General features: G+C 43.5%; 2 protein-coding genes across 3 annotated transcripts; both read right to left on the reverse strand.

The window, feature by feature from the left end:
* Positions 1-20,415: 20,415 nt before the first annotated feature.
* On the reverse strand, positions 20,416-169,603 carry Nthl1 (Nth-like DNA glycosylase 1). The gene is made up of 6 exons (XM_080276723.1): positions 169,539-169,603; positions 135,134-135,295; positions 134,487-134,657; positions 109,864-110,023; positions 55,307-55,484; positions 20,416-20,524 (listed from the first exon to the last, which is right to left on the reverse strand). Exons 2-6 carry the CDS (start codon positions 135,206-135,208, stop codon positions 20,416-20,418), a joined length of 693 nt encoding a protein of 230 aa, XP_080132849.1. The 5' UTR covers positions 135,209-135,295; positions 169,539-169,603.
* Positions 169,604-214,363: 44,760 nt separating this feature from the next.
* On the reverse strand, positions 214,364-252,749 carry LOC145405289 (phosphatidylinositol 3-kinase regulatory subunit alpha-like). 2 transcript variants are annotated; one of them, XM_080276708.1, is made up of 10 exons: positions 251,732-252,749; positions 227,862-227,996; positions 224,826-225,081; positions 223,838-224,122; positions 223,436-223,646; positions 223,046-223,171; positions 221,123-221,908; positions 220,544-220,808; positions 217,216-217,355; positions 214,364-216,633 (listed from the first exon to the last, which is right to left on the reverse strand). In XM_080276708.1, exons 1-10 carry the CDS (start codon positions 252,356-252,358, stop codon positions 216,450-216,452), a joined length of 3,015 nt encoding a protein of 1,004 aa, XP_080132834.1. In that variant the 5' UTR covers positions 252,359-252,749; the 3' UTR covers positions 214,364-216,449. The 2 variants fall into 2 exon arrangements, with proteins under 2 accessions (XP_080132834.1, XP_080132835.1); XM_080276709.1 differs by lacking the exon at positions 251,732-252,749 and adding an exon at positions 230,064-230,163 and having other exon boundaries at positions 214,366-216,633.
* Positions 252,750-288,358: the final 35,609 nt, after the last annotated feature.

Here is a 288,358-nt window from a genome sequence, read left to right on the forward strand (position 1 = left end):
GAATTACTTTATTAATATTGTAGAATATCAATCGTTTTGAAACCCTTATAAAGAGTTAATATTTCCTATACCTAGGAAACTGTGATGCAGATAAAATAATCACATGTTTACAACTGGGGACTCCACTGTAGCTAGACGTACTGCTACCAGTTGCCACCTGAAAACATCACAACTCCTGGATAATGTGATGTGATGCATATTTCTCATCGGCATGTGTACCTGTTTGTAAACAAAGTTGCTTCTTCTTATTCTCTACCGAGTCAGCAACAGCGATCATGTTCCACTGTTGCGAGACAGGGCTCTAGCAACAGTGTGAGAAGCATGTCCTTTGCCGAGGATATGAGGAACGTATGTGATAGCGTCCAAGTTCTGTTCCACTTTAATCTTCCACAGTTGTTCCTGATACTAGGTAACGTGTGACCCTTAACTTAACTGGATTATTGTACTGTACTTACTTGGATTACTGTACAGTACTTTACTACAGTACAACACCACACCTACCTGCTATCTTTTGTTCTAAATATAAAATTTGTTTAATGATTTTGTATGTCTGCACATGTTTATATGCTTAAAAATGTGTTTAAATGTGTTAGCGTGAGTTCCAGGGGTATCGATAGGTGTAAGCCTCAATCTAACAGAATTTTGTTTTTTTTGGCATGCTTAAATCGAGGTTTTACTGTATTCAATGCAAACCACCTTAGTTTACTATGAAACTAACAGCGCAACAGTTTGTGTGTCTACCACACTGCACTAAAGATGCAACATAAATAGTACATTTGGAACACTATTAGATTCCCAAGTATGAAAAATCATTGCTTCCTCTTCTCACTGGGGGATGTAAATTTAGGAATAAATGCAAATATTACTTGAAAGTAAAGACAAGAAACTGACTTGTGAAAATCAAGTAGTGAGTTCTACTTTATGCTGGCTTAGTTTGCCAATTCTTTAAAGACTAGAGAATTTTATAAACTTTCTCAACAGTACACAGAAGGGACTATCTACTCACTCTGAGAAAGTATTCTTACCCCCTGGCAATCAATAACTAATACTAATAATGGACAGGTCCTTGCTGATGCTTAACTCTTAGCTGGCACAACGGATTTAAGTCTTAATATGGAAGAACTGGATTAAATACCAGTCGTGAATAATGTAAGGAGTTTGTGCAAACTAGGAGCGGCAATCTAAAGTAAGCTTAATGTGGAGAAATAAAACATGATTCTACATTACATTAAACTCAAAGAAAAGAACTGTAAATTTATTAATTACAATTAAATAAATTTACGTTACATGAATCTAAAAAATGAATTCAAGCGGGGAATTCACTGTCGCCGGGGGACTAGTAAATTCAAATATCAAAGGAAATACACTCACTCACTCATTCAAATGCTAATCAGACTTAAGGCTAGGAAAACGAATGGAAATACTGGTTAGTGGAGGGAACAGAGCTGAAGCTACACAAGACTGAGCATCTCTGCTAGGGGTAAGCACTGCTCGTCGCTCAGCTCACTGCAACTGATCACCAAACTAGGCGGGGAGATATGGGAATTCACTGAACTGGTAGAGACTGTAGGTGCCAGGAAATCTCCTCTCTCAGCTCTGGCACAGCGACCCTATTCCCGTAGCTGCTAAGCACTGACTGACTCATTTAAGCAATGGGGGGCTCAACAGATGAGGAGCAATGTGAAAATGGCAACTCAACTACACAAAATTTTCATTCAGTCAAATGCACTGTCTATACAGAAAGACAGGCACTTATGAAACAATGACAAGGGTTATGAAACTCATTACGATCTGAGTACAAACGCGAGGCAGATAACGGTCTGAGCAAAAGTTTACGCATTTCAATGAAATTCAGACATTCCCTTATATGATACTAATACAATGTCGCGAATTAATTTGTGACACCTCTGTTTCTTAACAATGTCAATTTTCCATTTCTCAAGCTCAGAGATTTCCTTCTCCACAGAATGTTTTCTCTCCAGTACCATGTCAGTTTGTGCCTAAGCATTCTGCAATTCAATCCTGGACATTACAAGTTGACAAAGTGCATTTTGAAGTTTCTGATTACCCTCAGAAATTGCTGCATCAGTCACAGTGAATGCAAATCTTTTCAACTTGGTCTCTGTTTCTATTTCTTCTATTTTCTTAACCACCACACGTCGGGCAATATTTAACGTAGTCATCACTTCACTACGGGCAATTTCTCAGAAACCACTGAAAATTGCTTGTTTTCAAACCTTATCATCTCGGAATGTATAGCATCCAGGGAAACGAAATTAATGACCATTTTACTCACCAACTCTTCCTCTAGCAAATGAAAATTTCCCAGGTCTGTAGGTCCTTGTACTAATGAGTGATGACATGAGGAAGTGAACTAATTTCCATCGCAAGAGTGGCATGAGAGCAGAACGTGTTCGTGCATCTGTCCGCGGTGCTGACTATGGTTTTGTTCTAAACGTGATAAATTACTCCACTACAGTACTAGATAAACTAGACACTGTTGCATCCAAGGCATGCCTTATGGCACTATCACTGAGCCCTTTTCTAGTATTCTTGGAAAGAGGCATGACGGGCAGATGATGCAAGGGTCCACATAAGGTGGGAACATAATCGGACGAGAGACGTAAGAAAACATTGTCCTACACCTGGCAATCACAGGGACAACTGAGGTATGCTTGCCTTGGGTGCTGGGAGGCTATCCCCACCATTTAGTGATGAGATCAAGTGGTGACCACTACAAATTGTGGCGTGAAAACATTTGCGGTTATAGCTGTCCCCCAGTGCCCCCGGTCCACCAACTTCACGTTGGATATATCCATCACCCGGCTCTCGGGAGTTAATCTCTGCTGACTTCCTTTTGCTCACTGTTGCCTCTTTCTCTTTTTGCTCATCATCCCATGCCTTTATCTTGACCTCAAGGTCAGCTTGGTATTTCTGGTTGGAATGTCTCACAGCTTTCAAAAGATCTGAAGTGACTGGGATACCTATTACACCTAGAGCATTCACAAGATCAACTTTCACAATTTGCAAGGCAATGAGCATTTCTTCTCCAAGGCTCTGACTATGGACTGAAAGAATGGACTTGTTAATGGAAAACCCACTTTTAGGGGCAGCATTTCCATGACTCAGGGTCAACACACACTTGGCAAGCACAAACAGTTGTGGGAATTTCTTTCTTCCCTGCTCATCTTTCATCTCACCAATGTCAGCCCAATACTGATCAATCCTCCTTATTTGGTGTTCATATGGGCTCTCTTCCTAGAGTCCAAGACCAAACTTTTCATGTACATGCTACCAGTGAGAGTCTTGCAACCCAGTAGAAGTTTGGGGAGTGACTGTTTTAATGTACATTTCCTGAGGAATGTGTTCTGTCTGATTAAACTTCCACTGCTTTCTCAGCAAATCATACAGGTCTTCTGGTGTTGTGGATGGATCTTTCTGGAACATGGTTGGCAAAACATTCTCTGGCCCAGGGGTACCGAGAACATTCGCAATGTTGAGTGTTAGTTTAACCCCTCTAAGGCCATGGGTCTAGAATTTTACATGCGGCCCTGGTTGACGCTGGGGCAATTTTCTGAAGTTTTGAAAAATGATTTTTTTTCCTTGCCATATTGAACAGGAAGTCCTGACACATCTGGCAAAGGCAAATTTCAGCTTCCTAGACCCATCCTGTGGTGTGCAATCGAACATGGAAGTTGCGTAAATTTAGGCAGTTGATACTAGTCACAGGTAGGTATTGGGGTGATGCAACATCACACTTTATTTTTTTTAACCAAAAAACATTGTCAATGGTGCTGAAAAGGTGTGATATAACTATATATGTGTATTCTGAAGTTTTTCAGTACATAATATGAGAGGTTTGAATGTAAAAAATTATATTATGAATTTATTTAGCATTTTTTAGTGTTTATTGTGTTCATGGTAGTATTGACATTTTTGCAGTCTGGGTGGTGGAGACTGTTGGAAAAGGGAGGTGAGAGTGTCAGTTTTCAGACCTAAATGAGATAAATGTCATCCCTTGAGTGTACAGGCTGGACAGCGAGGGTTGAACTGCGAGATGACCTGCCATTCGCACCTTGCACGAGCTGATTAGCAGGATGGGAAGGAAGGCCTGTCCACTCAAGAAAGTATGACGTGAACACAGAAAACTTTCCTGTTATGCTTGTAAAAGACAAAGAATATGTAAAATGATTCAAAACAATGCAACAAACCTAAGCAAACAAGTCAAGATACCAAACAAAAATTAATTTTTCTTTTATATTAATGCTTTTTTGCTTATGCCTGTGTTTATTTATAATCATAAACAGGGTGGTTGTGTGTGTATTCCAAGGGAGGAGAAAGATGATACAGTACCCTCACATCCAGAATGCGTTTGTCCAGTACAGTACTATTCTCGTCCAGTATGGTTGGCAAAAAAATAAAATAATCCATTACTGTAGTATGGACTTGTTGGACTAGTATGGATCAGCCGCACAAAGTAGGCCAAATCTGAGTTCTTCTCTAGTACTGACGTGCTGCGTCCAGTACTATTATTTGCCCAGGCACGGGAAGATGGAAAACACCAAGGAACGTTTCCCTAGCACTGCCGTGCCAGTCCAGTACGGCTTCCTCGTGACTCGAGATGTGTGCCAGTTACATTGCAGTACTGCACTTCCCCTTGATAACGAAGACAACGATGTGTCAGTGTGTGACTATGATGGATTTATGAGGGAGGTTGAGGCAGAGAGGCCTCCTCAGGATCCTGGAGGCCCTCCTCCAATTGGCAACACTGAGTCCAATTCCATTTGCACAATAATTTGAGAAATTTGTTTATCTCCATTAAAGTATAATTAATACGTATAAGTATACAGAGATAAGTATTATTTTTCTTTAAAAAAATTTAAAACAACAAAACTCAATAAAAACCGTTCTTTCATTCATTCAAGAAAATTATGGGCCATTAAAAGTAGGAATACACTTTACCTCCAAATCAATGTCTGCATGTACCAATTATTACAATCCCAGACAACAAAAACAGATTTTCAAAAATCAGTTACAAGGAACATTTACAGCATTTATCCTGAAAGTACCCTGTACTAGTCAGATTCGTCCCCCACACCTCTGATGTTACGGTATTTTCCCACATTTGATCTCGACTCAGTGTGATGCGAGACTACTGTAACTTGCTCCTGATGTCTCGTTACCTACAGACAACATACTGTACTCATTTCCTAAACTGAAAAAATATCCTTAACCCTCACACACCGGATGATGTTTTAAAAAGTTGTCACCTCGCTATGGGCAATTTTTTGGAAACTGCTGAAAAATGGCTTGTTTTCAAACCTTAATACCTTAGAAAGTATAGCACCCAGGGAAACGAATTAATGACCATTTTCCTCAGCAACTCTTCCTCTTGCAAATGAATGTATCCCCAGGTCTCTAGGCTGTTGCACTGATGAGTAATTACATGAGGAAGAGAACCCATTTTCGCCACAAGAGCAGCGTGAGAGTTGGACATGTTCATGTGTCTGCCTGCAGCACTGACTATGGTTTTGCTTTCAATGTGATAACTTACTTCGTATGTCATTACTAGATAAACTAGACACTGATTCATCCAAGGGATGCCTTATGGCACTATCACTGTGCCCTTTTCTAGTATTCTCAGAAAGAGGCTTGGCAGGGGTGGATGATGCAAGGGTCCATGTAAGGTGCGAACAGAATCGAATGAGACACTCAAGAAAACATCATCCTACACCTGGCATTGTCACGAAGATGACTGGGGTATGCTTGCCACAGGTGCTGGGAGGCTATCCCCACCCTTTGGTGACGAGATCAAGTGGCGGTCACTTCAAACTGTGGTGCGAAAACACTTGCGGCTATAGCCGTCCCTCGGTGCCCCCGATTAACTAATTTTGCGTCGGATATAACCGTCACCAGGCGCTTAGGGATTAAACAAGCCAAATGAATTATGACATGAGTCTTTTCTGCTCAGCAAACATGCTCCTGAACACTACTTCAATGCCATCGCTAATTATGCACTCTCACTAACCTCTAAATATCTCCACAATAATAATGATAAAAAATAAATAAATAAATAAATAACTGTAGCACTTGTATAGACACACTAAAAAAAAAAAGCAAATTAAAATGTTTTACAACTGAAGTTCAATATAGTGAGGTCATTTGGAACAAGGCATACATGTGCACTCTCAGCCTGAATATTGCTCACCCTTGTGGAATGGTTGTGGAGAGGTTGCATTAAGACAACTAGACAAAATTCAGAATAAAGCTGTTAGAATCATTAACAACTCTGCCATTACATATAAACTACCTCCCCTGGAAGTAAGAAGGAATGTTGCCTCCCTTGCATTATTTTACAGATATTTTTTTGGCAAATGCTCAGATGAAGTGCGTCCATGATGCCACCCCTCCATGCCTTCCCTTGTGCTACACGGGCATCTGGTAGCACTCATGACTGGAATGTCACTCAGCCATATTGCAGAACTTCTGCCTATCAGAATTCTTTCTTTCCCAGAACTGCATCTGTCTGGAACTTGCTTCCCCAGAGTTGTTTCCCTCCAAATTTCAACCCACAACTGTTCAAGTCTAACTGTTACAGATATTTTATGGAGCAGAGGACACCAGTAATCTGGTGTATGGATTATTTTTTTTTTTTACTCATTTGTTTTTCCTTCCTCCATTCTGGGGGTAAAAAAAAAAAAAAAAAAAAAAAAAAAAAAAAAAAAAAGTCTCTACCCTCTTCTCTCAATAACACTCCCTCACTGACAATGCCATTTGCCTCGAAACATAAAAAATTAACAAAGCATTCTTAACTGTCCACAACTTACTAAAAACAGTCATTCACCTCAAAACACATCAAATATAAAGAAAACCTTTAAACATCCATTGTTATGCCTTAGAAACACAGCTGTCTCCCAGCTGCTATACCATTGTATGGTAAGTGACAGCTCTAAGAATAGAGGAATAGTGTAAGAGAAATGCAGCCCCAATTTCAAATATCAAAACATAATTCTGCACTGGAAATGCCAATGTGAAGATCAGACTGAGAGCTATATAAATAAAATTATAGACAAACAGGTACTGAGACATTCATTCTACCACCTGACTTCCTTGCACACAATACTTCTCATTAAATGTTATATCAAAATCCTACATCACTACCTCCATTTTCTACCAGTTTCAACCGAAAGGTTAGGTAAGCGGGGGAGAGCCTTGTTTCTTATCCTGTTTTATTCTAACAGTTTAGTCAAGGAAGCAGCCAAATATGAGCTAACCAGCCTACTGTAATTATTTTCTTATTACTGTAAATGCAATAATTTTTATTGAGCACAAGCGATTAGTGAAACTTTTCAAACAAGGGGCATTTGATTCAGCCCACACTAACCCATTCAGTGCTGAATAAAACCATCTGGCGAGCAAGAATAAGGTACCCTTTAAAATACATTACTGGGTTGAAGGGCTGTGATCAGCAGTTTATCCCTGTGCCCCTACCTGGACTTCTCCCACTCCTCTCTCATTAAGTACAGTAATCCCTCATTTATCTGGACATAAAAGAGTCAAAGGCATGTCCAGGTGGTGGCAACATCCAGATAATGAACACTATTCCCCTACCACACCCAGACCCTACCTATACCCACCTCCAACCTATACCTAACTTAGTTGTACAGTACCTATGCATAATTTGGCACTGTTTTCTGGTCATTCAGGCATATTTAGACATCAAAACACACATAGGAATATACAAAGTCATGCTAAACACCAAGAAAACCATGCAGGGGGAAAAAAAAAAAAAAAAAAAAAAAAAAAACCACCCTACCTATACACCCTTGTATCTACAGTACCCCTCCTAAGTTTGGCACTGTTTTCAGGTGAATCTGCCACATTAAAAAAAAAAAAAAAAAAAAAAAAAAAAAAAAAACTACTACTACTACTACTCATACACCACTATGTACAGTACCCGTCCTAATTTTGGCACTTTTCAGGTCAACCTGCCACATTTAGACATCAAAACACATAGGAATATCCAAAGTAAAGCTAAATGCCAACAAAACCATGAAAAAAAAAACACTGAAAACCAAAAAGCACCCTACCTATACACAACTGTATGTACAATACCCATCCTAATTTTGGCACTGTTTTCAGGTCAATCTACCATATTTAGCCATCAAAACACACACAGGAATATCCAAAGTAATGCGAAACACCATGAGAACCATGAAAAAGAAAAACACTGAAAACCAAAAAACATCAGACCTCTGCACGACTGTGTGTACAGTACCCCTCCTAATTTTGGCACTGTTTTCAGGTCAGTCTGCCATATTTAGAGATCAAAATACACATGATTATCTATATCAATGCTAATCATCATGGGAAAAAAAAAAAAAAAAAAAAAAAAAAAAGAGAGAGAGAGAGAGAGAGAGAGAGAGAGAGAGAGAGAGAGAGAGACAGTTTGAAAATCTGTTGTTTGCGACAAGTGATTGCACCCAGGACTCAAAAAAAATTTCCACGGCCAAATATGCCACCGTAAATTGATTATACTGGTATAAATCATATACCATCATCTTCGTTGGTGTTTATACTAGCTAATACAAACATAAAACTGACAAGTAAGAGTACGAAATTCAAACAGGAATAGTGTGCAAGAGTAAACCTTACCTCCATATAACGTCCAATCATCTTTATTCAAAATTTTGCCCGCACCTTTCAAGAGTTTGCACATGTCTAGATGCAGAATTTTATGAGCTTTCTTGTGGTTACCACGGAATTTTCATACGACCCATAGCAGTCAAATAAACCGCAAGAAACTTTGAAAACTCACGAGTCAATGCTATCACCACAGAAGAGGGTAAGGATTGAGGGAGTGAGGGGGGAGCCAAGAGAGTATGAAGGAGGGAAGGGGGGGAGGGAACGAGGCTGTGGGCAGGATTCTCCCCCTTCTGTCAACAGGTGGACAGGCGCTTTTGCCATACATTTACCCATGGCTTGCGGTCTGTTAGATGCCGAGTGGCCATGCAGAAACACAACGCATCGTGACCGGGGAACTTTTGACCTTCGATAGAGAGGCGGATGGCCGCTGTCGCCAAACATGTACAGTAATCCCGCATATTTTGCAGTAGTTATGTTCTTGTAACCCCCGCGAAAAGTCAAATTCGCGAATACTCTATTAACAATTGAATCTTGCACTTGTGTCCACCATGCTGCCCATCACACAGTCCATGTCCATACTGATTGCGAGACAATTCGCCGTCAGACAATTCCCTGTCAAAACATGGACGATTCCCCTTCAGAACAATTCACACCCTGGAATGCAGAAGGGGAAAGGATACTCGAGTTTGGGGAGGCAATGGACATGATTGTGTGCAACACATATTTTAGGAAAAGAGACAGTAGGTTAATTACGTATGAGTCTGGGGGAAATAGCAGTCAGATAGATTATTTTCTGGTTAGGAGGGCCGATAGGAGGTTAGTGAGGGATGTTAAAGTTATAGGAAGTGAGGAGTGTGTGCAGCAGCACAAACTATTGATTTGTGATATGGTGCTTAAAGAACAAGTGATGAAAAAGAGGACTTATGTACCTAGGAGGAAAATATGGAAGCTGAAAAACCAAGTAGTAAGGGATGCCTTCTATAGCGAGTTGAGGAGAGTGGTGGCTGAACAGGGAGCTGTAGACAGAGGCGTTAATGAACAGTACAGAGCCCTCAAGAACAATTTCTTGAGAGTTACTGATGTAACATGCGGCTGGACAAGAGGACCACCAAGACATAAAGTAACTTGGTGGTGGGATGAGGGTGTAGAAGCTGCAATTAAGGAGAAAAGAAGGCTTTTCCGGGAATGGAAGAAGGGTGGTAGCAAAGAGGAATATTTGGCTGCCAAGCGTAGGGCTAGGAGAGAGGTATACAGGGCAAAGTCTGAGTCACAGAGACAATTACTTGATAACCTAAATCATGGGGAAAGGAAAAATATATTTAGGGTGGCAGGTCAGATGAAGAGGGATAATCGGGATATCATAGGTGAGCAGTGTGTGAAGAATGATGAAGGAAGGGTAGTGGTGAACAGTGAGGATATTAAAGATGCATGGAGAGAGCATTATAACTGGTTGTTGAATGAGGAGTTTGACTGGGACAGGGAAGGTTTGGGGCCAGCAGATCCAGTGTCTGGCCCTTGGCCTTTGATTGATACTGCTACTGTGAATGAGGCAATAGGCAGGATGAGGGTGGGGAAGGCAGCAGGTGTGTCTGGGTTGACTGCCGAAATGTTGAAGGCCTCAGGCGATATAGGGGTGAGTTTAGTCACTGACCTGATAAACAGGATTATTTATGAGTGTGTTGTCCCAGATGATTGGCTGAAGAGTGTAATTGTAAATGTGTATAAAGGGAAGGGTGATGCCCTGGAAAGAGGAAATTATAGAGGTATAAAGCTCTTAGATCAGATAATGAAGGTAATGGAGAGAGTTTTCGAAGGTATGATTAGAGAAAGAGTGAATATTGATGAGATGCAGTTTGGGTTTATGCCAGGTAGGGGGACCACTGATGCCATATTCATTGTTCGACAGCTTCAGGAAAAATATATTGGTAGGAGAAGGGATCTTTATTTTGTTTTTGTTGATTTGGAAAATGCCTTTGACAGAGTCCCTAGAGAGGTGGTGAAGTGGGCAATGAGAAAGCATGGCTTGGAGGAGAGGCTGGTTAGGGTGGTTATGGCCATGTATGTGGGTGCTAACACCCAGGTGAGAGTGAATGGAGATTTGAGTGATGAGTTTTCCGTGAATGTTGGTGTGCATCAGGGGTCAGTCTTGAGTCCCGTGTTGTTTATCATGGTACTTGAAGCCCTTTCACGTGACTTTAGAAACGGACTCCCGTGGGAGTTGTTGTATGCTGATGATTTGGTGTTGATTGCAGAGAATGAAAGGGAGGCGGAGGAAAGGTTTAGGAAGTGGAGAGATGGTATGGGGCAAAAGGGTTTAAGGGTAAATGCAGATAAAACAAAAGTGATGATATCTAGGGTTGGTGGCGGTACTGTCAAAGACAAGGGAGAGTGGCCATGTGCAGTTTGCCACAAGGGCGTGGGAAGTAATTCCATCTTGTGCAGTGTGTGTGATAAATGGGTACTTCTTTGATTTTCCCTGGAATGATTATTGCTTCCATGGCCGTGAGCCATCTGAGTGTGCCTTGCGCATTACGGAGGTTATTCTCTCAGGCATGGAAGCATACATTCCTTTCTCATATCCTTTGACTAATGCAAGAAAGCCTTGGTTTAATCACGCTTGTTCTAATGCTGTCCACAACAAGGAGAAGGCCTACAAAAGGTACCGGAGCCAACCCACCCCTGAATCACATCATCTTTACGTTTCTGCCCGGAATCGTGCTAAGTCTGTTCTTTGCTCTACTAAAAATAATTTCATCCATACTAAATGCTCTCAACTCTCCAACTCGAATTCTTCCCGCTCCTTCTGGCACCTTGCCAAAAATCTTTCTAACAACTTTACCTCATCATCCTTCCCTCCTCTTTTCTACTCTGATGGTTCTGTAGCTATTTCTTCTACTGATAAAACAGATCTCTTCGCACAGACTTTCTCCTCCAATTCCACCTTAGTCGATTCCGGTGTTGTTCCTCCATCACTTCCCCCCTCTGACTTCCTCATGGCTGACATTAAAATTTCTTCAGTTGATGTATTTTCTGCCATCTCTGGCCTCAGTACTAACAAGGCATATGGGCCTGATGGGGTCCCTCCTGTTGTTCTCAAGAACTGTGCTTCTGTGCTTACACCCTGCCTAGGCAAACTCTTTCGCCTTTGTCTGTCAACTTGTACCTTTCCTTCTTGCTGGAAGTTTGCTCTCATTCAACCAGTCCCAAAGAAGGGTGACCACTCCCAACCCTCCAACTATCGTCCAATTGCTTTAACGTCCTGTATTTCAAAAGTTTTCGAGTCAATTCTTAATAGAAAAATTTTAAGGCATCTTTCCTATCACAACCTTCTTTCCGATCGTCAGTATGGGTTCCGTCAGGGACGCTCCACTGGCGATCTTCTCACTTACCTTTCAGACTCCTGGTCATCCTCCTTTCGGAACTTTGGCGAAAGCTTTGCCATTGCACTTGACATCTCAAAGGCTTTCGATCGAGTCTGGCATAAATCTTTAATTTCCAAACTGCCCTCCTACGGTTTCTATCCTTCTATCTGTGCCTTCATCGCTAGCTTCCTTTCTGGTCGTTCTACAGTGCTCGTCAGAAGTATTCAGCGTTGTCCGCCGGGCGCGCAATATTTATGGCCCAAAAAGAATCACCCATTTTTGGGGGTAAGAATTGAGCCATAAGTTTGAGCTCCGAGCATGACGTCACGGTAGCCTGAGGCCTTCTGACGCGCTGGTTGGTTCCTGCCTCAGTCGCCCACGGGCTGCCTGAGAGAGAGGAACTCCGCCGAGTGTCCCTCTCAAATTGCGCCATTTTTTACCGAGTGTCCCGCAGTGTTTTGGCCTTCAAAACTTTGTTATGGCACCTACCCGTGAGCTATCGAGTGAAATCATATCCCAGATCATTGCTCTAAAGGAGGCAGGCCACCAGACAAAGGAAATTAGTGAATTGGTTGGTGTGGCACGATCGACAGTGCGTCGTTGGTGTGCGCGGTTTTGGGAGGAAAACAGTGGCGAAGTTCCCACAAAGAAACCGAGGTCTGGTAGGCCTAGGAAAACTTCCCCAAGGTCTGTTAATGTTTTAAAACGTGCAGTGGAGTTTAATCCTTGTGTGAGTGCAAGGAAAATTAAGGAGAGCAACCCAGAAGTGTTTGGTGAGGTGTCAGTGAGAACAGTGTCTCGTAGGGTGCATGAGCTTGGTTACACAAGTCACAGGCCTGTGAAAAAGCCTCTTCTCTCTAGCAGCCAGAGAATTCGTAGGCTTGCCTTTGCTAATAAATATCTAAATTGGGGTGAGGAGCAATGGTTGTCAGTGTTGTGGTCTGATGAGGCAACATTTAGTGTTACCTGTAACAGAGGAGCATGCAAAGGTAGTGACCCACTTGACCCACGGTATGTAGAAAGCACAGTTAAACATCCTGATTCACTCATGGTATGGGGTTGTTTCTCAGGGAAGGGTTTGGGGAAGCTTGTTGTACTTCCCAAGAACCTCAGAGTGAATCAGGATGTTTACCTGGAGCTTCTGTGTGATCATTTACCAGACTCCTTCGAGCTAACAGGTGCACGAGTGTTTCAGCAGGACAGTGCACCTGCTCACAAGGCCAAATCGGTCACCAATTGACTTCGTGACTGCGAGGTATCATTCATGACAGACTGGCCAGGAAATAGCCCAGACCTCAACCCGAATGAAAACCTCTGGTACCTCGTAAAGAAGAGTCTCCAAGGGAAGGATGTGAGCTCTCTGCCTAAGCTGGAAGCCGCCATTCGTGACTCCTGGGACAAAATACCCCTCCAGCACCTCAGGAGCCTTGTCCTTTCATTTCCAAGATGTCTCAGGTCCGTGAAGAAACGTAAAGGCTACCCTACGAAGCACTAAAGGTAAATAAAATGCATTATTTATATGTTTTTTCAATGTTGAAAGGTTTGTTTCTCAGGAGGGACGCAGGGCGCCCCATACTTCTGATGAGCACTGTATAGCCGCTGTTGTAGACGGCCACCGTTCTTCTCCTAGATCTATCAACAGTGGTGTTCCTCAGGGCTCTGTCCTATCACCAACTCTCTTCCTTTTATTCATCAATGATCTTCTAAGCTGTACATCTAACCCTATCCACTCATACGCTGATGACTCCACCCTTCACCTTTCCATTCGGTTCCCGCAACGCCCATCTCAACAGTTACTTCAAGAAACAAGGGATGAGGCTATGGCACACCTAATGTCTGACTTGGCTCGTATCTCTGACTGGGGTAAAAATAATATGGTTGTCTTTAATGCATCTAAGACTCAGTTCTTACACCTATCAACCCGACATAATCTTCCACAGGTATACCCATTAATGTTTAATAATATTCAGCTTAATCCTGCATCGTCCTTGAACATGCTTGGGGTTTCATTTACTCGGGACTTATCTTGGAAAGATCATATTACATCTCTTGTAAAATCTGCTTCCAAGAGATTGGGTGTGCTAAGCCGTCTCCGCTCTTTCTTTACCCCTGCACAATTGTTGACTCTATACAGGGGTTTTATCCGCCCCTGTGTGGAGTACAACTCTCATGTGTGGGGAGGCTCCCCACATACAGCTCTTCTCAACAGGGTGGAGTCAAAGGCTTTTCGTCTCATTAACTCTCCTCGTCTTACTGACTCCCTTCAACCTCTGTCTCTTCGCCGCACTGTTGCATCTTTATCTCTTTTCTATCGCTACTTTAATGGTCATTGCTCCTCTGAACTGTCTGCTTGCATTCCTCCACCTCTACGACGGGCGCGTAGCACCCGTCTGGCAGCAAACTCTCATCCCTTTTCTGTCCAACTCTCTAATGCAAGAGTTAACCGTTACTCCCAGTCTTTCATTTATGCAACAGGTCAGCTCTGGAACTGTCTCCCTCTATCTGTATTTCCTGCTGCCTATGATCTCCAGTCTTTCAAGCGCAGTGTGTCCAGGCATCTCCAAATGATCGGATCTTGAATTTGGCTCTCTGTTGTGTTTTGTTTTTCTCTTGGAGGGAACTGTTACTGCGGGCTCATGGCCTTTGGTTCCTTCTTCCTCGCATTAAAAAAAAAAAAAAAAAAAAAAAAAAAAAGAGATGTCGTGGTATCAGAGGTAGACTGCGAGATAATGCTGATTTTATGTGTACGGCGTGCCGGGGTGAGCAGGTGGAGATCGTCAGACGTGAAAGGATTGAACTTGCTGGTGAATCTCTTGAGTGTGTGGAAGAGTTTTGTTATTTGGGAGACATGTTGTGTGCTGGAGGTGGGGCTGGAGCTAGCTCTGTAGCTAGGGTGAGAAGTGGTTGGAAGAAGTTCAGGGAGCTCTTGCCTCTCCTGACATTGAGAGGGCTCTCCCTATGTGCTAAGGGGTCTTTGTATGCAGCATGTGTTAGGAGTGTAATGCTGTATGGTAGTGAGACCTGGGCAGTGAAGGAGGAAGACATTCGCCGGCTCAGACGTACTGAAATGACAATGATTAGGTGGATGTGCAGTGCGTCCCTGCGTCCAAGGCCTGGAGGGGTTGGGTTTACAATGGAAGAGTCGAGAGGTATAGATTGAGGTGGTTTGGACATGTGGAGAGGATGGGGGATGATAATTGGGTGAGGAAGGTGAGAAGTGTTAATATTGGGGGTGGGGTTGTGAGGGGTAGACCGAGAAAGACATGGGACGAGGTCATTAAGTGTGACCTTAGGGTTAAGGGACTGAACAGGGAGGCTGCAATGGATCGTGCAGCGTGGAGAGCCGCCATTAGGTGACCAAGGCCGACACATGCAAGCATGTTGGAGCCTTTAAAAACGAAAACGAAAACGATGATTCCCCGCCATTCTATAAATATACTAATCAATACTTTTATAAATATACTTCTTATTAATTAATCAATACTTTAATAACTACATTTCAGGGGGATCCAGCAACGTCTATGTTCAGTAGCGTAGGTTCTGGATATAATTTATTAGTTGCACCTTTAGGCAATAATTAACTTGTTTCTTCCTCGCTGTAGTCGCCTTTGAATTATATTCTATCGTCACCCATAGCTATCTTCAAAGGCGAATTGTCTTGTGTTTGTTGTGACTGCGAACTGTCCCGAAACCTCCATACTCATCCCGAAATACCTTCTTACAAGATTGAAAGCACATACTCCATTATAAAGGAAAAACATAAACACCGTACTGCAATACACAATTATCTACACATTTATTCACAAAACAGTACAAAATAAAAAGATGCAGTAACTGGTGATAGCAAACACTCGCACAGTCGCTTCTTAGCTTGTCCAGTAACACAATTTTCTCTGCTAAGGTCATAACTTTTCTTGATCGTTTTGTCACTTTTGGAGTTCTTACTAACTGTATTATTAGCCTTTGGTGAGGCTGGCTTATGTCCTGGGGCCACGTGGAAAGCAAGTGGGAGGCAAGAGGCTCGTATCATAGTGCGGTTACAAGTAAACCACGCATGCGAGGCAGGCAGGCGTGGACTGAGGAATGCGGGGCAGAGAGCAGTGTTGCCATATCCAAACAACGAAATTATGCTAGGGCAATGAAAAAATTATGCTAGATTAAGCAAATTTGTTCCTAGTAAAAAATGAATTATGCTAACTTGAAGTTAAATGATAAAATTCTATACATATTCATGCTACATATTAATTATGTATTGTTTACTATGAAAATATTAAAATGAACCTACATACAGTAAGAGGGTAAATATCGGCTTTCTGCCCATACTGCTTTTTCCCACGAAACTTACGTTTTTCTGATGGATTTTGATGTGATTCATTCGATTTTGAGCATCATTTCTGTTGGAAATAACCAGATTTTGAGATATGACCTCCCCCCATCCCCCTGCAATAATGGGGGATCGGGGGTTATAGGGAGGGGGGGAAACACAGAAAATGGTCATTTCCAACTGAAATGAAGCTGAAAATCGAATGAATCATACCAAAATCCATCGGAAAAACCTAGGTTTCATGGGTAAAATACAAAGCTCAAACTTATCCTAACCGAACCAAACCGAACCTAACCTAACCTAATCCAGCCCAAACTGAAAGTAACCAACTATTCAAACCTTACATCTTACCTTATTCATCTCTCTCTCTCTCTGATTTGTAGCCTTTATAAAATTATTCCAAAAATATTCCATTCCATTCTAAATTATGCTAAAACTTCTAATATGCTAAAAAATATTCCAGACTCGAAAATTTGATCAAAATTATGCTAAAAGAATAAAATTATGCTAGATATGGTAACACTGGCAGAGGGGCCGCAGGAAAGGGACAGAGGGTGGCGTGAGTTTACCACGCTACAATTGGAAGCGGCGCGAATTTCAAATTTTTTGTTTTCTGTATATTCAAGGATATTTTAGTTGAACTTATTAATGCTAAGAAAATCCACAAGAGGGCAAAACCGTAGAAGAAAAATCCGCAAAAAATGCGGGATTACTGTACTCATGGCTTGTGGTCTGTGTTCAATGGAGGTGGCAGTTAGGAAAGACTTATCCCCCATGGCTGCGCGATATTAGACATTCAGTGGGGAATGTGCATAGATGTTTTGACACTGCTTGTGGGTTACAGTCATATTGCTCAGGTGCTGGAGATTCATTGGAAGTGATGGAACGAACGCACAATTTTGACCATTCAGTACAGGGTCAGATGGACATTTTAGCTCTGGTTGTGGGTTACAGACTACTTTCCGCTCACGGCTCAAGCCCAGAGGCCATGATACCGAATGTTTGGTCATGTCAGCTGGCCGGCTGAAGTTCTCAGACACTCTTACGTCCGGATAATAGGTAAATTCAGATAATGGCTTAATAGAGCCAAGGCCCAGTGTCCTGATACTGAATACATTTGGATAATGAGCGTCCGGATAATTAAGGGAACACTGTACACTCAACCCCCTGCTATCGCGCCTAATTGGTCACAGGAAACGCACGTGATAGCTGAATGCGTGATAGCTGAACTGGACAATCAATGGGAAAATTTCTAATTGGTTTTTCGGTGGCCCATTTTTCTAACTTTTAACCACTTTATCCCAACGATTTCCTGCCAATCTCTCCTCTAACATGAAATAAAGCATTATTATATTAATAATAACAGTATAATGAATAAATAAACAACATAAAAGGCCATCAAACTTTTATAAGGATTACGGCTTTGGTGGTTTGATGGGTTCCAAGGCTTGGGAGTGGCTTAGTTGCCGCCAGATCTCTTTGGCTGTCTCCATTTCTTTAGTGTCCACAGCTAAAGGGGGTATCACATGGTACCTTATATCAGGAATGGGTGAGGAACATTTAAGTGGAACAAAACTAGGACGCTATCACACACGTTCCTCACACTGTCGTCAGAGCCCCGTCTCAGTTGTAAACACGTGATTACTTTATCGACATCACAGTTTTTTCGGCATAAGAAATATTAACTCTTTATAAGGGTTTCAAAACGATTGATATTTATTCTAAAACACAATATTAATAAGTATTCAGCGTTAGGCTAAATTTCAATGCTGTAGTACGATATATTCATTTGAGCCAAATGTGTTTTGGTCACTGTTTTACCCGTAATGTCCTCGGCAGGAATCCGTTCAGATGCATTCCAAATGCCCATGCTATAATCGGGAATTTTACCATGTTACCGTTCCGATTAACCATCATAGCCTCTGCAAACTTCGTATGAAGTGCCTTGTGAATAAGTTTTGCTTAGCCTGTCTTCAAACTCAACACGTGATAGCGGTCTTGGGGTGCGTGACAGCATGTATGGTTGTGCATTTGATGTGTGCGTGATAGCAGATAAGCGTGATAGCTGAACCCATGATAGCAGGGGGTTGAGTGTACACCCACTCTACTGTACATTCACACTCAAACCCACACCCACACCCACACATACACGCATTAGGTTGCATTCACTTTCGTTGATTATGATAGCTTTGCTAGGAAAGCAACGAGGCAGAGGGTAAACAGGATCGATCACCCTGATCAGCAGTGAGACAGACGGTGAACAGGATCGATTGCTCATATCGCTATGTCAACTGTGAATACAGCACAAACGGTGGACGCTGCTATGAATGCCCATCAGATATTGGTAATTTCAATTATTGCATTAATTATTTACTCTGTAAATTTTATCTCATTTTCATAACATAGTACTGTAAGTGCCTGATCCCTGATTGGCTTAAACACTGCTAAAGTACATCAGTCATGGTTGAAAAACACAGTGTAGCTCTAATTTCAGTCAGTGTTGATTAATGTTGCAATTGTGTTTCCTATTTTTCTCTACCAGTAATATATAACTGTTTCCTTTTACAATACTCTTGTCTTGAATGAAACAAAATACCAGTAGGAGAAGCCAGCCTAACAAGGGTGATAGAATTTCCACATGGGATATACATCTTTTATAACGACTCAGCAGTCTCACTAGCCAACCTCTCTCCAATATGAATGCCTTGCTACTTAATGAGTGGATGGCAAGTGAAGTGATCATGATTGCCTTTCAAAAGGTTAGCAGGGAGTTCACCAGCAATCACTTTAACTTCCAAAAGTAGGGTGAACATTGGGTGCTAAACTGCTAAACCACTAAAATGTCGTAATTTCAGGCACTATTGTTTAATGTTGCAACTGTTTTTCCGATTCTTCACTAACAGTAATATACGACAGCTTCCTTCTATGATATTATTGTCTCAAATGAAACAAAATATCAGTGTGAGAAGCCAGCCTAACAAGGGTTACTGAATTTTCAAATGGGACATGTCTGTTATAATGACTCAACAGTCATGCTTGCCAACATATCCAATATGATTCCCTTACTAGTTAGAGAGTGGATGGCAAGCAAAGTGCTCATGACTACATTTCAGAAGGTTAGCAGGGAGTTCACCAGTGATCATGTTAGCCTGCTACAGTAGGTGTTGGCTATACTTCTCTAATCTGCTATATCGTTAAACTCTTAGACCATCACATGGCCAGTTGTAAACAAACCCTGAGTGTTCTGTGTTCTTGAACTTGGGTGTTTCTAATTGTAAAATATGAGTATATACATAAGTGAATGTAATTTTTTACAATAAATCAAAGGTCTTTATACTCTACAAAATACCTGTGACTGCCAAGCAGTGACATGATCATATGTAAAAGAGATTCTTCTAAATGAAGTAAGGCAAATCTGTCTAGTCTGGCCTCCAGGACACATGGGGATATTTGAAGGTAATTTGGAGACAAAAAAGTGCATCTTAAACTCCGTGAAATGTGGTAACTGCTGATCAAAATGCGACATACCTGGACATAATGACACCCTCTGCTTTTTCCAGTACAGAAGGGGAGGGAGAGAGAGAGAGAGAGAGAGAGAAAGAGAGAGAAACACCACTAACTAAATTCCTTAGGTTTCATCATGCAACAGAAAGAAAATCCTAAGGTTGGATAAAAAGTTATGGTTGTTTAATATTGATGTTTAATGAGTTGCCAGTCTCTCTCTCTCTCTCTTTTTTTTTTTTTTTTTTTAAATGGTGGAATGTATCCTTTGATTCTGAGCATCCCATTTGTCAATCCTTGCTTTATATTATGTATCCCTTCCAGGCATAATATGAGGAAATGGCAGCTACAAGGGATAAGTATAGTAGTATCCAAGATTATTTTTCTTCCGTATCTAATTTTTTAAATGGAAATACGGAATGGGATGATGAAGACGGTGATTCTTTCAATTCCCTTCAGCAATGATACTTCTTTTCATAGTAAACTCCTGCTTGGTTTTATATTGTTCTATTTAGTCTTCCTCAACACCATCAAAAATAAATGGAAATGCATACAGACAGAAGGACATACCAATGGAATTTGCTAAGAACCATTCTTAGTTGGTATCTTAGATGGGGAGCCCTTTTTTGGAGATCTGTTGGCTGGATTCCTCCCATATGGACATAAAGCAGAATTCAGACACTCAGCACACCTGTGACATATCACAACATCATCACATATAATTCACAACTGCATGTGTAGATACAATGGTAAAAAACCATCATGCACATAACCAAAAGAAAATTGTAGTGTACAACATAAGCTAACATTAGGTGAGTGAAATTTAAGCTTAACATTAACTTTCCATTCACTTAACATTAGGCGAGTGAAATTTAAGCTTAACATTAACTTTCCATTCACTTAAGATGGTATATTGCAGTATACAGATGGAGTGCAATGGAAGGAATATGAAAGAAATTTCAGTACTGAGCAGATAATAAGTTCTAATGTGGATGAAACCAAATCTACAGGAAGAAGAACAGAAGTACTGATGAGCCGCAGTATCTACATCTACAGTTGATTACCCGTCCTTGCGCTGAAGGGCTCTTGTTTGTCTGTTAACAACTTTCCATGAAAACTACTGGTGCAATTTTGACTAAAATTACAAGGATGATCGGCTATGACTTTCTGATCACCTGATTATATTTTGGGGGGGGGAAAAAAAAAAAAAAAAAAAAAAAAAAAAAAAAACGCCATAACTCCTTTCAAATTTGTCATACCGACATGAAACTAATGCCTGAAGGTGCATCTTTCAAATCTGCATATCTTATAACATGCCTCATTGCATCAAGGGGGTCAATGTCGGGTGGGTCGGGCCTAATATTTCTATCTATCTATTGCCAGATGCCTCAATCCCGTTTGGGGTGGCCACAAACAAATCAACTCCAAGTCGCCCTGTTCCCCGCCATTTCACTGCCCTGCTTCCAACTCACACCTCCCTCTCTCATATACCTCTCCACCCCATCCCTCCATCTCATCCTCGGCCTCCCCCTCCCTCTTCCCCCCTCCACCTCACTCACATACACTCTCTTCGTCAGTCTTTCACCCTCCATCCTCTCCACATGGCCAAACCACCTCAGTGTGTTCCTCATAACGCTTCCTATCACATCCACATCCACACCACAACGCTCCTTTATATCCTCATTCGTCAGCCTGTCTCTCCACGTGACTCCACAGGCTCCTCTTAAATAACTCATTTCCACTGCTCTCACTCTTGACTTGTGTCCTTCCAACAATGTCCAAGCTTCACTTCCGTACGTTAGAGTTGGTATCACAATACTGTCATGTAGTAACTTTTTCACTTCCATGCTCACTTCCCTGTTTCTTATCACTGCTTTCAAAGAACCAGCAACCTTTCTTCCCTGATGTACCCTTTCAAGCACTTCACCCTCCAAACCTCCATCCTTACTCATCACACTACCCAAGTACTTAAACATACTCACATTTTCCAATTCCTCACCATCCAACCTCGCTGTACATTCACTAACTTCACCTCTCTCAAAGACCATCACTTTACTCTTCCCTACATTCACCTTTAGATTCTGTTTCTTACACACTCTCTCAAACTCATCCACCAAGCCTTGCAGCTCCCCTTCGTCTTCACTCAACAACACAGTATCATCTGCGAACAACAGTACAGGGAGTTTCCAAACACTATCCTCTCTCACCAAGGTCACTCCAACATCCACTACCCTACCTTGTACCTCTTTTATTACCCCATCCATGTACAGATTGAACAACCATGGAGACATGACACATCCCTGTTTCAAACCAACTTTCAAAGAGAAAAATTCACTTAGTTCACCATCCACACGCACTGCAGCCTTCGCACCATCGTACATACTCTTCACAGCATTCAACAACTTCCCATCTACTCCATATATTCTTAACACTTTCCACAATCCTTGTCTATCCACCCTGTCATATGCTTTCTCCAAATCCATGAAAGCCGCATACAACTTCTTTCCCTTCTCTAGAAACTTTTCCACTAAAGATCTAAGAATGAATATCTGATCTACACAACCTCTTCCCTTCCTAAAGCCTCCCTGTTCTTCTCCAACTAATTTCTCTGTTCTTTCTCTAACTCTGTCAATAAGTATCCTACCATACACTTTTCCTATTATACTAAGAAGACAAATGCCCCTATGATTACCACACACTTCTTTTTCCCCTTTTCCTTTGTACAAGGGAATAATTATACCTGACTTCCAATCCTCCGGGACTCACTTTCCTCCCAGGCCAATCTGCACATCTTCCACATCCATTCTACTACTATCTCTCTCCCATGCTTCAGCATTTCACCACACACTCCATCAATTCCTGGGGCTTTCCCCGATTCAACTTTCTTCATTGCTTTCACAACTTCTATCCTACTGATTTCTTCCTGTCTTCTCACCTCCCTCCTTCTCCCAGCCATTCCCTAGCCATTTATACTCGCATTACTTCCATCCTCTACATTCAACAATTCCTTAAAGTGTTCTCTCTATCTGTTCACTTTTTCTCCCTTCTCCACTAGTAATCTACCATTTTTATCTTTCACTCCCCTGCTAACTTCACTTCCACCCTGTCTTACTCTTTTCACCTCTCTCCAGAACATTTTCTTACAGTCCCTCCACTTTACACTCAAATTACTTCCAAATTCCTCATCCACTCTCTTCTTACTCTCTCTTACTAATCTTTTCACCTCTCTCTTTCTTTCCACATATCTCTCTCTTCCGCCTCTCAACTTCTTCCACGCCCCTATTTCTCATCCATTCATTGTATGCTTTCTTTTTTTGTGCCACAGCCTGTTTCACCTCTTCAGTCCACCACGCTGTTCCTTGCACCCCCCTCCATCTTCTCTTCCTCCCACACACCACATCACATGCTGCACATATTTCTTCTGTAAATATCTTACACACACCTTCCACGTCTCCCATCTGCTCCAATTCATATTTGCCCAATCGTTCCTCCACTTCTCTCTTATACTCTGCCTTTTTCTCATCCTCTTGTAACCTTTCCACTCTCCTTGCAACTACTCTTTCCTCTCGTCTTTCCCTTCTTCTATTCCTCCATCTTACTTGCATTCTAATTCTGGCCACCACCAAGTAGTGGTCAGAAAGTCCACTCCCCCAACCTCTATACACTCTTGCATCCTTTCATCCACACACACATAATCAATCATTGCCTTCCTTTCATTCAGTTCACCACCCACCCTTCTCATCACTCGCCATGTATACTTGTGGATCATTTTATGCCTGAAGAGGGTATTGGCTATCACCAACCCCCTCCCAGCACAAATGTCCACTGACGCACTCCCATTCTCATCTATCTCAGCAGGCACACCCCACTCACCAACTATTCCATCCACCTTCACATTCCCAACTTTACCATTCACATCACCAATCAAAAACACTCTCTCATTCCTTCCAAACTTTTCCATGCACATTTCTACATTTGTCCAGAACTCTTCTCTCACTCTTCTAGCACGATCTTGCGTTGGTGCATACACACACACAATCGCCCACACTTGTATTCCAACTTTCAACTTTACCCACACAATCCTTGACCCAACTGATCCATACTGTCTTATGCTCCACTTCCATCTTTTACTCACAACTATACCTACTCCTTCCTTTGCCCTCTCATTCTCACCTACTTCTGCACATATACCCCAACCATAATCCCATTCTCTCACACTTTCTCCTCTCCATTTTGTTTCAGTTATTCCGCATACATCCACTTTCGCACCCTCAAGCACCTGGAGAATCTCTCTCTCTCTTTCACCTCATCATTCGCTCCCCTTACATTCCAAGTTCCAATTCCCATATCCTTTGTCCGGTCCTTGGTCGTCATCGTTTGGTCAGTCCTTGTCCGAGGCTTATTGTTTGTTTTTTTAGTTAGTTGTTTTCCGGGGAGGGGCACTAACCCTCCGCATAAAATCATCAATTTTCACCTGACTTATTCCAAATTTTATCTGTGACATCTTTGACTAGATATCCTGCTGTCTTTATACATCACCACTAAAATGACTGCCATGGATAGGTTTGCTGTGCCTTGGCAATGCCACTCACGTTCTTGTCTGCAGCTTTTGATACAGTAGATCACAAACTATTGTTGGATGATCTGTATTTTTATGGCGTTCGTGATAATGCCCTTTTGCTCCTTAAGTTGTATTTGTCGGACAGATCTCAGAGAGTGGTTGTTCATTACGCTAGCTCTGATTCTGTTCCCCTTCTATTTGGAGTCCCTGAAGGATCAGTTTTGGGTCCAATTCTATTTACTATCAACACTAGCAGTTTATCATCTTTACTTGATGCTCACAATGTGTCCTATAATTTTTATGCTGATGACATCCAGCTCTATGTTAAGATGTCAGATATCAACGATACTAAGACAAAGCTTAATCTCTAATGTCTGATATTAAGATCTGGATGGCTAAGAGGAAACTTAAGCTGAATGATGGTCAAACTGAGATCATCATCAGAGGAAACAGAAGGGGTGATGACACTGATAATGTCCTGGCTTTGAACATTGGCATGTTACAGCTGCATCCAGTCAGTTCTGTCTGAAATCTGGGTGTTTATTTTAATTCAAAGTTAAATTACAAATAACATATTAATCAGGTTGTCAGAGGGTGTAACTTGCATATCAGAAATCTGTACTCTGTGAGAAAATTCTGAATAGATGGTGCCTCTTAACATTGGTCCATGTGGTGGTCTTGTCTCTTGTTGATTATTGTAATTCACTGTGGGTTGGTCTTCCAAATAATATACTAACAACAGTTTAGTCTGTGTTGAACAGGGCGGCACGGCTTATCTTTGGTCTCCCCCCCGAGAACCTCGACTACCTCGTTCCTGATTGAGTTGCATAGGTTACAAGTAATGGCTAGAATTGAATTTAAATTGTGTCATATTACATTCAAGGTTCTTAAATTTGGTGAACCGAAGTATCTTGCTGAATTGTTAAAACTCCCATTGGCACCCCCAGGTGTGATATTACGCAGCGAAGATGATTACTTGCGTCTTGATGAGCCAGGAGCTATTCACCAGTCATCTTTCTCTGAGCATTCTTTTGTGTATAGAGCCCCTAGATTATATAACAGAGTGCCATTGTCCATAAGACAACTCTCTTCTACTGAATCCTTTAAGAGACAGGTGAAAGCCTTCCTTTTTTCAAAATGCTATGACCTGGAGAGAGGTACAGTCATAAGAAAAAGTATCGTTACCCCCAGGACTGCTCAATGCTAAACGAACGTTTGCTGGTCTATGTGGGGAGGTCCTTGCTGTTCGTCCCTCCCCTATCTAGTGTTGCCATATCGCAATCCCATTACAAGAGTTGGAATAATGAGCAAGAATGAGCCACATGGCAGGGAAATATATAGGACGTGTTTGCATTACCCTGAGCGCCCCGCCGGGGATTAATAATGAAACTCGGCAGGTTTATTATTTTTCTACTGTTCAACACTTATCTACAGAATACAACAAATTAATTATTTTGAATGGTATTAAATCTATAGGCATCGACTGTGTGTTCTTACCTTACCTAATTGTTCTTACCTAATTGTATCTTTACAGGAATGAGTCAAGCTCGTACTGTCCCGTGTCTTAAACCATATTTATCGTACATATCCTTAAATTTGTGAATTGTTTTGGCACACACTATTTCATTCGGTAGTTAATTCCATTGATCAATTGCTCTGTTTGGGAAACTGAATTTCCTTACGTCTTTATCACCTCTCTTCTTATGCAGTTTTTTGCAGTGTCCTCTTGCTGAAGCTTCTCCATATGTTAAGTAATCATTTATGTCTATTTTCTCCTTCCCTGATATGCACTTAAATAGCATTATCATGTCACCTCTTTTCCTTCTCTCCTGTAGTGTTGGTAGATTCAGTTTATTTAGTCTTTCTTCGTAGCTTAGGTCCCTTAAGCTTGGTATCCATCTTGTAGCGGCCTTTTGAACTTTTTCAATCTTGTCTATGTGTTTTTTGAGATGGACTCCAGACTACTGATGCATATTCCAGGGTTGGTCTAATGAATGACGTTATTATCCTTCTTAGCATGTCTTCATTTATGTATGTGAATGCTATTCTCATATTTGCAAGCAGTGTATACATGTTCGGTACCTTCTTGCTGATGTGGTCAGCTGGAGATAGTCTGTTATTGATAATCACACCTAGGTCCTTCTCTCTTTCTGATGTGTATAGGGTATTATTTCCTAACTTATAATCCCAATCAGGTCTTTTTCCACTTTCACCAAACTTGGTAACATGACACTTGTCCACATTGAATTCCATTTGCCATGTATTACTCCATTCATGAAGTTTATTTAATTCTTCTTGTAGCTCTTTACAAGAGTCTGTGTTAGTAATTCTCCTTTGTATTTTTGCATCATCTGCAAACATAATCAGATAGCTCTCATTTCCAGTGTAACTGTTTATATCATTTATATACACTAAAAACATGATTGGTGCCAGCACTGAACCCTGTGGTACTCCACTAGTCACTTCTTTCCATGATGAGTAGTTTCCTCTTAGTACTGTTCTCATTTCTCCTTTTATGAGAAAATCTTGCATCCAACAAAACAGTTTGCCTCGAATTCCTCCTTGATGGTACAGTTTCCATAAAAGTCTTTGGTGTGGTACTGTGTCAAAAGCTTTCTTGAAATCTAAATAGATACTGTCCACTCATCCTTCTCTTTCTTGTACTGTGTTTGTTACTTTGTCATAGTAGCTCAACAGATTAGTAACACATGATTTTCCTTTTCTGAAACCAAACTGTCTTTCTGTTATCATACTGTGTTCTTCTAGATGATTTACCCAAGCTTTTCTTATAAGCTTTTCTAATACCTTGCTTACAACACTGGTCAGTGATACTGGTCGGTTGTTGAGTGGATTTTGTCTACAGTAGTGCACCAACTTTCGCTACAGCAGGATTCGCGGAATCCACTTTCGCGGCATGCACCAAATATTCCCTAACTTCCACTTTCGCTTGAAAAAAATTGATTTTCGCGCACAAATTTTGGGTTTGGGACAATATTTTGAACTTTGAATTTCCTGCACTGCCCGCCCGCAACCCACCCCCATCTTGAATGACGTCATGTCAACACTCTGTCCACCCATTCCCGCCATTGTGTACGAGCGTGCTAGCTCCATTGTGTTGGATTCTCATGGTTCAATGGCCTCTACTATACCTGGTAGTGTGGGGAAAGGGCCTGGTGGTGTGGGGGGAGAGCCTGGTGGTGTGGGGGGAGGGCCAGGAGGCAGTGGTGGTGATAAAAAGTGGCCGGGACATTCCAAGTCGGGAGGAAAGGCCAAGGCTAAAAGAGAGTATCGTGTTGGAGTGAAGAAACCTCAACCTGGTCTCTGTGGTATGTTTCTCCTCATATAATGTGTACTGTACAGTTTTTATTGTTTGTATCTCACAATGCAATGTACAATAGTGATTTGATGTACTGTATTGCAAGTGAAAATGAAAATCTGATGTTACTTTAGGATAACCAGGAACCAATTAGCCTTTTTGCCATAAAGACAATGCCCCAACTTTCGCTAATTCCACTTTCGCGCATTATTTTTGGACCCAATTAGGCGCGAAAATTGGTGCCCCACTGTATTTCCTTTCTTGAATAAGGGGACAATATTTGCTTTTTTCCGAATATCAGGTAGTTTACCTTGACTCAAGGATTTCTTGAAAATTAAAAATAATGGTTTACTTAACTCCTTTGCACATTCTCGTAGTACCCAACATGAAATTTCATCAGGACCACTTGCTTTTCCTCTGTCTAATTTACTTAACTCCTCCTGTATTACTTTTTCTGCTATTTGTATATCTGGTAGTATGTGTGGACATGCATGTTCCACATAGTCCCTCTCAAAATTTTTTTCTTCTGTAAAAACTAATTGGAAATTCTTATTTAGTGCTTCACAAATATCTTTCTCTTGTGTATAAGTGATTCCCTCGTCCGTAATGGATTGTATTATATCTTTTACTTTGGTTTTGCTTCTGATGTAGCAGTAAAACAGCTTTGGTTGATCACTACTTTTATTTATTATATCCTCCTCAAACTGTTTTTGGGCTTCCCTCCTTATTCTTGTATAATCGTTTCTTGCCTGTTTGTAATTATTATACGCCCTTTCACTATTGTGTCTTCAGTATCTATTCCACAACAAATCTCTTCTTTCTTTTGATTTTTTACATTCTGTATTGAACCATTTCTATATTTTCTTATCTGCTTCTTTGTGCTGTGGGATGTATTTCTGGACTCCTATTTCATAAAATTCACAGAATTTTTTATATACACCATTTAAATCTTGTCCTCTAAGCTCATTTTCCCAATCAACTTCTAAGAAATACTTCTTTAGGTCTTGATAATTTCCCTTTTTATAGTTTAGGCTCTTTTTGTAACTTTCATTGCTGTTAACTATGTCATATGCTATCCTGAAGTTGTAACTTAGTACTGCACGATCGCTTTTGCTGAGTGGAGGGTGATATATTAAACTGTCAATATCATTTTCTTGCCTAGTAAATATTAGATCTAGCACTGAAGGTACATCGAGTCCTCTTTTTCTGATGGTTTCCCTCACATGTTGCGTTAGGAAAAACTCTTGCACTAGATCCAGGAGCTTTTGGTCCCAACAGCTTTCTTGGCTAATTATATCTAGAGTATTTCAATTTATATTTGTATTAAAATCTCCAGTTAGTATAATTCTTTCCAATTTCTCTTCCATTTTATGTAGTAATGATCTTAAACTCTGAACTGTACTCTCTGCCAGGTCCTCATATTCGTCTCTTTCCCATGTGTTTGATCTGGGTGGCATGTACAAACTGGCTACAATTACTTTCCCTTCAGATGTGTTGATCTCTACTGCAATCAGTTCTACTTGTGATGGTATATCCAGTTTTATTTCATTGACTTTTAGATTTTTCTTAGTTAATATTATAATTCCTCCTTCATTTTTAAAATTTCTCTCTTCTCCATATATTGTATTCTTCTATGTTTAGTATGTCATTGGATATCCTTGGTGTTATTTTTGTTTCAGTTAGGCATATTATTTGTGGTTCATTTTCTCTGACACAATTATTCATCTCTAGTAATTTAGATACCATTCCATCCACATTTGAGTACATCAACTTTATCATCTTGTTTATATACTTGTCATGACATGGTTTTACTACCTTCCTCCTTTTTATTCCATCCTGTTTGTGTACCACTTTCGTACCTGCAATCCTATTACTTTGTAAAAAAAATTTCTTATTCTCCTCTTCTGATCTTCCCTCATTTTTTGATTTTGCTTCCTCCCTTTTCTCTTTCAGTAATTCCAGTTCCTCTTGTGTTAGGCATCTTTTTATCCATACATTTTTGAACTCCTCTTTTTCCATAAGATTCTTTGCATTTTTTAGTATCTCCTCCACAGTGTTTACACTCTGGAAAGTCACCTTTAGAGGTCTTGTCCTGCTTTTCTCGTATTTCCCTAACCTTTTGTGTTCCTCTATGTCTTTACTACAGATTTCCTCAGATACTTCTTTCAGTAAGCTCATTATATTTGTCATCTCTTTTTTGTCTCTTGTGATCTTGTTTTTTACTTCTTCCTCTTCTATACCAGTGATTACTATAGATCTGTTTATATCTACTGAATCTCTGACTAACTTTGGATTGTTTTGGATTATTCTTTTCACTTTCTGTTTAATGCTTTTTTCCTCCACCCTTGTTTCTAAGTCTTTCTTTACTTTCACCATTTCAGCATACGTGGTTTCCACATCATTTTTGTAGCTTTGCACAGCTTCATTCACCTGTGTTATCTTCTCCTCAATATCACTGCTTTGGTCTACCAGACTACTTACTTGCCTAATTGTCTCTGTCTCATTTTTGAACTCTTCCATAACACTCTCGTGATTGACTACTGTACTTGCCATTTCACTCACTTTCTTCCTAAGTGTACTCAATTCCACTGTTAGTTCACTGATGGTTGTGTCTTTCTTGTTGGCCTCCCTTCCTAGTTTTTCTATATCTTCCTTTTGCAAGTGCATCTGCTTCTTTATTTCGTCAATTTCATTTTTGAAAGCCATTTCTAGTTTGTGTACACGTTCAACCAGTTTATTGTGAGTCTCCACTTCAACCAGTTCTTGGTAGAAATCATCATTTTGCTTTCTACCTTTATCCCTTTTCTTTTCCAAATTTGCTTTACTAAAGTATGTATCCATTTTGCAATACTAAAAGTACAGAGTATGTACTTACAGTACATTCCCCATGCTGGTGTAGTCTAAACAAACCTCAGCTGACTGAGCGCATTCTTTCGTCTTGGTGTGTGTGTGTGTGTGTGTTTAATGATAGTCTAGCAGGGGTCCACGAGTTCATTTGTTTGCTTTAGATGGATGGTTAAATGCTTCAGATGGATGCTTCAGACGTCTAGAGGCTGTTTTGGAAGCAGGGGGTGGGTATACAAAATATTAAGCGATGAGACTGAACATGTATTATTATTTTCCTTCTACTCAACATTTATTATATGTAGAAAGCAATACATATCATTATTATACTGAAATTTACTAAGTTGGCTTGTATCGGCTGAAGTACTATCATACGTCTGGCATGGGTGAACATACTCATTGTCTCTATGCACAGAGGCCAAACGATCTAATTAGCATTTATTACTTCTAGCACAAATTCTAATATCTGTGTCTCACATATCCGACATGGACGGGTTTGAGGTACAAACTTTCCTGTCCCGTTATTCCACAACACTTCGTCGTTGTATCATAGTGCATAGCTCTGAAGGGTAATGATAGTTCTTCTTATAACTGTACTATGATGGATGATTATAGGGTTTAAATATTGCCACTTTCATATATTTATGATGTAGCTTCTATTATATATGAGAAAGGTCACAATTCTTGTAACTGTAAAAATAATGTATGTGTGTCAAGCACTAATGAATTCCCAAAGGAAAAACTGGTGCTTTTGAGACACAAAAGACCAGATTATTATTATTATTACTTATTCTTACCTTCATGCATGAATCATGAATACACAGAACTTATATCGTACTGTACATTCATTCATTCATCCTCTAATTCTGTGTTGCCCTATGAGAAGCATAGGAGCCCAGCGCTAGGCAAGTTGGTCCCAACAATTGCGATGAGAGTGACCAGCCCCACTCATCCCTAAGTGGCATTACGAGAGCAATAAATCCCAACCACCCCTTGGATGTAAACCTGCACTGGCTAAATCCAATTGGAGCACCTCGATTACCCACTAAACCACCAGGCGCCATAATTTGGTGACATGGTTACCATCCTGTGTAGTAAACAGTTTCCTGGTGTACAGGAAATCATTTTGGAAAAAAGGTAAATGGTTCTGCGGTCTGTGATTACTTACTAGCTACTCAAACGACTTTTGACACCTCCTACAAAACCACTGACTTTCTGTAAATTGAATTACAAAAGATAACAGGTTGTATTATGGGATCATCCCAATTATAGTCATGGTGGCTGATCCTCAGGTAGGAAAAATAGGGTAGCTGATCATCAGGTGGACAAAACTGAGTGGTTGATCTTATCCATCCATCATCCAATCCTACGTTGCCCCATAAGAAGCGTAGAAGCCCGGGGCTAGGCAAGTTGGTCCTGACATTCAAGATGAAAGTGACCAGCCTCACTCATCCCTGAGTGGCATTACGTGAGCAATAAACCCCAACCACCCCTTAGATATAAACCTTCATTGGCTCAATCTGATTGGAGCTCTGTAATTACCCACTAAACCACCAGGCGCCAAAATCTGGATATATGGTTACCACTAAGCGTAGTAAATGATTTCTTGGTGTACAGGAAACCATTTGGCTTGTCACACAGTGTAGCATCACCCACAGGCAGAAGGAAGAGCAAAGAAAGAAGGAAAGAAAGACAGAAGAGGGAGTGTAAAGTCACCCGTAGGCAGAAGGATGAGAAAGAATGAAGGAAAGAAAGACAGAAGAGGATGGAAGGAAAAGGATGGAGGAGAGGAAAGGGCAGACACCCGAGAGCAGCACTACATCAAGTGAGTGGATGGTGAGTGCCACCACCTGCCACATAGGTTGATCTTATGCTGAGTTAATTTTGTGGGTAAGAGTTCCAGAGTATACACAAAGACAACTGAAATACATCAACACATGCATAAGAAGTATATATATATTTCTTTTTATCCAAGAAAGAAGGAGCCAAAGGCCAGTGGGCCCACAAACCGTTCCTTCTAAGAAATAAACAAATACAAAGGAGAGCCAAATTCAAGATCCGTTCATTTTGAGATGCCTGGACACACTGTGTTTGAAAGACTGGAGATCATAGGAAGTAGGAAATATGGACAGAGGGAGACAGTTCTAGAGATGACCTGTTACATAAATGATTGACTGGGAGTAATGGTTAACTATTGGATTAGAGAGTTGGACAGACAAGGGATGAGAGTTTGTTGCCAGATGGGTGCTAAATGCCCATCATAGAGGTTGAGGGATGCAAGCAGACAGTTCAGAGGAGCAGCAACCATTGAAGTAGCAACAGAAAAGAGATAATGATGGAACAGTGTGGCAAAGAGACAGAGGTTGAAAGGAGCCAGTAAGAGAAGGAGAGTTGATGAGATGAAAAGCCTTTGACTCCATCCTACTGAGAAGAGCTGTATGTGGGGAGCCTCCCCACACATGAGAGGTGTACTCTACACAGGGGCGAATAGAACCCGTGTATAAAGTCAACAACTGTGCAGGGGTAAAGAAGGTATGGAGTTGGCTTAGCACACCTAATCTCTTGGAAGCAGATTTTACAAGAGATGTAATATGATCTTTCCAAGATAAGTCCCAAGTGAATGAAACCCCAAGCATGTTCAAGGATGATGCAGGATTGAGCTGGATATTTTTAAACATTAGTGGGTATTCCTGTGGAAGATTGTGTCAGGTTGATAGGTGTAAAAACTGAGTTTTTGATGCATTAAAAACAACATGATTATTCTTACCCCAGTCAGAGATACGAGCCAAGTCAGACATTAGGTTTGCCATAGCCTCATCCCTTGTTTGTTCAAGTGACTGCTGAGTTGGACGTTGCGGGAACCGAATGGCAAGGTGAAGGGTGGAATCATCAGCGTACGAGTGGATAGGGTTAGATGTACAGCCTAGAAAGTCACTGATGAATAAAAGGAAGAGAGTTGGTGATAGGACAGAGCCCTGAGGAATATCACTGTTAATAGATCTAGGAGAAGAACAATGGCCATCTACAACAGGGGCTACACGACCAGAAAGGAAGCTATAGATGAAGGCACAGGTAGAAGGATAGAAACTGTAAGAGGGCAGTTTGGAAATTAAAGATTTATGCCAGACTTCATCGAAAGCCTTTGAGATGTCAAGTGCGATGGCAAAGTTTTCGCCAAAGTCCCGAAAGGAGGATGACCAGGAGTCTGAAAGGTAGGTGAGATGATCACCAGTGGACCGTCCCTGACGGAACCCATATCGACGATCAGAAAGAAGGTTGTGATAGGAAAGATGCTTTAAAATTTTTCTGTTAAGAACTGACTCAAAAACTTTTGAGACACAAGATGTTAATACAATTGGACGATACTTAGAGGGTTAACAATGGTCACCCTTCTTTGGGACTGGCTGAATGAGAGCAAACTTGCAGCAAGAAGGAAAGGTACAAGTTGACAGACAAAGGCAAAAGAGTTTACCTAGGCAGGGTGTAAACACAGAAGCATAGTTCTTGAGGACAACAGGAGGGACTCTATCATGCCCATATGCCTTGTTAGTATTAAGGCCAGTGATGGCAGAAAACACATCAACTGAAGAAATTTTAATGTCAGCCATGAGGAAGTCTGAGTGGGGAAGTGATGGAGGAACAGCACCGGAATCATCTAAGGTGGAACTGGAGGAGTCTGAGTGAAGAGATCTGCTTCATCAGTTGAAGAAATAGCCACAGAGCCATCATAATAGAAAAAAGGAGGAAAGGATGATGAGGTAAATGTTGTTTGAAAGGTTTTTGGCAAGCTTGAGTTGGAGAGTTGAGAGCATTTAATATGGATGAAATTATTTTTAGCAGAGCACTTAGCACGATTCTGGGCAGAAACATAAGCAAGGTGTGATTCAGGGGTGAGTTGGTTCTGGTACCTTTTATAGGCCCTCTCCTTGTTGCAGACAGCATTAGAACAAGTGTGATTAAACCAAGGCTTTCTTGCATTAGTCAAAGAATATCAGAAAGGAATGCATGCTTCCATGCCCGAGAGAATGACCTCTGTAATGCGCAATGCACACTCAGATGACTCCCGGCCATGGAAACAATAATCATTCTGGGGAAAATCAAAGAAGTACGGCCTGAGGGCCTCCCAATCTGCAGCTCCAATGTGTCACAGTCGAAGTTTCTTAGGAGGGTCCACAGGCTGTACCGGAGCAATAGGACAGGTCAAGGTAATTAGATTGTGGTCGAAGGAACCCAACGGAGAGGAAAGATTAACAGGGTAAGCAGAAGGATTAGTTGTAAGAAAGAGGTCAAGTACGTTGGAGCTCTCTCCAAGGTGGTCGGGGATACAAGCTGCTCTAGGTCATTTAGGATAGAAAAGATGTAGGCTTGTTCACCAGGTGGATCAGTGAAAGGAAAGGAGACCCAAAGGTGGTGGTGAACATTGTAATCTCCTAGAATGGAGATTTCAGAGAAATGAGAAATGGAGAGAATGTGTTCCACAGTAGAAGTAAGATAGTCGAAGAATTTTTCATAGTCAGTAGAACAAGGAGATAAGTAAACAGCGCAGATATATTTAGTCAGAGAATGACAAAAAAGCCAAAGCCAGAGAGTAGAGAATTCAGAAGAATCAAGTTCAGGAACACGAGAGTGGTTGGAAGAAGTTCAGGGAGCTCTTGCCTCTCCTGACATTGAGAGGGCTCTCCCTACGTGCTAAGGGGTCTTTGTATGCAGCATGTGTTAGAAGTGTAATGCTGTAAGGCAGTGAGACCTGGGCAGTGAAGGAGGAAGATATTCGCCGGCTCAGACGTACAGAAATGACAATGATTAGGTGGATGTGCAGTGCGTCCCTGCGTCCAAGGCCCAGAGGGGCTGGGTTTACAATGGAAGAGTTGAGAGGTAGGATTGGACTGGAGTGTATTGGTGTTGTGATGAGGAGAGGTAGATTGAGGTGGTTTGGACATGTGGAGAGGATGGGGGATGATAATTGGGTGAGGAAGGTGAGAAGTGTTAATATTAGGGGTGGGGTTATGAGGGGTTGACCGAGAAAGACATGGGACGAGGTCATTAAGTGTGACCTTAGGGTTAAGGGACTGAACAGGGAGGCTGCAATGGATCGTGCGGCGTGGAGAGCCGCCATTAGGTGACCAAGGCCGACACATGCAAGCATGTTGGAGCCTTTAAAAACGAAAACGAAAACGAAACATATACACAACAGCCACCTTTGGCTTTGAAATGAGTGTAGAGAAAATAGGAGGAAACAGAAAAGGGCTTGGTGTCAGTTGCCTCAAACAGCTGAGTCTCACGACAGGACGAGAACGTGAGGTTGAGAGGAGGAGAGGTGATGTACAACAGAGAGAAAGTTAAAGGAAAGGCTGTGACTGTTGCAGAAATGAAGAAGTGAGTCAGAGTGTGGTTCCAGGCATCTCTCTGAGTTGTCACTGGGAGAGGGGCGGATGGTGGGGGAATTTATGGTCCCCCCCCCCCGGGGACTCCGAGGCCAGATTTACTTGCACCGTTTTTCTTTTTTAATTTTGAAAAGGAAGTGTTGTGTGTACTGTGCATATAGTCTGGTGTTGACAGAGAAACTTGTACTGGAGAGCATGCTGGCCTACTCTACGCATTACTGAGACACTTAAAAAGTTCAGCAAAGTGGGATGCTCAGGAACTAGTCCCGGGGGCTGATGAAACGTGAGCTCCAGCTCTCTTTGTCAACAGCTTCCCATCCACCTTGGGAGTACTGCCCTGCTCGACTGGTGCTACAGCCTACTCCTTGCATTGGTGCAAATATGTCTTTTTCAACTCCTATCATTAAGAAACCAAGTGGGATGATCACTTTTTGTATATTCCTTCTGAAAGTTCATGTAAGCCCCTCATGGGACTCGAGTACCTGGGAGTGGCTTCGGTTGACCGGGAAAGTAAAACATCTCCCAACACAACACACACAACAACACCATTTTTTCTACACCAAGAAATGACCCCCCAACTGTCATTTCTCAACGACTTCTTCTAGCCGGGGACATCAAGAGCAATCCAGGACCCACTAACAAATACATGTGTCCAACATGCTTAAAACCTATCACGTCGAGCCGACAGACAAAGGGTTCAGTTCAGTTCAATTCCTGCAAGAACTGGACCCATTACACCTGCACAACACTTGCATCCAGAACACATTACACAAACACCTGGACCAGCTCCTTGTGCTCCTTCCCCCCACCCACCAACCCCCCTACCAATCCTACTCCTACTTCCTTCACACCTCCACAGCCAAACCCACCGATCCTTCCCACACCATCCAGTCCCCCAACTCCTCCCATTCCAACCCATCCTAATCCACCTCAACCCTTACATCCATCACAACCTCCTCCTACCCCTTCCCCTCCACCCACACCACCTTCCCCCCATGCTGCAGCAGCCAACACACATTGCACACACAACATAAACATCCTTCAGTTAAACATAGATGGCATAAACACCAAAAAACAAGAACTCACACAATTCATCAAACAACAGAACATACACATTGCCATCTTACAAGAAACAAAACTACACAGGGCACGGAAAACACCTACATTTCACAACTTCACCACCATTCGACAAGACCGGGCCGAAGGCGGTGGCAGTGGACTCATTACCCTGGTACACAAATCCATCAACTTTGCAGATACCAGTGCACACACACAGTCACTTCTCCTCCCACATGACACCACAAGAGAAATACAATCAGTTAAAGTACGCACAGGTAACAAATCGTTTTCGTTTTCGTTTTTAAAGGCTCCAACATGCTTGCATGTGTCAGCCTTGGTCACCTAATGGCGGCTCTCCACGCTGCACGATCCATTGCAGCCTCCCTGTTCAGTCCCTTAACCCTAAGGTCACACTTAATGACCTCGTCTCATGTCTTTCTCGGTCTACCCCTCATAACCCCACCCCCAATATTAACACTTCTCACCTTCCTCACCCAATTATCATCCCCCATCCTCTCCACATGTCCAAACCACCTCAATCTACCTCTCCTCATCACAACACCAATACACTCCAGTCCCATCCTACCTCTCAACTCTTCCATTGTAAACCCAGCCCCTCCAGGCCTCGGACGCAGGGACGCACTGCACATCCACCTAATCATTGTCATTTCTGTACACATAACAATCGCTAACACATACATTCTCCCCCAGTCGTCCCCCACAGCACCACACAATTACTCTCCACAGATACACCACATCACTAACATACCCATCATCATCCTGGGTGGTGATTTCAATGCCAAGTCGTCGGCCTGGCACGTCAACAACCGTGACAGACAGAGGGCTGGTACTATAATCCCAGACAGATCATCTTTTCATAATGAACAATCTAGATCAACATACCCATATCCCACACCAAGCCCTCTTCCTCCCATCATCTACAGACATCACCTTCTGCTCCCCAAACCTCGCCCCCACTACATCATGGAGAGTGGTCAAAACCCTAGGTTCTGATCACCTCCCAATCATCATCACTACCAAAACCAGAATCACCCCAGCTGGCCACAAACACACATACACTAATTATACGACAGCCAACTGGAAGGCCTTTGTAACTGAAACAGAACAACATTTTGAAACACTAAACAGAACACCCATCACAAATATCAAAACCGCTGTGCACACTTTCAATACAATTATACAAAATGCAGACAAAAGACACATCCGTAGGGGCAACAGAAAGAGACACAACCCCAACTTCACACCAGAAATTCAAGGCCTCATCAGACAACGGGACACACTGCGACACTCCCCAACACCCCACACACAAGACAACATACAACAGATACAAGAACTCAACACTCAAATAAACAATAAAATATCAGAACAGCAAACACTAAACTGGAAAAATTACCTCCAAACACTTGACCACAAAACAAACATCAGCAAACTCTACAAAACACTAAACAGCATCACACTTTCCAACAGCAACACCACACAATCACATGCTGCCATCACAACAACAGACACCATACCCTCAAACAAACAACAAGCAAACACTCTCATCAATCACTTTTCACAAGTCAGCCATCTAAATCCCCATCCCGAAGACCGATGTATCATCCGACGTAAGAGATAGTTCCCCACAGACCCAGACTACGCACCTTTCACTTACAACCAGACGAAGCACATCATTAACAACCTCTCATCTGCCTGTGGACAAGACAACATAAGCAACATTCACCTTAAACACCTTGGACCACAAGGCATACAAGCACTCACCAACGTATCAAACTACAGCTACTCACACAACATAATATCCAACATCTGGAAGTATGGCATTATCATCACTATCCCTACACCCAACAAAGACCCCACGTTACCCTCCTCACATCGCCCCATCACACTCCTCTGCACCCCCTCTAAAGTCACTGAAGAACTGATACTACAACTAGTCACACCTCACATTCCCCTACCCCAGTCACAGCATGGCTTTAGGCCACTACACTCCACAAACACCCTTCTTACTGACCTGACACAGAGAGTTTTCGATGGCATGAATTCAGCTAGGCCACCACACAGAACACTCCTAATCACCCTAGACATTAGCAAAGCTTTTGATGCCATCCCCCACCACAACCTCACAAATATGCACAATATCTTTGTATTCTCTCAATCTTGTTTATATCTTTCTTTTTGTATGGGGACCACACTACCGCTCCATATTCTAACCTGGGACGGATCATGGCCACTATCAATTTTTTCATCATCTCCTCATCCATATAATGAAATGCTACTCTTATGTTAGTCAAGAGTTTATAAGTCTCTCCAACTATTTTGTTAATGTGCTTTTCTGGTGACAAACTATCTTGGACCAGCACTCCCAAATCTTTCTCTTCTCTCATTTTTGTGATTAATTCATTACCCAACAAATAATTCAGTGATGGCCTCCTGGTACTTTTACCCATTTCCAATATTTTACATTTCTTTACATTAAATTTCATTTCCCACGTCCGGTTCCAATTGTGTATCCTATCCAAATCCTCCTGCAGTATTTTACAATCCTCCTCAACCTCTACCTTCCTCAAGATCTTTACATCATCAGCAAACAGACTTGCATAACTGTTCACTCCATCTACCATATCATTTACGTAAATCAGGAACATTACTGGCGCCAACACTGAGCCTTGAGGGACTCCACTTGTTACTTCCCTCCATCCAGACATCCTATCCTTTATTACTGTCCTCATTTGTCTGTCTCTCAAAAAGTCTCTCATCCATTCCAGAAGTTTCCCCTTTAGTCCTCCTATATTTTCTAGTTTCCATATTAGTCTCTTATGAGGTACCTTGTCAAAGGCCTTCTCTAAGTACACACAATCCACCCAACCATCTCTCTCCTGTACCACGTCAATAGCTCTTGAGTAAAAGCTCAACAAGTTAGAAACACATGACCTTCCACTTCTGAATCCAAACTGATATTCAGCCAAAATATTCATCTCTTCCAGATATTTTATCCATCTGTCTTTCAGGATTCTCTCACACAATTTTGCGACCATGCTGGTTAGAGACACTGGTCTATAATTCAGGGGTTCTTCCCTGTTTCCTCCCTTGTAAATTGGTACCACATTTGCCCTCTTCCATTCTTGTGGCACTTTCCCCTCTTCCAGTGAGCATACGATTAAACTGTGAATTTTATCCGCCAGTTGTTCTCTGCATTCCTTCAGTACCCAATTAGAAATACCATCAGGTCCTGGGGCTTTCCTTACATCTTGAGTTTCCAGTAATTTATACACTTCCTGTACCTCCACTTTTATATCTTTCATCACCGGAACATTTCTAATCACTCCCTCCCCTTCCACAAGCTCCTTTTCTTTAGTGAAAACTGACTGGAAACGTTTGTTCATTATTTCTGCTTGCATTGCCGCATCCTTAAAGACCTCTCCTTCTACTTTCAGTTTGGTGATTCCTTCCTTTTGTTTCAGTTTGCCATTAACAAATCTATAAAACAGTTTGGGTTCATCCTTGCATTTGTCTATTATACCTTTTTCAAAATTCCTTTCTTCTTCTCTACGTATTCTTTTGTATTCATTTCTTGTTCTTTTATATTCTTCCTTTGTTCTGTTGTTACCTCTCTTTCTCCAATTGTTCCACGCCTTATCTCTCTCCTTTTTTGCTATCATGCACCTTCTATTAAACCACTCCTTTTTCCTGTTTTCTTTCCCTCTTACTCTTGGTACAAATTTTTCCACTCCCAAATTATAGAGGTCTATAAAGATATCCCACTTCCTCTGTATCTCTCTTGTTTCTCTGAATTTTCTCCAATACGCATTTACAAAAAAGTTTCTCAATCCTGTAAAATTTGCTTTCCCAAAGTTGTATCTTCCCTGTCTATGAAGCTCGTCTCTTGGCTCGACGTTCCCTATTAATATCTGGAACTCAATGACCACATGATCACTTTTTCCTAAAGGACAGAGATATTTCAATGATTCTATTACATCGGGTTCTTTGGTGAACAGTAAATCTAACCTTGTTGGTGAGTCCTCACCTCGAAACCGTGTCTCTTCTTTGACCCATTGCGTCATCACATTATTCATTATTATATTTAATAACATAGTGCCCCACGAATCCTCGCCGCCTCCCAAGTACCATTCCTCCCAGTTCACCTCTTTACAGTTAAAGTCACCCACCAAAATTATATTACTGCTTTTCTCAATTATTTTTTGCAAATAGCTAGCCATATCTGACAACATCTCATGGTATTCGTCATCCTTCCATGCTCTTGTCTTTGGGGGAACATACACTACTGCCCTATCTCTCTTAACATTCTCTCCAGTTTCTAATTTCATATATATCACTTCAGCCCTGCCTTCTCCCATTTCCACAGTATCTACATTTATGTTGTTCTTCACTGCTATCATCATTCCTCCTCCCTTTTTTTCTTTTCTGTCTTTCCTCCACAGTTTGTATTTACCATCTCCCAAATGAACATCAATACCTTCTCTTAATTTGGTCTCTACAAAGCACATGACATCAGGTTCATGTTCTCTCAAGAAATCGTTAATTTCGATCCCTGTCGATATGAAACCATCAACATTAGTATATATCACCTTCAAATTATTTTTGACATTTTTAATACCTTCTCCTCTCCTACTCTCTGTCCGTACCACTTCCTCAACTTCTGATCTTTCACAGCCATCCCCCTTAGTTTCCTTCACTTCTATTTCCTTAACCCTTTAACCGCGGGTGTCATTCCAGAATGACATCGACAAAACTGGACCAAACCGCGGGTGTCATTCTGGAATGTTTGTGAGTATTTTGAACACCACGCGTTTTTCCTGTGCCCAATTTGTCTCACGCAAGAGTATCTGTCGAGTTCTTTCACACCAGCCATCCCACACCTCCCTCCTCCCATCCCGAGGGGGCCCCCCCCCATCCCTGCCCTGACACGCATCACTCAGTATCTGTCCAGCTCTGTGCGTGATAATGGCGCTCCGTCCCGACTCATCGTCGCTCGCTTCCTCCTTGGAAATTATTAGTGCTAGTGTGCCTTCGACCTCTACACCGAGGAAGGAACTGCCGACGGCGAGGCAGAAGGGGTTGAGCACTCCAGAAATTAGGACAGAGCTGGATAAAACTGTAAGTACAACTCTGGATTGTGGCAGTGAGAGTGATACACTTACAGCAAGTAGTAGTGACGATTTTGCAGTGATTGGTGGTGAACCCTTTAGCACTGACAGTGACAGTGATGAAAGTGAACATGTAGTTTCCCCCCCACCGCCCCCAACTTACTCTGGGAAAGGGAAGGCGCCTATGGGGAAAATTGGTGTTGCACGTGGGAAGGGAGTGAAGCGTAAACTTGCGTCTCCTACACCAGGCCCTAGCAAGCATTTCCCACCACTTTCCCGTTCCCCTAGCCCTATTGCCCTCACATCTTCTTCATCTTCTGCCGTGCCCTCTCCTCAGTCTACATCATCTGAGGAATATGAATCCCAGAGCCTGCACAGCGAGGGAAGGCAGGCCGTGCAGGCAGGGTAAGCAGGGCAGGCCGGCCTAGAAAAAAGGGGATGCGTGGCAGTTGGAGGGCAAAGCTGGGTGATAAGCGAGGTGATAAGCAGGGAAGAAAGGGTCGGATTTCACCACACACCAGGTCAGTAACCCCCCCCCGCCTGCCCCCCGCCCAGCTCCCTCACCCTCGCCACCCCCCCACTCACCCCCCTCCTGCCTCACCCATTGCCTCCACCTCAGCTTCTCACGGGGAAACGAGTGCAATGTGACCTGCCACTTCCACTGAACCACGCACCGGGAAAGTGGATGCATTTGTTTGGTCTGACGGTGCTGATTTTCAGCCACACAATCCGCAGTTTGACATGACAAATGCGGGAATACAGCCTGCCTTTCCATGCAACGAAGGAGATGATTTTGTTGACTACTTCCTGGCCTTCATGGATGACGAAATCGTGCAGTTTGTCAGCGATGAGACCAATAGGTATGCAGCAGAAAGGCTGGGACCTATTGGCTCACCAAAGCAAGTGTCGTGGTTGCCTGTCGGGATCAGAGAGCTGTATGTGTTCTTTGCACTTATGTTCTTGATGCCCCATATCAAGAGACATGAGTTGGAGGAGTACTGGCTGGTTGATGACATTACTTCTATCCCAACATTCGGGAAGTACATGTCACGAGATCGGTTCCGACAGCTGCTAGGATACTTGCACTTCGCTGACAATGGAAACCCGTCCCAAACTGACCCTTTGTGGAAAGTGAGGGATTTTCTCAGCAGGATTAGGGATCGATTTATGCGATTTTTCCGTCCTATGCAAAAAGTCGTCATAGATGAATCCCTGGTATTGTTCAGAGGACGTCTCATATTCATGCAGTACATCCCCAGCAAACGCCACTGCTTTGGAATAAAGTTCTTTGTGCTGTGTGACTGTGATGGGGACAGGAAAGACCCCCTTGGCTTCTCTGGCTCCGTTGTAAAAGTGCTGATGGAGAGGTATTTTGGTGGGAATCATGTGCTGTACACAGACAATTATTACACAGCACTGAAACTCTCCAAATACCTGGCTGAACACGGCATTGGCACTGTTGGCACTGTACGGAGCCATAGGAAAGAGTGGCCAAGTTTCCCAGAAGCATCATCCTCATCCAAGGGAGATGTGCACCTGAAGAAGTCAGACAAGCTTCTGGCGATCAGGTGGCATGACAAGAAGGTCATGAATATGATCAGCACCATCCACAAGGGGGAACTGCAGAGAACTGGGAAGGTCAGCTACAGGACGGGAGAGCCAATCATGAAGCCCGATGCCGTCATTGACTACAATGTCAACATGAGACTTGTTGATAAGTCTGATATGATGATTGGCGAAATAGGCTGTCTCAGGAGAAACACCCGATGGTACAGGAAGGCTTGCCTGCACATGCTCGATATGTGCATGCTCAACGCCTTCCTCCTCTACAAGACACAAGTCGGGGGCATAAGGCAACCATCCCTGAGACAGTTCTCCAAGACTGTCGTGCAGCAGCTGCTTGCACGATTTGGTCAGGTGACGGCATTGATCCCGAGGCGACACTCTGACACACAACCTGACCGTCTTGAGTGCCGCAATTACATGAGCCGGCACCAGCTTGTGAAATTGCCTCTTACCGCAGGCGGCAGGTTGTCACAGGGCCGCTGCAGAGTATGTCATAACACCGCACGGAGGCCTCGGACGAGAAAAATGAGCACACACCAGTGCCAGGAATGCCAAGTCGCTCTCTGTGTGACTCCGTGCTTTGCCGAGTACCACTCTCTGAGTAAATACTGAAAGTGACAGTGATATACAGTGATGCGACAGTGACGTGCTTTACCAATAATTGTATAATGGATAATGTAGTAATAAGGGATATTTTGGCTAGAAAACAATGTAAATATTGGCCAGTATAATAAGTGATATTGTGATAAGAGAATCTGCGGCACTGCTGTGATTCTGCGATGCGACAGTGACGTGCTTTACCAATAATTGTATAATATAGTAATAAGAGATATTTTACCTAGAAAATTATGTAAATATGGCCAGTATATAAGTGATATGGTAATAAGAAAATCTGCAGCACTTGTGTAATTCTGTGATGCGACAGTGACGCAATATAGTAATAAGTGCAGTGTAAATATAATGTATATTGCCTAGATTATATGTAAAATAGTATTAGAAGTTAGAAATAATGAAAACATCGCCGCTAACCAAATGTCAGTGAGCGTGTGATGCCGCAGTGAAGTGCGGGCAATTACAGTGCCTTTTACCTACCTCCGTGAACACAGAGTGGGTGTTTATCGTATGTGCAGTGTTCATATATGTTTATAGTACTATTATCAGAGAGTGGCTGGCATTTGGTACTGGTGTGTGGGGCGTAAAATGGTGATTTTACACCCCTCACTTCTAACGGCACTGCCCGTCCTGTGAAAGTCAACAAAGTCATGAAACCTACATCAATGCAAACCTGAAGGTTAGTAGAGTCTAATGGTACCTTATTTTTTTCTCTAGCTTTATTCTGTGCAGAGTTATTAAGGTTTAAAGGTTTGTTTACAATTGGCTGAAACCCCTGCGGGAGAGGACAGTCGGGGCAAAACAATGCCCGCAGTTAAAGGGTTAAATACCATTTTCTTACTTTCATATCCAATACTCTCCAAAAAAAAATATTACATTCTTCCTCTGTCCTCTTATCATTTTTTTCCTTTACTTCTTCCTTTAATGATTTTAAAACTTCTCTTTCTTCTTCATTCAGATCTTTTAAGGTTTGTTTACATTTGGCTGAAACCCCCGCGGGAGAGGACAGTCGGGGCAAAACAATGCCCGCGGTTAAAGGGTTAAATACCATTTTCTTACTTTCATATCCAATACTCTCCAAAAAAAAATATTACATTCTTCCTCTGTCCTCTTATCATTTTTTTCCTTTACTTCTTCCTTTAATGATTTTAAAACTTCTCTTTCTTCTTCATTCAGATCTTTTCTTATTATAATATTTTCCATCCCCGCCTCTTTGCTTAATTTCCAGGTCACTTTAAGTGTCTCATTTATTACACTTTCTGATGTAAACTTGACTCTCATTGGTCTTGTTTCCCCTTTCTTATAAGGCCCTATCCTCCTTACTTCCTCAATTTCTTTTACCCACTTGTCTCCTTCGGGGTCAATCTTGCCTAATATTCCTCTCGCCAGGTTCGTGTCTCTCTCGAGTCTTACGAACCTAACCTTTTCTTCCTCTTCCCTGTTTCCAAATACTACCACACATCTGTTCCTTTCTACAGTTTCTCTCACTACTTTCTCTTTTTTCTTCGGTATTTTCACTACATTTTCTTCCATTTTTTTCTTGTTCATTTCCCTTTCTTCCTGGATGATCTCTCTTAAGCTGACCACAGTGAGCAAGTTCAACCATAAATGAACAGCAAAGAGGATGAAACTTGATGATTCAAAAAATTCTCGGGCATGTACACACGAACATACACACATGCACTGTTGCCACGTTAGCCATATCCTGCGACTAGATGGTCCAGGTGGAACTCTTGTTGACTGTACATGACCTAAATCTGGTCCACTGCCACACTGCAAGGTCATTCCTGAAGCCAGTGATTTTTTTGGTCTGCCTGAATTCCTCTACTCATTTTTCAGTGTGTCTACAGTCAACCAGGATCAGTTTGCTGTCGTTCAGAAAGAGCTCCACACTGAGCAGAGAGAGCCTGTAGAAATATAAAAAACCCAATGGTCATGTCAGTTGTCACCTGTTAATGCACTCCTGAAGAATTTTCCTGCTGTCATGAAATCTCTTCAGAAGATCAGAACACCAACAGCACTAGGTCTGCATTCAAAATTATCCAAAATCCCTGTGGTCTACCTGTTGGTTGTGTTCACAAAGCTACTTGGCATCATTGAAGGGTTTCACAAGGTTCTTCAGAAAGAAACCGTTGACTTGGTACAGGCACTGCACTACAAAAATGCAGTCCATGACACCCTGGTTAGCCAGCTAACTGCACAGGTGGGTAAAGAGATCTATGCTATGACAAAGGCAGCATGTGACGAGAACAACATCCATGTCTTCTCTCAGTCCGAGAAGGAAACAGAAGACGATGGATGACTTTGTTGTGGAGGTGTTCTGTGGTTCCCAGATCAGGCCTGCTTAATGATTCAGAACATCTCAAGCAGAGACTTTTCTACTCTTGCATTGAACGAATAACCAATGAGCTGGAGAATCGATTTTCTTGCACTGGGAGAGAAGTCATGATTGGCATCCAAGCATGTCACCTGGCCTCTGAAACCTTCCTGTGTACGCAGTCCCTAGAGAACTAGCCTCCCAGTACAACATCCAACTAGTCCCAGATAAGGTCATGATGACAAAAAGCTTTCTGAGCAGGAAGGGGCCAGAAGCCATCCTAGACTTTCTGATTGTGTTCAAGCTCCTTGATCCCACGATGTTTCTAATCACTGAAGACAATCTTTCAGGTGGCCCTGACCATCCCAGTCAGCAGTTGCAGTTGTGAGAGATCATTTAGTGCTCTTCACCGACTACATACTGTACTTGGCTTGGGCGCGCCATGGCCCGGAGAGGCTCAATGATCTGCCAGTGTTGTCAATCGAGAGACAGTTGGTTGGAAGCCCTGTTTATGACAAAGTGATTGACACATTCGCCCAACTAAAATCAAGACTCCACACCTTGATTCTTCCTCCCCAGAAAAAAAAATTGAATATGTTAAGTCTATGTATAAACTAAATTGATAAATAACATGTGTTTATGATCTAACCATCACATTAAAAACTGAGAGATTTGGTTAGATGTTGCTTGGCATATGCTGATTGCACCCTTTTTAAGAGTAGGACAGGAGAGAGGAGGAGAGAACAGGAGGAGAAACCAGAGGAGATGAGGAGTACAACAGACAGATGAGACACCTACATAGCTTCTGGAGAGGTGAAGAGGAGAGTATCAGATGGACAAGACAGAGTTAACACAGTTTTGTCACAACTCAGATTGTACTCATTTCATTTTTATTTCATGTTGCAAAAGTTAGCCTAAGCACCTGACTGTAACCTTTTGGTAGAGCACAGTACTGTCTCACATTTTATATCATTTTCCTCTAAAATAACTCAAAAACTATTTCCGGGCTGGGCTAGGTCCCTAATGTTTCAAGATCCTAAATGCGCCCCTGGCTTAAATCATTCCCTTATGGTGCCTAATACATCAGTCCAGCCATGTGTGTTGAAGTGTGTGATACATCAATCTAATATCTTAAACCTTGTCTCTTAAAAACTTTATTGTGCCGCAGAAATTCAGTACATATTTTGTCTTTTATCAGCCAAAGTGAAAGGCACTGAATATAACATGTATTACTTTCAGAAAAAAATAATGACTCCATTCCTAATCAAACAATTCTTTTATCACTGGGATGAATTATTTTCTGACCAAAAATTTTGTACTCCATTCTAAATAATCTGATTTGGCTTCAAATCTGCAAACAACCTGCCATGCACGGTAGCATTCATCTTGTCCAATTAAATAAAAATAGGTCAATAAGTTTATAGTCATAAGAATTCAGTGGGGAGGGGGCTTATGGGTGATCATTTTGTTTTGTTTCTGAAGGCTCCAACATGCTAGCATACATCAGGCCTTGGTCACCTATTGGCAGCTCTCCATGCTGCTCAATCTCTGGCAGCTTCCCTATTCAGTCTCTTATCCTTGAGGTCACACTCAATGACCTTGTCCCACACGTTTTTCGGTTTACCTCTTAAAACCCCACCCCTAACATCAACACTTCTCACTTTCTGCACCCAGTTATCATCCTCCATCCACTCCACATGCCCAAACCATCTCAATCTACCTCTCCTCATCACAACACCAATATACTCCAGTCCCATCCCACTTTTCCACTCTACCATCGTGAACCTTGGATCCCATCCCCCCCAGGCCTCACACTCAGGGATGCACTACACATACACCTTATCACTGTTATTTCTATACATATAAGCCTGCGAATATCCTCTGCCTTTACTGCCCAGGTCTCAATACCATACAGCATTACACTCCTGACACATGCTGCATACAAAGATCCCTTAGCATGAAGGGAGCACCATCTCAATGTCAGGAAAGAGAACAGCTCCCTGAACCTCTTGCAACCACTCCTCCTTCTACAGTAGCTACAGAACTGGCTCCAGCCCCAACTTCAGCACATAACATGTCTCCCAAATAACAAAACTCTTCCACACACTCACCAGCAAGTTCAATCCTTTCATGCCTGACAATCTCCACCTGCTCTCCCCAACAGACTGCACACATGAAATCAGTATTATCTTGCAGTCTACCTCTAATACCACAACATCTCATATGCACCCACTTATCACAGACACTGCACAAGATGGAATTACTTTCCATGCCCTTGAGGCAAATTGCACATGGCCACTCTCCCTCTTCTTTGACAGTACCGCCACCAGCCCTAGATACCATCACTTTTAGTTTATCTGCATTTACCCTAAAGCCCTTGAGACCCATATCATCTCTCCACTTCCTAAATCTTTCCTCCACCTCCCTTTCATTCTCTGTAATCAACACCAAATCATCAGCATACAACATCTCCCACGGGAGTCCATTTCTGAAGTCATATGCGAGGGCTTCAAGTACCTTGATAAACAGCAAGGGGCTCAAAACTGACTTCTGGTGTACACCAACATTCACAGAAAACTCATCACTCAAATTTCCAATCACCCTTACCTGGGCACAAGCACCCACATACATGGCCATAACCACCCCAACCAGTCAATCCTCCTTCCCAAGCTTTCTCATTATCCATTTCACTACCTCTCTAGGGTCAAAGGCCTTTTCCAAATCAACAAAAACAAAGTACAGTTCCCGTTTCTATCCTATATATTTTTTCTGAAGCTGTTGAACAATGAACATGTCATCAGTGGTCCCTTTGCCTGACATAAACTCAAACTGCATCTCATCAATATGCACTCTTTCTCTAATCATACCATCTAGAACTCTCTCCATTACCTTCATTATCTGGCCTAAAAGTTTTATACCTCTAAAATTTCTTCATTCCAGGGCATCACCCTTCCCCCCATACACATTTACAATTACACTCTTCAGCCAATCATCTGGGACAACATACTGTACTTATATATAATCATATTTATCATGTCAGTGACTAACCCCACTCATTTATCTCCAGAAGCTTTCAACATTTCAGCAGTCAACCCAGACACACCTGTTGCCTTCCCCACCTGCATCCTGCCTATGGCATCGCTCACAGTGGCAGCATCAATCAAATGTTAAGGGCCAAACACTGGATCTGCAGGTTCCAAACCTTTCCTGTCCCTGTTAAACTCCTCATTCAACAACTGGCTGTAACGCTCTCTCCACGGGTCTTTAATATCCACACTATTCACCATTACCCTTCTTTCATCATTCTTCACACACTGCACACCTATGATATCCATATTGTCCTCCTTCATCTTATTTGCTACCTTAAATATCATATCCCTCCTTTCCACATGATTAAGTTAATAAAGTAAATGTCTCTGTGACTCAAACTTTGCCCTGTAAACCTCTTTTCTATCCCTATGCTTGGCAGCCAAGTATTCCTCTCTGTTACCACCCTTCTTCCCTTCCCGGAAAAGCCTTCTTTCTCCACTGCAGCTTCTACACCCTCATCCCATAACCAAGTTACTTTGTCTTGGTGGGTCTCCAGTCCATCCATATACTGAATCAGTAACCCTCAAGCAGTTACTCTTCAGAGCCCTGAGCTCCTCATTAACACTTTCGTCAATGACTCCCTGTTCAGCCACCACTCTCCTCATCTCCCTATAAAAGGCATCCTGTACTGTTTGGTTTTTCAGTTTCCATATTCTCCTCCTAGGTGCATAGGTCCCCTTTTTCATCACCCACTCCTTAAGCACATCATCTTTACGTTTCTGCCCGGAATCGTGCTAAGTCTGTTCTTCGCTCTACTAAAAATAATTTCATCCATACTAAATGCTCTCAACTCTCCGACTCGAATTCTTCCCGCTCCTTCTGGCACCTTGCCAAAAATCTTTCTAATAACTTTACCTCATCATCCTTCCCTCCTCTTTTCTACTCTGATGGTTCTGTAGCTATTTCTTCTACTGATAAAGCAGATCTCTTCGCACAGACTTTCTCCTCCAATTCCACCTTAGACGATTCCGGTGCTGTTCCTCCATCACTTCCCCCCTCTGACTTCCTCATGGCTGACATTAAAATTTCTTCAGCTGATGTATTTTCTGCCATCACTGGCCTCAGTACTAACAAGGCATATGGGCCTGATGGGGTCCCTCCTGTTGTTCTCAAGAACTGTGCTTCTGTGCTTACACCCTGCCTAGGCAAACTCTTTCGCCTTTGTCTGTCAACTTGTACCTTTCCTTCTTGCTGGAAGTTTGCTCTCATTCAGCCAGTCCCAAAGAAGGGTGACCACTCCCAACCCTCCAACTATCGTCCAATTGCTTTAACGTCCTGTATTTCAAAACTTTTCGAGTCAATTCTTAATAGAAAAATTTTAAGGCATCTTTCCTATCACAACCTTCTTTCCGATCGTCAGTATGGGTTCCGTCAGGGACGCTCCACTGGCGATCTTCTCACTTACCTTTCAGACTCCAGGTCATCCTCCTTTCGGGACTTTGGCGAAAGCTTTGCCATTGCACTTGACATCTCAAAGGCTTTCGATCGAGTCTGGCATAAATCTTTAATTTCCAAACTGCCCTCCTAAGGTTTCTATCCTTCTATCTGTGCCTTCATCTATAGCTTCCTTTCTGGTCGTTCTATAGCCGCTGTTGTAGACGGCCATCGTTCTTCTCCTAGATCTATCAACAGTGGTGTTCCTCAGGGCTCTGTCCTATCACCAACTCTCTTCCTTTTATTAATCAATGATCTTCTAAGCTGTACATCTAACCCTATCCACTCATACGCTGATGACTCCACCCTTCACCTTTCCATTCGGTTCCCGCAACGCCCATCTCAACAGTTACTTCAAGAAACAAGGGATGAGGCTATGGCACACCTAATGTCTGACTTGGCTCGTATCTCTGACTGGGGTAAAAAATAATATGGTTGTCTTTAATGCATCTAAGACTCAGTTCTTACACCTATCAACCCGACAAAATCTTCCACAGGTATACCCACTAATGTTTAATAATATTCAGCTTAATCCTGCATCATCCTTGAACATGCTTGGGGTTTCATTTACTTGGGACTTATCTTGGAAAGATCATATTACATCTCTTGTAAAATCTGCTTCCAAGAGATTGGGTGTGCTAAGCCGACTCCGCTCTTTCTTTACCCCTGCACAATTGTTGACTCTATACAGGGGTTTTATCCGCCCCTGTGTGGAGTACAACTCTCATGTGTGGGGAGGCTCCCCACATACAGCTCTTCTCAATAGGGTGGAGTCAAAGGCTTTTCGTCTCATTAACTCTCCTCCTCTTACTGACTCCCTTCAACCTCTGTCTCTTCGCCGCACTGTTGCATCTTTATCTCTTTTCTATCGCAACTTTAATGGTCACTGCTCCTCTGAACTGTCTGCTTGCATTCCTCCACCTCTACGACGGGCGCGTATCACCCGTCTGGCAGCAAACTCTCATCGCTTTTCTGTCCAACTCTCTAATGCAAGAGTTAACCGTTACTCCCAGTCTTTCATTTATGCAACAGGTCAGCTCTGGAACTGTCTCCCTCTGTCTGTATTTCCTGCTGCCTATGATCTCCAGTTTTTTAAACGCAGTGTGTCCAGGCATCTCAAAATGATCGGATCTTGAATTTGGCTCTCTATTGTATTTTGTTTTTCTCTTGGAGGGAACTGTTACTGCAGGCTCATGGCCTTTGGTTCCTTCTTCCTCGCATTAGGGGGGGGAAAAAAAAAGAAAAAAAAAAAGCACCATTTCACATATCAATAACTTGTATTGATATACACACTCCTTGCTCCCTATAACTTTAACATCCCTCACTAACTTCTTATCAGCCCTCCTGACCAGGAAAAAGTCTGTCTGGCTGCTATTTCCCCCTGACTTGTATGTAATCAACATACTCTCTTTTCCTACAATGTGTGTTGCACACAACCAAGTTCACTGCCTCCCTAAACTTGAACATCCTTTCCCTTTCCTCATTTCTTGCACCATATGCACATCCCCCATGTACTCCTTCATATCCTTGAGTTCCTTCACCTACATGACCATTTAAGTCTCCTCCCAAAACCACTATCTTATCATCCCCCATACCACCTACTACACGTATTAAGTCATCTCAAAATCTATCCTTCTCTACCTCATCAAAGCCTGCCTGTGGAGCATACACTGATATAATTGCAAAATTTTGAAAGCCTGATGATCAGAGCCACCGTAAACATCATTGGTTTTGGTGGTGTGCAGAGAAGGAATGCAGTGCCAAGAAACATGACACTCGCACAGGTGAAGAACACTGTGAAGTGGCTGAAAAACAGGAAAGCAGCTGGGACTGATGAGGTGTGTGCGAAGATGATTAAATGTTGTGGAGAGAGTGGAATGAAGTGCTTGTTGGAGATACATAAGAAGGCACGGATGAGTGAAACTGTCAGAGTGGAAAAAGGCTGAGATTGTATCCCTGTAAAAAAATAAAGGTCGGCAAAGTGAGTGCAAGAATTAGCATGGCATAAGTTTATTAAGTGAGGTAGGGAAGGTATATGGAAGAATTATTATGGAGAAAGTAAGAGAGATATCAGAAGTCCTAGTGAGTGATAAACAGGGTGGCTTTAGGAGTGGTAGAGGATGTGTGTATCAAATGTTTGCAGTAAGCCAGATAGTGAAGAAGGCTTCTGAGAAGGACTATAAGGTGTTTATGACATTCATGGATCTGGAAAGGCATACAACAAAACTGACAGAAAGGGATTGTGGAAGGTTCTGCGCATGTACGGTGTAGATGGTAAGCTGCTAGGTGTCCTGAAGAGTTTTTGTGATGGCAGTGAAGCATGTGTAAGGCTAAATGGGCATCTAAGTGAATGGTTCATGATCGGTGTGGGCATGCGACAAGGCTGTGTGATGTCCCCATGGTTGTTCAATATATATATATGGATGGGGCAATGAGAGAAGTAAAAACATGAGTAATGGAGTGAGGGATGGTGTTGGTAATGAATGGTGATGGATGGAATAATCTCCACTTTGTTGTATGCTGATGATGCAGTACTACTTGCAAATACCAGACAAGAACTTTGTAGACTAGTGCAGAGTTTTGCTGAAGTCTTTGAGCCTTGTGCCTTGAGAGTAAATGCAGAAAATAGTAAAGTGATGGTTACTGAGAGAGGTGACTCCCAGTGTGATGTTGCAGTGAATGGAGAGATACTGGAATTGGTGAGAGAGTTCAAATACTTGGGTACAGTGACAGAAAAGAGAGGAAAATTGCAAAAGAAGTGGAAAGTGGAGCGACCCAACGAAGTAACTGGCGCTATGAAGGCCTTGATAAGAAACAGAGGTTTCAGTGTTGCAGCTGCACGAGGCATACATGAAGAAGTGTTACTGCCAACTTTAACATATGGATGTGAGACTATGGAGTGGCATGGAAATGAAAAGTCAAGAGTAAGAGCAGTGGAGATGGGACTGATGAGGAATGTATGTGGAGTACAGAGTGCAAAGGATACGAAATAATGTGATTCGTGAAAGATGTGGAGTAAGGAAGTCTGTAGACACCACAATTGAAGAGAGTGTACTGAGATGGTACGTCATGCGGAGAGAATGGATAACATTAGAGTGCTGAAAAAGGCATATCTGAGCAAATTTGAAATTGGGAGGAGGTGAGGTAGGCCAAGGAGAAGGTGGGGGGGTACAGTGGATGAGTATGTGAGGAAGAGAGGTATGGAAGTCGGTGAGGCTAAGGGACTGACAAGAGATCAAGCTGGCTGGATGAATGTTGTGAGAAGTGCATGATCAGGGATTTGGCACCCCTTTTTAATGTGACAGCGTCTAGACTGACTCTGTCAGATACGTGCATGTGAAGCTACAGAATGTGGTGAATCTTTCTGGCGTATCAGGTAGCACAAAGATTCCCAGGGCTTGAATGATGAGTGAATGGAAGTGTGACCCATTGGATTGGGCAAACTTGGGCAGTCTGGACGTTACTGCTCCTCACCATGCCCCGGCGTGGAAAAGGAGGTTTGGATGATGATAATGATGACAAAATTTTCACTACTATTATCCTATCACTTACTCTCATAACATTCATGACATATTCCACCCATTTCTCCACAACCAACACACCCACACCACCATATCCATCTGTCCTATCCTCCCAAAACAACTTATAATAACAATCCTTCCTAGCAATCTTTCTGGTTGACCCACCCCTATACAGTACTGGACTTCTTGCACACATCCCACATCCACCCACCTCCTACTCAATGTCTCAACCACTTCCCTTGTTCTACCCCTCAAACTTCCCACATTCCACAACGCCACTCTGATCCCCCTGGTGATTGTGTCCTCATGCTTGCTTTGAATTTCATTCTCTAAGCTGGTTATGAGAAACCAATTTCACTGTGACTGACATGGTAACTGATGTTAAAAAACATTTTTTTTTAAATCAAATTTCAGACTACACTATTACTTTCACTTTCAAGATATGAACTTTATAAATATTTAAACTCAGTTTTCTCAAAACTTACATTCTGGATATATGCCCCTTCTACTGTACTGCTGGCACCTCATATGTTTCAAGAGTTTCTACTCTCCAACAATTTTTAAGAACCGTGGTAATATGATATATACTCTCTAACATTCATGCAAAACTCCAAGTGGCACTTGGTGTTAATTTTGTTCTCACCTGGGCCTCACTGGAAGACATATCTGCTGCCCAAACCCAACCAACAGAAGGTTAGTTTCACTCCATATCTTCTCAGGCATCCACGATTCCAAAGCCACACGCGTTTCTTCTGGAGTCTTGGTGTTCCGCCCAGTCCATCCAAGTCTATTACTTATGCGATGAACATGAGTGTCCACACCTGCAGAAGAAATTCCATTAGTTAAATCAAACTCATTATAAAACTACTTACAGTACAATACACAAAACATAGCAGTACCTTGTACTACATTGTACATGATCAAGTCATCTCTCTCTCTCTCTCTCTTTTTTTTTGTGTGTGTGTTCAACTCTGGGTAAAGGCGTCAGGGCCTATTCCCAAGTCCCAGTAGTCCTCCTTGGGGCCCAGTAGTCCTCCTACATCTCCACATATCACCACTTTAGTGCTAACACTAACCATCTATATTGAATAGATGCTAGGGCTGTCTCATACAGGACTGGTCTACTGGTATTAACGGAGGCACTTTTATGACATGTCGGTGGGTCATCTGGTAGATCAGAAAAAGTCTGCTTTTTAAGAAATTCAAATCCATAAACTGTTCCCTGCCCCAACCGAGAACCTGGGTCCATTAGGACTGCAGACCGCCTCTCTACCAATTCTGCCCCTGCTCTATATTACAGTATATAAAATACTGTAGATGAAACTACGGCACAGCACTATTCACTACAAAAAACATCCATTATACAAACTCCCAGTACTCAACTTACCATACACAGGGAGCAGGCTATAACACCAGCCAATCATGGCAGTACTCCCAAGGAGGATGGGAATACTGTTGATGAGAGCTAGAGCTCCTGTTTCACTAGCCATCAGGATATCCAGACCATCACCCTTTGCTGACCTTTTTCAGCATCAATTTAACCCTTTCCTATCATGGGTGCTTATAAGAAATTGCTGTGGTGGGTGACTTTAGCTGAAGCATTGTGCAAAGTCACAGAGAGATGTTTTACAACTGCTGCTCGTAGCAAAGTTACTATTCATCGTAGAGATCTCAATTTGATCTTGTTTTGAAGCTTAGTAACTGTACTTTATCATATTATGTCAAAGGAAAGCAATATATGCAAAATGAAATGCAAAAAAGTGAGTAGAATTTACCTGAAATGAAAAAATATTAACCTAAAAAAAAAATTTGCCCCACCCCCAAAATATTTGATAGAATAATATTTTTTGCTCCATAACATAGCTGAATAAAGCTCCTTTCATTTCATCCATCCATCATCCAATTCTACATTGCCCCATGAGAAGCCTGGGGCTAGGCAAGTTGGTCCTGACATTTAAGATGAGAATGACCAGCCTCACTCATCCCTGAGTGGCATTATGTGAGTAATAAACCCCAACCACCCCTTGGATATAAACCTTCACCAGCTCAATCTGACTGGAGTTCCATAATTACCCACTAAACCACCAGGTGCCAAAATTTGGTTACATGGTTACCACTCAGCGTAGAAATAACGTACAGGAATACCTCAATATAATGGACTAATTGGGGCCCAGGCCATTCCAAAAAACGCAAAATTCCGATAAAAGCGACATCCGGACTTACCCCTGCTAACCTGGACTTTTTCCGATCTATCAGACATTAGTCCGGATTGCATGAACAGGTTTTAAACTGTTTTGACTACCACTGCGGTACTGTGCTGTGTTATAACTTCACTACATTAATCAAATGGTATAATATATATAATAATACTGTACTGTGCACTGATAAACATGTCTTTCATTTACCTTATTGTGGTCAGCATACCTTAAGTGGTCAGGGAGTCTGGACTGCTTTTGGCTTTATCGGACTTTTTGAAATATATTGGAATTTAGTCCGGTAGCTCCTTGAGTTCGATAAATGTGAATTTCGGTCTACAGAAGTCCGTTATATAATGGTTTCACTGTATAATTTGTAGTATTTGGAGCAATAATACTGCAGAAAAATTAAAATGAATATATTTCTTTAGATGACAGCAAAAGCCATCACCCAAGCATCTGTGCCACTGAGGCAGATGATGGACAAAGCTGTCATCAGTACATGAAAGAGTTAACATGGAGAGTAGGACATAGGACACAGGGATTGCCACCAGCAAGGACAAGCAGCCAGTAAACTCTGCTCCTGCTACCTAGTGGCAGACCTAAGGGGAGGTGTGGTGCAGGCTCTGCCAACACAGTTTTGGAACCAGGATGGGATAGGGCTCAGATCTGTGCTTGAGGGCACAGGGTATTGTAGTTCCCAGTTTGCTGCTTCTGCCTAACAGAAAGGGGCCCAAACCTGGGAGTAGCTCCACTGAAGGCTACCCAATCAATGAGTTTATATGGTAGGACAGTTACAGTGCCAAGACACACTTGGAGGTTGTCCCTGTAACTGTCCTGGCAGGGTATTCCTAGGCTACTGCCACAGCCTGTGGTCACTGCTGGTGGACTATGGGTCACAAGTCCCATGCCTGGACTTGGGATTGTGCATGTGGGTGGGGCCAGTGGTCTGTCTCCCCTTATATTTTACCCAACTTATGACAAGAATTAGAAAAAGCAGCAAGCCTGTGGAAATCAAATCAAAGGAGATTCATAGGGTCATCAAGGAACATGGGTAGTTTGTTGGTTAGAGCAGGAGGCATGTGATTGTCGAATGCATACAGGAAGTCAGAATCAGGAGAAAGTCAGCTAGGATGAGGGTTAGGAGGGACTGCAGATATAGGCCTAAGCAATTTTCACAGGGCAATGTAAACATATGGTGGTGAGAGTGTGCCACTTGAGCAAAGAAATATGTGGAATAGGTAATGAGAGTGAATGAAAGGATAACAGCAGTGAAAATATTGTCTGGTAAACTCATCTATCTATCTATCTACTGCCAGATGCCTCAATCCCGTTCGGGGTGGCCACAAACAAATCGCCTCCATGTTGCCCTATCCCCCGCCATTTCACTGCCATCCTCCCAACTCACCCCCCCTCCTCTCTCATATACCTCTTCACCCCATCCCTCCATCTCATCCTTGGCCTCCCCCTCCCTCTTCCCCCCTCCACCTCACTCACATACACTCTTTTCGTCAGTCTTTCACCCTCCATCTTCTCCACATGGCCAAACCACCTCAGTGTATTCCTCATAACGCTTCCTATCACATCCACATCCACACCACAACGCTCCTTTATATTCTCATTTGTCAGCCTGTCTCTCCATGCGACTCCCCAGGCTACTCTTAAATAACTCATTTCCACTGCTCTCACTCTTGACTTGTGTCCTTCCAGCAACGTCCAAGCTTCACTTCCATATGTTAGAGTTGGTATCACAATACTGTCATGTAGTAACTTTTTCACTTCCATGCTCACTTCCCTGCTTCTTTTCACTGCTTTCAAGGAACCAGCAACCTTTCTTCCCTGCTGTACCCTTTCAAGCACTTCACCCTCCAAACCTCCATCCTTACTCATCACACAACCCAAGTACTTAAACGTACTCACATTTTCCAATTCCTCACCATCCAACCTCGCTGTACATTCACTGACTTCACCTCTCTCAAAGACCGTCACTTTACTCTTTCCTACATTCACCTGTAGATTCCGTTTCTTACACACTCTCCCAAACTCATCCACCAAGCCTTGCAGCTCTCCTTCGTCTTCACTCAACAACACAGTATCATCTGCAAACAACAGTACAGGGAGTTTCCAAACACTACCCTCTCTCACCAGGGCCACTTCAACATCCACTACCCTACCTTGTACCTCTTTTATTACCCCATCCATGTACAGATTGAGCAACCATGGAGACATGACACATCCCTGTTTCAACCCAACCTTCAAAGAGAAAAATTCACTCAGTTCACCATCCACACGCATTGCAGCCTTAGCACCATCATACATACTCTTCACAGCATTCAACAACTTCCCATCTACTCCATATATTCTTAATACTTTCCACAATCCTTGTCTATCCACCCTGTCATATGCTTTCTCCAAATCCATGAAAGCCACATACAACTTCTTTCCCTTCTCTAGAAACTTTTCCACTGAAGAGATAACAATGAATATCTGATCTACACAACCTCTTCCCTTCCTAAAGCCTCCCTGTTCTTCTCCAACTAATTCCTCTGTTCTTTCTCTAACTCTGTCAATAAGTACCCTACCATACACTTTTCCTATTATACTAAGAAGACAAATGCCCCTATGATTACCACACACTTCTTTTTCTCCTTTTCTTTTGTACAAGAGAATAATTATACCTGATTTCCAATCCTCCGGGACTCTACCTTCCTCCCAGGCCAATCTGCACATTTTCCACATCCATTCTACTACTATCTCTCCCCCATACTTCAGCATTTCACCACACACTCCATCAATTCCTGGGGCTTTCCCCAATTTAACTTTCTTCACTGCTTCCACAACTTCTATCCTACTGATTTCTTCTTGTCTTCTCACCTCCCTCCTTCTACCAGCCATTCCCCAGCCACTTATACTTGCATTACTTCCATCCTCTATGTTCAACAATTCCTTAAAGTGTTCTCTCTATCTGCTCACTTTTTCTCCCATCTCCACTAGTAATCTACCATTTTTATCTTTCACTCCCCTGCTAACTTCACTTCCACCCTGTCTTACTCTTTTCACTTCTCTCCAGAACATTTTCTTACAGTCCCTCCACTTTACACTCAAGTTCCTTCCAAATTCCTCTTCCGCTCTCTTCTTACTCTCTCTTACTAATCTTTTCACCTCTCTCTTTCTTTCTACATATAACTCTCTCTTCCACCTCTCAACTTCTTCCACGCCCCTATTTCTCATCCATTCATTGTATGCTTTCTTTTTTTGTGCCACAGCCTGTCTCATCTCTTCATTCCACCATGCTGTTCCTTGCACACCCCTCCGTCTTCTCTTCATCCCACACACCACATCACATGCTGCACATATTTCTTCTGTAAATATCCTGCACACACCTTCCACATCCCCCATCTGCTCCAATTCATATTTGCCCAATTGTTCCTCCACTTCTCTCTTATACTCTGCCTTTTTCTCATCCTCTTGTAACTTTTCCACTCTCCTTACAAATACTCCTTCTTCCCGTCCTTCCCTTCTTCTATTTCTCCATATTAGTTGGATCTTGATTCTGGCCACCACCAAGTAGTGGTCAGAAAGTCCACTCCCCCAACCTCTATAAGCTCTTGCATCCATTACACATTTTTGCATCCTTTCATCCACACACACATAATCAATCATTGCCTTCCTTTCATTCAGTTCACCACCCACCCTTCTCATCACTCGCCATATATACCTGTGGATCATCTTGAGCCTGAAGAAGGTATTGGCTATCACCAACCCCCTCCCAGCACAAATGTCCACTAACGCACTGCCATTCTCATCTATCTCAGCAGGCACACCCCACTCACCAACTATTCCTCATGAATTTAGTTATATCGGCATATGCTCCAAAGATTTGCTTGGCTGATGAAGAAGACAGATTTTCTGGGATGACTTGATATGAGGTCTGTTCAGAAAGTATCCAACCTTAGGCTCTAGAAAAATAAATAGCCTAACTGTTGAGCTAGGATACTGATCCCCTTCAAAATAGGCCCCTTCTAACTTGACACACGTAGCCCAACATTCTTTCCGCTGCCTTAAACATTTTTCAAAGTCGGTCCTTGGCATCTGCAAGTGCTTCGTCGCACCTGTCATGACCTCTTCTCTCGTCTCATATCAGAAACTGGTCAGCAGAGTTTTGAGCTTGGGGAATAACCGAAATCGCATGGAGCCATGTCTGGACAGTAGGGTGCCTGCCAGACCTGTGGGATGTTGTCTATCTGTAAATCTATCTACCTATTGCCTGACGCCTCAAACCAGCCAGGGGTGGCCACAAACAAATTGTCTCCATGTAGTCATGTACAATGCCACCTCACTACCTTACTCCCAGCTTACACTCCCCTCTCTCATATACCTCTCCACTCCATCCCTCCATCTCATCCTCGGCCTCCCTCTCCCCCCCTCCACCTCACTCGCATACACTCTACTTGTTAGTCTCTCACTCTCCATCCTCTCCACATGGCCAAACCACCTCAATGTATTTCTCCCAACGCTTTCCATCACATCCACATCCACACCACAGCATTCATCTGTCAATCTCTCTCTCCACTAACTCCACATGCTCCTCTCAAATAACTCATATCCACTGTTCTCACTCTTGTGTCCTTCCAACAAAGTCCAAAATTCACTTGCATACATCAGAGCTGGAATCACAACACTGTCGTGCTTTGACTTTTTTACTTCCATGCTCACTCCCCTGTTCCTAATCACTGCTTTCAAAGAACCAGCAACCCTTCTTCCCTGTAGTACCCTTTCAAGCATTTCACTCTCTAAACTTTCATTTTTACTCATCACACTACCCATGAACTTAAATGCACTCACATTTTCCATTTCCTCCTCATCCTGCCTCAATGTACATCCAGTAACTTCATTTCTATCAAGAACCATAACTTTACACTTCCCTACATTCACCTTTGGATTCCGTTTCTTAAACACACTCCCAAATTCATTCACCATGCCTTGCAGTTCCCCTTCGTCTTTACTTAACAATACAGTATCATCCGCAAACAACAGTACAGGGAGTTTCCAAACATTGCCCTCTCTTATTAGGATCACTCCAACATCCACTGCCCTACCTTGTGTCTCTTTTATAACTCCATCCACCTACAGATTAAACAACCATGGGGACATGATACATCCCTGTTTCAATCCAACATTAAGATAGAAAAATTCACTCACCTCACTATCTACATGCACTGCAGCCTAAGCACCCTCATGCATCTTCACGGCATTCAACAACTTCCCATTTACTCCATACATCCTTGATACTTTCCACATTCCTTGGGGGATGTTGTGCTTGACCAAAAATTCCTGAATCGGTTGAGAAGAATAGGCAGGGGCATTGTCATGGTGCAGCTTCCAACGTGCCACTTTCCAAAGGTCTGGTCTCTTCCACTGAACTGCGTCACGAAGACACTGGATAACGTGACGGTAGTAATGTTTGTTGACAGTCTGACTCCTGGTGCATATTCGCGATGCACAACACCACGGTAGTTAAAAAAAACTGTCAACATGCTTGTCACCTTGCTCTGGACCTGTCGTGCTTTTCAGGGTTCAGGCAATCCTGCATGCTTCCACCAGGATGGCTGTGCTTTGGTTTCTGGGCCATACCCATACACCTGCCATACCCATACACCTAAGTTTCATTTCCAGTGATGATGGTCTTCAGAAAGTCTGCATTGTGATTTGCACACTCCAACAAGTCTTGAGCAACATTCATCCGCACAGCTTGTTGTTTAAATGAAAGAAGCTTTGGGACATATATGGTGGCAACTCTTTGCATGACCAAATCATCTGTTAAAATTTTGTGTGCTGATCCATCACTGATACTAATTTCACTAGCAATTTCTCTGACAGTCAACCGACAATTTCCTATGACCAAATCGCAGACTTTCTTCACATTTTCAGCACTCATGCTTGTTAATAGCCTCCCAAGACATGGACTGCTTTTGACTGACATTCGGCCATTTTTGGATTGTACTCCTTTATTTGCGTTACGCTCATAGCTTCATTTCCCCAAACTTGCTAGATCTTCCTGATAGTTTCAACTTTGGTGGCTGGCACTAATCACACACGTGCATGATGGTCCTGCACTGTGCTACACAAAACCCTGCCCCTATCCTCCAAATGATTGGTGGAAAAAAAAAAAAGAAAAAAAAAAGAAAGAAAGAAAAAAAAAAAGAAGTTCGATACTTTCTGAACACTCTTCGAATGTGTGGCTGGGGGTATGGGATATGATGAGACTGTAGTTCTGGGTGAGGGTTTAGATGGTCATGTGGGTGAAGCAGCTCAAGGTTATGAAAGAGGTACATGGGGGATGAGCATATGGTCCAAGGAATGCAGAAAGTGAAAGGATACTCAAAGTTGGAGAGGCAATGAACATGACTATGTGCAACATGCATTTTAGGAAAAGAGAGTGTACGTTGATTACATACAAATCTTGGGGAAATACCAGCCACATTGACTACTTCCTGATCATGAAAGCTGATAGGAGGTAGGTGAGGGAGGTTAAAGTTCTAGGGAGTGAAGCATGTGTGCAGCAACAAAGTTAGAGACAAGTGACAAGATGCTGGGGCAGAGACTGGTGAAGAAGAGTAGTTATACACCCAGGAGGAAAATATGGAAATTAAAAAGCCAAGCAGTAAGCAGCACCTTCTATAGCAACATAAGTAGAGTGGTGGATGAACAGAAGTGTTATTGCCAGAAGTGTTAATGAACAGTACAGAGCTCTCAGGAACATTCTCTTGAGAGTTACTGATTCATTGTGTACATGGAGAAGGGTTCCACCAAGACATAAGGTAACATGGTGGTGGGATCAAGGTGTAAAAGTTGCAGTTAGGGAAAAAAGAAGACTTTTCCAAAAATGGAAATGGGGTGGTAACAAAGAAGAATACTTGGTTGCTAGAAAGGAGGTATATAAGGCAAAATCTGTCTCAGAGACTTTTACTGAATAACCTAAAATAGCCTATCTACTGCTGGACCCCGGACCCCTTAATTCCATAAGGTGTGGCTAAAAACATTTTTTTCTTTTTTTAAATGATAGAACAGAGGAAGGAAAAACAAATTAAAAAAAAAATAACCCATACACCAGATTACTGGGGTCCTCCATTCATAAGAAATCTGTAACATTGGACTTGAACAGTTGTACGTTGAAGTTTGTGGGGAAACAACTCTGGGGAAGCAAGTTCCAGAGAGATGCAGTTCGGAGAATAAAAGAATTCTGACAGGCAAAAGTTCTGCAATATGGCTGTGTGACATTCCAGGCACAAGCACTACCAGATGCTTGTGCAGCACGAGGGAAGGCACGGAGAAGTGGCACAATGAACACAACTTCGTCTGAGCATTTGCCATAAAGTATCTGTGAACTAATACAAGGAAGGCAACATTCCTTCTTACCTGCAGGGGAGGCAGTTTATTTGTAATAGCAGGGTTATTGACAATTCCAACAGCTTGTTCTGAATTCTGTCAAGCTGTTTTAGTGCAACCTCTCCACATTCATTCCACAAGGGTGAGCAATATTCTAGCTGAGAGTGCACATGACTTACAAATTATAGCTAACTGCTCATCAGTGAAGAACTTACGGACTATGTACAACAATCCAAGTTTCTTTGAGGTTGTTTCAGCAAGTAATCTGACATGAGAGGTCCAGCTGAGGGCATTGTTAAGTGAAGCACTGAGAATTTCAATACTTTTGGAGATGGGGATATTAGTAGCACTGAAGGTAATATATGAATCTGATAATATCTGTCTATTAGTAAACTGTATATACACTTGGTTTTATTAGCATTAAATGAGACAAGGTTATTTTGTCCCCATTCAGTGATCTTATATAAGTCTTAATTCATGGAGATGGTTGCACTGAGCTGAGAGTTAAGAGATATTAGACTTATGTGAATGGGTGTTTGAGTGTGAATGAACTGTGAAGTGTTCAGTCATATGCATATGAATGGATGGGATTGTCGGTGACAAATAAGAGATCATTAATGTGAACAAGGAATAGAGTTGGCACCAGAACTGATCCTTGTGGCACGCTGGCATTAACTGAGTGAAAATTGGAATATATATCATCTATGTTTACTCTTATTTTTCTGTTGCTGAGATATGAGGAAAACAGGAACAAAAGACATTAGTCCATAGCAAGGGAGTTTGGACAGCAGGGAATGGTGCCACACTCTCGCAAAAACTTTAGAAATGTCAAGGACTACTGCATGAGTTTCTCAATGTTGGTCAATTAACTGATGGGTGGTATGAGTCAAGAGACAGAGGATATCATTCGTGGATCTTTCGTGGCAAAAACCATATTGCCTATCACTAATTAAGTTGTTGGATTCAATGTGTTTAACTATGTGCTTATTAATTACAATTTCAAATACTTTACCCAATTGTGCATGGGTAAAGAAAGAATGGAGACGGCTTAGCACACCTAATCTCTTGGAAGCAGATTTTACAAGAGATGTAATATGATCTTTCCAAGATAAGTCCCGAGTAAATGAAACCCAAAGCATGTTCAAGGATGATAAAGGATTAAGCTGAATATTATTAAACATTAGTGGGTATACCTGTGGAATATTTTGATGGGTTGATAGGTGTATGAACTGAGTCTTAGATGCGCTAAAAACAACAAGATTATTTTTACCCCAGTCAGAGATACGAGCCAAGTCAGACATTATGTGTGCCATAGCCTCATCCCTTGTTTGTTGAAGTAACTGCTGAGATGGGCGTTGTTGAGATTGACAGGTGCGAAATGACTGATCTTACTGGAGAGTTTTGTTGGACATGTTTGGGGGACATGTTATGTGCTGGAGGTAGGGTTGTGGTTAGGGTAAGGAGTGACTGAAGTAAATTCAGAGCTGTTGCCTCTTCTGACAATGAAAGATCTCTCCCTCCCTACTACAGGATCTCTGTATGTGGCATATGTTAGGAGCGTAATGCTGTATGGTAGTGAGACCAGGGCAGTAAAGAAAAAACATATTTGTAGGCTCAAATGTACAGTAAGGACAATGATTTGATGGATGTGTGGTGTGTCCTAGAATGCGAAGCCTGGGGGGGGCTAGGTTTATGATTGCAGAGTTGAGAGGAAGGATGGGTTTGGAGTGTATTGATGCTGTGATTAAGAGGGGTTGATTGAGATGGTTTGAGCATGTAGAGAGCGTGGAGGATGACAACTGGGTATGGAAAGTGAGAAGTGTGAATGTCAGGGGTAGGGTTGTAAGAGCCAGACCGAAAAAGAAATGGGATGAGGATACAAAATGTGACTTTAGGGATAAAGGACTGAATAGGAAGGCTGCCACAAATTGACCTGCATGGAAAGCCACCATTAGGTGACCGAGGCCAGCACATACAAGCATGCTGATGTCTTTATAAATGATACAATGTTTATTTTCCATATTCTTTGTCTATCCACTTGTCATAGGCTTTCTCCAAATCCATGAAGACAGCATACAACTTCACTCCCTGCCCTAGAAACTTCTGCACTAAAAACCTCAGGATGAATATCTGATCTACAAACCCTCTTCCCTTCATGAAACCTCCCAATTCTTCTCCAACTAATTCCTTTGTTATTTCCTTAACTCTGTCAATACGTACCCTACCATATACTTTTTTCTATTACATTAAGAAGAAAAAATGCCCCTATAATTACCACACCTCTTTTCCCTTTTTCTTTATACAGGGGAATAATTATACCTGACTTCCAATCCTCTGCGACTCTACCTTCCTCCCAGGCAAATCTGCGCATCTTTCATATCCATTCTAGTACTGTACTACAGTAAACCCTCACTATACGGTGGGGTTTGGTTCCTGAAAACCCCATCGTAAAGCAATCCATCGTATAGGAATCCCATTATAACATGGAGTCAATGGGGATTCGTTCCCAGACGTGCCTAAACTCTCACATACACACACCTTAGCACTCACATACATGAAATATCCTTATGTTTACACATTTAAAGTAACATATTAATAGTGAATAAAGAGAAAAAAGCATGAAAACTACAGTATACAGTAGATCTTACCTTTACTGAAGCAAGCAACGGTTGTTTATGTGGTTCCAAGACAATTCGTCGTCATAATATGGACGTTCCCCGTCAGGACAATTCCCCGTCATTCTATAAATATACTTATTACTGATTAACTGATACTTTAATAGCTAATTCTCAGGGGGATCTATCAAAGTCTATTTTCATCCAACAGCATTGGCTTTGGATTTCATTTGTAAATTGCACTTTTAGACAATATTTAACTTGTTTCTACCTTGCTGTAGTTGACTTTGAATTATGTTCTAGCATCACCCACAGCTGTTTTCATTAATTTCCATTGGTACTACAACATCCTGGGTATATTTTAAAACGACTTTGAAGAGGTACAAGTACAGTACTAAAAAACTAGTGTACTTCCTAAATAAACTGATATGAAAATAAACGACGGAGAATCATCCTGACGACGAAAAGTCCCGATGGCGAATTGTCTTGTTATTGTTGTGATGACGAATTGACTTGATGGCGAAATATCCCGAAACATTTATATAGATGTAACATGAAGATTATTTGTATAATTCCAAAGTATGTCGATCGTTCACTTAAGGTAATTAGGCATTTATATAAATGCCAATGTCTCGTATGAAGCCTTATGCTAAGATGAAGGATCGATCATAAATCAGCTGATTCACGTTTCAATATATTATTATTTTTCATTTAATGCCCGTGATTTGATGCCATATTTTACATTTACTATATAAACAATAAACCACCATCACTTTTATAACTTACATAATTAAAAAACTGTGTGTACTTGCTAAATAAACTGATACGTAAATAAATGATGGGGAATCGTCCTGACAGCAAATTGTCCCGACTTGGCCTCAGTCACAGCCCTCACTCATCAATGTCAGAACTGCCTGGCTGGGCAGGGCTGGCTGGCTGGGCAGGGCTGGCTGGCTGGGCAGGGCTAGCTAATGAGGCTGGACTGGTGGACAAGTGTGTGTGGTCTAATGCCGACAGTGTGAGGACGTTTTTGTTGCGTTTGCACATTCGCTGTTCACTGAGCCGCGGATGATCCATCGTTGTAGCAAATCGTTCCCATTGTATAGTGGGCATAGGGTACTAAAATTTTGACACTGTATGAGCAAAATATCGTACAAAGAGGCATCGTATAATGAGGGTTTACTGTATCTCTCCCCCAGTGTTCCAGCATTTCACCATATGGTCCACCAATTCCTAGGACATTCCCCATTCATTCTTCATTGCATCTACTACTTCCATCTTACTGATCTCTTCCTCCCTTCTCATCTCCCTCCTTCTCTCAGCCACTTACAATAGAGTTACTTTCATTCTCTGTATCTGACAATTCCTTAAAGTGTTCTCTCCATCTTCTCACATTTACGATTTTTCTACCAGAAAAATGCCCCCCCCCCCCCTTTTCACTCCCCTACGCCTTCTCTATCACCTTGTCTTAACCTCCTTCCACAACATTTTCATCCATTTCTTCCACTTTACACTCAGATCCTTTCCAAACTCCTCATCCACTCTCTTCTTACTCTCTCTTACTAATCTTTTCACCTCTCTCCACTCCTCCATATATAACTCTCTATTCCATCTCTCAACTTTTTCCATGCCTCTACTACCCATCCACTCACTATATGCTTTCTTCTTTTGCATCAAAGCTTGTCTCACCTCTTCATTCCACCATGCTATTCCTTGCACCCTCTTTCATGTTCTTTTCACACCATACATCATCTAACATGCAGCACAGATTTATATCTGTGAATACCCTGCATGCACCTTCCACCTCCCCCATCTGCTACAAATTACATCTACCCAATTGCTCCTTCACTTCTCTTTTATATTCTACCTTTTTTTCACTCTCCTGCAACCTTTCTATCCCCTTTGTATGGACTGCTTCCTCTTGCCCTTTTCTCCTATTCATTCAGCACATTCTGAATCCTGGTTCTCACCAATGTTAAGTGGTGGTCAGAGTCCACATCCCCAGCCTCTGTAAGCTCTTGCATCCAGCTCACATCTTCTCATTCTCTCATCCTTACAAGCATAATCAGTCATTGTCTTCTGCTCATCCAGCTCACCACCTACCCTTCTCATCACTTGCCAGGTATACCTTGGATCATTTTGCACCTAAAGTCAGTATTGGCCATCACCAATACCCTCTCCATATTAATGTCCACCAGAGCACTACCATTCTCATGGCACACCCCACTCACCAACTACTCCATCCACCTTCACATCCCCTACTTTTTCATTCAAGTCTCCAGTCATAGACACTCTCTCACGCCTCTGAAACTTTTCCATACATGCTTCCACATTTGCCCAAAGCTCTTCTTTCACTCTGCTTGCATGGTGTTCTGTTGGCACATACAGACACAAAATCATCCACATTTGAATTCTTACTATCAATCTTACCCACACAATCCATGAACCAACTGATCCATACTCTATAATATCCTTCAGTCTCTTCCATACAACAATATTTACACCCTCCTTTGCCTTCTCATTCGCACCTACTGCTGCACATATACCCAGTTCATATGGTAAACTCTCAATTATCCATCTTCGCAAAATCCAGTCCAATGCAATACAGTCACTGCTTGTTATACTGTACGTTGATTCGGTATACGATAATGCGCTACAACAATAACAGAAAAGTTCCACCCCAAAATCCAATTCACGATGAATCCATCCATCCATCATCCAATCCTATGTTGCCCCACAAGGAGCGTAGAAGCCCGGGGCTAGGCAGCTGGTCCTGACATTTAAGATGAGAGTGACCAACCTCACTCATCCCTGAGTGGCATTATGTGAGCAATAAACTCCAACTACCCCTTGGATATAAACCTAAACTGGCTCAATCCGATTGGAGCACAATAATTACCCACTAAACCACCAGGCACCAAAATTTGGTTACAGTAATCACTCTAATATCCGGACGCCCAATATCCGAACATCCCCACTACCCGGACATAATCGTCCTGGGATCCAATACTCCCAAAATGGTCTGCCCCCCCCCCCCCCCCCAATCCCGCCCGTAATTTGAACTTGCCGTGCGCAGCATGGGAGAGCATTGTTGTGGCGCGTCATTCCTCCGACGTCCGATAGAGCGCCCCTGCATCCTCCCCACTTTCCGCCTGTCTCTCGCCGCGAGTGAACGCTTGTCGTTATGGCTGCCCACGTGATCACTTTTGTGGTGGTGCCTTACCTGCTGCAGGGCCTCCTGCTGCTCTCGGGCCTCCTCTTAGTGTGTGTGATGATGGCCCCGCCACCTGAGAAAAGGAACAGAGTGGTGTTGACTCTGGAGAAGAAGCGGGAGATATTGGAGAAAGTAGATGCGGGGTGGTCTTCTTCCCGCATTCTCCGCGAGTTTAACCTGGCCCGGTCTACTTTGTTCGATATCAAGAGATCCCGAGACAAACTCATGCAGTACACGGCTCACTTCTCGTCGAGAAGCAAACGCAACGTGGAAAGGAAGGTTATGTTTACCCCCAAGTTTGCAGAAATCGACCAATCCACGTTGATTTGGTATTGACAACAACGTGCTGCTGGTGTGATGGTACGTGGAACGGAGCTGAAGGCTGCTGCTGAGAAGTTTGCAAGGCTTCACGACGCCCTAGACTTCAAGGCATCCGAGGGTTGGCTCTTTGCGTTCAAGTTACGGCATGGCCTTACCAATCGTAAAGCACATGGTGAAGCATTGGACGCTAACGAGGATGGAGTTGACGAGTTTTGGCACAAGGTGAAGGGCTTGATCGACAGGAAGGGCCTAACTCTCGGTCAAGTCTACAACCCTGACGAAACTGGCCTATTCTATCGCTCGCTGCCAACGAACACTCTAGCCGAGGAGACGGAGAAGCGTGTAACTGGCCGCTAGCTCTCCAAGGAACGGATACCTGCTTTGTGTTGTGCCAGTGCTAACGGCATGCACCGGCTTAAGCCCGTTGTTGTTGGCCACGCAAAGTAGCCTTGTCATAAAGACTTTGTAGTCACTTGTAGAGAAGTATATTTTAGACTTGTGGTCGAGCGGCTTTTATATCTTGTAGTAGTTTCCCCACCAGATGTCATGTAGTGACGGGAGAGGTAAAGAATAGTATGGGACTATTTTTATTTGTCTTGGAAATATTAAACAGGTATAATAGTATAAGTCCTGGGTAGCTACCTCCCTGTCTCGCTATCTCTCTCTCTCTCTCTGTTCTAAGGCTAATCTCCGTCTCGACCTCTCTCTAGGGTCGCTTGTCTCCTTCTGTCTAGCCTGTTCGGTGGCTAATCTCCGTCTGAGCTCTCTTTCCTAAATTCTGGTATAGCAGGGGTGTGTCACATGTGTTCCTCGTGGGTGGACTAGATCTTTCTCACGAGAGGACTGCTGACAGCTAACTGCATCATCTCCTTACTGGCCGCTGTCGTCAGCTTTCCTCAGTGTTAAGAGTGTGTAAGCATGCTTAGCACTGCTCGATTCTCGCAGACACAACACCTTCTCATCATTTGACTTCCTGCTTCTATCTGTCTCTCTATCTATCTATTTATCTATCTATCTAGTATGATTTGCAATTATAATATGGAGACCTACCACATTGCTCGGCCGCGCAAAAATGGCGTACCATCGACATTTAATAGTTATAACATATTAATACATACTACATACACATTATAATGAACTTATAAGTTAATTAAGTGAAATACATAATATTGTAAAGTAACATAATTGTATGAATATTGTATACATATATTATTCATAGTAAATAGTGATTATTCAGTAATATTACATTTTAAATAAGTTGTATACATATTTGAATAAATGCAATGGTTGTTGTATAACACTTGTAAGACGTGCATGTACAACAGACGTACGCATATAATTGTGCAGTGGTAATACTGCTAGGTTATACATTACATATTTGAGTTATCGCTTTAGTAATGTCTAATATTTCACCTAACTTGTATGATGATACTGGTAATACAGAATTGTGCTATAACTGTATGACTTATATTGTGTTAATGCATAATTGTGTTGGCCTTATAATTGTAGTTACATTTGTTAATGCAACTCTTACATAAGTGTCTTGGCCTTATAATTGTAGTTAAAGTTACATAAAAGTTACATCTTGTTAATGCAACTGTTACATAATTGGCAAAGTGTAACATAATGCAATCGTTTGTCGTTACATAATTGTTACATATCGTTTGTAGGTACATAATTGTAGTTAGTGTAACATAATGCAATCGTTTGTCGTTACATAATTGTTACATATCGTTTGTAGGTACATAATTGTAGTTAGTGTAACATAATGCAATCGTTTGTCGTTACATAATTGTTACATATCGTTTGTAGTTACAAAATTGTAGTTAAAGTTACATAAAAGTTACATCTTGTTAATGCAACTGTTACATAATTGGCAAAGTGTAACATAATGCAATCGTTTGTCGTTACATAATTGTTACATATCGTTTGTAGGTACATAATTGTAGTTAGTGTAACATAATGCAATCGTTTGTCGTTACATAATTGTTACATATCGTTTGTAGGTACATAATTGTAGTTAAAGTTACATAAAAGTTACATCTTGTTAATGCAACTGTCACATAAATTGGTACATATTGTTTGTAGTTACATAATTATAATATGGAGTAACATAATTGTAATAACTGCAGTCCTAACATATGCTGCGGTCGATGATAGTGATGATGTGTCGTGCCACTTGTATGTGGAGACAACAATTTGCTTTTTGTTTGTAGTTTACGTGGTATTTTGACTTATGTAGTAACATTTACACTTATTTTCATTTGTTTGTTATGTGATCTTACTCTATTTCTCTTTTTTTCTTTCTTACTTTTCTTTCTTTCTTTTTTGTATGTATTGATTTTCTATAGTTTGTTTTTCTTTGCTTGTGTACACTTTTTTCCATGTTGTTCATGGTTACCCAATTGCTGGCTAATTTCCTTGAGATACTTTTTTAAAGTTTAGTTTATATTGCACAGAGATTATAAAATGATATTATATAGTCCCATATTTTGTTATTTTATATAAAAAAAATATATATATATATATATTATATACAGTATTAACTATACACACTGACTTGTTGTTCACCTGTACCTATCGTGGGTAATATATGTGTCAGCACTGTGTGGAAATCATTGTCTTCACGATTGTGTTGAAGATGTTCACTCTTGCTAACGGCATTTGTGTTGGCCATTTTTTTTTTTTTTTTTTCTAGTTTACCTTGTAACTTAATTTGTCTGTTTCCACTAGGTAGCTTTAATTAATAAATGTTAAATACAGTTCTTTTAATTGCTCACTGAGTAACTGTGATGGTATATTTTCTTTATTACTTTGTAGATATAATTAATGTATAGTTGTATGTATGAAACACGTATTTTACGTAGGTATAAATGGTAACACTCGTTGGTAGTAAATAAATGTTATAATAGATGAATGAATATATACAGTGTAGAATATTTATTGCTGGTGATTATTTAGTGTTTGAGTTATGCAGATAATTGAAGTAAGTATGTGTATTTAAACTGTAACTATACAGCACGTTTTTTATGTTTGTGCAGAAGCTTATTGTCTATCACTGTGTATTGTATAAATGAAGTAACTATGTAACTCACTAATTTTTACCGTGGTGTGAGTGGTGGTGCAGGTGGTGTGTTGACTGACGTGGCGTCTGTTCAGCAAGCACGCATGATGACCTCAACTTCCCACACTGGTAGCTGTGGTGAGTGAATGAGTAGCGATGAGTAACTTGAGTGAAGATGAGTTGTGAGTCGTGTCTCACTCTTCGTTTGTTTGTTCCCTTTATTCTATGTGGAAGTTTTCTCGGTCCTTTCTCTAGTGATTTATTCGTTGTGGGATGAAGACTGCCGCTACTTGTAGGTGCGTGTAGAAGATTATACAGACGACGTAGAGTTGTTAATTGTAGTTGATTGTAGATGGCTGTAGTTGATTGTAGATGGCTGTAGACTTTGTAGAACTGAAGCTAATCTTGTAGTCTCGGTTGCTTTTGTAGAAATTTGCTTTTAATTCGGAGACGATGTCCGCAGATTTGCTGATTTGTCGTTAAGCTACTTGCAAGGCGTCGAGTGATCTCTTGACCTCTGCATCAGCGTAAAGATCTGGGAGACGGAGGGGGATGGAGAGAAGCGTCAGGAGCCGGTTATGTTGTTGGTTGAGAGAGATATTCTTGTTTTCAATCTTGATATTTTGTAGGAATTTAATGTTGATTCGTAGACGAGGTTCGTATACGTTCGCTGCTACCAGATGTCATGTAGTGACAGGAGAGGTAAAGAATAGTATGGGACTATTTTTATTTGTCTTGGAAATATTAAACAGGTATAATAGTATAAGTCCTGGGTAGCTACCTCCCTGTCTCGCTATCTCTCTCTCTCTCTCTCTGTTCTAAGGCTAATCTCCGTCTCGACCTCTCTCTAGGGTCGCTTGTCTCCTTCTGTCTAGCCTGTTCGGTGGCTAATCTCCGTCTGAGCTCTCTTTCCTAAATTCTGGTATAGCAGGGGTGTGTCACATGTGTTCCTCGTGGGTGGACTAGATCTTTCTCACGAGAGGACTGCTGACAGCTAACTGCATCATCTCCTTACTGGCCGCTGTCGTCAGCTTTCCTCAGTGTTAAGAGTGTGTAAGCATGCTTAGCACTGCTCGATTCTCGCAGACACAACACCTTCTCATCATTTGACTTCCTGCTTCTATCTGTCTCTCTATCTATCTATTTATCTATCTATCTAGTATGATTTGCAATTATAATATGGAGACCTACCACAGCCTCGGTGCCTTCGTGGGGTGATGGATGTCCTTCCTGTCGTCTGGTACCATTCTTTGAAGGCATGGTTCACAGCTGTGATCTTCAAAGACTGGTTTCACCGTCACTTCGTCAAGGAGGTCATCCAGTACCAGACGAAGACACTGGGAATCCTGCGCGACCAGGTAAAGGCCCTCCTTCTCCTCGACAATGCACCTGCCCACCCGTGCGACAAGGACTTGGTTGCTGAAAATGGCCGTATTAGGTGCATGTTTCTGCCACCTAATACGACTGCTCTCATCCAACCAATGGACCAAGGAGTGATCGTGGCAACAAAGCGCCTATACCGTCGGAAGTTCCTGGGCGAGGTGATGGTTGTTCTCGAGGACGAGGACGAGCGCAGGGAGGGACGGGATACACGAGGCAAGCGGACTTTGGAAAACCTTCGCCGCTACAACATCAAGTCTGCGCTGTACAACTGGGCTAGTGCATGGAAGGAAGTCCCTGTGAAGACTCTGGAAAATGGTTAGTCTCGTCTGCTTTTCGGAACGGATGTGGAGTACGATTTTCTAGGATTTGACGTGGATGACTTCCATGCACGGCTACGTATGCATGGCGACGATGTAGATGTGGACGATGTTCGTGAGTGGTTGGATGACGACGAGAGCAATCCTGGGTATCAGACGTTGTCTGATATTGAGATCCGTCTTCGGTTGCAGGTGTCAGTACCGAACTTGAAGATTCCAACGATGATGTGGACTCCTCTCAGCAGGACACTACTCCAGCCATCCCCAAGCTAAGTGCACTCCGGGAACATCTAGAGTTCGTCCTAGACTACCTGGAACACCCGGACTGCGACAAGGAGATGGGGCCCTTGGGACTTGTGGAGGAAGTGCATGCTTTCAGGCAGCGCATCATCAATCGCCAGAATCGTCGGTCATTGCGTCGATCAACCATTGACAGTTTTTTCAGGCCCGTGACCCTCGCTGTGCCCAGCCCTGGCTCCACTCCGTTGCCTCTCCAAGACAGGCTCTCATGCTCCGAGCCACAGCCCAGCACATCAGCCACGGTGGAGTCACCGCTCAATGTGAGTTTGCGGCTGTCTTCAGAGTCGTCTGCAGTGGGTACGCCATCACCACGACCCAGCGATGCACCCCTAGGTCGCCTGCCAGTGATACTCTCTGACTCTGACAGTGAATAAACAGCAAGAACTTCTCCACTAGACCACACGGGAATTTAGAGTGTTGTGCAGTGAAAAAAAAGTGTGTTGTGTTAAGGATTTACAGCTGTGAGAGAAAAGACTCAATAGAAAAAATTTTTAACGTAAATAGACTTGTTTACTCTTTAATGTCCTTTATTGGTGTGAATAGGGTGTTAGTAGCTATGCATGTGCAGTAGGAATGTGTTTTTCTGAGTTAGGCTAGGTTAGGGTCCATAAGTACCAGAATGTTTATTAATGTATGAACATACTTCTAAACCTTCATTTTATGTTTCTTTTGCATTTATTTCAGTCATTTATGTGCCTTATTGGTGTGATTTGGGTCTTAAATAGGTGCTATGCATATCCAGAGGGAGTTGTATAGGTGTTTCTCTGAGTTAGGGTCCATAAGTACAAGTCCATAAGCTGGGGCCCAAAATCCGAACCTACCTATGGTTCTATTACGTCGGATATTGGAGTGATTACTGTATATGGTTACCACCCAGCGTAGTAAATAGTTTCCTGGTGTACAGGAAAACATTTGGCTTGTCACTCAGTATAGAGTCACCCACAGGTAGAAGGAAGAGGAAAGAATGAAGGAATGAAAGACAAAATAGGGAGTGTAAAGTCACCCGCAGGCAGAAAGACGAGGAAAGAATGAAGGAAAGAAGGACAGAAGATGATGGAAGGAAAGAAGGATGGAGGAGAGGACAGGGCAGACACCCGAGAGCAGCATGACAATGAGTGAGTGGATGGTGAGCACCCCCACTTTTTTTTTTTTTTTTTTTTTTTTTTATAACGTAAAAAAAAAAAAAAAAAAAAAAAAAAATCCATGCACCAGATTACTGGTGTCCGCTGTTCATAGAATATCTGTAACAGTTAGACTTGAACAGCAGTAGGTTGAAGTCTGGAGGAAAACAACTCTGGGGAAGCGAGTTCCAGAGAGATGCAGTTCGGGAAATGAAAGAATTCTGATAGGCAGAAGTTCTGCAGTATGGCTGAGTGACATTCCAGTCATGAGCGCTGCCAGCTGCCCGTGTAGCACGAGGGAAGGCAGGAGAGGTGGCACCATGGACGCAACTTCGACTGAGCATTTGCTGTAGAAATATCTGTAAAATAACGCAAGGGAGGCAACATTCCTTCTTACTTGTAGGGGAGGTAGTTTATTAGTAACAGCAGGGTTATTAATAATTCTAACAGCCTTGTTCTGAATTTTGTCTACTTGTTTTAATGCAACATCTCCACAAGGGTGAGCAGTATTCAAGCTGAGAGCGCACATGACTCTTATAAATGATAACTAACTGTTCGTCAGTGAAGAAGTTACGGACTCTATACAATATTCCAAGTTTCTCTGAGGCGGTTTTAGCAAGTGATCTGACATGAGAGGTCCAGCTGAGGGCATTGTTAAGTGAGATGCCGAGAATTTCAATACTTTTGGAATTGGGAATATTTGTAGCATTGAAGGTAACATATGAATCTGGCAATACCTGCCTATTAGTAAACTGTATATATTTAGTTTTACTAGCATTAAATGAGACAAGGTTGTTTTGTCCCCATTCACTAATCGTGGATAAGTCTTGATTTAAAGAGATGGCTGTACTGAGGTGAGAGTTAGAGATATCGGACTTTGCAAATGAATGTCTAAGTGTGAATGAACTATGAAGTGTTGAGTCATCTGCATATGAATGGATAGGACTGTGGGTGACAGATAAGAGATCATTAATATGAACGAGGAACAGGGTTGGTGCCAGAACTGATCCCTGCGGCACGCCGGCGTTAACTGAGTGGAAAGTGGAATGTACATCATCTACTTTTACTCTTATTTTTCTACTGCTGAGATATGAGGAAATCAAAGGAACAAATAGAGTTTAGTCCATAGCAAGAGAGTTTGGACAACAGGGAACGGTGCCACACTCTGTTGAAAGCTTTAGAAATATCCAGGGCTACTGCATGAGTTTCACTATGTAGATCAACTGATTGATGGACGGTATGAGTTAGGAGATTAGTATGTCACTGGTGGATCTTTCTTGGCGAAAACCATATTGTCTATCACTAATTAAGTTGTTGGATTAAAGATGTTTAACTATGTGCTTATTAATTTCATTCATTCATTCATTGCCAGACGCCATGTATCCCAAACGGGGTGGCCAAGGGTTTAGAGTTAATTGTTTTACAGGGAGGGGCACTAATCCTCCACCAACCCCACTTGACACGTAGGGAGAACGTTATGCCAACAGCATCTGGTGTTCCCAGGCGGTCACCCATCCAAGTACTAACCAGACCCAACGTTGCTTAACTTCGCTGATCGGCGCTTATTAATTAAAGTTTCAAAAACCTTACCAAGAGAAGATGTGACAGCTATTGGTCTGTAATCAGAGGGGTCAGAGGAACTTCCTTTCTTTGGAACTGGGTGGATATTGGCTTCTTTCCACGAATGAGGGAATGAAGAAGTACGTATGCATAGTTTGAATAATTTTGCAAGAACAGAGGCAAGTTCTGGGGAACACTTTTTCAAAACAATTGGTGGAATTCCATCTGGGCCTGGAGCTTTGTTGGTAGGTAAATTGTCTAGGATGGATTTCACATACCTTGTCTGTATCTTAAGTGGAACAATGTTGGGAGATGCAAGTTCTAGTGCTGGAACATTCTAGCTGGCTTCCTCTAAGGTAGAATTTCTGGCAAATGTACTGGCAAAGATATCTGCTTTCCCACGCTGGTCATTAGTAATGTTGCCATCTGGAGATTTTAGTGGGGGAATGGATGATGACTTGTTAAAGTTATTATTGAAAGAATTGAGAGTTGACCAGAATATTCTATTGTCATTAGGGTTGTTAAGTAGTTTTGATGCTTGGTTTTGAAGGAAGTTTGATTTATTACAGCTCTTGCATGGTTTCTAGCAATTTTAAATTGAGAGAGTGATTCAGATGTTTTTTATTTCAAGTAACAGTTATATGCTGAAGACTTTTGGGCTGTTGCTCTGGCACAGCTGCTATCAAACCATTTTGGAGAGTTCGATCTTTTAGTGAATTGTTGACTTGGTATGAATAAATCCATACCAGCTAGTATTAAATCGCAAATGTGGGACTGGGTAGAACTGACATCGCTAGAGAAGAAAGACTGCCATGGAATGTCAGCAAGATAATTCCTAAATTCGTCCCAGATAGACCTATCAAAGTCCCATCGGGTCACCCTGACAGGTTCAAAATGGGGAAGTTTGGGGGGGCTAAGTAATGAGGCTTTGATGAGATTGTGGTCAGAGGATCCAAGTGGAGACGATACCTCTACCCTGTACTGATCTGGATTATTTGTCAGGAACAAATCCAAAAGACGGGCATTATTGTCAGGATTATCTGGTACAGTATTCTGGTTGGTTGCTTTACCAGTTGCGTGAGATTAAACGATTCTGCAAACAGCTTGCACTCTAGACCAGCATCGTCAGTCCTGGCAGAGTGCAATAACCATTCAACATTATGTATGTTAAAATCGCTCAAGATGGTAATTTTGGTGTTAAGGGCAAGATTAAGGTTACTCAACTGTTTGGAAATGGAATCAAATACAGTAATCCCTCCAATATCCGAACATCCCCACTAACCGGACATAATCATCCTGGGATCCAATATTCCCAAAATGGGCCAAAAACCGCAAAAAAAAAAAAAAAAAAATCTGACTTTTTTCCCACCCGCAATTTGAAATTGCCACCTGGCGCCGAACAGCTGTTACACCATGGTCCCTTCATCCCTTCCTTCCTCCCCCCTCCCCTGTCAGAGTTACCATTTGGTAATGAATCAGACTAATGCATTACCAAATGGATTTTTCACATGTATGAGGATACACAGGATGGAGATGGTGGATTGTTTATTATCTCTGATTAATCTGCTACCCTATATAGCATGAAAATAATCAACATGCTGTTAATTATAAGGAGAGTGATTACATGTATTTCCACTTGTATATATAATTAGTGAAGAATAAATGCTAGCTTTATGAATTTGGTAATGAAAGTTGAGGAGATTGGTAATGTGGCCGTTGCGATCTGGCAACTCTGTTACCCCGCCATCATCAACAGTCACAGCTTAACTCCGATCGAGAGCAGATGCTCATAGCAGTGCAAGCCACAGGTGCTTGTTTTTGTGAATAAACAGTGAATAAACTGCAATACCTCGCCACTAGAACACACAGGAATTTATAGTGTTGTGCAGTGTTAAGAAATTAGAATTTAGAGTGCAGAGGATTAACTGTGGACCGCAAACTGGCGGTTCAAACCAGTCCAGGAGCCAGGGACTTGTAAGTACCCAGAATGTTTAATATTGTATAAACTCACCTCTAAAACCTCATTTTATGGTTCTTTTGCATTTATTTCAGTCTTTTATGTTCCTTATTGGTGTGATTTGGGTCTTAAATAGGTGCTATGCATGTCCAGAGGGAGTTGTATGGGTGTTTCTCTGAGTTAGGGTCCATAAGTACAAGTCCATAAGCTGGGGCCCAATATCTGGACAGGACCACTATCCGGACCTGCCTATGGCCCTATTACGTCAGATATTGGAGGGATTACTGTACACTGGGTTCAGAAGAAGCATTGGGGGAGTGATAAACTACACAGATATATTTGGTGATATTTTGATAGTTTAGTTTATAGTGAGTAATCAAAACTGTGTGAAGTGAAGTTTAAAATGGTGTCAACTGCATATTGGGATTTGATATAACAACAGATGCCACCCTTATTACGGAAGTTTGTGAGGAGATTGTAACCAGGAAAACAATATGGAGATATTTCAGTAGACGGTGAGATTTGTGGTTCTGTGAGGAATAAGGCCTGAGGGGATATGGACTGTAGGAAAAAATGGACTGAATTTACGTTGGTATTAAGCCCACGGATGTTGGTGAAGAATAAGGCGGCATTTTCACTTCCCCACTGACGAGCATGGCCTGAAATCGCACCAGTCGCTGCTGGCACAGTTGCTTGATGGCGACCGGGAGGACCCTGTGCCGCCAGCCCTACCCTGCCGGTGGTGGCAATCCAAGGTACCACCTCTTTTGAAAGTAAAATTGAACCGGCCATTGCTAAGACAGTGGAACAGAGGTGTGATGTCTTATGTGCATGTAGCGTAGTGTAGACAGTTGAAGGTAGAGATATTAAGAGAGTATGCTGGCCTACTCTCTGTGTAAATGAAAGCACTGGAAATGTTCAGCAAAGGGGGATGGTCAGGATCAAGTCCTGAGGGCTGGTGAAACGGGAGCTCCACAATATTTCCCGCTATAACGATATTGCCCTCGGAAAATTTTGTACAAAGCTCCAGGCAAATGTTAGGCAACCATCGCTTGTCTCAGGCAAGATGGCGGCCCCAGCATGCAGAGCATTATTTTGGTTCGGTTGTGGTCCCGCCACCCCTTCAAAGCCTTGTCTTTTCCACTCATTCACATGTGCCCCCCTGCTATTGTCACCTTTCAGCCAAGCATTGTGCTACAGTAAGCCTATATATCGTGTAGCACCAAGCCAACATTACGCAAGTGTGATTGTTGTGTTGTTGCAAAGATTTACTGTAAGTGAGTAACGATGCCTGTATTGGTGTGATAGTGTTTGTTTTGGTCTTGGAGACGACTTGGACCGACATATGAAGTGATTAACCCCTAAAACGAGGATCGTCGCATTTGCGACGGTCGGCCCAAAGGGCAGAACGGCGGGTCGTCGCGTTTGCGATTTGAGTTAATTTTGAATAACCGCGGGCAAGCATGCTCCAGCTGGTATTGTCTATCAGTCCCGCCACCCGTGAGCTACGTTTAGCACACTTGACCTTTGTACTACTGACCTCGGTTGTTGCCAAGTCTCATTTTTTTTACCCACCGACCCACCGATGCGCGGCCCTCCCTCGTCGTGCGACATGGCAACGCGCAGACGGCTGATACGTGTCAATCTGCGCCGTCATCTCGCAAGCACTTTTTGCTACTGGGAAACGCTTGTTTCCCCAGTTGTCACACTGTCATTTTTTCGTGCGGTTTGCCCCAGAATAGCGTCAGTCCACGCAAATCTGCCACGGTGACACCATGTCTAACTCGAGCTCTTCCGAGTCTGTGTCTTCTAGCCCTCCGAAAAAGGGTTTTGTGACCTCAACCCCCTTCAAAACCTTACCAGGAACTACTAAGGGGCTAAGTGATTCTGCAATAGCCTCAGAACTTTTGAAAGCCTCAATGGACTATGGCAGTGATGTCGGTGTGTGGTCGAGCCTGGCTGAGTCAGAGACACAATCTAGTGCTGATTCCGGGCCAGAAGTGATTGTTTCTGTGCCGGAGGAGACTGTGTCAGTGCCCAGCACCTCAACAGGGAAGGCTCCGGTGAGAAGGGGCCTCGAGTATGGGAAGGGGGAAAAACGGAAAAGGAGCGGAGACCCCAGCTCACCGCCATTGTCCCCTACGCCACGTCACGCCACCGCAAGCCCGCCACGTACTCCCAGCCCTGTTCTCTCGTCCTCCTCCTCTGCTGTCCTGTCTCCTGAGTCGTCGGAGTCTCCTTCACCACCGAGAAAGGGAAGTAAAAGAGCATCTTTATGTTTGAGAGGTTATCGTAGGCCTAGTGTTCGTGTTGGTAGAGTTAAGTCCCCTAGTATAAGGCTAACTCGCACTAGGCAACTCAGGAGTCACGCCACCGCGAGTGACCTTGACCCAAGTGATAATGTCCCTCCCACCACCACCACCACCACAACACCAACACGACCTGGGATAGCCTCTGCCTCACCTACTGTTGCCCCGCCTGCCTCACCCACTCCCACACGACCTGCCTCACCCCCCGCCACCCCAAGCACCTCCCAGCCTAGGCAGGGAACGCTAGATGCCTTCGTGTGGTCAGAGGAATCAGATTTTGTGCCTGAGGATCTGCCCTTTGACGACAGTGAGTGTGGACTTCAGGCTGACTTCCCTGTGGACGACGATGGTGAATGCCTTGACTACCTGTTGGCCTTCCTTGACGACGAGGTTATGGAGCACATCTGTACCGAGACAAACAGGTACGAGGGGCAATGTGTGCCAGTTCGCGAAGGAGAAGGTGAGGCGGCCACGCCATCCACGTCGCGGATGGCAGCATGGGTGCCTCTTACGATCCGAGAGCTTTTTGTATTTATTGGACTGATGTTGCTAATGCCGCACAACTGGAAACACAAGCTAGAAGAATACTGGACTTCCGACGAGCTGTGCCCAACACCCATTTTCAATAAATACATGAGCCGCGATCGTTTTAGGCAGCTGATGACTTATCTTCACTTCGCGAACAATGATGAGCCTTCCCAAACTGACCCATTATGGAAAGTGAGGGGAATCCTGAACATGATCAAGGATAAGTTTACGAGGTTCTTGCGGCCGTTCAAGAAAGTCGTGATTGACGAGTCTTTGGTATTGTTCAGGGGCCGTCTTCAGTTCGTCCAGTACATTCCAAGCAAACGCCACCGCTTTGGAATCAAGTTTTTCGTGCTGTGCGACTGCAAGACGGGGTTCATCCTTGACTTCGTCATTTACACCGCCAGCAATGTCGATTTGGATAAGACTGACCCCCTTGGATTCTCTGGTTCTGTGGTGAAAGTGCTTTTGGAAAAGTACTTTGGCGAGAATCATGTCCTGTATACGGACAATTACTATACCGCTCCTAAACTCGCCAAGTACCTTTCTGAACACGGCATCGGCTCCTGTGGCACTGTCAGAAGTAAAAGGGCACATTACCCTGCCTTCCCCGAGGCTGAAAAGTCAAAGCGGGGAGACGTGCACCTGAAGAAATCTGACAAGATGCTTGCGATCAGGTGGCATGATAATAGAGTCGTGAACAGGCTCACCACAGTACACAAGGGTGAAATGCTGGCAACAGGGAAGATCGACAGAAGGACTGGCGAGCCTGTGATGAAGCCTGATGCTGTCATTGACTATAACGTCAATATGCGGCTGGTGGACAAGTCTGATATGATGATTGGAGAGATTGACTGCCTGAGGAAAAATCGTCGTTGGTACAGGAAGGTGTTCTTGCACTTGATTGATATGTGCATGTTGAACGCCTTCATCCTGTATAAAATCAAGAACAGGAAGCCAGCCAACTACTCTCTCAGACGATTTTCCAAGACTTGTGTCTACCAGCTGCTTCAGCGTTACGGCCAGGTTCTTTCTACAGGTCCCAAACGCCACCCTCACACACCTCCAGACCGCCTACAGCAGTGCTTCTCAAACTATCTTATGTGGCGGACCGGCAGTTTTTTTTTTCAATGTGCAAGCGAAGCAAGCCAATCCAAGGGCAGTCATCACTGACGTAACAAGTCTTCCCAGTGTGCCATTGACCAGTACCATATTTGTGCCATATAATTAATTGTTTACGATCCGAGACATTCGTAGTAATATTCACTTATACAGGAAAAATATAATGAATAGATAATAAAAGTAAGTTGACATTTTTTTTGGGGGGGTCTCATGCATATTCAGTTCACTGTTTTGCTGTTCATTATATCGCATTCGTTAGTTGGATAGCAATGACTTTTAACATGAGTGATTAAATGAACAGTGTAGCCATAATAATACAAATCTCCGCGTACCGGCAGACGATGGCTCGCGTACCGTCACCGGTACGCGTACCACACTTTGAGTAGCACTGGCCTACAGTGTCAGGACTACCTTCAGCGACACCGCCTGGAGCCACTGCCGGCCACTGCAAAGAAGGGGAAAGCACTGAGGAGGTGTCATGTGTGCAGCCACACTACCAGGCAGGAAAGAACCTTTAGGCGCACCTCCTTGCAGTGCAAAGAGTGCAAAGTTCCCCTCTGTGCTTACCCGTGTTTCTTTGACTACCACACCCTAAGTAGATTTTGAAAATAAGGGTAAGAATCTTTGAAATAATACTGAGAGTGACAGTGATAATATTGTTTAGTTTTCTTTTACGTGCTGACAGTGACAGCCTGATGAGTGTAAATTAGTGTATGTACTAGTAAAAGCACTGACAGTGACAGTGTTTTTTGGTGTAAATAATTGTACATAGTAATAATATAAGTATTGCGAGTGACAGTCACTCCAGTGTAAGAAGATGAAAGCATATTTTCCTATTCTATGTTCTGACAGTGACAGTTTGTTGTGTAGAAAATATTATTTTTATAACACTGGACAGTGACACTGATGAATAAGGCAAAAAAAAGAACAGATACAGTGAAAGTGAGCGACAGAAATGAAGTGCGAGTGGCCGACAGGAGCGAGAATAAAGTGCCTGCCGTAAGGCTGAATAAACTCGCGCCGCGGTGGTCTTCCTCAGTCCCAATCCACAATACTGGCAGTGACATTGATTTTTATGGCCGTAATAGTGACAGGCAAACGTTTGCGAAGTCCTATGATGAAAAAAAAAGTAGTATACGTGTTTTTTGCCGAGAAAAGGCAAATGTGACAATATTGACGGGAAGATCGCCACTGCGCTGCATGTCGGCCGTGCGCTCCGTCCATTTTAGCCTTATTTTCAGTTCTTATTTACAAATACGGATTCCAAACAACCTGTACGTTGTTGTATAAAGTGTACTGTGACAGATTGAGGCTGTGGTAGAAAGAAAACCAGGTTTCTGGAGGTGTGAGAGTGAAGACTTTGTTACCCAACTTTGCAAGTCTTCACAAGTCCTTTGGTAGTCAGTCAACGAAGGCTCAACATGTGGCTCAGGAGAAAGCTGAATGTAAGTACTATATGCCATAAAAATTTTAATGCTCTAGGGTTAATCTATGATTTTTGGCAAATATTTTTCCACAGGTACTCAGACCCCACTACAACCCCGCCACAGCGGGGGGATCGCCTGTACACAGCCGCGTTTTAGGGGTTAAGGTGGGTTGTCAGTTTTGTTTCAGTCTTGGGTAGGTGACTTCGGGAAGCTGAGTTGGCGTAAACCCCCTTTTATAATGTACAGTATTTCAATCTCCCGATTAACAATAAACTCATTATACGTTAAGGTATGACCTGACGTAACCCCATCATATAACGAGTAGTGACTGTATCTGGTACTTTTTGCTCAGCTCTATTAAAATAATATCCGGCACCAAAATGCGAAGCAATCAGCAGTCCTACGCATTTTACAGCAGCGAGGCATATCATTTGGCTCATATGTAGGACCCACACGGCACTTGGAAAAACTCCATAACATACCAGCCAATTACAATCCACTGTGGGAGCGGTCCATCCGGCGCGCAAAGCCAAACATCACTCTCTCATTCTCTCTCGTGGATGCCATGTAGTGACGACGTACTGTATCTGTGTGCTCTGCTCGTGACCCATGAGGTGGCTAAACCTAAGTGCTATGACTGAGTCTGTGGCCTCCCATGCTTTGCTCATTGCTGTAGTGCTGTGACTAACCTTGTGGCCCCTCAGTGCTTTGTGCCACATTGCATTAAGTGCACTGTACTGCATGGTGCACTACTCTACCTTCCATCAATGCCAACACTAGGTGAGTACAGTACGATTATGATTATATTATGTACACCCATTCCCCGATATCTGGCAGAGTTGTGTACCAGCGGGAGTGTTCCTCAGCAAGTATTTATGTCGGATATCAAAGCAATTTTCCCCACAAGATACTGAAGAAAAGCCAAAGATGCATTCTGGACCCAAACCCAAACTCTCATATACCTTATTCAATCAATACAGACTGACACAGAAACACCATAGGTCATGTTATTATCCTCATAAACAATGCCATTCCAAAAAAAAAAAGAAATGGAAAACATCACATGCAGGAAGGTAATGTGGGTGGGACATGCAGTGTGAGATGCTTCTGGGCAACTGAGAGGTAGACTGCTGGCACCATGCCAAGTGGGGGAGGCGGTGGGCTGGGAGATGGGGAGGGAGACAAGCAGGGGTGGGGGAGGGGGTGGGTAGGGGGAGGGGGAGGGAGTAAAGCAGGAGTGGGGGAGGGTGGGGAAACTGGAGGGACACAAATGGGGGTGGGTGGGGGGATGGGTAGGCTGCTGGCATTGCACCAAGCAAGGATGGGGGGGGGGAGAAGCAGGGGTTGGGGAGGGTGGGGGGACAGGGAAGGAAACAAGGCCAAACAGCCTTACTACCCACCCACCTAGTCTCACTCACTCACTCACTCTCACTTACTTACTCACTCCCTCACTCTCATTCACTCACTCACCACTCACCACTCTCACCCACTCACCACTCTCACTCTCACACACACACACACACACACACACACACACAAGAAAGAGAAATCACAGAATTACAAGTGAGTAATGAATCTGCATCTAATGAAATAAAACAGCTTAAGAGGGAGAACAAGAGGTTGGAAGAAGAAAGGGACAGGATGAAAAGCAAACTAGATGAGTATGAATCCTAATCAAGGATGCAAGATGAGCACATTAAAGAAATCATGGAACAACATAAGGGGTGGAAGAAAATCCAGGAAGAAGGAAATGTAAATCTGAAACAGATTATAGAGCAACAAAGCATGGAAAAGGAAGTGGTTAGGGTACTGAGAAGTAGAGAATCTTCAGTCAGGGATGTAGAGATAAGAAAAAATGTGTAATAATTTCAGGAGTAAAAGAAAAACATACGACAATAAGATCAGAAAGAGAAAGAGAAGAACTGAGGAAGGTTAAAGAAATAACATCAGTAGTTATGGAGCGAAACAACAAAGCTCAAGAAGAGATTGAAGAAGAGTTTAGGTTAGGAAAGTACGAGGAAGGAGGGGTGAGGCCTGTTCTGGTGTCAACATCTTTTTCCATATGAAGTTGTAGTATCACACATTTTACATAATAATTTTTAAAGCTGTTTAGTCATAATTAACAGTGTGTAATGAAGTGTGAATGATGAACAACCAAATATCATTTCGCTGTTAGCTGTGGTATAGAAGAAGGTGGATGGCAGACCACAAGTGCCACCCTGTTTCAATTATAAAAAGGTTAGGAGAAGTGAAAAGATATCTGAATAGTGCGTAAGTGTAAAGTCCTGGGGAACCATTTATTATGTTGGTATATGTGAATGTACTTAATACCATTTAATAGAGGTGTATAATGTGCTAGTAGAGTTGTCATTTATCTCTACTTTTTGCATAAGCCCAGAGTATATGTAATGCTCGGCACCTCACTTTTTAGCTGACCTCAGCACCGCGCCCTAGTCGGCTCGGTGAGTGTACAGCGTCAGAGGCCGTTTTACAGTTTTAAAGGGAGGTGGTATCGCTCCTACATATCTCTCGGGTCGCAGTTATATTATTCTGTACCCAATAAAGAGAGATTTAATCTGCTCATTTCTGTCACCTTATGCTACCACTTAATAACAGACCAGCTTCCACCTTCTCGTGGCAGAGGACCTTTGGTGGGAAGTGTCGGGCAGTGACGGCGAGTAGCTGACGTGTACTACAGACAGTGTCGTCGATCCAACACGGTGGTCTAGTTATACTAAACAGCAGAACACTTAATATGTAGTCAACTGCTACTCCATAACGGCTACATTTTGGTGGCCAGCAGTGCGACGATACATTTTATTGGTGCTAGCGGTGGCATGATATTTAGTGCTAGCCGTGTACCGATACAGGCCATTGAAGGTAAAGTTTGAGTCCCAGGAAACATTAAACAAAATTATCAATAGAACATGGAAATTATCAGACAAGGAAGGGTTTAAAAATATCTGAATAAAGAGAGATGCAAATGAGGAAGAAAGGGCTAAAATAAAGGAGTTAGTAAAGGAAGCAAAGGCAAAAAACGAACAGAGAATGGAGGAAGAGAAGACAGTGTTTTATTGGAGAGTTATGGATCAGAAATTGAGGAAGTGGTATCGAAGGAGAGGAGGAGAGAAGAGGGTATAAAAAACATCAAAAATAATTTGAAGGTGGTATATACTAATGTTGATAATTTAATATCGGCAAGGCTAGAAATTAACGATTTCTTGAGGGTACACGAACCTGATGTTATGTGCTTTGCAGAGACCTAGTTAACCCCTTATGGACGGGCAACTTACTAATTAGTGTATACGACCGAGGGGAGGGCATATTCTCGGAAAAATGATGTATCAAGGAATAAGCCTAAACACGCATTAATTGATGAAAATGGATGAAAAACAAAGGCAAGAGGTGTTATATGCACGGTAATATGTCTCCGCTGGCTGTGGGAGGAGGAGGGGAGGGGTGAGGAAGGAAGGCAGGCAGGCAGCTTATCACCAGGCATGCCTGGGGTAAGGCTAGCAAACTATTCACTCATTTGCTTTCTCTTCATCACTGAACATAAGAATATATGGAACAGATGGGAAGTTGTTGAATGCTGTGAAGAGTATGTATGATGGTGCTAAGGCTGCAGTGCGTGTGGATGGTGAACCGAGTGAATTTTTATCTTTGAAGGTTGGGTTGAAACAGGGATATGTCATGTCTCCATGGTTGTTCAATATGTACATGGATGGGGTAATAAAAGAGGTACAAGGTAGGGTAGTGGATGTTGGAGTGGCCCTGATGGGAGACGGTAGTGTTTGGAAACTCCCTGTACTGTTGTTTGCAGATGATACTGTGTTGTTGAGTGAAGACGAAGGGGAGCTGCAAGGTTTGGTGGATGAGTTTGGGAGAGTGTGTAAGAAACGGAATCTAAAGGTGAATGTAGGGAAGAGTAAAGTGATGGTCTTTGACAGAGGTGAAATCAGTGAATGTACAGCGAGGTTGGATGGTGAGGAATTGGAAAATGTACGTTTAAGAACTTGGGTAGTGTGATGAGTAAGGATGGAGGTTTGGAGGGTGAAGTGCTTGAAAGGGTACAGCAGGGAAGAAAGGTTGCTGGTTCCTTGAAAGCAGTGATAAGAAACAGGGAAGTGAGAATGGAAGTGAAAAAGTTACTACATGACAGTATTATGATACCAACTCTAACGTATGGAAGTGAAGCTTGGATGTTGTTGGAAGGACACAAGTCAAGAGTGAGAGCAGTAGAAATGAGTTATTTAAGAGGAGCCTGTGGAGTCACATGGAGAGACAGGTTGACAAATGAGGATATAAAGGAGCGTTGTGGTGTGGATGTGGATGTGATAGGAAGCGTTAGGAGGAATACACTGAGGTGGTTTGGCCATGTGGAGAGGATGGAGGGTGAAAGACTGATGAAGAGAGTGTATGTGAGTGAGGTGGAGGGGGGGAGAGGGAGGGGGAGGCCGAGGATGAGATGGAGGGATGGGGTGGAGAGGTATATGAGAGAGGAGGGTGTGAGTTGGGTGCAGGGCAGTGATATGGCGGGAGACAGGGCGATGTGGAGGCGATTTGTTTGTGGCCACCCTGAACGGGACTGAGGCATCTGGCAATAGATAGACAGATAGCATTCTTTACACTAATCATTGGCTTCAAAATCTTATGTATGTGTTTTCAATTTTACTTGAACACTTATAACAATAAAACTTACGTATGCAGTAATCACTCTAATATCCGGACGCCCAATAACCAAACATTCCCACTAACCGAACCTTATCGTCCTGGGATCGAACATTCCCAAAATGGTCCGGGGGGGAGGGGGAGGAATCGATGATATATATATATATATATATATATATTTTTTGCCGTCCATAATTTGAACTTGCCGCGCGCGCCGCGTGAGAGCATTGTTTTGGTTCGTCATTCCTCCGACATCCGATAGAGCGCCGCTGCATCCTCCCCACTTCCCGCCTGTCTCTCACCGCGACTGGACCTACGCTCTTCGCCATGGCTGCCCACGTGCTCGCTTTTGTGGTGGTGCCGTACTTGCTACAAGGCCTCCTGCTGCTCTCTGCCCTCCTCTTAGTGTGTGTGATGATGGCCCCGCCTCCTGAGAAAAGGAAGAGAGTGGTGTTGACTCTGGAGAAGAAACGGGAGATATTGGAGAAAGTTGATGCGGGTTGGTCTTCTTCACGCATTCTCCGCGAGTTTAACCTGGCCCGGTCGACTTTGTTCGATGTCAAGCGTTCCCGAGACAAACTCACGCAGTACACGGCTGACTTCTCGTCGAGAAGCAAACGCAACGTGGAAAACAAGGTTATGGTTACCCCCAAGTTTGCAGAAATCGACCGATCCACGTTGCTTTAGTACCGACAGCAACGTGCAGCTGGTGTGATGGTACGTGGAACGGAGCTGAAGGCTGCTGCTGAGAAGTTTGCAAGGCTTCACGACGCCCTAGACTTCAAGGCATCCGAGGGTTGGCTCTTCGCGTTCAAGTTGCGACTTGGCCTTACTAACCGTAAAGCACATGGCGAAGCATTGGACGCTAACGAGGATGGAGTTGACGAGTTTCGGCACAAGGTGAAAGGCTTGATCGACAGGGAGGGCCTCACTCTCGGTCAAGTCTATAACGCTGACGAAACTGGCCTATTCTATTGCTCAGTGCCGACGAACACTCTAGCCGATGAGATGGAGAAGCGTGTACCTGGCCGCAAGCTTTCTAAGGAACGGATATCTGCTTTGTGTTGTGCCAGTGCTAACGGCATGCACTGGCTTAAGCCCGTTATTGTTGGCTGTGCAAAGCAGCCTCGGTGCCTTCGTGGGGTGATGGATGTCCTTCCTGTCGTATGGTACCATTCTTTGAAAGCATGGTTCACAGCTGTGATTTTCAAAGACTGGTTTCACCATCACTTCGTCAAGGAGGTCATCCAGTACCAGACGAAGACACTGGGAATTCCTCGCGACCAGGTAAAGGCTCTCCTTCTCCTCGACAATGCACCTGCCCACCCATGCGACAAGGACATGGTTGCTGAGAATGGCCATATTAGGTGCATGTTTCTGCCACCTAATACGACTGCTCTCATTCAACCCATGGACCAAGGAGTGATTGTGGCAACAAAGCGCCTGTACCGTCGGAAGTTCCTGGACGAGGTGATGGTTGTTCTCGAGGACGAGGACGAGCGCAGGGAAGGACGTGACACTCGAGGCAAGCGGACTTTGGAAAACCTTCGCCGCTACAACATCAAGTCTGCGCTGTACAACTGGGCTAGTGCATGGAAGGAAGTCCCTGTGAAAACTCTTGAAAATGGTTGGTTTCGTCTGCTTCTCGGAACAGATGTGGAGTACGATTTCCTAGGGTTTGACGTGGATGACTTCCATGCACGGCTACGTATGCACGGCGACGATGTTGATGTGGACGATGTTCGTGAGTGGTTGGACGACGACGAGGGCGATCCTGGATATCAGACATTGTCTGATATCGAGATCGCGTCTTCGGTTGCTGGTGTCAGTCCCAAACTTGAAGATTCCGACAACGAAGGCGATGATGATGCGGACTCCTTTCAGCAGGACACTACTCCAGCCATCCCCAAGCTGAGCGCACTCCGGGAACATCTAGAGTTCGTCCTAGACTACCTGGAACACCCGGACTGCGACAGGGAGATGGGGCCCTTGGGACTCGTGGAGGAAGTGCTTGCTTTCAGGCAGCGCATCATCAATCGCCAGAATCGTCGGTCCTTGCGTCAGTCAACGATTGACAGTTTTTTCAGGCCCGTGACCCCCGCTGTGCCAAGCCCTGGTTCCACTCCGTTGCCTCCCCAAGACAGGCCCTCATGCTCCGAGCCACAGCCCAGCACATCAGCTACAGTGGAGTCACCGCTCGATGTGAGTTTGCGGCTATCTTTAGAGTCTTCTGTAGTCGGTACGCCATCACCACGACCCACCGATGCACCCCTTGGTCGCCTGCCAGTGATACTCTCGGACTCTGACAGTGAATAAACAGCAAGAACTTCTCCACTAGACCACACGGGAATTTTGAGTGTTGTGCAGTGAAAAAAACGGTGTGTTGTGTTAAGGTTTTCGAAATGAGAGAAAAGACTCAGTGGAAACAAAATTTAACGTAACTAACCTTCTTTGTTTTGGCTTTAGAAATTGAAAAGATTGGGAAAAGTTTATGTGCAACACGAAAGTTAACTGGAACATTATTTGGACTAAAGTGAACACTGTGAAGAGAACGGACTTCTGTATGTTATTGACTAAGTTCAGTGCAAGACTTCAGGAAGAGTGTACTGCAAGTGCTTCAGGAAATCGTTCTTACTGTCAGAGTCCGAGAGGAGGCGGTTATTCATCGAGGTGGCCAGGGACTTGCTGTAAGTAGCCAGAATGTTTCATATTGTACTTTTTTCCATACTATACTTACCAGAATGTTTCATACCGTACTTTTTTCCATATTATACTTACCTCATGCATGTGCAGTAGGAATGTGTTTTTCAGAGTTAGGTTCAGTTAAGGTCCATAAGTACCAGAATGTTTATTAATGTATGAACATACTTCTAAACCCTCATTTTATGTTTCTTTTGCATTTATTTCAGTCATTTATGTGCCTTATTGGTGTGATTTGGGTGTTAAATAGGTGCTATGCATGTCCGGAGGGAGTTGTATAGGTGTTTCTCTGAGTTAGGGTCCATAAGTACAAGTCCATAAGCTGGGGCCCAATATCCGGACGAAACCAATATCCGAACCTACCGATGGCTCTATTGATCCGGATATTGGAGGGGTTACTTATATACTATTTTACTTGAACAATTATAACACTACAACTTATATATTATGTATATTCTATTATACTTGTTTCAAGGCTTAGGAGAGTAGAGGGCAGGACAATAGGTGACAAGGATGCCTTATCAACCCAGTTTCACCAATAACTGAGGACTGAAAATGGCTGGACATTACACAACGTCGCCCGCCTCCTCATGCATGAACGTTACATGACGTCGCCCGCCTGTTAGGGGTTAAGAGAAGATATTTATGTTCATAAGGGAGATGGTAAATACAAACTGTGAAGAAGAGACAGAAAAGAAAAAACGGGAGGAGGAGTGATGACAGCAGTGAAGAACAACATAAATGTAGATACTGTGGAAATGGGAGAAGGCAGGGCTGAAGTGATAAATATGAAATTAGAAACTTGAAAGAACAGCAAAAGAGATATGCCAGTAGTGTATGTTCCCCCTAAGACAAGAGCATGGATTGATGATGAATACCAGGAGATGTTGTCAGACATGGCTAGTTATTTAAAGAAAATAACTGAGAAAAGTAGCAATATAATTTTGATAGGTGACTTTAACTGTAAAGAGGTGAACTGGGAGGACTAGGACTCAAAAGGCACAGAAGATTCATGGGGCACTATATTATTAAATATAACAATGAACAATGTGATGACGCAATGGGTCAAAGAAGAGACACGGTTCCGAGGTGAGGACACACCAGCAAGATCAAACTTATTGTTTACCAAAGAACCCAATGTAATAGACTCTTTTAAATACAGTAATCCCCGTACTTTCTGGACACCCACTTTCCGCACACCTCACTTACAGGACATTGTGGGCCTGGACCTTTGGAACCCAAAAATGGCCAAAAAAATATAAAAATACCCCCAAAATCTGAATTTTTTCCCACCCGTACTTTGAAATTGCCGCGTGGCACCGAACAGCTGGTTTACACCACGGCCCCTTCACCCCTTCCTTCCGCCCCCCTCCCCTGTCAGGGTTGCCATTTGGTATTTTTCATTACCAAATGTGGGCCAATTTGGTAATGAGAAATTGGTTTGGTAATGAATCAGAATACAGTAATCCCCGTACTATCTGGACACCCACTTTCCGGACATCCCCACTTACCGGATATTTTGGTCCCGGCATCCAGTATTCCCAAAATGAGACAAAAACCACAAAAAATTTGGAAAAAATACGATTTTTTTCCCGCCCATAATTTGAACTTGGGGTCAGCTGTGTTTTGGTGCATCGTTCCGCCGTCGTCCACTACAGTGCCCCTGCATCCTCCCCACTTACCGCCCGTCTCTTGTTGTGTGTGCACGCTCATCATCATGGGTGCCCACGTGCTCGCTTTTGTGGTGGTGCCTTACCTGCTGCAGGCTCTCCTGCTGCTCTCGTGCCTCTTATTAGTGTGTGTGATGATGGCCCCGCCGCCTGAGAAGAGGAAGAGAGTGGTTTTGACTCTGGAGAAGAAGAGGGAGATATTTGATAAGGTGGATGTGGGATGGTCTTCCTCATGCATCCTTTGTGAATTTAACCTGGCCCGATCTACTTTGTTTGATATCAAGAGATCCCGAGACAAACTCATGCAGTACACGGCTGACTTCTCATCGAAAAGCAAACGCAACCTGGAGAGGAAGATGATGTTTACTCCAAAGTATGCTGAAGTCGACCGCTCCACGTTGATTTGGTATCGACAACAACGTGCTGCTGGTGTGCTAGTGCGTGGCACGGAGCTGAGGGCTGCTGCTGAGAAGTTCGCAAGGCTTCACGGCGCCCTAGACTTCAGAGCATCCGAGGGTTGGCTCTTCGCGTTCAAGTTATGACATGGCCTTACCAACTGTAAGTCTCATGACGAAGCTTTGGACGCCAACGAGGATGGAGTAGACGACTTTCGGCACAAGGTGAAGTGCTTGATCGACAGGGAGGGCCTAACTACAGTAATCCCTCTACTGTCCCATGTAATAGAGCCAAAGGCATGTCCAGAAAGTGGTCTCATCTGGAAAGTGGGCCCCTAGCTCCTGGACTGGTACTTAAGGACCCTAACCCATAGTAACTATTAAACCTATTAAAGACCCTCTTCACCCAAATAATGGAAATAAAGCATGAAATAAATGAAAAGGAACCAAAGAATGAGGAATCAGAAGTGACTGTACCTCAGCTAGGGCACTTACATCACGTTTGTGGCTGGCTTTTCTAAGGTTTTGGCAGTGGTGAAAATGCTCTTGAAGCACATACAATAATCTAGTGTTGTGCTGCACTTAGTTCTTTGCGGTGTCAGTTATAATTGTTTAACACTGCACTTTGTTCTTAACTGCACCACGCCAGTTTCAACCACCAATTTGTACTCCACAGTTAATCCTTTGCACTCTAAATTTTAATTTCTTAACTCTGCACAACACTGTAAATTCCTGTGTGGTCTAGTGGCAAGGCATTGCAGTTTATTCACTGTTTATTCATAAAAAATGAGCAAGTGTGGCTTCCACTGTGATAGGCATCTACTCGCCATCAAAATTAGGCAGTAACTGTTGGTTGGAGTGTTGGTGACAGGAAAACAGAGTTGCCAGATCGCAATGGCCACATTACCAAACTCCTCAATTTCCATTACCATATTTAACTTTTCATTACCAAATTTGTAAAGCTAGCATTTATTCTTCACTAATTATATATACAAGTGGAAATACATGTAATCACTTTTCTCATAATTAACAGCATGTTGATTATTTTCATGCTATGTTGGCTAGCAGATTAATCAGAGAGAGCAAACAATCCACCATCTCCATCCTGTGTATCCTCATACATGTGAAAAATCTGTTTGGTAATGCATTACAGTAATCCCTCCAATATCCGATGTAACAGAGCCAAAGGCATGTCCGGAAAGTGGTCCCGTCCGGATAGTGGGCCCCAGCCTTCTGGACTTGTACTGATGGACCCTAACTCAGAAAAACACCTATACAACTCCCTCTGGACATGCATAGCACCTATTTAAGACCCAAATCACACCAATAAGGGACATAAAAGACTGAAATAAATGCAAAAGAACCATAAAATGAGGTTTTAGAGGTGAGTTTATACAATATTAAATATTCTGGGTACTTACAACAAGTCCCTGGCTCTTGGACTGGTAGTTATGGACCCTAACCTAGCCTAACTCAGAAAAACACCTCCCTACTGCACATGCATAGCACCTAAGACCCTATTGACACCAATATGGGACATAAAAGAGTGAAATGAGGTGTTAGAGGTAAGTACAGTATGGAAAATACAGTACAATATGAAACAGCAAGTCCCTGGCCATCTCGATGAATAACCCGCCTCCTCTCAGACTCTGACAGTAAGAAGGAGTTTCTGAAGCACTTGCAGTACACTGTACAAGAAGTCTTGCACTGAACTTAGTCATTTGCACTCAGAATTCCATTCTCTTAACACTGCGCACTCTAGTCTTACTAGCGCTCCATTGTACCTTAATGAAATAAGTGCTGCAGCCTGCATTTAAAGTCTTTGCACCCATAAACCCATTTTCTAAATATAACACACACTAGTTAATTTACGCTACATTGAAAGTCTATTAAATCTTTGTCTTTTCACTCAGAATTCTAATTTCTTAACACTATGCACTGTTTTTTTTCACAGCACAAAACTGTAAATTCCCGTGTGGTCTAGTAGAGAAGTTCTAGGCGTTTAATCACTGTCAGAGTCTGAGAGTAGTTGTTGCAGGTGACCTATGAGTGCGTCGCTGGGTCGTGATGATGGAGTACCCACTGCAGACGACTCTGAAGAGAGGCACAAACTCACGTCAAGTGGTGACTCCACCATGCCTGATGTGCTGGGCTGTGGCTCGGAGGATGATGGCCTGTCTTGGGAAAGTAATGGAGTGGAGCCAGGGCTGGGCACAGCGGGGGTCACGGGTCTGAAAAAGCCGTCAATGGTTGATTGACGCAATGACCGACGATTTTGACGATTAGTGATGCGCTGCCTGAAAGAGCGCACTTCCTCCACAAGTCCCAAGGGCCCCATCTCCCTGTCACAGTCCAGGTGCTCCAGGTAGTCCAGAACAAACTCTACGTGTTCCCGTAGTGCGCTCAGCCTGGGGATGGCTGGAGTAGTGTCACGCTGAGAGGAGTCTGCATCATTGTCGCCATCCTCGTTGGAATCTTCAAGCTGGGTACTGACACCTGCAACTGAAGATGTGCACTCGGTCAGACATGGTCTGATACCCAGGATCGCCCTCGTTGTCATCCAACCACTCACGCACTTCGTCTACATCAACATCGTTGCCGTGTGCATGTAGACGTGCATGGAAGTCATCCACGTCAAAACCTAGGAAATCGTGCTCCACATCCATTCCGAGAAGCAGACGAGACCAACCATTTTCTAGAGTCTTGACAGGGACTTTCTTCCATGCACTGGCCCAGTTGTAGATGGCAGACTTGATGTTGTAGCGGTGAATGTTTTCCAAAGTCCGCTGCCCTCGCGTGCCCCGTCCCTCCCTGCGCTTGTCCTCATCCTCGAGAAAAACCATCACCTCGTCCAGGAACTTCCTTCGGTACAGCCTCTTCATTGCCACGATCACTCCTTGGTCCATTGGTATTAGGTGGCAGAAACATGCACCTAATGCGCCCATTCTCAGCCACCAAGTCCTTGTCGCACAGGTTAGCAGGTGCTTTGTCGAGGAGAAGGAGGGCCTTTACCTGGTTGTGTGGAATTCCCAGTTTCTCCGTCTGGTAATGGATGACCTCCCTGACGAAATGGCAGTAGAACCAGTCTTTGAAGATGTGGGCAGTGAACCATGCCTTGTAGGAATGGTTCCAAACGACAGGAAGGACATCCATCATCCCACGAAGACACCGAGGCTGCTTTGCACAGCCAACAATAATGGGTTTAAGCCGGTGCATGCCATTAGCAATGGCACAACACAAAGCAGATATCCGTTGCTTGGAGAGCTTGCGGCCAGGTACACGCTTCTCCGTTTCCTCCGCTAGAGTGTTCGTAGGCAAAGAACGATAGAATAAACCAGTTTCGTCAGCGTTGTAGACTTGACCGAGAGTATATAGGAGGACTGAAGGGGAAACTCCTGGAATGGATGAGAGACTTTTTGAGAGACAGACAAATGAGGACAGTAATAAAGGATAGGATGTCTGGATGGAGGGAAGTAACAAGTGGAGTCCCTCAAGGCTCGGTGTTGGCGCCAGTAATGTTCCTGATTTATGTAAATGATATTTTAGATGGAGTGAACAGTTATGCAAGTCTGTTTGCTGTTGATGTAAAGATCTTGAGGAAGGTGTTGAGTGAGGAGGATTGTAAAATGCTGCAGGAGGATCTGGATAGGATACATGATTGGAGCCCGATGTGGAAAATGAAATTTAATGCAAAAAATTTAAATTTTGGAAATGGATAAAAGTACCAAGAGGCCACCACTGAATTATTTGATGGGTAATGAATCAATCACAAAAGCGAGAGAAGAGAAAAAATTTGGGAGTGCTGGTCCGGGAGAGTCTGTCACCGAAAAACATATTAACAAGATACAGTAGTTAGAGAGACGTATAAACTCTTGACTAACATAAGAGTAGCATTTCATTATATGGATGAGGAGATGATGAAAAAATTGATAGTGACCATGATCTGCCCCAGGTTAGAATATGCAGCGGTAGTGTGGTCCCCACACAAAAAGAAAGATATAAACAAGACTGAGAGAATACAAAAAACAGCAACCAAGATGGTCCCTAGTCTGGCAGATCTGTCATACAGAGAGAGGCTGGAAAAGCTGGACTTGCCTTCCTTAGAGGAAAGGAGAAAGAGGGGAGACATGACTGCAGTGTTCAGGACCATGATAGGAGTAGATAAAATTGACCGAGAAGATCTGTTTGTATGGGATAAGAGAGCAACAAGAGGACACGGAACGAAATTGAAGAAGTCAAGTTGCTTGAAGGATATCAAAAAATATAGTTTTCCTTATAGAAGTATAGACTTGTGGAATAGCCCGGACAAAGAGATCGTCCAGTCTAAAAACTTAAACGAGTTTAAAGCTAAATTTGACTTATTGAAAAACAGAAACGAGATCCCATGAGCATACAGCAGCTCATTTCCTGTATATCACAATTAGGTATATTAGGTAAATACATAAGTATTTGGAACGACTTAGACAAAGAGGTGGTGCAGGTGAAAAAACATTCATGTGTGCAAAAGAAGACTAGATAAATGTGGATATGGAGACAGGACAACACGAGCATTGCTCAATTCCTGTATACTGTACTACAAATAGATAAACATACACACACACACACATGGGAGACAAGTGGGGGTGGGGCAGGACAGGGGGGCAGAGGGAGACATGCCCGGCAGTGACAAGTGTGGTGGGAGATGGAGGAGGGACGGTGGGGGGAGAAGAGCGACGAGAGAGGGCGGGGGGGAGAAGAGCGACGAGAGAGGGCGGGGGGGAGAAGAGAGGGGATGGAGGGAGGGCGAGAGGACGAGCCTCGTTTCAAACATTGGGAGAGGCGGGGTGTCGGACTGGAGAGGTTGGGTGTCGGACTAGCGAGGCGACGGACATTCAAATTCTTTGGATTGTGGGACTGTTCCCCTATTTCTTGTGTTCAGTCTAGCGAACTGCCGGTTATCGATGCACAGGATAGCAGGGTATGGGTGTACTACATTACTGTACTATATGTACTGTATTTATACTATATTGTATTTCATACTTAAATTTAATCTTTTACTCATGCATAATATTACAGTAGAGGAAAGGTTTTAGGATTGAGCAGGGCTATTCTACTGGCAGCCCCTGGGCCTAATCAGGCCCTTGTCATTTTTCACTGGATCTTAGACTTGGAAAAATGCAAATTAATAAAGGAACACACAAAATTTTGCATCTTTTTATTCATGTGCTTAGCAGAAAATGTAACAGGCTTTCAAGCAGACCCAGGTGAAAAAGCAAGGAAAAACAAGAAACATAATTTTTCAAAAAGTAGGAAAAATGTAGGAACTGGAAGGCAAGGACAAGGAAGAAAGTAGGACAGGTGCATCACACATATAAACAAGAATATCAAAGCCAACCATGCTTTCATTTTAACCCATACAATCCCGCCGTCGGCATGGTGTTGACAGTACAAAATGTCTCGATTAATCCCAGCGACGTGATGGTACCGATAGCAAAATTCGAGCTCTGTAACTTATCTCAAACTGTTTCAATCTAGCTAATTTTTTGCTAAAGAGTAGCTTAATGTATTGGCAATACTGTGTCCAAGCAGCAGTAGTACTGAGTTTGGTTCTGCAAGGCTGGGTAACATCAGTTTGCCACTGTCCGTCATAGCATCAGAATGCCACGAAAACCATGTCATTTTTCCACCTCAATGGGCTGGAGGAGGCTGTTGAAATTGTCATGTGGACCCTTCTGTCCCTTCATTTAGTGATTCTTCAGAAGAGGAAGACCTGGATGACTTCTGGGGAGGAATATGAGCCAGTGGAGAAGGATATTGAGAACAGGGAATCCCCCATTCTCCTCCCCCGTTCTCTCTCATCCCGCCCAGTTGAGTGGGAAAACGTCACTCATGGCTTGGGAAACTGGGCTAAAAACACAACAGATGGCCATCCTTCTCTTATTTCTCCTATTAGAAGTACTTTTTTTTTTTTTCTCCCCTTTGATTTATATGTCCTTTTGGGTTGTTTTATGCAATAATTTTTTTTTTCATTTTTGGTCCGGGATTGGGTAGGTATAAAATTGTTAAAATGCCTGGGATGGTAGGAGTTAAATGCAGTTAAGTGTAATACCATACAAATAAGGCAGATATTTATTAGTCAGGCAGATTCTGTATCCAAAGACAAACAATATTAGTAATTAAACAGGTAAACATAATGTAAGAATCATGACCAGTTACCTATACCGCAATGTACTGACTGCATTGCCACTGACTAGTTTAACTTACCGAATATCACTAGACACAAAAATTAATGTAAACTTAATACATGTACTGAATACTGCTACAAAAATAAGGTCAGAGCATCAGACATTTAAACTAAAGAATATCAATGACAATCCTGCTTCCATTAAATGCAGTTAAGTATAGTACTGCTCCACTAAAAGTGTATTCATACAATATATCAAACACTATAACGAGCAGTTAAAACAAATGTTCTAAACATTTTCAAATACAACTTATTTTTTACTTCTGCAATTTGTTACAGCTGACATAAACAGACATGACAGCTCATGACTCTACTAAAATGGTCACATAATTATGGCTAGAATTCAACTGGCACTTAGTAAACTTGGCAAGAGCAGCAGAGTATATATCCATCATCATCGTGCACTTTCTATTAAGGTCCTGTTTTTCTTTCTGATTTTTCTCCAAATTCTTTCAGGCTGACTCCATTTTCTTGGTTGCCACCTCCACCAAGCTTTGAACAATAGAGACCTCTGCCATATTCTTGTCTATTACAGCTTTCTGTAGTCCCTTGGCCACCTTCAGCTCCTCCTTGCACTTCTCCTGTACCTTCCTGACAGATTTCTCTCTGTCCTCCAACTTTCACTTCTTCATCTCCAGAGAACTGATGGCTTCTTGCTGTTCTTGGATCTCCTTTTCTTTCTGGTCTTTCAGTCTCTGTTCATTGGCCTTCTTCTCTCCCTCTCTCTCATCTGCAATTCGTGAGTTGTATGCGATGTAAGCAGATCTGCGGGCCTGCATCAAAGCTGAGGTGATTGGCATAGCATGGACATGGCCATGTCCAATAACTCTGCCTGCATCTTTGGTTGTTCTCAGTGCATTTATTGACTCATCAGACAGCAGGGTGTGCTCACTGGTGACGGCTCTCGTTTTCTGACAGGGAATGCTCAACTTCAGCATTGCCATGGGCAAGGCATTGACATGCTTTCACCAGTTTGGGCAAGACTGTGTACTGTGCTGATCCCATACAGTTCTTCTATTCAGGTACCCTCTGCCAGTAGTGAACCAGCCTCTCGGTACCTGCTCTCTGGGATCTCTTGCGCTTAATAGAGCTTCCACTCATCTGTCAATAGGCTGATCTCTTCTTGCCTGATGACCTGTGGCATCTTCTTGGCAGATCTTTCAACAGCTTGAACCTCACATTCAGCCTTCTAAAGCAGTGGCTGCAGTGATGCCAGATCTTTCAGAATCTCACTTCCAAGAGGAAGCTTACTAACTAGACATTTTGTGGCAGTTTGGTAGAGCTTCCTCATCTCTCTGACTGGTGATTTCTGCTGCCCAAGCTTCATCTTCGTCAATGCAGCTCGAGTGGACTCAACAACCACATGCATCTGATCAGGTAGCTGGTTCTCTGGCTTGCTGACATCTACAGAGGGCTGCTTCTTGCCAGTTTTCTCTCCCACCGCATCTGTTTTGAGAAAGCGCAGCATCAAAGTGCACACCAGTTCTGACAGCTGATCATGGAGAATGTGAACAAGAGGCTCCTCTTCCTGGAAGAGAGTCAGGAAGCAGCTGAACACCGGCTCCAGGCTCTCAAAAAGCAGAGTTGAACCCCTATTACAAGATCTTTCAATTTCTGGCAGATCCCTTTGTACCTCTCACTGCCTTCCAAGGTTTTCTCTGTCTTGCTTTTCTTTGCAGCATTTGGTAGATCTTTAAAGAAGTACTGATAGACTGCTTCTAGTCTACCTGTGGCTCGTTCCACTGCTGGAATGAGTGTAAGCCATCTGCATTATACGTGCCGGATGAACATCTCTTCACCCAGGCCAAGACCAGACTGAGTCTCAAAGAAGTCTTCCTTGTGACATGGGGTGGTTTCAGGTAGTAGAAGAGATCCAGTACCAGTTGCTCAGCATCTTCTCCAAATACATTCAGACTCTTGTGGAATGCATTGTGCACAACATGCAAGTTGCAGGGTATGAATGGGAGCTTACCAGAAAGGCCATTTTCTTTCATGTGTTCAATGATGAAGTTCCAAATAGTCTTGTTGACAATTGGGCCATCTGATCCAAGGCTGATGAGGTGGGCCAGAGGTAGTTGGAATCCAACTTCCAGCAAGGCATCCAGTATTGCTTGTGCAACTGCCTTACCAGGAGCATGACCAAACATCAATGCCTTTAGGAACCTGACACAGACCTGGTCCATGCCTGGAGACCAGTATCTGATGAGGAAGTCACACTGCTTCCGGTTCTGGGAAATGCCTGTTTCATTATATTGTAGAGTGTAAGGAATGCCTGTTTCACGGGTAGAGTTGACTACTCACCACTCCTGAAACATAGCTTTGTAAAATTTTTCAGAGTTGCGGGACAAAACAAAAAATGTAGGAAAAAGAAGGTAATACTAGGAATTTCTGGGTTAAAGTAGGAACAGGGTAAAAAAAAAGGTATGAAAAACCAGGAGAAGTAGGAATGCTTGAAAGCCTGATGTAAAAAATTATATATGAATTTTTTGTTTTGTTCTACATATAAGTGATTAGACAGAAGAGAAAATGGAGCCAAAATAAATGTATGGCCCTTCTATCAATCTGAGTTTCATAATCCAGCCCTACTCTTAAGGTACTTAAACAGCCCTAGGATAGAGGATCAAGATGGGTGGTGACACATTATCCAGCTTGACGCCAAATAGACAGCCAATTGGGGTACCTAAGCAATATCCAGCGTGAGGGTTGACTGAATTACTCTAGATAACTGAAAGTTAACTGTACTCCCACTCTCTCACCCTAGCATTTGGTCTCAGTAATCCACTTTTGCATCCTCAAGCCATCAAGAATGACGATGATATACTGTATAATGATGATGATATTACACAAACCAGTTTTGACGCAAGAAGGATATTTTATTATGAAGGGCTGAGATTATGTTAACAACTGAAACCAAAGAAGAGATGCGTTATGTATTAAACTCTGAATGCCTTGAATTTACTAGGGAAATAACCTAAGGCTTCCTATTACGTTCTGCTTTTCTGTAAAGTCTTCACTCAATTCTTATTTTGCCATCTTTCATAAAGAAGACACGTGAAAGGCAGAACAGAAGATTACAGCAACACATGTACTTGCCAATACCAGCACTAGGCCAGAATAACCCACTCCACAGAGGCCTGACTCTGCAGAGACCCCAAGACAATAGGCATGTTTCGGCGAGAGAAAGTTTAATCCTGGATCGAGATAAAGTCAATCCTGATAGCTAATCCTGCTTTGGCGAGGCACAGTCGTGGTCCTGGATTGCAGAGAAAGATGATCCCGGGTTGATCTGAGGCAGTCCACCTCTCGGTGGACTGAACTGGGCGATCCTGGATTGTGACCTCACACCAAAACAAAAATAGCGTCAGCTACTACATTGTAAGAGTCGTACTTACTTCTTCTTTTTTTAATATATATATATTTTTTTAATGCAGGGAAGAAGGAACCAAAGGCCAGGAGCCCACAGACTGTTCCTTCCAAGAAAAATATAAACAATACAAAAGAGAGTCAAATTCAAGATCCGTTCATTTCAAGACGCCTGGACACACTGCGTTTGCTGGAGATCATAGGAAGTAAGAAATACAGACAGAGGGAGACAGTTCCAGAATTGACCTGTTGCATAAATGAAAGACTGGGAGTAATGGTTAACTCCTGCATTAGAGAGTTGGACAGAAAAGGGATGAGAGTTTGTTGCTAGACAGGTGATACGCGCCCATCGTAGAGGTGGAAGGATGCAAGTAGACAGTTCAGAGGAGTAGTGACCATTGCAGTACTGTAGTGACAGAAGAGAGATAAACATGCAACAGTGCGGCAAAAAGACAGAGGTTGAAGGAAGCCAGTACGAGGAGGAGAGATCCATCATCATCATCATCTGGACCTCCTTTCCCATCCAAGGGCAGGGTGAGGAGTAGCAATGTCCAGACAGCCCAAAATTGCCCAATCCAATAGGCCATGCTTCCATTCACTCATCATTCAAGCCCCTGGAATCCTGGCTCTATTGGATACACCAAAAACATTCACCACGTTCTGCAGCTTCACATAACGTATCCGACAGAGTCAATCCAGAAGCTGCCACGTTAAAAAGGGATGCCAAAAATCCCTGATCATGCATATCTCCTCACAAACTTCATCCAGCCAGCTCGATCTCCTGTCAGTTCCCTAGCCTCACCGACTTCCAAACTTCTCTTCCTCACACATTCATCCACCATATCTCTCCACCTTCTCCTTGGCCTACCTCGCCTCCTCTCTCCTTTGAATTCGCTCAGATATACCTTCTTCACCACTCTATTGTTATCCATTCTTTCCACATGACCATACCATCTCAGTGCACTCTCTTCAATTCTGGTGTCCACCGACTTCCTCACTCCACATCTTTCACGAATCACATTATTTTGTATCCTATCCACCCTCTATACTCCACATACATTCCTCAGCAGTCCCATCTCCACTGCTCTTACTCTTGACTTTTCATTTTCATGCCACATCATAGTCTCACATCCATATGTTAAAATTGGCACTAACACTCATTCATGTAAGCCTCATGCAGTTGCAACACTCAAGCCTCTGTTTCTTATCAAGGCCTTCATTGCACCAGGTACTTTTCTTCCTTGTGTCACTCTACTTTCAACTTCTTTTGCATATTTTCCTCTGTTTTCTATCACTGTACCCGGGTATTTGAACTCTCTCACCAATTCCAGTCTCTCTCCATTCACTGTTACATTGCACTGGGAGTCACCTTCTCTCTCAATAACCATCACTTTACTCTTTTCTACATATACTCTCAAGGTACGACACTTTCAGACATCAGCAAAACTCTGCACTAGCCTACCAAGTTCTTGTCCAGTACTTGCAAACAGTACTGCATCATCAGCATCCATCCATCACCATTCATTACCAGTACCATCCTTCTCTCCATTACTCGTGTGTGTCACTTCTCTCATCACCCCATCCATATATACATTGAACAACCATGGGGACATCACACAACCTTGTTGCACGCCCACACTGATTGTGAACCATCCACTTAGATGCCCATTAACCCTAACACATGCTTCACTATCATCATAAAAACTCCTGATGGCACCTAACAGCTTACCCTCTACACCATACATGTTTAAACTTTCCACAATCCTTCTCTGTCCACTTTGTCATATGCTTTTTCCAGATCCATGAAAGCCATAAACACCTTATGGTCATTCTCACATGCCTTCTCTACTATCTGTCTCACTTCATATATTTGGTCCACACATCCTCTGCCACTCCTAAAGCCACCCTGTTCATCACTCACTAGGACTTCTGATATCTCTCTTACTTCCTCTATAATAATTCTTCCATATACCTTCCCTACCACACTCAGTAAGCTTATGCCACGATAATTCTTACACTCACTTCATTCACCTTTATTTTTGTACAGGGGTACAATCACAGCCTTTTTCCACTCTGCAGGCACAGTTTCACTCATACATGCCTTCTTACATATCTCCAACAAGCACTTGGAGGAGAGCTAATGAGACGAAAAGCCTTTGACTCCACCCTATTGAGAAGAGCTGTATGTGGGGAGCCTCCCCACACATGAGAATAGTACTCTACACAGGGGTGAATAAAACCCGCGTATAAAATCAACAACTATGCAGGGGTAAAGAAGATACAGAGTCGGCTTAGAACACCTAATCTCTTGGAAGCAGATTTTACAAGAGATGTAATATGATCTTTCCAAGATAAGTCCCAAGTGAATGAAACCCCAAGCATTTTCAAGGATGATCCAGGATTGAGCTGGATATTATTAAACATTAGTGCGTACTCCTATGGAAGCTTCTGTCAGGTTGATAGGTGTAAGAACTGAGTTTTTGATGCATTAAAAACAACAAGATTATTTTTACTCCAGTCAGAGATACAAGCCAAGTCAGACATTAGGTTTGCCACAGCATCTTCCCTTGTTTGTTGAAATAACTGCTGAGATGGACGTTGCGGGAACCGAATGGAAAGGTGAAGGGTGGAATCATCAGAAGTATAGCGTAGAAGATCACTGAAGAATAAAAGGAAGACAGTTGGTGATAAGACAGAGCCCTGAGGAACACCAATGTTGATAAATCTAGAAGAACAATGGCCGTTGTAGAAACCTTACGAAGGCAGTTTGGAAATTCAAGATTTATGCCAGACTCGACCAAAAGCCTTTGAGATGTCAAGCGCAATGGCAAAGCTTACGCCTAAGTCCCAAAAGGAGGATGACCAGGAGTCTGAAAGGTAGGTGAGAAGATCGCCTGATGGAACCAATACTGATGATCTGAAAGACGGTTGTGATAGGAAAGATGCTTTAAAATTTTTCTGTTAAGAATTGACTCAAAATCTTTTGAGACACAGGATGTTAAATCAATTGGATGATAGTTAGAGGGCTGGGAATGGCCACCCTTCTTTGGGACTGGCTGAACGAGAGCAAACTTCTAGTAAGAAGGAAAGGTAGACAAAGAAGAAAGAGTTTACCTAGGCAGGGTGTAAGCACAGAAGCACAGTTCCTGAAGACAACAGGAGGGACTCCAGCAGGCCCATATGCCTTGTTAGTATTGAGGCCAGCAATGGCAGAAAATACATCAGCTGAAGAAATTTTAATATCAGCCATGAGGAAGTCAGAGGGGGTAAGTGATGGAAGAACAGCACGGTCTGAGCTGGAATTGGAGGAGTATAAGCAAAGAGATCTGCTTTATCAGTAGAAAAAATAGCTACAGAGCCATCAGAGTAGAAAAGAGGAGAGAAGGATGATGAGTGATTAGCTACAGAGCCATCAGAGTAGAAAAGAGGAGGGAAGGATGATGAGGTAATGTTGTTAGAAAGGTTTTTGGCAAGGTGCCACAAGGAGTGGGAAGAATTCGAGTTGGTGAGTTGAGAGCATTTATTACGGATGAAATTTTTAGCAAAGCAAAGAACAGACTTAGCACGATTCCAGGCAGAAACATAAAAAAGGTGTAATTCAGGGGTGGGTTGGGTCTGGTACCTTTTATAGGCCCTCTCCTTGTTGTGGACAGCATTATAACAAGCATGAGAAAACCAAGGCTTTCTTGCATTAATCAAATGATATGAGAAGGGAATGTATGCTTCTATGCATACTGATATACTGATAAAATGCTACCACCAGTCAATAAGGTGGGTATGAGGGGCTCAACTATGTCTGGTTTCATCAGTAATGGAATTGTATTGCTGAAAATGAGAGCAGAATTACTGCTGACCAACTCAACACTCTGAACTTTCAACTGCCATCATTTTGTTGACAATCATGTCGGGCACTGGTGTGTCACCATGGCACCAGGACAGGCAGATCTGAAACTGCTGGACTGTTTTAGTGTGACCCTTCTGGATCAATAATCCGCCTCAATCCTAATCTGATCCCAATGACTCCGCCAAAATAGGCATAATATTACTAAAGCCTAATATTACTTTGCTCAAGTCCCAGCAGAGAAAGCCATGAGGTGTGTGAGAGGGTGATCCACAGCCTAAGCCCAACACATCACTGCACAAATAATAATCTGAAATCATAGAATTCTTTTTAATCCTCATTAAATCATGTACAACTCACCAGGACAGCCAAATCATACGATGATATCCATGGAAGAATAAGAAAATTGCATGAGCTGTGTGAGGAGAATACACAATGACATCTGCTGATACCTGTGCTGGAGCTGGCATCCACTGAAAATAACCACCAGACAAACTTATGGGTCTGCACATCATTGGTAATACGAACTTGACTCTAGCATCGCCTGCCAGGGACACCCTTCTCTATAGTTGCGGCGCGCGACTATAGAGAAGGGTGTCCTCTGGCAACCTACCATTCAAAAGTGGTCTGATTTTGTGTATCATATTAGACGCACATGATTCGTGTATAATACAGTGATCACTCCAATATAAGACGAAATAGAGCCATTGGTAGGTCCGGATATTGGTTTTGTCCGGATATTGGGCCCCAGCTTATGGACTTGTACTTATGGACCCTAACTCAGAGAAACACCTATACAACTCCCTCTGGACATGCATAGCACCTATTTAAGACCCAAATCACACCAATAAGGCACATAAATGACTGAAATAAATGCAAAAGAAACATAAAATGAGGGTTTAGAAGTAGGTTCATACAATAATAAACATTCTGGTGACTGGCTCCTGGACTGGTACTTATGGACCCTAACCTAGCCTAACTCAGAAAAACACCTTCCTACTGCACATGCCTAGCTCCTAACACCCTATTCACACCAATAAAGGACATTAAAGAGTGAAATGAGGTAAGTATAGTATGGAAAAAAGTACAGTATGAAACAGCCTTATGTCCGGATAGTGGGGATGTTCGGATATTGGGCGTCCGGATATTAGAGTGATTACTGTATATTCATGCATAATAATATGATACGTGTACAGTCTACTACGAAAATGGACTCACTTTTGAATGGTAGGTTGCCAGGATACGATAATGACAACCTCAGAGTCGTGCGTCGCGTCTATAATTCCCACGACAATTTATGGGCAGTTTTGAACGTAATTATCAAGTATAACAGGATGTTAGTACTTTTCTCAATTTAGATCAGTGTTTACATGGTCTATCACTGATCACGGTTTTGTTCTAGAAGTCAAAAGTAGCTGGAAGGCATGAAAATGTCTGGTACGGCACTTCCTCAGATGAGAGGAGACCTGACTGATGCTATGTTAGTTTTAAATTACAAAAAAACATGATATTTACCGATGCCTGTCAATTTTCTCCAGCCTATATCCATACAGAGGTGTGCCATCTTGGGTCCCACTCCTGGCAGTTTGCATATTTCCTGCACACTAGGTGGGATGTCACAGTCATAGCTCTTCTTCAAGATTTCACACGTTTTCTTTATATACCCAACTTTCTTCTGCAAAGCAACAAAATAATTTTTAATTAAAGTATGACTTTAATGTATACTTTAAAAACTTGTAAAATTAACAATCTTGTACATTTTTCATTAAATATACTGCTATTTCTTTACTTTCAGAGGTGAGATAAGTCTTGCCCATTGATAAATAGTCCTCACCTCATGACTGTCATTCTGTGTACCTGTATCTAAGAATAGACAATGGCACTTACAGAAAGTTTTCAGATATGTTTTTTACTTATTTTTTCTAAACTTACAGGCTAACACATAGCAGAAACCACAATTGGAGACCAATTATTTTTAAGAGTTTTCTGCTTATATTAGTGCCTCATCATTATTCACATTTTGCTTGACACTAAATATGAAATTATACACATTACCAACCTTTCTTTCTTAACTTTATTTGTTTATTTCACTCTCATTGTAAATGTCACGACCAACTTGCTTAGCCCCGGGCTCCTACACTACTCATGGGGCGGCATAGGATTGGATGATGGATGGATGGATAGTAGATTGTTGGTGGTAGGTGGTGGCAAATATCATCCACTCACTTCATGTAGTGCTGCTTACTTCTTCCTTCATCTTTACCACTCTATTTCTGTGTCTGCCCTCTCTCTTCCTATTTCTCCAAATTTCCTATCACTTTTTATTACTCTTCTTTCCTTTTTTGGTGGCTTTACATATAGTGACATGCCAAGTGGTTTCCTGTAAGCCAAGAAATCATTTACAATGATGGGTGGTAATCATTTGACCCAAACATGTTCCCTACGTGACAGCAAGTGGGTTGGCGGAGGGTTAGTGCCCCTCCTCTTAAAACAACTAACTCAAAGACAAACAACCACTCATTATGGGATTATGGTGTCTAGCTATTAATACACAAAGATAACGTGCTGTCATTCAGAACAGTTTGCTATTGATGAGTCCAGTATTCAGATGGTGGATGAAAGGGAGCCGTAGACAGAGGCGTTAATGAACAATACAGAGCCCTCAAGAACAATACCTTATGAGTTACTGATGTAATATGCGGTTGGACAAGAGGACCACCAAGACATAAAGCAACTTGGTGGTGGGATGAGGATGTAGAAGCTTCAGTTAAGGAGAAAAGACGCATTTTCTGGGAATGGAAGAAGGGTGGTAGCAAGGAGGAATACTTGGCTGTCAAGCGTAGGGCTAGAAGGGAGGTATACAGGACGAAGACTGAGTCACAGAGACTTTTACTTGGTAACATAAATCATGGGGAAAGGAAAAATATGATATTTAAGGTGGAAAATCAGATTAACCCTATCCCGTAAAGGGGTGAGCGTAAATTCTGGCTGTGGCGCGTAACTCTTGCTTGAGAGGTTTCAGAACAGTCGTGTAGAGATATTTTACTTCTGATGCTATTCATCATAGAAAGGTCACTTTGGTCTCATTTTGAAGATGAAGACTTTTGCTCTGTCATACATAGTTCAAAAAGAATATATATATAAAATAAAATGCAAAAAAAGTGAGTAGAAGTTAGCTGACATGCTAAAGAGTTACGCTCCTTTAAAAAAATATTTGCCCCAAAAAAACTATTCAAGAAGTAATAATATTTCTTGCTTCAAAACGTGGCTGAATAAATTTCCTTTCCAGTAATGCATCATTTGTTGTATTTTCTTAAATAATAACGCCGCATATATACGTGAGAAAAGGGAGCATAAGCGTGTGGCGGGACGTCAACAGGTGTACATCCTACCTGTGAGGAACCTCACACCACACTGAGCCAAGCAAACCAAGTCAGCACGCACGCACCAGCTGTGGCAGGCTTAGCTCCATCCACTTTTGCCCGTCATCCAACAAAAATGACGACTCCTTAAATATTTCTTTAGAGCTTACATCGGATGATGGGCAAAGTCGTCATACTGACGTCAGAGGCTGACAAATGCATGATGACCCAGGTCATCATTGGTATGTCTAAGGGTTAAGAGGGACAATTGGGATATTATAGGTGAGCAGTGTGTGAAGAATGATGAAGGAAGGTAGTGGTGAACAGTGAGGATATTAAAGATGCATGGAGAGAGCATTACAGCCGGTTGTTGAATGAGGAATTTACTGGAACGGGGAAGGTTTGGAGCCGGCAGATCCAGTGTTTGGCCCTTGGCCTTTGATTGATGCTGCAACTGTGAGTGAGGCAACAGGCAAGATGAAGGTGGGGAAGGCAGCAGGTGTGTCTGAGTTGACTGCCGAAATGTTGAAGGCCTCAGGCGATATAGGGGTAAGGTTAGTCATTGACCTGATAAATATGATTATTTATGACTGTTGTCCCAGATGATTGGCTGAAATGTAATTGTAAATGTGTATAAAGGGAAGAGTGATGCCCCGCAAAGAGGAAATTATAGAGGTATAAAGTTTTTAGATCAGATAATGAAGGTAATGGAGAGAGTTTTAGAAGGTATGATTAGAGAAAGAGTGAATATTGATGAGATGCAGTTTGGGTTTATGCCAGGTAGGGGAACCACTGATGCCATATTCATTGTTCGACAGCTTCAGGAAAAATATATTGGTATGAGTCTGGGGGAAATAGCAGTCAGATAGATTATTTTCTGGTTAGGAGGGCCGATAGGAGGTTAGTGAGGGATGTTAAAGTTATAGGAAGTGAGGAGTGTGTGCAGCAGCACAAACTACTGATTTGTGATATGGTGCTTAAAGAACAAATGATGAAAAAGAGGACTTATGTACCTAGGAGGAAAATATGGAAGCTGAAAAACCAAGTAGTAAGGGATGCCTTCTATAGCGAGTTGAGGAGAGTGGTGGCTGAACAGGGAGCTGTAGACAGAGGCGTTAATGAACAGTACAGAGCCCTCAAGAACAATTTCTTGAGAGTTACTGATGTAACATGCGGCTGGACAAGAGGACCACCAAGACATAAAGTAACTTCATGGTGGGATGAGGGTGTAGAAGCTGCAATTAAGGAGAAAAGAAGGCTTTTCCGGGAATGGAAGAAGGGTGGTAGCAAAGAGGAATATTTGGCTGCCAAGCGTAGGGCTAGGAGAGAGGTATACAGGGCAAAGTCTGAGTCACAGAGACAATTACTTGATAACCTAAATCATGGGGAAAGGAAAAATATATTTAGGGTGGCAGGTCAGGTGAAGAGGGATAATCGGGATATCATAGGTGAGCAGTGTGTGAAGAATGATGAAGGAAGGGTAGTGGTGAACAGTGAGGATATTAAAGATGCATGGAGAGAGCATTATAACTGGTTGTTGAATGAGGAGTTTGACTGGGACAGGGAAGGTTTGGAGCCAGCAGATCCAGTGTCTGGCCCTTGGCCTTTGATTGATACTGCTACTGTGAGTGAGGCAATAGGCAGGATGAGGGTGGGGAAGGCAGCAGGTGTGTCTGGGTTGACTGCCGAAATGTTGAAGGCCTCAGGCGATATAGGGGTGAGTTTAGTCACTGACCTGATAAATAGGATTATTTATGAGTGTGTTGTCCCAGATGATTGGCTGAAGAGTGTAATTGTAAATGTGTATAAAGGGAAGGGTGATGCCCTGGAAAGAGGGAATTATAGAGGTATAAAGCTTTTAGATCAGATAATGAAGGTAATGGAGAGAGTTTTAGAAGGTATGATTAGAGAAAGAGTGAATATTGATGAGATGCAGTTTGGGTTTATGCCAGGTAGGGGGACCACTGATGCCATATTCATTGTTCGACAGCTTCAGGAAAAATATATTGGTAGGAGAAGGGATCTTTATTTTGTTTTTGTTGATTTGGAAAAGGCCTTTGACAGAGTCCCTAGAGAGGTGGTGAAGTGGGCAATGAGAAAGCTTGGCTTGGAGGAGTGGCTGGTTAGGGTGGTTATGGCCATGTATGTGGGTGCTCACACCCAGGTGAGAGTGAATGGAGATTTGAGTGATGAGTTTTCCGTGAATGTTGGTGTGCATCAGGGGTCAGTCTTGAGTCCCATGTTGTTTATCATGGTACTTGAAGCCCTTTCACGTGACTTTAGAAACGGACTCCCGTGGGAGTTGTTGTATGCTGATGATTTGGTGTTGATTGCAGAGAATGAAAGGGAGGCGGAGGAAAGGTTTAGGAAGTGGAGAGATGGTATGGGGCAAAAGGGTTTAAGGGTAAATGCAGATAAAACAAAAGTGATGATATCTAGGGTTGGTGGCGGTACTGTCAAAGACGAGGGAGAGTGGCCATGTGCAGTTTGCCACAAGGGCGTGGGAAGTAATTCCATCTTGTGTGGTGTATGTGATAAATGGGTGCATAAGAGATGTAGTGGTATCAGAGGTAGACTGCGAGATAATGCTGATTTTATGTGTACGGCGTGCCGGGGTGAGCAGGTGGAGATCGTCAGACGTGAAAGAATTGAACTTGCTGGTGAATCTCTTGAGTGTGTGGAAGAGTTTTGTTATTTAGGAGACATGTTGTGTGCTGGAGGTGGGGCTGGAGCTAGCTCTGTGGCTAGGGTGAGAAGTGGTTGGAAGAAGTTCAGGGAGCTCTTGCCTCTCCTGACATTGAGGGGGCTCTCCCTACGTGCTAAGGGGTCTTTGTATGCAGCGTGTGTTAGAAGTGTAATGCTGTATGGCAGTGAGACCTGGGCAGTGAAGGAGGAAGACATTCGCCGGCTCAGACGTACAGAAATGACAATGATTAGGTGGATGTGCAGTGCGTCCCTGCGTCCAAGGCCTGGAGGGGCTGGGTTTACAATGGAAGAGTTGAGAGGTAGGATGGGACTGGAGTGTATTGGTGTTGTGATGAGGAGAGGTAGATTGAGGTGGTTTGGACATGTGGAGAGGATGGGGGATGATATTTGGGTGAGGAAGGTGAGAAGTGTTAATATTGGGGGTGGGGTTATGAGGGGTAGACCGAGAAAGACATGGGACGAGGTCATTAAGTGTGACCTTAGGGTTAAGGGACTGAACAGGGAGGCTGCAATGGATCGTGCAGCATGGAGAGCCGCCATTAAGTGACCAAGGCCGACACATGCAAGCATGTTGGAGCCTTTAAAAACGAAAACGAAAAGGGATCTGTATTTTTTGTTGATTTGGAAAAGGCCTTTGACAGAGACCCTAGAGAGGTGGTGAAGTGGGCAATGAGAAAGCTTGGCTTGGAGGTGTGGCTGGTTAGGGCGGTTAGGCCTATGTATGTGGGTGCTCGCACCCAGGTAAGAGTGAATGGAGATTTGAGTGATGAGTTTTCCGTAAACGTTGGTGTGCATCAGGGGTCTGTTTTGGGTCCAATGTTGTTTATCATGGTACTTGAAGCCCTCACACGTGACTTCAAAAACGGACTTCCATAGGAGATGTTGTATGCTGATGATATGGTGTTGATTACAGAGAACAAGAAGGATGCGGAGGAAAGGTTTAGGAAGTGGAGAGATGGTATGGGGCACAAGGGCTTAAGGGTAAATGCAGATAAAACAGAAGTGATGATATCTAGAGTTGGTGGCGGTACTGTCAAAGATGAGGGAGAGTGGCCATGTGCAGTTTGACACAAGGGTGTGGGAAGTAATTCCATCTTGTGCGGTGTTTGTGATAAATAAGTACACAAGAGATGTAGTGGTATCAGAGGTAGACTGCAAGATAATGCTGATTTTATGTGTACGGCGTGTCGGAGAGAGCAGGTAGAGATTGTCAGGCGTGAAAGGATTGAACTTGCTGGTGAATCTCTTGAGTGGGTGGAAGAGTTTTGTTATTTTGGAGAAATGTTGTGTGCTGGAGGTAGGGCTGAAGCTAGCTCTGTGGCTAGGGTGAGAAGTGGTTGGAAGTTCAGAGAGCTCTTGCCTCTCCTGACACTTAGAGGACTCTCCCTATGCGATAAAGGGTCTTTGTATGCAGCACGTGTTAGGAGTCTAATGCTGTATGGTAGTGAGACCAGGGCAGTAAAGGAGGAGGATATTCACAGGCTTAGACGTACAGAAATGACAATGATTAGGTGGATGTGTAGTGCGTCCCTGAGTGCAAGGTCTGGGGGGGCTGGGTTTACTATGGAAGAGTTGATAGGTAGGATGGGACAGGAGTGTATTAGTGTTGTGATGAGAAGAGGTAGATTGAGATGGTTTGGGCATGTGGAGAGGATGGGGGATGATAATTGGGTAAGAAAGGTGAGATTGTTAATACTGGGGGTGGGGTTATGAGAGGTAGACCGAGAAAGATATGGGACGAGGTCATTGAGTGTGACCTCAGGGTTAAGGGACTGAACAGGGAGGCTGCAACAGATCGTGCAGCATGGAGAGCCATCATTAGGTGACCAAGGCCAATGCATGCAAGCATGTGGGAGCCTTTAAAAACGAAATGAAACGATCATCAACCGGGTGAGGAGTAGCAATATCCAGACAGCCCAAATCTGCCCAATCCAATGGGCCACGCTTTCATTCACTCATCATTCAAGAGCCTGGAGTCCTGGCATTATTGGATACGCCAAAAACATTCATCACGTTCTGTAGCTTCACATAAACGTATCTGATAGAGTCAATCCGGACGCTGTCATATTAAAAAGGGGTGCCAAATCCCTGATCATGCACTTCTCCTCACAACATTCATCCAGCCAGCTCGATCTCTTTGTCAGTTCCCTTGCCTCACCGAGTAACAAACCTCTCTTCCTCACACACACATCCACCATATCTCTCCACCTTCTCCTTGGCCTACCTTGCCTCCCCCCTCCTTCAAATTTGCTCAGATATACCTTTTTCACCACTCTACTGTTATCCATTCTCTCCACATGACCATACCATTTCAGTACACCCTCTTCAATTCTGGTGTCCACAGACTTCCTCACTCCACATCTTTCACGAATCACATGATTTCATATCCTATCCACCCTCTGTACTTCACATACATTCCTCAGCAGTCCCATCTCCACTGCTCTTACTCTTGACTTTTCATATTCATGTCACACCATAGTCTCACATCCATATGTTAATATTGGCACTAACACTCATTCATGTAAGCCTCGTGCAGCTGCAACACTCAGGCCTCTGTGTCTTATCAAGGCCTTCATTGCACCTGCTACTTTTCTTCCTTGTGTCACTCTACTTTCCACTTCTTTTGCACAACAACAATAATAATAACAATAATAATAATAGTAATAATGCAGTAAACCCTCATTATACGATGCCTCTTTGTACGATATTTTGCTTATACAATGTCAAAATTTTAGTACCCTATGCCCACTATACAGTGGGAACGATTTGCTACAACGATGGATCATCCGCGGCTCAGTGAACAGCAAATGTGCAAACACAACAAAAACGCCCTCACACGGTCGGCATTAGACCACACACACTTGTCCACCGGTCCAGCCTCATTACCTAGCCCTCCCCAGCCAGCCAGCCCTGCCCAGCCAGGCAGTTCTGACATTGATGAGTGAGGGCTGTGACTGTGAGGCCGAGTCGGGACAATTCGCCGTCAGGACGATTCCCCATCATTTATTTACGTATCAGTTTATTTAGCAAGTACACTAGTTTTTTAATTATGTAAGTTATAAAAGTGATGGTGGTTTATTGTTTATATAGTAAATGTAAAATATGGCATCAAATCATGGGCATTAAATGAAAAATAATATTATATTGAAACGTGAATCAGCTGATTTATGATCGATCCTTCATCTTAGCATGAGGCTACATACGAGACATTGGCATTTATATAAATGCCTAATTACCTTAAGTGAACGATCGACATACTTTGGAATTATACAAATAATCTTCATGTTACATCTATATAAATGTTTCAGGATATTTCGCCATTAAGTCAATTCACCATAACAACAATAACAAGACAATTCGCCATCGGGACTTTTCGTCGTCAGGATAATTCCCCGTCGTTTATTTTCATATCAGTTTATTTAGGAAGTACACTAGTTTTTTAGTACTGTACTTGTACCTCTTCAAAGTCGTTTTAAAATATACCCAGGATGTTGTAGTACCAATGGAAATTAATGAAAACAGCTGTGGGTGATGCTAGAACATAATTCAAAGTCAACTACAGCAAGGTAGAAACAAGTTAAATATTGTCTAAAAGTGCAACTTACAAATGATATCCAAAGCCAATGCTGTTGGATGAAAATAGACTTTGATAGATCCCCCTGAGAATTAGTTATTAAAGAATCAGTTAATCAGTAATAAGTATATTTATAGAATGATGGGGAATTGTCCTGACGGGGAACGTCCATATTATGACGACGAATTGTCTAGGAACCACATAAACAACCGTTGCTTGCTTCAGTAAAGGTAAGATCTACTGTATACTGTAGTTTTCATGCTTTTTTCTCTTTATTCACTATTAATTGTTACTTTAAATGTTTAAACATAAGGATATTTCATGTATGTGAGTGCTAAGGTGTGTGTATGTGAGAGTTTAGGCACGTCTGGGAACGTATCCCCATTGACTCCATGTTATAATGGGATTGCTATACGATGGGGTTTTCAGGAACCGAACCCCATCGTATAATGAGGGTTTACTGTAATAATAATCTATCAATCTATCTATGTATTGCCAGATGCTGTTTTTTTTCGCCGTTTTTTTCCCCTTGAAATATGCCGTATAATCTATTTTCGTAATAAATATACATATAAAGAGGGAAGGGAGAGGCCTAAGTGATATTTATATTCACCTGGAACTACCTAATTTATAATGTATTGTCTAGATTTCCTGCCAATCATTTCAGTGCTATACATAGCTGTTTCAAGAAGTAACATTGGTAGTACTGAATATCCCTTAAGTAGGCCTCCACCCGGCCCTCCCTTATCAGTTTACTCTCATCTTCCGAAGTAGAGGTACGTCTGTTTCCTCTTGCTGACTTCAGGGACTTTTTCACCCCCATGCAAAGGGCCCTGTGACCTTTACCCCCTACTAAACCTCGCGTGGAAAGAGGTAAAGGGCTGACAACTGATAAAAGAGTGACTACGATCTTTCTATTGAGTAAAACAGTGCAAGTGGAATTGTAAATAATGTGTAAACAGCAAGTGAAAGTAATGAATGTAAATATACGTGAACAATGGAAAATAGTTTTATAAGTTACTTCAAGTGACAGTGCATAACACAGTGTAAATAAAATAGAAATGCAAATAACGTAAATAAAATAGAGAACGTAAATAGAAATGTAAATGAGTAGTATTATAAGAATACGAGTATATACCCTAGGAGTAATGAAAGTGAAAGTTTCACTCTAGCATGTCTGAAGACTATGAGTTATGAGAGTGAAGATGAAAGTGACATTCACTCTCAATGCTAGTATACAGGACGAGAAAGTGAATGCTACGTGTTTTACTGAAAGAAATTGAATCCCTACAGTGACAATAAACTAATACTACTGAAGGAAACTTATGCATAAAGACTGTAGATATATATAAGTGTTATATAGTAATAGAAATATAAAGTGTGAGGGGTTTTATGAATAATAAATGACAGAGTACCAAGAGCGAACTAGCGCAAGTGTGACGGTCAGACGCGCTCATAATTTTCATTGCTTTCACAGTGTTTTTTTTTTTTGGAGTATGGATCCCAAACTACTTGAAAATCATAGAGTAGTGGTTATAGTGTTAATATCTGGCTGTGGTAATCATATTACGGGTTGTCGGGAAGTGTAAAGTGGAGACTTCGTTACCCAACTTCAGAGGTCTCCACAAGTTCTACGGTAACTGACGAAGGCTCAACAAACATTCCAGGAGAAAGCTGAAGGTATGTGCCATAAGCATATGTAATTTTAATATTCTAGGACTAATAACTGATTTTTGGCAAATATTTTTTGAGAGTCTGTCGGAGCCCGAATAACCCCGAGGCACACGCAAAACATCGGTAAACATGCCCGCGGTGTAGGGGTTAACCTACACATGCAAGACATACCCACACCCCACACACCAAAGATACAAATAGCTTCCTATGCAGATGATATAACACTTACATGTACGCACCAAAATGCAAACACAGCTGCACACATCATCGAACCTTACCTCAACACACTACACGAATGGTTCACCACAAACAGGCTCAAAATAGCCCCAACCAAATCTACAGCGACCCTTCTCACAAACTTGACAGCAGAACACAGTCACATCCCACACCTCACCATAAACAACACTCCCCTACCACACACACACTCACAAAATCCTTGGTGTAACATACAATACATCAATGTCATTAAAACAACACATCACAAACATTAAAAATAAAATAACACCAAGACTCAATGCTTTGAGGTCACTTGCCCATGCAACATTCGGACACAACAAAGAAACCACCACCACAGTATACAAACAATACATACGTTTAGTGATGAATTATGCAAGCCCTGCCTGGGCTCCTAACCTCACCAAAACACACTAGAACACTCTACAGACCATACAGAACAAGGCCCTAAAAATAATCACAGGTTGCACAGCTACTACACCCACAGACCACGTACATCAAGAAACCAAAGTCCTCAAAATCAAGGATCACCTAGACATGAGAGGCACCCAGTTTCTTGCTGCAGCCTTCACAAACCCACAACATCCACTATATTACATGGCAGCAAATCCACCAACACCAAGGACATCAAAACAACACCCAGCACACGATGCCATACACAAATACTGTCATCTCTCCCCCCTCAGACCAGCTTCCAGAAGCATGTCCACACTCAGATCACTCGACGCTCCATTCAGTCACTTAAAGACAATACACAGCTGCATGCACGGCCTCCTGACATCCACCCTTCCAAATCCTACACCCAGTTTCTTGCTGCAGCCTTCACAAACCCACAACATCCACTATATTACATGGCAGCAAATCCACCAACACCAAGGACATCAAAACAACACCCAGCACACGATGCCATACACAAATACTGTCATCTCTCCCCCCTCAGGCCAGCTTCCAGAAGCATGTCCACACTCAGATCACTCGACGCTCGATTCAGTCACTTAAAGACAATACACAGCTGCATGCACGGCCTCCTGACATCCACCCTTCCAAATCCTATCTCCTTCATGAGGACAGGGCCCACCTGGCCAGGCTGAGATGTAGGCACCATCCAGCCCTCTTCAGCTACCAGAAGAGGCTGGATGACTCCGTCGCTGATGTCTGTCCAGGATGCAACACAACATTCCATACTATTAAGCACATTCTGGAAGACTGCATTGCACACAATCATCTATGTCAACAACACAACATACACTCTTCGAGAGCTCTGTGGGTCTCAGCCATGGTCTTCCTAAGGGACTCGGGGCTGTTCGGCCAGACTGCCTAGGGAACAACTACTACTACTAGGGACTCGGGGCTGTTCGGCCAGACTGCCTAGGGAACAACTACTACTACTACACCTTTTATATCGCTTCCCTCTTCTTATTTTTCCTTTTTTTTTTTTTTTTTTAAATGTAAGATTATGTTTTGTATATCCCTCCTGGGGGTAGGGGGGTTTCAAGAATACTGGTCGCGTGGGATTCCCAGTTTCTCCGTCTGGTAATGGATGACCTTGACGAAATGGCGGTGGAACCAGTCTTTGAAGATCTGGGCTGTGAACCATGCCTTCAAGGAATGGTACCAAACGACAGGAAGGACATCCATCACCCCACGAAGACACCGAGGCTGCTTTGCACAGCCAACAATAACGGGCTTGAGCTGGTGCATGCCATTAGCATTGGCACAACACAAAGCAGATATCCGTTGCTTGCAGAGCTTGCAGCCAGGTACACGCTTCTCCGTCTCCTCGGCTAGAGTGTTCATAGACAAAGAGCGATAGAAAAAGCCAGTTTCGTCAGCGTTGTTGACATGACCAAGAGTTAGGCCCTCCCTGTCGATCAAGCCCTACACCTTGCACCAACACTCATCAACTCCATCCTCATTGGCATCCAAAGCTTCGCCATGAGACTTACGTTTTTTTTTTTCTTTTTTTGTGACCGACTCTGGGCATAGGCTTCACAGCCTGATTTCAAGGCCCAGTAGTCCTCCTACGTACCGCACACCTCTACATGTCACCACTTCGGCGCTAACACCCATCGTCCATACTGAATACATGCTAGGGCCGTCTCATATAGGACTGATGTACTGGTATTAGCGGGGGTATTTTTACGACATGTCGGCAGGTCTTCTGGTAGATCCGCAAAGTCTGATTTTATGATATTCAAATCCTTAAACCGTTCCCTGCCTCAGCGGGATTTGAACCCAGGTCCGTCACGACTGCAGGCCAACTCTCTACCGATTGAGCCACCGCCTCCCCCAAAGGCCATGTCGTAACTTGAATGCGAAGAGCCAACCTTCGGATGCCTTGAAGTCTAGGGCATCGTGAAGCCTTGCAAACTCCTCATCAGCAGCCTTCTGCTCCGTGCCACGCACCAGCACACCAGCAGCACGTTGCTGTCGATACCAAATCAACGTAGAGCAGTCGACTTCTGCATACTTGGGAGTATACATCACTTTCCTCTCCACATTGCATTTGCTTTTCGACGAGAAGTCAGCCGTGTACTGCATGAGTTTGTCGCGGGATCTCTTGATTTCAAACAAAGTAGACCAGGCCAGGTTGCATTCACGGAGGATACGTGAGGTAGACTATCCCGCATCCACCTTGTCCAATATCTCCCTCTTCTTCTCCAAAGTCAAAACCACTCTCTTCCTCTTCTCAGGCGGCTGGGCAATCATCACACACACGAAGGAGAGGCACGAGTGCAGCAGGAGAGCCTGCAGCAGGTAAGGCACCATCACAAAAGCAAGCATGTGGACGGCCATGACAACGAGCGTGCACACACAACAAGAGACTGGTAGTAAGTGGGGAGGATGCGGGGGCGCTCTAGCAGACGTCGGCGGAACAACGCACCAAAACACAGCTCGCCCGCGCCGTGCACCAACTTCAAATTACGGGCGGGAAAAAGTCGAATTTTTTGCAGTTTTTGGCCCATTTTGGGAATATTGGATCCTGGGACGAAAATGTCCGGTTATTGGGGACGTCCAGAAAATGGGTGTCCAGATATGAGAGGGATTACTTTATATATATGTACTGTGTATATATATATATATATATACATACACACACACACACTCAACCCCCTGCTATCGCGCCTAATTGGTCACAGGAAACGCGTGTGATAGCTGAATACGCAATAGCTGAACTGAACAATCAATGGGAAAATTTCTAATTGGTTTTTCGGTGGCCCATTTTTCTAACTTTTAACCACTTTATGCCTATGATTTCCTGCCAATCTCTCCTCTAACATGAAATAAAGCATTATTATATTAATAATAACAGTATAATGAATAAACAACATAAAAGGCCATCAAACTTTTATAAGGATTACGGCTTTGGTGGTTTGATGGGTTCCAAGGCTTGGAAGTGGCTTAGTTGCCGCCAGATCTCTTTGGCTGTCTCCATTTCTTTAGTGTCCACAGCTAAAGGGGGTATCACATGGTACCTTATATCAGGAATGGCTGAGGAACATTTAAGTGGAACAAAACTTGAACGCCATCACACACGTTCCTCACACCATCGTCAGAGCCCCGTCTCAGTTGTAAACACGTGATTACTTTATCGACATCACAGTTTTTTCGGCATAAGAAATATTAACTCTTTATGAGGGTTTCAAAACGATTGATATTTATTCTAAAATACAATATTAATAAGTATTCAGTGTTAGGCTAAATTTCAATGCTGTAGTACGATATATTCTTTAGAGCCGAATGGGTTTTGGTCACTGTTTTGCCCGTCGTGTCCTCGGCAGGAATCCGTTCAGATGCATTCCAAATGCCCGTGCTATAATCGGGAATTTTACCACGTTACCATTCCGATTAACCATCGTATCCTCTGCAAACCTCGTATGAAGTGCCATGTGAATAAGTTTTGCTTAGCCTGTCTTCAAACTCGACGCGTGATAGCGGTCTTGGGGTGCGTGATAGCATGTATGGTCGTGCATTTGATGTGTGCGTGATAGCAGATAAACGTGATAGCTGAACGCACGATAGCAGGGGGTTGAGTGTATATATATATATACATACAGTCAAGTCACCTAAGGCGCAACTAATTGGTTCTGCACAACACCCGTGCAATAGAAAACCATGCGATAGAAGCAACTAAACCTGTGAGAAAAATGGTACTTCGTTCTGGACGTTCACCCTGTCCCCCTTTTCACCCTACTTTTCCCCATTTTTTTCCACTTTACACACACACACAATCAAGCAATCAGTCAGGCATGTATTACACGTAACAAGAGGCACAAAAAATGGGACGGTGATCAGCCTTGTGTCTACTTGGGCAATACCATGCACTGCAGATTGAGTGAAAAAAAGCTAAGCCAAGTAGATACATCAGCTGACCGACCAGAACATTAAAGATGGCGGAGGCTGCCTGGTCAAGCACTGTTTGAAATAGTTTATTTGATAAAGTTTGCATGCTCAAGTGTCAACAAAACTCACATTTAACACATTAACCTGTTAACTGCTCATGGCGTTTTTTTGGAGGTGTCAGTGGTGCGCAGACGTAGGGGTAAAAATGAAATTTCCCAAAGGCCAACTTTTGTCTTAGGAATTGAGAGAACACATGCCAAAGTATATAGTAACGAAATATTAGCTCAATATTTACCTTGGCAAAGCCATGGATGACCATCGAAGTGTCTGATTCCTTATTGGAATGTATGGTTTTCTTTTTCTTTTTCAGTTTCAGTTTTGAAGGCTCAAACATGTTTACATGGGTCGGCCTTGGTCACCATAGCACTATATTCGAAATTCACCCGCGCAGCCAGGGCTGTATTGATCAGTCGCACTCGGAACAGCCCAGGCTTTATGGATCAGTTAACAGGTCAATAATCATTCTTATATACTTGATGATGACAATGGGAGGTATTATACTTCATCTCAGCCCAGAAATAGGTGCTTCATCACTAACCCATTCACAGCAGTTTTACGAACAAACCTATAAGCTAGTCACAATACCAAAAGAATCTTTACTGTTTCATTACTTTACACAATGAATTTGGTGAAGTTTAACCTCCTCATAAGAGAGAAAAAAGGCCACAGTTGGGGCTGAAGTGGTCGCCATCTTCTTTGTTTACAAACACGGGAGGCGCTGACCGCCAGGGGAATTTGCCTGTGCATTTCAAACCTTGTTGCGCCCGCGCCATAGGTATTTTATGTGTGTGGTTTATTTTGGGGGGTCTGGCACCTTGCTGTGTCATAGAAGCGGCGCGCCATAGGCTACTTGACTGTATATAGTAATCTCCGTACTTTCCGGACGCCCACTTTCCGGACACCCCACTTACCAGACATTGTGGGCCTGGACCTTAGGAACCCAAAAATGGCCCAAAAAAAAGAAAAAAATCCCCCCCAAATCCTAATTTTTTCCCACCCATAACTTGAAATTGCCGCGTGGTACTGAACAGCTGTTACACCACAGACCCTTCACCCCTTCCTTCCTCCCTCCTCCACCCTCCCCTGTCAGGGTTGCCATTTGGTATTTTTCATTACCAAATGTGGGCCAATTTGATAATGAAAAATTTGTTTGGTAATGAAACAGAATAATGCATTACCAAACAGATTTTTCACGTGTATGATGATACACAGGATGGAGATGGTGGATTGTCTGCTCTCTCTGACTAATCTGCTAGCCAACATAGCATGAAAATAATCAACATTCTGTTATTATAAGGAGAGTGATTACATGTATTTTCACTTGTATATACTGTATAATTAGTGAAGAATAAATGCTTCCTTTAAGAATTTGGTAATGAAAATTGAGGAGTTTGGTAATGTGGTCAAGTTCAGATCTGGCAACCTTGTTCCCAGTTACTGCCTAACCTTCGTTCAGGGAAGACACCCATCGTAATCCATGCCGCACGTGCTCATTTTTTGTGAATAAAGAGTTAATAAACCGCAGTACCTCGCCACTAGACCACATGGGAATTTACAGTGTTGTGCAGTGTTATGAAATTATAATTTAGAGTGCAAAAGATTAACTGTGGAGTAAGTGTGGAGTGCAAAGTGGCGGTTGAAACTGGTGTGGCTCAGTTAAGAAGAATGTGCAGTGTTAAACAATTATAACTCACAGTGCAAAAGAATGAAGTGTAACACAACACTGGATTACTGTATGTGCTTCAAGAGCATTATCACAACTACCAGGGCATTAGAGAGCTAGAGGAGGCGGCCACAGACATGCTGTAAGTACAGTATACCTGTACTGTAGTACCCTGTATGCTGCTAGGCCTAAGTATTTTCCATACTCACTTCTAATTCCTCATTCTCTGGTTCCTTTTCAACTATTTCATGCTTTATGTCCATTATTGGTGTGAATAGGGTCTTAAATAGGTTTAAATAAGTACTATGCATGTCTGGTAGGGAGTTATTTAGGTGGCTTTCAAAATTAGGCTGGGTTAGGGTCCATAAGTACGGTGTAGGTCCAACTCGGCCCACTCCCAACTCGGCCCATTAACGATAACCAACTCGGACCACTTTGGAACACCAACTCAGACCATCAGCTGTACCATGGACCTTAGACGTACTTCGATCTCTCATTCAACTCGCTTAGACAACTCTTTAAACTCTTGATTTAACAATCACCAATTATTACAAAGCACAGAATTTTACCTGTAGCAAGTATATAATTATACCTACATAATTATGCTTACAGACAGACAGATAAAATGGGTGATAAGGTTGGTTACCAGATAACTGTACATCCTAAGGTAGAACATAACATGATCGATGCTTTGATCTCGCATTTAACTCGCTTCTTTTCAAGTCTTATGATGCTTGTATGAAGCAAAATGTTAGCAGGCAGCACACAACATGGGTTACAGTCACAGCTGGGTCAGTAGCTGTAACATGGCTGATCAGTGCTTGGTGTGTCAGAATATACTGCGTCCCTGACAGGTACAGTGTGCCATTGCATATCTTTTTGTCTGTTATGTGAATGATGGATGGCCAGGAATTTTACTGTGTGAAGCTGCAGATCACAGCACAATATCAGTTTCCATTATCTGCTATATCTTAATAGTTGTTTCCTATTACCGCAAATTTTATAGTTATTTAATATAATTCTCTGCTCATCAGCTTAATGAGATACTAGTGGAAAATAATTTATGTCTTGTGTTTTGAGAAACTAATTGTCAGTTATTAATATTACAACAGGAGGCACTGTTATGTGATGGATGCATGCGCTGGCAGCACACGACATGCGGGAGTGGCGTCACCAAGGAGGAATACAGGACGGCTGTGAAGGAGGGGCAGGACATCAACTGGATGTGTAATTTATGCATGACAATGGACAATGGCGCAACTCCCAATGAAGATGAGAGTATGATGGCATCGGACACTAGCGTGACTCCTGCTGAAAATGAAAGCCTGATAGCACTGGACACTGGTGCAACTCCCACTGAAAATCCCTCATCTATAGATGTTCATACAAGACATGAAGACATCACACATGAAAAAGTATTATCATCATCTCGAAGACGGTTGCATAAGCTAATAGACAGCTTGGGTTACGCATACACGATAAACAAAAAATTTACTGAGAGCAGTTTTTTACCATATAGCCGTGTCTGCTCGATAGAATGCTTTTAACTAATAAAGTTTACTGTTTAGAATAATTTTAACTGTAGAAAATTACTATGGAGGGAATAAATAAAAGTATTTTATAAGTTTTAGCAAGTGTTTCTTTTTGTACATTACAATGGGCCGAGTTGGTATGCAGTGGGCCGACTTGGTCATGGGATGAGTTTGCAATGGGACGAGTTGGCCTGTAACCCATAAGTACCAGTCCAGTAGTCAGAGGCCCACTTTCCGGACGGGACCACTTTCCGGACATGCCTTTGGCTCTATTACATCGGATAGTGGAGGGATTACTGTATATACTTTTTAAACTAACTTAACAGAGGAAGGAAAAACAAATTAATAAAAAAAATAATCCATACACCAGATTACTGGCATCCTCCATTCATTAAATATCTTTAACAGCTGGACTTGAACGGCTGCAGGTTGAAGTTTGGGGGGAAACAACTCTGGGGAAGCGAGTTCCAGAGAGATGCAGTTCTGAGAATAAAAGAATTCTGAGAACCAGAAGTTTTGCAATATGGCTGTATGACATTCCAGTCATGAGCGCTACCAGATGCCCGTGTAGCATGAGGGAAGGCACGGAGAGATGGCACAATGAACACAACTTCGTCTGAGCATTGGCCATAAAAATATCTGTAAAATAATACAAGGGAGGCAACATTCCTTCTTACTTGTAGGGGAAGTAGTTTATTTATAACAGCTGGGTTATCAATAATTCCAACAGCTTTGCTCTGAATTTTGTCTAGTTGTTTTTGTTGGTGTATATTGCTGTTAGTCTGTGTGTGCGCACACACTTATTACATTGTGAGTGGTGGCTTCATCGGAAGAGTCCTGTGGTATGCAGGTGGAGCCCACTTAGTTGGAGGTGTGAGGCTGGTGAGTGCAGTTGCTTCGCATTCCAATACTGGTAGCAGAGCACAGTTCGAGCATAATGGTGGCGCGCTTAACTAAGTGGCCTCCAAAACTTGAAAATGATTCTGCCTGTGAGAGTTGGAAGAAGGACATCAACATTTGGTGCGAACTGATGGACTTACCGGAAAAAAGGCGCAAGCTCTAGCCATTCACTTTTCATTGTCAGGAAGAGCGAGGGTGGCTGATTTGAAACAAGATAATGGTGTTCAGACCTTGTTGAACAAACCAGACAGTTTATTGCTCGCGGACAAAGGACATCAGCAGTTTGCAGCTTTTCATGAGTTGTACAACTTCAGAAAAGTCGGTGATATGAACATTTGTAAGTTCGTGGCAGAATCTGAGCATGTTTACAGTACAAATTTCAAATTTACGAAGCAGGACATGCAACTGCCGAATTCTGTGATGGTTTTTATGCTTCTGGCTTCATGCAAACTTTCAGACACTGAGCAACAACCAGTGATGTCCACGATAACTGAGGTAACTTACGAAAATATGAAATCTGCCCTGAATTATACTTTCGCTGGGTAAATTTGTGGGCAGAACAATGCATCAGCGTCTGCCAGTGAGGTGAAGAGTGAACCAGTTTTTTGGAGTGACGAAGTCAGGGATGAGGAAACGTTTTATGTTAGAGGTGCTCAACAAGGAAGGACACTGTTTCGGGATGGTGCAGAACGTGATTATCGTCATGGTGATGGCCATTCAACTGTATCTGCAAGAATTTCCCAACGCTCATCCACCAGCAGGAGGCAGAATCCACTCGGGCCTGGCAGAAAGGTACTGAGGTGTTTAGCATGTGATTCTCGATTTCACTGGGTACGTGACTGTCTGAATGCATATGAAAATAAAGGCAGTCGGGAAGAAAATTCTGAAACAGTGCATCTGTCATTATTTATGGGCTATGCGGAGGATGTCGCTAATAGAGGTAAACTACAGATGCTAGTAGAAGAATCTAAGGGATCTGCTGTTCTAGACACAGGGTGTTCTACAACTGTGTGTGGAGTTGAATGGATCAATTGCTATCTAAGTGAGCTCAGTGATTACGAATGTGAAACTGTAATAGAAGAAAAGTCATCCTCAATGTTTACTTTCGCTGATGGCGTCACAGTTTCTTCCCTCAAGCATGTTACTCTGCCGTGCTACATTGGAAACATACGTGCAACCATTGTGACTGATGTGGTGAGCTGCAATATTTCCTTGCTGCTGAGCAAACGTTCCATGAAAAAAGCAAAAATGCTGATTAAAGTTGAAAGTGACCAGGTCAGAATTTGTGGAACTATCATTAATTTGAAGTCCTCATCTTCAGGCCATTTCTTGCTACCAATTTCTCTGTGACTAAGCTGAGAATTTTGTGAAACGATCGTACTGGCATCTCTTGGGGGTGATGTAGACAAAACGGATTTGATGCTTCACAGGCAGTTTGGACACCCAAAGTCGACTAAACTAATCAAACTAATTACAGATGCTGGAATTAAAAGTTCAGAACTGGAGCGGGCTATCAAGGCTGTATCTGATGCATGTACAGACTGTTGTAGATACAAGAGAGCCAAGCCCCAACCTGTAGTCAGTTTGCCCATGGCATCAAAGTTTAACGAAGTCATAGCTATGGATTTGAAAGCTTGGGGAAGGCATTATTTCTTAGTCCTTGTTGATTTGGTGACCAAGTATTACACTGTGATAGTAATCGCGGACAAATGTGCAACCACCATTATCAAAGGAGTATTTCCGAGCTGGATCATTCTGTTTGACGGACCTGGAAAAATTCTTACAGATAATGGTTGTGAATTTAACAATGCTGAAAAGCGAGCACTGGGAGAGGCCTTTAATATCAAGATCATGATGATGTCTGTAAAGAGTCCATGAAACAACGGAGTATGTGAGCATCAAAATGCAGTCATTGGTGACATTGTTAGGAAGATGATGGCTGACAGCCAGTGTGCCTTAGATGTGGCCAAGGCTTGGGCAGTATCAGCAAGAAATTCTCTCACCAATTATGCAGGTTTTTCTCCTAACCAACTTGTTTTTGGTCAAAACCCTGGCCTGCCTAATGTGTATGCAAATGATACTCCAGCCTTGGAACCTATATCGCCATTGAAAATTGTAAGGGACAATTTGAACGCTCTTCATTTACCAAGACGAGCTTATAAAAACTGAATCGGGGGGACCTTTGGCTACGGATCTGCGGCACAACATACATTCTAATGACTTAAACGACATCCAAAATGGAGAAGAAGTCTTTTAAAAAAGAAATGACAGTCATGCATGGCATAGTCCTGGAATTGTAACAGGCAGAGTTGGAAAACAAATTCTGGTGAGACATGGCGGTGTCTACGTGCGAGTGCACGTGTATCGTCTAGCACGTGCTCCAGAACAAAATACTACAGTTGGAGATGGCATCACTAGTGATGAGAAGAACAATGCAGTCCAGGAGAAACCTAATTATGATTCTTTGCAAGTGCTGAATGACTATCCACCAGATGACGAGTCAGAAAATGATGCAATTTTAGATGATCAGGCTCCCATAATTTCTCTTCCGGTTACTGAGCCTCCCAAGTTTTTTCTGTTGGTCAACGTATAAAGGGAATACATTCAGAGAGTGGAGAGTTGGTGACTGGAAGGACTGTGAGTTGGGCAGGTAAAGCCACTGGAAAGTACAACACTGCTACAATTTGAAGAGGGACTCTGACCGCAATACTGATTGGGTGGATCTGCAAAATGATTTTAGCACATGGGAAGCAGTTGAAGATGACGCAGAAATGCTTGTTCTTTTTAACTCTGAGGACGTATCATGCACCAAGGAAAAAGAAATTACAGTAAGACCTCACTATAACGGACTAATTAGGGCCCCAAGCCAGTCCGAAAAATGCGAAATTCCGATAAAAGCGACATCCGGACTTCCCCCAGCTAATCCGGACTTTTTCTGATATATCAGACATTAGTCAGGATTGTATGAACATTTTAAAACTGTTTTGACTACCATTGCGGTACTGTACTGCGTTAACTTTACTACATTAATCAAATGGTACAATACATATAATAATACTGTACTGTACACTGATAAACATGTATTTCTATTTACCTTATTGTGGTGAGCATACCTGAAGTGGTCAGGCAGTCCGGACTGCTTCTGGCTTTATTGGATTTTTTCCGATAGATACGAATTTAGTGTGGTAGCTCCTCGAGTCCAATAAAAGCAAATTCTGGTCTATTGAAGTCCGTTATATTGAGGTTTTACTGTACAAACTGGCAGAATCATGACGTGTTGAGGAAGCAGATGATGTTGGGTATGATGCCATAACGGTTCGATGGGTTGTGATGGCAAAAATAAAAAATTGAAAGCCGATTGTTGAAACCCGTTTAATCGCCAGAGGATTTGCGGAAGACACAGTGGATCTCCGGAAAGACTCTCCTACATGCACAAAAGAGGTTGTGTGTTTGGCACTTGCTTTTGCCTCCACCAACCAATGGGACTGCCACGCTATGGACGTGAAAGCTGCCTATCTGCAAGGTAATGACATTGAGCGAGTTGTTTATTTAAGTCCTCTGCCTGAATATGCAAACGGTAAGCTGTGGAGACTAAAGAAAACGGTTTACGGCCTTTGTGATGCTGCTAGGCATTGGTATCTGTGCGTAAAAGATCAATTGTTGAGTCTCAGAGCTAAAGTGTCATCACTGGATTCAGCGCTGTTCTCTTGGAGCAACAGTGGCAAAGTCGAAGGCATTGTATGCATTTATGTCAATGATTTCCTTTGGGTTGGTACACGTGAGTTCGAGCAGCAAGTGATAAACCATTTGAGCCAAATATTCCTCATCGGCAGTTTGGAATCAAGAGCTTTCAAATATTGTACGTTGCTCTAAATGTCGTCTCCAACATCTGATGCTGCTAGGCATTGGTATCTGCACGTAAAAGATCAGTTGTTGAGTCTCAGAGCTAAAGTGTCATCACTGGATTCAGCGCTGTTCTCTTGGAGCAACAGTGGCAAAGTCGAAGGCATTGTATGCATTTATGTCAATGATTTCCTTTGGGCTGGTACACGTGAGTTCGAGCAGCAAGTGATAAACCATTTGAGCCGAAAATTCCTCATCGGCAGTTTGGAATCAAGAGCTTTCAAATATTGTATGTTGCTCTAAATGTCGTCTCCAACATCGATGGCAGCATAACACTTGACCAGTTCCAGTACATTTCGTCTTTGAAACCAGTCACTCTGAGCAGACATTGTGCAGCAGTGAAATCAGGAGAGCTGTCCGAGTCTGAGAAAACGGAGTACTGAGAGTTAATTGGACATCTCAATTGGACTGCCACACACACTCGACCAGATATTGCCTTTGATGTGTGTGAGTTGAGTAAGACTAGCAACCAAGCTACTGTAGTGGATCTGCTTAGGCTCAACAAGGTGATCGCAAGGGTGAAGACTGACAACATGAACCTATACATTCCAAGAATGGGGCCGCTCGATGAATGTTATATAGAGTGTTTTTCGGATGCCTCTTTTGCCGGTCTTGTAGGTAGTGGGTCTCAGGGAGGTTTTGTGATCTTCCTACAAGATGCTAGTGAGACGAGATGTCCCATATTCTGGCAGGCTAGAAAGATCAGGCAGGTTGTCAAATCTACTCTTATGCTGAAGCATTGGTGCTGCTTGAATGTGCTGAGACTGCTGTATATCTCGCCAACATATTGCGTGAGGTCTCTGGATGTGGAAATTTCAAGATCAAGTGTTTCGTCGATAACAAGAGTCAGGTGGACGCCCTTTACTCCTGCAGGATCATCCACTCACTTGATGTAGTGCTGCCTACTCCTTCCTTAGCCTTTATCATTCTTTTTCTGTGCCTGCCCTCCTCTCTTCCTATTTCTCCCATCTTTCCTGTCACTTCTTATTGCTTTTCTTTCCTTTACAGGTGGCTTTACATTGAGTGACAAGCCTAATAGTTTCCTGTAAGCTAAGAAACCAATTACAACGCTGGGTGGTAACCATATAACCAAACCATACGTGCTCCCTACGTGTCAACAAGTGGGTTGGTGGAGGGATAGTGCCCATCCCTGTAAAACAACTAACTCAAAGTCAAATGGCCACCCCTTACGGGATTATGGTGTCTGGCAATAGATAGATAGTTAGATAGAGTGTAGAAGACAGGAGATTGTGCATTGATACTGCTGTATTACAAGACATGTTGGAGCGAGGGGAAATTGATGAAGTGTCTTGGGTGGATACATCACAACAACTGGCTGACTGTCTCACCAAGAAAGGTGCCTCGACCAAGTGGCTGCGTGCAGCAGTCAGCCGGGACTAGAAGGATTATAGTACCGGTACTTCAAGGGACACCACATATTTGTATGTGGTTACAGACTGGGTCTTAATGGTACTTAAACAAATGTCTATGTATTGGATACATAGTGTGTATAGGATGCCAATAATCCATTCAGCTTTGTCCTTGGGATCTTTCATCAAATTAAGAAGACAGGACGAGAATGTTAGTGCATATTACTGTTAGTGTGTGTGTGCGCACACACTTGTTACACTGCGAGTGGTGACGTCATTGGAAGAGTCTTGCAGTATGCAGGCAGAGCCCACTTAGTTGGAGATGTGAGGCCGGTGAGTGCGGTTGTTTCGCATTCCAATAGTTTTAGTGCAACCTCTCCACATCCATTCCACAAGGATGAGCAATATTCAACCTAAGAGTGCACATGACTCTTACAAACTATAGTTAACTGCTTGTCAGTGATGAGGTTACGGACTCTGTACAATAATCCAAGTTTCTCTGAGGGAGTTTTAGGAAGTGATTTAACATGAAAGGTCCAGCTGAGGGCATTGTTAAGTGAGACACAGAGAATTTCAATACTTTTCGAGATGGGAATAGTAATAGCATTGAAGATAATATATGAATCTGGCAATATCTGTCTATTAGTAAATTGTATATATTTGGTTTTACTAGCATTAAATGAGACAAGGTTGCTTTGTCCCCATTCACTGATTGTAGATAAGCCTTGATTTATGGAAATGGCTGTACTGAGTTGAGAGTTAAGGGTTTGACTTTGTAAATGGCTGTTTGAGTATATGCCACATAACCTGACTTACCTTCCAAAATCCCACTGGATATATGAGTTGCCCAAGAACTTCATCACTAGTATCCAAAATGTTTTCAACTGTGAGACCATGAGAACGAAGTTTGGTCATAGCTGCATGTGTTACTTGATCCTTTGTCTGACTGCTTAACATCAAAGAAACAAGTACCTGGAATCTGTGCACCTGAAAAAAATTAGTGTCATAATATTACTCTTCACAGCAAACTGCTGACCACAAAACTATAAAAGAAATTATCTCCCACTGAGAAATAGGGTGGCAAGGATCCATAAGCAGGAACAGGAAAATGTGATGGTAGGAGAACACCATTATCAACACTGTGTTGTATGAACTGTCATACATCCATTTACTTATGTCTTCCAAATTATTGTCTCCAACTCAAAGCCTTATGCCATCTCCAGACAATTTTATCTGTTGGGTGAGACTTTTTCTAATTGGAGAGGTTACCGTTCAGTAACCCCTTCAATATGAGAGGTTTCCCCAAGCTGGATAAAACTGTGCTGAAGGGACAAGAATATACTAATCTAATACTGTATTGTACTGTATACCATTGTGGTGGAGGAGCTAATACTAACTCTTATATCGTACATTCAAGTAATGAAAAAAATAAATGAACAAAAAATAAAAGATATAAAGTATACCTCTGGGGAAGCATCTTGATCCATGCATTTCTCAGCTCCCATGCTATCAACAGGCGCATCTCGCTGGGCTCTCATCTTCCTAATATTATTCAGGACTTCATGCCAGTTGGCTGGTTCCCATTCAGACTGCTCCAGCTTCACATTATTCACCTTACGTTCCCCCTGGATATGAAATACAGTTCAATACACATTACTAGGAATCTATCTGGAGCTCAATGGCATCTTAGGTCAGCAAAATCAAAATGAAAAATATCACTGTACTGGAGAGGTTACTACAAACCTACATAGCATATCAACAGGTATACCAATTCTAGGTTAATTTTAAAATTCCACTGACCAGATCAATCAGAAAAAATCTTCAGAAGTTGAATAAAGTCACCTAGTATTATGCACAGTCAAACATACATTCAATTAAAGGTTAAAGACTGTGGCTGCACCTAAGCTTCATCATACCATACTGTACTGCTTATAAAGACTCCAACATGCTTGCATGCATCAGCCTTGGTCACCTAATGGTAGCTCTCCACGCTGCTTTATCTCTGGCAGCCTCCCTATTCTGTCAGTCATCCCTGAAGTCACATTCTATAACCTTGTCCCAAGTCATTTTTGGTCTGCCTCTCACAACCCTACCTTGGATATTCACACCTCTTACCTTCCGCACCTGACTGTCATAATCCATCCCCTCGACATGCCCACACCCTCTCAATCTACTCCTCCTCATCTCAGCACCAATATATATGCAAGTCCCATCCTTCCACTCAACTCTTCAATTGCAATCCTTGCCCTCCATGCCTCCCATTCAAGGTTACACTACACATCCATCTAATCTCTGTCATTTCTGTAAGTTTAGCCTACAAATATCCTCTTCCTTTACTGGCAAGGTCTCACTACTGTAAAGCATTACACCCCTAACCCACACTACATACAGTACAAGGATCCCTTAGCATAAAGGGGAAGACCTCTCAGTGTTAGGAAAGGTACCGGTAACAGCTCCCTGAACTTCCTCCAACCATCTCTTACCCTAGACACAGAGACAGCTCCAGTCCCACCTCCAGCACATACCATGTCTGTCAATTAACACAATTCCTTCGCACACTCAAGAGACTCTCCTGCAAGATCAATCCTGTCATGTCTCTCAATCTCTACATGTTCTCCCTGACACACACTACATACAGAACAAGGATCCCTTAGCATAAAAGGAAAGTCCTCTCAATGTTAGGAAAGGTAACAGCTCCCTGAACTTCCTCCAAACCATTTCTTACCCTAGCCACAGAGACAGCTCCAGTCCAACCTCCAGCACATAACTTGTCTGTCAACTAACACAATTCCTTTGCACACTCAAGAGACTCTCCTGCAAGATCAATCCTGTCATGTCTCTTAATTTCTGCATGTTCTCCCTGACACACCACACACACAAAACCAGCATTATTTCACAACTTACCTCTAATACATCTCTTATGCACCCACTTTTCACAACACTGCACAAAAATGGAGTTACTTCCCATAACCTTGTGGCAGATTGTACATGGGCACACTCTCTCTGCTTTGACAGTACCTCCACCAGCCCTAGATATCATTACATTTATGGCCACATTTACTCTCAGATTTATGTTTCATTCCATATTTTCACGTCCTGAATCATTCCTCTACCTTCCTTTCATTCTCTGCAGTCAACACGAAGTGTTCAGCATACAACATCTCCCATGGAAGTCCATTTCTTAACCCGCCCCATCCCCGCAGATTCTTCACCACTGCCCCACCCAAACGTGGCAGATTTTTTTTTTTTTTTTTTTTGCTAAAACCTCCATTTTTTATAAGAAACATCAAAAATTCTGAGAGAAAGTGCTCAGTTCTGCTTAGAAATACCAAATACGGGTAACAGTATCCCCACCTTGGTACCGTGTTCTCTCAGGCCAGGTTCCGGAGAAGACGTTTTCTTGGGAGGGGTAACTATTCCAAACCATTTATAACTGGTTAGATATTTATTTATTTGGTACGAACTTATATGTAGTACAAGAGTATACTGGTTTTCACACAATAATATAGGCGATATAAGTGTTGTTCACTCACCAAAAACATCAACAAATGGCACCATCCTTTATGACGTTACCGTCTCCTCACTTCTGCTTGTTTCTTCCTCTGGTTTCTTTTTTCCTTTGTCCTTCACCTCAGGAATCACTTTTGCCTTGAAAATCATCATTGGAGAGACCGTGGTGCGACATGTCTACACAGGCCAGGTCACTGCTAACAGGTGAGTTGCCGAGAAAACAGCATGCGGGGGGGAGGGGGTCAGGTGGGGCCAGGTATTATCCCCACCTGGCATTGGGTAGAGGATGGTCTCCCACATATGCCTACCAAAAATCATCCGTAAACTTGAAAAATGTGCAAATGATGGCCCTCGCAATTGCAAAACGTATGGATACGTTGTCGGGTGTCACCATGACAAAACATGGCAACGTATCCATACGTCGTTGGGACGCCTCAAGTTAAGTCACATGGGACAGCTTCAAGCACCATGACAAACAATAAGAGGTTCTGTGGTAATTTACAGACTATGAAATAACGAGTTTTCATGTTTCGTTCACTGGTGTTTCGGAGCATCCTCTGAAACTGTTGTTTGGGTCTTAATATTGGCTGAGGGTCAGTTAGTTACTGGATATCTCAATGTTCACACCTTGCCATTGTTTCTTGCTGAATAAAGCCTTACGTTCAACAGGCTAGAAAAGTTTCTTATTTCACCACAGTTTATTCAGCAAGATTTTTTTATCTTGGAGGGTGTCCCTGCAGCTGTCCTGGCAGGGTGCCCCGAGGCCACTACCACAGCCACTGGTAAGCTGGTGGGCTAGGGGTCCCAGATCCATTGCCTGGACCTGGGACTGTGCAGTGAGTGGGACCTGTGCTGTGTTTGTCCCCCTTTATTAATACTGAAAATGACAAAACAAAACAAGTTTCAAAGCAAGCCTGAGGACAGTAAATCACCCATGGGGATGAGGGTGGGTTCATGGAATGTGGGAAGTTTGGGGGGAAGAGCGGGGGAAGTCGTTGAGGCATTCAGTCAGAGGTGGGTGGATGTGGCGTGTTTGCAGGAAGTCCGGTACAGGGGTGGATTAGCCAGAAAGATAGTTGGGAAGGACTGTTGCTATAAGTTGTTTTGGCAGGGGGGGACAGACGGATATGGAGGTGTTGGTGTGATGGTTGCGGAGAAATGGATGGAATATGTTATGAATGTTTCGAGAGTAAGCAATAGGATATTGGTAGTGAAAAATCTGTTGGGAAGAAAGATAGCTGCGATTATATCGGCATATGCTCCACAGGCAGGATTGGATGAATCAGAGAAAGATAGATTTTGGGATGATTTAATACATGTAGTGGGTGGTATGCGGGATGATGAGATAGTGATTTTGGGAGAGGACTTAAATGGTCATGTAGGGGAAGCAGCACAAGGTTATGAAGGAGTGCATGGGGGATGTGCGTATGGTCTAAGGAATGCAGAAGGGGAGAGGATACGCAAGTTTGGGGAGGCAATGGACATGATTGTGTGCAACACATATTTTAGGAAAAGAGACAGTAGGTTAATTATGTATGAGTCTGGGGGAAATAGCAGTCAGATAGATTATTTTCTGGTTAGGAGGGCCGATAGGAGGTTAGTGAGGGATGTTAAAGTTATAGGAAGTGAGGAGTGTGTGCAGCAGCACAAACTATTGATTTGTGATATGGTGCTTAAAGAACAAATGATGAAAAAGAGGACTTATGTACCTAGGAGGAAAATATGGAAGCTGAAAAACCAAGCAGTAAGGGATACCTTCCAAAGCGAGTTGAGGAGAGTGGTGGCTGAACAGGGAGCTGTAGACAGAGGCGTTAATGAACAGTACAGAGCCCTCAAGAACAATTTCTTGAGAGTTACTGATGTAACATGTGGTTGGACAAGAGGACCACCAAGACACAAAGTAACTTGGTGGTGGGATGAGGGTGTAGACGCTGCAGTTAAGGAGAAAAGAAGGCTTTTCCGGGAATGGAAGAAGGGTGGTAGCAAAGAGGCATATTTGGCTGCCAAGCGTAAGGCTAGAAGAGAGCTATACAAGGCAAAGTCTGAGTCACACAGACAATTACTTGATAACCTAAATCATGGGGAAAGGAAAAATATATTTAGGGTGGCAGGTCAGGTGAAGAGGGATAATCGGGATATTATAGGTGAGCAGTGTGTGAAGAATGATGAAGGAAGGGTAGTGGTGAACAGTGAGGATATTAAAGATGCATGGAGAAAGCATTATAACCGGTTGTTGAATGAGGAGTTTGACTGGGACAGGGAAGGTTTGGAGCCAGCAGATCCAGTGTCTGGCCCTTGGCCTTTGATTGATACTGCTACTGTGAGTGAGGCAATAAGCAGGATGAGGGTGGGGAAGGCAGCAGGTGTGTCTGGGTTGACTGACGAAATGTTGAAGGCCTCAGGCGATATAGGGGTGAGTTTAGTCACTGACCTGATAAATATGATTATTTATGAGTGTGTTGTCCCAGATGATTGGCTGAAGAGTGTAATTGTAAATGCGTATAAAGGGAAGGGTGATGCCCTGGAAAGAGGAAATTATAGAGGTATAAAGCTTTTAGATCTGATAATGAAGGTAATGGAGAGAGTTTTAGAAGATATGATTAGAGAAAGAGTGAATATTGATGAGATGCAGTTTGGGTTTATGCCAGGTAGGGGGAATACTGATGCCATATTCATTGTTCGACAGCTTCAGGAAAAATGTATTGGTAGGAGAAGGGATCTTTATTTTGTTTTTGCTGATTTGGAAAAGGCCTTTGACAGAGTCCCTTGAGAGGTGGTGAAGTGGGCAATGAGAAAGCTTGGCTTGGAGGAGTGGCTGGTTAGGGTGGTTATGGCCATGTATGTGGGTGCTCACACCCAGGTGAGAGTGAATGGAGATTTGAGTAATGAGTTTTCCGTGAATGTTGGTGTGCATCAGGGGTCAGTCTTGAGTCCCATGTTGTTTATCATGGTACTTGAAGCCCTTTCACGTGACTTTAGAAACGGACTCCCGTGGGAGTTGTTGTACGCTGATGATTTGGTGTTGATTGCAGAGAATGAAAGGGAGGCGGAGGAAAGGTTTAGGAAGTGGAGATATGGTATGGGGCAAAAGGGTTTAAGGGTAAATGCAGATAAAACAAAAGTGATGATATCTAGGGTTGGTGGCGGTACTGTCAAAGATGAGGGAGAGTGGCCATGTGCAGTTTGCCCCAAGGGCGTGGGAAGTACTGTAATTCCATCTTGTGCGGTGTGCGTGATAAATGGGTGCATAAGAGATGTAGTGGTATCAGAGGTAGACTGCGAGATAATGCTGATTTTATGTGTATGGCGTGCCAGGGTGAGCAGGTGGAGATTGTCAGACATGAAAGGATTGAACTTGCTGGTGAATCTCTTGAGTGGGTGGAAGAGTTTTGTTATTTGGGAGACAAGTTGTGTGCTGGAGGTGGGACTGGAGCTAGCTCTGTGGCTAGGGTGAGAAGTGGTTGGAAGAAGTTCAGGGAGCTCTTGCCTCTCCTGACACTGAGAGGGCTCTCCCTATGTGCTAAGGGGTCTTTGTATGCAGCATGTGTTGGGAGTGTAATGCTGTATGGTAGTGAGACCTGGGCAGTGAAGGAGGAAGATATTCACCGGCTCAGACGTACAGAAATGACAATGATTAGGTGGATGTGCAGTGCGTCCCTGCGTCCAAGGCCTGGAGGGGCTGGGTTTACGATGGAAGGGTTGAGAGGTAGGATGGGACTGGAGTGTATTGGTGTTGTGATGAGGAGAGGTAGATTGAGGTGGTTTGGACATGTGGAGAGGATGGGGGATGATAACTGGGTGAGGAAGGTGAGAAGTGTTGATATTGGGGGTGGGGTTATGAGGGGTAGACCGAGAAAGACATGGGACGAGGTCATTAAGTGTGACCTTAGGGTTAAGGGACTGAACAGGGAGGCTGCAATGGATCATGCAAGATGGAGAGCCGCCATTAGGTGACCAAGGCCGACACATGCAAGCATGTTGGAGCCTTTAAAAACGAAACGTGAATAGTACCAGTGATGGAGAAATTTTTAAGATCAGACCGTTTTGAAGGCTCTTGAGAGACAATGCCTGAAGAGTGGAATCACTGGTTCTGCATCTTTAACATTTTCCTGGGTAGTATAAGTAGCAACTCTGCTACTGACAAGCTTAAGCTACTTGTCAATCATGTCTCACCTTCAATTTTCAACCACATCTCTGACTGCAAGACTTATGATGAAGCCATCGACGTACTGAAGACTGTGTACGTGATGCCTACAAATGAGATCTTTGCGAGGCATCAGTTATCTACCAGGAGGCAGACAAGTGGTGAATCTGTCAACCAGTTTCTCCTCTCCCTCAAGTTGTTGTCAAGAAACTGTGGATTTAAAGCTGTGACGGCTGACACATACATGCAAGAGGCTATCCGTGATGCTTTTATATCTGGTCTTGCTTCTCCTGTTACATGCCAACGTCTACAGGAGAAAGACACTCTCATTCTACATGAAGCTGTACAGCTTGCACGAAGCTTGGATTCGGCTCAACGGAATGCAGAAATGTACGTCACTCCTGTCAACCATGGGATCTTTTCCTCCACCACCGAGAAGACTCACACTGCTGTTTCTACTTCTGGTGTTAGTTCCAAGGATGAGGATACTGTGGCACTACAACCAACCATGGACACATCTGCTGTTGTCACCAGGGTTGTATGTTACTTCTGTGGCAACTCTAACCTAACTACCCTCAACCTTGCTGCCCAGCTCAAAACATATTTTGCCATAAGTGCGGGAAGGAGGGACCCTTCGTCAAGGTGTGTAAGTCATGAGTGACGGCTACATGGCGCAACAGTGTTTTAACAGCTGTTTTGGCAGTCGCTTCAATGCAAGCACCCGAAAGATCTGAAAATGGGTCTTCTAGCAACCCTACTAATCTCCCTATGCCTTCAACTGCCACAACTGACTCTGTTGCCACAGCTGCTACATGTGATGCTTCCCAAGGTGCTTATGTGGTGGTCCCAACTTCTACTTCTCCTAGTGTGGCTGATCCTCCTCATTGCGCCACTAAAGATGTAATGGTGAATAATGTTAATATGACTGCACTTGTTGACAGTGGTCGTACATCTAGTTTCTTGCACTGCAGTGTCATTAAGCAATTCCCGTAGGTATACCTGTAGCAACTTCTCATGAAAATATTATCTTGGCTTCTTCAGATGTGTCAACTACTTTGGGTCATTGTTTAACAGACTTGAAGGTACAAAGCAATAATTACCCTGTTTAAATTTTCTGTTCTTCCTCAGTAATGTGCTAAAATAATTTTAGGCCATGATTTCATGGAGATGCATAGATCCGTGGAATTTGACTTGCATGGTCCAAGGCCGAAACTTACGGTATGTGGAGTTGCCACCATGTCAATTGACCCTTCTTCTCTATTTCCTAACTTAACTGCTGACTGTAAGACTATTTCTACCCCTACTTGCAGGTTCAGTAAGTCTGATGAGACATTTATCAGAGAGGAAGTTAGGACTTTACTGAAAGATGGAGTAATTGAAGAGTCAGTTCCCATGGCGAGCACAGGTCTTGGTAACTAAAGATGAAAGACATAAGCGTCACATGGTTGTAGATTACCCCAGGGCCATTAATTGCTTTACACAGCTGGACACCTACCCCTTTCCTGGCATTCACGATTGGTACACTCCCTTGCTAAGCACAAAACGTTCAGCAAACTAGACCTGAAGAGTGCCTATTACCAAATCCCCCGCAGGGGTGATGAAAAATTATAAACAGCTTTTGAGGCTGATGGAAAACTGTATCACTATAATAGGGTCCCTTTTGGCTTGACTAACTCAGTTGCTGTCTTTCAATGTATGACAATTTCCATTACATCTGATAATAGCCTAGAATCTATTTATGAATACATTGATGATGTCTTAATCTGTGGATTTCAACAAGTGGATTATGACCATAATCTTGAAAATTTCAGTAAAGTTGCTGCTTCTCAGTATAATCTTACCTTGAATGAGGATAAATGTCAGTACGGCCTAAAGGAAATAAGTTATCTTGGTTACCTTATTTCAGATGGACCTCTTTGTCCCGATCCTGAAAACGTGAGATCTCTAATGGAATTGCCTGTCCCCTGTGATACTGCCTCCGTCAAACATACTCTGGGTCTCCTGTCATACTACTCTCAATAGATCCCTAACTATTCAGACTTACTCAACCTCTCTTGACCTCTCAAACATTCCCATTGAATACCTTAGTGGTGCAAAGTCTAAAAAATCTGAAACAAGTAATTTGCAACTCTTCTTTCGTTGTTTATGATAAGAATTTGCTCCTGTAAGTTGAAACCGACGCTTCTGCTACCCCTCTGGCTGCTACTCTATCTCAATTAGGAAAACCTGTGGCTTTCTTTTCAAGGACTTTAACACCTTCTGAAAGGCCTCAACCAGCAATAGAGAGGGTGGCTACTTCCAATACTGAAGCAGTGTGCACGTGGAGACTGTTTCATATTGGCAGAAGGCATAGCAACTGACCAACAGGCTGTGTCTTACATGTTCAGTATGATACACTCGTCTAAGATAAAGAATGATAAGATAATGGGATGGCGCTTAGAACTCTCCAAGTACCAGTTTGACATTCATTACCGTCCTGGTCCTGACAATGTTCCTTTGACACTGTCTCGTGCCTGTTTCATTGCTTCTACCTCTTCATCCGCTCCTCTCGAGGATATACATGCTTCACTTTGTCATCCATGAATTACTAGATTATACCATTTCATAAAAAAATTAAGAATTTACCTTATTCTTTAGCTGATGTGAAGAGGGTATGCTCTCAGTATTCTGTATGTTCTGAGTTGAAACCTAGATTCTTTAGGCCACCTAAAACTAATCTCATTCATGCTATGCACCCTTTTGATAGAATTTCTGTTGATTTCATTGGCCCTAAGGCTTCTTGTACTCGTGATACGTATCTCTTAGTAGCCACTGATGAATATTCTCAATTTCCATTTGCCTTTCCATGTCTAGACATGACTTCTCAAACTGTAATATCATGTTTTCAAAAATTATTCTCTTCATTCAGGTGCCCTTCCTCGACCCACTCAGACCGGGGGCCTCAATTCGTGTAAAGAAGTTTGTAATTTCCTGACAGAACATGGAGTTGTTATGACACATTCTACCCCTTATCACCCCCAGGGGAATGCAGAGTATGAGAGGGAAAATGGAACCATTTGGAAACCTGTGCAATTAGCCGTAGGAACCAGCACTCTTAAGAACTCTCAATGGGAGCTTGTACTAGATCATGTACAGATCTCCCTTGTTTTACGATATTTCGCATTTACGATCCTTCTTCTTTAGTACCAAGTGTTCATTTTACGATTGAGCTCCCTCGCATTTATGACTGGGCATGTGGAAATCCTGCACTCACAGGCAGATCAGTTGAGAGATGCGTGGCATACCCGCCCCTCCCACGCAGTTTCCCACGCTTTTGCCAGTCTCACCCGCGTGCTTGTTCAGCTTACAATCTCTGTGCACCTGTGTGCATCAATGCCCATGACATTATTATTTCTCCTGTTCTTCATATTTTGCACCCCAAGTGCCACCACCGTGATGTCTTGTAAACGCCCTGCAACATCTGGTGCTGGTGATATGAAGCCAAAGAAAGCAAGAACGTCCTTAACCCTGGAGTCTAAGCTTAATACTGTGAAGCAGAACGAAGCAGGTGAGGGGGCAAACTCCATCGCTCGTTCCATGAGCCTTGCACAGTCGACTGTGTAGACTGTTAGAAAGCATGCTGTCAACATTAAGAAAGCTAGGGAGACAAGCACAACTCTACAATACATAAAACATCATCATTATTACTGCATATTAGATCACTTGTATGGGTCTTGGGTTCCTTATACACGAGTCCAGGAACGCATCCCTATATTTCCCATTAAACCTTAATTTCGCTTTACGATATTACAGTTTACGATTGCCTTTCTAGGAACGCATACCAATCGTAAAACGAGGGAGACCTGTACTTCATTCTCTTAGATCACTCCTTTGCATTGCTACTAATCAGACTCCCCATGAAAGATTGTTCTCTTTCCCAAGGAAATTGTCTAATGGTTATTCTCTCCCATCATGGCTGACTTCATCTGGGCAGGTATTCCTAAGCAAATTTGTTCGCAACTCTAAATCTGACCCACTGGTAGAGCCCATCGATCTCTTAAGCGCCACTCCTCACTACGCCAAGATTTGTTACCCTGACAGGAGGGAATCAACAGTCTTCACAAGTGATCTTGCACCATCTCCCAAGGACCTGAGTTCTCCCTTGTCACCAAAGACTCCTCCTGACGACTTAATATCGGCTCTTGGCACTGGTGACTCCCGCACCTCCTCACACGACGCTCATCAACCAGAGAATAGCGAACCCGACACTCCTGAGGTGAACCTTCCCGAAGAACAGCCGATGCTTCATCACTCGACTAGGATTAGGAAACCTGTAGATAGGCTAACTTATTCATTAAGTAATACGTTTGAGATTTGATGTATTTAATAAAACTAGTAAATAGGATAACCTATTTATGAAGTACTAGGTTTCAACTGATTATATTGTAAGATCTTATGTATATAATTACATGCTAAGTTTTACTGAACAAAGGGTGAATGTGGTAATTCACAGACTATGAAATAATGAGTTTTCATGTTTCATTCACTGGTGTTTCGAATCATCCTCCGAAACTGTTGTTTGGACCTTTATATTGGCTAAGGGTCAGTTAGTTACTGGCTAGCTCACTGTTCACACCTTGCTGCTGTTTCTTGCTGAATAAAGCCTTATGTTCACGAGGCTAGAAAAGTTTCTTATTTCACCACAGGTTCAAAGTTGACTCCTGATGCACACCAACCTTTACTGAAAGCTCATCACTCAAATCTCCATTCACTCTCACCTGGGTGCATGCATCCACATACATAGCCAGAACTATTCTGACCAACCACTCCTTGATCCCAAGCTGAGTTCTATCCATCCATCCATCCACCCATCATCCAATCCTACATTGCCCCATGAAGAGCGTAGGAGCATGGGGTTAGGCAGTTGGTCTCGACATTTAAGATGAGAGTGACTGGCCTCACTCATCCCTGACTGACATTACATGAACAATCAACCCCAACCACCCCTTGGATATAAACCTTCACCGGCTCAATCCGACTGGAGCGCAATAATTACCCACTAAACCACCAGGTGCCAAAATTTGGCTATATGGTTACCACCCAGCATAGTAAATGGTTTCCTGGTGTACAGGTAACCATTTGGCTTGTCACTCAGTGTAGAGTCACCCACAGGCAGAAGGAAAAGAATGAAGGAAAGAAAGACAGAAGAGGGAGTGTAAAGTCGCCCGTAGGCAGAAGGACAAGGAAAGAATGAAGGAAAGAAAGACAGAAGAGGATGGAAGGAAAGACTGCCAAATTAACCACCTCCCTAGGGACTCTGGCAAAGGCCTTCTCTCTCTTCTTTCTACATATTTTTCCTGAAGTTGCTAGACTCTGAGTATGACATAAGTAGTCCTTTGCCTGGCATAAACCTAAACAGCATCTCATCAATATTCACAATCTCCCTTATCATACATTACAGGACTCCCTCCATTACCTTCATTATCAGGCCAAAAAGTTTTAGGCCTCTAAAACTTCCTCTTTCCAGGGCATCACCTCTCCCATTATACAAATTTTGCAATCACACTCTTCACCCAGTCATCTGGGACAACACACTCATATGCTTGTATAATCATAATTATCAAACCAGTACAATTTCAGCAGTCAAGCCAAAAACACCTACCACCTTCCCCCACTGCATCCTGCCTATGGCCCCACTCACAGTTACAGTTACAGCATCAGTCAAATGCCAAGGCCAAATACTGGGCTCACTCAAAACCTTCCCTGTTCTTTCCGAGCATCTTTAAGAACCTCATTATCCACCATTACTTTTCCTTCACTGTTCTTCACACACACTGCTCACCTATGGTATTTATTTTCTCTTTTCACCTGATCTGCCACCTTAACTCCTCCCGTCCGGGTGACATGTATACATGACGACCTGGGGACATCCGGGTGACACGTATACATGATCTAGTGTTTTGTAGTATTATTGTTACTGTATTATTATTATGACTATTGCATCATGTTACAGTAGCATATTATACAGTAAAAGTCCCATTATTCGGCATCTATGGGACCAGGATGATGCCGAGATGTTGGATTTACCGAATAATCAAAAACCTACCCACTCAGTACCTTAAATATATTGGTGAACACTGTCATCACCACTTATGGTATTACAACTGTTTGGAGAGAGTATACTGTACAATACTGCAATCAATACAGTACTGTACCTGAATCTGAAATATATATATATATAAATTAGTGAACATATACAAGGGTAATGACACAGTAGGCATACAAGTCAGATAACACTTCCTGGATGGCCGAAATGATACATAATATTACCTACCAGCTCAGTACATCACTTGTATTGGTGAACTCATCACTACTTATGTTATTACAAATATGTTTGGAGTGAGTGCTGTATACAGTATTTTTTCCAAACACAAAATAAAATAGTCTGAAAATTGCATAAAATAAAGTGAAGGAATATGAATTGGTAAGGTCTTTCTGATGAAAGTTAATCGTACATTTAGCATTCATTCTTTTCTTCGTTTTTTTTGTTTACATGTGAAAGGGAGAGTATTGATGGGAACAGTAATGTATTCCATTAATCCCTTATAACCTCCGGCATTGAACAACCCATTACAGTAAAAAATTGTGAACAATTATGGGAAGGGAACGAAGGTCACTGGCATGTTTAAACGACTCTACGATTCCAAGCAGTCAGAGGGTCAGTTAATCTCAGATGTTTTCGCCCATTTGGTAAATGCACAGTAACTTTGTAACTTCCCCCGTGAATCATAGCATGGGTTTAGGAAACTAAATAACACATTGTTAGATGCGCCAGATGATTATCTTCACATCTTTAAGAAAATGGAAGAAATTTAATCCCTCTGAGTACGTAGAGTAAGTTTCTTCCATTCTTCTATCAATTTGTTTTTCTTAAAGACGTGAAGATAATCGTCTGGCTCACCTAGCAATGTTATTTTGCTTTCCAAACCCATGCTATGATTCGCTATGAGTCACAGAAAAACTTATAAAGTTACGGGGCATTTACCAAATGGGCGAAAACATCTGAGATTAACCGACCGCCTGACTGCTTGGAATCTTAGCATAGAGTCGTGTAAACGTACCAGTGACCTTCGTTCCCTCCCCATACAGTAATCACTCCAATATCCGATGTAACAGAGCCATAGGTAGGTCCGGATATTGGTTCTGTCCGGATATTGGGCCCCAGCTTATGGACTTGTACTTATGGACCCTAACTCAGAGAAACACCTATACAACTCCCTCTGGACCTGCATAGCACCTATTTAAGACCCAAATCACACCAATAAGCACATAAATGACTGAAATAAGTGCAAAAGAAACATAAAATGAGGGTTTAGAAGTAGGTTCATACAATAATAAACATTCTGATGACTGGCTCCTGGACTGGTACTTATGGACCCTAACCTAGCCTAACTCAGAAAAACACCTTCCTACTGCACATGCATAGATCCTAACACCCTATTCACACCAATAAAGGACATTAAAGAGTGAAATGAGGTAAGTATAATATAGAAAAAAGTACAGTATGAAACATTCTTATGTCCGGATAGTGGGGATGTTCGGATATTGGGCGTCCGGATATTAGAGTGATTACTGTAATTGTTCAATTTTCTTTATAGCTCACATTGACTTGATATCACTGACATCGGTACTGTAAAGGGTTGTTCAGTGCCGGAGGTTATTAAGGGGTTAATGGGATATATTACTGTTTGCATCAGTACTCTCTTTCACATTAAACACAAAAACGAACAAAAGAATGAGCGCTTAATGTACATTTAACTTTCATCAGAGAGACCTTAGCAATTCATATTCCTCCAGTTTATTTTTAAGTATTTTTCTGACTTTAGGTTAGGTTAGGTATGGTTAAATTATTAGGTACAGTTAAACTCGGTTAGATTAAGTTTAGTTAAACAGGACAGTCCCTTCCTCCATTATGCTGAGGAATAAAAATACTAGAGATGTCACAGCCGTACAGCTAAAAACAATGGGGAAACTAATTTAACAAGCACCATTATTTATTGGTAATGCATTACAGTATCAGTGGTTCATGGGCTACGCAATTACCAGTAAATGACACTTTCAGGAATGCGTCAAGAATGAACGAATTTCAAGAATTAGCGAGGGGGCTTGGAACGTAACCCTCGCTAATTTGGAGGGGGTGGTTGCTGTACTGTATGATACTATCCAATACTGTAATCAATATAATACTATACCTGAGTCTGAAAAAATATAGAAATTAGTGAACATACAGAAGTGTAATGAAACATTAGGCCTACAAGTCACAGATAACACTTCCTGGACTGCTGAGATGATTCCGGACATCTGCCGAACAATTAAAGATTTTCGTAAATGGGGGACATCTGCCGAACAATCAAAGATTTTCGTAAATGGGACTATTTCTCAAAACTGCCGAAATGTCGGATCTACCGAATAATCAGCTGCCGAATAATGGGACTTTTACTGTACTATAATTTTATATCATAGGTTTAGCTGAGAAATTATGGTTTAAATAATGGTGATTTTTAAGAAAAACACCTGCTGGTGGTTTGCGTTGGATGTGATGGGTTAAATAATTTTGGCACTACTGTATTTAGGCTATCCAGTAAAAGTCTGATACACACACTTTACCCTGTAATTCTCCTTTCTGGCCCAAAGCTTGGCAGCCAGGTATTCCTCTCTGTTACCATCCACTTCTCCATTTCCGGAGAATCTTCTTTTCTCAACTGCTGCCTCTACACCCTCACTCCATCACCAAATTACCTTATATCTTGGAGGGGTACAATACTGAAGAAAGGTTACTGGTTGTTTGAAAGCAGTGATAGGGAACAGGGAAGTGAGCATGGAAGTATTTATTAAAAAAAAAAAAAAATCACTGCATGACACCACTGTGATACCAACTCTAATGTATGGAAGTGAAGCTTGGACCTTGATGGAGGGTCACAAGTCAAGAGTGAAAGCAGTGGAAATGAGTTATTTGACAGGAGCATGTGGAGTTACATGGAGAGACAGGCTGATAAATGAGAAAGTGAAGGAGCGTTGTGGTGTGGATGTGGACGTGACAGAAAACGTTATGAGAAATACACTGAAGTGGTTAGGCCATGTGGAGAGGATGCAGAGTGAGAGACTAACAAGGAGAGTGTATGTGAGTGAAGTGGAGAGGGGGGAAAGGGAGAGGAGGCGAAGGAATGGGGGGATGGAGTGGAAAGATATATGGGAGATGAGGGTGTGAGCTGTGAGCAAGGAAGTTCAGTGGCACTGGACAGGGCAACATGGAGGCAATTTATTTGTGGCCACCCCTCACAGGACTGAGGCATCCTGGCAATAGACAGACAGGTAGATAGACCAGCATGCCCACACCACCATATCCATCCACACTTCCCTTCCAAAATAGCTAACACCTACAGTCCTTCCCAGCTATCATCTTAGCTGACTCTCAATTATGACTTTGTAAAAGTAGAGCCTCTTTAGTTTGCACAATATGGGGGAAAGGGATGATCACAATACAAAAAGATATGTTATCACTTCACTTAATATTATACACTGCACTAAATCTAGTCAAGCACTTCTGCTGTTACTGGGTGACAGTAATGATGTTTCAGTGGAGTTTCATGCACAAAATATAACGAAAGGCTGACGATCACAGTGAATGCAAACACTGGGCGGGCAGCTTGACTTAGCCAGCTGAGCAGTGGCACACTGTTGGGATGATGGTCATGTAAGCTTGAAACAATTTCCAAATCACAAGTTTCAGTAATTCACATGCAAAAAGGTATCCCTTCACTTAACCCCTCCATGGCCACTGGCGTTGAATGACGTTTAGCTGATAAATGGCTGCAGGCGTCATTTGAGCGCAGCCTATAAAAAACTGCAAAAATTTTTGGGAAGTGAACGAACGTTCTAAACGTCTTCACACTGACCTACACTGCACTCCCATACACCCCATCAAACAGTTCAGAGCCTGCTGCTGTGATGAGTGGATTTTCAATTTTTTCGCTCCTGGCCATGCCTAAACACGCACAACTACAGTAATCCCCGTACCATCTGGACGCCACTTTCTGGACATTTTGATCCTGGGATTCAGTACTCCCAAAACTGGCCAAAAAGCACAAAAAATTTGAAAAAAATCTGACTTTTTCCCCCTATAATTTGAACTTAGGGCGTGTGGCACAGACCAGCTGTGTTTTGGTGCGTAGTTCCGCCGCAGTCCACTAGAGCGCCTCTGCATCCTCCCCACTTACCGCCTGTCTCATGTTGTGAGTGCACGCTCGTCATCATGGCCGCCCACGTGCTCGCTTTTGTGGTGGTGCCCTACCTCCTGCAGGCTCTGCTGCTGCTCTCTTGCCTCTTGTTAGTGTGTGTGATGATGGCCCCACTGGCTGAGAAGAGGAAGAGAGTGGTTTTGACTCTGGAGAAGAAGAGTGAGATATTGAATAAGGTGGACACGGGATGGTCAACCTCATGCATCCTCCATGAATTCAACCTGGCCCGATCTACTCTGTTTGATATCAGGAGATCCCGCGACAAACTCATGCAGTAAACGGCTTGCTTCTCATCAAAGAACAAACGCAACACGGAGAGGAAGATGATGTTTACTCCCCAGCATCCTGAAGTCGACTGCTCCACGTTGATTTGGTATCGACAGCAACGTGCTGCTGGTGTGATGGTGCGTGGCACGGAACTGAAGGCTGCTGCTGAGAAGTTCGCAAGGTTTCACAATGCCCCAGACTTAAAAGCATCTGAGGGTTGGCTCTTCGCATTCAAGTTACGACATGGCCTTACCAACCATAAGGCTCATGGCGAAGCTTTGGACGCCAATGAGGATGGAGTAGAGGAGTTTCGGCACAAGGTGAAGGCCTTGATTGACAGGGAGGGCCTCACTCTCGGTCAAGTCTATGATGCTGACGAAACTGGTTTATTCTATCGCTCTTTGCCAACGAACACTCTAGCCGAGGAGATGGAGAAGCGTTAACCTGGCTGCAAGCTCTCCAAGCAACGGATATCTGCTTTGTGTTGTGCCAATGCTAACGGCATGCACCAGCTTAAGCCCGTTATTGTTGGCCGTGCAAAGCAGCCTCAGTGTCTTCGTGGGGTGATGGATGTCCTTCCTGTCGTTTGGTACCATTCTTTGAAGGCATGGTTCACTGCCCACATCTTCAAAGATTGGTTCCACCGCCATTTCATCAAGGAGATCATCAATTACCAGAAGAAGACACTGGAAATCCCACGCGACCAGGTAAAGGCCCTCCTTCTCCTCGATAACGCACCTGCCCACCCGTGCAACAAGGACTTGGTTGCTGAGAATGGCAACGTTAGGTGCATGTTTATGCCACCTAACACGACTGCTCTCATCCAACCAATGGACCAAGGAGTGATCGTGGCAATGAAGAGGCTGTACCGAAGGAAGTTCCTGGACAAGGTGATGGTTGTTCTCGAGGACGAGGATGAGTGCAGGGAGGGACAGGACACGCAAGGCCAGCGGACTTTGGCAAAACCTTTGCCGCTACAACATCGTCTGCAATCTACAACTGGGCCAGTGCATGGAAGGGTGTCCCTGTCAAGACTCTAGAAAATGGTTGGTCTTGTCTGCTTCTTGGAATGGATGTGGAGCACGATTTCCTAGGTTTTGACGTGGATGACTTCCATGCGCGTCTATGTGCGCACGACGACGATGTTGATGCGAACGAAGTGAGTGAGTGGTTGGATGAAGACGAGGGCAATCCTGGGTATTAGACCATGTCTGATATCAAGATTGCATCTTCAGTTGCAGGTGTCAGTACCCAGCTTGAAGATTCCGACGAAGACGGCAATGATGATGCGGACGCCTCTCAGCGTGACACTACTCCAGCCATCCCCAAGCTGAGTGCACTCCAGGAACACGTAGAGCTCGTTCTTGACTACCTGGAACACCCAGACTGCGACAGGGAGGTGGGGCCCTTAGGACTTGTGGAGGAAGTGCGTGCTTTCGGGCAGCGCATCATTAATCGCCAAAATTGTCGTTCCTTATGTCAATCAACCATTGACAGCTTTTTCGGACCCATGACCCCTGCTGTGCGCAGCCCCGACTCCACACCATTGCCTCCCCAAGACAGGCCCTTATTCTCCAAGCCACAGCCCAGCACATCAGCCACGGTGGAGTCACCACTCGACGTGAGTTTGCGCCTCTCTTCAGAGTCATCTGCAGTGGGTATTCCATCACCAAGTCCCACCGACGCACCTCTAGGCCACCTGCATCAGCTACTCTCAGACTTTGAAAGTGAATAAACAGCAAGAACTCGCCACTAGACCACACGGGAATTTACAGTGTTGTGCAGTGAAAAAAAATAGTGGTAGTGTTAAGAAATTAGAATTCAGAGTGCAAAGACTTAAATGCAGAGTGCAACACTTATTTTACCGACGATCAATGGAGCGCAAATTAGACTAGAGTGTGTAGAGTGATTTATGAGTGCAAAGACTTAAGTGCAGAGTGCAACACTTCTTTCATTAAGGTGCAATGGAGCGCACGTAAGACTAGAGTGCGCAGTGTTAAGAGAATGGAATTCTGAGTGCAACTGACTAAGTTCAGTGCAAGACTTCATGTACAGTGAACTACAGGTGCTTCAGGTACTCCATTTTACTGTCAGAGTCTGAGAGGAGGCGGGTTATTCATCAAGATGGCCAGGGACTTGTTGTAAGTACCCAGAATGTTTCATATTGTACTGTATTTTCCATTATTACCTCTAAAACCTCATTTCACTCTTTGATGTTCCTTCTTGGTGTGAATAAGGTTAGGTGCTATGCATGTGCAGTAGGGAGGTGTTTTTCTGAGTTAGGGTAGGTTAGGGTTCATACGTACCAGTCCAGGAGCCAGGGACTTGTAAGTACCCAGAATGCTTAATACAGTATTGTATAAACTCACCTCTAAAACCTCATTCTCTGATTCTTTTGCATTTATTTCAGTCTTTTATGTCCCTTATTGGAGTGAATTGGGTCTTAAATAGGTGCTATGCATGACCAGTAGTGAGTTGTATAGGTGTTTTTCTGAGGCAGGGTAGGTTAGGGTCCATAAGTACAGGTCCAGGAGGCTGGGGCCCATTTTCTGGACGGGACCACTTTCTGGACATGCTTTTGGCTTTATTGCATCGGATAGTAGAGGGATTACTGTACACCCATTATCTCGACCCCGGCAGAACATAATTATCATCTTTGTCCTCTCTTGCAAAACACACACAACCATCTGTTTATGATTATGAAGTAATACAGGCACAAAGAAAAAAGATATGACAATCAGTGAAAAATACATTTTTGTCTTGGTATATTTACCTGTTTGCTTAGGTTTGCTGTAATGGTTTGGATCATTAGATGCAGTACATCTTGTAGAAAACTATGAGAACTTTCGGGAAGTGAACGAAAATCTGGGACATGAGACTGACCTTGACTTCACCCTCTCACATATCATCTGTCAGTTCACCGTCTGCTGTCGCGACGAGTGGATGTACAATTTTTTTGCTCGTGGCCATGCCTAAAAACACATAATTACACCCATTATCTCGACCCAGACAGAAAATACAATCTTTTTCCTCCCGTGCAAAACACACACGACCACCCTGTTTACGAGACAGCAATATATATTGCAGATAACAAGGTAAAATGATAAAGAAAGAAAAATGATTGAGAAAGATGAACATGTTATTACGAAAAAAATACGTTTTCCCCCGTCTGTAAACGTATTTATTCCTGCTTTGTCTCTGTATTTGTAATAATTAGACTTATTCTTAGTTCTGAAACTGCATTATGATTCTATTTTTAGCCATGCTCGTGGTGTGGGAGCTCGAAGTTCCGACTCAACTTCTATATTGCTAATCGGATTTGACCATCCACTTTGTTCTCCCGTGGTAGAGACTAGCCTCGAAGGACGTGCAATTTTCTCATTTAGGGCTGAAAATTCAACCCTTTCATTCCCTTTTCCAAGTATGAGCACAACGACAACGTAAAAAATAACTCGAAACTACCATAAACAAATTTTTTATGAAAAAGGTGAAAACGTATTCATAATTTTTTTTTTTCCAGCCATTCCTAATATATTATGTACTGAAATCATCTGATATCATCCTATCTCATATATGCACAACATTTCAGCACCATTCGCATTGTTTTAGTAAAAAAAAAAAAAAAAATAATGATATCTGCCTAGTCATGTTGCAGCAGCGCCCCTGGGCGGTGGATATCGATTGCTGATATTTCTGCAACTTCCGTGCTCCATTGCAAGCCACAGAATGTGTCTAGGAAGCTGGGATTTGCACTGTTAGGTGCATCTGAACTTTCTCTTCAATATGGCAAGAAAAAATAAATAAATTTTCGAAACTTCAAAAAATGGCCCCGGCGTTGGCCTGGCGTGCACGAAAAATTACGGGCCTTTGGCCACGGAGGGGTTAATACTGCACACTGCACTATTTGTTAAGCACTTGCACTGTTATCTGGCAAAAACAATGGTGTTTCAGTGACCTTTCATGCACAAAATAGAAAGAAAGGCAATGATCACAGCCAATGTAAACACTGGGTGGGTATCCTGGCTCAGTCAGCTGAGTAGAGACCCATTAACCCTTACACCACGGGCTTGTTTTGCTTTGACTTGCGGCTCCCGCGGGCACATTCGTGCTCCAACAGACTCTCTAAAAATATTTGCCAAAAATCAGTTATTAATCCTAGAATAGTAAAATCAAATATACTTATGGCACATACCTTCAGCTTTCTCCTTGGGTGTTTGTTGAGCCTTCATCGAGTACCGTAGGACTTGTGGAGACCTATGAAGTTGGGTAACGAAGTCTCCACTTTACACTTCCCGACAACTCGTAATATGATTACCACAGCCTGACATTATCACTAGAAACACTAATCTATGATTCTCAAAGAGTTTGTAATCCATACTCCCCCAAAAAAACACTGTGAATGCAATGAAAAATACGAGGGCGTATGACCATCCTACTTCCGATCGTTCGCCGCTAGTGTTGTCTATTATTCATAAAAACACTCACAGTTTATATTTCTGTTACTATATAACACTTATATATATATATATATATATACAGTCTTTATCCATAAGTTTCCTTTAGTAATAGTAGTTTATTGTCACTGTAGGGATTCAATTTCTTTCAGTAAAATACGTAGCATTCACTTTCTCGTCCTGTATACCAGAATTGAAAGTGAATGTCACTTTCACCTTCACTCTCATAACTCATAATATTCATACATGCTAGAGTGAAACTTTCACTTTCATTACTCCTAGTATATATACTCATATTCTTATAATACCACTCATTTACATTTCTGTTTACGTTCTCTACTTTATTTACATTATTTACATTTCTATTTTATTTACACTGTGTTATGCACTGTCACTTGAAGTAACTTATAAAATTATTTTCCACTGTTCACTTATATTTACATTCATTGCTTTCTTGCTGTTTACACATTACTTAAACTTAATTTATAATTCCACTTGCACTGTTTTACTCAATAAAAAGATCATAGTCACTCTCTATCAATTGTCAGCCCTTTACCTCTTGCCACACGAGGTTTAGTAGGGGGTAAAGGTCGCAGGGCCCTTTGCATGGGGTTATAAAGCGACGGAAGTTAGCAGGAGCAAATCAGGCATACTCTCACTTTCAAAGATGACAGTGAACTGATAGTGGTGGCCTCCTGCTGCCTGGCTAGGGTACGTGCAATACTACCAACTTCAGCCCTATGAGACCTGCTAATATTGTATATAGCAATGGAATTATTGGCAGGAAACCAAGACAATACATAATAAATTAGTTAGTTCCAGGTGAATGTAAATATCACTTAGGCTTCTCCCTTCCTTTCTTATATATATTTTTATTACGAAAATAGATTATACGGCATATTTCAAGGGGAAATAAACAGCGAAAATTAGCGAACGAGTGCACGTGAGGTGTTGTCAGGTGATAATTAGCCAATTCTAGATGTATGGCACTCTCACTTCCCTTATTTCTTTCTTGTATATATTATTTGGTATAAGAATAGAGCACAGGGCTTATTACAATGGATGAAATCAGTGAAAAATTCCAGGGAAGATTTACTTAGTGTAGCACGGCCGGGCAGGCGAAAGGATAGGGTAATGGAGGGGAGGTAGGGAGGGGAGTCAAAAACGGGGAGAAATGGCTAAATTGTCAACAATGGATGGGAGTACAGATGAGATTAGGAGTGCTGACTAGTGTTGGACATTGGCAGTACTGATACATGATACAAGTCACCATTTCAAAGCCCGGGCGAATTCAAAATAACACAGAATCACAAGTGTCGCCCCGCGGTATGATCCCTTGCTCCCAAGCATCACAAAAATGACACCCGCGGTTAAGGGGTTAAGAGGATGATGGTTAGGTAGTATGGCTGACATGATTTCTAAGTCACAAGTTTCAGTATTTAACTCACAAAAAGTTATCAATTCACTTAATATTGCACACTGCACTAACTAATGAGGAGAGTGTGAGTGAGGTGGATGGGGGAAGAGGGAGGGGGAGGCCAAGGATGAGATGGAGGCATGGAGTGGAGAGGTATATGAGAGGAGTGTGTGAGCTGGGAGCAGTGCTGTGAAATGGCGGGGGACCAGATGAAATGGAGCCGATTTGTTTGTGGCCACCCCTTATGGGCTTAAGGCATCTGACAATAGATAAACTATTTGTTAAGCACCTGCACTATTATTTTGTGATATAAATGGTGTTTCAGTGGCCTTTCATGCACAAAACAGAACAAAATGCATCAGTCACAGCCAATGTAAACACTGGGTGGCCATCTGGGCTTGCATGAGTCACTGTGTTTGCAAGAGATTCTCAGGGGTGGCTGTTGAAATATTGCTGTAGCAAAATCGTAGTTTTTTTAACACTGTACCGGGACAAGGTATAACTTCTGAATTATCGTTGTTGCAATTTATTACATAATGAGCTGTTGTATAATGAGGCTGCACTGTACTGTAGACCCTCACTTTAGTGAAACTTTGGTTGACCGGGTATCGGATTTAACAGACACTTTGAAGGCTCCTGGAAAAACTGTTGGACATATCGGATACCATCTGTTATGTGGGAAAAACCACATGGACCTTCCGGATGGTACTGGGCTGACTGGACACATTTTTGTCTTTAACATATGCTATCCATTACATGGGAGGCATAAAGCAAACCTACTGGATCCCTCCAAGCACACGGGGTGACTCAGAACATAGTTACCAACTTCGGCAGCAGTTTTTCCCACCCACTTGGACTAGGGTGAAGAGAAGCAGGTGGAAAGCAGTGGAACGCTAGGCAATTTGGGGATACTTCCGGTAGGCTGTGTGGGACTGGAGGCTTTGGACACACTGTACCACACATGGTTGGCCTCAGTCTTGTTGCATCAATATCACCACCTACGTATCTTGCATCTCTTGAGTGTGGCAAGTGTTTTCCCACAGTAACCATGAAAAATGGATTCTCATAAGGAATCTCCTAGCATTGCCTCTATTAAAAAGCAAAAAGAAAGATTATGACCAATGCAAAGATCAAAGTGACAGAGGTGCATGAGAAAAGTGTGAGCAGGGACAGCCTCATGCATGCACAAGTATCGCCTTAAGAGGTTGATCCTGCATGACTTCGTGAAAGCAAAATGCAAAACAATGGAGGTAATGAAGAAAATGGAAGGTGGTAGGAAGGGAAAAAAAAAATGTTCTGAACCAGGAACTTACCCAACGAGATATTCAACAAAGTGGTGTATAAGTGGTACATACAGGAGCAAGCTAAGGGTTGCCTGGGTACTTAACACACAGCACAAAGGCTTGTTACTCACCTTGAAATAAAAGATTTCAAGTGAGGTGATGGCTGGCTCTGGAGGTTCAGGAGGCACCACAGCATTGTTAAAACCTAAAGACTGCAAATCTCCCAGCCTAACTATTCCCCAGTCGCCATTCGGGACTGATTTTTCAACTTTCACCAGGGCAAATTTTGGTCTTACAGCTTTCAAGAGCTCTAATTTACACACCTGAAAATGCATATTTCACTTTCATATGTCTAATGGTTACTGCACTCTTGACCATCAGAGATAAAAGAAAGTCGCCCCTTGTGTAAGAACGAAAAGAGGAAAATTTTGTTAAATACATTATTTTTGCAAAATAACCTTACAGAAATCGCTAAAATATATATGAATTATGTGCCAAGGCATGAAACGAGTTGAGAGAATGAGCATTAAAAATCTCTTTTTTTTTAAATCATGCAAGACATACTGTACATACAGTATATTCAGCCTCTCTACGATCGTCAGTATTAGGACTTTACATAGCTGGACCCAAAACTGACGACCATTAGACACTGGTCTTTAGGGGTTAACAAGGCCATAACTGGAGAGATGCTCAGCGTCAGTGTTCATGTTGTAGAATACTTTGTCTGACATCTATGGAAGTTGATGGAGGAGGAGGGCCTGCATGAGTTTCATATCAACAATGCTGACGAGACACTGAGCTCTTCTGGCATGCTCTCCCTCAAAATACCCAGGTTTCCAAAGATACTGGCAGCACTCCAAAGCATAAAGCAATGAAGGAGCATCTCTCCATTCTGGCCTGTGCCAAAACTGATGGCTCTCATTGCCTACAGCCAAAGTAGGTAGGTTGATTGACTGATTGATTGAAAATAATTAAAAACTGGCGGAGCAACTGCCAGGGTCATATGCCGCAGGACACCAAAGTAAAAGGTGCAGCTACATAAAAAAAAAAATGCATATTCAAAATAAAGTTAAAATCTGTTAGTAGAAATAAAACACTGAAAATAATAAAAGCATAATTTATAAAATATCAATTACTTATAAAAGTGGAAGGAGGCCTGCCTCCTGAAGAAAACTAAAAACATCACTAAAATCGCTAGAGGCTTCACCGAGCATTGAGGACAAACAGTAGGCACCATCTGCCCCCTTATGCCTATGGGGGAATCTCTGACGCAGGTCCCCCAGACTCGGACACTCGACCAGCAAGTAACGGACAGTAAGGGGAACAAGGCAGTCATCACAGTACAGTTGAGTCTCACCACCCATGAGGAACCCATGTGTAAGCCGAGAATGCCCAATGCGAAGCCTAGCAAGAGCCACCTCCAATCGCCGAGACATGGAGGGAAGAACCCTTGGCACAACCACTCTCTGAAAGATTTCTTTCAGTTTATTATGAGAAACAACATCCCAGTGTCTCTGCCAACACGTACCAACTGCGTACCGCAGGTAAGGTGTTACATCTGAAGAAGGAAAGGGGTAGTCGGTTGGGGGCTGTTGAGAAGACGCAGCTTTAGCTAAAGTATCTGCCCTCTCATTGCCCACCACACCTACATGTGCGGGAATCCAACAGGAGTTCACATGGCGGCCATGATGGCCAAGAAGAAAAAGCCACTCTAAAATTGATAAAATCAATGGATGGGATGCATTAAAAGACTCCAGTGCAGACAGAGCACTACGTGAGTCACTATAAATCACAAAACGGATTCGGGGAGAGTAAAAATGATTTTAAGTGCATATAAAATTTCAGTCAGCTCTGCCGTATACACTGAAGTATTGCCAGGAAGGCTACCGCCCCTACTAAAGGAGGGGAAAACAACACCAAATCCTACTCCAGTATCAGTCTTAGACCCGTCAGTATAGACGGGGACAGAACCCTCATGAATAAAGGTATGTTCTAAAAAGAGAGAGAGGGACACCTGAGAGGGAAGCGAGTCCTTTTTTTCAACAACGGACCTACAAAACGTCACACGAGGGAGTAGCCAAGAACCCACCCTAGGAATCCGATGTGGACAAATTGCCAATCTCGGGACAGAGAGGGCTAACACAACAGACAGGACCCTGTAACCAAATGGCTTCGGGAAATTAGGACGGGTGTCATAAGCAGAAGACTGGGAATCCTGGGAGACGATGGCACAAGAAATTGAGTCTGGAATGCGGTGAAGACGATACCAACACCTCATCATTAGCAACTGGCATCGCAAATCCAAGGGGAGTACACCAGCATCTACTAACAAACTTGTAATTGGGGATGATCTGAATGCCCCAGTTGCCAGACGTACACCAGCATGATGCACAGAATTACAACTGGAGACGGGCATCTGTTGCAGAGGAGTAAACCTCACATCCATATTCAAGTTTAGGAAGAATAAGAGATCTATGCAAGAGGAGCAGGGTCTGACGGTCAGCACCCCACGAGGTATGAGCTAAAACCTTCAAAAGACTCAAAGCTTTAAGACAAGCCACATTAACAGAGCGAATACGAGAAACCCAGGTTAGTTGTCTATCAAATAAAAGGCCCAAAAACCGCGTCTCTTCCACACAGGATATTCACCTACCATAGAGATACAAGTCTGGGTCTGGGTGAACCCCACAAAGACGAAAAAAATGCATAGCCACTGTCTTTGTTAAAGAAAACCGGAAACCGCAAGACTCTGCCCAGTCAGAAATTCTATTAAGGGCAAGCTGCAACTTCCTCTCTATCAGAGACATTCTAGATGCGGTGAAGGATATTGAGAGGTCATCGACATATAATGATCCTCGTACACCGTCAGGAAGTACACTGATTACACTGTTAACGGCTACAGCAAACAGAGTAACACTTAGGACACTCCCTTGTGGTACTCCATCTTCTAGTTCACGGGCATTAGAAAGCACTCCTCCCACTCTGACCCTTAAAAAACGGTTAGATAAAAACTGTTGGATAAAAATAGGCAAGTGCCCACGAAAATCAAACTCATGAAGGGAAAGTAAAATGCCATGATGCCAAGCAGTGTCATATGCCTTCTCCAGATCAAAGAAAACTGTGACCTGGTGTTGGTTAGTGGAGAAAGCCTCACAAACAGAAGATTCCAAGGTCAGCAGTGGATCGGAGGTAGATCGCATTTTTCGAAAACCATACTGGGCAGGGGATAATAAGTCACCTCTCTCCAAAAACCACACAAGCCTAACATTGACCATCTTTTCCAGAACTTTACATATTCATGACGTTAGAGAAATAGGCCGATAATTCATTGCCTGTACGTGGTCCTTACCTGGTTTGGGGATGGGGATAACCACAGCAAGACTCCAACAAGCCGGAAACTCCCTAGAACACCAGATCTTATTATACAGTGAAAGCAAAAACAAAAGGGACTCATCAGACAGGTGATGTAGAAAGGCATAAGGAATATCATCATAACCAGGAGAAGAATCAAGGCACTGCGACAGAGCTGCCTGGAGTTCAGAAATTGAAAATGGAACATTGTAAGGCTCTCCCCCAGCAGAGGCAAAACTGAGACCATGAGACTCTAGGCGCCGACGGTGGCAAGCCGAAGGCGTATCTGCATTCCTCTGTGATACACTGGCAAAATGTTCAGCAAGCAACTCTGCAACAGCAAAAGGATCAGCCACAGTTCCATCTGCTGCAGATAAAACGGGAGGAGATGGAACAGTAAATTTCCCTGAAATTTTCCTTACCCGGTTCCACACCTGGGTGATGGAAGTCCTTGAATTGATGGAGGACACATATCTCTTCCAGGATGAACGCCTGGCCTCCTTTAAAACCCGCCTCATATGAGCTCGTGCCCTCCGATACGCTATCATATACTGAGGATCCCCACGGTGATGACGAAGTCAAGAGAAGGCGACTCGTTTGGCTCTCACTGCGGAACTGCACTCAGAGTTCCACCAAGGAACCGGACGTTTAGGAAACTGACCCTTCGTTTTTGGAATAGATAATCGGGCTGCTGAGTGCAACACTTTATTGAAATATGACACTGCCTCAGTAAGACAGCCAAATTCATTGACAGAAAGGGAAATGGAACATAATTCCCTGAAACATGGCCAGTCAGCCTTATCCAGAAGCCAGCGAGGAAGACGTGGCTGAGGTCCACCTGCACCAGCAGTTAAGAGTAAAGGAAAATGGTTGCTGCCATGCAGGTCTGGCAACACATCCCAGTTAAAATCTAAAACAGCATCAGCTGAACATAAGGACAAATCAATGGCAGTAAAAGTTCCTGTCTGGCTATGGAAATAAGTCATTTTATTGGAGTTTAAAATGCCCAATTCATGTTCCACTACAGAGGCCAGCATTACCCCCCGAGGGTTGGCCTCACTGTTACCCCACTGTGGATGGTGTCCATTCATATCTCCTAGTAATAGAAAGGGAGAAGGAAGGCCATGAATAAGGCGTTCCAGATCTGCCCTTTCATCAGTAGCGCTGGGAGGAAGATAAAGACTGCAAACTGTATACTGCCGACGTAAAAACATCCGGACAGCAACTGCCTGCAGGGGACCAGAAATATCCAGATGACTATATGGAATATCCTGGCGGAGGAAGATACCAGTCCCTCCATGACGACCTTGGCTTGACACAGGATCAGAATAAAAAGCATTGTAGCCAGAAGGACCGGCAGGAACAGCCTCACCAACCATGGTCTCCTGGATACACATGCATAAAGGAGTAAATTGAGAAACTAGATGACACAGTTCCTCATAGCCGGCACGTAAACCTCGACAATTCCACTGGATGACAGAACCCATAGTGAAAGGGAAAATTATGAGTAAGTGCGGGACTGTACACCTCCTGACATATGAGCGGGTTTGGAATGATGCTTAGGAAGGCCCTTGGGAAGAGACTGCCCAGCACCAGGAACCCACACCCTATGTCGAGCATCCGTGGACAAACGTAAGGACGAGGAAAATTTTCCAACACTCTTCCTCTGAAGTGGAGTAACATTCGGCTTGGAAAGTGGCTTGGAGGCCGCCTTGGGTGATATGGGACGACCAGTGCCTCTGTTAGAAGCCCCGGAAGTGGAAAGAGTGTCAACGAGATTCGAACCCTGTGAGGATGACTTTGTACTTTTCAGAACTAAAGCACCAACGGTTTCTCCAACACCATCTCCAGGCGGGGACTTGACCACAGGTGAACCACCAGCTGCATCTTCCACCTGGCTAGACCCCTCAGCCTCTGAGGCAGAGGAAACAAGAGAGAGGGCAATACAAGGTTCGACAACAGAGACCTTGGGTGGCCGGTTGTCAGGCTCTGAGGACTCTGACGAGTTATGGTGACGTTTACTGGGTACAGAAGGAGCCTTGTGCATACTGGACAAGACGAGTTACATCAATGTGTACATCCGCCACCACCACAGAAGTGCACAAACCGTCAGCTTCTGAAGTGGAGGTAGGAACAGTTGGAGCAGTGGGTGGGCATGAAACATTCTCACATATACTAGTAATTTCAGGGGTAATATCCGTCAAATCAGTAGTTGGGAAAGTGGTCACTGTAAAGGGTAGTGGCAACTTCTGGGTCACAGTACGACGTATAGGTGCCCCTGAAAGGGCAAAAGCATAAGTAACTCCAGGCTGAAAGAAGAGAGTCTGGGCCCTCCTCTTTGCTTCTGGAAAAGAAACCTTCTCACGTGTGCGAATGCTCAGAACCTCCTTTTCAAGGCAGTAGCGAGGACAGTTTTTTGAAGATACAGCATGAGGACCCCCGCAGTAATAGCATTTAAGGGGTCCTGGACAATCACCGGTATGACTCGATTCACCACAGGAGATACAGACACCAGAAAGGCCAGCCAGTGCACGCCGACAAAATTTGCTTACATGTCCATACCCCTGACAGTGGAAACACCGCCTTGGGTTCGGAACATAAGGCTTCACAGGCAGAGAGAGCCAAGCAAGTTTCACGGAAGCAGGCAAAGTTAAGCGTTCAAAAGTCAGAAACAGCGTCGGAGTTGGGGTCAGAACACCATCGATCTTCATCTGTACCCGGTCAACCTTTACAACACCATAAGACCATAGTTCTTCTAGTAACTGTGATTCAGGGTATCGGAGGAGGTCCCGGGAGTAAATGGCCCTCTTACACTGGTTAAAAGTGCCATGAGGTGTACAGGATACACTGTGACCAGAAACAGAGGTCAGAGTCTGGAGACGTGAGCTCTCTTCTGGGGAGGAAACCTCAATTAGGAGGCTACCATCCCCTTGGGTGGATATCACTGGTTCACGGCCACAGGCAGACACAATGGCACAGTACAGATTAAATATGTCCATATCCAGCACTGAGCCACCTGCAGAGGATTTCATCACTAGATACTTCTTGAAATTTTCTTTTACTGCTTCCTCTGGGCCAAACCTTGGAGTCAAAGCAACCCTACGAGACCTCCTCCCAGTCCCAGTTGAACGCTGGGGCAGAGGACGGAAGTCCCCAGGGGCCTGAAAAGGCTCCAGAGTGGCAATAAGGGGCGCAGAGTCTGAGAAATGGCCGGGGACAGATCCATCATCGTTAACAGTTTTACTTAATTGTGCCATGTGACAAATAGGTAGCAGCATGCAACGCAGGTCACTGAAGGACAACATGGACAAGCTTCCTGTGGGGTTCCAAGGTACAGTACCCTTGCGTCCAACATGGTAATATTGTCATGCACGGGTCCCGTGTTGGACCAAAAACGTGTTGGACAAACAATAGAGCTTATGGAGAAAAATGAATTATGTCAGCAACCATAGGAAAAGTCACCCTAAATACCTACCATATACCTATACATATATTGGTACTACTGTAATTATAATAAATGGTACTATACTTTGAATGATAACTAACCTTTTAAGATAGTGTTAGTGGGCTTGCTGGGAATGGAAGGTGGTATCTGAGGCTGTAGGTAGTCCTACTGGGTCCCCGGAGGATGGCTGCTGGCATCACTGGCAGGTAATGGCTGCTACTCCTCCTCAACCTCTCATAAATCCTTCGAAATCACACTCAGAATCACTATCCTCGTCCACATCCATAGAAGGTCCTGCTTCTGCCTGTCCTAGCACTCTTCTCTCTTCCTCATTTTGCTGGAAGAAGGCTTTCCAGGCATCGTGAGCAGGGTAAAATGCAGTCGCAAGGGCAGAAAATGCAGCGAGAAAAAAGCACCATTCAATGCAAATTATGCGACTGAGTGGCACCATGGCAGGAGAAATTTAAACAAAACATCACGTGAGAGCAGAAACGTTTTTCACTGGGTGACATCACGATCACATCACGATAGCAGGCGGGGAAGGCTACTTGATGGGAAGTTTTGATTGGCTGTCAGCATCACGGAAACATCCAGTATGACCGTGTTGGACAAGGGGTGATCGTGCTAGAGGCAAACTCTGTGGATTTCGACTACTTCTCGGAGCTCTGTCTGTGTTATGCTAATGCACCCATGTTACAGTAATTAAATTGTACTAATTTTTTGCTCTCTGTGCTGGACAAAGGTGTTTTGGACGTGAGGGTACTGTAACAAGTCTGTCTGGTTTACTCATTCAGACTGGTTTCACCACAGCTTCGACCCTTCCACAAGCTAGCACCAAAAAAGGTATGGCATAAGTCCTGACAACATTTGGGTGGTGCTGTTGTTGGATAATGCACCAGTCCATCCTTCCTCTGTCAAACTCTGCTGCAGGAATAGACAAATCAAGGCCTTGTTCCTGCCAGCCAACACAACAGCCCTTATCCAGCCCATGGACCAGAGAGTTACTAAGTGCAAAGAAGTACCAAGTTACAGAAACCTCTACATACACCAGTGCCTCGTGAATAAGGATGGGATGGACCAGGATGACTATGAGGTCACCAGAGGCAAGAAACCCGGACAACTTCAAGAAATACACTATTGAGGATACCATCTTCAACAGGGCAGAGGTGTGGAAAAAAGTGCATCTTGCCACACTTAAGAATGGGTGGTGCAAACTCCTCAGAACCAAGTTTCCAGCACCAGTTATGACCTTGGAGACGAAGGTGGCATCATCTCTGACCTGATTCTTGAGCTCCCTGCGAACTGCAATAAAATGTGCCTCCTGCTCGTCATTCAGCAGTCTTGGCACAAATTTTGCAGTGATGCATCTCATGCCCAACACGTCTGACAAAATGCGTTGGACGCTCCTGTATGACAGTCCAACGATATCACAAACATCATGGATAGTTCATCTAAGATCTGCAAGGATAACCTGACAAACATTTCCAACATTTTCTGGTGCTGTTGCTGCTGACGGTTGTCCAGAACGGTCATTGTCTTTGACGGACATTCGTCCTTCCTTGAACCTCTTGTACCAGAAAAATGTTCTGCCCTGGGATATGGCATTGTCACCAAAGGCTTGCTGAAGCAACTGGTGAGTTTCTGCAGCCATCCTGTTGATCCTGAAGCAGAACTTGATGCAGGTTCCTTGTTCTGCGAGGTCTGCCATTGCAAAACCGCAAAACCACCTACACACCACGTTACAATAGTAAGTGCAGCTCGATAACACGTCTGTTCACAGACACAACTGGGGACACACTGATGCACAAGGGGTACTGCTGACTCCTCCTAGTGGCAAAAGGCAAAACTGCAAATGGTTGGCTCCCTCTGTTCAAATTACTGGAACTTTTGGGTAGCACCTTGTATATACCCAAACATACAGATATACAGGCATACCCCAGCTTAACAATGTAACTGGTTAGGTAAAACCCCATCATTAGGTGGGGCATCGTAAGTAATGTGGAGCATTTATATACCAGCTTTGGGTTTTCCCTCAAACCAAGCCCAAAACCCACCCAAATGAGTCCAAAAACAATTTTAAAGCCAATCTAAATGGTCTAACAGCTGTGAAGGAAGCTAACCTAAGCCTAACACCTGTAAATAACTCACTAAAACCAACAAATAAAATCTGAAAATCGTCAAATATAAGTCTGGAAAAAATCATGCTTAGTAAACTGTACCCCAAAATGACAATGTTCACCCCACCTATGGCTAAAACACATTAATATGTCTAAAAATAGATTATATATCAACCTAAACACACAATTTTAGTCTAAAATATCATGAAAATTGGTTTAAAAAATCAAAACCCATCGTTAAAGTGGTGTTTGGCCATCATTAGGCGGGGTATGGTGGTATTTCTACCCCCATCGTTAAGCTGGGGTATTGCATCTAGGGGTATTGTATATCGAGGTATTACTGTATACACAGGTATACCCTTAGATACGATATCCCTAGATGCTATACCTTGGCTTAACGATGGGGATAGAAATACCACCATACCCTGCCTAGCGATGGCCAAACCCCAACTGAACAATGGGTTTAGTTTTTTTTTTTCCCCACTGATTTTGATGATATCTTAGACTTAAATTTTGTGTTTAGGTTGATTTATAAACTGTTTTTAGACTTTGATAAATGGATTAAGTCACAGGTGGGGTGAACATTGTCATTCTGGGGTACAGGTTACTAAGTCTGAATTTTTCCAGACTTATATTTGATAATTTTCAGATTTTATTTTTGGGCTTTGGTCAGTTATAAACTTCTTTTAGGCTTAATTTAGCTTGTTTTAAAGCTATTTCAGGGTTTAGGTAAGCTAGTAACTGGTTTTTGGACTCATTTTGGTGAGTTTAGGACTTGGCTGGGAGGGAAAACCGAGGCTCAAAAACAAAGTCAGCATGGTCAGGCTGGGTAAGGTTGCCAAAATAAAGAGCAAAGCTCACACAAAGCACGTGTGCAACCAGTGCACAGGGAGAGGGTAGTTTCAACTGGGGCATGAATGCTCAGTAGACTGTGACATCACCCGGCACAAACACGTGATAGCAAGGCTTCATAGGTTGATGCAATCCGCACTCTGTCTATCAACTGTCACATTGTGTGAATTCCAACTGTAATTTTATGGCTCACACTGTGTTGTGTCTACCACTGGCCATGTAGTACGACTTTGAAACCTAAATTGGGGCCTCGCATCACGTTATGTCCATTGTCACCGCCTAGTCAGGTGCTGTAAAAAACAAGCAGCTCCGACCACGTTATATCTATTTTTTTCCGCGTTGCGACATTTTTGGGACACAAATGGCACCTCCCGTGTTAAGTGAGAATCGCACTCTGTGACTGTGCATTATGCAAGTGCTTGCTGCAGTTTAAAATAACACTGGAATTTTACAGAAAGAGATGGTGGGGTAAATACACTACCGTAATGATTTCTGCACAGCTACTGGTACAGTATTATGAAGTTACATAATGAAGATCTGGCACATCTAATAATTCAATAAACCAATTATTTCAGAATGGTCAGAGGCCTAATCACAATGAATTAATGAGGTTCTACTTTTCAAAATATCAAACAGTTCTCATGCACTATATTACAGTAATTATATCCAATAGTAGTAGTAGTCTAGCTTTACACTTAGATGCAAATGCTGAGATGCACTGGTAACAGTATGAAGTTATCATTAACTTTACCTCATTCTCAGTAGTGATTTTGTCTTCTTCATATTCTATTTTTATTCGTTTTTGTGCATTCACCAGCTTCTTGGCAGGCTTTTGATGCAAATTTTGTTCTTCCTGAAAAAAAAAAAGGAAAATTTACTTTATACACACACACAGACACAAATTCAGCTACAACCTCATCTAATCATCCTAAAAGCTAGTATACAGTTCAACCTTTACAGTCTTCTATCAGTTCAACCTTTACACACTGTCTTCTATCAGTTCAACCTTTATATACTGTCTTCAGTCAGTTCAACCTTTATACATTGTTTTCCATCAGTTTAACCTTTGAAGTCTTCCATCACTTAACCTTTCTATACTGTCTTCAATCAGTTCAACCTTTATACACTGTCTTCCATCAGTTCAGTCTTTATACCTGGTCTTTCTTTTCTTTTTCGTTCCCCCCCCCCCACTAAAAGCAACGGCCTTAAGGCCAACAAAGAAAGGCCCCCTCAGCAGCTCTTGTGGTGGGATGATGGGATGAGGGCCAGCAACCTAAGGAGAGAGGTTATCTAACTAATTACTATGAAAAACTAACAAAAGTGCCCACAAAATTTGTGAAAATTTTTAAAAATTCAAAGCAATGAGGAATCACAGGTGTCACACTGAAGGGAGTATCCTTAACTGAATGACTGAAAAGTATGGGGTAGGCTGTAGCACCAGCCAATGAGGGTGGTACTCCCAAAGAAGATGAGAAAGCTTACGACAGGAAGAGCTGGAGCTCCAGTGTCCCCAGCCTAACCATCCCCTTATGCTGACCCTTTGCAGAGTGTCACTGACGTGAAGAATGGGCCAGCACACTCTCCCACACACTTTTCTCTGTCCTATGCATCTCACTACATGCACTTTACACATCACACACCATACCCTATTACATCATAGGGGTTAGAAAATGCAATGGTCTGTGGCCAGAAAACTTTCCCCCCCACTACCTAACGGTCAGCATGAGAGGAGGTGTAAGGTCAGCTCTGTCAGCACATTTTGGGCCAGAATGGAGCTGAGGATCAGATCTGTGCCAGAGGGTACAGGGCACTGTGCTTTCCAGGCTACTGCTTCCACCCAGTAGCAAGGGGCCTGAACCTGGGAGTGACACCCTAGGAGGCTACACTATCAATGGGCATGTAATGGCAGGGAAATCACAGTGCCAAGGTGCAATTGGAAAGTGTCCTTACCTTATGGCTGTCCTGGTGTGGTGCCCCAAGGCCAATGTCACAGCCACTGGCCATGACTGGTGGGCTTTGGGTCCCTGATCCCCTTCCTGGACTTGGGGCTGTGCAGACGGGCAGGGCCTGTGGCCCATCTCCATCTTCCCTTACACAATTATAACCCAAATGAAGCTCAACATAAATGGCAAGCCTGAGGAACCTATATCACCCATGAGGTTCAGAGTGGCATCATGAGCGGTGGGGGGGGGGGAGTGGTAGAGACCTTGAGCAGAAGGTGGGTGGATGCCCATTGCATACAGGAAGTTAGATTCTGAGGAGAATCAACAAAGATGACTGTTGGGATGGACTATAAGTTATTTTGAAAGGGAAAAGTGGACAGATTTGATGGGGTCAGCATGCTTGTTCAAGAGAAATGAATGGAATATTATGAATGCAGTGAGAGAAAAATGAAAGTATTACAGCATTAAAAGTACTGCTTGGAAAACTACTGGTTACAATGATATCAGCCTATGCTCCACAGGTCAGCCTGGATGATGAATAACATGGTTTAGATTCTGGGATGATCTGATATGTGACTGGTGGTATGGAGGATGATGAGACTTGTTTTGGGAGAGTATACAAGCAGTCATGTGAGTACAACAGCACAAGGATATGAAGGGCTGCATGAAGGATGTGCATAAGGTACAAGGAATGTAGAGGCTGAGAGGATACAAGAGTCTTGAGAAACAATAAACATGATTGTATGAAGCACAGTTTTCAAGGCAAGAAAATGCAGGGAGGAAAATATGGAAGTTGAAAAATCAAGCAGTAAGGGATGCCTTCTACACCAAGATGAGTAGTGTTGTGACTGAACAGACAGCTGTTGACAGAAGTGTTAATGAACAATACAGAGCTCTCAAGAAAAACCTCTTGAGAGTTACTGAGTCAGTGTGTGGAAGGACAAGGAGTCCCCCAAGATATAAGGTAACATGGTGGTGGGATATAGAAGTAGATGCAGCAGTGAAGGAGAAAGGCTTTTGGGGGGAATGGAAAAGGGGTGATAACAAAGATGAATACTTCGCTGCCAAGCAAGAGGCTAGAAATGAGGTATACATAACAAATCTGGGTCTCACAGGGTGCTGGATAACTTAAATAAAATCAAAAGGAAGAATACAATATTTAAGGTGGCAAATCAGATGAAGAGGGAAAACAGGGATATCACAGGTAAGCAGTGTGTGAAGAATGATGAAGGAAAGGTAGTGGTGAACAGTAAGGATATTAAAGATGCCTGGGGAGAGCATTAAAACTGGTTGCTGAGTGAGGAGTCTGACTGAAACATGGGAGGTTTGGAGTCCGTGGATCCACTGTTTGGTCCTTGCTCTTTGTCTGACGCTGCTACTGTGAGCAGGACAATACGCAGGATGCAGTTGGGGATGGCAGCAGGTGTGTCTCAGTTGACTGCTGAAGTGCTGATGGCCTCAGGAGATATAGGAATGGGGTTAATTATTGATTTGAGAAATATGATTATACTGTACAGTATATGAGTGTGTTATCCCAGATGACCGGCTGAAAAGTGTGATTGTAAACATGTACAATGAGAAGCGTGATGCCCTGGAATGAGGAAATTACAGAGGCATAAAATGTTTGGACCAGATTATGAAGGTAATGGAAAGAGTTCTTGAAAGAATGATTGGAGAATGAGTGAATACTGATGAGATGCAGTTTGAGTTTATGCCAGGCAAAAGGAATACTGGTGCCATAACCATTGTTCAACAGCTTTAGGAAAAATATATAGCAAAGATAAGGGATCTGTACTTCGTTTCTGTTGAATTGGAGAACGCCTTTGACAGAGTCCTTTGGGAGATGGTGAAGTGGGCAATGAGAAAGCCTGGGACTGAGAAGTGACTGATTAGAGTGGTTATGGCTATGTACATGGGTGCTTGCACCCAGGCGAGAGCGAATGGAGATTAGAATGATGAGTTTTGCGTGAATGTTGGTGTGCATCAAGGGTCACTCTCGAGCACCTTACTGTTTATCAAGGAGCTTGAGACCCTCTCACATGACTTCAGAAATAGACTCCCGTGGGAGATGTTGCATGTTGATGAATTGGTATTGACTGCAGAGAATGAAAGGGAGGCAGAAGAAAAATTTAGGAAGTAGAGATGGTATGGGGCACAGGGGGCTTGAAAGTAAATGCAAATAAAACAAAGGTGTTGGTATCTAGGGTTGGTGGCAATATTGTCAAAGAAGAGGGAGAGTGGCCATGTGCAGTTCGCCACAAGGGCACTGGAAGTAATTCCGTCTTTTGCAGTTTGTGATAAGTGGGTGAATAAGAGAGGTAGTAGCATTAGGGGTGGACTGCAAGATAATGCTGATTTCATGTATGCAGCATATGGCAGAGAGCATGTGGAGACTATCAGGTGTGAAAGAACTGATCTTGCTGGTGAGTCTCTTGAGTCTGTGGAAGAGTTTTGTTACAGGCATATCCCGAGAACTGGCGCATTGCTAACCAACGATTCACTAGACCAAACAAAAGAGATGAGGGAACATTCCCACAGTCCAAATGGCTGTCAATTCACCTGACCCCTCCCTAGGTTAGAAACGAGTGCGTCTGAATGCGTATGTGGAGGTGCATGTGCATCTCCTGGTCCTCAGTCCATTCTCTCTCTTCCCCCTCCCCCTCATCCCTCCTCCATCCCCTGCCAAACTGCCAGGCATGTCTCCCTCCCCAACCCTCCATCCTCCCCCACCCCTGCTTGCCTTGTGTGTGTGTGTGTGTGTGTGTGTGTGTGTGTGTGTATGTGTGTGTGTGAGAATGAGTGAGACCAGGGGAGTGCTTAGTATGGCAGCAGTAGTAGTAGTAGTTGTTCATTAGGCAGTCTGGCTGAACAGCCCCCAGTCCCTAAGGAAGGCCACGACTGAGACCGAGCTTTCCCACAGAGCTCTCAAGGAGTGTATGCTGTGTTGTTGACACAGGTGATTGTGTGCAGTGCAGTCTTCCATGATGTGCTTAATAGTATGGGGTGCTGTGTTACATCTTGGACATGCATCAGCGACGGAGTCATCCAGCCTCTTCTGGTAACTTAAGAGGGCTGGATGATGCCCACATCTCAGCCTGGCCAGGTGGACCCTGTCCTCATGAGGGAGATGGGATTCAGAAGGGTGGATATCAGGAGGCCGTGCATGCAGCTGTGTGTTGTCTTTGACTAGGTGAAGCAGCGAGTGAATTTGAATATGGGTGTGCTTCATGAAGCTGGTCTGAGGCGAGTGAGGGGGGAAGAGATGACAAGTAGTCCCTCCAATATCCAATGTAACTGAGCCAACGGCATGTCCGGATACTGATCCCGTCTGGATATTGGGCCCCAGCCTTCTGGACTTGTACTTATGGACCCTGACTCAGAAAAACACCTATACAACTCCCTCTGGACATGCATAGCACCTATTTAAGACCCAAATCACACCAATAAGGGACATAAAAGACTGAAATAAATGCAAAAGAACCATAAAATGAGGTTTTTGAGGTAGGTTTATACAATAATAAACATTCTGGGTACTTACAACAAGTCCCTGGCTCCTGGACTGGTAGTTAAGGACCCAAACCTAGCCTAACTCAGAAAAACACCTCCCTACTGCACATGCATAGCACCTAAGACACTATTCACACCAATAAACGACATAAAAGGGTGAAATGAGGTGTTAGAGGTAAGTATGGAAAAAACAGTACAGTAAAATATGAAACATTCTGGGTACTTACAGCAAGTCCCAGGCCATCTCGATGAATAACCCGCCTCCTCTCGGACTCTGACAGTAAGAAGAGTTCCTGAAGCACTTGCAATACACTCTTCATGAAGTCTTGCACAGAACTTAGTCATTTGCGCGCAGAATTCCATTCTCTTAACACTGCGCACTCTTGTCTTACTTGCGCTCCATTGTACCTTAATGAAATAGGTGTTGCACTCTGCCCTTTAGGTCTTTCCACTCTTGAAACCATTTTCTAAACAAAACACACTCAAGTTAATTTACATTACATTTACAGTCCATTAAATTTTTGTCTTTTCACTCACAACTCTAAATCCTTAACACTATGCACTGTTTTTTTCACCGCACAACACTGTAAATTCCCGTGTGGTCTAGTGGAGAAGTTCTTGGCGTCTAGTCAGAGTCTGAGAGTAGCACATGCAGGTGACCTAGGGGTATGTTGCTGGGTCGTGGTGATGGCGTACCCACTGCAGACGACTCTGAAGAGAGATGCAAACTCACGTCGAGTGGTGACTCCACTGTGCCTGATGTGCTGGGCTGTGGCTCGGAGCATGAGGGCCTGTTTTGGGAAGGCAATGGAGTGGCTGGGCACAGTGAGGGTCACGGGCCTGAAAAAGCTGTCAATCGTTGATTGACACAAGGAATGACGATTTTGACGATTAATGATGTGCTGCCTGAAAGCGCGCACTTCCTCCGCAAGTCCCAAGGGCCCCATCTCCCTGTCGCAGTCCGGGTGCTCCAGGTAGTCCAGAACGAACTCTGCATTATCCCGGAGTGCGCTCAGCTTGGGAATGGCTGGAGTAGTGTCACGCTGAGAGGAGTCCGCATCATCGTCGGAGTCTTCAAGCTGGGTACTGACACCTGCAACTGAAGATGCGATCTCGATGTCAGACATGGTCTGATACCCAGGATCGCCCACGTTGTCATCAAACCACTCACGCACTTCGTCCACATCAATATCGTTGCCATGCGCATGTAGACGTGCATGGAAGTCATCCATGTCAAGACCTAGGAAATCGTGCTCCACATCCGTTTCGAGAAACAGATGAGATCAACCATTTTCTAGAGTCTTGACAGGGATTTCCTTTCATGCACTGGCCCAGTTGTAGATGGCAGACGATGTTGTAGCGGCGAATGTTTTCCAAAGTCCGCTGGCCTCGCGTGTCTCGTCCCTCCCTGCGCTCGTCCTCGTCCTCGAAGACAACCATCACCTCGTCCAGGAACTTCCTTCGGTACAGCCTCTTCGTTGCCACGATCACTCCTTGGTCCATTGGTTGGATGAGAGTAGTAGTATTAGGTGGCAGAAACATGCACCTAATGCGCCCATTCTCAGCCACCAACTCCTTGTCGCACAGGTGGGCAAGTGCATTGTCGAGGAGAAGGAGGGCCTTTACCTGGTCGCGTGGGATTCCCAGTTTCTCCGTCTGGTAATGGATGACCTCCTTGACGAAATGGCGGTGGAACCAGTCTTTGAAGATGTGGGCTGTGAACCATGCCTTCTAGGAATGGTACCAAACGATAGGAAGGACATCCACCACCCTACGAAGACACCGAGGCTGCTTTGCACGGCCAACAATAACGGGCTTGAGCTGGTGCATGCCGTTAGCATTGGCACAACACAAAGCAGATATCCGTTGCTTGCAGAGCTTGCGGCCAGGTACACGCTTCTCCATCTCCTCGGCTAGAGTGTTAGTAGCCAAAGAGCAATAGAATAAGCCAGTTTCGTCAGCGTTGTAGACTTGACCAAGAGTTAGGCCCTCCCTGTCGATCAAGCCCTTCACCTTGTGCCGAAACTCGTCAACTCCATCCTTGTTGGCGTCCAAAGCTTCGCCATGAGACTTACGATAGGTAAGGCCATGTCGTAACTTGGATGCGTAGCCAACCCTCGGATGCCTTGAAGTCTAAGGCATCGTGAAGCCTTACGAACTTCTCAGCAGCAGCCTTCAGCTCCGTGCCACGCACCATCACACCAGCAGCACGTTGTTGTCGATACCAAATCAACGTAGAGCGGTCGACTTCCGCATACTTGGGAGTATACATCACCTTCCTCTCCACATTGCATTTGCTTTTCAACGAGAAGTCAGCCGTGTACTGCATGAGTTTGTTGCGGGATCTCTTGATATCAAACAAAGTAGACCGGGCCAGGTTGAATTCACAGAGGATACATGAGGTGGACCATCCCGCATCCACCTTGTCCAATATCTCCCTCTTCTTCTCCAGAGTCAAAACCACTCTCTTCCTCTTCTCAGGCGGCGGGGCCATCATCACACACACGAAGGAGAGGCACAAGAGCAGCAGGTAAGGCACCACCACAAAAGCGAGCATGTGGGTGGCCATGACGATGAGCGTGCACACACAACAAGAGACGGGCGGTAAGTGGGGAGGATGCAGGGGTGCTCTAGCGGACATCGGCGGAAAAACGCACCAAAACACAGCTAGCCCGCGCCAACTTCAAATTACAGGTGGGAAAAAGTCGGATTTTTTTCTAATATTTTGCGGTTTTTGGCCCATTTTGGGAATATTGGATCCCTGGACGAAAATGTCCGGAAAATGGGCGTCCGGATATTGGAGGGATTACTTATTTTATCGTGTGCTGGGTGCTGTTTTGATGTTCCTTGGTGTGTGTGAATGTGCTGCCATGTAGTGAAGTGGATGTTGTGGGTTTGTGGAGGCTGCAGCAAGAATTTGTGTTCCTCTTATGTCTAGATGATCCTTGACTTTGAGGACTGTGGTTTCTTGATGTTGGTGGTCTGTGGATGTAGTAGCTGTGCAGCCTGTGATTCTTTTTAGGGCCTTATTCTGTATGGTCTATAGAGTGTTGCAGTGAGGTTAGGAGCCCAGACAGGGCTTTAATTCATCACTGAATGTATATATTGTTTGCATACTGTGGTGGTGGTTTCTTTCTCGTGTCCAAATATTTTATGGGCAAGTGACTTTAAGGTACTGAGCCTTGGTGTTATTTTATTTTTAATGTTTATGATGTGTTGTTTTAATGACACTGATGTATTGTATGTTACACCATGGATTTTGTGTGTGTGTGTGTGTGTGTGGTAGGGGAGTGTTGTTTATGGTAAGGTGTGGAATGTGACTGTGTTCTGTTGTCCAGTTTGTGAGAGGGGTCACTGTAGACTTGGTTGTGGCTATTTTGAGCCTGTTTGTGGTGAACCATTCATGTAGTGTGTTGAGGTAAGGTTGGAGGATGTGTGCAGCTGTGTTTGCATTTTGGTGTGTACATGTAAGTGTTATGTTGTCTGCAAAGGAAGCTATGTGTATCTGTGGTGTGTGGGGTGTGGGTATGTCATGAATGTATAAGTTAAAGAGAGTGGGGGTCAAAACAGATCCTTGGGGGACGGCATTTGTGAAGTTTCTGATGTTTGAAGACTGACCAGCAAATGTTACATGACCACATCTGCCTGCTAAGTAGTTTGCCAGCCATCTTTTTGCATTATTGTGCATGTTTGTGTCGAATATTTTGTTTGTGAGGTTGTGGCGGGGGATAGCATCAAAAGTTTGTCTCGTGTGACTAGAAGTGTTTTGTGTGGTGGTCTAGCTGAATTCATGCCACCAAAAACTCTCTGTGTAAGGTCTGTAAGAAGAGTGTTTGTGGAGTGTAGTGGCCTAAAACCATGTTGTGATGGGACTAAGGGGGTGTGAGTTGTAACAAGTTGTAGTACCAGTTGTTCAGTGACTTTGGAGGGGGTGCAGAGGAGTGTGATGGGGCGGTGTGAGGAAGGTAACGTGGGGTCTTTGTTGGGTTTGGGGATAGTGATGATAATGCCATGCTTCCAGATGTTGGGTATTATGTTGTGTGAGTAGCTGTAATTTTATATGTTGGTAAGTGCTTGTATGCCTTGTGGTCCAAGGTGTTTAAGGTGAATGTTGCTAATGTTGCCTGGTCCACGGGCAGATAAGTGCTTAAGGTTGCTATTGATGTGCTTTGTCTGGTTGTAAGTGAAAGGTTCAAAGTTTGGGTCTGTGGAGAACTGTCTCTTACGTCGGTCATCGCGATGGGGGTTTAGATGGCTGACATGTGAAAAGTGATTGATGATAGTGTTTGCTTGTTGTTTGTTTGAAGGTATGGTGTCTGTTGTTGTGATGGCAACGTGTGATTGTGTAGTGTTGCTGCTGGAGAGTGTGATGCTGTTTAGTGTTTTGTAGAGTTTGCTGGTGTTTGTTTTGTGGTCAAGTGTTTGGAGATAATTATTCCAGTTTAGTGTTTGCTGTTATGATATTTTATTGTTTATCATGGGTGTTGAGTTCTTGTATTTGTTGTATGGTGACTTGTGTATGGGGTGTTGGGGAGTGTCGTAGTGTGTCCTACTGACTTGAGGCCTTGAATCTCTGGTGTGAAGTTGGGGTTGTCTCTCTTTCTGTTCCCTCTAGGGATGTGTCTTTTGTCTGCATTTTGTATAATTGTACTGAAAGTATGCACAGAGGTGTTGATGTTTGTGATGGATGTACTGTTTAATGTTTCAAAATGTTGTTCTGTTTCAGTTGTGCAGGCCTCCCAGTTGGCTCTCTTGTAATTAGTGTACATATGTCTGTGGCCAGCTGGGGTGATTCTAGTTTTGGTAGTGATGATGATTGGGAGGTGATCAGATCCAAGGGTTTTGACCACTCTCCACAATGTTGTGGGGGTGAGGTTTGGGGAGCAAAAGGTGATGTCTGGGGATGATGGGGGGAAGATGGTTTGGTGTGGGATATGGGTATGTTGATGGAGATTATTTAGGATGAAAAGATGATCTGTTTGGGATTATAGTACCAGCCCTCTGCCTGTGTCAGAGTTGTTGAAACGCCAGGCTGACACCTTGGCGCTGAAATCATCACCCAGTATGATTTTTTTTTTTTTTTTTTTTTTTTTTTTTACGTGTCCAACTCTGGGCAAAGGCTTCAGGGCCTATTTCTTGGGGGCAGTGACCTAGTCCAAGGCCCAGTAGTCCTCCTACACCTCCACATGTCACCACTTCAGCACTAACACCCACCATCCATATTGTATACATGCTAGGGCTGTCTCATACAGGACTGGTGTATTGGTATTAGCGGGGGTATTTTTGCGACATGTCAGCGCGTCATCTGGTAGATCAGGAAAGTCTGCTTTTAGGAAATTCAGATCTTTTAACTGTTCCCTGCCCCAGCCGGGATTCGATTCTGGGTCCATTAGGACTGTAGGCCGCCTCTCTACCGATTCAGCCACCGCTGATGTTAGTGATGTGGTGTATTTCTGGAGAGTAATTGTGTGGTACTGTGGGGGACGACTGAGGGGAAGTATGTGCTGGCGATTGTTATATGTGATTTGTTACCAGTGTGTATTTTAATTGATTTTATTTCTGTTGTGGTGTCATGTGGGGGGAGAAGTGACACTGCATGTGCACTGGTATCTAAAAAGTTGGATTTGTGTACCAAGCGATGAGTCCACAGCCACCGCAGTCGGCCAAGTCTTGTTGAATGGTGGTGAAATTATGAAATGTAGGTGTTTTTTGTGTTTTGTGTAGTTTTGTTTCTTGTAAGATGACAATGTGTATGTTTAGTTGTTTGATGAATTGTGTGAGCTCTTGTTTTTTTTTGTATTTATGCCATCTATGTTTATTGAAGGATGTTTATGTTGTGTGTGCGATGTGTGTTGGCTGCTGCAGCACAAGGGGGAGGTGGTGGTGTGAGTGGAGGGGAAGGGGTGAGAGAAGGCTGTGATGGATGTAAGGGTTGGGGTGGATTAGGATGGGGTGGAATGGGAGGGGTTGGGGGATTGGATGGTGTGGGAAGGATCAGTGGGTTAGGCTGAGGAGGTGTAGAGGAAGTAGGAGTAGGGTTGGTGGGGAGAGGTTAGTGGGTGGGAGGAAGGAGCATATGGAGCAGGTCCAGGTGTTTGTGTAATGATTTCTGGATGCAAGTTTTGTGCAGGTGTAATGGGTCCAGTTCTTAGTGGAACTGCACTGAACTGAACCCTCTGTCTGTTGTCTCGACGTAATAGGTTTTGAGCATGTTGGACATATGAATTAGTGGTGGGTCCTGGATTGCTTTCAATGTCCCCGGCTAGAAGTCATCATCAAGAAATGACCACCGGGGAGTCATTTGTCAATGTAGAAAAAACAAATTTGTTGTGTGTGTTGTGTTGAGAGATGTGGTACTTGGCCGGGCTACCGAAGCCACTCCTAGCTTCTTGGGCCCCCTGAGGGGCCAGGTGGGTCTGCGGTGGTTTGGCCCCATGCCGTCCTCCTCATCTGCTTCAACAGGCTCTGGGGGGGTAGACCCATGGCGAAGATGCCACCGCTCCAGGTCCGTAGTAAGGCAGTTTGGCTTTCTTGTCTCCCTCCCCATCCCCCCACCCCTGCTTGTCTTCCTCCCCATTACCCTCTGACTTCCGTACAGTACAGTGCTCCCTCTCGCAAATCATCAGTGACACTACCAGCGGGCAGGCGGCTTGTCTGCCAGCCAGTCATCCATCTCATAAACACTATTAGTAAAAATGGCAGATAGTGGAATAAGTGAAGGCGCTGTAGCCCTACCAGAGGTGGCAGAAATGGACGTAACAGCAGGTGATGGTGATGAGACGGGGTTCACGCTAGTTAAGTCCAGGAGATCAAGGAGGAACATTAAGGACACGGAAGGCAGAAGCAGTGAAGGAGAAGGAGAAGAAACAGCAGCGTGAGACGTCAAAAAGCCCAAGAAGGCAACACAAGAAAATAAAGGGCGTGAGGAGATCCAGAATGGGGAGTTAGGCCGACCATGTGGTGAGGATACGACACATGAACATTCAGGTACAGGAGGTGGGGAGAACGAGGCCTGGGGATGACATAGGCTGCTCTGTCCACGTGACTGTACCATGACCTTTGAACAAAAACTACTATGGGCGGTCAAACTCGGGCATGAACACAAGCCATTCAGGCCGGTATTGAAGGAACATACCGTCCATACATAACCGTCAGTGATTTTCCTAACCACTACTGGCTATGACGGCATAATTCTGCAGGTACCTGAGGTAAGCAATGAGAAGATGACCAAAGTTATTATATTTGGTTACCCCAGATACTCAGAACCTGAATATGTCCTGGACGATCCACGATTTGTGTGGGCCAAGAGGAATAAAGTGAAAGGTGAAGAAAGGAGCCATGTGATAGCCTTAATGAAAGGTGAGGTGCCGGAAAAAGTTTTTGTGAACGGTCTAGGAAACCGTCTCCTATCCCCCTACAAAGAAAAGGAAGATGTATTCCTTAAATGCAGCAGATGGGGGCATAAAACTAGGGGATGTTATGAGGACCCAAGATGTAGATTCTGCAGCAAACCTCACCACACGTCCATTTGCCGGGAGAAAATTAACAACCAAATCAGGGTGTTGCCAAAATGCTGCAATTGTGGAGGGGAGCATAATGCCCAGTCCTATGCCTGCCCGAAACGACCCAGGGCGAGTGCAGGTGTACCTCAGAGTGTCCCAGGGGAGGGAGGCCACCTGCCTAATCCACCAATCCTACCCGCACATACCCAGGCAGGGGGTAGAGGCTACCAGCTACAGACACCATACCCAATGCTAGGAAACATGGAAGAGGAGAATCTGTGTACAAGAGGAAGACCTGCATTTTCAGCAGTGGGGGCAGCACCCATGCAACCCAGTCACGTGACCCAGACAACACACTACGAGCCAAAGCCGGAACACGCACCTTTCAAGCAGGGAGGAATAGGCAGCGTCACACCTGAGCTGGACACAGTGGCATCCCAAGGGGAATGCCAAGGCTCAGCACACAGTGAGTCAGTTTCCAGGGCTGCCAACCCAACACAGGCGAGGGATATAGAAGAATCCAGGTGGGAGGAAACAAAGGAAATATTTAGGTATATACGTGAACTAGGCTCTAGACTTGAAAATCTAGAGAAAAAGGTAAACGAAAGAGCAGGGAACACTGTAGGTGAGGTAGAAGTGGTAACTAGTGATAAGAAAAAGACAAACGAACAAAAACAAAACAAAAACTGAAAAGAAAGGCAAGCACATGAACGACAGCAGTGTGCTGAATAAAGCTAATGAAATGGAAGCAACCTGCACTGTCAGTGTGCAAGGGAGGGAAGTTACTCTAAAACGCCATAGGCTAATGAACAATGGGATGGAAAATATTGAAAGCCTCTTAGAAAAGCACAAAGGAGATGACGCAATAAAAGAAAAGTTAGTACAAGGATGGGTGGAAATACAAACACAGTTTGACAGGTTATCAAATTTCAGAGAGAAGCTAACTGCTGATCAGCCTGACACAGCGTCAATTTGGTTAGCAATGTTTTAAGTGTAATAGCATGGAACATAAATAGCTTAGGGGTAAGGAAACATGACATACACTATTATGCAACAAAGTATGACACTGATATAATCCTCCTCCAAGAGACTGGTGATAAGGATGGTGACTTATTCAAAATTAATGGCTATAAAGAATATCAATTGCTTGCAGATGTTGGCATAAGAGGAGTCACAACATACATTAAAAACTCGATACCATCTGAACTCTTTGAGCAGCCATATATTTCAGAAGGAGTAGAATCAGTCTCTGTGAAAATAACTCTAAAAGAAGGCGTCATGAATATAGTTAATCTGTATGTTTCAAGAATCATTTCTCTGTAAACAGTTTGCCTTGCAGTTTATTTAATGGGGTTACACTTGTAGCTGGGGACTTAAATGCCAGACACAAGGAGCTTGAATATGAAGGAAGAATGAATACGAACGGCGTAAGATTTTTTCAGTTTTTGCAAGACTATAAAGATATACAATTACTGGGTACTAAAGATGCAACACACATTAAGGGAGGGAGATTGGATTATGCCTTCATACTTAATGGGCAAAGGGTTGGACGGAATTTGCCAGGTAGAGCCAGAGCTTCTCAGTGACCATTTCTCTTTATCCATTAAAATATCTCTAGAAAAATTAACCTATGAACACAAACGGAACAGACTTATATTACTGAAAGAGGATGTGGAAGTTTTCACTAACAGAATACGAGATTGGTATGATAACTATCAACCAAGAAATTTAGACTCTCTTTATGAGGAAATGATTAACCTCTTAACCGCGGGGCGTCACTTTCGTGACGCTTGGGAGCAAGGGATCATACCGTAGGGCGTCGCTTTTGTGATTCTGTGTTATTTTGAATTCACCCGGGCTTCCAAGTGGGGGCTTGTATCATCTATCAGTACTGCCAATGTCCAACACTAGTCAGCACTCCTAATCTCATCTGTACTCCCATCCATTGTTGACAATTTAGCCATTTCTCCCCATTCTTGACTCCCCTCCCTACCCCCCCTCCATTACCCTATCCTCTCGCCTGCCCGGCCGTGCTACGCTAAGTAAATCTTCCCTGGAAATTTTCACTGATTTCATCCATTGAAATAAGCCCTATGTCCTATTCTTATACCAAATAATATATACAAGAAAGAAATAAGGTAAGTGAGAGTGCCAAACACCTGGAATTGGCTAATTATCACCTGACAACACCTCACGTGCACTCGTTCGCTAATTTTCGCTGTTTTTTCCCCCTTGAAATATGCCCTATAATCTATTTTCGTAATAAATATACATGTAAGGAGGGAAGGGAGAAGCCTAAGTGATATTTACATTCACCTGGAACTACCTAATTTATAATGTATTGTCTAGATTTCCTGCCAATCATATCAGTGCTAAACAAAGATGTTTCAAGATCTAACATTGGTAGCTCTGAATATATATCTCCCAAGTAGACCTCTAATCTATTTTCAAAATAAATATACATGTAAGGAGGGAAGGGAGAAGCCTAAGTGATATTTACATTCACCTGGAACTACCAAATTTATAATGTATTGTCTAGATTTCCTGCCAATCATATCAGTGCTAGACTTAGCTGTTTCAAGAAGTAATATTGGTAACTCTGAATAACCCCTTAGCAGGCCTCCAGCTGGCCCTCCGTTATCAGGTTACTCTCAACTTCCGAAGCGAGAGTACGTATGTTTCTTCTTGCTGACTTCAAGGCCTTTTTTCACCCCCATGCAAATGGCCCTGAGACCTTTACCCCCTACTAAACCTCGTGTGGAAAGAGGTAAAGGGCTGACAATTGATAAAAGAGTGACTACGATCTTTCTATTGAGTAAAACAGTGCAAGTGGAATTGTAAATAATGTGTAAATAATGTGTAAACAGCAAGTGAAAGTAATGAATGTAAATATACGTGAACAATGGAAAATAGTTTTATAAGTTATTTCAAGTGACAGTGCACAACACAGTGTAAATAAAATAGAAATGTAAATAACGTAAATAAAATAGAGAACGTAAATAGAAATGTAAATGAGTAGTATTATAAGAATACGAGTATATACCCTAGGAGTAATGAAAGTGAAAGTTTCACTCTAGCATGTCTGAATGCTATGAGTTATGAGAGTGAAGATGAAAGTGACGTTCACTCTCAATGCCAGTATACAGGACGAGAAAGTGAATGCTACGTATTTTACTGAAAGAAATTGAATCCCTACAGTGACAATAAACTAATACTACTGAAGGAAACTTATGAATAAAGACTGTAGATATATATAAGTGTTATATAGTAATAGAAATATAAAGTGTGAGGGGTTTTATGAATAATAAATGACAGACTACTAAGAGCGAACTAGTGCCAGTGCGACGATCAGACGCGCTCGTAATTTCCATTGCTTTCACAGTGTTTTTTTTTTTAGTATGGATCCCAAACTACTTGAAAATTGTAGAATTGTGTTTATAGTGTTTGTATCTGGCTGTGGTAATCATATTACGGGTTGTCGGGAAGTGTAAAGTGGAGACTTCGTTACCCTACTTCAGAGGTCTCCACAAGTCCTACGGTAACTGACGAAGGCTCAACAATCATTCCAGGAGAAAGCTGAAGGTATGTGCCATAAGCATATGTAATTTTATTATTCTAGGACTAATAACTGATTTTTGGCAAATATTTTTTGAGAGTCTGTCGGAGCCCAAATAACCCCGCGCCACACGCAAGTCATTGGTAAACAAGCCCGCGGTGTAGGGGTTAAAGCCATAGAAGACTCACTGACTAAAAAAAGAAAACCAACAACGAAAAAATCACGAGAAAAAAACAAATACAGTACACCCTCATTATCGATGTTTTTTTTATTGACGGATTTGATTATCGACGGTTTTTTTGTCTCCTGGGAGTTAAATTATTATTATTAAAAAAAAAAAAAAAAAAAGAATTGTATTGGCACCTTCTAGCAAGTTTGCGCGCCATCCTGCCAGGTGTCTCTGGCTGCTCGCAGCATGTTCCCGCCGACCCAACAAACAACAGCATCAGTACACGTTTGTCTGTTGTTCTCATATTGTGTTCGGCCACATCCATCGTGCTTTCGCGATCATCAAGGCTCCGAAGCGCCCTTGTAACACTCCAACTGGAAATAAGACAGCTAAGAGAGCAAGGAAAGTACTTACCTTGGAAGTAAAGAACGAAATATTACAAAAACTTAGAAGTGGAATGAGCTATGCAGCGGTTGGTCGCGAGTATGGCATGAATGAGTCCAGTGTTCGTGGCATAAAACGGAGAGAAAAAGACATTAAAGATGCTCTGGCTTCGTGCACACCAGGATCGGCTAAAGTAACGATGCATGTGAGAGATGATGCCTTGGTGAAGGTGGAAAAGGCACTGAATATTTGGATTGAGGACTTAAACCGTCGACACGTGCCGCTAGACTCCCAGTTCATCAGAAACAAAGCAAAACAACTCTACGCTCGGTTTGCTGGTGAAAGCAGTGGTGTTGGTGAAGATAATGGTGATGAAAGTGAGGCAGGTGAAAATAGTGATGATGGTGATGAGAGTAATGACGATGGTGATAGGCCTAGTAATGTTGGTGCTTCTAGGCAAAAGAAATTTGCAGCCAGCAAGGGCTGGTTCGAGAATTTTAAGAAAAGGTATGGCCTACATAACATTAGGATGACTGGTGAAGCAGCTTCAGCAGATCAGATAGCAGGAGAATCGTACCCACGTGAATTTGCTGAACTTATAAGGGAGAAAGGGTACAGGCCTGAATAAGTGTTTAATGCGGACGAAACAGGCCTGTGGTGGAAGAAAATGCCTAAAAGAACGTACATTTCAAAGGAGGAGAAAAGTGCGCCAGGCTTTAAAGCAGCAAAAGATCGTGTGTCTGTGCTGTTGTGTGGTAATGCAGGACATATGATAAAACCCATGCTCCTGTATCATTTGTTATAATGTTAAAGACGAGTTGGATTTTTTGTCAATAAAGGATATTTCTTGCAAAAGTTAGGCAGAGATTAAATATGAAATATACGAGCATAAGGAGAGTTGAATTTTCCTAAAAGAAGATCCTAGCGAAAGCTAGGCTAAGATTCATCTTTGATAGCATAAACTGCCATACAGTCGTGAAAATTTAGGTCTGAGAGAAATGGAATATCAAGAATGAAAGGAAGCTCTTGAGAATGAAAGTAAATAGGAGAGCGTGGTCTCTCTGGTATGAGCTAGCAGCACTGGCATGTGTTGTGGAGATCGGTGCGAACAGCTGATCTAACGTAACACTTGCCCCACACTCTCAGTTATTAGAACGTATGAATGACCACCACTGCTGCTTTCGTTTTTTTTTTTTTTTTTTACACACTCGGTTATGTAAACAAATGGATGGCTACAACTGCTGGTTTCGCCTTTTATTTTCAGATGAAGTGAGGTGTAAGTGGAGAGAGAAGTGATGATACAGCAGCCATTACAAGTTGAGGTCCAGTGTACGACCACTATGCATCAACATCAGAGATTATGCTATTTTTTCCATAATTCTTTACTTAATATAAGTAGTTTTATTATGATATTCAGTTTTTCAATTGCCTAACTAATTTATTTCTAAGAAACACTAAAACTAAACTCCATATTACATATGAGTGATTGAAGGGATATTAAAATATATAAATAAAGGGTACCTGACCAGACGAAAATCGGTATCGACGGTTTTAGGCATCGACGGGTATCTTAGGTACCTATCCCCCGTCGATAATGAGGGTGTACTGTATGCACATGACAAGGTACTACTTGAATGGACGTGGATGCTGAAAGTCACCCACAGAAAATGGGCTGACAATGGAAGGGATGATGAAACAAAAAAGACGTTGCTGGAGATAGCTATGTTATATGGGGAGGCCAGAAAAGAAGCCAGGGGGAAATACTGGCATGCATTCGCCAAGAGAGTAGGAAATTCCATGAACGTTGGAGAAATCTGGGGTGAAATAAACAAAATTAGAGGAAAATGGACAGGCATCAAGAATGTAGCACATCCTGACCCTAAAAACTTTGCTGATGAATTAATGAGAAAATGGTCAACTGAATCAAGTAACGGCTCTATCCCTGCAAATATCCAAGAGGCCATTAGGAACTGGGAGGATGAAAGAAGAGGGTTAATCGTTAGTGCACTGAATAGAGGTGATAAAACAGATATTGCAATAACCAAAGACGAGTTACTTTGGGCTGTTAAACACGGCAAATCCACAGCCCCTGGGGAAAACGGTGTAACCTACGACATAATAAACTGCCCGGCAAGTATAGAGAAAGGACCACTTCTTCATCTATACAACATGAGTTACCTCGACGGCCGTTTGTCAAGGGCTTGGAAGAAAGCAGTTGTTATTCCTATCCCCAAACCTGGAGGAGGGTTCAGACCAGTCTCACTAACATTGTGCTTTTGTAAAATGATGGAGAGAATTGTATTAGAAAGATTAATGTATGTAATAGGTGATCAACTAAGTAATAATATGTATGGTTTTATTAGAGGTAGGGGAACAACAGACGCCGTGATGAAATGTTTATCACATAACTCGGACTACTGCAGGACATTTGTGGACCTCAAGGGTGCGTTTGACAAAGCCAACTGAGAAATTATATTGTACGAACTGGTCAATATGGGGGTGTCGGGCAGGCTTCTTCGCTGGGTGGGGGATTATCTGCATGGCAGAAGGGCTCAAGTCTCCTACCAGGGAGCCCTATCCCAGGAGGGCAGATTTGAGCTAGGGACTCCCCAGGGAGGGGTAATAAGCCCTAAGCTATTCAACATATTAATGAACGAAATTGCTAAACAAAAGCTAGCCGATGGTGTTAAAATCATAATATATGCTGATGATATAATGTTACAGGGTAAATCAGTAGAAAACATGCAACAAGCCTTAATCAAATTTGGGGATATAACACAAAAAATGGGTCTTATGATACATGAAAACAAAACTAAATTTCAGTGTCAAGCAAAGACTAGCAAACATGTGTCAATAAATAATAAAATAATTGAGAGAGTAAACAGTTACAAATACTTGGGAATGTACACAGCATACACCGCAGAGGCTAAGGAGGCCGAGGTAAATTACATAACTACAGAGGGTAAGGCACGAATGCAACCTTTGAGGTCCCTGTCCTGGGGTGGTGACAGGGTCGGTGTTCTTATACTCAGAATGCTTTATGTAAGCACTATCAGATTGGTCATAGATTATGCCAGTCCTCTCCTCTTTTGCCTTGAGGAAGGAAGGTTTGAGAAACTCGAAAAAGTGCAAAACGAATGCATGAGAATTATACTAAACTGTCCAAAAAACGCAATGATAGACACCATGAAACTTGAACTAAGTCTGCCCAGTATAAAAGACAGAGTGGTAGAACTACAAATTATTGCTGCCATCAGGCACATAAGAACACCAGGCGGTCACAAATTACTCACTGACATACGGGACTACTCAAGCCATATACGAACCTTCTGGAAGCAAGGGAAAAGAGGATTCATAAAGCATCTTACACAAACACTACAAGAATATGATGTATTAAGACTGCATACAAAGGGGTAAGTTCACACCACCACCACCTTGGCAAGATGAAAGGGTTAAAATTGACATCACACCTCTGACAAAGAAAAAACACTTATGTGATCATGCGTTAGTGAAGGAGGAATACGAAAATAAAATTTAAAATATTGGCTTAAATGACATCTCCCTCGTTTTCTGTGACAGCTCAGTTCTACCAAACAGGGAGGCGGGGTGTGGAATCCTCATTAGGGACTACATACCAGAAATGGACAATTGGGCAGAGACAGAACACAGCTATAGGCTGAGTGACAATATATCTTCAACACAGGCTGAATTATGCGCAATTCTGTATGGCCTGAGTGCGATAAGAAAGGGTAAAGGTGATGTGTGCTTCTTTGTGGACAGCAGGGGAGTACTAGAATCTCGTAACAGTAAAACACCAGTGATGGAAAGTATAGTCATACAATCCAGGAACATCATACACGAACTTAAAATGGCAGGGAGAAAAGTAATGTTTGCGTGGATTCCATCTCACGTGGGTATAGATGGAAATGAGAGAGCCGATACAATAGCCAAAAGTGCAACCACCAAACCACAGATAAGACATAAAGTGTGAGCTTACCATGAGACAAGTGAGGACTTAAATAAGAAACTTTCAGGAAGAAAAAGGAGAAAATGCGATCAGAAAATATCACACTAAACCTAATGGTACTATGGACCAATACATTGCTGTAGCAAGAAATACCACTTTTACCAATGAGAAAAACACTAGCAAATGGAAGGACTGTGTATACACTAGGTTGCGACTAGGCTGCAAATATTATTGGGAGCTAGGAAATAATAACCAAAACTACGACAATAGGTGCAGGTTGTGTGACAGCCCAAGATCTCACATGCTGGAACACTATATATTATATTGTAAAATGCTAGATAAGTACAGGAACAGCAAAATAAATGGGGTGACAAAACAGATTATATGGATGTTTAATAATGACAAAATATACAGCATTCTGAAAGACTGCAAACAACTAAAATACATTGTATAAGTGTGTATCATATGGCTGTGTTATAACAAGACATCAAAAATACGCTTTGTATGTGACCAAAGAACGTGCATGGAGGTGTAGTAAGCTTGTGTAATGATATAAATATGTGCAAGAGTACAGTACCCTCGTGTCCAACACGATTCAGGTCCAGCACGGAGAGCAAATAATTAGTATTAATTAATACGATTTAATTACTGCAACACAAGTGTGTTAGCATAAAATGCACAGAGCTCCGAGAAGTGGGCGAAATCCGCAGAGTTCAATTTTAGCATGATCATCCCCGGTCCAACACGGTCATACTGGACATTCCCATGATGATGATAGCCAATGAAAACTTCTGATCAAGTAGCCTTCCCCGCCCGCTATCGTGATGTGATCGTGATGCCGCCCAATTAAAAACGCTTCTGGTGTCACGTGATGTTTTGTTTAAATTTCTCCCACCACAGCGCCACTCAGTCGCATAATTGCATTGGAAGGTGCTTTTTTCTTGCTGCATTTTCTGCCCTTGTTACTGCATTTTACCCTGCTCACGATGCCTAGGAAGCCTTCTGAGAACCCCAAGAAGCATCGGCACCTCCCTCAGGCCACCAAGCTAGAAAGCATCGAGAGGAAGAAGAAAGGAGAGAGGAAAGTTGACATTGCCAAGGCCTACGACATGAATGAAGCCAACGTGAGGACCATAATAAAAAGCCAAGACAAGATCCTGGCAGCCGAAGGCTATCACACGGCACTTCATACCAGGTTTGCCGAGGATATGATGGTAAATCGGAACGGTAACGTGGTAAAATTGCCGACGATACCACGGGCATTTGGAATTCATCTGGATGGATTCCTGCCAAGGATACGACGGGCAAAACAGTGTGACCAAAACCCAAATGCAAAGTGATGCACATCAGCTAGGTCAACCCAAATTATGACTATCTCAAGAATGATATTCTAATTCAGAAACCAGAACAGGAAAATGACCTTGAAGTCAGTGCTGACTACAAACTCAAGTCATCCCTTCACATCTCCAAGACAGCTGCAAAGGCAAACTCTATAGTGGAAAGAATTAAAAGAAATTACACGTATGGATGCAGAAATGTTTTTACCGATGTACAAAACCCTCCTCCATCCACACTTGGAGTATGTTGTTCAAGCCTGGTTCTCGTACATCAGGAGGGATATTGACAAATTAGAGGAATCCAGTGATGGGCCACAAAACTCGTACTGGAACTGGCAGGTCTGAGTTATGAAGACAGACTATCTATCTATCTATTGCCAGATGCCAAAATCCCGCAAGGGGTGGCCACTTGACTTTGAGTTATTTGTTTTACGGGGAGGGGCACTAACCCTCCGCCAACCCACTTGTTGACACGTAGGAAGCACACATGGTTTGGTTATATGGTTACCACCCTGCACTGTAAATGGTTTCTTGGCTTACAGGAAACCATTTGGCTCGTCACTCAATGTAAAGCCACCTGTAAAGAAAAACAATAAGAAGTGACAGGAAAGATGGGAGAAATAGGAAGAGAGGAGGGCAGGCACAGAAAAAGAATGATAAAGGCTAAAGAAGAAGTAGGCAGCACTACATCAAGTGAGTGGATGATGGTCACCACCACCTACCACAAAAGACGGACTCACTGCCTGAATACTAACAATGCCTGAAGAAAGAAGAGGGGGAGATAAAACAGAAACCTTCTATATCTTAAAGGGTTAAGAGAATGTTGATGCCATTCAATTCTTCCTGAGGGATGTGAATTCCAACACCAGAGGTTACACTTTCATACTGAAGATACTAAGACACAGACCAACAAAGAGTAACAAATTCTTTGATTCAAGAGTATTTAATATGTGGCACCATCTACCAAAAAGTGTAATGGTGCTAGTGTTAACGCTAGGAATAATTATGACCGTTACTCTGAGAGTAAACCTAATAATCTGAGAAGAAGCACTTATATGTACCATGTTCCCTTGCTTTATTATCGCTAAAGGTAAACTTGTCTCCGTCCTGCGGCCGGTGGCCCTCCTTAGAACTATCAGTGCAGAGCACCACTTGCCTCTAGCTTTAAGTCTCCTCGTGTGTCATCTTGACTCTCACTTCTAGATACTGCTTTCCCTTTTGAACGCGTTCTTCTAGGTGATGTATTACAAAAATACTTGCTTTTTTCACTCATTTTTCCAATACTACAAACCACACGCTTCCAGTTACACCACAGACCAAACAAACCGCCCTGCGTTGTTTGCATCTTCTTCTTCTCTGTAGATAGGATCCAACCACGCTATTTGTTTCAGGGTCGGCCTCCCGTCCCTAGAGCACCTAGTGAGTAGCTGGGTTCTCTTTCTAGACCGGAGCTTAGACAAATAAGAGAGAGGCAAGGCACAAAAACTCAAGGGAACACCTTACATGTGTATTACTAAATCTTACAAAGGAAGGAGCAGATGTCACAAACACAAACATAATCCTTGGGCTGCAGATATGCGAATAATAGTATCACGCAGGATACCGTACAGGACCAGTTTGGTTAGGAGGAACACTGGAGCTAGACACTTATGTTGGTGGGGGAGTTTAGATTTTCTAGGCCGGTGGTGGTAGCTGTCTCGATTTCCCAGAGTAGCGTTAATATTTTACACTGGGCCAAAGCGTGACCTTATCAAGACGTGCCGTCACTGCTGCATAGTGTTCACTGTACCTTGGCCCGTAGATCACTTTTACATTACTTTACTATGTACCCGGGTGGAGCTGGCGGTACTGGAACTTCAACTCAGGGGTCTATGTATGATCTTCACTGTCTTACGGCGGCACTGTACACTATGGTAGGTCCGTCCTTCACTGTCTTACTATTGCACTATCTTTTCCACCGCTTTCTTTTATGCTCTAACAACCGGCCCACTTTACTTTGTCACTCCTACACTGTATGTATGCTGCGTGTGTTCACTGTCACTCACTGTCAGGTCGGACGTGTCACAGTCAGGCGCAGGGGCGGCGGCGGAGTCAGCCTCCCTACTGACGGGGCTGGGATCCGCCAGGGGCGGGGAGGGGGACAGCGCGTAGGGGCGTCCTTTCTCGTCCGGGGCTGCTGGGGACGTAGAGGCCCAAGGCTTCTGGGCTCGGGGTGGGAGTCCGGCCCTCTGGGCTGGGACTGAACAGTCACCTGAACTTCTGAGTCAGGCGCCTGATGGAGGATGAGGATCTTCGGCGTCTGGGTGCAGGGAGGTCCCACCTGGGAGTCTGAGGGGCGGTCGGGAGGTTACAGTCCCCGCAGGTCGGGGATGCCGTCAGGAGTGAGCTGTGGCATCGGCCGGCATCGGGGTCTGTCAGGGGCATCTCCACTGGCTGTAGGGAGAAGAGCCCGGTGGTGGTCACAGGGCCTCTCCAATACTCCTCCAGGCTGGGGGCTCTCTCCAAGTCGTGGGTAGGTGGACCGGGCTCAGCACCTGACGAAGGAACAGCTTCAGGCCATCGCTGGCGGTAGGGCCCAGCTATTAGCCGTACGTGGCTGCCTCGGGACACCTTCGGAGTGGCCACCGGCCGCCTCCTGCAGGAAGGTAGAGTGGTTACAGGCCGACTCTCCGGAGGCACCTTCAGAGTGGCTTCCGGCCGTCTCCTGACGAAGGCGGGGGCGGCTTCCAGCCGTCTCTTGATTGACTTCTGGAACAGCTTCAGGCCGTCTCCTGTAGGAGGGTGAGCGGCTACCAGCCGTCTCTCCAGGGGCACCTTCAGGGCGGCTTCCAGCCGTCTCCTGATTGGCCTGCGGAGCGGCTTCAAGCCATCTCCTGTAGGAGGGTGAGCGGCTGCAGGCCGTCTCTCTGAGGGGCACCTTCCGAGCGGCTTCAGGCCGTCTCCTCTTTACCTCCAGAGTGGCTTCAGGCCGTCTCCCCTTTTCCTCCAGAGTGGCTTCAGGCCATTTCCTGTAGGAGGTCGAGCGGCTGCAGGCCGTCTCTCCAAGGGGCACCTTCCGAGTGGCTTCAGGCCGTCTACTGACGAAGGTGGGAGCGGCTCCAGGCCATCTCCTAGTTTCCTCCAGAGCGGCTTCCAGCGGTCTCCTGTAGGAGGGTAAGCGGCTATCGGCCATCTCAGGGGTGCTGTTAGGAACTGGAGAAACAGTTCCACCCCGGTCTGATCTGTGAGCAGCTCACCCAGCAGGTCGTCTTGTATTCCTGCTATGGTTGCAGCGAGTGAGTTCCATGTCGTAGGGGCGCGCAGCCCGGGTGGACTTAAGCCGTTTCTGCCCGGAGCTCATTCGCGCTGTGTACATCCCTCCGTGGGCTCCTTCTGGTGGCTCGTTGTGATCTGTTTTGATGTCCTGCTGCATTTTACATGCAAATCCCCAAACAACAACAAACCGTACTGGACGTGGTAATTCGCACTGAAAACAATCGAGATGAAGTGCTGAGGGCCTGTTTATAACAATAAAAGAATCCGGTAAATTATTGTTTCAACCCCTAACAGAATTACGAGCTTTTAGACAATTCTAAGACACTTTTCTTCTATGACATTTTTGTCGTAAATTATTTTTATTTTACTCTTGAAGATAATCTAACCTAACCTAACCTTCAAAAGTGAAATAAAGCTAATTTGCGCAACGGTCTGGAACTAATTATTTCATGTACATGTATGTGTAAATTATTAGACAAGTTAATATTATTACTAACCTGTCAAGTTCTCGTCAGGTAACGAGAATATGCCACCTTGCTGAAAAAATGTACTGTTTCATGCCAGTGTAAGCAAAACGCTACTATGTATCAGAGGAGAATATGTATAAAATAAATGCGCGACAAAAGGAAGGGAAGATCTGAAACGAAGATTTTTTTTTTTTTTTTAATGCGTATGGGTCTAGCAGAGAGGAAAAGTTCGAATGTAATGAAGATGAGGTGTCTGGGGAGTATGTGTGGAGTGACGCGTATGGATCGAGTGTGAAATGATCAAGTGCGAAGAAGAACTGGAGTTGCTCAGGAGATGGCTGGTAGAGTTGAGCAGAGGGTGTTGTGATGGTTTGGGCATATGGAGGGAATGGATAATGAGCGATTGGTGAAAAAGATAACTAGATCTGATGTGAGAGGTGTAAGGCTCAGAGGGAGACCACGAATAGGATGGATGGACAGTGTGAAGAGAGCGCTGGATGCGAGAGGGATGTTTGTTGAGCAAGGAAGAGTGGCTGTGCATGCAGAAACAAATGGAGAGAAATGTGAATGAGTAAATGATGACGCAGCCCTGAGGGAATATTTTCCCGCATTTGGTCTGATCAGTTAGTCAGGTCAGGTGCGGGTAAGGGGATGGTTCTATTATGATGTGGCAGGGGTAAACCAGCTCTGCTGTCGAGCACTGCTGCAGTTGTCACTGATTGCACTGCGCAGTTGACCCTTGTGCGGTGAGGATATGTCCCTTCTCCCCTTTGGAGCTAAGATGCAAATGAATGTGTTTGAATGGATGAGTAAATGGGGAGTGTATCGTCCTGTCTCAGCTACCTCCCTTCCCTTGGGGGAAGCAGCCTAGGTATACAGATAGATAGATAGATGTGTCTGACTCTGAGCATAGCCTTCAAAGCCTGTTCCCAAGGCCCAGTAGTCCTCCTACATACCATACACCTCTACATGTCACCACTTCGGCGCTAACACCCACCGTCCATATTGAATACATGCTAGGGCTGTCTCATACAGGACTGGTGTATTGGTATTAGCAGGGGTATTTTTATGACATGTCAGCGAGCCTTCTGGTAGATCAGTAAAGTCTGATTTTATGAAATTCAAACCCTTAAACTGTTCCCTGTCCCAGTGGGGATTTGAACCTAGGTCCAGTAGGACTGCAGGCCACCGCTCTAGGTGTGACGGTGGTGGAGGGTGTTTTGGCCATCACTCACCGACCTGCTGATGCTATGTGATCACCTCCGGCCACGGCTGGTACTGATTTTTTTCACTGCATTCCATTACTGTTCTTGAAATACCCGCACGGCGGGGTGAACCCGACACCACCACCCCAGGAGGAGAGTATTAGGGGGTGATACCCACCCCACAAGGAGATGACAGGGAGGCTGGCTTACCTGACACACCATCCAGGAAAGCAACATATCTCTCCCATGACCGAGGCCCCTCTTCCCCTCAGCCAGACCACCCAGCAGTGTTCAGGAAAAGTACACTACTCTCCAGCAGAGGGAACACTCGCCAGAATCAGGGCAGTGGCAAGATCCCAAGCAAACCCTCGGACCCTGGATCGGCCTCCTATTTGACAGAGGACTCAGGAGGAGCCTCAGGGGTTGCTATTCCCCAAGGGAGCAGCGGCACAGTACAACCCGTCGAGTATACTGTGGGCGGAGAGACCGCCGATTCATCCATCCTTTGCCAACCACCTTCAGGAGCTGGCAAGTCGGAACATCCACCAGACAATCTTCGCCGGCATTCCCAAGGAGGAAGGTGGGCCATGGGGTACACTCTACCAGAGTACAATGCAGGACAGCACGCCAGTTGTCCCCCAGGGCTGCCCCAACCCTGACGGAAGGAGGACAAGCTCCGCCAGAGCTGTGGCTTAGGCCGAAAGCATTCGGCCGACCTCTTCCTCCCGACGTCACCGGGACAGGAGTCCCAGCCCCTGCATCAGGAGTGCAGACTCCGCCGGAGCTGTGGCTTTTGCCGGGAGAGCCTGTTGGGTGCCTACTCCCAGCCACCAGGGCCGGTGGTGTCCAGAAGAGTCTCCCCCAACTCCTCTCAAACCCGTCTCGCATAGGAGCACAGGCAGTGCCCAACAGGGCTGCCTGACGGAGGGAACGTCCCACGGACCTCCCCTGCACACCCCGGACCGGAGTTTCGGCAGGGCCTCTCGGGAGGGTCGGCCCTCGGCCGCTCCCCCTCTGCTAGTCCCCAAGCTCCTACAGAGGGAAATGCCTCTTGCTCCACCCACCCCTCCTGCGGCAGAGCAAGGCATCCCTCTCCTCGTCTCTCTCCTCAAGAGGCTGGGATCTGCTCCCCTACAGGAACCCCAGCAGAGACCAGGCCGGGCAAGACGTCCCCGAGGCCAGGTGTCCTGTCCTTGCAGCCCCGTCCTTCCCAGGTGCTGACGGACTCCGCCAGAGCGAGAGGCCGCAGTCCAGTCCTGACGGCCTCCTCCCACAGACGAGACCACAGTTCCCGGAGTCAGCGGGCCTCCCCTGACGCCTGCTGCAGCAGCCGGACCTCCCCCGGAGCAGGTGGCCGCAGTTCCTCCCTGACAGCCGGCCCTGCCGGACATGACAGCAGCTTCCCCAGGGTGCTGCCCTCCCCCCAGCTGACCCTAGACCTGGGCCGCCCCAGGTCCACCCCCAGGACCCAGACGACAACTATAAGCCAGCACCAAGCAGCATGCCTCCTGGCCCTCTTCGGCCCTAGCCCTGAGAGCCCCTCCTCCAGCCAGGCTGTTGCGGCTAGGAAGCTGCCCACCAACTCCTCCAGGACTTGTGGCGACCACACTGACCACCTACCCCTGTGCTATACCCCAGACGGCCCACCCCGTACGCCTGGTCGCCACCTGAGGTTCCTGGCATAGGTCCTCTCGCCGCTCGTGGCCCATGCCCTCTACTCTGCTTGGACTGTGAGTACGAAACCCTAAGGTTGTGTGCCCCCCAATGCTAGTGAACCCTACCCCCGTGCCCCCCTTCCTGTGTTGTTGTGTCCCCAACATTCGTACACCCTACCCCAGTGAACTAGTCTCTACCTATCCCCCTGGTGGACCTAGCATTGTTCTCCCTTTTGTAGATGATTGTACTCATAACCGTACGCGCGGAGCATGTGGCGCCCACCCACGGGTTGGCCTCAGATGTGAAACCTCCCCCAGTGTTGCCTCCCCCCCCCCACAGGATACTATATGTCAGTATAACCCTCCCCAGTGCACTCCCCCCCCCAGTCCCTGCCCCCCACCCGTGAAGACCCACCCTAGACTCAAACCCCTCCCTCCTCCCCCCCCCTCTTGACCCATGCAGGACATAATATACTCTCGTCCTATGTAACACGTACGTAGCATAAGGTTAGCTATGATGTCGTCTATGTCACCTGGATGTATTGTACTAGCTAGGAAGCCGTCTATGTTACACGACCACCTAGACTTAAGGGCATGAATATATATTATCGTCCCTGTCACGCGCATGTCATATTGGGTATACTGTAATATATTGTCCATTTGTGCTGAACATAATGTACTTGACATATTTGTGGAATATTGTCTGTGACACTGTGAGGGCATCACTCTACAGTATATTGTGAAGGTGTAACTCCATGTACCTGTCACTCTTGCTGAACTATGTGGAAAGTGATTGTTGTAAACCCTATTTCGAGTCATTGTAAGTTCCTCAGTTTTGCTCAAAGAATGTGTGTGTATTTGTCTTCTGGTAATATATAAGTGTGCCATTTGACCAGTGGTGTTTGTGTTTTCCTTCCTTGCCTGTACTAACCCAGTTGGGAACAAAATACCCAGAACCGCATCGTACCTGAACCCGAGACTCAAAGTATGCTGCATAACACTGGTGGCTAGCAGTGGCTCTTGACCCGGCGGTGGAATGGCAAGAAACGGAAAATTCGCAAGCATGGCAGCCAAGCCGCACGTACAACTTCCTAAGTTCGACTCCGAACTTTACGACATACACACATATATGTCTATGATCAAAGCTATACTAGACATAAGTTTTGAGAATGATCGAGAAAAGATAGCAGTCACGCTCCCCCACCTCGGAAACATTGTCTCAAGTATAGCCACCAAAATAGTCCCGGAGTTGAAATGGGACCAATTTCAACAAATCGTGACCCAAGCTGTCACACCCTCGTTAGGGAAGGTCGTCACCTTCTCCCAGCTGGAAACACTCACATAGGATGGGAATTTAGACAACACCCTTATTCAAACACGTCATCTCGTTGCCACCGCCTACCCGGAGGCGGACTTACAAACCCGGGACCGACATGCGTTTAAGACCCTGCTACGGATACTCCCCAGCGTGGTCAGGGAACACTTTACCATCTACGACCCAACTGGGGATATCAACAGGGATATCCAGTTGGTAAGGCTCCTGCTCGCCACCCGCACTACTCCCCAACAAATAGGGGCAGTACCTCATACTTTTGCTGCTCTAGCTTGGTATTTAATTCCTCCTTAAGCTGTTACTGTTCTTCCTTCATTTCCCCCATGAATACATTTAGCAGTACTTGCACCCTCAGTTGTACTTCCCTCGGTTGCTCCTGTAATGCCTCCTGAAGCTGTTCATATCGTTCTTTCCGCTCTTCGTTCTGTGCCCGCAATTGTTCTTTGAGTTCGTTCCTGAGCTCTTTCTGTTCTTCACTTTGGGCCTGTAATTGTTCTTGGAGTTCTTTCTGTCCTTCATTCTGTGCCTGTAATTGTTCTTTGAGTTCTTTCTTCTGTGCCTATAACTGTTTTTTGAGTTCTTTTTCTGTGACTGTAATTGTTCTTTGAGTTCTTTCTTCTGTGCCTATAACTGTTTTTTGAGTTCTTTTTCTGTGCCTGTAATTGTTCTTTGAGTTCTTTCTTCTGTGCCTGTAATAATTGTTTTTTGAGGTCTTTCTGTCCTTCATTCTGTGCCTGTAATAGCTTCACAATTGTCACCAGGGACATTTCCTCCTCCTGCCCAGCTCGAGACCTATCTGCACACTTGCTTCCATGTCGAAGGTTAGCATCACTGCAGCCCTTAATAATCCCACTCCTGACACCAGTGTTACGTCTCTGTCCCACACTGCCACAGGCTCTAACAGCTGTAGGTCAGTACAGGAAGGATGTTGCCCAGTGAGTTGTTCTTCCTATGGTTAGCCATTCGGTGTACAGTACACAGGATCAGCTCAGGCATCGTACATAAACTCTGGCTTCCTAAGTTCACTGTTTTTATTTTCCAGATAATTACACTTAATGTTTGCCAACTTCACATCACTATTCTCACAACCACTGGAGCTATACAAACTTTACTAACTGCAATAACACTTAATGCTTGACATACAACACTTCACTATTTTCACAGGTACTGATAATATACAAACCTCAATCACACTTCACTGCCAACAACTCCACTGTTTTCACACGTACCGAAAATATACAAACTTCCCTGCATTACACTCAAACAGAACTTGCTTTAGTCTTTTTCCTATCCTTATATAAAGCCTTACATTACTCAAGAAACTTCTAGCACAAACTCGACGGGGCAACAACTAATGGTTACCAACTAGGAGACATCAAAACATGCCACAGTTTTCTCACATTGTACAGCACTCTACTTTCTTTAGCTGACAAACCCAAATTAAATTACACAGTTTAGCAAACAAGGATTTGAATTTCATGAAATCACACTTTACTGATCTACCAGATCAACATGTAAAAATATCCCCGCTAATACCAAACATACCAGTCCTGTAAGAGACAGCCCTAACATGTATTCAGTATGGACGGTAGGTGTTAGCGCCGAAGTGGTGACATGTAGAGGTGTATGGTATGTAGGATTATTGGGCCTTGAGAGCAGGCTATGAAGCCTATGCCCAGAGTCGGACACATTAAAAAAAAAAAAATCACAACAAAAACGCATCATAAAGAAAAAGAGCACAAAAATTTGTGTACAACTTACGAAATAACTACGCTCAATAACAGCTGGCAAACTGGCAACTCTGACTCGTATCGGAACCAACGATAAACAACGGGAAACGTCGAGAAGCTTCTCGACTATACCTAACTGGCAAATCTCGCTTCTTAACTGAAATGCGTGGTTTTGACCGCATCGATTCTCCGGAATATTCCGGAGAATACCGCAGTCTCCCCGACATCAAGGCGGACCAGGAGCAGTGGAGTCTGCCCTCAAAAATGCCGACACCCCCACTCGGACTCCCCGGGGTAGCCGCCGCCAGCCACCACCACTCCGGGCAACAGTGGCGTACGTCAGCCCGGGCCATGCGCCCTTGTGAGACGCAACCACCGCGCCGCCGCCACCGTAGGCAAAAGACACTACCTTCGTGTGGCGGAATCACCGAGTTAGCTAGGGGTGGAGTCAGAAACTGTACTGCAGACAGCACCCCTAAGGTAGAGACGATCTATGGTCGCTCTAATAGTGGCAAGGTAGAGACGATCAACGGTCGCTCCCTCCACAACCAGGTAGAGACGATCAATGGTCACTCCCATAAAAAAAAGACAGAGACGATCTATGGTCGCTCACAACAAAATCAGGTAGAGACGATCAATGGTCGCTCCCTGAAAGCTAAGGTAGAGACGATCAACGGTCGCTCCCTCAGCACACTGGTAGAGACGATCAATGGTCGCTCCCATAAAAAAAGACAGAGACGATCTATGGTCGCTCACAACAAAATCAGGTAGAGACGATCAATGGTCGCTCCCTGAAAGCTAAGGTAGAGACGATCAACGGTCGCTCCCTCAGCACACTGGTAGAGACGATCAATGGTCGCTCCCATAAAAAAAAAGAGACGATCTATGGTCGCTCACAACAAAATCAGGTAGAGACGATCAATGGTCGCTCCCTGAAAGCTCGGGTAGAGACGATCAACGGTCGCTCCCTCAGCACACTGGTAGAGACGATCAATGGTCGCTCCCATAAAAAAAAGACAGAGACGATCTATGGTCGCTCACACAAAAATCAGGAAGAGACGATCAATGGTCGCTCCCTGAAAGCTCAGGTAGAGACGATCCACGGTCGCTCCCTCAGCACCCCGGTGGAGACGATTGATGGTCGCTCCCAGGGTATAGTGAGGAGGAAAGACCTCCCTGTCTCCCCCGGCCTCTGTTCCCTGCGCGAGGCCCTTGAGAAGACCCACCTGTCGGGCCCCCGTGACAGCCGCTGCCGCAGTCCTTCCCTGCCGGCGCCCCTGCCCATAGGAGACCGCAGTCCGTCGCCTCTTCCGGCCCGCCCCAGGACACCCGGGCGAGACCTCACCACGCCCCCGCGACCTGACCCAGAGGTTCCTAGCCCTCTTCGGCCCCAGTCCGGAGCCCAGTCCGGAAGCCCCCGGACGTGAGAGGACGCCCTAGTGAGTCGCCCCGTGCCCTCCCGGCTCGCCCTACCCTGGCGACGCCCTCAGTCCGACCGGATCATCACTGAGGTAACCGTGTTTCTCTCCACGAGAGATACGAGGATCCTGCAATTGTGAAGTAGGTTAAGTGTGACTCCTTTTCTCTTAGAATAAGACTAGTGCAGTGATTTCATGTAATTTCCATTGGGGTAACCCAGGACATAATGCTACATTAACGGGCGAGAATATGGGTAGAGACCCCAAGTGAAGATACGTGCGAATGTCATCCCGAGTTTACTAAGGACTTCTCCCTAGAGCCCAAACAAAGGATAATACATTATTGGAGTGCTATTGGTTAAACTCTGAGTAATACAGTGGAATAGAATTTACGAGGGTTCTGCCTTTGTTACGCGTTGGGAAGTGCGAGTCTACATAACCTACCCGGGAGATGTGTAGTATATAAGTTGTGCTGACGGAAATCTAGTGTTACCAAAACTACGAGGACCGCGAGTGATAATTGTACTCCCCTGTTCCGCACGCTATCCCTGAAAACCCTCCCCACTTCTCACCCCCGCTCTTAAAGTCCAAATAAGAACCAGAGTTAATTATCAAAATTCTTGCCAATAGAAAACACCTAAACTCCCTTGTTAATATCGGGCCTCATTAAATATTATCATAACTTCTCCCTCGCTGTTCTAAGTCACTCTCCGTGTCTCCCTACCTCCCCCTCCCCTTCCTGGTAAATCACAACCCCCCCCCCCTCTCTCCCCTCACGCGCTCCGCGCGCACGGGTATTTACTGTACTCCTAGTACTAAGATTTGTTGTATTGTCATTAATATCTAGGAAGCTAGTATCCTGCGAGATACACAATATTTTAGATAAGGTTTTGTATTGCTCTATATTGTGATGTAATGTCTACTGAAATGTCTTGTGTCTAACTGAAATAATATACGTGTATGGTGTTGCCGAAAGTTTTTATGTCCTGCCTCTCTTCATTGCACTAGCTCCGGTCTCGAAAGAGGACCCCGCTCAATGTTGAGTTGAATCGGAACGAGAAGTCGAGCCAAATTCTACTCAGCATTACACTGGTGGCCAGCGGTGGTTCTAGATCCGAGCGTAGAAGAGAGGTAAAGAGGAAATATTTGGAAAAATGGCAACTAAACCGCACGTCCAGTTATCCAAGTTTGACCCTGACCAGTATGACATACATACATATCTTGCAATAGTTAAACCCTTATTGGATATTGGCTTCGATAATGACCAACAAAAAATTGCAGTCACACTTCCACTACTGGGTAAAGCCGCAGCTAACATTGCGCCAAAAATTGTCCCAGAACTCACCTGGCAGAACTTTACCAAGTTCGCAGTCCAAGCCATCACCCCATCATTAGGGAAAGTGGTGGCTCTATCCAAATTGGATAGCTTTACTTATGACGGGGATTTAGATAATACCCTGTTACAGGCAAGACGCCTGGTTACTGCTGCCTACCCGGAGGCAGATGAAGAAACCCGGGATCAACACACATTTAATACTCTGCTCAGAGTACTCCCAAGTGTTGTAAGACAACACTTCACTATCCATGATCCAACAGGAGACATGGATAAAGATAGCAGTTTAATGAGGCGCCTTTTAGCCGTCCATGCCACCCCTCAACGCATCGGCGAAATAAATCAATTCCCCGTTGACCTCATCACCATCAAACCGTGGGAATTTTCTCCGTGCTACCACGGATGTCCGATCCACGACATCCGTGAGCAGCTAGAAGCTGCCCAGTGCAGCCAAATGACACGAGGGCGCTTACAAACCTCCCCACCTTACGCAATTCCCCTAAGCCCCAGGGGAAGAAAAAACAAAAAGGGAAAAACAAAAAGCGCCCCCCTGCCCCCGCATCCCACCGTAATGGCGGGGGCCACCTCACCTCTCCCCCAGTCTACGACAGGGGAGAACGTTATCTTTCCTTTTCCCCCCCTCTCACTATCTCTTCTGTTCTACCTTCCCCTATTCCTGCCCCTAGTTCTAACCTTCCCACCCCACACACCACTATACTCCCGCAACACAAAACCGGCCTCCCTCTTCACAGGCCTTCTAGGACCCTCTCCACATCTTCCCCTAACCTACTTCCTAAAACCACCTTCCCCCGTCTACTGCCTTCCACCTCCCACCCCGCGCCACCCACCGCCATCACCTCACCACCACTACCGACCTCACAACCCCAACCCCCCCCTGCTCCCGCACCGCCTGTCACTTCCACATACGAGTGCGATGGTTTCTCCTCGTCATCCCCCTCCACCTCCCCTACCACCTCAGCCTCCACCACCCCCTGCACCACACCTGACATCTCACCCGCCACGCCTCGCTCACCCTCACCCCTTCCCTCCGCCGCCTCACCCTTTCTACCCAAGCCCACGTGCCCCGCCCACCCTGCCACCCCCGCAGGACAACCCACTACCACCGCCCTCTCCCCTCCACACCCACGCACGCCCACTCCGACGCTCTCACCTTCTTCCGCGTCCCCAACGCGCGCGACGGCCCGCGCTAACCGACCCCGCCCACCCCGCACGCCTGCTTCCCCACCCACACCCACCCTCAGAACCACCACCACCACCACCCCCTCCGGCCGACTCTTATGCCCACCCACCCGATACACACACACCGTCAAGCTACATCAGGCCCAAATCCCTCCTACCTGTACTCCCCAGAGACTCAACGCCGCATTACCGCGACACAAAACCCAGCCTTCACCCACTCTGTCCGGCATTCCACCTCCAACCACGCCGACAACCACACCAAACAACATGAGGATTAAGCGAGCTGTATGGGCCCCTTCCTTTGCCAAGAACCACCGGCTCCGCGGACCCCACCACCTGTTAAGTATCCTCAAGCACACCACCACCCCCTCCGCCCTCTTCCTCACCTATGACCAAACACAAGAGGAGAATTCTTATACTACCGCCTGGCAGCACACACTCCACCACCTCCAGCCCATCTCCACCACCTCCAACACTCTAGCGTTCCACCTCCAGCCACAGGGACGTGACTTTTTTCAAGAACACGGTGGTGAAATGCGTGGTTTTGACCGCATCGATTCTCCGGAATATTCCGGAGAATACCGCAGTCTCCCCGACATCAAGGCGGACCAGGAGCAGTGGAGTCTGCCCTCAAAAATCCCGACACCCCCACTCGGACTCCCAGGGGTAGCCGCCGCCAGCCACCACCACTCCGGGCAACAGTGGCGTACGTCAGCCCGGGCCATGCGCCCTTGTGAGACGCAACCACCGCGCCGCCGCCACCGTAGGCAAAAGACACTACCTTCGTGTGGCGGAATCACCGAGTTAGCTAGGGGTGGAGTCAGAAACTGTACTCCAGACAGCACCCCTAAGGTAGAGATGATCTATGGTCGCTCTAATAGTGGCAAGGTAGAGACGATCAACGGTCGCTCCCTCCACAACCAGGTAGAGACGATCAATGGTCGCTCCCATAAAAAAAAGACAGAGACGATCTATGGTCGCTCACAACAAAATCAGGTAGAGACGATCAATGGTCGCTCCCTGAAAGCTAAGGTAGAGACGATCAACGGTCGCTCCCTCAGCACGCTGGTAGAGACGATCAATGGTCGCTCCCATAAAAAAAGACAGAGACGATCTATGGTCGCTCACAACAAAATCAGGTAGAGACGATCAATGGTCGCTCCCTGAAAGCTAGGGTAGAGACGATCAATGGTCGCTCCCATAAAAAAAAGACAGAGACGATCTATGGTCGCTCACAACAAAATCAGGTAGAGACGATCAATGGTCGCTCCCTGAAAGCTCGGGTAGAGACGATCAACGGTCGCTCCCTCAGCACACCGGTAGAGACGATCAATGGTCGCTCCCATGAAAAAAAAAGATAGAGACGATCTATGGTCGCTCACACAAAAATCAGGAAGAGACGATCAATGGTCGCTCCCTGAAAGCTCAGGTAGAGACGATCCACGGTCGCTCCCTCAGCACCCCGGTGGAGACGATCGATGGTCGCTCCCAGGGTATAGTGAGGAGGAAAGACCTCCCTGTCTCCCCCGGCCTCTGTTCCCTGCGCGAGGCCCTTGAGAAGACCCACCTGTCGGGCCCCCGTGACAGCCGCTGCCGCAGTCCTTCCCTGCCGGCGCCCCTGCCCATAGGAGACCGCAGTCCGTCGCCTCTTCCGGCCCGCCCCAGGACACCCGGGCGAGACCTCACCACGCCCCCGCGACCTGACCCAGAGGTTCCTAGCCCTCTTCGGCCCCAGTCCGGAGCCCAGTCCGGAAGCCCCCGGACGTGAGAGGACGCCCTAGTGAGTCGCCCCGTGCCCTCCCGGCTCGCCCTACCCTGGCGACGCCCTCAGTCCGACCGGATCATCACTGAGGTAACCGTGTTTCTCTCCACGAGAGATACGAGGATCCTGCAATTGTGAAGTAGGTTAAGTGTGACTCCTTTTCTCTTAGAATAAGACTAGTGCAGTGATTTCATGTAATTTCCATTGGGGTAACCCAGGACATAATGCTACATTAACGGGCGAGAATATGGGTAGAGACCCCAAGTGAAGATACGTGCGAGTGTCATCCCGAGTTTACTAAGGACTTCTCCCTAGAGCCCAAACAAAGGATAATACATTATTGGAGTGCTATTGGTTAAACTCTGAGTAATACAGTGGAATAGAATTTACGAGGGTTCTGCCTTTGTTACGCGTTGGGAAGTGCGAGTCTACATAACCTACCCGGGAGATGTGTAGTATATAAGTTGTGCTGACGGAAATCTAGTGTTACCAAAACTACGAGGACCGCGAGTGATAATTGTACTCCCCTGTTCCGCACGCTATCCCTGAAAACCCTCCCCACTCCTCACCCCCGCTCTTAAAGTCCAAATAAGAACCAGAGTTAATTATCAAAATTCTTGCCAATAGAAAACACCTAAACTCCCTTGTTAATATCGGGCCTCATTAAATATTATCATAACTTCTCCCTCGCTGTTCTAAGTCACTCTCCGTGTCTCCCTACCTCCCCCTCCCCTTCCTGGTAAATCACAAACCCCCCCCTCTCTCCCCTCACGCGCTCCGCGCGCACGGGTATTTACTGTACTCCTAGTACTAAGATTTGTTGTATTGTCATTAATATCTAGGAAGCTAGTATCCTGCGAGATACACAATATTTTAGATAAGGTTTTGTATTGCTCTATATTGTGATGTAATGTCTACTGAAATGTCTTGTGTCTAACTGAAATAATATACGTGTATGGTGTTGCCGAAAGTTTTTATGTCCTGCCTCTCTTCATTGCACTAGCTCCGGTCTCGAAAGAGGACCCCGCTCAGTGTTGAGTTGATTTGGAACGAGAAGTCGAGCCAAATTCTACTCAGCATTACATTAACATTACAAACATTTATTAATTCAAAAACATTTTATTTTCCTATAGTACAAAATTAAACTTTGGAATCCAAATTAACCACATGATATTTGTAAAAAAAAAAAAAATAATAAAAATATTTTATCACTGAAACAACCTTCACCAGATTTATCCTCTTACTTTCTGCTTCATAATTAAGCATAATTGGCCTCCTCCTCTCTCTCTCTCTCTCTGGAATATTGACTTCACTTTTCACTTTCTAGGTCTTATTTCAGACTTCAAAAGAAACTTCATCTCTTGTATTATTATTTCCCTATTTTTGATTGACTAACTTAAGATTTTTAACGCATATTGTAGCCTGCAAAACTGAGATAGAAGTTGTAATATCCCTTCCTTTTTTTTTTTACACTTTGAGGAATAGGTTGAACAAACAAAACTATGAATATATATTCTCTGATAAATATTAAGAATGATGTTTTACTATGTGTTCAAATATAAATGATTAAATGAAGCAGCGTTATCATATGATAAGGTCATGACTTAGTAATAATGGAGTGATAGTTCGGACACTGTCCAAACCATCCCTCTCCTCAACTCTTTGAATCATCTTGAATCTGTATGATTAACTGATGGGTACCCTCAAGTTTCACACGAGAGTTTAACATTCGTTTTTCATTACAATATGTTCTACATGCAACACAGATTCACCCTGATAATGCATAGTTCGATGCTTAGCATATTCATAAAGGCAGAGCTTACGATAAACACTCAAATTATTACTGAAATATCGGCCGTGGCAAACGGAGGCAACACCCCCAGGAGGCGACAACGGAGGGGTATACAGGGTGCGCGATGTCCGTATGATATGGGCATACATCCCATATGGCCGGGCACCCCTATTCCACAGAGTGCACCCAGCACGAACATCTCAGTCTGGGTGCAATACCCTCCAACCGAGCCAGCCCTTGCCATGATCAGGGTGTAGCTACTAACTTAGCTCCAGGCAGCACCCCAGTGACGGCCAGTAGCCGCACCGACAGAAAGAGTTGGTCTGTAGCCGCCCTCCTCCCGTTGCCCAAGGGACCTCAGCGATGGCCGGTAGCCGCACCACGGAGGGACACCACAAAAGTCCCTCGCCCCCTGTGACTTCACAATCTGAGAATGACCTCAACTCGGACTGCCCCTCTGGTGGCAAAGTGGGTCACACCTCTAACTCTCCAGACCGAGGCAGCCCCCAGAAGAACCTCCCAACAGAAGACTGGTGGAGAGGCCCTGTACTGTCCCCGGGGTTGTACTCCAACCAACCAGTACCAGAGGGAGACCAACGCCTGCCAGACTCCTGCTGAAGGCAACACCGCAGCTCTACCCTGATGGCAGAGCAGCGGGAGCGAGACCACAGCTGTCCACGACGCCCCCAGTACCCCAGGGCACAACCTCTCCAGTCCCAAGAATAGGCGGCGCTCTTCCCATCCAGGATGCCTACAGGAGTGCCTGCAGAGGTTGTTCGGCCTTAGTCCTGAGGGCGGGCCAAACCCCTGTGCCCAGCCCCTCCAGGAAGGGATCTTTCATCATGCCCGACCATAGTCCACGACGGGAGACAACGCCCCCACGTGTAGTCTCGTGGCCTCTGGACGAAAGGACACCTGAAGGGACTCTACTGACACCTGGCCGACACCTGTGAGTCCCCGGGGCCCCCCCTCTCCCCCTCATTCAGCCCGTTTCCTCACCCTCGCACACCTACTTACTTACTTTGTTTACTTTGTAGAATTACGTCCCTTATAGATGCAGCTGAGGTGGGCCTCCTCTGTAACCAGGCATCTCCACAATCCTCATTGTCTCCTGCAGTGCCGGCAGGGTGTTGGGACTTGTGCTGGTGTATCCTGGTGCTGGGGGTATGTCTGGCGGTCTTGTTTGCTATTTGTCCAGTTTGCGCTTGAAGGAGTCAGCCGTAAGTCCTGTCAGCTCCCTGATCTCTTTTGGCACAGTGTTGAACTGGCGAGCCTCATTTTGTTAGCAGTTGTGTACGACGGTCTTTAGTAATTGTGTTATGGCTTCTGTGCTCCCCACATAACACAATCTTCCTCTTCTTGGGTGCAAGTTGACCTGCAGTCCCACATTTGGCACCATTCCCTCCAAAATTTTCCACATAAATTATTAGGTATCTCTCCTGCCTCCTCTGCAGTGAGTACAGTTACAACTCCTGCAGTTTCTCCCAGTTATTCATGTGGGAAACAACTTCAATTTTCTTTGTGAAGGCCCTCTGGATGGATTCTAGTTTCATTATGTCACCTGCCTTATGTGGTGACCATAGCTGACAGCAGTACTCCAATCTGGGTAGAACAAGGGATTTCCAGTGTTAGCATACACCCCCTGTCCCTTGTGGGGAATGTTCTTGGTATCCACCTAGACAATTTGCTATCTGTCTCTGCAACTTTGTTGATGTGATGGGAGAAGGTCGCATCATCACCCATATATACTCCCGAGTCACGCACATGTTCCTTTGCTGCGATGACTTCTTGATGGACTAGGTAGAGAGTCGAGTGCTTGATATCGTTCTGTTGACCATAATGCATAACCTCAAACTTCTCCCTATTTAGGACCAATTTGTTTTTATCCGCCCACTGCAGCATGCATTTCACATCATGTTGCAGAAGGGCCACATCCTCCTTGGTCTCAATCTTCATTTTGACTCATGTGTCATCTGCAAATGATGTGGCCTCTCGTGAGGTCAGTCTGCTCAGACGCGCTAGAGACCTGTGGCAGTGTTGTGCTAGTGTGTTTTAGTGATCTGTGATAGTGGCTGTGTTAGTGTGTTGTAGTGATCAGCGATAGTGCTGTGCTAGTGATCCGTGAAAGTGTGTGTTGTAGTGACCCGTGATAGTGCTGTGCTACCTTTCATGTGAATTTGTGCGTAATGGCTTCCTCGGCAGAGAGCTGTGTCCCCACTGCATGTATTGAAAAGGACTACCTTGAATTAAAGGAGGAACTTCTCGAACTGAAGCGGGCGGTACAAATTCTCAGGCAGAAGTCACAAATGAGGGAATTGTTGGAGGAGATGTTGGAGGAGAAAGAGAAAAAGGCTGAAGGTTAGACACTAGTTAACAAGGGTGCCTTTGCCTCTCATGCGTACACATTTAATATTTGTTACTTATGTATGGCCATTATTATTTTTTATTATTAGTGGTAATACTAATATTAATTATTTATTATGATAAGCATTAAAAATTACACTTCCCGAACTTAAGGCCTAAAACATTGTAATGAAAGATGTGTTCAGATGCAAATTTTAAAAGATACTAGGATACCTGTCTGTGTAAATATTATTTATTACTGTACAAATTGAAAATAACTGTTTTACTTGCACGGTAAATTAATACACGCAAATCCGGGTTGACAACAACGTCGGTGGCGCACCTTTTGTCCACCTGAATTTTGAATAAAACCCACTTGAATAAACCCAATATTATGTCGACTTTACTGTTTTTAATGCATCTATTAACATAAAATCTGCATGAATTCCCAGGAAATTTGAAAAATAAGGTATAAATAACCTACACACAGGTAAAAAACTGAATTGCTGAAGCAGAAACAGTACACCAAAGGAAGAAAATATAAACACTACAGTGTATGTATATAATCAACCAATACTGTATAGGTCAGGCTACTGACTACCATTGCATTGCATCGCATATATATATAATGCGCCTTTTTTTTCTTAGGCTAGGTATAGGTAAATATAGCTATATATACAATTATATAAGCATATTGCTATATAACTATATTCCAATCATCGTAGTTTTTTTTTTCTCCTCTCCTTGTTAGGTAAAGTCAGATTAGTTTATTATCCATCTAATAGCTTCTACCATAAAACAGTGCAACAACTTTACCTAACTGTAATGGGGACTAAATTAGTTTTATACAAAATGATGGGTATTAGTTTAGAGACTTGACCAACAGCAATTTTACCGAACTGATATTTGTCATTTAAATAATACGTTTCTTATATCATATTTTCATTTCTATTTATGCTCAACCAGCGCAACTCTCTTTTTAAGTCCCTCTCTTCAAACTGTAGGAAACATGAGTATCAATAAAATAGACCCCGGCCTGGCTAAAATTCATATTTAGCTAACAGTTCTTGTCATCATTTAGGCAAAGGCATTACATTTGGCTTTGGGCAGACCCATACACATTTCTTCTTGGCCTAGACTAGGCCTATGAACATTTTTCTTGGCCTGGGCTTGGCCTATGCACATTTTTTTTTGGCATGGGCTAAGCCTATACGTTTCTTTCTGCCTAGACAAGGCCCATAAATGTTTTTGATTGGCCTGGGCTGGGCTTATAAAGGTTTCTTCTTTTCCTAGGCTAGGCCTATACTTGTCGGTTGATATCCTTGTTACCTAGATATTTCAATGAATACACAGAATTAAAAGAATCAAGCTACCATTGAGTAGCCTAGGGTATTTTGCATGGAATGCAGGCATCAGTAACCAAATTAACATCTCAATATGACTGTGACCGACCAAAATATATTATGCACAGTTAATAAAGAACACTGAGAAACTTAGGCCGTGTTGTAATTTCGTGGCCTAACGTATAGTACTTGGATGGGTGACCGCCGGGGAACACCAGATGCTGTTGGCATCCCTACGTCTCAAGTGGGGTTGGTGGAGGATTAGTGCCCCTCCCTGTAAAACAATTAACTCTAAGCCATTGGCCACCCCGTCTGGGATACATGGCGTCTGGCAATGAATGAATGAATGAATGAACTTTACTGTAACCTAGAAGATATCCACTGCTGACAGTCTGATACCTCTAATATCTCACTTAAAATACTTTCAGTAATAGCAATGATGCTTTTCATGCATTCTAGTATGGCTATACATATTTATTAATACGTGTATGGCTTACCGTGAACGAAATCCAGGTGGGAGAGAGGAAAAATTTGAAATAAGTGGGTGAATTGTTGGCATACCTCACTGTTTATAACGTGGCGGGCGGGTTGGCGGAATAATACAATGGCCACCGGTGGTGACGTCACAGTCAGATATTGGCGGGAGACCCGGGCCTGTTCAAATCAAGACGGCCTTAGTCCTGCCTCTCTCCAGTTTGTCTAAGCTCCGGTCTAGAAAGAGAGCCCAGCTACACACTAGGCATTAGAGGGACGGGAAACCGACCCTAAAACACCTAGCATTACAATATGGTTACCACCCAGCGCAGTAAATGTTTCCTGGTGTACAGGAAACCATTTGGCTTGTCACTCAGTGTAGAGCTACCTATAGGCAGAGGGAAAATGAAAGAATGACAGAGAGGGAGTGTAAAGTCACCCGTAGGCAGAAAGAGGAAAGAGTGAAGGACAGAAGATTAAGGATGGAAGAGACGAAAGGGCAGACACCCAAAGCAGCACTACATCGAGTGAGTGGATGGTGAGAGCCCCCACCTACCACTATGTGTTTGAAATACGAGTTACAAATGCACAACCTTCTTTCCTGACTCATATCCTTCAGTTGCTTCCCATTATCACTTTCTCCTGGTACTTTATTACAACCCATTATGTCATCCTCAGGACCAGTGCCTACTTTTCCTTTCATATCGCCCATTACGATCACTTTATAACTCCTGTGCATTTCTTCCACTGCTTCAACCAGCTCATCCCAAAACCTGTCTTTCTTTCACTCATCATACGGTGCACATACTACAATCACTCCCTTTCACCTTCTGAAGCTTGGCATACGTACATCTCGAGCTGACACATTTGTAATCTCTCATTCCACTCTGTAACACATTCATCACTAAAGCAACTCCTTCCTTGCATCTTCCTCGCCCATTCATGACAGATCTTACACTCCACACCTTTTCACATTTGTTTCACACATGTGATCACGGCATATCTCGCACTCTTCAACACATTCACCACTTCCACCCTCTTGCTCTCCTCATTCTTACCTCTCAATCCACATGGCCACGCGAATCTACCCGTTTAGTTGGGGCCCTAGGCAGGTAGTGGGCCCTCCGAGGCTCTCTGAAACGTTTGTTATAATTAAGTGGTTTTAGATAGGTGAATTTGGGGGACATTCAACCCGGCCAAAAACCCCGGTTATGTGGTTACCACCCATCGTAATAAATTGTTTCCTGGGTACAGGAAACTATTTGGCTCGTCACTCAGGGTCCATAAGACATCCCTAGACTGCGCGAGTGGATGATAGGTGCCCCCATGTGCCACCAGAACAAGTGAAAATGCTCCTTTTTATAGACCAAAAATGGATTATTCTCCCGAGCTAGACCTACATTGATCATATAGCCCTCCTACGTGACAGGAGAGCTCGCCCAGCAAGGCACCTACTGGGCGGGGTGAGAATTCTCGATCTCGCGGTCACTGGTCAAGCGCTCTACCACTGAGCCACTCTGTCCCCGTATTGACCATACTTATGTACTGTACAGTATCAATGTCAGTCAGGGACAAAAGTTCTTTTAGTCTACTGTGTCTACCTAGCACTTCTGGCATGTCAATCATTTTCCCTCTCAGTGCATCAGATCATTCACTATAGGCAAAGAAGCACCAAACCTCAGTTTAGGAATAAAATTACCAGCTGAAGTGATAATAGGTTAAATAGTATCCAGACTTTTATCTGACTAATTTCTTAGATTTTCATTTACATGGTCTTAGGAGAAACTTTTTAGTTAATAATTACCATATTCTCAGATTTTTTGTCATTTCTCTGTATTTGCATTCCTAACTTTTGCTTTTGTTGCAAGTTTCATAAAATGGCACTTAAAAAAAAAAAAAAACTATATTCCTTTTCCCCATTTCTTATTTTGTAGTATCAGCTGAATGTTCCCGGAAAGATGCAGTAATTTGTTGGGTTTTGAGTTTAAATTTACTTTGCGAGTATGGAAGAACATAATTCTTAGATGTAGTTCATGGTGGTTTCCAAGCAGTAAAGTGATTTGTGCTCTTGTTTAGGTGTGTTTCTAATGTAGCTAATGCAACAGCTCATTCACAAGCTACAAACCATAATAGTAGGTTATTTAAAAAAAAAAAAGAAGACCAAAGAGCACTTTATTGATACTTTCCCCTATGTACCATGGGAGGGAAGGTGACAAGCGACAGTGAGGGGAAGAGTACTGGAGGCGATTAATGACTTGCTGTTTGCCTCAGCACACTATTTAGCCCAAGCCACATACCACGTTATCACATTGGATGTCACCTTGCATCACTGTGCCTGATCAATGCAAATGGCATCATTATTTTCACCGGGTACAAGACTTAACACTTGAAGCATTGACTTTTAGTCTAAAGGGGTCACACCACAACTGCAACGGGCAGGCACAAGTAAGGAAAGGTGCTGGGATGAAAATAAGCTACGGAAACTTGTAAATGAAAACAATGCATAGCACATATTCGGTCAGATACTCTTTCTATGCTAATTTTTACTTTGCTCACATTCTTTCCTTTAAAAGACTAGTGGAACTGATCAGATCATCATACAGAAACTGGTCCATGTTCATGTTTTTGTCTTCAGCTGACCTATGATACAATATGAATTACTTCTTACTGGAAGACGTTCATAAATATATGTAGAAAAGAGCAATACCACATATATATTTATATATATACACAAATATCTAAATATATAGACATATACATGTAGATATCTATCATATATATACAATAAACATACAAATATACATACATAGCTAAGTACAATATGCAAATCAACATATTAAAAAAAGATGAAAGTATAAACAATATAGTTTATGTTAAAAAATTCTACTTAAAACCTACAAGAAAATGAGATGTGGTTCTGGTATGAATCAACTGGAGGAGTATGTGGCTTGGGTGCAGCGGTGACTAGAGCCAGCAGCCGCCCTACCTATGACACTCACGGCTCACTTGTCCTTAATCCTTATATCACACTTGGGTTGAGTTTTTGCTTTCACTTCACGTCACCTGCCATTTGCCTTTGGGATTATATATGGTTTTCACTAAAAGTGGAATGCACTAACTTTTCTTCAGTCACACCATGATATCCAACACTGACAGTCTTGTCTGCATACGAGATCTTGACAATCTTTGGAACGAAGAGAGTAAAGAAAATCTTCACGGCACAATTCATTATATTAACCGAGTTCCTAGACATCCTTTTTAAATATCAATTACTTTTAAAATATTATTTGGGGGTGGGCGGGTGGGGTAGGTGTATCAAGCAATGACAGCAAAATATTGGCTATGGATTATGTCTTTGGCCACTTTGAAAACAAAGTCGGGTATGTTTTGGGTAGCCTCTGTGTAAAAGGAACTACCCGTAGTTTGATCACTCGATACTAAACTCTGTAGGATGTGACAGGGTCACAATTAAACAACTTGCCTTGCTAGTCCTGAAACTATTTTGTACCACGTAGTAAAAAGTGAGGCTCATTAAATCTACTACCAGTGTTTAATCAACTGACATTGCATATATAATGAATATAATAAATAAATCTGACTGCATTGTTTTGTCAGTGAAGAAATTCTGGTAGCAGTAGTTGAGCTTAATGGCTTCCAGCCACATCACATGTAGTCCAGTGTCAACAGGACAGTACTGTACTATGTTCTGCAAAAATTTATTCAATTTGCAGAATGCATAGTGTACCAACCAGGTCAGTGCATATAGTTACTACTAATTTCCTGAGTATGTCTGCTCAAGATACAACACTAGCTTCAGCGGTGACTAACTCTCCACAGGTAGTGTGGGGGTCACCTCTCATCAAAGAGGTTGCCTGGTTGTGACTGCAACTATCTTCAGTTAAACTCCTGTGACCAGCTATGACCTAGCCTTTCACGGTACACAACAGTCAAAATTCGTTCTCTCTGCCCCACTAGATTCAGCCATCACTAGCTGACCATTCGAGCAGGAAACTTAAGTGTAGTGTTGAGCAGGTCATTGTGCATGATGAGCGAGTTCTCAGAGTAGTGAAGCACCAAGTCCAGCAGTGTGGGGTAGATCAGGAATGGCTCTGCAAAGCCATACCCATGTTCGCCTTGATGAATCTTGCAGTGTTGCACCTCCTTGTTGCACCTAAGGGTGAGAAGAGAAATATAATCTTAGAAAGCACTCCACACCCCAGTTACCATTTTCATACACCTCAGTTACCATTTTCATACATATACTATCAGCTTTATGGAATATGAGGGAACCCACAATCCATTCACACGATACAAAGCTACCTTTAGGTGATTCTACATTTAGTTTCATGCTGTTGGTGTCTATTAACTGGAAACCATTCACTACACTGAGTAGTAACCACAAAGCCAAATAGTCATGTGTTTAAAATACTGTAGCAAGTTAAAATGCTCAAATTGGATATGGATCACACAGGGTTTAAATACAATAGTTGGGGTTTACTCCTCACATATATAATGCCATTCATGGATGGACAAGCAGTCACTCTTGACTTTACTATCCAGACTGAACACCCTTGCCCCAGACCTCTACATTCCTGATGGGTTAATAAAGATTAATTAGATTTTAGATGGTCTGATGACTATCAGTTGACAATATATCTACTGGCAGCATGTGTGCGCGCACACAACTTTGAACACATTAGTATGGATACAACCAAAGGAAGAAGTCATTAACAGTTTGAAGTTCGCTACTCACGCTATTGACAGTGCATAGCCACCATTTTGAGCTGTACGAATAAGGAAGGTTCCATCAGGCTTGTCATGTAGCAGGCTAATTGCTTCTTCTCGTGAACAATTGTCAAACTGCCACAATGCCTTGTTGTTGAGTTCAGGACACTGTAAAGAAGAAAAAAAGGAAAATAATACTTTTGCTTCATTGTTTTCAACTATATATACATACATTCGATATACAATGTGAATGAGCAAACCTGCACTACAGGCACTGCATACACATTAGACCCTAACCTTTGTGTTCTTGATAATGCCGTTGTAAATCTGAATTCAACAATTATGAATGACTGCCCTTCACCGATTTGGATTTTACACTGATCCTCCTGTTACACACTGAAAGTTCTCGTTTGTGTCATGAACCATATGTATGGCTAGGCTACTCAACTAATAACTTACACACACACACAAAAACTTCAAAAAAATTATATGATACTTAGATCATTCATGTCTTTCTCCTTCCTGGACACTTTTCTACATATGATTTGATTTGTACATAAGTTCCAGTCATTATCAAGCCATAAATGATATTGGATTCTTTGCCAAAACTTTTGGGAGAACAATACCAGTACAATTAAGTTTCACCATTCAACAAATAAGGTTAACCCCTTAACTGCGGGGCGTCACTTTCGTGACGCTCAGGAGCAAGGGATCATACCGCAGGGTGTCACTTTTGTGATTCTGTGTGGCTTGTATCATCTATCAGTACTACCAGTGTCCAGCTATACAGTACTCAGTTCTGCTAATGTCATCTGCACTCCCATCCACTGTTGACAATTTAGCCATTTTCCCCCCCGTCTTGGACTCCCCTCCTTACCTCCCCTCCCGCCTGACCAGCTGCGCTACACAAATCCTGGACGGATTTTTCCACTCATTTTATCCACTGAAATGTGCCCTATGCCCTATTCTTATACATAATAATATAAAAAAGAAAAAGGTAACATACTGCCTTATGTCTGGAATGGGATAATTATCACCTGGCAACACCCCACGAGCACTCGTTCGCTAATTTTCCGTTTATTTACCCTTGAAATATGCTGTAAGACCTATTCTCATAAAAATATATGTAAGAAAGGAAGGGAGAGGCCTAAGTGATATTTACATTCACCTGGAACTACCTAATTTATTATGTATTGTCTAGATTTCCTGCCAATCATTTCATAGCATATAAATTAGCAGCTGTCACCACGCTGATATTGTCAACCCTTCCCTGCCCCTAGGCCACGTCATTCAGTTTACTGTCATCTTTCAAGGCGAAACCACGTCCGATTCGCGCCTGTCCTTAGACCGCTGCGACCTCTACCCCTACTAAACCTCGTGTGGGAAGCGGTAAAGGGCTAAGTGACTGCTGTGGAATGTGAACTGGCTAATTTATCAACGATAATCATGGACAGTGACTACGATCTTTCTGGTGACTAAAACAGTGCAAGTGGAAATGTAAATAATGTGTAAATAGCAAGTGAAAGCAATGAATGTAAATATAACTGAACAGTGGAAAATAGATTTATAAGGTACTGCAAGTGACAGTGCATAACAGTGTAAATAAAACAGAAATGTAAATAATGTAAATAAAATAGAGAATATAAACAGAAATGTAAATGAGTACAGTAATAAGAATACAAGTATAAATACTTGGAGTAATGAAAGTGAAAGTGAAAGCTTTGCTCTAGCGTGTATAAATACTGTACTTGGAGTAATGAAAGTGAAAGTGAAAACTTCACTCTCTACGCTAGTTTACTGAACGAGAAAGTGAATGCCTAGAGTGAAAATAAACTACTAGAACTGAAAGAAACTTATGGATAAATACTGTATATATAAAAAAGTGTAATAAAGTACTAGGAATATAAAGTGTGAGTGTGTTTATGAATAATAAATGACAGCTCCGTCTCAGAATACCATCGGGGAATGAGCGTAGGTGGAAAGCTCGTATGCGCTCGTAATTTACATTGCTTTCACATTTTTTTTTATTTTTTTTTAATGGATTCCAAACAACTTGAATTCATAAAATACTGTTTGTAGTTAAATATCAGGCAGTGGTAACCATATTACAAGGTATCAGGAAGTGTAAAGTGGAGACTTCATTACCCAACTTCAGAAGTCTCCACAAGTCCTACAGTAGTCGACGAAGGCTCAACAAACATCCCAGGAGAAAGCTGAAGGTATGTGCCATATACTTACATAATTATAATATTCTAGGACTAATAACTGATTTTCAGCAAATATTTTTAAAAAGTCAAGTGGAGCGCGATTATCCTCGCGGGACGCCCATGGCTCACTCCCGACATCCCCACGGTTAAGAGGTTAAGTATTGTACGTAAAAACAAAAATAACCCAGTTTCCATTATCTCCTTAGCTCTTTTCCTCCACTAATGAACATGGTGGGTAGGATGCACAAAAAGAAAAATATGATGAACAGCTATCATCAATGTCCAATGAAACAAGCCATACAATTCCCTCATTCATTCCTTTTAAATATCTGACTTTGCTCTACAGACCTAGGGTGATGAAGGCAGAGATGAGTACAGAAAGCACTGCATGACAGTAGATTAGTTCCCACAAGTGTATTGCTGTGATGCATGGATGATACTTGAGGGGCAAGAACAACAGAGCTGTTACAACATACATCTCAAAATTGCCTGTGGAGTGAACTGGTGGATAAAAGAAAGGATTCTTGAACAATGGGTTGTGGAGGCTGATACTGTGGGTGGGGGGGGGAATCAGATGTTTCATTCACGCAAAACAACCAAAGTGAAACTGGTAAAGCAAATGCATGAAAGTTATTAAGCAAAGAAGAGGAGGAGAAGGAGCAGGTGACCAAGAGCACAGTGGATAAAGAAGCTGCAACAGCATGTAACGGAGGATACTGTGTTATAGGAAGGGGGTGGTTTCAGAACAGGGACACCCCCCTCCCTTTCACTTCACAGGATGTGACATTAGGTAACAAATAAAATTGACTGGATTAGACTGTATACGCAACTGCCTCCGTTTCATGCATTTCACATGGTTGTCACTCTCACAACCGTAGGAGGGTCATTCTGTTGACTACAAAGTTTATGAAGAGTACAACCCTTGTCATGTGCTTTCCCACACATAACTTCCCTCTACTCCTATCCTTCATCACTTCTTCCTTAACTTCCATTACTTCCCCCATATACAATATAACTCTATCTCAATGTATAAAAATGATCATTTTGGCATTTGATGCCTCCTCCTACCCTAAAACTAAGTGACAGCATCATCCTACTGCACTCTTCCCACCGACAGTCCTTCCTAATCCACGTAATATAATTACTTACATGTACAGACTGAGGGGTCTGCAACGAGTCTGTCTGTTCGAGCCATTGGTCCATCATATCAGCAGACAGACCTCGGGACAACAGCTGGTTCTTGTACTGATCCATCTGTTTGGCTATTTTCCTGATCTCCAGCTTCAGTGAATTGGACTGACGCTCCACATTCAGTCCTTCCCTCTTCAGTGTTGCAACATGGTTTTCATGCTCCCGGCGCACCTCTTCAACTGCATCAAGTCTTGCCACCAACACTTGTCTATTGCTCACCAAACTGGGGAACAGAAAGTTAATTTACTTCTGCTTAAACTAGTAATAATAATCATTCACAATACATAAAACAAAGTGAATGCAATTCTCCAAACATTTTGTACTTAATTGAATAATCAATCTGCTGCTTGCCTTTCATTATGACTCTCCACAATTGGTCAATCACAGTACAACAGTGCCTACTGTTCTTACATCTTAACTTCCCACCAATTTTTGCCATTTTACAGCTTATTTATTTTATGTCCTTAGTGGCAAAAACAAGAATGATGCATCTTTTCTATATCACTTGTGACTGTAATGACGTACATGATTACTTACTCTTGTATTTCATGTGGCTGAGCTTCATTTCTGAATTTGTCATGCAAGCTGAGGTGTTCCTCAATCAGGGATATAGTTTCTTTCAAGCCTTCCAATGCCTGCTTGCTGATTTGTACCTCCTGGTTCAGTGATTGTTGCTGCTCGTAAGTAGTGTTGTAATGGGCAGTTTTGGATAGGTACAACTTATTCAACTCATTCAGTCTACTCAAAATATCCTCCACTCTCATCTTGGCCCCCTCAGATTCCTCACCATGGAAACGGCTGACTGGGTGGAGAAGCCGAATGTCAAGTGCTTTGTTGAACTGTATGAGGCTTTGCTGACAACAATAGTTCACTAGCTCCACCACAGAGTTGAAAGTGAAGGGTTCTGTGAACCCATATTTTCCATTTCGGTGGCAAATTTTGATGAGTTTGTTTGAGCCACCCTTTCGCAGAGTGAGAGTGTATTCATTGTTCCCAGTGGAGGCATCACGTACTAGGAAAGTTCCATCTTTGGTGTCCTTCATCAGCACATTCACATCTTCCCGTGTGATGGTACCCCAATACCATTCTGCATCCCTTAAGGCTTTGGGAGCACTAGCAGGAATGTTGGACTGGTAGGGCAAACCAGATGGAGGTGGGGGACTTGGATCCTTTTCAAAACCTGGGTTAACAGCAATAGGTTTTGAAGGCCTGGGAGGCAGTACTGGAGCAGGGGCAAATGTTGGCACCTTTTCACCCCAGTCAACCTTAGTAAGCAGCATCTCGACAATTCTCATGTGAGCTTCCGTGTTGCGTGCAAGTTCCCTGTGAAATAAAGAGCATTATCAAGATATCTTCTTACAGAGATTCTCATCATTCACAAATCCTTGTTTTGCTTTACCTTACCCTACAACCATATCAAATAAAATAACGCAGACTTTGCTTGCTGGTACTTCAGCCGATGTAGAGCAAAAAGCTGTCATTTTCATTAGTAGTGCATCATGCAGCCAACATCACAACCCAGCAAAATACTGGTATCAGATCTGCCTGAGTTACAAATACTGTCTGCTTTATACAGTCTATGTAATTATCCACTTGAATTTATAAATATATATATTATATATGGTGCCTGGTGGCGTAGTGGGTAATTACAGCGCTCCAATCAGACTGAGCCGATGAAGGTTTATATCCAAGGGATGGTTGGGGTTTATTGCTCATGTAATGCCACTCAGGGATGAGTGAGGCTGGTCACTCTCATCTTAAATGTCAGGACCAACTTGCCTAGCCCAGGACTCCTATGTTCCTCATGGGGCGACGTAGGATTGGATGGATGGATGGATGATATATATATATATATATATATATATATATATATAGATAGATAGATATTATGCTGTACATGCACACACACATACTTAAAGTGCACCAATAATTTCAATGTATTTAATACTGATTTGAATTATAACTCACTACTTTCCCACTCTCAATTACTGTACCTGATACCGTATTTTACTCAACACTACAGATCAACCCACAACGATCAAGAAACACCACCCATCTACCAACTGAACTACCTTCATAAATCTATCTGTACCAATGCTATGCTATGTCCTATATATAGCAGGATACCAACACATCCCTAATTCTCACAAACCCAACTTTTATGGTACACTTGCTCCAAAAAGCAATGATGCACACTGCATTAAGATCTTAAATTATGAATTCAGCTATGGATTATGCCCTATGATTCCTCCCAACATTCAAAAACCTGCTTTCACAAGGATGAATTGTACTACATGCCTGGAACATTTCCTACTTAATACTGTTATGTAATATTCAAATGATACAACACTAATCTCCATGGAACATCACAAGCTGTGCTGATCATACTGGATATCAGAACCCTCCTGTGTGATACTTGTTGGAGCTAGTGCACATCTGGGAGAAAATACAAATACATACACAATCTTTTCCCAAGGTGGTCTAAGAAGGACATGGCAGAGAGACTGGATAAGGAGTGTTGGTGGGTCCAGGATTCCTCTAGCCACTTGAAACTGACACAGTTGGAGGAAATGGCTCATCAGGAACCTGAGAGGAAAAGTAACTGGTGAGTGGTCAAGTCCACCATGACTACTCATAAAATGGATTTTAACCTCCCCATTTTTTGTCTTTTCACTACCTATATTTATCAAGAAAGTCTCAAGAAAGAAAATGAAATACAATCTTAATCACTATTAGCAATTACCTGGCAAAGGCACTACCACACTTAATTATTACAAATGTAAAGTATGCAGTGGTTATTAAAAAGTTCTCTTCCTTAAATAAAGTATTGTGCAATACTTTTATACTTACTGTAATGTGTAAAAATGATGAGGGTTAAGCTCTTTAACCATTTGTGCCAGACATTTTGCACACTGGTCATCATTGTGTATACGCGTGGCTTCAATGAACCTGTCATAGAATGCCTCTGGAATCACAGGTTCAGGGAGCTCACGAAGGTATCTCTTAATCAGGTACGCGATAACATGAGGCTCATATAAACTGAGATCAACACTGCAAACATCTGCAAATGGTAAAAACACTGATGAAACTTCAATTTAAAATTACACAGCAGAAGAAATGACATGCAATTAATCTTAACATGTTTTGAAATGACCTTGTAACCATGCTGAAAACAACGAGTATATTTTCCATGGCACTGTGTGATCTTTACTTCATTAAACTTGCTCAACTTCTATGACAGGCTTTACTCACCTTCATCACAGGCCTGTCTAAGTTGTGCCAATGTGTCCTGCTGGGGAGGTGTACGATAAAGGCGGTAAGGGTCCAGGTTGGGGTCATTCTTCACCCTGAACACAATCTCCTGGCAGCACCTAACCAGCAGGGGTGGGGCCAGGGCATCCCCAGGGGCAAACTGAGTACAAAGGCTTAGACCAAACACAGAGGAAAGCAGCATGCGACGGAAGTACTTAGAGGACTGCTTGACACATGGTGGTAGTCCAGTTGCTGCACAGGTTCGGTGGGCAATCAGTCCACAGTCTGTAAAAAAAGAATAAAAAAAAAAGTTCATATTTACACCTAAAAACATAAAAACAAAATTCTACAAAATGTACCTATAGGCACAGCAGGCAAGTCTGAAGATGTCATTATCATCCCCTGGCAACCTACCCATCAACAGTGCGTAAGAGTTTGTGTATTATACTGTAATATTTGGGTATAATATATTCATGTATAATAATAATATGATACGAAACTGGATGCACTGTTGACTGGTAGGTTGTCAGGGTACGATAATGACACCTTCAGACTTGTGCGCAGCAACTATAGTATTTACCTGTTTATTCTAAACAGCAACTGGTAAAACTTTTGAATTTACTCAAGATATCACTGATACAGTACAGTACCTAACACCATACTGAAACAAAATTTCAGTTCAAAATTTTTAACCGATTCATACTTCTTTGGACACACTTAACCCTATCCTTAGTTTCTGTCAAATCTTCATGCTGTCTTAAGAGGGCTATGATTGTAATATATTCTGTTTTTAAAGCTATACCATGCACTATCTGCAGTGAAAACAGTAAATAATAAAAGTAAGTTTAAACCCTTAAGTAATGTGCTATGGATGTTGGTTTCAAATTTCTTCACCTCTGATACAGTACTGGTATCTTAAAACTTTGTTCATGTGACACACAGGAAAAGCATGCCTGTGGCTGAAGTGGATAACTAAGCCTTTACTTACCATGGCAGATCTGTCCTTGTTGAATAAAGCCACGCAGATAGAGGCCACACTTGTCACAGCAATGGAGGTCATGGAAGGAATAGTTGCGGAGGTTATGATGGGAGGCAGGAGTGGTGCAGTCTGCTCCACCCACACTGGTCCCAACACCACCTTTGTCTGCTCCACACATCACGACTCCATCACGACACTTATTTTGCAGCTGGTCGATGCATACCAAGATGGATTTCTGGTGGAACTCATCCTTGATGCCCATGTTCTGCAGTAAAGATAAAATTACACTGATTATATTAACATACTTTGAACAGTTCTCAAAGACGAACTACTGTATTTTTTAATGACAAGTCTGTAACTTAAAAAGGTAATCCTTAAGATGACAAAAGACCACCTTATTTTGCACTTTTCTCTAAAACTACCAAATTTTGCAGTTTTCTTCCGTTTTCTCCTTACCTTAGCTCTTAATGGGATTCATCATGTATATTCTTATTGCATTTTCAAGTTTCTGTGTTTTTAATTTTTTACAAGTGGTAAGCCTTTAAAAATGCTGTTTCTTTACAAACATCATCTTGTGGTGTGCAAAGACAGACAGATGCCACCTCAGAATGACACTTTTGAACAAAATTACCCTTATTTATCGAAACCTAACCCAAGTGTTTGCAAGTTAACCCAATCTTATTTATGCTAACCAAACCTACCTTAAGCTACCCTAACCTATCCCTTATGTAATCATATTTTCCTCATTTATTGATGTACACCTTTACAAACTCAATGAATCATTTCAAAGGCTGGTAAAAAATAAAAGATAAGAGGTGGTCTTATGTCCCCTTGGGATTATATACCTTTAAAAATATCTGCACCTAAATCGGGTACTGTATTTTTACATCATTTAATAAACAAATGTATTTACTGGGAAAAAAAAAAAAAAAAAAAAAAAAAAAAAAAAACTCCAGTAAGCATACTGTCAAATCTTCTGGCCACAGAAACATTCAAGAGCTTTGAAGGTAAATGAGAAGTGATTGCATTTTTTTTTTTTTTTTTTTTTTTTTTTTTTTTTTTAAGTCTAGGGATTCTAGGCAAACAAATAGTGTACTGGTATTGTGCTGCATTCAGATTATGATACCAACACCATGTGAATCTACATATGTACATTCACCTTAACACAAAATAATGAAACGCATTACAATTAAATTTCAAATTAAACAACTCAGATGTATGTGTACTATTGCAGGTAGTTGTACAAGGACTTATTACACAATATTAAACATTTTGAAGAAAAAAAAAAAAAAATGGAGGGGGAGGGGTACTCTCAAACAAGATAATTTACTATGCCATGCAAATAAAAGGAAACTGCCATGGTACATCATAAAATCTCAACACAGGTATACACAACTACCTGGTATTCTCAAGAACATACTTTCATCAGCTCACAACACACGTGATCTTAATTTGAACAAACATCCACTCAACAAACTAATAAACTTTCCAGCAACTAAAATTTACCTTGAGATCTCTCTCAGATGTCTTATTCTTAGCACTGAAGGTGCAGGCTTCTGCATCATCGAAATTATTCTTCCAACTGATAAACTCATTGGTATGATTCACAGCCAATGGTTTGCTTATACAAAACTGACCAACAGTAAAGGCAGGAGAATGGTAAACGGCAGATGAAACACATGCTGCAAATTCCAAATTATTTCTGCAAACTTCTTTTACTTCAGGCTCATTTCTTGAGGTTGTAATGCTACAACCTGTGCCCTTTGATAAATTTTTCTTCCAGCCTGGACTCTGGGACATGAGACAATCAGGAGAGTCAAGGTCTGATAATTTAAGACACCAGGATCCCCCACTGTCAGAGTGGTTACTACCACTTTGCAGGGTAGTCGTGGTGGTGGCAAGAGAGGCAATAGTAGATGCAACTGAGTCGGCAGAAAATTTTCCTCCATCTTGTTTATTAAAACTGAATACTTGACAATGGTTTTTCTTGTAGGAGCCATGTGGTTCCCCTTTCCTTTGCACTGCTGAACAACCATCCTGTTGTGGTGAATGACTGACCAAGGATGGCGTGCAGTTAATAGGGATAGGACAACTGACTCCAACAAACTTCTCAGACTGACCAGATTCAGTTTTCGGAGAGACAGGACCAACATGGATGCCACTATCTGGTGTGGTGACAATTCTAGCTTGTCCAACTTGTGGAGTGCAATACAAATTACAATCAACTGCTAGTAAACTCCTAACATTCTGGGTATCCTGCATTAACTGCAGTGAGGCAGCAGAGTTACTGAGGGATACTGTGTCATCAATGGGGACTTCCCGTGGACATTTGCGAGATGACCACTGCTTGAGTTTTGATAGTACATTGACGGGGGATTTAAATGGTGAAGTTAACACAGGGCTCATGCTTACCAAATATCAAGTTGATGTTCCAAACTAGCAAATTTCCACTTAGCAACTGCAGTGCAAAGCAGGAACAACTCAACAAAGGGAAACAAGAAACTACAACATACAAACAAGCCTATCCAAACTGCAAGAGACCATCATAAAACACCAACAACTTAATTAAAAACACTACAAACAAGTGAAACCCAATAAAATGAAAACTGTACAAACTGATGAAACAATAAAAATGAACAAAATACTGTACAAACAAGTGAAACCCAATAAAAACAAAAACAAGAGCCAAACCAATTAAGAACACAAAGTAGACTAGATAAATGAACTTATAATATCACAGCTTTGAGTGAGTGCCACCAGAGACAGGCTGGGCTAAGATGATCTGATCAGAAACTCAAACCTCTGAAGCAGTAGCTACGATCTATACCCCGTCCTGGTCAAGGGCTAACTGCTGCCCTCAGCTCTCTAGCTGCCTCCCCTCCCTCCATCATCACCTCCCCCTCCCCCCCACTCAACTACGTCACCTCACGTCATTACCCCTCAGTCCCTTTACCGACGAGACTCAAACCGTTTCATTATCTCGGTAACATTCATGCTTCTCAATCATACTTTGTGTAACTGACTACTTCCTGTGCCTACACTCACCACAAGCTTATCTCTGTCCAGCGAGAGAAGATCTGTTCCCTTGATGTCCTTGGCTTTGAAGAGTTCTGTATACGGTGCTAAATTAAGTGTTGCCATCCAGTCAACCACATTACTTGATGACCACTGGCTGATGGGCTGTGCAAAAGAAAACGAGTTAATACCAAAATATAAAGTTATAATAAATAAGCTGACGATCTTTCAATACCTATGGGTTAAGAGTGTTTTTTAAATGTTACCAATTTATTTTTTATAAGGAAAATGAGCACGGTAAGAATTCGAAACAGCTGCAATGAATCATTCTGCAATATCGAGCAATACTCTCTACTGAGCGAAATTTCACTACCATGGACTAGCAGTTCTGTAGTGGAAAAAAAAAAAAAAAAAGTATCAGCCATCTTACCGCACGTTATCATTCTGAAAGACGGACGAAGCATTGTGATAGCCTATAATTCCTGTAATTAGTGTAAATATAATGTCTGGTAATTATTACGACTTGAAATCGCCTAAATCATCACGTACTGGATGGTGTGTGTGTGTAATTCACCGGGTCGGTCAGGATCACTTGATAGTCGTGATCGTCAGCTTTTACCCTCCCGGAAAGAAGCTGAGAGCTCATATAGTCCGATCTAAGGGCAAGGCTGTGACCTTCACACACGCACACACCCGTCCCCTTGCTCAAGGGGACAGTAACCACCCACTTCGTCAGTGAAACTTTTCGCAACCTGGGCGAGGCGCGAACTCCCGTCCACCAGTTGGCAAGCGAGAGCGTTACCACTGCACCAGCGAGCGGTAGTGTGTGTGTGTGTGTGTGTGTGTGTATATATATATATATATATATATATATATATATATTTATATATTTATATATATATATATATACACACACACACACACACACTGTATGTATAGTACCGTATATACAGAATGTTACGGTAACAGCTTCATATGCGTCTGCAAAACTGGCTCATTTTCACAACCATCGACCCCCAAGTGTGATTATTTTTTGGCTGACTGGACAGGACTACACTTTTTCAGTTCAAACGTGTTGTGTGGTGGGTAGCAGATGGAGCAGCCTCAGAATGATCGGTAAATCTGATGTATAACAGAACATCTTAGGAATACAATAGATGGCCAGAAAAGACATAAAAACGATGATTGCTTGTTAATCGTATTCACATACGTTAGTCTCAAGTTTCACTCCAGCGATTCTCAAAAAGTATTTACCATCCGTCGTACACTGGCTGTCTCTGCATTATCAGTAAAGCTATAGGTATATATAAGACAGTTTATGAATATAGTAGTGTGAGAAAAAAAAAAAAAAAAAAAAAAACGGGGATTGCTTGTTAATCGTATTCGCAACCATCTCTTTATTGACTTAAAGGAGATGTAAGGGGTTTAAAGATTTAAACAATAGAATATTGGCCATAGCCTAAGTCGGCCATCTTGGATTTTTTCAAAATTTGAAAAGACGGCTATCAACCTCCTAGAAGGCCCTACAATCAAACAAAATGTTAGAATTCCAACAAATGGTTTCTAGGATACAACGTGGGACGGGCGTACTGACATGGCTTACGATCACGATTCCACTTCGTGAGAAACGATATGTTGCTTGCCGAGACGAAATTCACCTTCCTAATAAACTGATCTCTCAATAAAGTTACCGTATCTTTATCCAATGAATGATCCATTCATGACTATAACATGGTCTGTCTCAAAATGTTTCACCAAAACGAAAATACCGGTACCGGTACTAAATGTACCGCACCTGACGTTCACTTGATTTACCGGTGCTTCGTGCATTTTTATCCTTAGTCCTTTTTTAAGGCTGAACTTCGTCTGCCTTGCCTATTCTGTTAATGAGTTTCTTTCCATGCAATATTCTCACAAACCCACGATAAACACTGGTTACTGCCGTATGACGAAGTCACTACCATCCTTACAGCAATGGATTTGGGACTGTTCTGAAACACGTCAGATTTTTCTGCTCGCAAGTCATATTAAGATTTTTTTTTCACAAAGCTGCGGTCAACTATTCCTTTTACAGTTTTGAAAATGTCAGTACATAATGAAGATTAGCAAATCAGCAAGGTTGGAATCTCTTAATCAGTTCAGAAACATGAAATATGGAATAAAAGAATTACTGACCAAAGTGTATAAGGTCAATTTAATGTTACCATGCATTTAAATCTATGTTCACAGTACCTGTACAAGTGAAGTATAATTCAAAAATATGTCCGAAAACACCATCACTGCAAACTAGTAGCTAGTAACTACTGTCGGAATGTGAGGTAATGCAACAAGGTTTGAGGCCTAAAGCTGGGGAGCTGTTGGTGGTGACACTACAATTCCTGGCCACAGACTGAGGACAGAGCTAACAATTCTGTGCCAACATTTGCTCGTCCCAGCTCAGCATCCCCTCCCCTCCCACATCCCCCTCCCCCATTCCTTGTCACCACACCTGCAGGAGTGAAACTCTGCCAAACTGCATTTAGCCATTGCGTCAGTCACGGCAGATGTCACTGTCCACGTAACTTCTAGAGAGTGGCTCATGATAGCATCAATACAGCGAACCGCATCTGTGTAGGTTTCCCAAAGGTCTGGTTAGGAGGCTTATGATGATGGCAAAATTATACTGAGAATGAAAAACAGGTTCATCTTAACTCTTTCACTGTGATGAGTCTCTCTTAAGCTGATTATGATCAACATGTGGTGGCTCGGAGAGAGAGAGAGAGAGAGAGAGAGAGAGAGAGAGAGAGAAATGACATTGTGCTGACTACTAATGTATTTAGTTACCGTACTTATTTATGTCAAAATCTTACATGGGCTATACGATTCTGCTTACGCTCGTCCAAAGTGGTACTCGACCATGTCGCCCATCTGTGGAATTACTCTCCTGGCCTTCACTAGGGTTACCTCACCGCCACACCTCTGTCACGTGCATCTCAACCCCACCCAATGCACTTGCTTTTATGAAATCAAATGCATATATTACACGCATCAAACTTGCTGAAAATATGGCTGCACCCGTTCCAAAATGTATAAAGTGTTGCTCATGAGGGAGGAGCCGTCTGTTGCGCGTAGGACCTCTGGGCCTCGGGAAACGGTGTCTAGTCTATGCCCAAGTTGGATACACAGAAAATATCAAGATACATCAATACACTGCCATACATTCGTTTTTTTCATATACTAATACCAATATATAAAATGCTACTTTAACATTCCTTGTAATAACGGTACCGGTATTAACATTATATTTGTCATCATCCATTGGACAATGACGTACCCATTATCATTTTGGCATTTAGCTACTACGTTTACCTATCAATTGACAATTCTGTGATGTTTGTGGAGCTCCACTGATGTAATTTAAACTACCATAGTGCGACAGCACATGCCCACCCACTGGACGAAAATTAGGCTTACGTTGAAGGTTTAGCTCACGCAAGCAGCAGAGACTACTAGAAGGTTTCGCGTGATAAATTATTGGTTCAAACTAACATGACTATAATATGCCTTCAACCTTCGTGCAAACCAGAATTCCTAAAGCTACATTACCATCATGGGAGAAATCGTCATCATCTAGGTGTATATTAACCCACTGAGTCCAAGGGCATCATTTTTGATGCACGAGCATCTCTTGGGAGCGGCGGCCCATCCACAGACTACCGGTACACCCTATGGTTTTTCGAATGCAAGGTGTTTCAATCCCGTAGACTTCCATCACCCGATGCCTACGGCACTCATGGCCCCACCTATATTTTTGTATTTATTGACTTTATTTATTTTTTTTTTTTAAGGTGAGAAGTCTGGTAATGAAGTTAGTGAGGGCTATGCATAGCTCTTACAGTTCGAGGAGTCTCAACTGAATGAATTACTCTGACGGTTCTAAATAACAGTTTAAAATAGTCACCATATCAAAGTGGTTACTTTTTCCATTACGCGTCCTTCCATAATATGAATAAAATCGTCTAATAAAAATGATGGCAAAGTTGGCAATGGTGGCCTACCTTCCGGAATAACCACGCGACAAAACATATCGTCCAGTTTATTGTTTTAGAAAACTGGTACAGATCACATAATTTTGCTGTACATAATACGGTATTCTTTACCATTTATCTTACAGCAGATTACTAACCAGTTACCTAAATCTACTACTGGCTCTACATACATCCACGTAAAAAAGTGTAGCTTACTCATTTTTATAAAATTCCACGGGGATCGATCAACTTTTATATTGTACAATATCATACTATGCATGCAGTATTATTAACCAGATAGTTAAGTAGAGGAAGAAGCCACAACTACAATAAATAAATAAATAAATTTACTCTGTGCCAGTAGCTAAACAATGCAAGTCCCACGATACAAGAGCAGCTGTACGTACCAGAATACATAAAGCACAAATTATATACCGTACCATAATTCACATAACCCGTACAACAATGTCGACCGCTGAGGCCGGCCATCAGATTAGTTTATGCTAAGTAATCAGTGAGAGGGGTCCCTCAAGTTGATTGCAATCGACTTGTAGAAAGTTCACACACGTCATTATCGTAATGAAGTTAAGGTAAATAGTACTTTCTGCTACAAAGATTACCAGTCATAAAAGGATGGAGACTAATTTAATCCTTGCTCTGTATACACAGCACAATGTTTCTACCACAAGCTGCAAATATAATGAATCAGTGATGACTTGTTAATGCAAAAAAACTGTTGATGACTTCTTACTCTGATGCTTCTTTAAAGAATAAATAAATCGTACAATACCGGTAGTGGAAAAAAAGCCGAAAAACTCATTGCTTCTATTATATTCTTGTCACAGCAGGTAAAATATAACCTTCACCCAAAATACATGACTCTAAAACATACATCATACACGGACACAATCAACTGTATGTAAAACTACAAGCATAGGCCTAAGCTGTAGCCTAACTGGTTTGTAATATACACTGGTTACAAATTCTTGACAGTTACTGCTAAATGAACAACTTAAAAGATCTGCTTAATACGAGTGTTGTTTATATAACCTATATGCTGATATACAGTACCCTGTATCCAACACGTCACTCCTTTTCCCTATATATGCTGACCCTCCACGCTCGGACTTCCGTTTTAGTCAAGGGTCATTCAGTATTTCAGGGTAACTCGATTTTTCAGCGTTTGGGCAGTCTCCCGCGCATTTCATTACCATAACAGCATGACCCTAATTACTTTGGTAATAATGATCTGTGACTCGTGTTGCTTTGAGCTAAGGTATTTACTGACATTCGGTAAATCAACCGGACAACACGAGGTAACAATATGTGGAAGCTAAGGAACCAACTTTTGACTGCCCGCCTAATAAAACAGGTGATTTAAGTATTGCCATGCAATACAAAGTCCCCTACCAGATGATAACTATACATACTGGCATGACTGCAAAGCATGACACCACCCGACCTAGTTTGAGTCCCAGATGTGACCTCGACCTTGGGAGTAGACGGCTGGTTGTTGCGCGCCACACATTGTCATGGTATGAGGAACAATTATTGTGCGAAGTTATATCAAAATATGTCCATGCATGTGGAAGTTACAGAGCGGACACGAAATCGCGGACGGACTGACGGCACCGCGCAAACCTCTAGTCCCATACCGGTTTGACCGGGAGGGGACTAATAGGCTGACTTTGCCTAATCAGCCACCATTAAATGAATTGTTGTCAAATACACCTGGCACCTAGTCACCTGGACAGCATGAGACTTTTCTTTGTCCTCGCAGTTATGTACTTGTTACGAGCATTTTAACTCACAAAGGAGTACCGATGGTCAGATATTGCTGAATCTTCCACTGCATTCTAATCACAAAATCTTTTAGTTATTTTGTTGAGAGTGGTTACTTCCTCGAAAAATATCTACTTTGGTGAAAGTGAATTGGTCAAGATATTTGTCATTATCAAGGATTATCTTTTGGAGTGCCGTACGTTTATCGACTGATAAACTATATTATCATAAGCCTTTCAATGACACATGGAAAACTGTTGCCAATAGTGGCTAGGATAAGGTAAGTTAGTAGTTAATGGGAATCTGTTGGTACGTAAAAAAGAACTCGAGTTCCACTCAAACGATACTTAGCGGTCCACTTTCACTGTTATCCATGATTTAGTAGGTAAGTCACAACTTACGTTTGCCTGAATCTGAATGTATGAATGATGACTTTTCAAATACAATGCTCTACTTCATGCAACATCAATCTCCATCCTCATCACCACCATCATCTTGCTTCACCGAGACTAGCATTGTTCGATCAATCTGGACATGCAATTTCCAGGTATCCCCCCTTGATGTCCAACTAATCCCATAACGTAAAACAAGGTGACTGCTATTTTATGCCTAAATTTACTAAATATCAAATCTACATTCAATATGTGATCTTGCAATAAACAAGAACTTATGACCCGGAATCCACAACACAATTAGGCAGTACACCCATAATTACTGAACATAGGACAATATTAAGTAATACAATAGTTGCAATATAGTATCAATTGATAAAGAAATCAATAATCCATTCCTTCATGGAAATTATTAAACCTGCATTTTCAGCCACTTAGAAAAATTTAAAAATGTCAAACTTTATGGGACTGAAATATTATTTGCGGCTCATTAGGAAGCTATTTATAAATTAGCTGAGGAAGTCATGCACTGGCATACACAAGACAATCACCTTCAATTTAAAAAAAGCGAAACAAAAGGTGTGCTTGGGTGTTAAATGTATTGGTTGAATAGAAAATTAGTAAATAAATACAATTATCGAACCTGCCAACTCTGACTAATCCAGTGCCATCCCAATGGATTCAATGCAATAACAACTGATTGCACAAGGTGTTTCAAACAGAGCTTTATACTGGTCTGGATAATTTAATCCTCAATACGGTGACGCACTTTTTATTTCGTTTTGACCAGTCGATTTAATTAAGCTTAGAACGTGTAGTAGAAGCGGTTAATGGGGGCTTTAAATTTTCATTCTTCCAGTTATGAAATTGATGAAAATAGTCTGGACAGTAAGAATGACATTACGTCACTGGACTGAATGGGATAAAACCGACGATTAGCGGGATAAACTCAGCGTTGTGTTGAGGTACGCAAGCCCTGGCAAGATACCTCACTTCCAATGTAACTGGACTGCTGGGCATGTATATAGCCTACAACCAATGCACCAATCTCATGAACAAAGGCAACGCTCGAAATGTTTGGAAGAAATGGCGACGAGTAATATGTGGCTGTGGCAGTTAAACCAAATTTGCATGGTTAGTCATTATCCGCCCCCAAGCCCTCGGGGACGGATATTGTTTTCACTCAGTTTGTCTGTCTCTGTCCGTTAACAACTTTACGCGAAAAATACTGGTGCGATTTTGACTAAAATTACTGGTATGATGGGCTATGACCTTCTGATCACCTGACTAAATTTTGGGCCATGGCCCAGGCTGTAGGTCCCCCCCCCAAAAAAAAAAAAAAAAAATCGCCATAACCTTTCAAATTCGTCATATTGACATGAAACCAAAACCTGAAGATGCATCTTTCAAATCTGGATCCTATAACATGCCTCATTACATCAGGGGGGTAACTCCCAGTTAGTGGTAGTGGGGTCGCGCCTATAATTTCAAATGGGCATAAAATCGTCAATGTTTACCCGATATACTCGTCATTTGATAGGTGACATCTTTGACTAGATACCCTGTTGTGTTAACGTCACCACTAAAAAGACTGCCGGAGACGGGTTTGCTGTGCCTTGGCACCACTTCTTGTTTTAGTAACAACTGGTGATAACATCCAGTTCTTGAAAGATTTATCTTAAGAACCCCCCCCCCCGTCCCTGCTACTATCAGATTAATAAAAAAAGCAAATCAACTGTTCCATGAGGTACCTGTAACAATACAAATACTTGACTGGTACGGTACCGTACGTTAATCTTTACGTACTTATTCCCACTGAAACTCACGACACTACCACGATATGGTACAAATACCACGATGGTACATTATGGTACGGGTACTTTTCTCATTGAAACCGTCACAATTATTAGGTCAGCTTCGGTCCCATTGCGGCATACTGTTATTATGCAGAGACGTGCAGCAGCTGTGACAAGCAGCATGGCAAGTATTCTCTTGCATCTATTGAACTCATGTCCGGCAGTTGCACACACCAGTGAAGCTATTCGTATTGCAAGCTGCATATGGTACATAATACATGCCCTCTTCGTCCCCGTTCACTAAAAGTTAATTTCAAGTTCATAGCTATTTTTTTTTTTTTATCCCACCGCACTTAAACCTGAACAGGGTACACTAACCCCATCCTTACCAACATATCGGTACTTTCACCTTTACGAATATTTGAGGAACCAGTCATAACTTTACTGCATCTACAAAATTACAGTGCATTACGCTGATCTAGACTATTACTTTTAAGTTTTGCCTGGCAACAGCTGAGTTTAAAATGTATTAATACACACAGTTAAATACTAAACGAGTGTGCTGGGTGAAAAACGTGTCGGTGGCTGAGGTGGGACAAGACTCCCAAGTCAACATGATCTGCGGAAAGGGAAGGTTAAGTGAGACAGTTCAGCTGAATAAAGTGATAAAGTTGTAAGTTAATGTGGTCGAGGAAAAGTAGGCGAAATAAATAAGGGAAGGGTGGGTGATGGGTCAGCACGCGGCAACAAAGAGAACCGTACAGCGCGTGCGCGAACCCACCCTCCCTCTCCCCATTGCCTCTCTCCTCCTTACCTCACGTTCTGTTGCTAACCGGCCCCCCAGTCACCTCACTCCACTCCCTCCCTCGCCTCACCGCACACATGCACCGTCCTCCTCCTCTCCCAAACACATTTTTGGCTTGGGATCTCCCGCTTTATCACTTGGCTGAGGTGTATATTAAATAACGCTGGAAAAAACTGCATTAGGGTGCTTCATTGCACGTTGCTCTTAAAATTATTTATGCCACATCAGATCCGCTGATGTTATTATGTAAAGATTATACGGTAGATTAACAGCACATAACTTGCAAAGCTGAGAGTTTAGCTCAAGATGTAAACTGTAAAAGTGAGGTGGCACAAAGAAATGGGCAACGCAAGAGAGACGGAAGCCACAGAACTGAACCACGCCTTGTTTGTTTCGCCCTCCGAACCTAAATTAACGGCATATCTATACTACCGAAATGCCAAGTTTACTATCAATCAAGGCAGTTCACATGAAAATGAATGAATGGCGGCTTAGTTCGACGAGTGTGTGGCAACCGTGGATGGCGGAAGCGGCGATGTGATGTTGGAGAAGTGAGGGGGGTGGTCGGCGGAGGGACGGGGAGAGGAGGTGCGGTAGGAAGGGAGGGAAGGGGAGGGGGGGGGGTGATGAGAACAGGGCAGTTGCCAAGGGAAGGGGGCCGTAAGGGTACATGACTTTTAGGACACCGCAAACAATTTTTCTACATTTGAACCAAAACCCATCGCCTTATCCAATTCTTCCTTCACTGAAATGGCAGTTAGTTATTGCTGACGCGTGACAGAACGACGGGAGTTGGAGTCCAGAGCACAAAGAGAGCAGCCAGCACAACGTTCCTGTGCCTCTGCTACGTAAGTACACAGGGTAAAAAAAAAAGTATCGGTGCACATTGGCCCGAAACAATTTGACGCCAAGGACGATGGACTCTAGAAATGTTTAATGATCCCCCCCCCTCCTTGTTGTCAACAAGTATGTCATCTATAGGTTTCATATGACAATTTTTGGTTGATATTGTTACTGGATGCATATTCAGATGATAATTAATTTTCCAAGTACTACACAAGCTATCGATCATTTCGGATATCATCGTACCCCTCCTGCGCGATACTACTTTTTACCTTGTTTACCGAACAAATGCCTGCACGTATGCTGGGATGGGTTACTGGTCATGCTACAAACTGCTAGTGATGACAGTAGTTACCAAGCAGTTGTCACAGCACGCTAACGAGTTCCGATCTTGCCAGCCCAAGGTCAAGATGATAAGTTAGCGACAGTTTAAAAATCTAAATAAGTACGGTATAAAATAACCATAATAATCATATTACAGAAATTTTTAAAACAGGTAGAACTCATACCGTTACGTAAAAGAAAAATTAGCCTGCCATGACGCAATAGTAAAATAAATTGTTCAATCAACACCAGTCGGTTGTAGGTACCTAAATTATATCAACATCACAGGTTACTTAAGCAATCACATTTTAACCCAGAACAATTACTGATAACCTCCAGAACTTCAATAATGCAGGAGGCTAAATTGAATCCCCAATGGCTAAACTAATCGATGGGTGGCTACACAATGACCCTCCCTTTGGTGTGTGAGCTCAAAGAAATAACCGAAACGTAGGAGTAAGCTGGAATAAAATACCGAAATTCAAGCACCGCAGAATGTATGTGCGAGTTTATGAATGTACTGTAAGCGGCCAGCTTGCACTCACAACACTAAAAATGTACGAATTGTTTGAAAGCCTCTCCCTGCGTAAGGTTTCTCTAAGTCGTGAAGAGCTCGCGAGTAAAATTGAGCCTGGCGCTCTCACGGAAACTGTTTAGTGTCATCATCACGTGCACTGACTTACCAACATCCCTGATATTGGATACGGTAATTAACTTTTTTTTTTTGTTCACTTATGCGAGTTAAATAAACCTGATGCCTGAGGGTAATGGAACTAAGATCATTAGAATACTGTAAGCACTAACGAATTTCACTTCAATAAACCATTTCGCGGATACCGATGTACTTGACATTATCAAGCCTAATACACGACCAAAATATCAACCAAGAGACATCCTAGCAGTCAATGGATTAACTGAAATATCATGCAAAATAAAAATCATAGTTTGCCAGATTTAAAAAAAAAAAAATGAATTAACAAACTGATCAAACTACGGTATTAATTACGGTATGGTACGTAGTTCCTTGGGTTGTGGCAAGCAGTAATGAAAAAGTGAAAGCTCAAATTACTAGCTTTCTAAATTCACATTACCGTACTGTCGGGCCAAGACAATCATTCCAAATTCATTGGGGATATCTGAATGAGGAAAATTTTGAATTAAAAATATGTGCTACATGAGTCAGAGAAAATAATGCTACCTGATTTTTTTCCCCAGCTGGTTTGAAAAAAAGTAAAAATTCTCTACGGTACCGATATGCCTAGCCCTACTCTCCTGCATTCACGTTCATTACGGTACCATAGCTAACGGTATTTAATGAACTTGTTCATTTCCTTCAAAATCAATTATTTGTAGTCTTGTTAGCTAACTGGTGGTTAACCCTCTTGGTCCTGTGGATGCACGAAGTACGGTTCCAAACCCAGGCTAATACAGGGCTGAGAAATGCCAGAACAAATGAAGTTAAACCATTTCACTACAATGACGTACCCGGTACAAGTATTATTACCTTACATTCACTATCTACATGCAATATTTGTTCTGCTGTGGAGAAACTGCGAATTGGAAATTAGATACTGCTTTCATTAGCCCATTCAGGTCGAGGTACCGGTATTTCCAAAGTTACCGTAAAGAGTCTAAAACATTCTCGATGTATTAATATGAACTAAATAATAACGCACCGGATTCACCCTCTTCATGAAACTCTTTTAATATAAACTTTATATATACCGGTAACTTCATTCAGCATCAGCATTATATGACTGGCTATAATTATTTCATTTATATGCGATCACTCCGACAGCATATACCGATAACATTTTTTATCAATTCTTTATTCCCGTGAACTAAATGCTGGATGGACCAAAGGTGCGTAGTGACAACAGCAGTAGTGACCAGAAACAGGAAAAGCAACCGGTACACAATTGGTATGGCAGTGTATAAAGATGATGGGGGAAGGGTGGGAGGTACCTGAGACGTACAGCTACTACGGGGAGCTCTTGGAAAACTGAAACTAAGCAGGATACCAGCAGGCGATATCCATGAACAAATTCTCAAGCTGCTGGTCTCGGCCGGGTATACCCAGGTTGCCGAGTTTTGTACGGTTTATAATGGTCATAAAAATTTCATTCATACAGAAGACTGGCATCAACAAAACGGTACCTAGCCATGTAGCCATATGTGTGGCATCGGAAAAAATTTCGTACTTTGTCAAGCTGGCTTCCACGAAGGTGTTATTCATCCGACCAGTAATGATCTACAGTCTCCTTAGTTCCAAGTACAAATTTTAAGAGTATTACTGCTGAAACAATGAATCTAAGCTGAGCTATAACACCGCATATTTACGCTGTTAACAGTAAATAACTCCAGCAAAACGCTCATCTTCTTTGCTGTGCAACCAATCAGGAAACAGTGTCAAAGCATTAAACGACATGTACGAATCTCCACAATACTTTACCCTGACAGCTCCAAGCCCTTGCCTCTACCTTCTCACATTCATAGCTCCCTTACTAGTCCCTCCACTGAGTTTGTCCCCCGCCTTCCCTCCCACAGGCCTATTTCCTGTATCCACAACCATCCTTTCTTCCCCCCCCCCCTTTTTTTTTGCCAGCATATTCCTCTTATCCCCCTCCCCCCGCGCCTACACATCACTCACAAACCAATTCCACTGATCGTATTCCTTGCCACGGTAACGATTCCTGGTGTCATGACCAAAACACCCCAACCCAACAGTGTTTTAAGTCTCCCAGTTTGCTTTCCACTTACTGTCCTTCCATCACCCACCGTCGACCTCATCCCCTCTGACCCCGTCCACTAGACCAGTCACTGGCATAAATAGCAGTACTTCGTGCTGGATGGCTAACCATTCAGCTTTTGTGCTATAGGTAATGTCATTCATGCTCTCTCTCTCTCTCTCTCTCTCTCTCTCTCTCTCACACACACACACCAGGTACTAGCAATCTCTCTCTCTCTCTCTCTCTCTCTCTCTCTCTCTCTCTCTCTCTCCACACACACACCAGGTACTAGCAATCTCTCTCTCTCTCTCTCTCTCTCTCCACACACCCACCAGGTACTAGCAATCTCTCTCTCTCTCTCCACACACACACCAGGTACTAGCAATCTCTCTCTCTGCACACACACACACACACACACAATCATTATTAGCACCGGTACCGTACTTACCATCTCATTAGGTGATGTCAATTGACTAAATCTTTAGATTACTGCAGGTCTCCAAGACATTGCATATGCCAACAAGTTTCCTAAAATAACCAAACAGTAGATTATTGAACAGAAGGTAACCACTGTTGATTTTGAAAAGGCCTTGATGTAGCCCTCATACATCGAGAGACGATTCATATACTTCATTTTGGCTTATGCCAAACGATTTTACTTGTTTTTTGGAAACCTCCCGTCCTGACCAGATGCAAACACTGGCTGGCGACTACTGTAGACCTAGCCATCGCTTTAGAAATTTCATCCACGATATAGGATGCGAAGCAGCCCTGTTCTCATCACTTACATGCATTAGCTATAAGGAGTGTTATTTGAGAACTCTTGAGACACGAGCCGGGAGAGTGTCGGCGTCCAGTTAGACACGAAAGATGCGGAAATGGTAAAAGGGGTGTGAAACGAAGAGGATATGATGCTCAGAAATACGTTGAATGAGTAGAGAAAAAAAAATGAAAAGGACACGTGGGAGTGGAAAACGAAAAAGCAGACCAATGAATGACAAATATACCGGGGCAATATGTGAGTGAGTGTGTGTGTGCGTGTGTTGTATATATATGTACCCTATGTATGTATGTACGGTATGTATATATATATATATATATATATATATATATATATATATATATATGACAGAGAGAGGGAGAGGCATCTGGGCGCGGGTGGAGGAGGGGGGGGGGGGTGGAGACTGGACTAAGCAGGCTGCGAACGTTGGACTCAGGGTTGCAGCAGGGTGAACACGGCGAGAAGCAGAGTATCCCAGCCTACCATAAAAAGATGTCGAATGGAGCTGTGAAAGGGGTTAAGACAGGAGGGCAGGTGTGGGGAGACGAGGGGCTGGGGTGGGGAGAGATGTGATGAGCGGTAGGGAGGCGGAAGGGATGCAATGAGGGTTGGGAAGGGGGCTGGGGAGGGGAAGGGAATGGGATAGGGAGGGGTGTGAAATGGGAAGGGTTAAAAGCTAAGGATCGTGCTGTGGGGTGGGGAGAGGTGTACAGTTTGGTGTGAGGCTGGGAAGGGGTATGCATGGGAAGTGGTGGGGTAGGTATGTGTTTTGTGGCTGGGGAGCTCTGTGCGAGGGGATGAGAGGGGATGGCTGGGACAGTGCAGAGGGTTGGCGAGGGCTGGCTGGTGATCAATAGCGAGGCGCATCTTAGCTGTGTGTCCTCAATGATCCCTCCCTCCCGCGCCCCCAACCTTCACGCCTTACCTCCTACTTACCACCCCATCACCTTTTTTGCTTTACTGCCATAAACTCGCGTGTCCGAAACTGCTAACTCAAAGATAGAGAACTCTCTCCCCTTCCCCTTTTCTCTGCCGCTAGTCGCCTCCAACATATGATCTGTCACAAATGTGCGACATAACGGTAGTGTACTGCCCGGTGTCCAACCCAAGATTTTTGAGGGGGGGAAAAAAAAAAAAAAAAAAAAACTAGTCGGTGCATTTTTACACCAATCCACGTCTTCCTCCCTGAAGTACTTCACTATCCTTCCATCTCATTCTGTGGAAAGTTCAAATAATTTATAATCATAACATAAACGTCACCCATGAGTATATTAATATTCCCCTTGTACACCATGGAGAACTACACTCGGTCCTTGGCTCACTGACCAATTACCGGTATCATCGTCAGTTAACTTTCAGTTGACTTTCAGTCTTCTTGCAAAGTACCTCCACGCCTCAAGTTTTCCTTACATGAATCAATAGTTAATGGTTCCTAGTGCGTCGTGTGGCGAAAAAATAAAACTAGAACGTACAGCAGTAGTGGCGCTTTAGCCTAGCCTACACGCCCTCAATTTACAGCATTCCCTCCCCCTATCTCACCAATGTCCACCCGTCCCCTAACAGGCTTGCCATACACTCACTCATACGCCAACAGCTTCACAACCCTAAATTCACAGAAACTTTACAATCAAACACTAATCCCTCAATCTTCTTACATCTCAAACTCGCCCGTTTACATGCACCAGTCCCACATAAGTGATGTATTCTCAGCCACATCAAATTATTAAACTACTCTGCTTGACAATCCCCGCATTGGCTACACTACCCTACTAAATTCCCTCCCGAAACCCTGTCACTCAGTTTATAAACCCAATCTCAACGACTTTCCCTACGCAAAATTCTCGTAGTTCTACTAATCTGTTCATTTATCCATCCATCAATGTTTTAAACACGCTAATTTACACAATCGATTCTGAAAATTCTTGCTTACCTGCATTGAAAACTCACCTAATTTATTTTATATCTACATTTTTTTTTTAGCTTAAAACGGCAAAATACAAGTGCTAAACGACTGTAGCAATCAAGTTTCCCGGCTGCCACTGCTACTGCGCAAATCACTCTTGCCCTCAATGTCCTACAACACAGTGCCTACAGACCCGTATGAAACAAGGATTACAACTTAAACATTTTAACGTTCAAACTGAAACAAGAGGAATGTTCATACGGAGAAAACTTCAATGTGGCAGGATCATGCATCGCTCCAATGCACCCCCACATCTACGTTCAAATGTCATTAATGTTAATTTCTATCGCATTGTGATAATCTTCCCCTGGCATGGACATACCTATCCTGACGTGCCTCTACAAATTCAAAATTCGGCTGACAGCTACGGGTTTGCTAATACTGAAGGTCGGTCATATGCTGATGCCGCTGAGAGCCTGGACCCCCGCTTACGGCTGTGATAGTGGATTGGTGGTGCTGTGACAATAAGACACTAGCGAGGATGGTCTCCCAACGTCTCACCACGTGATGCTCGGCGACCTTGCTATCACGTTACACAACCGGCACTCGCCTCCACAAACCTTCGACCGCAGCCCCTCCTGCTTGGAGAGAGAGAGAGAGAGAGAGAGAGAGAGAGAGAGAGAGAGATTCACAGGAACGAAAAAAAAAAAAAAAACGGTGGAGAAAGTGTGATCAGTGACAGTTTGAGAGAGATATGAAGGGGAGCAAGGAGGGAGAGGGAAGGCTTAAACAGGAAAGGGAGGCGAGAGGGAGCCGTAGGGGAGGGGAAGGGAGTAAGTGAACGATAACAAGAGAGGGAGCTGAGACGGAAAGATGCGAGTACGTAAAGGGGTAGATGAAATGGAGGAGGAAAAAGTAAGGGGAAGCAGGGACAAATGTGGAGAGAAGCGGGGAAGAAAGCAAGGAAAAGAGCATCTTGTCTGAATGAAAGCGAGATGACGAAACGAAATGAACTAGAGAAATTGGGGAGACTCGACTAAGAGTTGATATCTTGCAAAATATCGCGTGTTGATGAGTTCGTCCAGTTGACAGAAGCGTAAGATTTTTAAAAAGTAAGCGAGTCTGCCATTCTATATTAGCGGTTTCTTTTTCCTTTAAAAATTTTGAAGCTACAGTTGGTTCGATGCATTTTACGCTATACTAAGATTCTTCCTTTGGTGAATAATATCGTATAGTGGTTGCGTTGTGGTGTGGATTTGATAGGAAGCGTTACGGGAAACACACTGAGCTGGTTTGGCCATGTGGAGAGGATGGTGAGAGACTGACGAGGAGAGTGAGGTGGAGGGGAGGAGAGGGAGGGAGAGGCCAAGGATGAGATGGAGGGACGGAGTGGAGAGGTATGAGAGAGGGGTGTGTGAGCTGAGAGCAGGGCAGCGAAATGGCGGGGGACAAAGCGACATGGAGGCGATTTGTTTGTGGCCACCCCTTATGGGATTAAGGCATCTGGCAATAGATAGATAAATAGATAGGTAGCAACAGTCGTACTGAAGGGAATACACCCTTTATGTAAGAGGGAGGGAGAGAAAAGGTAAAAAGGGAGGAGGGTACAAAGACGAGAGGGACGCAAGCGGGTGACGATATGAAGAGAAAGAGGAGTGGAAAGAGGCATGGAGGGAGGGAAAAGGTTGAGAGAGAGAGAGAGAGGGACAAGAGGAGGAGGTCGAGGTGACGGAGAACGGGAGGAATGGAGGCCGAGGGGAAAAGGGAGAAAAGACAGGGAAGGAAGAGGGTCAGGAAGAGAGGAAAAAACGGTGAGAAAGAATGTGGGAAAAGGAGGAAGAAATGGGGTGAGAAGAAAAGACAGATGAAGGGCCGGGATCAGGACAGAACACAACAATCTTTTCTACATTGTCTGCAACGTGTCCCCATTCCACCTCTGTCAACCTTCAAACCCCTGTCACCTCTTCCTTCCATCCCCTCCCAACTTAAACAGCAGTATGTCCTATCCCATGCAGCCAATTTTTAAACACCTCTTATCTAGTCCTCTCCCTCCATCACCTTAACCTTCATTTGCTAAACTTTTAATCCCTCACACCTCCTTTCCTCCTTGCCCTTACAGGTCAGTTGCTATACTTTGCCTCTCCTTTCTTCTGCCACCCCCTTCACCCGTATCTTCTCATTCAGCGTTTTTTATCTGCTTCAAATATCGTTGCCTTCGTTCCAAATTTCCATCTTTATCAAGTCTCAATTTCTCCCTCTTCATGCCATTCCTTTCTTCAAATTCCTTCTCAGATCTATTCCCTTTAGATCTTTGTTCCCCATTCCAATGTCATTCCCTCCCTCCCATTTTTCCTCCCATAACTTTCATTCGGTAGGGTCGTACATTTTACATGAAGTCAGGAAACCGTTCACAGAAATAAATGGGAATGTTGGCAGTTTACAACTGCTGGAAAAAAAAAAAAAAAAAAGTTCCTAGGGGGAAAACGGGCGGGGACATAAACATGATTCAAATAAGCACGCGCGCGTACATATCTATCTATATCTATCTATATATATAACTATATATATGGAAGAATGGTCAAGATACGTTAAAGACAGAAATAAGGGAAAGGGGAGCGAAGTACGGTACCGTAAAAATGACACCGATAATGAAGATAGCTCTAGGGGAAATGGACAAGAGTGTAGTGTTCTGGGGGACAGGTGAGTACAAACAGACAGACAGATGGATGGAAGGCGGGGTAAATGGATGAGATAGAGATAGATAGACAGATAGAGAGAGGGGGGGGGGCTGGCGCGAGAGGGAGGAGAGCCTGGGAGTTTGAGTAGCTGCGTTGCAACAGATCAACAAGTTACGTCACCTGGGATTATTGCAGACGAGCTGAGATCAGGCCTTTAAAGTGCCTATTCGTCCTCACTAACCTAATCAACACCACTCGAAATCCCTCCAGACGTTCGCCAGTAATTAATTGTAAAGGAATGCAGTAAACGTATGCATTTACGGTATATACCGGTAGCCTTGATTTTTTTTTTTTTTTTTTTTTTTTTTGGGGGGAAAGCACATTAAACTACCTTAATTAGGGTAAAGCACTGATTCTCGCGCCCGACTGATCTTTATCCAAGTGTAAAACTAACAAAGAAAAAAAAAACAGTGGCTCCTTGATTGCTACACACAGCTCCGTCGGAGAAGCGGAGTGAGGGGTACAAAGAGGGTCAACAGCGAGTAAAGGTGGAGGAATGAGACTGACAAAACAGACACAATGAGGAATGATAATCAGAAGATGTAGTTGGGAACAGATTTGCAAACAGGTTGGATTCAACAGGAGGTAGAAGAAAATAGATTTATGATGGGGTGATGAGTGTGATTAAACGATGCAAACGAATCAGATTTGTTAAGAGGTGGAGATACGATACGCAAAAGCAGATACCGGGAATTTTTTCAGTAGTGAAATGGTGGTGATGTAGACTGAAAATAAAACTGAAAGAAGCTTGTGGAAGTGGGAGGTTATACCGTATAGCCTATACAGTACACCTCCACCAGCTACTAGCTACTCCCTGCTTCCCACTAGCCAGCACCCTCCCCGTGGCTCTCAACACCACGGCAGCTGGCTACCCACTGAATCCTCTCTCTCTCTTTACAGACTGATATATCTTCTTTCTTCCGTCTTTCTACATATTTCCTGCTCTTAATTACTGTCAGTGACCTTTTCGCACCCCTCTCCTATTTTCATCATCGTTACATTCCCAGTACTCTGAACTGCTTCTCAGCAGTCAGGTATCCCTTCAAACTTTTTACCTTCCAACAGTGAGCATCCTTCTTCCCCTTGCTGGTATCAACAAGGCTGGGCTACCTTAATTCAGTTGCAACGCTCTTTCAACTACAACGCTGTCACTTCCTACCACTCCTTACTTATTCTAGACTAACAAACAATACAGGTACTTTCCTACTGGCATGTTCTAATTTCGGCCTCATGATCAAAACCACGGCCCTACACTCCCAACCACGGTCCCACCCAAGGCCCCACGCTCATACAATCCCTCGCATCCAACCACGACCCACCATGCTTCCAACCAAGGCCTTCCAGTCTCCCAAGCACGGCCCCAAGCTCCCAACCTCGGCCCCACGCTCCACCGCCCTCATTCACTCCCCGTCCCTACTACCTCGCCTCCGTGTCCCCACAACGATGCCTCTCGCGGCCACAGATTTTTGTGTGAAAACTTTATTAGCCCTCATTACTGTTGCCTATGACCGCAAATAATGCGAAGGGGGCTGTATATTATCGGCATTTAAGGTTTTAGTATGATTCTGCTTTGAGCCATTCGGCAGCAAGGACAAAAATAAGAGGAAGGCGGGGTTATTACCGTGCGTGACACGCGTAAATATCCATACCGATATCTCTTACAAACTTACCAGATACCGGTAACATCACTCTCCATGAGGCCTTGGACAGCCCCCAAAGTGACGTTTCTTTGATAATCCCTGTCATCAATTAATCACGCAACAAGTATCATAACCTATCTTCGTCGTCAAATGACAAGTTCACCCTTTCACTATAGTTATTTCTCGCTACTTCCACACGAATTTGTTCAACTTAATTTTCGCAATGATGGCTATATGGAACCCATGAGTCGAAAAGTCTCTGCAGAACTCAGACATCAGCTAGACATAGCAACAATAAAACTTAAAAAACGTCAAATCGTAGAAGTTATTACAAAGGCCTCCATCACTACATCACCCTGGTTGATTCCCCCTCTGCTGTGTCATCAATCTCTCCACTTTTACTCTTCCGTCCCCCCCCCTCCTTCTCTTCCTCTCTCCCCTCCCTATCGCTTCTCAATATCTTCCCCTCCCTCCCACCTAGTTATCGCTCCCTTTCTAGCTATCACTCTCCCTTCCGTATCTCCCCCTCTCGTCACTCGCTCTCCTCCACCCATCATTTATATCGATATCTTCATTATCATACACTCAATCCATCCGCATCTTTCGTCCTTCCGTCTTTCCTATCCTCCCCCATCTCTATATCTCTTTTATTCAAAACGCATTTCCCTCTTTTTTAGTTTTACTGCAAAACCTTTAAACTACCGCACTTAATTCTAATTTCCGATCTTTTTTTTTCCTTCCCTTTTGCTTCATGGTCGCTTCTTTCATTTGTAAGCAAATGCTACCCTCTTAGTGTGTTCACTCCTCTCTAACGTGCTTACTTCCTCCCACCTTTCCTCACTTCCCAGCAAAGCCTCGATACTCTCTCAACGCGCACACCACAATTTATATAGTTCAAGAAGTTATGTGGGCGAACATAGCCTACTGCCGCCACCTCTAGGCTATCGTTGCCATAGCTACCGTACCTCAATCCCCTCTCTGGCGTCAAGAGGAATACGCAGTTAGTTTGAAGTCCTGAAACCCAGATTCGACATTAATGATAAGGATGTGCTGTAACTACGCTACAGATATACCGTATATATATATAATATAAATTATATAAATAAATTATATATATATACACACCGGTATACTGTCCTATATACAGCTTTGCCCTCGCTGGCATTAAAACGCAATCTGAAGTATCCGGAACATATCTTGAAATATTACTGAGGATACCGTGTGATACATACACGCAAGCTAGCATTGATGCCACCATTATAATCAACCTCATGCCTTTTATCTATTGATCTAATGATAAAAGATATACGTCGCAGACATGGCAGACTTCCATCTGATAGCGTATCTTCTGGTACCGGATATCTAATCTATTAGTTGCCAAGCGGGGGGTAACGTACTACACCATGCAGGAGTGCTGCCATGACTTAATCAACAACGATTGGCTATACTGTAACTTTATGCATGCTCCAGTTCCTCCTAAATGCGTATTTCTTGTTCGCAGTGACAAGGAATGCAACACAGTATACAGTGATACGGTACACACTTAAAGGCACAACATATCAAATTCGGAAGCTGAATTAATCGCTTTCCAGCTGTGCTTTTTAGGATCGTACTGGAAGCAGTGTTAAGATTTTATATCGCCTCTTCCTTTGGGGATTTATTCTGCACATTACCCTTCAATAGCATATTTTACTGAGACTATCGCCACATTAAACTATGAGTACCACACGTAAGAATGAGTGTAATATGAAAAATAAATCTTTAAGTAAAAAGTGCTACGAAGCCACTTACCACTTAAAATATAAACGTTAACGCAATGTTCATATATATCACTGCTAATACAAACTGGCAATGAAAAACAGTGATTCTTTATTGCTGAATTAATTTCGAATATGAAAATACCCCAACTTTGTGATTTATTAAGTGTTCATGGGCAACATGCAGCTGGTAGCAACAGCAAGTACGGTACCCGGTACTTAATTTTAAATAATGCATTCGTCAATTCTGTTTTCCACGCAAATCCCACCAGCCATTTCTTAGTAATGAAGTGTACTTCTGAAATACACTTTTCACGGGCATTTACGATGACAACCCATCCCGTACTACAGTATCGATGTAAAAAAAATGAAAATAATAACTACCCAACTTCACAGTCACCAAATATCACAGTACAAATTTGAACGTAACACTAAACCTACTGTACAGGTTATGCTTCTGTATTTACAGAGATACCATACGATCAAACACAACGGAAGATGTTTTAAGCATTTTTTTTTTTTTTTTTTTAATTCAATGGTTATCAGCTCAGAAAACAGCAGCAGCTAGCTGTTCTTCATCTGTCTTGAAATTAACTGAGCATCCCTCAGGAAACTAAAGCCACGATGAAGAAAATCAAGTGGCTCATATATTTTGTTATCCTATCTGCCATTACCCCAAACGGCAAATTTACACGTGTACAGTAAAACCAAACCCCCAAATGATCAGGCTCTTGTTGTATGAAGGTCAAAGTAATAACAATTTGCCTGTTCATCTACATCCGCTTGGACATTAAATGATTAAGGAAAACATCAAGAGTGTATGTACTCGTAAATAAAAGCAGCAGCAGCAGCAGCAGAGAGGAAGGGGGGAGGGGAAAGGAGGATGGGGAAAGGTGGTGGGTTGGAGTGAGCGGGAGGGGGGGCCGCGTAGCAACAGCGGACTATTCCCAGAGTTCTTTGTTCCGTGGGGATGAACGGTGAGGCCATCCTTTCCTGCATCCATTACCTGAACCACATCCCACTTTCTCTTAGCCTACCCTATGCACCCTGAGCAGCTAATTCTCTAGCTGAGGTAAAAATAAGCTGGATTAAATGACCCTGAGTTACGCGAGTTGGTAACAGCAGCACCCGGTCCTAACCTACATTGAGACCAAACTGGAAACAGCCGGCTAGCGGGATACTGCATGCTGAACCTTGCAATGCCTAAACAAATCAACCCGCAAACACATAAATAAACTCATGATATAATGCTGTAGTGAAAATATTTTCTTTGTATGAGACTAAGGTGATATTCCGAGATGTTAGCACTGAAGGAGCGACACCCAGGAAGAGAGAGTCATCGCGCACCTGGCAAGCGCCACTGCCACACAGCTCGCTCTTGGGGCAAGATAGTCACATCTGCAACCCACCCTCACGGCCGCTCTCGCCACACCTACCTTCTTGCTCATTATTTCTCTCACGGCAACTATGGGAATACCACAAAAATCATCTCTAATAAAACGAAAGCATTTTAATATGGTGGTCATGGCTCTGTAAGTCCGTCTGCGAGAGAGGAGGGGCGGGTGGCAAGAGCGAGTGGGTGAAGGGGGTTGCTGTGAAGGTTGTCTCCAAGAGCGGTTTTGCACGGAACAGCCATCTGGCGCCCCACACTCAGACCTCAGCTGACAACATTTTCAATGCACAGCACCGTGTTAAATTGAAAAATAAAAGTACGTATTAATATTTATGATAATGGACCTTGCTATAGAAAGTTAAACGCGGACTTTCATAGTAATTTCACTTGGTGAACGGAAGTTCATTTCCACTCTTTAAAGCGCTCATTTCACTTCTTGAGAAACATTCGATTCATACGCTTACAGTACAGAGATAACATGAGGCCTTGTACATGCGATAAAACAAATGAGATTTTTAAACGTTAATACTGGAATAGCCAACGTTCTATTATTTTGAACTTGTTAGAAATTGACGAAACATGATTGCAATTACCGGTAAGAATTCACTTGCTGTCCACTAAACGTACGAGTGTTACAACCTGTTTGCTACGTGCAGTGATTCTTTACTAAGCACTCTAACTTGCCTCCCTCTGGCCGTGTCACACTTCACTCGTACTGACCGCTAAACCTTTTTATATTACCGGTCCCCTTCATAATATGCTGGAATACTGAAACTAAAGTCATCACAAAAACTACTGTAGTTTCAAACAAGCAATCGCTGCCCATGGTAGACCACAAATTTTTTAAAGCATGGCATAAAAGAACAAGAATAACTTCATGACTGCGTGATAATCTAGAGCACAGGTCCTCCCTCTTTGCTTCATGGATTTGGTTTTATTAAAAAAAAAAAAAAAAAAAAGTGGAAAGGGAGCTTGTGCTGTAGATATACTTTACCAGCTAGTGTACTTACGACATCATTAGCGAGGGTGGGTGGAGGCAGAGTGTGGTGAGGGCGTGCACAGGCGTAGGACGAAGAGTATGAGGTGCAAACGTTGTGGTAGCACGCCCGGCACTCTAAAAGGGGCAGGAGTGAAGACAGAGTATGAGATACATGGCGCTGACTTGGACTAGTGCCGTTACTGTGGCTGAAGGACCCCCCTGCCGTGGTATAGGCCAACAAAGACCCGCTTGTCCCAGTGTTCACAGACTGGGATCGACACAGACAAGTCAACACGTTGCTACGACACTCTGACGAGGTTGTCACGTTAAAAAGTACCTGGTCCGTAGGTGTGGTGGAGGGAGTCCGGACTGTACAATGAGAGGTGGTTGGAGGGCCGCGCTTGAGCATATAGTTATCTTTGTCTATGTTCAGCACGTGTTTGTCCGTATAGCCCTTGTCACCATTACCGCCTTTGTTGAGGTTGTTCTCAGAGTCGTAGAACCCCACAGCAGCGGTGGCTGTGGGCGAGGCGGCGGGGGTGGGCGAGCCCCCTGGCGAGGAGTGCGGCACGGCAGGACCGGGGATGGGCCGTGCCGCCTTCATCGCCTCGTATAACAAGCCGGTGTCGAGCATCTTCTCGTTACCCCCACTCGACATATTTATTCACAAACACTTGAAGGCATATTCACACGATAAACTTCACCAATACTGCCAAATCACAGAACTAGAGTGTACCATGTTTATTATCTTTTTATCATTTCACAATAAACTTATGCAGCTTTAAGCTGATGGACTGCCTACAGACAATGTGTAACGTGTAAAGCCTTATCGTATAAGGCTTGCTTAACTAGTGTCCGGAGACGGAGTTGACAGCGCAAGTTGCGACAGCGACTGTCATGCTGAGGACGCCGGCAACCGCTCTCTCACGCCCGCATCTGGGTGTAGCTTGGAACCGACTGGTGGCCAGAGCCAGAGCGCTCGCTGAGACCCCTTGACGTGCGGCGCCTGTTGCCCACCTCCCAACATACCACCTCTTTGTCCGCTTCCACTTCTTCTCCACCACGCACCTCCATACACACCTAACCAGATCCACCAACTTATTCCTAGTATTCAGCAAGCACATTTTTTCAATTAGTAAAACCGGGTTAAGAGAAAGACGTGCCAACTTTGCCACCCGAGCTGCCAACGCTCTCGAAGCATTTGGCAACCCGCTCCCAGCCTGAATGACAGTCGCTAGGAGCCTGATCTAAACCAAGTTGCCTCACTGTATATGCTGAGAGTTTTTCAATAGAGGATCTGCGTTGATATTTATAAGCAATATAAGCTGGGATCTGTGAGACTGGCAAAAGGATAATAATTACGTAGTATGATGAACACGCTTGGATGGCTATCGCATCATCTATCATGATCCTAGTATGGCCGGTGGATACAGACGTCGATTCTAAACGGGGTCTCGCTGACAGTAGCTCTAAACTACAATGTTCACCATTCACTATACGTACAATTGACAAGAGGATACGATGCAGAAAATGCCTTCCATTTCATGCAAGTTCTAATCTCACGGACCACCTACAAAACAAACAGGCTAACCATAAATGAATGGCAAAACTTCGTCTTAAATATCAATATTACATAAGGTGATCGAGCCATATTTCCAACTTACATATCAGAACTGACAAGGTTATCATTTATACGATAAACATAACTTGCCGCAAATTCATCCAGTATGCATTAACCTTTAAAATTCTCTTGAGACAAGCAACTTATATATCTAGAAGTCTATTACCTCAAAAGTATCAGCTTAAATATTCATAAGCTTGAGTAGCCGTGAACTGATTCGAAAATACTGGATCTACTAATTCTGTGAAGTCGAGACGTGGTAAGAATGATTTCATACTATTTATTCACTCCAGACAAACATGAGGCAGACAGACTGCTTGACGCCACAACGATCTCCAAAACACAAACTACCAACTTACACGCCCAATGAACTGGATACAGACCAACATAATCCGCTCAGGTATATCACGGCTCAAGGGTTTCATTCACGTCAACGCAAAATTTACAAATTTATCGACCAAGTACGCTATACGGGGTCACGAAACTGATAAAATATTTCACTCCTATTACTTATTCAAATATTCTTGTGGCGGACGAGCGTTGTGTGCTTGTGAGCTGAAGTGTGCTTATGTATGTGAGTGTGCTTATGTATGTGAGTGTGCTTGGGCGTGTAAGTGTGCTTGGGAGTATGTGTGTGTACTATCATTGATCTTGGTGCACTGTGTGGGAGTTTATGAATTACTGGATGCTGTGATGCTAAAAAAAAAAAAAAGTAAAATGACTCGATGTACAATAATCTAGTAATACTGCATGGAATTAAGGTGGTTGGTGAGGAGACTGGAGGGAAGGGGCGGGTGGCGAGATAGGTAGGTTGTGGGAAAGGTTAGAGGTGCGTGGGTAGACTGGTGTGTGTGTGTGTGTGTGTGTGTGTGTGTGTGTGTGTGTGCTCAAACACACAGGTATGTGGATGATTAGCCAAAACAGGTACTAGACGATGAGTAAATGATACATACTGGATAGGACTAGTAATTACAGCAGTACATATGGAAATAAATAAATGAAAAGCTACGGAGGATAGTGACGACTTGTGACCGGAAAGGAATGATGCAGTAACACCGGATGGGAATGAGATATGTGTGTAAAAAGTTTTGTTGTTTTATGAATGAATTTTACCAACAATCAAAGGACTGGTGAATGAACCACAACCGGCAAAACATGGAAGTTAACAGATAAGGAGCGGAAATTATGGTTTGGTGAATGAGATGGGTAAATTAGCGTTAGCGGATTATGGTAAAACAATACTTCTTAACCTATTCCAGCAGATGACGTATTACCTACTTAATTCTTGCTATCCCCAGGCGATTCTGTGCATCGGACATACCCTTTGAATTAGGGGTTTGCCGGGGTCTTCAATATCCTCTCTATTAATGTACTTCTCTTAGACTGGGGATCAAATCGTCTGGAGATAGCAAGACTAACGATTCTGTTCACGTTACGATGCAATTTTCGAAGACGGGTTTGATATGGCCTTCATTAGCTACCCTTATACAGTACTAGATGACTACCCTGGGTTGAAAAAATAGTCTGGATACCACGAATAAAATAAAAAAAATCATAGGCTTGAAGAGGTAAATCTGGATACGTTGGAGGGGAATTAGTAAAACCAAAGTACTTCTGAAAAGACGATGACCTGATCAATGTCAAATGTCACACACTCTATGACAACAGCGTGGAACATTGTAAATGGCGTGCATGTGTGGAGTGGGCTTCCCCTGACTGATGCAACGTCTGGGGTTGCATGATGTAATAATAAAAGTGGTGACTACTCTGGTTGAACACTTGTTTCATCTGCTCCACCCGCACGTCATACTAACTGAAAATTTCGTGTGTACAGGAGGGTATACTACACTCTATTTTAACTTGACCTATAATTGCCATCTCTCCATTCTGAATGGTGAGCTGTAGCAAATTATAAAAACTCGAATATAGTACTAGTCATGAAGATGGGCTAGAGAAAGGATGTAGAACCGCAGCAATGTCTTTGTTACTGAGATACGAGAAATAAATTGCAAAACGACGCAAATCTAAGCCATGTTAAGATGAAATAACTACAGTATAATAATATCGTGAACGTGGGGAGAGCTGAAAGGTAAGGGTATGAGACAAAATGTCCATCGAAACAGGCAGTGTTGGAAGTTGTGGATAAGTGGTGGATTTAACTGTGCTGGTAGTGGTGGACGGGTTGGTTGGGGTGTCCACTCAGCAGCAGGAGGTTCATGATCTTTTCTGAAGCCTAAGGAAGTCCTGGTCGGACTGAAACTGTTGTAGCCTCACATCAAACACGACTGCAGTAAGTGGACTTTTTTTTTCTTTATTTCTGTTGATTGTTCTGCTTTCTAACTTCACTCTGAACCAATACCGTACACTGCTTGTTCAAAACAGATTAACTTTGAGACTTTAACCGCAGAGTAATAACAAGATTCCCAAAACAGGAATCCCTTATTAATTTATATAGTGCGGCAGTAGCTAATGAGTGGATATAGAAGTATTCATATGACTAAAGAACTATCCTTAGGCTGATGTTAAAGGAAAAACTGTAACTAGTACTCTGTGTGTGTCAAATTAAAAAAGACAAGAGTGGGCAGGCTGGGAATCCCCTTCTTTTTAATGGCTTATGTATATGGCGACCCTACTGTCCAGCACTACTGTTGTAAGTAAACTGTCACGAACCTCGTGCCTCCAACGAGACGCGAAGGGGAAAAGTGCCAGGGGTTTCCTTTCTTTTCCGTTTCATGCCTCCAAAGAGATCAAGGAGCTTTGCTCTAGGTCTCCTCAACCCATATGAACATGGGAATTCGGGCCGAGTTGATGATGAATGATGACGACAATATAGTTTTCCCATCCATTACCTCGCACCAAAGGCCAATGACCCCACTACAGCTAACTTACCCTAAGATGGAAATCTGCGTTCAAGAGGAATGTGGCTAATGTAGGGATGTGTGACGGGGTGCCCGAGTAAGTGGCGGTGGTGTAAGGATGTGTGGGGAGGTGTATGTCGTAGTGTGGGGATGTGTGTGTAAGGAGGTATCTGGGGATGTGGTGGTGAGGCTGGGATGTCTGGGGAAGTGCCGGGTATGTGGTGATGTAAGGATGTGTAAGGAGATGTCTGAGTATGTGATGCCTGAGTAAGAATGTGTGGGGATGTGCCTACTGTAGATATTTTGTGGTGGCGTGAGGACGTGAGGGGAGGTATGTGGTAGTGTAGAGATGTGTGGGGGAAGTGCTTGGGTATGCAATGGTGGTGTAAGTTTAGGCTGGGGTGGTCTACAGTTGGTTAGGGACGAAGTCCGGGTATATAATGGTCGCAAAGGGATATGTGCGCCTAGTGAAGCACTGAGTGTTGGGCTGTAGGGGTGTGTGCAGGTTGTGTAGAGGTGATTGTGGGATGTGTGAAGGTGTTTGTAGGTTGTGTATGTGTTTGCGGGTTGTGTGGAGGTGCCTGTGGGTTGTGTAGAGGTGATTGTAGGTACTGCTGAGGTGTTTGCAAGTATTACTGAAGTGTCTGTTGGTGGTACAATGGTGCTTGTGGGTTATGCAGAGGTGCTTACTTATGTTGCAGGGGCGTTTGTGAGCTGCGTAGAGGTGTCAGTGAGTTGTGTGGAGGTGTCTGTGGGTACTGTAGAGAGGCTTCCGAGTTGTACAGATGTGCTTGTGGGTTGTGTGGAGATGCCCGTGGGTTGTATTAGTGGTGTTTGTGTGTTATGTGGTATCTGCGAATTGGGTAGAGATGCTTCGATGCTTGTGAGCAGTTCAGAGGTATTTCTGTGTTGCGCTGAGGTGTTTGTGGGTTGCATAGAGGTGTTACTGGTTGTGTAAAGGGATGCCCGTCACACCATAGACGTGTTTGTGGGTTGTGCAGAAATGTCTGTGAGTAATATAGACGTTTCTGGGTTAGGTAAAGGTGTTCAAGAGGTGTAAAAGTGTTTGAGGATTATGTAGAGGTTGTGGAGTTCAGGGAATTAGGGGGGGAGTAGAAAAGGGATGGATAGGTGGATGCGGTGCTGTTTGGCGTGTGGCAGTGGTGGTGGTGATGGTGCCTGGTTAACGTGCACTAAGATGGATTAGTGTATACGGCTATAGTATAAGCACAATCTCTCTCTCTCTCTCTCTCTCTACCTCTGCGTGGGGGGGGGGTTAATACCCAACATTTCGGTAATATCCAATTATACCGCATTATTCCCTTTTATTCATCAAACATTCGGTTCCGTAGTGTTCATCAACTCAGCAAGAGCAGGAGCGTTGGTGGGGTTGTAGGTGACTTGACTGGTTGCTTAGTCAATTTATTTTGTCTGTCTGGTTGGTTGGTTGGTTGGTGGCTGAGTGGGTGGGTAAATGGGTGGGTGGGAAGGTTGGCGGTTGAGCGGACAGTGAGGGAGGTATGTTGGTTGGCTGGTCGGCGGGTCAATCGGTCGGTCGGCTGGTTGGTTGGTTGGCTGGCTGGGAGAGTGGGTGGGGAAGAGGGTGGCAGTTTGATTGGGGGGAAAAGGGGATTGGTTGGTTGGTTGGTTGACTGGTAGATGGGTTGGGGGAGGGTATGTCCTCTGGTGGCGGGCCTTGCTACTACTATCTTATCTAAGGAGGACACCGCGGCCATGTAGCGCTATGGTCACTCCACTCCCTCACCCTGCCACGCAACCCTCATGCTCTTATCTCTAACCCTCCTGCTTCACTCGCTCTTCCTAGTGCCTCTCCCCCACTCTGTTATCTCTACTTCACACCACTTCACCCACTTCCAGTGCAGTTTCACTCACTTTCTTAATACTTCTCCAATCACTCTACTACGTAATCCTCAAGTTTTTATCTTTACCTCACTCCCCTGCATTACTCGCCTTTCTTATTTCTCCCTTACCCCGTAGCTCACTGTCTCTTTCTCCCAATCTTCGCAGTACTTCTCCCTTACCGTGCCTCGCAACTTTCACCGTTTTCTCTGCCTCGTACCTCTCCCTCACCCTGTCTGTCACCTGTATCTCATCCTGTCTTTTATCTCTTTTTCACCCCCATGTTTCATCACCACATCCTATTACTCCCTCACCGTATCTCTTATTTCTCTCTCACCCTCCTGTACCATTTACAATTCCCAGTACCTCTCCCTCACACTGTCTGTTATCTCTACTGTATATCACCCTCCTGTTTCGCCCACTTTCCCAGTACTTCTTCACCTTGCCTGCTCCCTCTATCTCACCCTACTGTATCACCCACTCTTCCACGTATCTCATCCTCTTTTTCACCTATTTTTCCTGGCAATTCTCCCTCACCCTAGTTATTATCTCTCCCTTACTCCCCCTTACTTCATCCACTCCTCTCAGTATCTCTCCTAAACCCTATCGCCCTGTCATCACGCAGCTACCTCCACCCTCCATCACTCATATTTCCAAATCTCTTTCCACCTTGCAGCCCTTCCCTTCACACAAATTTATTACGAGCGGGGTGGAAGGTGGAAGTACTGTAGATATAGCTATCAATGACCCCTTCACACCAAAAAGGCTCCCCTGATATGAACAAAATCGTTTGGAGGTAAGAAGAATAAACCAGCAGAAAATGTCACCTGATTGATGAGGTTAATGTTTACTCATCATAGCATCACTCTGAAACATCAAGCAATCCAATCGTCATCATCATCATCATTATCAGCAGTAGAACCTGCAACATAAAAAACCGTACTTCCTATTAAAATCAACCCCTCAGATTTAGGTGGGTTTCCTTCCGCCAAATGAAATAGTTTTGTAATTACAATATACTGTTTTTACTCTAAACTGGCCCAGATTTTCATACTTCTGCAGCCTTTTCACAAAAAAAGACAATACTACAGCTTTACAGCCTTTCCACAGCACTTCTTGATTAGCATCGTTTTCTCATGTAAGTTTACCGTTACAACTCAGGATTCAAGGTTGACAGATAGCTATATTATGTCAAGTTGGAGTAAAACGAGTATAATGGGAATATACAATCTGAACACTGCAGTGAAAGGATTACACGAGGCTTAATCCCTGACGACGTTGAATTTGTCTGCTGAATTAATTCTTGTGTAGTAGGTGAGAACAAATTATACATCTACTTCACTTCGATTATGACTTTTTCTTATATTTTACCTATTGCTGCTACCATACGATTTGATTTATATAAGAAAGCGTCTCTTCTTGTGAAGGGGTTATTGAAAACTGTACCCAACCCCGCCAGTTCAAAAATGCTTCTCAAAGGTTACATTAAAAAAAAAAAAAAAAGGTCATCATTTCATTACAATAACGTAATTTTTATACATTCTTCCTTATGAGATGATTTAATTAAACCTGAGAGACTTTCTGAATTGGAGGGATTACGGTAGACACAGCCTTCATTTAAGTGCTCCAAGACGGAGGAACTCTTCTAAGGTGAATTTAATCGCCTGGGTGCAGCAATCGTCCAACGAAATGTACGTCCTCTGGTCGAATGGCTGTCAGGGTCAGATCTGTACATGACACTGGTATGATATGGCTCGGTCACTATCAACCCATTATAATCTCTACGAGTATCATCCTCCCTCCACCTGTCATCACAGCCTTGCCACAATCACACTCCTCTCTTATTTTCTCACACTGTCAACCGTACCCACACTCAACCACACAACACCCACCTCACACTGTTACCTTACTATCAGTACAGTACCACGTTCACCCTGCCATCTCACCTTCATCCTCAGATTCCTCACTCTCATCTTTTCGACAGTATCCACACCACACCACACCACATTCAGCTTACCCTGCTGTCTTACCCTTGCTGTGGTAGTCATGAGTAAGTTTCCTCCCACCTTCTACTCCCATTCCAAACAAAAATAATGTAACTGCTGGGGTTCACACCAAGCGAAGACCAATTGCTGGTGTGAAGCTGTTCCAGCCAGCACAGGTAATCGTGTCTCCCAGAACTGTTCCACGTATCGTCTACGCTTGACACAGGACAACACATCGTCGTTCGGTGTGAATCCCTGGCTACCAGTTCCTTTCAACCTGGGTAAGATTACAGGATGAGAAGAAACTATGGGTCGTATTCTAAGTGGCTCTGAAAATACAGTAACGCCTCTTCCTCAGCTTTTTATTCTACCCATTGCATCTCGGTAGCCTTTACTAAGTCATTAATGCAAACTGTGTCGACAGTGAAACGATATACAATATATTGCATAACAGACAATTTTAAGGTGTAATATGCAAAATAAATCGCCGAGGAGGAGGCACTACGAAATCTAAGGCTGATGCGGGTACGACGATTGCCTTGTTACTTCACCCTACCGCCTTAACACTGTACCATTCTCACCCTGCCAACACCTCGTCCTCACCTAAGTACAACTACATCACCCTCCTGCCTCACCTTCACACAACCACTACGAGAGTAATTGTATAACCTTAACCACTCCAGTACGATGACGTCCTCTTAATTCAATGCTTGCTTCTGTGCCAAGATTTCACTCTTGCCAGGGAAAGTTTTCAAACTGGAGGTGTTGCAATTTATCTTCCTTTACCACTATATTACGATGGGACTGTCCTAAAATGAGTAAAATCGTGTGTCAGCAGCAGCAATAAACTTACAAAAAACGGAACATCAGAGTAAAGGCGTTAAGCTATAAAAAACCCCGGGACTAAATATATGTGGTTGGCGCCTCACTCACCCAGGCACTTAATAACCTCCAACCAGCTCTAAACCAGCCCTCACAACCGCCTTAACTACCAGTCCTATTTTCGGCACAAACCACAGGGCCAGAGAGACATACATAAATACACTTTGGGGGCTGAAATTCGGCTGCCAAAGTGACAAGTTAAGAGCGGCGCGGCTTGGACGTAATAAATCCATTACTGTAATAAGATGAAGATGATGGGAGGAGCCGCCGTGGTGCGTAGGAGCCAGGGAGGAGAGGCGGGAGAGGTTGGAGGGAGGAAAGAAGCAAGGGGAGGGGGGAAAAAAAGGGGAGGGGGAGAGAGGAGGCCAGGAGGGAAGTGACAGGAGACTGGAAAGAGGAAAGAAATGGGGGGAGGAAAAAAAAGGAGAGAAGAGACCAGGAGGGGAGAAATGGGAGAGATTGGAGGGAGGAAAGAAAGGGGGGGAAGGAAAAATAAGAGGGGAGAAGAAGCCAGGAGGGGAGAGACGGGAAAGACTGAAGCGAGGATAGAAACTGGGGTAGGAAAGGAGAGAGGAGACCAGGAAGGGAGAGATTGGAGGAAGGAAAGAAAGGGGGGAGGAAAAACAAGAGAAAGGAGGCCAGGAGGGGAGAGATTGGAGAGAGGAAAGGAGGGGGAGAAAAAAAAAAGAGAAAGGTAAGAAAGATGGGGGGGAAACAGGAGATGGAGAGAAAAGGAAGGAAAGACAAAAGAAACAATGGAGGGGAAGAGGAAAATAGGAGAGAGAGAGAGAGACGATGGTAAATGAAAGGTAAGGGAGATTATATATATATATATATATATATATATATATATATATATATATATATATATATATATATATATATATATATATATATATACCGGTATATGAGAATTTGTTGCAGCAGTACATGAGAAACACAGGCTATGCAATATGAAGCTGGAGATAGGAGGTGATGTAAGCATGGAGACAGCAGTATGGGAGGGAAGACGAAACATAACGTCTTTCATTTCACTGTTTCTACACCCAGATGGTTTTTCTCGGCTTAAGAGACATTTTTTACAGCTATAATGGTAAGACGCAGACTTTAATAACCCTTTCACTACACAGTAAAATGAAATAAATCCACGACGTCACCGTACTAAAAAAAAAATACATTACAGGTTGAAGAACTACAGAATACAGTAACGTGAGTCAGGGTAAGATACGGTAATAATCACAGGTAGAGCTGACGGGGTGAGAATAAGAAAGCGTGAATAATGCGAGGAGAGAACAGGAAACACCGAAAGGGGCAGGTGAGGCAGCAAGATAGGGTAGGGTAAGCACAGCGTGGCAGAGAAGAATAAGGACGGGCAGGTTATGACAGGGAAGAGTGAGGCAGGGTAGAGTAAGGCAGGGTAGTGTGAGGCTGGGCACACTGAGGCAGGGCAAGTTACGACCGGACAGAGTGAGGCAGGACAATGTAAGGCGAGGTACAGTGAGGCAGGGCAGCGCAAAGTAGGGTAAAAATGAGGTAGGGCAATGTAAGGCAGGGTAGGGTGAGGCAGGGCAGCATAAAATAGGGCAAAGTGAGGAAAGGGTGGTTAAGTCAGGGCTGAATGAGGAAAAGGTGGGTAAGTTAGGGTAGAGTGAGGTAGGGTGGGGCAAGGCAGGGCAGAGTGAGGCAGGGGGCGGTGGTGTAATTAAAGAGCGACGGCAGGTGGCAGCTCAGACCAGGCCAGGTAGGCTATGGGTCACCGCCCGCTCACTCACCTGCTCTCCCCACCTCCTCCTCCCTTTCCCCAAACCACCCCACCCCACCCCCTCTTGCCTACCCATCTCTCTGCCTACTCATATACCCATTCACCTTCCAGCTTATTCTCCTGTCTACCTTCCTTTACCAACTTTTTCATTACCAATTCTTCATTCCTTTCACATTCCTTGCCAACTCTTGTCTCTCCATCTCCTACCTCTGTGCCTACTCTTTTACCTGTTAACTTTCCAGCGCATTTTCCTGCCTACCCACCTCAACCAACACACTTCTTAACCAGTGCTTCTACCTATTCACAGTCCTTGCTAACCTTTGACTCTGTTCTTTCTCCTACCCATCTGAATACTCGTTTACTTGTTAACTTTCCACCTGATTTTTCCGGTCTACTCACTTTTACCCACCGGATTTTCCTGCCTACTCGCTTCTACCAATACATTCCCTTACAAAATCATCCATCCACACTATCCTTGCTCACCTCTATCTATGCTTCTTCTCCTACCTATTTCTTCAAGCTTCTGCCTACCCACCTCTCAGTCTGCTCATTTACCTATTCACTTTAAAACTTATCCTTCCGCTAAGCCATTGCTACCAACACATTTTCTTACCAACTCTTCTAGGCGATTACACTCCTTGCCCACCCTAGTCTCAAAGTTTATCCCTACATACCCAATCAACTTCTGCCTATCTACTTCTACCAATACATTTTTTTTTTACCATTTCTATCCAGTCCCATTCCTAGCCAACCTTTGTTTCAAATCTTCCTCCCACCCCACCCGTTCCCTTGTCTACATCAATATACAATAAATATTCATCCACAGTCTTTTTCACCAATACGGCTCAATAACCAGTGGTAGGGTTGATTTAGGCAGGGTGGAGTCGAATCAGGAAGGATATGCGGCGGGGTGGAGTAAGCAGGATAAAGCCTAGGCAGGGTGGAGTGACAAAGACATGAGGGAGGGTGGAAGAATTAGTTAGGCATGGTCGAGTGACACGGTGAAGGAGAGATTAGAAAGAAAAAGAAATTTCACAAAATGTAATAAATACACACACACACACACACACACACACACACACACACATATATATATATATATATATATATATATATATATATATATATATATATATATATAAAATGAGAGAGAGAGAGAGAGAGAGAGAGAGAGAGAGAGTGGTGGAAGACGTGACAACAGCGTGGCCACTTGTCACTCCAGCACAACACAAGCCTTACGAAAATACCCCAACCACTTCGATTTTAGGCCTACCCCACCCACAGGCACAACCCTATTACTCAGCCGCTACACCGTTCCTTGCCCTGCTGGTGAAACAGATAGAATGGTGCACTGGGGGTTGTGTGGTCGTAGGTTCGATCCTGGTTATTGCAAGAAAAAGTTTGAGGGATTTGCATTTGATATGAAGTCCATTCTTATTCCATACACATAAAAAAGGATAATACCAGAACACCAGATTAAATGCTATAATCATACACGTAACTTATGAAAATATCGATGGTGGATATTACCGCCAAGTGATGACATGTGACCTATCGGTGTTGTAAGTGGACTGTTGTACTTCGGAAACAAACTATCCAGCCAATAAAAAAATAAATAAATATATGTGGGTGGGGAAAATGACAGCCGACTGCCTGAAGGAAAAAAATCACATTCATCTAGGCAATCATTTAGGTCAATAATTCCCAAGCCATCAAATCGGCTAGTGTCAATCTTTTACGTCACCAAACTATTCAATCCTAATTTTTTCCATCTCTCTATCTCCCTATATCAATCCAGTGTGTTCATTATATTCACCAAGCTATTAAATCACCCTCTATTCATCCATCAATCTAACTATATCAATCTAGTGTATTTTATTATATCAATCCACCTACTCAATTACCATCTCTCTAGTCTTCTATCTATCAACCTAGTGAGATCTTTACATCCACCCATCTATTAAATCATCCTCTACCATCTATCTACATCTATCCATCCATCTATCTAACTCTATCAATCCAGTGTCGTCTTTATATCCCGACTTCCATCACTGCGGCCATCTCTCTACCTGTTGAGTTGTGTCCAGGTGATAAAGAGTCGTTCTGTGGACACGCTTTATTGTTGGGAAGGAAGGCTGGGGGAAATGGTGAAAGGGATGGATGGGGGGCACAGGAAGGCTGGATGAAGGGAACAGAGAGAGAAGAAAAATGGAGTGAATGGGGAAAGGGACGGATCAAGGGAGGGTGGATGAAGGGAATGGAGAAAGGAGATAAATGACGAAATTGATACAAGGGATGGATGGAGTGTTCAGGAAGGGTGGATGAAAGGAATGGAGAAAGGGGAAGGACGGAGAGAATGGTGAAAGAGATGGATGAACGGTACAGGAAGGGTGGATGAAGGGAATGGAGAATGGGGAAGGATGAAGGCAATGGTGAATGGGTTAAGATGGTGGCAATGTCTAAAAGGGAAGGGTGGTGGGTACATACAAGGTGGATGAAAAGGATGTGAAGGATGGAGGGAAAGGAGTGAAGGATGGAGGGAAAGAAGAATGACGATGGATAAAGAGCATGGAAAGGGGGCACGGAATAGCGAAAGGAATAATGGAGATAATGGTAATGGAGAAGAATGGAAGAAATGGATAAAGAGGAAATATGGAGGGTATATGAAGGCTGGATGGAGGATATGGAGAAAGGGGAGGGATGAGAAGCTGAGGAAGGATAAAGATGAGCGTAGGTGAGATGGAGTGAGGGGAAAAAAGAGAAAGACGGAATAAACAGTATAAAGGAAGGGATGAAGTAGGGAGAGTAACAGAGAAAAGCTGGAGAATAAGATGAAGAAAAGAAAGCAGGGAATGAATGGATAAAAAGGGAGAGAGAAAAAAAGGGGAAGGAGGGAGAGGAGTAATGGAAAGGAAATAAGACGAAGAAAAGAATGCCGGGAATGAGAGGGAGAGAAGGGAGATTGGAAGAGGGAGAGGAGGGGGAAAAGAGGGAGGAAAGAAAAAGGGCGAAGAAAAAAGAAAGCAAGGAGGGAGGAATGTTTGAGAGGAAGAAGGCCGATTTGGTAGAATAAGAAGGAATAGGAGGGAATGAGGAAGGGAAAGGAGGGAAGGATAAGAGGATAAGCGAAAGGAAATAAAAGACGGGGAGAAAGAAATGAGGAGAGAAATACAAGAGGATATGAAAGGAGGAAATGAAGGGAAGGGTTTTTAAGGAAAGAAAGGAAGGAAGAAAGGAGGGAGGGAAGGCAAGAGTGGGAGAAGGAGGGAGGGGGTCATTGTGTGTGACAGCCAGCCTACCTCATTTCCTCCCCACACCCACCACACTACCCACACTCATCTCCACCCTCCCCACCAACACAAAACCTTCCTATATCTACTCTCAGCCCTACCCAATCCTATCTACACACACACACACACACACACACACACACACACACACATTCACCTCAACCCTACCCACTCCAAAGCCAAACCTACCCACAGCTACACTCATCCCTATCCAAGTCTATATAATATAAATCTCTCTCTCTCTCTCTCTCTCTCTCTCTCTCTCTCTCCTATCCCACATCCTGCGTACACTCTTCTCTCTATTTCCTAACCCTTCCCCACGACGTCTTTTCACCGTTTATTCTTTATCTCCAGAAGATTTCATTCAGTATGGTCAAGGCCTCTTATAAAAAAAAATAAATAAATAAACTTGAAATTACCTCCATTAACTATTTTATTATCATCACTTTTTAATCACTTTATTTTTACAACCTTCAGACGATTTTTTTTTATTTACTGAGTTTAGAATAGAAATCTCTTGACTCAATAACTAAGGAGCTTATGACCACAAATATACTTTTTCATTCTAACTTGGCCTAAAATTACCATCTCTCTACCTTGAATTCTGACTTGTAGATTACCATTAGAATAAGATGCTAGACACGAAGAAGGGCTATGGAAATGATGCTGCGACGTAGTACTGACCTTTCCTGCAACTGAGCTAAGTGAAACAGGCTGCAAAAGGACGAAAATCTGGACCATGTTAGGGTGAACGAACTACTGTATAGGCACATCCATCTCCACTCACTCCTATATCCACGTTCTAGAGCCAACTCATCCACTGCTCTGGCCAATTCTAAGCTCATCTAGGCCAATAAAAACAATTCACACACTAGCACTATGGTTGGTACAGTACGTAGTTGGAGAGGCACACTTGGGGTAGAGTTTGAGAGTGAGGCTGAGAGGGTTGGGAGGCAGGCATAGGCAACGAACGATGGGGGGGGGGGGATGAGATGAGGGATGAGAGACTAAGAGGAAGATAGGAAGGAGGAGGAAAAGGGAAGGGAGGGATAAGAAGGAGTAAAATAAAGGGAGAAGGAGAAAGATAGGGAGGGTGACGAGTATAAAAACTTAAAAGCAGGGGGAGTAAAAGACGACGAGCAGAAGGAGGAGTGAAAAATGGGGAGGAGGATGTTAAAGACAGGGAGAAGGATGTCAAAGATGGGGAGAAGGAGGAGGAGGAGGAGGAGTGAAGATAGGGAGTACCGTAGGAGGAAACGTGTGAAAGGAAGGAGACAGGGAGGTGGAGCAAAAACTGATAGCGAGGAGGAGAGGGATAGGAGAGAAGGAGGGAGGGGAAAAGGAGAGGAGGGATAGGAAACAGGATGGGGGAAGGATAAGTATTGGAAGGAGGGAAAAGCAAGGAGACAGATGGAGAGCAAAAAGAAGACGGAGAAGGAAGAGAAGGAGCAAAAAGGAGGGAGAGAAAGCCAGGATGGGCAGTTAGATATGACGGAGGAAGAGGAGAGAAAGAAAGACGGGAGAGAGTAAGTAGGAGGAGGCGTGAGGATGGGTGAAAAGGAGAGAAACAGGGAGGAGGAGGAGAAGGGAAAAGAGACAAGAGGGCGGGAGGAGCATGGGGAGGGGAAAAAACATAAAACATAAGTGAATAAATAAAACAGCAAAAAGTGGAGCAGAAGAGAAGTTAAATTGAATATGTGTTGTGTGAAAAGTACTGTGGTTATGTGGAAAGCAAGGATGGAAAGAGATGGATGAAATTTGAGAGAGAGAGAGAGAGAGAGAGAGAGAGGAGGGGGGGGGAGAAAAACGGAAAGAACCAAATGAGAATGAAAAGATAAAGAGGGATGGAAGGATTTAAGTATGGGAGGACGGAGGGATGAAATAACAAAAGGAAAATGAGAATGGTGGTGAACAGGAAGGAGGTAGGGAGGAAAAGAGGGAGAAAAGAAACCTAGAGGATAAGAAAAGGAAATGAAAGGAAAGAGTAATGAGTAAAGAACAGAGGACTGGGAGTAACTATTAGAAAAAATTAAAAAGAAAAGGAAGAGGAGGAAGGGAGGGAGGGATAGAGGGAGAGAGTGAAGGAAGGAACTATGAGAAGAGAAAAATGAGGATGAAAAGGAAGAGTAGGTGGTGAAGGAACGAGGAAGGGAAAGAGGCAGAGGGGACTGGGAGACTCTATGAGAAGAGGAATATGAGAATGAAAAGGACGAGCAGGGAGGTGGGGATGGAGGGAGGGATAGAGGAGGGAGACAGGGAGAGATGGAGACACATAAAGCTGAAGGTTACCGATCCACGTGAGGTCATGCCACGTGTACCCTCATCTCGTGACTTTTATCATTGTATCATTATCTCTTTAGTTCTTCCATCTCGTGACTCTTTCATCCATTTTATCATTGTCTCCACACTCCTTTACTGTCGCGACTCCTTTATCCTTTTTATTTATACTCTCGTGGCTCCTTTATCTTCTTTATTAAATCCATACCCTTTTACTCTCTATACTCTGTCAATTTTATTACTATTATCTCCATACAAATTTACTGTCTTGATGCCTTTATCCACTTTCTTATTATCTATATACTCTTTTACTCACTATGCTCCTTTATCCACGTCATTATTATCTCCACTTTCTTTTACTCCTGTGACTCCTTCATTCAGTTTATTATACTATTATTATTATTATTATTATTATTATCATCTGTTTGTTCCTTTACGTTCGTGGGTCCTTTATCCATTACAGTACTAACTCAATGCTACTTTTATCTTGAGGATGGTCCGTCTATTTCTTGTATATATTTAGTGACTACTTTCTCTGTTATTATTTTCATCATCTGGCTCCATCATTACTTTCATTTCATTTTGTGAGTACTGTCCATCTCTAAACAATTCCTTTCCATTCTTCACTTACTTTCTTGACATCATCCCAAGTGCTAAAATAAGTTCTTAGTTTTAGGATATTTGGTGTGTGAGAGAGAGAGAGAGAGAGAGAGAGAGAGAGAGAGAGCGAGCATCCCCCCCTCATCCCTTGCCTGTTTCCCTGCCCTTCACCTCCTCTCTCATTGCAACGCCAGCTTTAAGTTTTTTTTTTTTTTTTTTTTTGGTCCGATTTCCTAGTATTTACATTTTAGTGTGGGCGAGACGGGAATACCATGAGGGAGGAGGAAGAGTGAGTATGGGAGAACCGACACAAGCCTCCCTCACCAGGATCATCCAACTCTCTCTCTCTCTCTCAGGTCCTCTTGCGTCTCTCCTACCCATCCTTCCTTATGAGCTCCTTCCTTCAATAAAGCCTCATTTTTAACACTACCCTGTTTCCTATCTTCACTCCTTTTTCCTGTCTTCCTATACTTCTCTCACTCCTCATTCTCTCCCTCCCGTTCACTCTTCTCGCTCTTCTTCCTGCCTTCCTGTACTTTTCTCACTCCGAATTCTCTCCCTGACGTCTTCCTCACTCCCTTTTATCCTCCCTTTTACTCCTACCGTTTCTGTCACTACCTCTTCATCTCTTCCTACGATGATGCGTTTTTCTTTTTTTCTTTTTTTTAATTTTCACTGCCACCAAACGATTATATTTAGCTTAAGAAAATCCTCTAGTAATGAAGGGGCTGATGAAAGCTGTATCTAACCCCTCCACATCGAAATCCTAAGCTGAATAAAATCGTCTGGAAATATTAAGATTAAAACACATACATCCCTCTCAATCCTTTCATTTCTTTCCATTTCTTACCATCCACCCTGTTCTTCCATCTCCTTTATTTCCTTCTCTCTAAGTTCCCTTTTTTCTCCCTTCTTTCAATCCATTGTTTACTCCCTATCCTATTTCTCTCTCTCTCTCTCTCTCTCTCTCTCTCTCTCTCTAAGTTTCCCTTTCCTTCTTCCTCAGTTCTTTCAGTTCTTCCACTTCTTATCTCCATCCGACCTCTCCTCTCTTCCCTTCACTTCCCTCTCTACAAGTTTCCCTTTCCCTCCCCTCACCTCAAGGCGGTATCCATGGTAACGTCCCTCCCCCCTGCCGTTCCCCTTGCCTCCTCTCTCCTTCCTCCTCCCTACCGTCCTTCCTCTTGCCTCCTCCCTGCTCCCTACCCACCCTTGGCTTCATTCACATAACCTCCCTCGCGCAGACGCACTTCCGCCAACTAAAAGTTTTTTCTTTTCTTTTCTTTTTTAACCTTCATCTTTCTAAACAGTACTGACGGACATTTTTTTTCCCTCCATCTCTTTCCTCCACTCGCTTCAACAAAATATCTTTAAATCCGCCAATAATATAATGATCGATATTTCGGGTCCGTTTTCTGTGACCAGCCAGTAAACGTTTTCATTCACGTCTTTGAGGAATTCAATATTTGTGTTCGTAGGTGTCACACACTTTCCCAGATCCCCGTATTTCCATCTTGCTTTCTCACTCTCCCCTTCTTGCTCTCTAACTCTCCTTCCTGCCCTCCTTATCCTCTCACTCTCTTCTCCCCTCCCCTCCCCCTCTCCTGCTCTCTATCTTCTCTCTTTGCTCTCTACTTCTCTTTCTCTTCCTCCTTGCCCTCTGACCCTCTTTCCTTTCCCTCTTTGCCCTCTCGTTCTTTCCCCTCTGCTCTCAGTCCTCTCTTTCTCTCTCTCTCTCTGTTCCTTTCCCTGTCACTTTGCCTTCTTCTCTTTGCTCCTTGCCGTCTCAATCTTTTCTCTTACCTCTCTTCCTTGTCCTCTACTTTCTCCTCTCCCTTCATGCCTTCTTATTCTCCTTCCTTTCGTCCTTACCTGTCATTCGCTTCTCTCCATTCTACTCATTGCCCTCTCACTCTCTTCCCTCTCCTCCTTGCTCTCTCACTTTTTTCTTTGCTCCTTGCCCTCTCACTCTCTTCCCTCTACTCCTTACCTTCTCTCTCTTCTCTTCCCTATCTTCCTCTCTCTCTCTCTCTTATCTTCCCTCATTTGCTCGCCCTCTCACTCTCCGCCTTGCATTCTCATTCTTCTTCTCTCTCCCTTGCTTCCCCTCTTATTTTCCTTATCTCCCCCTTCCTCTTGCCTTATCACTCTCTTCCCTCTCCTCTCTAACAACGGACACCCACACCACATCATAGTTCACTTCTCACCGTTCGCTCAGTCCTTGTCTCTTGGTAGTACTTCCCTGACTCCCATTCCTGTTTCTTCTTCCACTCCCTGTTCCTTCCTTCCTTCACACTCTCCTCTTTCTTCCACTGGCTGTCCCTTCTTTTCATTCCTTGTTCTCTTCCATTTCCTCCTACCGCTTACCGTACACTCCACCACCCTGTCTCTACTTCCACTCTCTGTTCCATCCTCTATTCCTTGCCTCCCTCCTTATTTCTTCCTCTACTCTCTGTTCCTTCCTCTATTCTCTGTCACTTTCGCACTGTCCCACTCCCTACCTCCCACTTCTCCTTCACTCTGTCCCTTCCTCCACTCCCCGTTCTCTCCTCAATTCGCTCTTCATTCTTCCTTGTGCCTCCCTCAATTCCGCCTCATATCCTCCCTGTTCCTTCCTGAATTCCCTCTCGATTCCTTTCTGTTCCTTCCTCCACTCCTCTTCCATGCTCTCCTTCCCGCCGCCACCTCCACTCCGGCTTGAATATTACGTAAGAGAGAAGCAGATCTGGGCGGCCCGAGGACAGACATGTATGGGGCTACTCTCGCTTCTCACCTTCATTTTTGCTTCCCATCTCTAAACTGTTTCTCTACTCTCTCTCTCTCTCTCTCTCTCCCTCTCTCATTTATTCCAAGCCTGTCCACTGTCTTTCTTCTTCTCTCCTTGAAATCCTACTTTTCGCTTTTATACCCTCTACTCTCTTCCCCTCACTTCCCTCTCGCTCTTTCTAGCATGCCGTTCTACTTCCTCTTCTTACAGCAAAATTGACTCTCACTTTCACACACTCTACCCTAGTCTCTTGCCTTCTCTCTTCCTAGCTTGGTTGTCTACTTAGCTTCCTCGCTTCTCAGCAAAATCCTAATTCTCGCATTCGCAATTTCTCCATCTCTTTAGCTCATCACTTCCTTTCAAACTCTCTTGTGTACCCAGTGACCTGATCTTTTTTTTAAATTAACCTTGTCCTTGCCTCCCTTTACTTTCACACACACACACACACACACAATCGTTTGTTTCGCCATAACCTCCATTTCGCATCCCCCTCTCTCTTTCTCTCACTGAATAATGGCCAGTCTCTTATTCTCGGTGTGACGCCCGCCCTGTGACTAACACCAAGACACACTTTCCTCCCCGCCCGCTGCACGACTCTCAAATAGGCTGGACGAGAGAGAGAGAGAGAGAATCAGGCCTATGGTGCGTCCTCTCTCTCACCTCCACTACCTTCACATACCCCATTCCTCGTTTTGATTGTGAACATGGTATTGGATTCCTGGCTCTACCCTCCCTCTATCAACTACCAACATTACTAGACGGTGGTGGTGGTGGTAGTGACTTGCCCACCCCTCCTCTCCTTCTCCCTCTCTCTCTCTCTCCAACGTCAACGGGACGGTGATGACTTTCTTGCTGTACTCTGGCACAATCATCGTTTCTATGGTGCAATAATGTCCACTCCTTTACCCTGAATGGAATAAAAAAGTTGCTTACTCTGTCCAGCTGCCTACGATGAGCTGTTTCTTTTGTACCATACGTCTTGGCACTAAAATCACCACCACCACCAACACCTCAACTACCACCGCAATAACTATGACAACCACTATCACCATCACTATTAACGCCTCAACCACCATCATTACTACCACCACAATTACTATGACAACCACTATCACCATTAACACCTCAACCATCACCATTACTACCACCGCAATGACTATGACAACCACTATCACCATCACCATTAACACCTCAACTACCATCACTGCTATCACCGCAACATAAATGCATCACCATCACTACTACCATTATCACTATCACCACCACCAGCACTACCATTACTACTACAACCACAACAACCATTACAACTAAAATTTTGAGGTACTACAGTCACCACCTAAACTACTCTTCTCCACCACTGCTGCCACCACAACAACCTCACCACCACACTTTGAGGCACCACCATTACCACTTCTATTACCAACACCACCGCCAACAGCACAACTACTCTCGCCGCAGTCAACAATACCCAGAGCAAACGTTATCAAAGAGAAGAGCGACGCCTCACCAGAACTCTGACCTTGACTAATTACTTCTGACCTTGACTCAGGATCGATATGCACCAAAATTGCACCACTTCTTCCCATTTCCACACACTATCTTTGTGGTCAGTTTGATCCAGGTCGTATTATGCATTCATAGGATAACGACGCGCCCTGACCTCTGACTGATCTCCACCGAAGTCAAATCACATCTTCCCATGCTCACACATAATTTATGAGCCAGTTATGATCCAGCGCGGATCAAGCATTTACATTTTCACATACGTACATAATTCCATAGAATCGGACTCACATAAACACATATATACATACATACATACGTACAATACATATGCATGCATGCACGTGTGTATCTATGTATGCATACAAATACATCCACAAAAGTTAAGCCTTTAACGAAGCTAATAACGCCTTCACAATTAGAGTTTCATTAGGAAAGGCTTTTGTTACCTTATTTTCTTGGGGTATGAACAACTCTAATAAACATTTATCGGTTCGAATTATCTTCAAATTGTGTACTTCCAAAAGACGACGGAAATGTATGCGTAGCATTAATGTGAAGAATTTTATTTCATTACAAAAATCTTTAATAGTTGTTATCAACGACACCGGACACAAGCATTAACCATTACCAAAGTTATAAAATAATAAGCCTACTATGGATATCGTCCATTAGATGATATATATTCTCGCTGGCTGCTGACACTTAAGGAAAAAATATTCTTCCTGACCTAAATTTTCAAGTTCGAGTAGTGTGGTCGACCAGAACAGTGTATTATTGCAGAAAAACCCTGCACCACTCTTCACGTACACCATCGTTTTTGCTCAGTGAGCTGTAAGGTATGGTTTTCTTCATGTTCTGTGAAAATACCAGGCATCACCGAGATAAAAACATCCCTCCAATCCTTTACTCACCCATACCAACACACCATTCCAGCACCACGAATTATTTTTTCATTTGCCCTTCCACGCCAACATTACCGAAGTTTTGAACAAAGAACTATGTCGAGGGAGAGGCGGCTGACGAAATAAATATTAAATACGTGGTAAGACATTCCACAGACGATACAGAACATAATTAAATATTGTTAAGGTAATGATTAAAATCTCTCAGTTACAACCGAAACCATTCTAGAGTTTTTCAAGAAAACTGTACCCTGAAAAGGCTCAGTCTGGTAATTTTATCGAGGTCTGTAACATAATGGGCTGCTGTATCTTTCTGGCTAAATAAACTAAATAATCTGAACTAATAAAAAACTCTATAATTATAATATTCCCAAGTTGCGTTTTGTATGTGATAAGTGTAAAACATAAAGGAACTGATCTGGATTCGCGGGGTTAAGAAATATCGTACGGGGTAATACTACAAATGTCTCAGTTCTTGCCTGTGCTTGCATGGATCGATGGAGGTGGTAAGTATGCGAGACCACGATACAGCAGCAATTAGGTATTCCACGTAACTGGCCACTGCCACACGTGTACCCATAAACAGGCAACACCTAGACTTTTTCTTTTAACTAACGACCAATTCCCTGTATTATTATTATTAGCATCATCATCGTTACCATCATCATCACCAGCACGACGAAGAAGGAAAGGTGAACGCAAAATTCCCCCACGACTTTTGATACCGCAAAAACAAGCCGTAGTTACAAGAGCGATATAATGAGGTCAGTGAGGTGAGGTGAGTAGGGAGGGTGAAGTGAGGGGAATATCTTTGGAGTACTTGGTGACGATAAGAAGGCACAGCGTGGAGGTGGCACGGAATGGGGGTAGGGCAGGAGGTGAGTACCGGGAGAATACAGAAAAGGTACAGGAGAAAAAGGGTAAAGGAAAAGAATTCTAGTGGAGATCAGATGAGGAAGAGAAGAAAGTAAGAAAAGAAGGTGAGAAATACGTGGCGGTAAGAGACGATGAAGACAGCGCGTGCGTGCGTGCGTGCGTGTGTGTGTGTGTGTGTGTGTGTGTGTGTGTGTGTGTGTGTGTGTGTGTGTGTGTGTGTGTGTGTGTAGATGACCAGAGAACTTAGCTGTCCAATCCATGAGGCCCACGTGTCACATACCTTCAATTTTCACCACCCTGCTGTCTCATTCAGGAAAATATAGAGGTGAAAGGATGTCACTCCCTACGTGTTAACAAGTGGGTTGGTGGAAGGTTAGTGCCCCTCCCCGTAAAACAAATAACTCAGAGTCAAATGGCCACCCCTTACGGGATTATGGCGTCTGGCAATAGATAGATGGATAGATAGAAAGGATGTTTTTATGACATGTCGGTGGGTCTTGAGGAAGATTTAAATAGTCTTTTAACGAAATTCATAATTATAATCAAACTGTTCCCTACCCCAACCTGGCATCGAATTCGCGTCTCCTTGAATTGAAACCATCTCTATAACCACCTGAACACCACCTCCGCTGTGATGTGGGGGGGAGGGTAGTGAGAAAGATGAGGAGAAGTGTGATGGAGGGGACAGGTACGCTATCAAGTTACCTGTTTCATTATATGGAAGGTAACGAATGCGGTTGGACGCGAAGGTAAGATCTGTGGCTGAGAATTGAGTAGGTCTGATCTACTACCTTATGTAAGGCTCTCCGTCCCCTTAATCCAAGCGTCTTATTACTGAGCTGAATATAAGCATCTGTTGGTAATTTGGACTGATATATGAATATACAGTTATAGTAGTGAAGCAGATCATTCTAACACCTTCATTATGACAAGATCGTGAGTTAAATAAAATCACTCCCGGGTTAAAAAGACTGAAACATAAAGGTGTCATCGGAAAGAAAGTTAAATGTAAAAGTATAACTCGCAGTGAAAGAGCTAACCATAAAAACATAACTTGCAGCAAAAATTAAATACAAAAAACATTACAAGCACAGAAAGAGTTAAATACAAAACCATAATTAGTAGTGAAACACTTAAATATAATATCAGGCAGTGAACATCAAATAGAAAATCATAACTCGCAGTAAAAGTTGTATATAAACACATAAATCGTATTGAAAGAATTAAATAAAAAATATCACATCTTCAGTTATTATATTAACTTCATAACTAACTTCATTTATTATAAAAATTGATAAAACAATACAAATGCAGACTCCCATATACATGCCATTATAAAATCATGTTCTTGTTCTATTTATACGTAACCGAGCTAGTTCTGAATGTTAGACAGAGAGATCCTGGAGAGGCTTATGACAAGTGGCGACAAGGGGGAGGCAGGAGGCATCACGAGAAGAAAGGCGGAGGAGGGATGGCGGGAGGGGAAAGGAACACGTAGCTGGGAAGGAGGAGGAAAAGGAACGAGAGAGAGAGAGAGAGAGAGAGAGAGAGAGAGAGAGAGAGAGAGAGAGAGAGAGAGAGAGAGAGAGAGAGATCGGGATGCAGAGAAGGGGGTGGATACAGAAAGATGCTGGAGAAAGGAGAGGAAGGAAACTGGCAGACGTCGAGGGAGGGAAGGTGAGGAGAGGGGAAGATATCGAGGAAAGGGAGAGAAGATGAAGGTTGGGAGAGAGGCAGATGAAAGAGGAAGATGTGAAGGGGGGAGGGACGGGGACGAAAGAGGAAGATGTGAAGGAGGGAGGGAGGGGGATAAAAGAGGAAGATGTGAAGGGGGGAGGGAGGGGGATAAAAGAGGAAGATGTGAAGGAGGGAGGGAGGGGGATGAAAGAGGAAGATGTGAAGGAGGGAGGGAGGGAGGGGGATGAAAGAGGAAGATGTGAAGGAGGGAGGGAGGGGGATGAAGGAGGAATATGTGAAGGAGGGAGGGATGGGGATGAAAGAGGAAGATGTGAAAGGGGTAGCGAGGGGGATGAAAGAGGAAGATGTGAAGGGGGAGGGAGATGAAAAGGGGGAAGAGAGGGGGAGAAATTCTTGGTGTACATCAATGTTTCTTTAAAAGGTTATAAGGGCGCAGATGCAGGGGTTGGTAGTGATAAACCTGAATATAGGTAGGCAGGTTAAGTACACAAAATGGCTAGGTATAAACCGTCTGACTGTATAAGTATATATGGTCTATATAAACTGTCTGGCAAGGCGGGGAAGGGCACCATACATGACTAGATAAGTATACGTGTGTGTGTGTGTGTGTGTGTGTGTGTGTGTGTGTGTGTGTGTGTGTGTGTGTGTGTGTGTGTGTGTGTGTGTGTGTGTGTGTGTGTGTGTGTGTGTGTGTGTGCCGGGATAAGAAGGTAGGAGGAAAAGATAAGGAAGGTTAGAAACAGGGAGATATTTAAAGGGGGACAGGGAGGAAGATAGTTTGGTTGAAAGGGAAGGAGGACAGGGTCAAAAGTCTTCCTGGCCAGCGGTCTCTTACGTAAGACCACGGAGGAGCGAGGGAGGTATGGGGGAGGGAGGGAGAGGGGGAAGGATTGGAGGGATGAGGCAGGAGAGAAGGGAGGGAAGATGGTAGAGATAGGAAAAGAGGAAGGAAAGAAGGGAGAAGGGGAAACAGAGAATGAAGGCCAGGGAGAAGGGAAGGAGAGGAAGGAAGGAGAGAAGGAAGGAAAGCAGTTAAAATGAAGTTAGAAGGAAGATGTTACAACATGTGAAGCGGGAAAAGAATAGCGAGACATGAGGGAAGAAAGGCGAGGACAGAGGATTAAGGACACGGGATGAAAGGGACAAGGGAAAGTGAAAAATGGGAAGAGATGATGAAAAGATCGGAGGAGGGGATAGTAAGAAGGGGTGAAAGGAGGGAAAGGAAAGGGTGACGGAGAAGAGGGAGGGTAGAAGGGGACAGAATCAGGGGAGAGTGATGTAAGAAGGGTGAGACACGGAAAGTACGAAAGGAGAAGGAAGCCAATGAAGAAGAGGGGGGGAGGGGAAGAGGGAAGAAGAGAACGTTTGGACAAAGGCCTGTAAGAAGGTGTTGGAAGGTAAAGGAAACGAAGGGAGGTACAGGAAACGAAGGGATGTGAAAGTATGAGAGGGAGGTGGTGGGAGGATTGAGGTACGAGGGAGGCAGGAGGAGGGATCGCGGGAGGTAGGAGAAGGAATGAAGGTAGGGTGCAGAAAGATGAAAGGAGGCAGAAGGAGGAGGAGGAGGGATGAAGAGATAAAGGACGAGAGGTGAAGGGAGGTAGATAAGATAAAAGGATGTAGAAGGAGAAGGAAGGAACCGAGTGAGGACAAGGACGGGTGAAAGGATGTAAGGGGAGGGGGAAGGAAGGGCGAAAGGAGGTTGGTAAGGGAGGGATATAGGAAGATAAGAGGGATAATGGGAAGGACAGGAGGCTGAAGGATTAAAGAAGGGAAGGGACGTAGGAAGAATGAAAGGAGAGAAGGAAGCAGGAGCAAAAGACATAAAGGGATGCCCAGAGTAAAAAATATTAAGATGTGGACGAGATGGTAAGGCTGAGACGATGGGAAAGTGAGTGGATGACAGTGTGGATGTGAGAGGAATTCCGGAGATGGGGTGGACTAATGGGAGGGCGGAGGGTAGTGGGAAAGGGTTAGCGGGAAGAAGGCAGAAGACGGATAATGAGACATATAATGAGAAAGGAAGGAATATAACAGAGCAGGTAGATGGCAAAGAAACGAGAGAAAATAGAAGTGAGAAGAAAATGAGAGAAAGGAACGAGTATGATAAAGTAGGCTTACGTCACAGAAAAGTAAGACGAAGACAAAGGTTCATGAAAGGAAGCGGAAAAAAAAAACAAGATTTAAGCGGGGGACGGATGCAGATGAAAGGAAAGGAGAGAGGATGGAGGAGGAAGACGAAAGGGGAGTCAAGGAGGGGGAGGAGAAATAGCAAGAAGAGTCAAGGAGGACGAAGACGGAAAAAGGGTCAAGAAGGAGGAAGAATGAGAAAAAGAAGGAATCACCGATAACAAGAAGAAGGAAAACGAGTCAAGGAGGTAGAAGCAAAAGAAAGGACAAGGATGGAGCGGTGTAGATGAAAAGACTACGCAGAAAACGAGTGAGAGGCATGAAGGAGATGGCATGAAGGAAGCATTAGGTCGGCAAAAGAGAAAAGCAGAGGTATGCTGAAGCAGGTGGAAGCGGTAGATAGAAAACTGAATCAGGGTTTGGTAGGGGAAGAGGTGATGGAAAGAGAGAGAGAGAGAGAGAGAGAGAGAGAGAGAGAGTGCGGGGGGGTGAAGGTATGTGACGCAGATGGACGCCGTCGCAAGGTCAAGTCCACGTAACTCTCTCTCTCTCTCTCTCTCCTTTGCCTATTTCCTTCCTTCTCTTCATTTCCCCTTCTCCTCCTTTCTCCCCTTTTCTTTCACTTTTTGCACTCCTACCTTCGCCCCTGCTCTCCCTCATCTCCCCTCCCTCATTCCTCTTTATCTTCACTTCCCCCTCTCCCCCTTCCCCTTCCCTTTTCCCCCTACCTCTCAGATTTCCCAGTTTCCCTTCTCTTTCTTTCAAACTTTCCTCTTTCTTACCTTCCTCGGGTTTCCCACTTTCTCAATTTCCCTTTTTCATCAATGTCTTCCTCTTCCTCCCTCTTCCATTTTGTTTTCCTACTCCTCCCTTTCTCTCCCCTCCCCTCCCCTCTCTCATCAACCTCACTTAATTCATCCTTCTCCTTTTTCGCACCTCGTCCCCTCCCCCCCCCCCTTCTCTCTCACTCTCTCTCTCTCCCATCACCACACTGGGAGCCAAGTTACGCAAGCTCAACTCTCGGCCGCAACATAAAAAAAAAACACACACACACACACAAACTCCTTATATACCCCTCTCACAGCCACACCCAGCCACAGAAGGCCTATACACAGACTCAATTTACTCCTTCAGTCCAATGGCGTGTATTTCTTCTCTTATCTTCCTAGTGCTTAATCGATTTTACTTAACCTGGGTCGGAATTCTTGTGGCGAAGGGGTTGATGTGGTCCGTGGGTCGTTTAGTGGCTGGAGAGAGTTCGTATTCTGCACATCACACCTTATTGTCTTCTTGTATGTTCCAATGCAAAGTATGTGGATATCAAAAGAATTTAACCAGAATACCAGAGCATATTAAGATGTCATATACAAAATAAATCGCAACGGGAGGGGTATTTTTATGGCAAATGCTCAGGCGAAGTTGCCATTGTGCCACCTCTCCATGATTTCCCTCGAGCTACACGGGCATCTGGCAGCGCTCATGTTTGGAACGTCACTCAGCCATATTGCAGAACTTCTGCCTATCAGAATTCTTTCATTCCCCTAACTGCATCTCTGGAACTCGCTTCCCCAGAGTTGTTTCCCTCCAAACTTCAACCAACAGCAGTTCAAGTCCAACTGTTACAGGTATTTTATGAATGGAAGACACCAGTAATCTGGTGTATGGATTATTTTTTTTACTCATTTGTTTTTCCTTCCTCTGCTCTATTAAAAAAAAAAAAGAAGAAGTATTACGAAGCCCCAGTACTACTTAGACTACAAACCTCTACCTAACTTCTCAATCTCTCTCTCTCTCTCTTCGAAACTAAATAAAATCGTCTGGTGGTAGCAATGAGTGAAAAATACGTTAAGGAAGTGAAATGGTTAATCTCTTTACTACGTCAGCGTATTCCGTATTTTTTATCACTGACATCAGACGTATTCATGAAGTCCTGGCTACGCTATTTGTAGTGATGGCCGAATACAGTCTCCACTAAGTCCCTCACGGCCTCTCTCTCTCTCTCTCTCTCTCTCTCTCTCTCTCTCAGTACGTTATTGGAGTAAAGGAATTAACCTCTTCACCAAGCTGACATCCTACATTACTACATTTTTGCTATCCTCAAGCGATTTTATTCGATGTACGAAAAACCTTTAGTATCAAAAGAGGAAAACAGGTGTACATACGCGCCAGTCTGAAAATCTGGACTGAACTGAATCAAATTACCTGGACATGGCACAACCTACGTAAAATATCATTGTGTCAATCTAAAGTTGGAGATTAATTAAGAAGCTCTGGATTAATTTCATACCGTAACTAAGATTTGTTCTGACAGGAAGGAGAACAGAGAGGCGAAGAATTTTTCCTATATCTCTTGCTCTTCTTAGGAAAAAAAAATCTGACCTACAACTTGGACTTGATCGCAACTAAATTTGTGATTCTGGCTCCAAAACTTTCAGTAAATAATAAATAATAATAATAATAATAATAATAACAATAATAATAATAACATTAATAATCTATCCATCCATCATCATCCAATCCTATGTTGCCCCAGAAGGAGCGTAAGAGCCCGGGGCTAGGCAAGCTGGTCCTGACATTTAAGATAAATGACAATAACAAAAATAATAATAAAATAATAATAATAATAATAATAACAATAATCCACACAAATATATGACAAAATGATAAGAAAAAACAGACAAATTTAAAACTGAACATACAGTACGTGTTATTATAAATCTATTCACTTTCAGTCTTCCCATGCCAACCTTACAGCTCTCTCTCTCTCTCTCTCTCTCTCTCTGATTTTCCCTCTCACTACAAAATTTTACTCTTTTTGCCACTGCTCTCCACCCTTCCTTCACTCCACTTGATCTCCCTCCTTCCTGGATATCTTCTCAAGCATTTCCTGCTCCCTCTTACACCAGTCGTTGATGTCGGTTCTTACACTCCACACCCTGTCTTTCGTATCCTCCTTTACAGCTTCTCTAAGATTTCCTTTTTGCCTCTCCTTCTGTCTCTCTACTTTTCTTATTCTAAATTTTCTTCATTCTTCAATTCTCCTTCAGTCTCTTCAATATTCTTCTCTCCCTCCAGATGTTTATAAAAACAGTATTAATCTTTTCGCGTCTTCAAGTTTCCATCTTTCCTCACTATTTTCTTTTATTCAATTTCCCTTCACTCTTTTGTCGAAACTTTCTACTCTACCTCTCTCAATCACCCCATTATCTCTCCAGTCCTCATCTTCTCTTTTCTCTCGCTGTTCTCTTCATCTCCTTCTATTTCCTCTTCCCTTCCTCTCTATTCCCTCCACCCCTCTTGGCTTTCACTTTTCTGTTTCCTTCCTACCATTTCCCTTCTGTCTATCCCCCTCCCCCCCCCTTTATTTACCGCCACTCCTCACCTCTATTTCTTTCACTCCTCTTCTCTCAAGCCGTCTCCTTTATTCTCTCTATCCCTCTCCTTTTCTTCTCTCTATCCTTCATCTTTTATCCTCTCTATCTCTCTCCTTTTATTCTCTCTATCCGTCTCTTTAATTCTCTCTACCCCTCTCCTTCTCTCCATCCCTACATTTTTTCTTCTCAACTCCCAACTTCCACCAACGTCATCACAATCATAACAAAAACTTCGCAACTTGGGATAATTGTGTTACACAGCTTCCTAGTCCACGGCTCTAGCCAGGATGGGGGGGGGGAAGTTGGACTGGGTGTAGTGGGGAGGGATGGGTGGGAGGGGGAGAGGACAGCAGTTAACTGGTGAGGGGGACTCCGTGGCTCGGTTGGTTAAGTGCTGGACTCACACTTGAAGGACGCTCTGGAGTGGTGGGTTCGAGCTCCACCGACAGCTACTAAGTTTGTGGGGTGAGTAATCAAAAGTTAACGCCTGTCCGCAACAGTTAGACAACCAAACATACACCATACCACTGCATACGTCAACATTCTTCTGTTTTACCAACTGTATTTTATTCTACTCTCAACTTCTTTATTACTCCAACCGGGTTGGAGGTCGTGGATGGAGGGTGGGTGAATAAGGGGAAGGAGAGAAGATATGAGATGGATCACGGACAGAAAAAACAACTGGAAAGTAGAAGGGTAACAGAGCGGTGACCGGAACGGAGGAGTGTATTTAAGTGATGAATGGAAAGGGCAAGGAGCACAGAGAGGTTACAAAGGAAATACTGAATAGGTAAGAGGTGGAAGGGGAAAGGCTTGGTACAGCTGTGGGTGGAACAGTAATGGGAAACAGAGAGGAGATGAGAGGAAAAATGTAAAGAAAGAAGGATGATGGATTTGTGAGTGGAAGGAAAACGGAGAGCAGACAGCAGATAGGAGGAATGATGAATTAAAAAGAGTGGATAGGAAGAATTTGGATGACTGCTGAGTGGAAAGGGAGAGAGAAAGGAGGTGGAGTAATGACAGGAATAGATAAGGGAGATGAAATAAGTGGAAGGGAGAATGGCAAAATGACGAACACAGAGAGAGAGAGAAAAAAAAAAGGGTAGGGCGAAGACTAAAAGGACCTTGGAATTCAGAGTGGAAAATTATGAACTGACAGATGGATGGGATGATGAATGCAAATGAGGGAATGTGAGGAGAAAGAGAAAGTGACTACTGTGATGGTGATAGTGAGGAAACGTGATAGTGATATGGAATAAGTGACAAGGGAGGCGGAGGAACTGAGGGTTGGAAATGAAGGCTACAGTAATCAATAAAAGGTGAACTGTGGGCGACTGGGAGATATGACTGAAAAGGATTAACACTCCTTATAGCCGGAGACGTATTTTCAAGTGTTTACCCTTCTTTCTTACGTTCTATCTTTCTTCCGTCCTTCTTTTCTTTCCTTTTTCATTTTTTAATCTCCTGACGAATGCACTAAGCTTGGGAAAGACTTCGAACTGGAAGGACTAGTCAAAAAAAAAAATAATATCAATACAGGGGTTTCTTCTAAGCTGAAAAATACTGACTGATAACAAGAACAAACAACAAGTACGTCACAGATACAATGGGTTAAAGAAAAAAAAAAAACGTGTAACAACTAAAAGGAAAATTAAGAGAAATGGGGATGGGAAGAGGTGGAGGGGAGGAGCGAGGGGAGGATGAGAGAGAACATGCAGAAGTGTAACGACTGAAAGTAAGGAGAGAGAGAGAGAGAGAGAGAGAGAGAGAGAGAGAGAGAGAGAGAGAGAGAATGTGTGTGTGTGTGTGTGTGTGTGCAGAGGGGATGGGATGAGTGAGGAAGAGAGAAAAAATGGAGAAGTGTAACAAATGAAAGAAAGGTGGAAAGGTGAAGGGGAATGAGAGCTGGGAAGAGGAGGAGGGCAGGGGTGGGTGGGGTGAGGATGAGGCCTGACAAGTGATTGGCTAAGCTGGTTCAGCGTGGCAGATGATTGGCTGTGCTGGGGGGTGTGGTGGAGGATGGACTTAATAGACACGCTGAGTTAGACTGAGGGCAGCTGGCACCATATTCATAAATGATCTTACAAGCTGAGTTGGTGAAGGCAGCCGGCACTGTATTCATAAATTATCCTAAAAGTTGAGTTAACCTGAAAAAATCTGAGTCAATTTCTAGAATAAACTTATCTCCAGTGCAGCTAAGTATTATCACAGATCATTTTGTTTTTCGTACTTTGTCACTTGATTTTTCACTATAGTCTGGCTGAGAAGTGTTCGGTAAGCGTATGAGTGAGCACAAAGGTATTTACAAGCGATCTTAAACGCAATATGAAGAAGGTTTACTAATAAGGCCCTGGGTTCTTATGCTATAGCCTTGTTTTTGCTTCTGTCGCAACACGTCATTTCCTACTACGAGAGATCAACCACATGTCCGTATCTTCAGGAATCGTATTCTGTGGCTTTGGAGAATCTTGCTTTGTGATTTATTCCCCACGTTACACCTCAGTATCAACTTCCATGTTACTGATGAAAACTAAGTGGATATCAAAAACATGTAAATAACGTAACCAGAGGAGGTGTAATACGCATTATAAATCTCCGAGGATGAGGCGCTACGAAGTCTCCTATGCCACTCAGAATACGGACCTAACTTGAAGAGCCTGGGAAGAGCGGATAAATATTTGCTTATATGTATTACTCCAGGCTCGTCACTGGGCGTCAATGCGGAAGGTATGACTGTCGGATAACAAGGCAATGGTGGCAATTATTAAAGCAGCCATTATAGGTCAGGGATGAGTTGCAAAGTATTTCAAATCTTTCTATGGTGTGGTTCCGTGAAATGGAGGGGAACTGACAAATCCATTCTCTACTGCAATGGATCTTTGGTGGGCGTATTTGTTTACCATCGATTTAACAGATGAAAATAATGTCAACAGAGGAGATTCATGACGACACTTTATGTTCAGCACTGAGCTAAGGAGTGAAGGTCAACAAGGAAATAAAAGACAGTAATGGGAGCAAAAACAGGCATGAGGGGAGGCTGAAGGCTGAACTGTGATGCCTTAGTGACTGCATGAGGAAAATAAAGGCTGACAATTAATATCACGAGGGACATAAAGGCTGACAATCAATACCACGAGGGACATAAAGGCAGACATCAATACCACGACATAAAGGCAGACAATCAATATCACGCGGGACACAAAGGCAGACAATCAATACTACGAGGGATGAAGGTAGACTATCAATACCACGAGGGACATAAGAGGCAGGCAATCAATACTTGCCTGAAAATACGATCCGCAATAGTTGATGTTACAGGGCAAGGGATCATAAGGACGGGGGCAGCAGGAAGGAAGTGGCGAGCGATAAGGTAGCTGGCAGGATCAGTAAAGGTGAAGCAGATGGTAGTAAGCAACACAAGGTGAGACAAGACGTAAGCATGACGCGGATACCAGTACAGAAAAAAGAAAGTCAAAACAGAAAAAAAAAAAAAAAGTAAAAACCGAGCAGTGACAGACTGCCAGGGATCATGTCAGCAAGGTTGGGGTATGAGAGAATGACTATTTAACATTTTCAGTCAGATATCTTTTACTGCCTATGTCCCAAGATACCAGAGATATCAGAACAATGCCAGCTTATCTTTTTCTTGTTGAGGGAGAAAACTCTGAATTAAATCTACACCATACTCAAACCCACTATCACTCGGTATATCCTCAAGGCCCCTCCCCAACCCACCACAAATTCAGCTCATTCCACCTGCTCTTTGTCCGTAAGACCCTTTTCCCCAACCTCGACATTTTCATTTTTGAAGGATATTTTGAAGTAACCTTTCACTGCACTCAGACCGCTAATCCTACAGCTCAGAGGGTATACTTTCCTGCCACAGTCCCATCGCCTACCAACATTCCAGCCCATTCCACCCATTTCTTTGGTCAACACCCTCATTTCTCTTACCTCCTTGTTGAGTGTTTCACGTCGCAAAGCAAGTCACCCGGTCGACGAACGCACTTGTATTATATTGTTGCTGCTGTTACAAACTTTTATCCAGCATAGAACATCCCCCTGTTAGTGCTGGGATTAATGAAGGTTATATAAAATTCTTCTAGTTCGAAAAGTTTCCAATAGTTTAATAAAATCGTCTGGAAATACCACGAATACAATAACATACACATCATCGTAGAAAGAATGGTTAAAGGGTATTAATACTGAGGAAAGTTGCAGAAATTGTCAGACAGAAGGGGGTAAATCTTCACTTAGCATACGAGTGTTAGGTACAGCCAAAAAGAGGGAAGATAATGGACAAGTACATGTGAGACAGTGAGACAGAAATGGACACATATAACAAGAGAGCATCGATAAGGAAAGTCAGAGTGTAAAAAGTAGGTACATCAGCAGAGAGGTGGTAAGGTATATACCTAAGGCAGAAATGGAGGCGATAAGGAGACACGTATTTATGACAGAATGAGACAGTAAAGGAGAGAGGTAACAAGAAAGAAGCGATAAAAGAAAGGAGAAAAAGAGTATGGCAGCCTAAAAATGGTACGAACGGGCAGAAATAGAGAAGGACAAGTAAATAGATGAAGTAAAAACACAGAATCGAAGAGGAAAATGAGAGAAAATGCGAGGATATCAGCACAGAGAAGGGAGAAGATCAAGGGAAGTAATTATGACAGAAGAGGACGGCATACGGCGAGCGAAACAAGGGAGAATAGAGAGGGAAAACTAAAGAGTAAGTCAGCCTGGAGAAGATAAGGACGAAATATCATGACAAAATGGGATGGTATAAAACAGATGTAACATGAGAGAATCGGCAAGGAAGGTGAGAGAAAGTGTAAGTATGCCAGCACACAGAACAGAGGAAAGAGGAGTACGTTTATGAGAGGAGAGGTCAGAAAAAGACAGGGTGAACATGACAAAAAAAGGTAAGGGAAGTGAAAGAAAGAGAAAAAGCGATGTGCAAGAAAGAGAGAGAATTAGCAGAGAAAACTGAAGAAAGGTAAGGAGGTGCCTTTATGACAACTGAATGGCTTAGTAAAGGATAGAGGCAACACGACAGAACGGATAAAAAAAAAAAAAAGTGAGAGAAAGTAAGAATTAATCACCAAAAACAATAGAGAAGATCAGAATATGTATTTATGACAGAATGGAACAGTAAAGGACAGAGGTAACAAGACAGAATGCGTGTGAGAACTGAAAGAAATTGAGACTTATCATCGCAGAGAAGAGATGATAAAGACAAGAGTTAACAGAGGAACAGAACAGTAACGAACAGAAGTGTGAAAATGAGTGAGAAAATCATCAGAGAGATAATAAAGACACGTGTTTATGGTAGAACGGGACACTAAAGGACAGAAACATGACACAATGAGCGAGGGAAGCGAGAGGGAATAGGCAGGCAGGGGAGGGTTAGGGGGATATATAAACATGACAGGTTGTAGCGCAGGCCAGGATGGATCGATCAGGGAAGTGACAGGGCACACTCCACGGACGACCACGGCTTGGGGAGGAGTGCCTGGGGAGGAGTAGCAGGGGGTGGGGTTGAGGAGGAGTATTTGGGGATTGGCTGGGGAAAATACTGGTCAAGAATGGATGGGTAAGAGTTTAAGTGATTTGGGAAGGGTTTGCGAGGAGTTACTGGGCACTTGCTTGGGGAAGGGTTGGGGAGGAACAGCTGGAAAACGTTTAGGGAGTAACTGGGGATAGGTTGGAAAGAGAAGCTGATGTGACTGAAGAATGCAAGGAAAGGAGTGGCTGGGGAACGGTGGGGAGGGAGTAACTGAGGAAGGGCTGTGGAGGATTTGGGAAGCGTGGCTAAGGATGAGTAGCTGGGACAGGGCCGGGGAGGTGTGCTTGGAGAGGAATGATTTGGTGCTGGGGTTGGGAAGACATGATTGAGGAAGGGGTGGGGAGGAGTACCTGGGAAAGGGTTGAGGAAAAGTGGCTGGAGAAGGGTTGGGGAGGAGTGGTTGGAGACGAGTATCTGGGTATATTTTTGGAGAAGCGTGGCCAGGATTGGGGAGGAGCAGGAGTGTAAGGGGGGTTGGGGAGGAGTGGATGGGGAAGAGTATTTGAGGAATGTTTGGAGAAGCATGGCAGAGCAAGACTAGCTGCGGCAGCGTTGGGGAGGAGCCGCCAGGGAGGGTTTGGGGAGGAGTGGTTGGGGATGAGAAGGTAGGGTGGGGCGGGGAGTGCCAAATATAGCCTCCCCCCTTGGCACCCCAGCACCACACACACCACCAACATAGCGGGGATTAGCGACTAACACACCAA

Source organism: Coenobita brevimanus, chromosome 66 (assembly GCF_032717465.1).
Source record: "Coenobita brevimanus isolate Jiangsu-jjx chromosome 66, ASM3271746v2, whole genome shotgun sequence".
In the NCBI taxonomy this organism is placed as follows: Eukaryota; Metazoa; Arthropoda; class Malacostraca; order Decapoda; family Coenobitidae; genus Coenobita; species Coenobita brevimanus.

What these genes read in the sequence shown, in the direction of transcription:
- LOC145405289 (XM_080276708.1), bottom strand. Translation starts at nt 252,358, where the DNA reads ATGTCGAGTGGGGGTAACGAGAAGATGCTCGACACCGGCTTGTTATAC. An exon ending in TGGACAGAGATAAGCTTGTG is followed by an intron (nt 225,082 to 227,861) that starts GTGAGTGTAGGC and finishes TCTTTACTGCAG; the next exon opens with AACATGGGCATCAAGGATGA. An exon ending in ACAAGGACAGATCTGCCATG is followed by an intron (nt 224,123 to 224,825) that starts GTAAGTAAAGGC and finishes CTTTTTTTACAG; the next exon opens with ACTGTGGACTGATTGCCCAC.
- Nthl1 (XM_080276723.1), bottom strand. Translation starts at nt 135,208, where the DNA reads ATGAGAGCCCAGCGAGATGCGCCTGTTGATAGCATGGGAGCTGAGAAA. An exon ending in ATCCAGTGGGATTTTGGAAG is followed by an intron (nt 110,024 to 134,486) that starts GTAAGTCAGGTT and finishes GTTGCTTTGCAG; the next exon opens with AAGAAAGTTGGGTATATAAA. An exon ending in GAGAAAATTGACAGGCATCG is followed by an intron (nt 55,485 to 109,863) that starts GTAAATATCATG and finishes TTTCTTCTGCAG; the next exon opens with GTGTGGACACTCATGTTCAT.